The sequence below is a fragment of the Drosophila tropicalis genome, unplaced genomic scaffold (genome assembly GCF_018151085.1).
Source record: "Drosophila tropicalis isolate 14030-0801.00 unplaced genomic scaffold, ASM1815108v1 contig_593, whole genome shotgun sequence".
Taxonomy (NCBI): Eukaryota; Metazoa; Arthropoda; class Insecta; order Diptera; family Drosophilidae; genus Drosophila; species Drosophila tropicalis.
In genome coordinates, this window is record NW_027173070.1 from 5459470 (window position 1) to 5743392 (window position 283923).

Sequence of the window (283923 nt, forward strand, 5' to 3'; positions counted from 1 at the left end):
TTAACAGCCAATGTCTATTCTCTTCTTATTTTCAGTTTGCCTCTTTCCAAAACAAGACCCATTCACACTTATCCCTTTATGTCACGCCCATTTGAATCATGTGCCATTTTTCTTAACATTCACATTAAATTTATTTAAATTTCGCTCGCCATGGCCATTGCACATTGGCTGTTATTGTTAATTTATTTGCTTTCAGTTTTTGTGGTAACAAGCAGCAAAAAGGCGCTAACATCTTCATCGAGCCATTAATAGAGGAAAGAGAGGGAGAGTAAGAGACATCGTTTAACCAATGGAAAACCAACGCTGACTAATTGACTCATTTTACTATTTAGAACCTCCGACCTCCCCTCTTCACGTATTAGCATCTTACGCAGTGGACACGCTACACAGTTTAGTAGAAAAGAATTTCAAATTCCAAGTAAGATATCAATTAGCAGGTTCTAAAATCTAACACCTTGTCAAAGTGAAAGGCGATTCGGAAGAGTGCGGAACGATGGTAGAAAAGAAGTTAAGGGGGTGAGCTGTCTTTGATGAGTAAAAGATGAAGAAGAAGAGGAGGTGTGGGGGGAACTTTACCAATTGCCGTTCAATGCCGGTAATGGTGCGTTTTATGTTTTATTTTGTTGCTGTGCTAATGTGTTGTTTGACTTTAATCCCACTAATTACGCAACTAAAAGGATAATCATGTCGCTGACCGCACAAACAAACACACACACTTGGACACAACCTAATGAGTTCCACGAACTTTCATCCCCTTTCCACTTCTCTCTCTCTCACTAAGCAAAGTCTCTTAAAGATATGACTTTAATTTTATTAAATTCTATGGCAAATTATTAACTTAAAATCTACAATACAAAAATTGAATAAAATTTGCTGTTTATCTCTTGTTACTCTAAAGAATTGTTGACCTTAGAAGATAAGTCATGGTGAAACCTGTCTCCAGAGTGCGATCATAGGTAACATCATCACTATTAAAATGTATCATATAAGGCGGACGAGCTAAAACAGCAAAAACAATTAACTTCAGGTTTAAAAAATAATAAAAGGTTTGAATTTTTACCATATACAACCAAATCATCATTGAGTCCACAATAGTAAGTGGGCTGATAGGATGTATCTTTGGCCAGTAGACCCTGCGGTATCAATAGATAATCCTCTTGCCTTCCGGTAGTCAAAACTGTCGCATGACACGATTCATCATAGCCCTCGGCATCGCCCGATTGCACAGACATGGAGAACTTTTTAAAGGTATATCTGAATGGCAAAACGTCTGAACAATCTGACACTATTTCAATCCATTTTAGGAGACTACTTACTCAATAACGCTTGTTGTGGGCACCGATTTAATGCATATGGTATAGCTAAGACTGGGCATATAGTTATAATCCAACGAGGCTTGATAATTGAAGCTACGTATAGTACCCGTTGATTCGGTATAAAATTGCTGACATCCAGCCGGAGCCAGCAAATCATAATCGGCATGATGAGAAGCGAAAATGTTACGCAAATCCTGCAAAGTATTTGTACTTACTCCACTCAAAGAGCTCTTACGTTTAGTGCTGGCTACCGGTGCCTCCAATTGGGTGACAATCAAACGCCAACTGGGCGCTGTCTGCCGTGTGCCTACCGAGAAGATTAACGTAATCTGATCCATGCCAGCGGCCACATTAAAGGGCAAATAGAAATGCTGTCCAGTATTAAGGCCACAGAACTTAAAGCCACCGGCATCGAAATAATCCAGGCACTCCAACATCGAACTATCTGCCGTACTGACAGTGGGTTGACTCAATTCAAATTGCTCAAAATCAATACGCAACTGTTGGACATTTGAGCTATATGGCTCAATGGTATAAGTGCAAGTGTCCACATTCAAGACAGCCGGATTTCGTATCAAAGTGCGTTTCTGTCGTGATACAGCGCCGCATTGCAAATTTGCTTAGAGTGGGTAGAGAGAGAGAGAGAGAAAACGGCCCTCATTAATCGAATAGTTTCCTTTTAATCCCATCAAAGATACTCCAATCAAAGCGGAAACTCTATATCAAAGTTTATTGAATAATTCGCACAGTGTTTTGTTGACTCTTAAGCTCCCTGTATCGATATTTCGCGGGAAACTCTTTCAACTCGTTGCTTTTTGATTGAGGATTTAAAATGAATGCATCGAAATATTATACCTTTCTCGCTTAAATAGAATTGAACCTCTTTTAAATGTGACAATTCATAAGAAGTTTTAACATTAAAGCCACCTTATTTCTTATGTCTTTAGCTTGGTCAACTGTTAATGCAATTTGATGGTGGCTCTTAACAAAACTATTTAGACAAGTTGTCCGATTTGTTTCTACATATATAAGATTTATTAATATCAAGCTGGCTAACACCCAGTTTTAATCCTTATTTCTCATCTTGTTGGCATATTTGTGTTGATCTGGACTTGACTTTTTCATTTCAGACTTATTAGCTGACTTTTGGTTAACATTAAGATTTTCAAGATTTTTAATTAACTGCCTGTTTTCCCTTTCAGTTCGGCTAAAAGCAGAATATGTTTGTACGTAAAAAATTATGGTACACAATAAGCTCTAAAATGAAATCTAACAAAATTATTTGTTTAATTTCACTCAAAACTTTATTTTATCAACAGAAACCACTGTGCGATCTTTAAATATTTTTTGTTTTTTTAAATCGTTTTCATATCCGAAATTTATCACTTTTAATCCTTTCAGTTAAGCACTATAAAATTGTTTTAAATGAGTTTGCTTCCGTTGGATTGCATAACGACGTTCACATGCTAACGTTGTTGTTACTCACTTTCACAGCAAACACCATAACTGCCACAGTAGCCATTGACAGTGCCGCCTTGACGCATGCACTTGAAACGTGTGAGGCAAGTGCCTGTTTCGCCACTATTTGTGATGCAACTATCAATCAGAGTTGACCGACGACGAGCCTGACGTGCAGAAGCAGTTATAGTTCCATTCCGTAGAGTAAATTCCGCCGTTTCATTCGCTTCAGCCACCAATTGTGTATGGACAAATGCCAGGCAAAAGCTTGAAAATATTAATATGATGATTGACTGCATTATTCTTGAACTGAACGCCCACACTTTCACATTAACTATGAGAAATTTCTGACTTAAGACTGCCACTTTTATAGTGCGCTCTCGTCTCTCAAGCAGCAGCAGCGAGAGCAGCGAGTCAACGACGCTGATGTGATTTTCATGTTAGTAGTTAATGCGTGTAAATATTTGGTAAGCAGAAAGAATGAAGACAGAACCAAACCCAAAACCAGAGAACCATTACCAACTAAAACATCATCATGATTATATGAATATTCAAAGTGAATTCTATTCGAGCGAGTGCCGCGACAAGTTGTGTGTTTGTCCAAAAGTCCATTGAACCACAACGATGATTGCTCTATAGAGATGAATTTGTCAATTGCTCTAGCCGGAATAAAAAAAAAAAAACGAAACTGGGTTATATTTACCCACACTCTAAATAGTTTAACTTTTGAGAATATTGATGATGACAAATAACCCAGAAAAGAAAAAAAAAGTGAAAAGGGGTGAGGCTGAGATACATTCTTTTACCCTATAAAATTGCACAATTTTAAGTGGGTAAAACCAAACAGAAACTTTGATAAGTGCAAGCCAAAAAAAAAAAAAAAAAAAAGACAATTAAGTTTGATATCAAATTAATTATTGAAGGTTTGTTGAGATTTCTTTGTTGCTGCCATTCTTGTTGTTGTTATTCTTCTTCTTCTTTTTAGTTGATTGCGAAAATGCAATCATTAGGGTGAACTTCACTTGTGGCCTAAACCATGGATTGAGTTGAGGAGAGGGGCGAAAATTATAATCTCTTAAAACTGAAATTTGTGACACGCCCTTAAACAAACAAATTTATGCATATATTCGAGGGCAAGTTTGTGATTTCTGTAATTTGTAAGTTTTACTATACTATAGTACTATAGTATAATATAAATAATAGAACAACTTACTACGGATCATAATAGTTACTAATTGGGGTCTGGTCCCATGTGCAAGATAAGGTTAGAATTAAAAATATTAACAATCATAAATTTTTTAAATTTAATTGTGGTTAATATTATTGCTAAATACTTTAGTAGTGCTGCAACAAGAAGTTTCATAGGATAAGAAGAACGAGAGACAAATTTGAAGTAAAGGTAAAGATCATTGAAGCCATTTAACTACTATTAGTTTTTGCTACTGATTAAAAACAAAGTAAAACGAACATAAAGAAATAATATATTATGGGTTCTTCGTAATTAGAAAGAATTCACTTTTGAAATAGACATATTGCATTGTTTTAGCAATAACGTTTTGCATATATCATTGGGATATCTATTTCATTACTGTTCTAGTACATCTCGCAAAGTTTTTTTTAGGTAAAGCGTACCCACCTGCAAATTGAAATACCCAGAGACTTAATTAAAACAAATATATGTATGTATAAATAAATCTAGGGAATTTTAGAATGTTATTTGCGCAAGTTTTCATAGAAAATCTTTCTCTATCATATATTGATAATAGATATACCATTCAATTTTCAAATATTTTGCATGATAATAAAACAATTTATCTTTCTGTGTATTTCTATTTATGGTTATTTATCTTTAAAGAAGGGAAAACAAAAGGTTGTGCGCTTCTGTTTTTTGTTAGATATCTATTCTTTATAGACTTACATGACGACTTTCTGTTGCCTAAGTGAAAAGTGATAAGAAAGCTTTGAAGACTAAAGCGACCCCCCACACATCTGAATGAGGCCGATCGACCCTTATCGATCATGTTAGAACAATGCTAATTATTTGCTGACGATAGTTCGTTGCAGTTATAAAAGGTCGCTGTTTGGAACGGATTGGCTCAGTTGAATAATGAACGGCTACATTGCAAGTGTTTTGTTGGTGCTTCTTGGCCTAGGAGTGGGCAGTTTGCAGGCTGCCTCCGTGGCCAAACCGGTGTGTGGAGGAACAACATCCTCCAAGAACATCAATCTGGTGGTGCCCTCGAGTCCGCCACGTGAATGCGAATATCATATTGGAGCCTATAGCAAATATGTCTGCCAATTGCGCATCGATTTTGCCATGACTCTGGCCCAACCGACATTGGAAAAGGACGAAACGACTGGTCTGAGCTATGCTGAATGCACCTCGGATTACTTTGAGGTCAATGGATTGCGTCTCTGCGGTGTGGAAACCTGGCAACACATCTATGTGCCCTTCAATGCCACCGATGGTGTCTCGACAGTTGATCTCCTTTTGGTTTTGGCTAATCGGGCCGGAGCCACGGGTTTGCCAACTCCCTCCTGGGACATGACTGTCACACAATTGGAGTGTCCAGCAGGTGCCTCAGTGCGTTCTCTAGATTTGGAGGATCAGGCAGAGATAACAATTGAATCGAGGGCGAGCACTATCAAGGATGGCTTCTTTGTGGCTCCTCCCGGCTGTCTTCAGTACTTCCCACAGGCCAAGGGTGTGGTCAAGTCTTTTAACTACAATGATGGAGCTGGTATCTATCCCTCACGCATGAACTATGCCATCTGTTTCCGTCGTGTAGAGACTACCTCTCTGTTGACGTGAGTTGGTTTGAAGTCTAATATGTAGAGGAAAACTTAAATACTCATTCGTTTTGTTTAGCATTCGCTCGTATTTCTTTAATGTGGGTGCCGAGACATCTGCTAGCAATTTCCTTACCGACGAATCCTGCTATAGAAGCGGCAGCTCAGGTGATCTGGATGCTGATTTCCTTATGGTGCCACAGGCCACTCTCGTAGATAGCAATACACATGCCACGTACTTCTGTGGCGCCACCGATAAGGATGTGGTCATCAAGAGTAAGTAAAAGTGACAAAAGCTTAGCCCACAAAGAAGGAGCTCTAATAATTTGAATCTCTCACTAAAAGCTCAGATCATGAGATTTTTGTCTCTTCAAAGTATTTATTAAACTTTTTAGTTAACAGTTAATAACTATTCAATCCAATGTATTTAGTGATTTTTTTTAAATGTTTGACAATTAAGAAATTCATTGAGATGTTGGGTCAAATAGTTTATGGATCGATTTTGGAAAAGATATTGATATGTTTTGAATCAATTTCTTCAGGCCAAGTGGAACACTTACTAGTTTTTGTTTTATAAAACTAAAATAAGTTTGAAAGAATAGTTAAAACTTTAATCAAACTTCTCTTTCAAACTAAATCTTAACTCTTTTTCAAGTGCTAAAGCTCTTAATAAAGATGCCATAACCAAAAAGCTTTCTTTATATCTTTTATCCAGGCAACAACCCGGGTCCTTTGTTGGTGCTTTTCAACAGTGATGACATCTACAAGGAATCCGAAGCTGGCTTTGCCTTCACCTATACCGTGGCCTAAATTATTAACAAAACGGGGAAATTTTGTTTTATGGTCAAAGCTTTTGGACTTTGCAAAATATTTTTCCTTGATTTGGCAGATATAATAATAAATTTTTGATAAAAAAAAAATGCTGCCCAACCTTTTTTCTATTTGTTATTGTTATCAATTACACAGTCCTACAAGTTTCTTAAGTATGTTTGCTCAAAGCAAAAAACTACAAATCAAGTCAAGTAGTTAGTTTGTTGTTGATCGTTTGGAATCTTTGTAGACTTGTCTAATGGCAAAAGTTATCAGAAGAGCCATGAGTTGATGATTTGATAACTTATCATTGATAATTGCGAGTCAAGTGATAGTAAAGTAACCATTATTTATCTTGTCTTTGCTATCAATCTATTCTTGTTCAAACATCGAGACGAACAGTCTCTCATTCATCATCCGACAATCTAGGCGCCCCATTCCTCTAATGGGGAAAGCTTTTCTTCTTCAACCTGGGACACAATCCTCCAAAAAAGCAACGTCTTAGTTAATCAACAGCAACAAGTGTCAATTATTGTTTTCTAGACGCCAGAAATTTGCGTAATTCACAAGACGACCCTTTGGGTTGGACTTTTTCAATCTACAACAATATTATTCGGCAATAATTAGAAAAGATTATGTATTTTGTGATTTATGAACGGCGCTTCGAGCTATAAATAATTGTACAAGCTAAACGACAATTCAAATTCCTTATCAGTTTACTTAGCAACATGTTGCTGAAATCAATGGTAACCCAATGGAAAATATGACTCGAGTAGTGAAAGCTTTTAACAAAAAGCTCCAGGCTGGAAAAACATTCGAACTTCACATCTCTGCACAGTGGGTAACAAGTATGTAATAAGGGATCGAATTTCTTGTTTATGATGCTTTAGATATTTATTTTCTAATACTAGAAAAACGATTCTAGGGCAGAAAAAATATGGGTTAAAGAATTTCACATCGAAAGTAATTTTAAGAGTCGCAGAATCTTGGATTTTTAGATTTGCTAAAAAGTAGAAGTTTTTTTTAAACAGATGATAAGTCCAAAAACACCTATACCAAACTTTTCTAGCCGAATCAACAAAGTTACTTGGACATGAGAGCAAAAAATTGAATTACTTTGTGTTAAAACATGATAATTGCGGCAAATTCTTATTGCTTAAGAGCATTTATATCAGTGCATGTTTATAGGGAAGTTATAAGTAGGCGTGGTTTAAATTTTGTTTGAAGACTTTTCTTTTTTGCGCCCTTATTGCAAATCAAACCAATGTACTCTGATAAGAGATTTACCAAAATGTTGCTGGCAACATTCCTTACTGGCAACATTGTGACCGGGCAACTAAAAAATGTTGCCTTCTTCTGGTTTCTGTGTGTGGCAAGACGGATTTAGCTTGGATTTCAGTTGCTGTTCAACTGCCGCGTATTCAGAACGCCACGCGCGAATGCGGATATATAGAGAAGTGGAATCTCAGTGTGTGTGTGAGTGCGTGTGGTTGGTTAGATGAATGAATGAATGGTTGGTTGGATGGATGCCGGGGCACATCTGTTTTGAGTGTTTGTTGTTGTGCGAAAACAAATCAAAATAAATACTGCAACTACAGTTTATTATTAACGCGATGAAGAGTGGCCATTAAAAACGAAAACGAGCAAAAAATAAAAGAGGCGGAGGAGGAACACATAAAGAAACACGACTTTATTTCCACCGCATTGTTATCGCTGAGTGGCACAGTGGCAAGTGGCAAGTGGCAAGTGCGTGTGTGTGGCAAAGGCATTTAATCAAGTGAACCCCCAACCCCAAACCCTCATGCCTCAGGCCCCACAACCATTTGTAGTGTCAAAGCCCTTAATCCGACATAAATTCCCAGTGAAAACATAATCATAAATTAACAACTAATTCAATTAGCAACAAAAGCAACACCTTTTTCTTTTGTGGTAAGTTAACTTACGAGCCTCTTCCACTCCCTCATCGACGACATTCTTTTCACACATGAAAACAACAACAACAAAAAAGGAAATTATGATTGTCCTCCCACGCAACACCCACTTCTGTCCTCCTCACTTCATCCTCCTCCGCTTCAAATTGAGTTTATCTACACTTGTTATAAAAAATTTCAACACTTCTGGAAAAAAAAAAAGAAAAACTGCTTCGATTTCTTGGCCATTATGTTAATGGCCAAGAGGATAAAGAAGAAAAAGAAAAGGAAATGTCTTCAAAAGGATTATGCAAAGTGTAAATTGGCTTTGTTTGGCCTTTTCTTTTATTTTATACTCTATAAACGGGTATATGAAACTATTGAAATACGAGCAACAGAAATTAACTTTTGATTATCTTGCAAATAGTAAATAAAAATACAAAATAAACCAGAATTTTTCGAAATTATTGGATTCTTAATCCAAGAGTTTGAAATTGTCAGAGAGTATCTTAAAGTCGTAGAGTCGTTGGAATTGAATTCTAAGGCATCGGAATTTTGCCTATTGGTGTCTTCTGCTTGGCCAAATCTCAGTTGCATAAATCAAAGTTAACTTTTTGGACTTTTCTCCCCCAATTACCACTCTCCTCGTTCTACACACTTATTAGTAGCAGCATTTGGCAACGTTTTGTTTTTTTTTTTTCCTGGCTGACGCACGCTTTAAAGTCATAAATCTTTCGATCTCCAGCCAAAATGTCTTTAATTGTTGAACAAAATGATTTTCATGATATGGCCGACAAGGCGACATTATCATCATTATGCCCGATGATCATGATATATCTAATACAATTTGTCAATGTTACAAGTTGAGCCTACTAACGAGCAAACATAGCCCGGCTGACTGTCCCCCCCAACTCTATATATATATATATATATATATATATATATATCTGTTTGTATATATATATTTGTCTATTTGCCATTAAGCGATTACGTGGCGCTCAACTCGACTCGAAAATAAGTAACTGCACCTATCAGAATGTTCTTATTCTTCTTGTGCTTCAAGTAAGTAGTAGGTACACATACACACATACATAGAATAAACTATATATATATTTGTATATATATTTATCAGCTAAAATGAATTTACTTTTAGTTTAAACAATAAATTGTTGCCAGGAAAATCTGTCTTAGTAGGTGTTTGTGTCTATGTGTGTGTGTGTGTGTATACATGAGTGGGTTAAATGCATTTTGCTTTTATTGCCACATGTTGCTATTGTTGTTGTTGCTAATTTTCTCTTCACGTGGTCACTAAAATGCATCCGCATTAGGTAAATAATGTCGCTGACTAAGATATATAGCTGATTTACATGAATTAGCAGTATCTCTCTGAATAGAAACTGCTGGAACTGCTGGGAAAACCAACAAAAATTATATTTTTGGTTTTGGCTTTTTGCATTTGGCATTTTTTTGTTCTTCTGTCATCGTCATCGAAGAGACCATGCAATTATATATAATTGTTAATTAACATTTCCATCCTCAAAAAAAAAAAAAAAAAAAAACAATTCAATTTATCGAGAATTAAAATTTTTGATTGACATATCCCATTATTGAAACAAACAAGCAGTTGGCAGGCGCAGCTTTTCGCACACATTTTATGGCAAATATAGAACGATAAATTTATATATGCATACATCTATACATATGTATATATTATTTTGACACTAACTTAGATCTTTTTCATAAAAGTTTATAGATATAGTTATTAAATTAGTTTGAGGTAATATTGCTCTTCCCGTTTTCGATTTCTCACAAAACACTTTCGAATGTGGAATTCACAATTTCTTTTTAAACTGATTACTTTTGAGTCTGTTGATTGTGGGGATACTTCCCTTTGTCTCAGAGTCTGACTACGTAATTATGAGCACTCCCTAGTCTTAGTATTGTTATTATAAACAATTTTTCGCAATTTTTTTTTAGATTGTTGTTTTATGGAAAACGTCTTGACTCAAATAGCCCAAATAAGACTAAAACTTTGATTTAAGGAGTGCTTTTGGTTTTGGTATGGTATGGTAATGGTATTCACCTTTAATGGTTTGATGCAATTAATTTTAGAATTAACCCCTTATACATATATACATATGTATATTCTATTGAAATGAAGCAAGTGCTCTACTTCCATATGATAATGTGTAGGAAGTGTAAATTTCTTTTCCAAAATGTTAAATCTTCGCTTGGCTAAAAAACTGACTCTTAAGATTCACTTCCGTGTAATTAACTGCTGAAACAGTTTCCACATCCTCCTTGATGATAGCTTTAAAATCCGCCCTAAAAAGTCAACTGTTGTTGCCTTAATCGTTTGTAAATATCAACTGCTAATCGACTACGGCACTAAACCAGTTAAAATTCAATAACTTTATGGCAATTTGTATGCACACCGATCATGGGTTAACGATTATGTTTTTATCAATTGCAAAATTTCATTTAACTCGTTAAATTTTTTCAATGGGCATCCCTCTCTCTTTCTCTTTCTTTATATCGCTCTGTGTTGGGGAAAGCAGCGGCTAATATACAATCAACAGCTAATTCATTTCTTATATCAATTGTTTATTATTGTATTTAACATTTATAATTAATTGCAATTTTCAGCTATTTTTGAGCTATTTTAGGCAGCTAAAAATTGAAACATAAAACGCCCCACCAAAACACAAAAAAAAAATCAAAGTGAAGAGAAGACAGACAAGCACACAAGATAGACATACAGATTGACTGACGTACGGACAGGCAGACAGACAAGTAATTTTCACACACACACACGATACAAAGAAAATCTAAACAACAAAAAAATGATTGGTTTTTCAATTAATTTTCATTATTCCTATGAATCGAGAATAGACAATGAATGAACGATTGAACAAAACTATAGAAACGTATGCGAAATGCGAATCCCAGCCTGGTCATAAGCTAATGGGGATAAATTAAAATGAATTGTTATTGGCCGGGTTAGCCATAAAGAGTTACAATGCATTTTAAGCCAATTGCAAATTTTATTTGATTTGTGGCCAGTGAGTCATTATCTGGGAAGATTTGTCAAAGATTCAAAAACAAAAAACTTGTCAGTTCAATTAATGTGAAGACGACTTCTATGGCAATAAACGAAACGAAAGGGGAAGAAAATTGGGGGGAGGGCGTGGTGCGTGTCACCTTAAAAGGAACAGCAACAAGGGCAACTCTGTCTAACAGCAGCAGCTACAAAAAGTTGTTAATTGGAATTTAACAAGCACTAAAAGGCGACTAATGGGACCAGATGCGTGCTGCAAAGAGAAGAGTCACATAGTCGTCGTCCACAGTCATTCATTCACTTATTCAGTCAGTCAGTCAGTCAGTCAGTCAGTCAGTTAGTGGCATCATCAGAATGCTCTCCTCGAGTCTTTGGCTACCAGTTTTACCCACTCAACTGCATCTTTCTCTCTCTCATTCCTTTCTTTTATCAGCGCTTACAGCAAATGTAGAAATTAAGTTTCGCCTTTGCTAGCTGCTACTCGGATGGTTGGATGGACGGACAGTTGGACAGCTTGAATCTAGCAAAGCAACAACAACATACATACGATAGATCCATGGGGCCTGTCAGTATCATTTACGTCCCGCAAAACAATCAACTTATTTGTCTGCTGGTTAAACATTTCGAAGTAAGAAAAAAAACAAAAAACCAGCTGCCAGCCAGGCCTTGCCTTAATCGGTTGAATCGTGATTTTTTGCTTCTCTTAGCTGCCTTCTTTTTTTTCCAACTCTTTTGTCTTTGACTCCATGGGTGGAAGATGCTAGAAGGGGGCTTCAATTTTATCTCACAATCATACAATTTTGAATTTGGAAAGAAAAAGACTTTAAAAGTTCTTATCAATCAAAAAGATAAAGCAATAAAAAATGTAATTTCTTTTAATCGTTATCAGGAAAACGTAAAAAAACAACTTTGCAAAATTGTTGGGACTTTGAAAATTTTTTTAAAGAGGCATCACAATATTTCTATATATTTTATTTTAAAATCAATTAGAGTGTGGAATCTACGCCCATGAAGCTAAATCAATTTAATTCGTAATTGAAAGCTTGTTAGGAAAAATAAAAACGGAACGAAACGAAACGCAAGAAACTAAAGATAAATTGATGGCTAAAAGTGTAACGAAGTTTACTTTGTGCAATTTTTAAGAACTTGGAACTGATTCCACTGATATTTACCAACCACAAAATATCCTCCCAAAAAATGCTAAGGATGATGACGCGGCGAAGGGAGACGAGCAAGGGCACATCACATCATCACAGCTTTGTGCTTTGCTGTCAACACTAATGAACCAACAACATTCACATGCCACATGCTGCATGCCACACAAGCGCACACACAGACGCACACGCCCAGAATAGTCAAAGAACTGGCAAAGGCAGCAAAGCCAAACCAAAACTTAAATTGAAGGCACACGCTGACATTAATCAATTGCAACATTTTGCAATCACCTGGACAGACTCTAGAAGAGCTCGAGCTCGAGCTCTGACTTTGGTTTCGGTTCATGTTTCTGTTCCTGTTCATGGTTTGAGTTGTCCATAAATTAAGCAACCGACATGGATATACAGATAGGTAACACCTGTTGCTGCCAACTTGTATTTAACGGGTGGTCACTTCCGTTTACTCCCGGTCTCTCGCTCTCGTCTCTGATCTGAAGAAGCGGCAACATTGATATGCTTTTTAGATAAGGTTACATTGGCCATCCAAGCCCCCTCTAGGGCATCTTGCCCTTGATGGCAGTTAGTATCATAAATCACGCGCAAATTGCCTTGCTCTATATCATGGCTCGCCTTGTCAGAAAACTTGTTGCCATTAACTGCAACATGAAGATGCCGACGCCATGCCATGCCATGCTATGGACTGGCATAAAGCCCTTTGACTTCAACTCAGCGGTTTGATTGACACATCACAGCGCCGGCAACAGCGGCCTTTATCAAAACCGGAAGACAAGTGTCAAAAGAAAATCTTCACGAAACGAAAAGAAAACACCGACATGTGTGTTTGTATGTTTTATAGTTAAGAAACCAAATCGTTGACAGCTGCACATCAAAATGGCACCCAAAAAAAAGTGTTTTTTTTTTTTGCCATGAATATTTGTCGTTGCCAGTCTTTGCCTGCCTCTAGGCCACGTCTCCCGTCACGTCACCCATCGGGGGGGCAGGTTCCATCATTCCATCGAAGCGAACCACAGACGCGTGAACCACAACCGCAAAATAGTTTTTGGTTGTAAATAAATTGCAATTAAATGATGCGTGCATCTCACTCTTTCTCTGTCTGTGTGGGTGAAGAGAGCTGTAAAAGACAGTTAAAGTTGTTTGCGGCATTCATTTTCAGTTAAGTGATTTTCTTTTTGCGAAAAACTTTTTAGCTGAAATTAAATTTAAATTCTTTTCAAGTATTCACAAATAGTTTTCGAAAGGACAAGTTTTCTTAAAATGCTCTCTTAACGATCTAATAAAATGCATGCGCGCTTAAATTTACCCACAACCGATACGTAATCGATTAATTTGATAATAAAGTTTAGTCATAAAATTTAATTCCCTTAAAAATCGTAAAAAAAAGAAAAGGTTTTATGATGAAACGAAGAAAAAGGGCTGAATTTGACAATTTTAAATTAGAAACTGTCTATTATCTAGTCAGCTAACTGAAAATTGATTGTTTCATAAAGTACTGCTTATTTCTCGGGTCACATTCTTAAATTTGAATTGAAAAGTATTGTGTTTACACGACGGAGATTGTAAAAGAAGAAGAATATGGCTTGTCTGTCAGCCATAGAAACGTGGAATCTGTCCTTAAGCCTCTTGTTTCATAGCAAACGCAACATGTATTATAAAAGGGTCTGTAACTTTTTGGCACAAAAACTTTTCAAAAAACTTAAATTAGTTTTTTTAAGGGTAACATTCGCCAGGCTAAGAAATGGCAGAGAATGTTAGCCCATTTATACTTGCATTCCCATTGGAAAAAAAGATTACAGTAGCCTTTTATATTCGCCGCTTGCCTGCGTAGGAGAAAAAGTTGGTAAATGGTGTGGCATATCAACAATATAAGTCTTTACAAATTATAAAAATTGAACCAACTTTAAAAAAAAAATCGTGAAATATTGGGATTATTTTTATTCGCGCACCTTACATTAATCGTATGGTTGATAATTCGATCTGCCAGCGATTTCGTTGATGCAAACAGCTGTTTTCAAAAGTCCTTCGCTATGAATAACTATATCTGCAAGTTAGACTTTAGGTTTTCTTTTATGTCATAACAACTTTAGTTACATATATGGCTTTACCGTTAGTTTCAGAGTGCTTCGACGAAATCATAAACTTTATCATTTCTATTTGCATTCCAATTACTCATGACTCTTGGCAAGAGTTCTGCGTGCCTTTGAGGTGTAGTCGGGCAATCTTCATTCATAAGCAGTAGTAAACATATTTACCTCGCTTTGTTTTCCTTATGGCGGCAGTTGGAAGGGTGCTTTTGTGGGCAATGTTAATGTAGACATTTGTCAACTTGGCTGCGGGGTTCTTACCTTTCACTTGAGTTTTGTATAAATCAGGTTAGTCTGACTTTGTCATAGCCCCGCAGCGGTGGCTGCAATGCGACGTATGTGTAATATTTATGTGGCGACAATGGATGGTGGCAGTGCTGGCACATGTGGCAATGTTCCAAGAAGCACCACACACATATGTATGTATGAAGAAGCAGGCACGCATACAAAGTGTGAGATTGCTTCGACAGCTTCTTCTTATTTTTTTTTTTTTTTTTTTTTTTTTTGTTTTTGTTGATGTGCGTTGGTGAAAAGTGCAGTGAAAACATGAAAATTGCATTATAAAAACAAAAGAAGAACTGACTTGTGTATAAGACAGAACGGCGGCACCCACAAAATCCATCTACGCCCACGATACAAACGCCTCAAAATGTGAATTGAGCACAATTTGTGGCATAATTGTGCCCTCAATTTGCCTATGATGAGTAATTAAAGGAAAACGGCGAGAGAAAAACTTAATTAAAATCATGCAATTGCTGGCACTCAACAGTCAAAAGATTGTCAAATTGTCGCCTTTGCCTTGCCACTCTTTGCTATGTATTGCAATGGCACAGTGGGGCAAATACAATGAAAAACTCCCTAAGAAATGGACAATTGATGAAATTCGAAACCGATATTTTCTTATTTTCATTTATAAGATTTGTAAAAAAAAAGGATTAAACAGATAAGGGTTTCTTCCTTGAATGTTTCTAAAATATTTCTTTCCTTTACATAAAAGTTGAATGGAAAAAAAAGTAGAATTTATTAATACTTATTTTAAACAACCCAAAAATATTTAAAACAAAGATCTCTAAAGAAATTAAATATATGTTAAATTATATAACAATTGGGAGACTTTTTTTATATAGTGCAAATCACATTATAACTTCATTAGTTGGCCTCTTTGTTGAAGCTGTGAAGAACAAGCACAAAAAAGCCGCCCGCATGTTAACTGAGCAAATGAGTTTCAGTTTCTGTTTTCGGTGTTTCTCTCTGTGACAAGGCGCTAATTAGTCCTGCTCGACCACAACAACAACCACAACGACACACACACACACACACACACAAGTACGAAAAACTTTCAGCAACAAATGTTGCATTCGAATTAATTAAAGCCCGTCCCGCACTCCCAAAAAATAAACCTATATAAAATGTGTAAGAAATTCTCTTTCAATTAACAACAGCCCCCCCCCCCCCCAAAAAAAAAGGTCCCAAGAGTCACACAAGACCAGCCACAGCTCAATTTTGGTTGTTGGGTCTTCCCACACGAATGCAAAGCAGAAGGATACGAACCAGATTCACATTCAGTCAGCACTTTGCCATCTTTTTTTTTTTTTTTTTGACTTGGCTAATGCCATTTGGCATTTCGTAGTTATTTTTGCTTGAATGAAATGAATTAAAAATGTAAGTAAGAGCAACAGCAACTGGCCTAAACCATGTAAATATATATATGTATACTTATATATATTTATATTGACAAGAGGGCAAAGATAGAGACAGCTGCACTTAATGTGCTTGCAGTGGTTAAAGTTTTACTACACCGCAAGAAAAATGAAATGCCAAATGGAAAGCCATAATGCATAAAATGGTTTCTTCCTAATGGAGTAGGAAGCATTTTAATGATGGTCATTTCTTGTTGAATTGGATTTAGTATAATTTGTAAAAAGGGGAATGTGAATCAAATGAAATTTTCTAAAGGCTTCTCAGGCTTGGGTTAAAGTTTTAAAATTTAAAAACAAAAATAAAACTTGTAACGTACAGTAGTTAGTGTAAAATTCTGTACCCACATACATACATTTATATGTAAAATGGGCGCAATTGTGTCTATTAGTCTTGTAGCTAAATGGATTGTTATCAATCATCATCAATCATGGAAAGTCCTATCTGTAGTAGGAATTTTGGAATTTTCAAATCATTCAATCATATAAAAACCAACTCACTGATTATCTCTCATTTACCAGGAAATAGTTTATAGCTCTAGCCAAAGAATGGCAGACTTAGGTAACAATAAAATTCTATTTCTTTTTATTCCTTTCTGTGGACTCCTCTGAAATTGCTGAAATTAAATTTTCAAGAATGCTTTAACTACAAATATTTTACTTTGTATTGCTAAATGTCGGGTGAAAATATATTTTAATTGCCTATAATTATACAAATAACAGATGGAGACGGCGATTCTTGGCACATTTATGTATTTCAAGGGTAATTTTCTTCCATGACCATTTGACCCTTGTCTTGCCGCCTGGCTAATGAGTTTAGTTAAATATAGTTAGCAATGTGGGTATAAATATCACAGCTCATTCGTAGGATATGTATATAATATCCTGTTATTTGTATTACCATCAGTCTGTCTGTCTGTCTGTCCGTCTTTAGCTCACTCTCTTGATAGTTGTTCAATTGTTTGTTGTATTCACACAAATGTCTTTCTTCACATGGCTTGTCAATATATTGGGGATTGGAATCGTTTTTCTGTATTTTTCGTTTTGTTTTGTTGTGTTTTGGCATGCAATGGCAATCAAATCAGCTCTGTGGCCCTATTTAACTTGGTTTATTTATGGGTCATTATATGACTAGTACTTCAGTCTTCTCTGCCACTGTTCTCCCGCTCACCCCTCAGTTACTCATCGTTCGAATTGAAGTTCTGTGTAATTGTAATTCGTGACTGAGCATAAGATTTTCCTTTTCCCAAAAAAAAAAAAACTCTTGACAGGCAATTTTAATCAGGAGAATATGGTTGAGTTCTCCGACTCTCTTTACCCTTTTTTTTCTTTTCGTTTCGGTTTGTTTCGCTTATTTTAATTAAATCCTTGGCTCAGCTTTTGCCTTAACCACATACACGTCCGGCCAGTTGATTAAATATGCATAAATAGCAATTACATCAAGTGGGCGGGGGGCAATGGGAAGATTTGCGGGGCGCGTAATTTATGCCAAGTTATTGCATATTATAAGCATTGCGGTGGGCAGTTTGCAGACTTTTTATTACCCTGAAAAGGAAACCCCCCCCAAAAAAAAAAAGACACGAAAAATAAAAATCCATACATTAAGCATATCCTTTTAACAGGACGAAAGGCGACCGTTGGTGAGTGGGTGGGAAATAAGGCATGACAACGTCTCTTCAGCCCCATTGAAATTAAAACGCTTAATAGAAGCGAAGAACGAGAAGCCCTTTGCGTGTGCTTATCAAAAAGCCTTTTGTCCGCCTCCTTTTTCCTACAATTTCCCACGTTTTTTTGTTTGGGCCGTCTTTTTGTGGCTACAAAATTGCAGGTAATTAAGATACCGCCCCAAAGCATATAGAAAAAGCTTGAAAAAGGAGAACAACCCAAAGGTAGTAGGAGGGGGAGTGGTGAAAAGCAGGCTGGGGCAACATCAACATAATTCACTGTCTAAAAATTCATTTCAAGCAAGCTTCCTTTCGAGGCCTCTTCGTCTTCTACTCATACTTTTTCTTTTTACTTTATCAACATTTGGTAGAGCCTCAAGGTTTCCGTTTCTCCCTTATCCTGCCCACCGCTTCTTCTCTCTCTCTCTCCCTCTTTCTGTCCATGGCTAAGAGTTGTTAAGGCAATTGAGTGTGAAGTGTGTTAAGTACATAAATGTCTAGGTATTTGAAAAATGAAGGATAATTTTATGTGTTTTTGTGGAATTTTCTATAGGGCTGTCTGTTTCAGATGTTGTTTTTCTCCCTTTTTTTTTTTTGTTAGTCTGAAGTTAATTGAAAATAATTGATGTGATGAAAATTAAATAACACTTTTTGTGTTGCTGTTGTGTTGTTGGTGTTGTTGTCATGTTCAAATCAAATTCAAATAACAAATTAACTGAAAGCCACTTCATACTTTGCATTCCATGCATTCATTATGCCGCACATGCCGCATGGCCATGAATGTTGCAATATGCAAAACTCATGTTAAATTATGCAGCACACGGGTAGAAAAAAATCTAGGAAAATTCTCCTGATGCTTATCAAACCGAAAGTTGTACAAACTTGCCATAAATAATCCTGCAAAACCCACAGCCCACACAGAATCTATTCGAAGTTAATTCAACCACCCAGTAGCAGATGGAATAACAGATAATGTATACTCTTTACTTTGTTTTGTAAGCGTTTCCAAATAATCAGCAGAGCTTTAAATAGCAATGTTTGGTTTGAAATGAAAGAACGGTTGCAGGACAACGCCTTTTAGATGATTACTCTTGTTGATGGGACTTAGAGACAAGATTTCAAACAACTTGCAAAGAAGTAACGACTAGTAGAAAACTCTGAAGCAACAAAGGTGTCCTGACTGTTTCTCAGAATTTCCATGAATAAGGATTTAGTTTTTGTAACTGTTAAGGACAATGAAACAATTAGCCTAACTATATTCTGAAAAAGTCTCAAAAATGTAACGCTCTGGGTAAAGACATGGGTAAATGGCTTATTTTGACACCACTCAGTCTTCAACACACATTTTCAAACATTTAAACAAATTTTTCTCGCTGTCTTGTGCATCCAACAAAAGGCTTTTCGGAGCTTCAAACTGCACCTTTATAATACGATTTCAAAATAATCCTTTGTTTCGTCATTTGTATTGGCTTTAGTAAGCCAATTCGTTTGAAACATCAACCAAGCTCAACAAATGCAACAAAGAAGAATCAGTTTGTATTTTTTTTGTTAGGTCCTCTAATACCTTGTATATCTGTCTGTTTCGTCAGTGCAAAACTAGTTCTTCTGTAAAAATTCCATGTTTCAGGAGGAACGAAAATATAGAATAATTGGAATGGAAAGAGTGGATGTGACTTTTTAAAAAGGAATGAATGAATATGATTTTTTAGAGTAATTTGGAATTTTTCATTTCATGTTCTTAAGACATTTCAGTTTTCGTTTTTATATTTCAATCTACGACTTAAATTTTTGCTAAAAATATTCTCTCTCTAGTTATCACCTCTTTATATTTTCCATTTGAATTCTACTTATTCATTTATTGATTCAATTTCAAGGAACTGCAAGGGTATTTATTTTTCGGCATTAAACGAAGTTAGCTTCATTGCAATTTCTTTTTGGATTTGTGCCAAATTTTCGGTATGGCAATTCAATACATTTGGCACACTTTTATTGAATTATACGGCAAAAGGGCAACATGGTTTTAATTGGCAAAAAGGCAACGAGCAATCAGAGTAACGATAACACACACACACACACACAGACACACAGAAAGGCTATACCATAACAAACAGCACAAACATTTGCAATAACACGAAAACAAAAATGAAACGAATCGAACAAAAAAGATTTCCTTTGAAATTGGCCTGCAGCGGGCAAAAGGCAAATCAGATAAGAGATAGTGGGACACAATAGTGGTCAACCAGCTGGATTAAAGAGCAGCAGAGCGCAACATACAACACACACTCACACACAACAAACAAGCACATACACACACCCGTACACCCACCTACCAACACGCAGAGTCTTATACTTTTACATTGTAATACCGACAGACAGTTGGGGCTTGTAATGGACTTGCGATTGTATCTGTCAGATACACTGTAAGAAGCAAAGAGGACAACAAAACGTGGATGGAGGGCAGTTTGAGAGTCATTTGTTTCGTGCGGTGCGGCAAGGCAGATTTATGCTCAATGTTCATATAGCTGTCGCTTCATCCTTTTTTGTTGCCCATATTGTTGTCAACCGCAGGGCAAAATATCTTGAGGAAGAAGAAGTGAAACCAAATTACAGACACTACACACACAAACTAAATTAATTAACTACAATAAGTGAAATTTCATTAGCAGCGGAGTGGCATCTGTCGAAGAACATTAAGAGGGAGAGAGAAAAAGATGCCAAGTAAATAAACATGCAACAAACAACAAAGTTAAAGTTTTTGATTCCGCTCCCTCGTCTATCGCCCTAGACTGGATGATGCCCTTTTGACTTTTGTTACCTCGGGGCTCCGCGATGACTTCCTAATTCGTTGTTAATATCTTTTACCTGAAGCCTTCGATCGAAGTTTGGCAACAGTTTGTTAGAGGATGGGGTCATGTTTTGGTGGTTTTCGTGTGCTTCGTTTTTATCGTGTTAATAGAGAAATGATTCACAGCAACTGATAAGGTCCCCTTTAAAGGGGATGTCATAACGAAAGAAAGACAGTTTGTAAATTTAGAAGAGATTACATTTCTGACAGATCATCCAAATCAACTGGTTTTCTTGATTTTTATTACTATCTTTGTTTGCAAATTTGTTTTTTAATCACTTTTGCGATTTTTTTATACTTCAGCATTTTGATAGATCCATGAGCGATAGGCAGGCACATAAGAGTAGACGGATGGCTCACCTGCTGTGCCACAATTATATCCCCAAGATACGATTCCAAAGAGTTTGCCATCCACAGCCAGGGGACCACCAGAATCTCCTTGGCATGCACCCACCAATCCACTCCTATTTCCTGCACAAAGCTTTCGATCCATAATGTCAGGAATTATCTTATTGCAATATAACCGACCCCATATCGGAACCTGGGCAGATCTCAGATATGTTTGCATATCGAGCTTTTGATTTATGGCACCAAATCCGCTAACAATTCCCACCTTATTTCCCGGGTATTCGGAATTCGAATCGGCCAATGGAATCTTTTGCACCATACCGTCGAATCGAACGGGGCTAGTCAAACGAACCAGTGCAATGTCGTAATCCCATTTCCCAGGTGTAAACTGTGAATGGTTGATAAGTTCAGCAACATCGAAAACTTGTCCAACGAGAGTACTCAGATCGTTTATGCCTGCAATGACATTCATTTGGCTGGGTTGATGGCCCCAAGTGCAATGAGCAGCAGTTAGGACGATTGTATCTGAGATCAATGAACCGCCACAGTGACGAAAGCCATTCAGGGTCAAGGCCACTACATAAGGAACCTGTCCTGGTCTAGCAATTTGACCGCCAATGGTACGAAACATACTAGCATCAAAAGCGGCAACAGAGCAGATGGTTTTACTTGCTAGAGCAAGTAGCAAGCAAAGTAAAATCATATCCTTGTTAGGTGATAACATAGTGAAACACGACTTCATTATTTTTTTCCAAAGAACTTCAAATTTATAAATGCTATAACTTCAGTCAAATTATCGTTAAAAGAGGTCATTTACAACTAAAACTGTTGGTGCAAACGATTAGAGATCAGTAACAACCGCAAATAATAGTGTTAAAACGAAAGAAAATAATCAATCATAATACTAATTTGAATTCCATAGTTTAAATCCATAGCAAATGGGAAATCACATATTACTTCGCGTAGTGGCCATCTAATTTTTTTTAACTAATGATTCAAAGTATACCAATTGAAAGAGAGGAGTCTAGACAAATGTGAATGTCAGTTATTGCAATATTCTTTCTACGATATCCTATGTCTGAGTATTGCATCAGTCAAAGTGAGCTAGTTCGCTCTCTTTTCTATCAACTGAAGTCTAGAACTGCTGTCTCCTTCCTTTCAACAATGGTTTCGTTATTGCCCGCGAGAGGAGCGAGAGTCTGTTGTCGAAAAGCAGTGTGATCATATGGTCCTGTTTGCCGAAAACTTTGTTGTATTACCTCAGTCGTTGTAAGAGATAATTAAGACAATTAATATATCATATTCATCTATTTAACGTCATAAAATGAAGTCCTTCTAAACTAAGACACACATAAATAAATATAATTTATGAAGCTAGATATTAGTTTGTTCATATATCCACTGACGAACAAGGGGTACATATGTAAACAAGGACGGATAATTTGGTATGCCACAGCCATAATTAAATGAATAGACCCCAAAAAGAGTGTTATTTATAGTCAATGGGCCACCGGAATCTCCTTTGCAGGGACCTTTTTGTCCAAGCGGATCCCCTGCGCAAATCATACGTTCCGTTATTTCAGGAAAATACTGGGAAGTGCAAATTTTTTGACCCCATATGTCAATTTCTGCGAATTTCAAAAAACTTTGCACAGTTCCATGTGCATCGATTTCACCGAATCCGATGGTAAGCGCTACCGCATCATCTGGATACTTGGCACGGGCAGCGGCCATGGCAATCGATTGTACATTCGCATTAAATATAGCTGGATTACTTAGGCGAAGCAATCCAATATCGTAATCCAAATTCTCACTGTTAAATCTTGGATGAATGATGGACTTTTTAGCTTCGAGTATTTGTCCATTGTTAGCCTGCCTTAAGTCGATGATGCCAGCAATAATTTTATACTTTTTGACATCTACACCTTTAAGACAGTGCGCAGCGGTAAGGACAAACGTCTCTTTGATTAAGGAACCGCTACATCGGCATCCTTGAAAGCCTTCCAATTGCAAGCAAACGTAAGAAGGAAACTGTCCTGCATGAGCATTTCGGCCGCCTATGATGCCAACGTTCTCAATATTTTTGACAGCAGCAAATAATAATTCACTACTACAGATAATGAGAAGTAGACAATAAGAAAAAACTACACTGTTAGTTGACAACATAGTGAATGTTGACTGCTAGAATCATACCCAAAAGAACTCCACTTATATAGAATCGGGAATTTTAAGTTACCTAACTGTGTAAAAATGCATTTAATTTGCGAAACTAAACCATTTACAAACAGGAAACATAAATTTTATAATAATAACCGTAATCCCAATTAAGAATAGTTTTTATAATCATTGTGTGAATAATCCGTATTAAAATTTGTCAGAACCATGAAGTATATTTATGGCCGAGCAATATAGATTGGTCCGTCATCTAGACATCAAAGGAAGGGAATATGAACTAGAGGTTGCAAATTTTGTAGATATATTGAAGTATTATGAACTCAAATCAAGTTTGTTACGGTTTTTAATTTTGCAGGCATTACACAAACCTAGACTGATTATCTCTTTAACTAATCCAAAATGACACACTTATCTTTGATAAGAAATAATTATAATCAAAAACGTGAATGTTTTGCTTATTAAAATGATTACCGTGTGCGGCGATAAAATTCAATAAAGTGTGATTGTTAAAGAAAGCGAAGGATTTGGATACAAAATCAATTTAAGGTTCGGATATTGACAGACACACAGATAAATTCAAATTGTGAGTTCATGAGGAATTTGCTAAGAAGAACGCTTTTGTTTTAGACATTAAGGTTTTGATCTATCCACTCACGAACATGGGTCACCGATGTAAAAACGGACGGCCGATACACTGCGCCACATCCGAAAATCCACGATGCAACTCCCATAAGTATGCCATTTACGATTAAAGGTCCACCAGAATCTCCTTGGCACGTGCCTCGTCCACGCGGATCTCCTGCGCAAATCATCCGATCCGTTATGAAAGGAAGATTGTAATCATTGCAATAATTACGACTCCATAGCTGAATATCCGCATATATTAGATGACTTTGCTTATTTTCGAACTGATCTATGCCACCAAAACCGCAGACAGTGGCGTACCTTGCAGGGTTGTCAACACCGGGAACACCCATTTCAATTGGTTGGGCAAATTCATTAAATTCAACTTGTCCATATAGCCAAAGCAATCCAACATCGTAGTCCCTGCTATCATAGTTGAAGTTTGGATGAGTGATAAATTTTTCAACATTAAAGGTTTGTGCGTAGGCATCAGTTAAATCGGAGGTGCCGATAATGACTGTCATCGTAATGATATTCTGCCCTACAAAGCAGTGCGCAGCGGTAAGGACAACTGAATTTGAGATCAAGGAACCACCACATTGAAGAACGCCATTTACTAGCAAGGCAGCCATATGGGGAAATTGTCCTGCACGAGCGTATTCCCCTCCAATGACGGCATCAGCGAACAAGAAGCCCTTCCCAGACAGGACAGCAAGCAGGCAAAGGGCAGGAACAACACCGTTAGCTGACAACATGGTGAAAGTTAACCGTATGGACCATGGCCATGAAATTGAAACTTATATAGGACTGGGTGCTTTGGTTTATCTCAAGTTAATTTGCATCGATTTGGCGAAACTAAACCTCTTAAAACCAGGAAATGCATATTATGTAACTTGAATTGTCGTTGTATTTGAGAATAGTGTAAGAACAGCATAGTATACCATATACATACAAAGCTTTTTATTATTAAACAAAAATGTTACAAATGTTCACGAGGGTGGGTTGAATATATATAATAAGCATAAGCCCATTTGGTCTTTGTAATTTAAAATAGTTGTTCCTTTCGTACTATGAACGAAGTCCAAGTCGATAAAACGAGTTACTCACTTTGTTTTTTATATCTTACTAATTTACACAGACGGACTTTGAAGATTTTATGCAGAAACAGAAAAAATATTTTGAGCAAGGGTATATAAACATCGTTATAGCCGAAGTTACTTCTTAGACAATATTCTGGCCATGACCATGCTTTTTGGTTATTGAATTATCAATTCGTTATTTATGTTTTACATTTTAATTAACTTTTAATCTTAACCCAACACTCGAAGTCTTCGATGCTATCGACCTTTATCATTTTCTTTTTGATATGTAGCGTATTTCGGTAGAAAATGATAGCCAAGGGCTGTGAAATGTTTTGGTATCATAAGACTTAAATTTATTCTTAAACGAATTCTGGATTTAATTTTAACTTTTGTTGGAAACCGCTCCTGACTTTAACTGACGCAGTTTGGATTTCAACATATTGATTGTGATTAGATTCACAGTTCGATTATGTTCTCCACTCGATACACCCCACCAAACAAGTTTTGTTGCTGAAGAAACTTTTGATTTTAATTAAAAACTTTTGCTGGACATGGGAAGTTTTAATTTAGTTTCAGTTCAAGTGAAAGATAGTTTAATTGTTGAACAAAAAACCATGCGCAAGTAAACATTTCGTTTAACTTTTATGCAAAACAACATACAAAAAGAAAGAATTGACCAAATGTATGTATCTATTGAATCAATCGCCATCTGCCTATTCTTTGCCCCATTTGAAAGGCGACGCAACTGACTCCGACTCTATTGTTCAGTCATTATGCTTCTATATAGACGACAACGACGACACTTTGACATCATCTAAAAGCACAAAAGACAGCCAAGAGAAACCCAGCCCAACCCAGTTCCACATGATAGGCAATTGAGCAGCGAGAGGAGGCGAGGAGGGCGGGACGGGACCAGGCAAAAGCATTTCCATATGAATGGCAAAGAAAATTGCAAAATGAAATGAAATATGAAAATCAAACTGCCTGCCAATTGACATTATGGACTGTTCGTTGGGTTCAAGGTGTTACCATCGCCCCCACAAATAAGAGGAGGGAATTTTGCGGGGAGGAAAGCAATTTGTGGCCTCTTCCAAGTCAGCCAAGTCAATTGTAAACACATTTTAAACAAAACTCAATGAAACGTGCCGAAAATTGCTGATAAAAAGTGCGTGGGAATTCGACCTAAATCATCCACAAACCCCATTTCGCTTCCTCTAACCAACACCTTTTAGCTCTTCGTCCATGGATATAATGTTATTGATATGAATTGGAAACGTTTTGTTGAACGCGACTCGGAAGTCCTGGCTGGCTAAAAGCGTGAGCTACATAAGTAAAGTTCCAACCAATTTGCGAGAGAACAAGTCAAAATCAATTAGTTTACTTTCTCAAGAGCATTTCAATTCAATTTAAAAGAAAGCAACCTCAGGATTATAAATAAAATGAATATATATTTTCGTTGTTTCTAACAAGTTTTCAAATTGCTTAAGCATAAACAAATTTAGCGAACATTTTTTTTTTTATTTGTTGAAGGGCGTTACCTAGGCAAGTGAAAAACAATTCGCAGCTTAAGAAAAGTTCTTGAAACAAAAAGCATCACAGAAAGTGAGAGGGAATGAGAAAACAAAAAGCCAGAAAACACGAAAAACAAAATAAAGAAAGTTGTTGAAATCAAAGTACATAAGCGAAAGCCAACAACAAATAAGCAGCGAATGACAAAGTTAAATACAATGGGAAAAAAAGCTAAATATATTAAGAAAGGAAAATTTATAAACGACTATGGAGATATCCTGGAAGGGCTTAAAATGGAATACCAAGGAAGATGTCAATTAATGGCAGAACGGGATGAAATTTGACAATTGCGTTTTTGGAAAGGAAAGAAGAACAAAACAAAAAATGTTTAAGGTTGAAGGAGGCTAAAAATGTTCTCTTTTTAGACACTATTTAAATATATTTTGCAAACTTTAGGACAATATACATATACTCTTATCACTATTGTATACTGTATTCCAAAGTCTTAATAATTAGTTAAACATAAAATCAAAAAGATTTCATTAAAGAACTGAGAAGCAATAAGAAAAAATAAAGCTGAAGCGGGTTATCGATAGCGACGGTTATCGACATACTTTCACCTCAAGTTGGCATCCCTTTCTTTGGTCCTTGTTTCTCAATCTAGTAATCTTTGCCAAAGTAATGGCTAGGTTTTTAATGAAGGATTTAGGAAAGATTTTTAAGAGTGTACTGTAAAAAATGTTCCACTAAAATAAATTACAGTAAATATTCTTACCTTTTAGAAGATTCTTATAGAAGCTTATCATGGTGAATTACAAAGCTTTTCACATGACAACATACATCAAGTTTATATGAACCTCTGTCACAGGGTATCAGGATGAATAACTGTTGGATTTCAGTGGCAGAAGCTTAGCCCGAGTGGTCGTGAGTGTGTGTGTGTATGTGTGTGTGTGTGTGTGCGTGGGTTGGGTAAAAAGGTAGTCAAGAGAGCTTGTCTTGTTGCCAAGATTGTGACACTTTTTTTTCTTTTCGCGTTCTCTGGTTTCTTTTGCTCTTCGTGAAAAGGATATCAAGGAATGCGCTGGCTTTGCCTTTGAGTTAAGTTGAGCTGAGCGGAGCGAACAGCTGCACGACAGACCGCAAGAGACATTTGAAAAGAACAAAACAAAAAAAAAAAAATAACAACAACACAGCAAACATCAGCCAAGTTAAGACAAATAACAATGTAAAACCCAAAACTGACTGAAAATCTCTCTTTCTGCCACTCACTCCTTTAGTCTGTGTCATTCCAATTCACATATGCAAATGTTGCAATTGTTGAGCTAAGAAATTCGCATTTAACACGTGTGGCACGTATTTCATTTTAAACCCAAGATGTTGTTGTTGTTTTTGTTGTTGGTGGGTCGTTTTTTCGTCTGAGTGGGTGCGTGGCTTAGGTTTGGTTAAGTGAGAAGCAATGAACCTTGGGCTCAGCATAAGCGAAAACAATGTTGGTCCTTTGTAAAAGAGAATCTTGCCATACAAAGCAAAAATGTGGCACAAAGCTGCCGCAGATGACTGCAGGCATTTTTTTTTTAGCTGCAGCAACCTGCAGCCAACCTTAGCCCTACTGACCACATGTATACCCTTGACCTTTTTTTGGTCTTACCTTTGACCTTTTTTTGTACAAAGTTTCTTGTAAAATTATTCCATTAGGATTTCATCAAGCTTCGATGCACCTTTCTCTTTTTGTTTTTATCTCGTTTTATAATCGGTTTCGTCTTCTTCTTCTTTTTGCACATGTTCATTCTATCAATCTTGCTCTGCTTCTTATCGTCCTTACGGGCATAATCCTTGAGCGTTTTTGTTTTTTCTCTGGGCCATAAAAGAGCATAACATATGTCCTCGTTACAGTGTAGTTGTTGTTGTTCTTGTCAGAGGGAGAACGGCTTTCGCCTGTTGAGTTATTTCATATTTACTTTTTTGGGTATTTCATTTGATATATGAAGCTACTTTTAACACAAAAGGAGAGAAGGAGAGAGAAACACAGAAACATATTTGTATGTACTTACATATAAATCAGCAGCCACACGTTGACTTTAAACAATTTCACTTAGTCAAATAAACTGACAAGTTGCAATTTCTTTTATAGCAAAAAGGAGACTCAAATGGCTTGATAACTATTTGATTTATTAAGTGAATAATATTGTTTTTAAATCTGATGTTTGACTTGAGTGTTGAAAATTGAAAATTTTAGTTTTGCATTTATTGGTAACATTATCTGATGGATACTCCTTTAATCTGTAGGTAAATAATGTACCACTGTATAGACATACATATGTACATATTATATTTTAAGTAAAAAGGGCCAAAAATAGAGAAGTAAAAAAATATATATATAAAAGGAAACGATATTAATTCTAACAACCAGTTTAAATAACATGTCCTCTTTTCGATGAGAGGTTATTGGCTGAGTTTGTTCAATCTTATATCGATGCTAACGATGCTTCCCTTCTCGAAAATAAATAAATCCATTGCCTTGAAATCTTTTGGTTATTAAAAAATATTAGTTATACAGCAGTAAAAAATGTTTTTATTTTAGTAACAATAATTTGAATGCCAAAAAACATTTGTACCTCAAAACGGTCAAGGTGAAGAGCTTCGCCTGTGTGAATAGGCCTTAAAATATAAATTTTACTAACCTGCAGTATTCCGTCTCGGGGAATCGCCGAAGAAGACTTTGTCGAAGCAGGACATAGACACTAACACACATGTATACATGTATGTACATATGAACTCCTTATTTAAATCAATAACAGTTTCATCATTTAAGATTTAAAGAAGAGTTTAAATTGCACTCGTCTTACCATTTTATTTTGGAATTTTTCTTCCAATTGCTCTCTTCCTCTTTCTCCTTCACTTTTTCACTAGCAATTTCTTGTATTTTAATTACACACACATAAGCACCAGAAAAAAAGCAAAAAAAAGGAATCAACACACATGTAAGACCAGCAAATAATTTGGACAAACACACACACACACACGTAAGACAGCTTGCCCTTCTCTTTCACACATGCATACATACGTACATATGTATGTGCATACTTATGCCATCAAAGCACTAAGAAATTTTAAACCCATTTCATTCGAGAATAGAAAAAGGTAATCACTAATTATACAAACTTAATGCCAATTTAATTTACGCACACATACATACATATGTATGTACATACAAACATATGTATGTTCTTTGCATTGCACCGCGTCTTTATTCACTTTCTCTTTCACACACTATGGCCAGCGGAGCCTTAAAAATTGTTTCTCTGCATTGCAGCGCACATCAAACTGATTCGTTTTGCAAATAGAATAATTTAAGCGTATTTACTTAATGCCAATTTAACTTATTTACACATTTTTTATTCTTAACACACAAAAGAAAATCAACAAACAACAATCTCTTTGCTTTGCGCAACAAACTTTAGCCAAACACAAATAACTGCCAGTGTTGCCATACGCTGCAACTAGCTTTGATCGGGTCTCACTAAAAACCGCTAAATTCTGTTAAAGCCCGCTAAAGTTTGAAACAACAGCTAAAACTGACAACAAGAGAAATACAAAGTTGCAATTAATATAAAATTAGGAAAACTCTTATGCTACAAATTATTAAATTACGTTTAAAAAACCCCAATTGGAAATACCTGTCTGTGGATAAGCTTGAAATTACAGAAATTGCTTTTGAATTCCCAACTTAAAAGTCCTAATGGCAATTAATATTATTGATTTGTCATTAAAAAATTATTAAAATAGCAACCTTGGCTTATGCGCTTATCATTGATGCCAAAACTTGTCATTATTAGCCACACTTAAACACCATATAAAACCCATCTATAGAAATTGATGTTCAAATATACAAATCAACTCACTAAAACCATGTGTTCGCAGGCTTATTGCATTTGAATCGGATTTCGCGAGTATAAAGCAATGTTAGCAGGCACCATATGGTTTGCCTATTGCATTTCCCAACATGTCACAAAAGACATAAATTGCCAATTCTATTGATTTTTTTGTTCCATAAAAAAAGAAAAGAATAGCGAGAAAATGTGGAATTGTAAAAAACTCAATCAACGTTTCAATCCATAAAAATCTAGCTTGGGAAATCCCACTTTTTTTCTCATGGAATCACTCACACACACACATTTATACACACTCTAGGGCATGATGGAAAAAAATGAAGAATAATATTTTTTCGTGTTGACAATGTTTTTTAAAAAAAAAATAAAGAAAAGAATTGATAAAAAATATACAAAAATCGTGAAAGCTTTTTTGTTAACAAATGCGTCCCCTAAAATAAATAATAAATACGAAAAATTCTACAGTTTTATTCAAGTAACGACTCTTTTGATACCCTTTCAACAGAATATTTGAAATCAGTTCCAAAATTAATGTTTTTGTTTTCACCCCAAAGCTACAGGTGCCAAGTTACCTTTAGGGTTCAAATATGTTGAGGAGAGAAATACTCCTGACATTTATTAAGGTTTTTAAAAATGCATAAGGAGCGCATAAATTTGCGCAAAATTCTTTTAGCCTTTTCCCTTTGCCGCCTGCAGTTTCAGCACTTTCTACAGGAAAAAAAACCACTGAGACCCTTCTCTGCTCCTGTGGTCTCATCTGTCCGGATTGCTGACAGCCGAGTGTAAAGGATATGAGAGCACCTGAAGCATTGTTATGTGGCTATAATCGAGCATTCCCTAGTGAACATATTAACGAAACATTAATCACGCTGTTGTATATAAGAATTTATGGTAATGGATATCTTAAGGAATAGGTAATAAATAGAATTAGTTAGAATTAAAGTTTTTAAAGCTAGCTCATATGCCCTTTTAAATCATTGAATTCACTGAGTATGATAGATTTCATGGTATTTAAAGTTAGCCTTGGACTTTGTTTAATTGTTCTTCTATTTATTTTTTTTAGTTCTATGTTGTTTTCGAAATGAAACATTAATTACATACATATTTTCATCCCCGCATCAATTATTAGGGATCTTTTTTGGATGCCTTTTTATTTGTTATTTGCCGGTTTATTCCATTGAATCAAATGCTGTTGAGCATAAATCAAATAGAGTGCCCTCTAGAGATAGAGAAAGAGAGAGAGAGAAATATAGAGCTTGAGGGGGAGACAAAGCTGCAAACGACAGAGTGAACTTATGTGTGTGTGTGTGTGTATTTTGCGTTTGTGAGGTCTTTATGATTTATGTGTCTAATAAATTCAGTTTAAAAACTGAAAATGAAAAACACTTTGCAATGATAAACTATAGGTACATGAAATGTTAAGAGAGTGCTGACAGGCACACACTAAAGGAGCCAGCCAGCGAGCACTTGGAATTAGAGAAGTGAAAAATTTTCATTACTCATACGTCATGTGGATCGTGAAGCGGAAATCGTAGGCTCACAAAGCATTCAGGCAGATTTTTCTTACCTTTTCATTATTGTGTCCTGGGGTTTTTTTTTCTTTGCGTTTGTTCTTCTTCTCATGATAGTTTAATGGAAAACGTGTCAACCACCACTATGAGTTCAACACATGTTTCTTACATTTTTCTGGAGTGTGAGTGGAAAGCATAGAGAGCGAGAGAGAGAGAGAATGAGACTTTTTATATGTTTTCTTGGCATTTTATTGAAGTTTTCCTTTGCTTCTTCGTGTTACTTTTATCAAATGCAATTTACGATTCTAGTACCAAACCGAAAAGCATTAGCAGCTGGGTTCAACCTGCTCCCTCTCTTGCCCGCTCTCCTTACTTTTACTTACTTTTCGCCTAGGCACTTTTTTTTTCTCGCCCACACATTTTTATTGCTAATTTCTGTTATTGCCAACGTTTTGCGTGAGTTTCGCGCATTGTCGTAAAAATATTTTTATTATCACACAGCCACGCCCACAAAACATATATATTGTAGTAGGCTACATATAAATCCCCTGGTCTAAGTATGTATATAATACTTATTTACTTACTTCAATAATAACGCTAATCCAATACATATATAAAAGAACCCTATTGTATAAGCGATAACCTGTATTATGTAGCGATTAAGTTATATCGATATCAATGTTGTGATATCGATGACCTTAAAAGAAGACAACGCTGATACGTTCTTCCTATCTGAAAAGCTTACAGCGACCAGACGTGCATTTGAGAAAAACATAAAAATATTAATCCATCCATTGTGAATTGATATTAAAGCTGAGAAAATAATAAACGATTATAACTCTTACAATCTCAGAAGTGGTTCTTACTCGCCATGAACGAAGTTAACTTTAATTTGTGTTCCGTAGTGTTTTTAAAACAGTGGTTACAGAGTCTCGGTCTGCCTACAACGGGCTCTAGAGCCGAAATTATGGCCCGTCTGCTTGAAATTCCACCAGAGCAGCGTGGAAGTCCACCGGAGTCTCAGCAAGCTGAAAACATTGAGCAGCAAGGAAACCGTGATCAGCCCCTAGCTCAACATGTGGATGCTGAGCTACCGCATGATGAGGAGATTGAAGCTGTCGAACAACAAATCAGCGCTCAGCCAGAGCAAATGGAAGCATTAAACGATGAAGCTGTAACATTGATACAGTTACGTGGAGAACTCAATGCTACCAGAGCCATGCTACAGAAGTTGTGTCTCGAGGTTTCAGATCGAGCACATGGCAATCTTACAGTCGATTGCCTTGACAGCATTAATGACGTCAACATCCACAGTGGCAACGCTCTAAAAGACACCAACTGCAGTGGCAACGCTGGAAATATCAACGACCACATTGGCACCGCCAAATATGGTAGTGTTGAACAGCGATCCAACCAAATGATAAACAAGTTATTGGATTCACCAGCAGCAGCTCTGTCGCTAGCAAAGGAAGTTGCTATGGATTATAATGGGGACACTTGTGCTCGCGCTTGGATTTCTCAGATGCAAAATATTTCGCAAATATATAACTTGGATGTTGTATGCATGCGGATGCTGTTTATCGCTAAGCTAAAGGGTAAAGCACAACAGTGGCTGCACAACAGTGCGACACGTATTCTCGAGCCGGTCGATCAGCTGTTTGATCAACTTTACTTGGCATTTGGAAATAAAACATCGAAAGCTGAGGCTAGAAGCAAATTTCAGAATCGCAAGTGGCTAGCCAGCGAGAATTTTGGTTCCTATTTCGATGAAAAGATGAGGCTGGCTGATGACATCAACATCGATATGGAGGAGCTGTTGGAGTGCATCATTGACGGGATATCATCAAAAAGTTTGCGCGATCAAGCACGTATCCAGTGTTTTTCGGATCCAAGGCAAATCCTTCAGGCGTTTTCATCAGTGCGTCTACCGGAGTTAAAGAAACATCCTATTCCAACACAATCGGGCAGAGAGTCTTATAACAGCGTCTATAAGGATGTGCGTTGCGTGAATTGCAATTCCAAGGGTCATCTAGCAATTGATTGTCATAAACCGAAAAGGGAGCGAGGATCTTGCTACGCTTGTGGTGCTTTTGGCCATTTTGTTGCCCAATGTCCGGAGAGGAAGAGTGCGACTGGCAACCAATATGTAAGAATATTCAATATATATTTTTGTCAAAAATCTAGATCTCCATTAATTGCAGCGTGCCTCCTAGACTCTGGAAGCTCTATTTCTTTTGTTAAAAAACGTCATATATCAAATCACCTAACACTGGAGCCAGTATTGAAAGAATATTTCGGTTTAAATCAAAGCCAATTAAACATATTTGGAAAAACCTTATGTTATGTATTGAAAGGATCAATAAAATGTTATTTTTATTTAAATGTAGTACCGAATGAGTCTATGAGTCACGATGTAGTTCTTGGAAGAGACTTTTTAGCGGCATGTAATTTGAAATTTAATCTAAGCGCACTGAAATTGGTTACAGTACAAAAAATGGAGATTGAAAACAGAGAAGATACAAATAATTCTAACTTAAAATATAGTAAACAGTTAGATGAAACAGTTAGTAAACAAGTAGATAAAATAGTAAGTAAACAGTTAGATGAAACAGTTAGTAAACAAGTAGATAAAATAGTAAGTAAACAGTTAGATGAAACAGTTAGTATAGAATTAAATAAAACAGATAACACAGAGTTAAAGGAAAAAGATAGGATACAGTCTGATAGGACGTTAAATGAACAGAGACACGAAATACTTACTATTCAATCAAATAACAAATTTATTGAGGAAGAATTAGAAAAAGTCGTCAATGACTTATCAAATATTAATTACACTGAAGACACAATTGAAGATTTTAATTGGGACGAAAAACTGAATTATGATACCAAATGTAAACTAAGACAAATAATTAAAATTTATTCTTTAAATGCGACAATCCCAGAAGAGCCAATGACTAGATGTGAAATCAAATTAAATTTAGAAAAATCGAAACCCTTTAGTTGTTCTCCCAGACGCCTTTCATATACAGAAAAAGATCAATTGCAAATATTATTAGATGATTATTTAAAAAAAGGAATTATACAGCCGAGTGAGTCGGAGTACGCGTCACCAATCGTGTTAGTAAAAAAGAAAACAGGAGATATTCGTTTGTGTATCGACTTTAGAAAACTAAATAAAGTTTTAATTAAAGATAATTATCCATTACCACTGATAGATGACCTACTTGACAAATTAGTAAATAAAACGGTGTTCACAAAATTGGATCTTAAAAATGGATACTTTCATGTGCATGTAAATGAGGAATCTATTAAGTACACCTCGTTTGTCACTCCATTAGGGCAATACGAATTTTTAAGAATGCCCATGGGATTAAAAAATTCGCCAGCTGTGTTTCAACGCTTTATAAATAAGATATTTTGTGATATGATTAAAGACAACAAGTTAGTTGTGTATATGGACGATATCATGGTCGCCAGCAAGGATATAAATGAACACTTAGAAACTCTAAAGGATGTTTTTATAAGATTAGCTAAGAATAAATTAGAGCTACGTTTGGACAAATGTGAATTTATGAAGTCCTGTGTCAAATATTTAGGTTATCAAATATCAGGTGAAGGTATAAAAACAGATGATAAAGGAATGGAAGCGATAAAAAATTTTCCAATACCTGAAAAGGCACAGGCTGTTCAAAGTTTTCTTGGGTTATGCTCGTACTTTCGTAGATTTATTAAAGATTTTTCTATTTTAGCGAAACCGTTATATGATCTTTTGAAAAAAGAAAATGAATTTGTGTTTCAAGAAAAAGAATTAAATTGTTTTTTACTGCTCAAAGAAAAACTTATAAATGCACCGGTGTTAGCAATTTACGATTACAAGGATGAGGTTGAATTGCATTGCGATGCCAGTGCTTTAGGATTCGGAGCAGTGTTACTTCAGAAAAAATCAGACAAATTGTTGCATCCTATATCCTATTTTTCAAAACGAACAACCGGAGCAGAAGAAAAGTATCATAGCTTTGAGTTAGAAACTCTTGCAATCATTTATGCTTTACGCAGATTTCGTATTTACCTTCAAGGTAAACGCTTTAAGATTATGACAGATTGTAATTCTTTAACACTGACATTAAACAAAGTTGAACTTAACCCTAGAATTGCTAGATGGGCGTTAGAGCTTCAAAACTATGATTATGAATTGATTTATAGGCCCGGAAACAAAATGCAGCATGTAGATGCTTTGAGCAGATGTACAAATGTTATGGTAGTTGAAACAACAAGTTTTGAAGATAACCTAATAATTTGCCAATCAAAGGATCCTAAAATTCAAAACTTAAGGAAATTATTAGAGAAGGCTGAACACAAATTGTATGAGATGAGAAATGGAGTGATTTATAGAAAAGCAAATGATGGTAGACTTCTCTTTTATGTTCCAGAAAATATGGAAGATCATGTGTTGTATAGGTATCACAATGAAATAGGACATATAGGGAGAGACAAAATGATTAATTTAATTAATAAAAGTTACTGGTTCGCAAACCTCAAAGACAAATGTACTAGTCATATTGAAAACTGTCTTAAATGTGTTGCCTATTCTCCAAGATCTGGAAAAGAACAAGGTTTCTTGCATTGTATACCTAAAGGCAATGGACCATTTGAATTGATTCACATTGATCATTATGGGCCAGTGAGTGCTGGTAGAGCAAAAAAGCATATATTCGTGGTTGTAGATGGGTTTACGAAATTCGTACGATTATATACGACGAAAACAACCAGTACTAAAGAAGTTTTGTCAAGTCTTAAAGATTATTTTAGAACATACAGTAAACCAAAGTGTATTATTTCTGATAGAGGTAGTTGTTTTACTTCAAGTGAGTTCGAGGAGTTTATAGAAAACTATAACATTAAACATATTAAAATCGCGACCGGATCTCCCCAAGCAAACGGACAGGTAGAAAGAATTAACAGAAGTCTAGGCCCGATGATTGCAAAATTAGTTGAACCTGAGAAAGGATTGCATTGGGATTTAGTGGTAGAACAGGTGGAGTATGCAATGAACAATACACAGCATCGAAGTGTAAAACAATTGCCAAGTGTTATGTTGTTTGGAACGTCACAAAGGGGGCGAATAGTAGATGAATTAAAAGAGAAACTAGAAATGATAAATCAAGACACCAAGCAGAAGAGTTTAACAGAAATCAGGAATGAGGCAATTGAGGCTCAAAATAATGCTCAGTCCTACAACAAAACTTATTATGATAAAAGCAAACGAAAGCCAAAAGAATTTAAGCAAGGAGACTATGTTATGGTAAAAAATTTTGATAGCACAGTTGGTACGTCAAAGAAACTAATTCCAAAGAATAAAGGACCTTACCGAATAGAAAAAGTTTTAAAAAATGATAGATTTTTACTTAAAGATGTGGAAGGTTTTCAAGTATCTCGTAACCCATATCAGGGCGTGTGGAGCATTCAGAATATAAGACACTGGATCAAAAAATAAAGATCAAATTTAAGATGTGAAGAAAAATATAAAAATATTAAATGTATTACTATGTTACTTAATAATAAGAAAATATCCATATGTATCAATGTATAGAAATAACTTAAGATTACGTGATCAGGAGATCCAAATGTCAGAATGGCCGAGTTGTAGTAGGCTACATATAAATCCCCTGGTCTAAGTATGTATATAATACTTATTTACTTACTTCAATAATAACGCTAATCCAATACATATATAAAAGAACCCTATTGTATAAGCGATAACCTGTATTATGTAGCGATTAAGTTATATCGATATCAATGTTGTGATATCGATGACCTTAAAAGAAGACAACGCTGATACGTTCTTCCTATCTGAAAAGCTTACAGCGACCAGACGTGCATTTGAGAAAAACATAAAAATATTAATCCATCCATTGTGAATTGATATTAAAGCTGAGAAAATAATAAACGATTATAACTCTTACAATATGTACATATTTAGAGGACAGAAAGAAAGAGAGGTAGAAAGAGAAAGAGCATAGGTTAGGCGCAGAAGCTAGAAAGTATTCTTTAGAGGCTATTCAAGCAGTGGTTTCACTTCATTTAAGTTTTTGAATAGATTCTTTTCGTTTTTTCTTTTTGACTTTTCAACCTTAAGATCGTGGCAAAGCTTTGAAATTGATAACTCATTTCACCTTCTCTAGTCTTGGGGCTGCAAGTGAGTTCAATGGCAAAAGATTTATGGGCAAGTTTGTCGCCCTTTTGTGATATCAACAAGAGTCGCCCCGTCATTGTGCCTTGGGCCTCGTAAAAATTTAAGTGGTTCCTTTTTGCTCGTTCGAGTGTTATTTTTACGAGCAAAAGGACCAAGTTAATAACCAAATTTGTCTCCCTCCCCCTCTTTGTGTAGTTGTAGTATTATCGTTCAACATAAAAACCATTGACAAGGTTATCCAACCGAAGCATGTAGCTCTTCATCTGCAATTTTAATCCAAAGAAACATTTCCATTACCAATTCAGCTCGGCTTGCATCTGTTTTAAGTGCATCAGAAACAGCAATTTGCCTAAACGATGAGATTACAACAACTGGAAACTGGGTAAGGCCAAAATACTGCTGATTGCCAAAGCAATTCGTCCGATTTTAACCCCCTTTTCATGCTGTCTGTGTTTACTCTCCTATTCTCTGTCACTTTGGCAAATCACAAAATTTCAGACTCTCAACGGTCTCTTCATTGCGGTAGATTCTTCACCGGTCATCGATTTGATGATGCTTTCCATTTCAATGCTCATCGAATGCTCGCAAAAACCTGTACAAACATTTGCCTTTTGCATACCTTTAGGGGCATGTTGTTAGGGTTGAATGCATAAAAATTCTCTTCAATAGCTCTGCATTTGTTTTATTTTGAGAAAAAAAATAAACAAAAGGATTTTACAACTCTTTTCACAAAACGCAAAATACACAAAAAAAAAAAAAAAAGTGCAACTTTGTGTAAGAAAATTTATGCAAGTTTTGTCATAAAAGTACACACACACACACACAGAAGAATATCTATGTACATAGAGTTTATTTGTTTTATCCATTTAATCTACTTTCAGTTTGACATACTAAGTTTAGTGCAACATGTTTTTTTTTCTTTATATTTTTACAACTTTTCTGTGCATATTCCTTTATGCTTCAATCCTTCTTTATGCACTTGCATAAGTTATTTTAGCAATCTCTTAAAAACACAAGTCAACTCTGCAGCAAATGGACACTTGTTTGTTTGTTTTTTTCTCAAAAAGGTCAAGGAGACCCTTTAAAGCGTTTGCTGAGATTTATTTGCTTTTATTTGTCAATGGTTTTATTGTTCATTAATTAAATATTGCAATCTGATCGATATTTAATTGCCGACAGTGTACCACCAAAAAAAATACCAAATACCCTGTAAAGGAAATTTTGTGACATTATGAGACGGTGACAAAAAAAATAACGAAATGTAGTAATAGAGAGCCAAATCTGTGAATCAATGCACTAACCTATCATGTAACTAATAGATAACAAGTAAAAACAAAACATAAATTTCAATTAGATTAATAGGTTTTAAAAACCTTGGATTAAAGGATTTGCTTTTCCAATATATTGTTATTTAAAGGGTACAAGAAAATTCGGCTAGCTAGAATTGAATTTCTTAAAGCCGTCAGCATTTATGTTCCTTTGCGTGATATATAGCTAGGCTATATAGCCTGACCCTAGCCTGTGCAGAATGTACATTTATCAAGGGTATACTTTTGGGGATAGCCATTTAAATTTTCACCATACACATACATAAAATGGCGGGCATTAAAATAAAAATGAACTGAAATGTAAAAGCCGTAAAACCAATTAAATTCTCATTGCAAACCAGCTGTAAAACACAAACAGAATCGAGGGAAATGCAATGAAGCGCGAGTTATAAACACACGCACACACACACACACACACTCAAATAAATAAATGCATTGAAATTTATTAAAAGCCCCGCAAAAATAATTGCAAAATTGTCTGTTTCAGCTGAAATAACTTGAATTTGAATGCAGCTGGCAACTAAATAGACGAAGTACGATGAGTGAGAATAGTAATAGTAGCAGCGATTCGGGTGAAACGGCAGAAGGAGCCAGCGCCGTGGCAGTATCCGAAAGTGGACCCGATTTTGATGCTCTACGTCAAGCCTGTCAAGCCCGACTCAATGCCAGCCAAATCTCAGGTGAGAGTAAATGATTTTCCTCACTCTGACTCGCTTTCCACGAAAATGTGCGTTGAATGTTTCCACTTGTTTTCTTTTTCTTTTTTTTTTTTTTTTTTTTGATGCCCAGATTCTGTGCCACATTGTGCGGGTACCTTTGATGATTGGCTTTGTTGGCCGGATACGGCCGCTGGCACTACTGCCTACGAACGGTGTCCGGACTTTATCACTGGCTTCGATCCACTGAGTAAGTAAAACACACAACTGAAGAGATAAAAAGCAGCGAGAAAATACACAAAGCAACTTCCACATCCGTTTTGACTCTGTATCTCTGTCTGGATATATCTGCATTTGACAAGAATAAAAGTTCGCTTTGCTTGTTGTTGTCTGCAGGATGTATATATGTATGTATGTATTTAAATAAATAAAGCCACACCCCTCTACGTACACACACCCAGAGAGAGCGAGCCACACACTCACTTGTTGCCCAGCGGAAATAATGTTTCTATATATTTAGAAATATCCATCGTAATGAAGCTTTTACTCTCTCCCTCTCTCTCACACATGCTAATTGGCTGAGTTCTTTACCTTTGATTTCATAACCTTATCCCCAATTTATGTAGCATACTTTCAGGCTGCTGATACTTCTTTTTTAATATTTATAACAAACACAGCCAATCAATTGGAAACATGTTGCAGGGGTGCACAACCAAAAAAAAAAGAAAAAGAGAAAATGTGGGAGTGTGGAATAAGCAAGCTTCTCCAGCAGACACACAAACACACATACGGATATCGCCATAAATATTCAAATTTTATCTGCAAGCCTTCCCTTTCTTTTATCTCTTCCTTCTATAGGGCCATGTAAATCGCAAGATATTAGCCAAGCTCAAAATCAAAGCAAAAAATCAATAAGTTAATAATTTACAGAGGACTAACATCGTATAGTAGAATTAGTAGTGCTGTTTTACTTAGTCAGAAGCTTTATATACATAGATTAATGGCTGATGCCAACTTTGCAATTCTTAAATTGACTAACTTTTTAAACTACTTATTGTCAATATTCATGTATTTACCTTTTTAGAATTGTAATCTCCATACAATCTAATATTATGTTTTTTTTTTTTACTTTTGTAAATTTATTTAATTTATGCATTTAGTTTGACAGCATCTATAATTAGTATATTTAAACAGAAAAAAAAATTTAACGGGAAATCTATTTAACTATTTAACTATAAAACAAATTAAACGCTTTTTGCCTATAAACATATATGGCAATTAATTTTCAATTACCAAGGGAGAGAGAGAGAGGCCACAAACACACATGCTCACACACATACACACAACTAATTGGGTCTGAAAGCCTCATGAATTAACCAAACAATTTTATTTTAATTTTAATGAACAACAATAACAACAACAACACTCAAACAATAATAAGGTATATTGCTCTCAGTCAATCAATTAATTATGCAAACCTCATGCAAAATATAAAAAAAAAAAAATTAACTCGAGCATTAAATTTATGAACAAAACGAAACGAAAATGGGGGTGGGCAAAAAATACCGTAAGAAAGAATTACATGTAAAGGTAAATTACCTTTTGGCTAGAATTCGAAATGTATACAAATATTATTGTAGAGCCAATTTATGGCATAAATCATTACAATTTGCATGCAAACCCTCAGAAACCGCACCCCAAACAAATGTTGTGCCCTCATCTCCACCTACCACCCGTAGGAGAGAAAAAGAAGAAAAAAAAGTTCAATGACTTTTGCAGCTATAACCAAATATGACAGCAGAATGTAAGAAGGAAGTAACCAAAATAAAAAAAGTCATAAGAGTACCATGAAGAAGGAGCTGGAGAAGAAAGGGGAGTTTTCGGAGTTCGAGTTCTACTTTCAGCTAGCCCAGGATAGTCGAGAGCGGAATGGTGATGGTTGGGGGACAACAACAAGATTATATGCTGGTTTTCTCCTCACTGTGGCTTCGCCATTAACTTTTATGGCACTTCCGGTCGACGGATGTGGCTGGTGTGTGTGTGTTTTTTTTTTCTCTCCGCTGCTTTTTGCCTTACTTATCTACCACAGAGAGAGCGTATACGTGATTTTCCTCCTGCGTGCCAAATGGCGATAAATGTTTGAATATAACTAAACGAAAAAAAAAAGAAGCGAAAAATGTAACCTCAAGCAAAATGAAATTCCTACACCAGAACAAAACATTCTTCAATTTGTGATATGAAAAATAAGTCAACCAAGTAAATATTCAACAATTGAATTGAATCTACACAATGGTGGACAAAGCAATAGGAATCAGGAAACTAGTAGTTGTTAAAGTTTCCTGTTACTAGTGCGAATTTTCGTCCTTAGAAAGAGGCGGATATTGGTGTTTGTAGTTTATTCTACTAAGTAATGGGAAACTATGTTATAACTATTTGCTTAAGAATTATTTTGTATACAATATCCAAGTCAAGACCTACTATTTTGACCAGCAGTGTATAGAAACATTTTAATGGCTTATTTTCTGCCTTATTTGACTAATTACCTCTCTTAATCAATACATTTCGATTCCAGGATATGCCCACAAGGAATGCGATCAGCATGGCGAATGGTTTAAACATCCTTTGACCAACAAAACCTGGTCGAACTATACAACCTGCGTTAATCTCGACGATTTAGAGGTAAATATGAATGGAAACAAATTAATTTCGGTAGTTAATTAATCCTCTTTCGCCAGTTTAAACACAATGTGAATCTGATCTATGAGATTGGCTATGGCATTTCATTGTTGGCCATTCTCCTGTCGTTGGCCATATTGGGTTATTTCAAGTAAGTTGAGCATGAAAAACCACTCAAAACGATTATTACCGACCACCAATAACCAGCATCCATGCTGCTGCTGATGCTGCAGCTGTGAGAGTGGCGCCAAAAAAGTGACTTTTATTTGTTAAACAAATGCGCTTAATCAAGCAATACACACAAAGAGTCTCGCACTTACCCCTGAAGGGGGTAGCTAGGTAGGTAGGAAATGAGAAAAATACAGTTTTCTTTTTAGCTCACATCTCTGGCATTTAGACGGCTCTGGCAGGATATCGATTAATTTCCCCGAGTATCTGCACTGCAATTAGTTTGTACAGTTTGTTTGTATAAAGAGCGAGAGAGGAGATACATACATACATACATACATCTCTATATATATATCTAGGAAAAGTGTTTTGTAAAAGGCAAATAAAATATTTGCCAGAGGGTCGGAGACGTGTGAGAATTTCATGATAATTAAAACTTTAATCACAATGCAATGTGACCAAATGTAGAGGAATTTTAATTAAATATATATATCAGAGGGGGTAGAAAAAAGGTTGCAGAACGACGAGAAAAGTTTCAAACTGTAAATTAAATTTAAAATAAATTCAATTTTCCTTATATTCAATCGATATGGAAATCAGCAAGAAGATTCTGCTGAAAACAGTTTGCTGGGATATGAAATGAACTTTAACATCTCTATGTCTCTCGCTCTGTCTATCTGTATCTCGCTGTCTCTTTCTCTGATTGTCATCGTGCAAGAATGCAAAATTAATGTCAATATTTGTAGAAACCCCAAAGAACCAAACTAACTTCCGATGTGCTGATAGTTGAATACACTTTGAAAATGGTTTTGGTCTATTGCAAATTTTTTAAAATTTATATTTAAGTAAATTTCAAATACTTGTCAACAACTTGTCAAATCGATTTTGTAAAAATCACTTAAAATGCATTCAATTTAATGTCTACTCGTTCTTGGGAGTTTTTTAGGATAGCCATAATACCTTTTGCAAGTGTATATAAAGCAAATAAAAAAGACAGACAATAAACAAATGCTCTAGAAATTGCAAATATTCGAAACTTTATTGCTCAATACGAGAAGCGTTCAGTCTATTAAACGTTTATAGTCAAATTACTCGCATTTCAATGGTCCTAGATCTCGTAATCAATTTCTTAAACGAAATTGAAATTGCCGATAACTTAAATTTAAACATAACACAGGATTATATTTTGAAGCAAAATACATTGCTTCATTTCAGTTTTTTTTTTAAGATTAAAAGACAAAAATATATTCAAAATTTATACTTAAATATTGTATTATTCAAATGATTTAAATGTAATTTTACTCTTTTATGCCCTTGCGGAATGTTTAAAACAATTCCTCAAATATTTTTAGAAAAAAAGACCTTTAGGACCCCTTAAAGTTCATACATATTCAAATTATTAATCAGCATAAGGAAAACTTGGTATTGAAGGTGTTTATTAAAAAGGATGGATAAAGTATTAAAGTTTGGTGAAAAGAAGAAAATGTCCTTTAGTTTTTATATACAAACTAACATAGACGGATCAAGGACTGTGAAATCGGATATTCAAAAATTGTGTTAGTAATGTTTGGTCTATGCACAGGCTAGTTCAAAACTTCTTCATATGTTCAAAAACCGGACTTTTTGGCCTGCTTATTGCATTCTTTTCAGAGCAAATTTACGTTTTGAAGCGTATCATCAAGTTTTGTTATGATATAACATACATATGTAAGTATATATGTAGGTGCAGTTCTTGGAAAAAAAAAACAGGCAAACAGATTAAAACATATAAGCTAAAGTAATCCAGGAGCTTAATAGAAAAAGATATATTTTTTTAGTAAATGAGGAGAAAATTAAGCAGATTAGCAACAAGGGACGTAAAAAGGAGCATGCAATCACAGTTAGTAGAACTTCCACTTAGAGTTAAAAGGATGTCTAGATGTTGTTAAAAAACCTTTTTGTGTCAAGACACAAAAAAAATTTGGCTTTTGAGTTGTTTCCGCCAAGTTTTAATATGTTGGGACATATAAAACTCCAGAAAAATGGAATTTTTAATCTGTTTTATTAGAACTATTTTAATTAAGTCATCACTTTGTGTATATATTTTTCTAATTTCAGATCATTGAAATGTGCCCGCATCACATTGCATATGAATTTATTTGCCTCATTTGCGGCAAACAATTCGCTTTGGCTAATTTGGTATTCCCTGGTCATGCCCAATACAGAGCTATTGCACCATAGTCCGGTAGGCAAACACAAACACAATTTCAGTTAGTTAGTTGACAGATAAACCTAATCGATCCCCCCCCACACACTTTCTCTGTCTCTCTCTCTCTCTCTGTCGCCAGATGCGTTGTGTGGCGTTGCATATTACGTTGCACTATTTTCTGCTCTCAAACTATTCGTGGATGTTGTGCGAGGGTTTCTATCTGCATACGGTGTTGGTGGCGGCATTCATATCGGAGAAGAAACTGGTCAAATGGCTAATAGCCTTTGGTTGGGGCTCACCGGCCATTGTCATATCGGTGTATAGTCTGGCCCGTGGCTTGGGTGGCACCATCGAACAGAATATGCAGTAAGTGAATCGAGACGACAAGCTTATTTGCAATTCATATTCATTCAACGATGTCCACGTTCTACCATCCGTTAGCTGTTGGATGAATCCCACCGATTATGACAACATTCTGGTCGTTCCTGTCTGCATTTCGATGTTCCTCAATCTGTTGTTCCTTTGCAATATTGTACGTGTGGTACTGTTAAAGTTGAATGCTCCGGCCAGTATACAAGGCAGCTGTGGACCATCACGGACAATCCTGCAGGCATTTCGGTGAGTTTCATTTGGTTATTTCTTTTTTTGTCCAGTTTTTCCTCTCTCTTCCTCTCTTCAAAGCAAATTCAATATAACAATAAACTCAAACTGAAAGTGAAACTGAAAGGAAGAAAAACCAGACCCTCGGGGGCGTATGCGTAATTATATTTTATGCCTTTGCCTTTTGTTTATTCGTTTGGCACTTGAAAGTTTTAGCCTTAATTTTACATTTTAAATTACGCATACGCCGCGTTGACTTGCATTTTAAGTATGATTACAATCCCATCTAACTCCCCCATTACCCCTCCCCACCACGCCCCGCTCTTTTCTCACTCGCTATCGCTCTCTCTCTCACTCTCTCTCTTTATCTTAGTGCCACATTGCTGTTGGTGCCGCTGCTTGGCCTTCAGTATATTGTTACACCATTTCGTCCTGCGCCCGGACATCCCTGGGAGAATACATACGAAATCATTTCAGCTTTTACGGCCTCGTTTCAAGTAAGTAAAATGTTTTGTAAACCCAAAAACACAAAAACAGAAAAAAAGAAAAAAAAAAAAAAATAAAATAAAATAAAGTTATGTTTTTAGTTTATGCTTCGTGCTTGCTCGTTTTTGTGGCAACAATTTTTTGTTGTGTTTAAAGCGATTTAAAACTCCCTCGTTGGAGCTTTCCTGCTTTGGTTTATTAGCCAGCAAAATAGCATATTAAAATTTCTGACATTTTTCCATTTCATTTTTTTTTTGTTTTTTTTGTTGCCCCATATTTATTTAGCTCCCACTGGCTGCATAGCTCATTAAAATCAATAAGCCATTGCGGCATGCAGCATATATGTATGTATGTAGACATGCGGCATGTGGCATCGGTATTTTTGTTGCTGGGCAAACATATTAAATTGCTCAATCCTACACACACACACACGCACCCACGCACCCCCACACACACACACACAACAAAACACACTAACTGTTTTGGATAAATCAGCGTTTGGTGTATTAAACTTTAAATCAAAATCAAGAGCCAGATAAACGAATTCCATATAAATCATATATAAAAACAATTCAAGCTTAACCCCTCAATGGTGCTTAAAATACACTTAGAGAAATTGAGTTTCGCGATGGTGTGTCGAAGGTCATAAAAACGATATGCATAATTCAAAGTGAACAGAATAATAAAAATAATCATTCCAAACACAAAAATTACATGATTTCTCAATAATAATGGAAGATTTCTATTTGAAATGCAAAAAGGATGCGAGGTTAAGCACCGTGATAAGTTAAAAAACAGTAAATAAAATGAATTCAACTTTTATTTATTTATTTAGGAGAAAAAACACGATTTAAAAATTATGCGAAGTTAGGTGAGAAGTGAGCACTAAGATTTTAGCTTGACGCAAAGTGTTTACATCAGGGCAAATGCTTGTTAGTCAATAACGATAATGATGATTGCCTTATCCACTTTTTTTTTAAGTGGTCTATTCTTAGATTCCCCTTAATAATATATGTATATGGGTTCTTTAAGTTTTAACTTCTTTTTACAAGAAAAATGAATTTCATAAGCACATAGGCAAAATAACTAATTCCAGTTTGAAAATTAATTGCTGTACCTCTCAAGAGCTTACAATTTAGAAAAGTGTTGGTAACCGCCAAAAAAAGGATGCCAGCTTGAATCAAACAGTATTAAAAAATGCTACTTGAGTTGAAACATTGAATTAAACACAAAAAAAAATATTAAAAAACTAACAGAACAGTACTTAATTTACTAATATTTAAGTCAAGTTTAAGTTCACAAAAGACAGATTAAATGATCGCATAACTACTTTATCTTTAAATTCTTTAAATATTATTTCAATTAATTTACTTTAGAATAATTTTATAAATTTAGAAAATATTTCGTGTAAAGAATGCAAAAAATGTTGAGTGACTCTTAGGGTTAATTTGCATTAAAAGATAAACGTTATGTTAGTTACTCATAGAAGAGCTAAATTAGTCTCAATAATTCAATGATAATGAATTAAATTGTTCCGTTATAGGGTATTGGAAAACAGTGACATGCCAGTTTGAAGTGAAGTTAAAGATTTTGTAATCAAAATTGAAATTCGTTTGATAGCCACAATTATTCCTTTTGCAATATCTGACTGCATCTGATGCCCTGGGTTAACCTCGTTTCAAGGGCAATCATATTGTAAATGCAAAGCTCATCAGCCATCATCATATGCGATTGACTGTCTGCTTAACATGAAAGGTCCTTCGGATCCAGTGGGAGTGGTGGCTAAGCTGCAGTTGACAAGCGTATATAGAAATATTGTTACCGTTACATTTGCCTGCGCTACCATGACTCTGACAAAAGCAGAAAACCGTAAAATCCTTTTTGCTTTCATTCTTCTGTTTGAGAGATTTGTTTTCTTAAAGCCAGTTGACAGTCAAAAAGAAAAACTTTTTCCGGTTTGCTTTGTTATTGTTCTTATGCCCGTTGTTGATGTTTTTGTTTTGTTTTGTTTTTTTACAAATTGCAAAGTTTACTGCATATAATTTAGGATTTTCCTGAAGATTTTTGGCGCTCAACTTTGCCAAGTGCCATAAAAGTATATAAAATTGCATTAAGCTTGGCTTCTTCTTACACACACACACAAAGGACAAGAGACAGAGAGAGAGAGAGAGACAGAGAACAAAAGCTGCTTAGTATTATATGCAGTCAGGAGCGGAACTAGCCAATTGGCGGTTCGGATACTATTTAGTTCTTACAAAGAAATTTGTAGAATTGAAATAGGAAAACTATTTTAAGTTTTTGATAGCTTTGCTAAGATATAGGTCATTCGTTTTTGTATGCTTCTGATAAGTACCCATAGCAAATCTCTCAAGGATTTTGTAAGTGCCCCTCAGATCCGTAATAACGATATATGTACATATGTATGTAATGTATAGTGATAGTAGACTGTATATAAAGGAACAGTTTACTAGATATCAAATTAAGAGAGGAAAATAAGAAGACTATATAAAACATATTATAAAAGTAAATAAAAGATTGTACGATTACAACTTCGATTACTCAAAAGAGTTAAAAATAAATTGCACTCCTTTAGATAACATATTTACCTACTCGTTTTCCACTAACTAGATAAGTTGTTTTAGTTTCCTCAACTATTTTCTCCACCTCAATCCATCCCTGCAGTAAAAAGTTTGTGTATTTGTTGGTTGGTGCCAAGAACAATCACAACAAAAACAATTAAATTGAGACCCAAAACCATTTTCGTAGCAACATTTAAATAAAATTAAATTCTGAAACTTGTCTATAGACAGCTGTCATTCATAATATATGTATGTACATAGAAGAAATAAGGGTGAACTTGATTTTATTTTACAGTTTGTCATTTACTTTGCTAATTGGTTTTACCAACAGTTTCACTTTTCTGGCCATTTCATAGTTTTTTTTTTTGCTTTATTTTGTTTTTGTTTTATGATTTATTTGAGTTGGCTTTTAATTCTAGTAAAATAATTAGCATGTCGTTTTTGACAAGCTTCGGAATTATGGCAATTATAAAAGATGCCCAGAGATAAAACAGAGAATGAATGAAAGCGAGCAACACTAACAACAACAACAACAACAACAACTAGCAACGGCAGCAACTCTTCTCTAATGCTCTTAGCAGCTAAAAAGATGTCCGCCCCTTCCCCCCATTTTGACTAACACCCGCTGACTAATAACTGTTGCCAGTAAAATGCGGAGAAAATAAGCTCACAGCGGTTGCTCACAGCAGCATCCGTACGGGATTAAACTAGGGCCCAAAACGGAATAGCACTTTACTTCGGACATGACGAATAGCTTATGCACTAGCTTAAGCATGCCACATACATAATGACAGGGAATCCAAAATTAGTTATTAAGTTGTGGCCTTAGGACTTATAATCACCATAAATTTGGCAGATGTTAAGCTAGTTAAAGAATCAACAAGGACTTTCAAGCAGTTAAGAACTACAGGAATTTCTCTCTTCTTCTGTTTTGCGTAGTCGAATCTTATTTTATAATTGACTTCATAATTAGGCCTTCTTTTATCATGTGACTAAGACACTTTTCACACTTTTTTTAGTGCAAAGACAAGTATATTTTCGTACTTAATTGCTTCTACTTTTAATGGTTTTTTTTTTTTGCTTCGTATAACTGAAATTCGAGTTCTAAGAGCGATTCAATAACGACTACAAGTAACATTTTGGTAACCCCGATGAGATGTTAATTAACATTTTGGTGACCCCCACGTAATAGTGTTTAACAGATGTTAAAAGATCAAAGCCCAAGTTTACCTTAATATATATCCGCGACAGTCGACCTTGATTAGTAAAGTTAAAGTCTGCATTCTGAAATAACCGAGCTTTGACTTATCCATTTTTCCCACATTACCGCGAAAAGGTTCTATTGCACTTAATTAAATTTCAAAAACAAAAAAAGAAATCCAGAAAATAATCAAGTCAAAGGTCTCAATTTTAAAAGAGCTTTAACTGTTAGGGTTTTTTTTCAAAGACTTATTTATTGTTGGCTTATCACGTCTGCGTCAACCAAAGTCATATATTAGAGCCGTTCAAGTCTTTAGTCATTTATCAGATAACAGCTCGATAACAGCAGGAATATGCCCGTTTCATGGGCAAGGGTATTAAAGAGAATATATTATAACAAAAGCCACACAAAACGGAATGAATGCAAGCGAAGGGAATGAGAAATGAGGAGAGAAAAAAAGCTTGATAAATTCTAACCGTAAAAAGGGCAACAATGTAAATCCAATGTGAAGGCAAATGTTGCATACACCCACACAAACACAACACAAAATAACATGAATATGAAACAAGTTCCTTATCTAAGATAGCGCCTAGCAAAATACCAAAAAAACCATCAACAGCTCAGCACTACCTCAAGCTAGAGAAAAAATAGAAATACCAAAACCATCAATCCAACTGAAGTTTTGTGAATGAACTGCGACAGCAGCTGATTGGCAATCAAATGAAGCCCTTTCCTTTACAACACGACACGAAGAAAATCCTGTCACGTACACAGAAGAACTATATACATTAAATATTTACATATATATAAATGGGAGCTAGAAATCGGTCGTCAGCCAGTTGGTAGCCAGAAACAAAAAAAAGAACAAAATGAAGAAAAAAAAAAAAGATGGAAAAGACAAATGGGCAAAAGCCTGTGTTGGTTGTTATTACAATTGACTATGCTTGAAGTGGCCAGTTGGCAAAAGGAAATTATAGAAATTTTCCACAACAAAATAAGCAGTAGGACACAAGAATACCCCGTAATCTAGAATATGCTTGATGTTAAGCTTTAGATATTCTGATACTTTGCAGGCAACTTATCAAACAACTATAGAACAAAGCTTCCATTGGACTACTGCTGCAATAGGAACATAGGAATTAACATCATTAGAAATATTTCCAAAAAGGAAAGAACTTAAATTAGTTTTGCCATCCTCTGTTTTTGGGTTTCACTTTGTCTATTATACCCATTGTAGTGTCTTTACAGGTTGTGCAATAAGCAACAAAAAATAAAAGAGAAATATCATAACAAAATTGTATTACAAGTTTGGCTCCTTCTGTTTATGCTGTATTTATTTTTTTCTTCTTTTTTTCTCGTTACAGGGTCTGTGTGTGGCCACGTTGTTCTGTTTCTTCAATGGTGAGGTTATTGCCCAAGTGAAACGCAAATGGCGTATGCTTTGCTTCAGCAATAGGCCAAGGACAAACTCCTATACAGCCACTCAGGTCTCGGTAAGATTTATTGTATATTGTGTGAGCTGCACTAGCTTTCTTTTTGCTTGCTTGCTAATATTATTTATTATATTTTTTTTTTTTTTTTGGGTTACGGCGCGTATGAGTAACATAACACTCACTCCAATTGCTCACTCACTTTCACTCACTCTCACACTCAATCACTGACCCACTCACGCACTTACTCACCCATGAATTGGTCGAAAAAGAAATAAAAATTAATGAAACAAAATTATAACACAGCCAGCGCACCGTTTGCCAAAAACCTGCCAACCACCATGATAGCAAATTCTCAGTTCTTTTGATTGTAGTTTGTACGCTGCGGACCACCAATGCCGGGTGAGGAGAAAGTATGACTAAAGGATATGGGCAAGGGCAAGGGCCAGGGCAAAAGACGTGCATCCTCAGGACCACAGCAGCAGCAGCAGCAACACTACCAACAACAACAACAGCAGCAGCAGCAACAAACCATTACACAGCAAAGAGGACGCAGTCAAAGTTTGTCGACATCGGCAACATCCCGTTCCTTGAGTCTTATCGATGGCTGGCGCAACAAAATGCATTTCCTGCCCACTCGACGACAAACCATTGACCATTCACGCCAACGGCAACCTCTTATGGAGGACAGGCAACAGGGTCCACAGGGCCAGCAATTGCCAAGTGTTGGTTCTGTTGCTGCTGCTGCTGCTGTTGCTCTTACTGCTACTGCTGATGACGACGACAACAACAGCAACAACAGTAACAGCAGCAACATCAAGCCAACGACTTTAATGACCACCATAAAAGAGGATTTTACAGAAATCACCACAACCAGCAGCAGCACTCGAGCTGAAATATCTGAAAGTCAGTGTGGCCTGGGCAATGTCATTGTTAGCTTGGATAATTCCAATTCATCCGACCAGCAACATATTGCCGATGAGGCTTTATAAATCTCAATAGCCAATAAGTGAAGAAAGTGAAACCAAAACTAAAGTCAAAATCAAAGCACCCGCCCCACCAGCATTATCAACAACAAAAAATAAAATATTTAAAATATAAAATCAATTTCCTCTACCCTTGCAGTCGTTTAATGCCACAAAACTATCTAATTGTTTTTATTTTCGCCATGTGATAAATAAGTTTTATCTATAAACTATATACAGGAAAATTAAATAACAATTAATTTTTCTTTTTCTCTAAGATAAAGTGGTTTATTCTGGATAATCATACTAACTATAACTATATAAGTATATAATGTTTTATTTTGTAAGAAACTTTAAAAATTCACTGGACCACAGACTAAATACATATGTATCTAATTACTTTTTTCCTAAATACTTTTCCTCTGCAAGGGTTAAGAGTGAAATTTTAGATGTTATAAGTAGAGCTAACTTTTTTTTCATTTATATTTATATTTATGTATATGTACCTCAACAAAATGTGTTAAGTTTTCTATTTAAATTTTAGTTTTTAAAAATGTTTTTCATCACTAGAATTTATGTGGATATCAAATATCATTCTTATCATTGTTGTTTGTCGTTAAGTGTCTATAAGAAGAGATCAAATGCAAGCTGAGCTTTCCCCCCAACAAAAAAAAAAAAAAACAATTTATACATATACAACAAAAAAAATGCTTTTTCTAGATCAATGTGAAACAAAAAAAAAAACAAACGAAAATTGAATTTTGTGTGTGAAAAATAAATCTATATACCAACCATTCTATGTATATACATGCATATGTATGTGTGTATATATCTATGTATATGTAACATTTTACTGTGTTGTTAATTAGTCAACTTTTCTGTTTTGTTTTCCTTTTGTGGAGCGTTTATTTAATGATTTTTGTTTTTTTTTTTTTTTTGAATGAACAAAGCGCTTCGCGTGCCTCGTGCCTCACATTTTTCTACATAATGAATGCCATTTTTGAAGTGAGCCAGAGAAGTGACACTTCAGAGTGTATGTATGCGGCAAGCAACAGAAACACCCTCAGTCCCATAGTAAGTGGCAATTTATTGCATGAAAATTAACTAAGCAAACTATTTGGGTTAGTTACAACCATAATATTAAAGAGGAATTCGAGGGAACCTTTTAGTACAATGAAAAACCAGTTTGATCTTCTTTTTTGTTAAAACATATCAGCAAAGTCCATAAGTCATATGGATTGACAAGATAAACACTTGAACATCTTATTATAAATACACAGTTCCATAACGCGAATGTCTTCTATATTTGGTTTATATAGCAAATTTTGCACTCATTTATTTTTGGCAATTTTATATTTACTTCTTTCCCAATGACATAGATTCTTTCTCAGACATCTTTTCATTTTATTTAGTCTACACTTGGATATGAGTACTTTAAAAAAAGATTTCCCGATTTCAAATACTTTGTTCTTCAAGAATATAACCTCATGCTATAATGGTAGAATAATATTTCAAAGCAAATAATTCATTTATTTGCAATTTAAGGTATTGACTTTTGTCACTCTGTGCAGTTTGTAAAGCGAAATGGTTGAATCCACTTGTGGCACTTGGCTAATTTTGTTACAGAACAAGAGTAACCACAACAACGACAAAAACCGCCAACGGACAACAAATGGAGACCAATAAATGGCAAAATGTTGTCAACATTCTGTTGACATTTACTATATACAATATGTATGGTGGAATTGTCCATGCCACATTTCCCACTCTCTCTCTCACCCTCTGTCTCATGCAGGACCTGCCTCTTTTTGATGTGGCTTTAATGGCATTTACATCGCAGTTCAGTGTGAATGAGTACGAGTGTAGAGCAAAAGTAGTGCAAATAGATACTTCCTCCTAGGATGTAACTCTCAAAAACTTTGTTCATCAAACCAGTCTGATGAGTTGCTTAATTAAGTGTGGCTGAGAGTGGAGAAGCAATTTACGTGTACTACCCAAGTCCTGACGCCATCCTCTATGCCTCTTCACATTCTCTCTGTCTCTTTACTTACCCGCCCATTAAATGGGGAATGCATTTTGCAGCAAAAACAGAAGATGAAAAAGCAGCCAGCATTCATTCATATGAGTTTGAAAAGATGTAAGCTCTTAACTACCTACAAAAGAACTCTGTACTTAGAACTTCAGCATGGAAGAATATGAATTCTTTGCTATTTATAGCAGCATGGGCGTAGTCCAATATAAATTGTGTAGGAAAATATACAGTGAAAATAAGTTAAGTTATGCAACAAGGATTGACTTTTTTCCCAGACTAGATGATCAATTGTTCATATTTTGACCCGTTATGCACTCAAATTAGGCCGAATTTTGTATGTTCGAGTTGACCTATTGGTAAAATGTTGGCTAATGTAATGCGTATATTCAAAACAAACTTCAATTCGAAACCCAGCACAAATAGCTTCAAAACTGAGAGAACACTTTGCATAGAAACAGACAGACTATCCTTTTGTTGACTACGCCTCTGATTACAACAAATTTCTTCAACTTGAATGTCAAAGAGTTTTTCCAACACAAAAGACCAAAAAGATGGCAAGAAAAAAAATTAATTGAAATTTCATTTATTTTTTGTTGTTGTTTATTTAAAGTTTAAAAAAAATAATAAAATATAAAAAAAAAAAAAGTTTCAAACAAATTTCCAGTTGACCTACTAGAAAGTCATAAAGTGCAATTTAAAAAATAAACAAGAAGCAAAAAAAGCACATTTTAATGCATAGACATGGGCTAGAAAAAGGACTAAGTATGGTAGAGATAGGAAAATCACTGTTTGTATATGTATGTGTCAAAATGGGCGTGTGTGTGTGTGTAGGTGTTGAGTTTAATTAAAAAATTGAGTGTTGATAGAAAGAGTGTAAATGAAAGTTAGCCGAGAGTTTGCTGTTGATGTCGCTCCACAAAAATTTGCATAATAAACTCAATTAAAAGTTGGTTTGGGGTTGAAAACTGATGCCAAGTGCACCCTGTATTCCTGTATTCGCCCCCTCATTCATCTATTGCTGTGTTTTATCCTTGAGCAACAATTGCATACGTTGACCAACCAGACCCAAAGGTTTCCGGGGCACTAAATGGCAAGTGGATTGTCTGCGAAAACAAAAATTAATATCAGATTTAAATTACATTTCAGTTCGAGTGTGGTTAATTAAAGTTAATTACTAACTGATGAAGATTTGTTAGAAAATTTAAGTAACCTTATCAATGAGTTTCATTGTCAAGTAGGTAAATACCTTGAGCATTAGTTTCAATGGGGAAATCTGTCTTCGGATTTTATTTGAAAACTCGCCAATAAATAATTGACTGTGGGACAAAAATCTTCAAAATTTAATTTTCTTAGACATTTCTGTTCTTGCAGGAAAAACAAATCTTTTGAAAATTATTCTTTCAACGCAATTGAATCCCTAAATAGGCCACATATGTATTGTAATATTTTTCTTTTTAGGCATCATTTCTAGAACATGTGGAAAGAAATTTTCTGATGCTGTCTTTCTGCGCAATTTGTGGTATAATATAATATTATATACTACCGATGACATCATAAAAAAGACAGGAAATTTATATAGAAGAATTCCTTTCTTACACTAAAACTTATACACTTTGACTCTATTCAATAAATGAGTAGACAATCTAGTATATGTAAGAAATATCGTAAATCGTCCAAAATGATATATATAATTTCCCATATTGCTAATAAAGACAACTTATAATTATCAAGGAAGGCAGGAAGTCTTAGGTACTGCTTTCTCCCCCTTAATGTCTTTAAGAAATCTGCAACAAACAACAAAAATATATACACATATAAGAAATTTAGTTTAACTTACTTGTAGATGATTTTCTCGCGATCTGCCCAGGGCCAAGAACGCTCCAGTTTATCCAATTTGAAAAGCAGCTAATGGGGAGAAAAAGAGATGGAGAGAGAGAGAGAGACAGAGAGTGGAAGAAAGGAGAGATTCTAAAGCTGTTGTTGCTGCTGCCGCTTACACCTGCTGATTGACTTTACCTTTTGTGTTTGTAACTCAGCCATAGGGTTGCCCTGAGGTGTAGGTGTTGGCGTGGGTGTAGCAGGTCGAATTGCTGGCTTCTCATAAGATTCCTGGTGCTTGTACTGCTGTTGCCTTTTCAACTCGTTGTCCTCCTCCTCCTCCTTGGCCTCATCACCATCATCATCATTATCATTTTCATCATCATTATTATCATCGTTTATACGCAACTTTGGCGCATTGCGCAGATTCCAGGTATAAGTGGTGCTCAAAAAATCGCTGTCAGTTGAGGAATTGTCGGTATCGGTGTCGGTTTCGTTCTCCTCATCTGCTTGAGATGATGCTGCAGGCAGCTTTAGAAAATAAACCGCCTTAGCGTCGTCTTCATCCTCATCCTCATCCTCCTCATCATCCACATCATCGTTAGACTCATCACTTGGCTCATTTGTCGCGTAATTGGCTTCCGATGCATAATCCGATTCCGGTGTGACATCCTTCACTAGCAGCTTTGATTGCTCCACCTCATTCACTTTATTCTCAATGTCAGTGTCAGTGTCACTTTCTGATTCATCATCCACCAGGTCATGCTTCGCCTCATGCTCCTCATCCTCCTCCTCCTCCTCCTCTTCTTCTTCTTTAATCAATTCATAGTCAAGAGCATCTTCATCATAAGAAAACTTTCGTTGCACATTCTCATAGTTCTGTGACACTGTGGCCAATGTTGAGGCTAGAATTTTTGGTATTTCCGCTATGGCTGATAACTTACATTGCATCTCCCATAGACTCAACTCAATGGAGTTGGCCATAAGGCGACCTAAAAATGGTTTTCAACTTGATATTTGTGTTTTTTTTTTTTTTTTTTTTTTTTTTTTTATTGAAACATAAACATGGTACAGTAAGTTTATTGTATTAAGGGATTAAGGTTTTTACGCTCTTCACTTGGCCTTCGATGCACTGGGCAGAGCCATCAACATATTCTCAATGGTGCTGCTACGCAATTCCTGATTATCACCAACTTCCGCAAAGAAACGTTTTATATTACGTATAATGCGATGATGAGGCAGCTCCTAATCACAGCAGAGAGAATCAGGAAGGGGAAAGGGTTATTATTCATTGTCATTGCTTGCTAAGTTGTTGGCATTAGATAAATGTTTGTGTTATATTTTTTCTTTTTTCTTGTTGCTCTAACCTGCTCTTCCTCATCGGAGGACTCATCTTCGCTCAATTCTATGACCACCTCGTTGCCCTCTTCATCGAGTTCGGTTTTGGTTTTCTTTTTCTTTGGCTTTGGTGGCTCTGGCGGTTCTTGCCACATGATCGGATGCCAACAACGTGAGCCAAGCAAGGGTGTGGGATGGAAGTCTACAAATATATATATATGTATATATAAAGTATACAGATTGCAATTGAAAGCCAAGTGAAAACAAAAGGACCAGAGGGTGGGACAAATTCTAAAGGTCTGTGAATCACTTACCACTAGGAGGTGGCAAAGGTTTTGGTACTCTCATCACAATAGATTTTTCCTCTCCTGGCTCAAACATGCCTGAAGGATCAGCTTCCTCATCCATGCTATATAGAATTTCATTTGTTTGAGAATAATTTTTGCTTCCAAGTAATTTCAACCTACTTGCGCAGCAGAAAATGTATCTTCTTGGGTGAGGCGTTGATTTTCTCCTGGGCTTCTGACAAACTCAACTGAGTGGCGTCCTCTTCGTTTATCTCTAATATAATATCTCCCAGACGTATGCCTGCTTTATCGGCTAAACCATCCGGTGATACCTAGTAAGTATTAGGAAAAAACAACCATTTGGAATGGGTAAGTTTTGATATATGTATTTTTCTTTCTCACTGACCCAAACTCGACGAGCTTCGCAACGCAATTGTTGAGAATCTTTCGAGAAACGGATACAACTGACAAGTGCCTATATATCAAGACAATATATGTATATTGTATATTGTATGAGCTTACTGTATATGCTCTCAAAATGTTCTATTATTTTGAGCACAAACGTCAAAAAGTAAAATGTTTGAACAGCAAAAGTTCCTAAAGTCATAGACATTTTATATACTAAACTAAACTATACTATATATATACATACATCTATGAACGTCTAACCCAAATATTGTACATTCACTCGCAATACAACTCGCAACGGGCATGGGCGTAGGTACCACAAGGGGTCTCTCTACAAGTCGGAAATTCCATTTGAAAATATTTTAAAACTTAAAAACTGTTAAACGTTGTCTTATTGGAAACTAATAATATGTTCGTTTTTATCATTAAATAAAAGTACAAAATTTGAAATTTAAAAAGAATATAAATAGTTAAACACAAATACAGAACTTATACAGCAGAGTTGCTAGAAAAATCTCTTCAATAAGGTTAATAAGTCAGGTTAATAGATCCTTAAGAAATATTTTCCAATTTGCAATTTGTTAAAACTTAAAAAGCTTACAAAGTTAAATTAAAATGCCGATAAAAATTTAAAAAAATCAAGAAATATTTCTACAAAGAATCAATTAATATCTCCAGAGATCAGAGAACACATACATAGATCATTGTGGGCTGTATTCTAATAGGAAATATTATATATGTAAATACATGGTTTGAAAAAAGTTAATTTCAGTCTATAAACAATAAAAACCATAGTAAAGTTAGACTTTGGTTCTTTCAAATGCCATTAATTCCAAAATAATCGTAGATTATGTTCCTTTTTTTTTTTGTTTTTCGACTTGAGGTGGGTTAAAACTTTGATTTAGTTTTTAAAACATTAAAAAAGTCATATAACAAATCAAATGCAAGTTGCTAGTTAAAACAGCCAAAAAATCCTATAAAATCTAGAAAGAACTCAATTAACTATAAAAAAAAGGTCTTATTAGAATTCCAACTGCCTGCAGATGGTGTTCCCTCTTGGAAACGCCTGTGACCAACTACAAAGAACAACGAAAGAAATGGAAGACAAGATGAAAACACACCAGACAGACAGCGGCAATTGTTGCAAGACGGAAAGAAAAGCAAAACAAGGAAAAAAAAAAAACAAAAAGAAAAACAACGAAACAGAACAATAAAAATATTCATTTCGTTAGATTTGACTGCGTCGTGAGGGCATAATTCGAATTCAAATTCATTGGCGTTGGACCAAGAGCCAGAAACAAACACAACACACACATTGCCCTCTGAGATTGGCCGACAACAATGACGAAACTCAATTGCAGCAGCTGCCACCACAGACATACCTACATATGTATATACATACGTAGATACAGTGGAGGCAATCAGAGAAAATAGGAAAACATTACCATTTGACCTAAGCCCCCCGCCCAAACCAAAACTTACCTGAAACACTGTGAGTGGCATGTGAAATTCGGAGCCGCCGGTTATTAGAAAACCCCATTTGGTATCATCCTTGGAGGCATAGGCATCCGAATCGACATCGAAGGCAGGGAAGCCATCTGTGTCGCCAATGCCGCAGGATACCTTAATAATCGGTGCCTTCTTCTTTGTCTCCGGCATTGACCAGAGTAAACCGAGTTGTTCGGGCATTTTGTTTAGCTTTTTTTGTTTTGTTAAAGAGCAAAAGTTTTATTTATAAAACAAAAACAAAAAACCAAATATAATCAAAGCAAATGTTTCTCTTTGTGTGACAATCTCTTTTAGTCTTTTGGTTTTGAGTTTTATCTCGTCTCTGTCTCTCTTTCCTCTCTCTCTCTCTGTCTTTTTTCTTGGGGGCAAAATTTTCAAAAAGTTTTTTGGCTGTCAAAAATTATAAATATTACTTTTGTTTATTTATTTTGCCGGCTTTTTATATAAAATCTTTAACCCTTTTTGCTTGTTTTTTGTTTTCTTGTTTTCAACACTTTAAGACACTGAAAACTCCCGTTATATTATATAATCATTGCACAATTTAAAAATTTAATTGAAAATTGATCAAAATTCATAAAAAATCTATCAACTTTAAACTTTATTTAGTTGCAAGTTTAATTAAATAATTATAAGATTTCTATTATTTTACAAATATAATTTAGTTTAGCCTCTTGCGAAGGGCTTGAAATAACTGAAATTTTTCTCTCTTCTTCTTCTTCTTTCGATTCCACGCATTCAACTGCACTTGTCTCGGCCAACTAAAATACATTTTTTTTCGAGAAGTTCTTTTGCCTCGTTGCATTCACGTTTCTATCCCAAGAAGAAATTTTTGGTTTTTTCTATTTTATTGCAGTTTTTTTTTTAATTTTTCTCTCTCTCTCACTTGTTGGCATTTTCTCTCATCACTGCGTAAGGAAAATCTTTGTCTGCCAAATCAATGTCTATATACTTATATCTGTATGTATGTATGTATATAGTGCCTATTCGCATCTTACACATACTCTAAATATCCAACTATACAAATCGAAAACAAACACTTGCACGTGCCTTATCACCTGTCATCTGCTACAGCCCAAACAACACGAAAAGGTGTCAAAAGCAAATGAAGCTGCGTCTCATAATTATATGGCCAGACCTAATGTTTAATGGAAATGGGTAGTAAAAATGATGTTGGTCAGAAGAAACTATTACCTAAAATGAGATACTGTGAGTAATGCCCACCATCGTAGACTTCTATTCTATATGTTAAATGGTTCAAAGTGCTTGTGCTTGATTAAACGACGTCTTAATACAAGAAGTTGCCGACAATTCAAAATCACCCAAAACTTTTAGGATCAATCGACTTAAAAAGCAGATTAGATTGGTGAAAACAATGAAATTCAATGAATAAATATTTTCTTGAAGCACAGGGGCTTTAAACTCTTTGCAGTAGGTTAACACTGAGTTTTATGGCAATTACCTTTTTTGCTTTTTATAAAAACGGAGCAAAGTTTTTCCATAAATAAATTGCCATGCAACTGACATGAATCAAAGCCCAAGAATAAGAAAAGGTGAAGCGAAGAAGGGGGCAAATCAAAAAAAAAAACGTCCAGACAAGAGGCTACACTTATCAGGCCCGATGACATGGCTATAGAACATCATTTTCAGGCGAAATCCCAAAAAGCAGCTGATAAGGCAACACACACATATGCACACGCATAGGCCAGGCACGGTTTAAAGAGGTCAGTAGCCCAATAAAAGTGAAATTTACAATAAACAAAATAAAAAAATATATATATCAATTTCTTTACGGTAATGGGAAACTAAGAACTATTACAAGAAATTTTTAGACATTTTTACATTTTGGTTTCGAAGAAGACAATAAAAATCAAGATGCGCAATATTTAAAAGAGAAATGAAGTCGCTTTATTACCCTATAAACCGCTCCTGCCCACCCTGCGCCCATATATACATATATCTATTTGTTATTTTTGTTTGCAAAAGCTTTGGTTTTATTTAAAAGTTTTCTAGTATTTTATTCTACATAGGTTGTCTCGTTAGCCTCTTTGGAAGACACCTCCATAACCTCACAGCCCTGGGCATAATCCTCAATGCTGGCCTTGTCCTTGTCTGAAGCTGCTTTAGCCGCCAAATCTAGAACCTTATCCACCTCGAAGTTGCCTCTCTCTGGTTCTGCATCATCTGTGCCAAATTCAGTGCTTTCGATTTCCACACTGGGTTTATCGTTTTCATTCGAGTGAAGCAACTGTCGTTTGCGTCGAACAGCATTTGTTACAGTTGTTTTTTCGCCAATTTTCTGCTTTTTATGCTCTTCCGATGAGGAAGTATCTTCAGCTGAACTATCAACTTTCTTTTTGGTATTTGCCTTAGCTGGATCCTCCTCCGAAGAGGAACCAGAACTATCTGCTTTTGGACTGCGTTTGTCTCGGCGATACTCATATTCCAATAGATCTTGAGGATTAGGGACCAGCCCTTCGCAAGAAACGGTCCGAGGTGTAATATCTTGATCTGGATCTGGTATAGAACGTTTTGGGCGATCTTCGTCGCTGCTGCCTTCAGAACTTACAATTAAACTGCCCGCATCCTGTTCCTCGCTGCTGGAACTGCTACTGCTGCTGCTGCTGCTAGCATTGCTTTCAGTTTCTGTCAGAGTCAGTGGTTTGGCTTGGACTAGTCCCAAAACCGCCCAGATACCTAGCAGCCATATTATGCTACGCATTATGAAATTATTTAAAATTTTGTTATTGGTTTTCTCGATCTTTTCTATACGACTGACTTTTAGAGACTGACTGGGCCAGTCGATAGAGACTTTCTATGAAACCTTTCATTTATTTTTTTTCATATGGCAAAATAATTATCACCTCTTGCTCTAGCTCTCTGTATAGCCATCTCTGTCTGTCTTGCTCTCCCACGTCTAAATGTAATTAAAATATCAAATTGTGACTGATAATGAAGGCGAAAATAAAAAACTGCAGACGAAAACATAAGCATGAGCAAAACAAAAATAGGGCCTAGGGTAACAAGGGACAAAACCGAGTATAATTATACACTATAAACTTTACTTCTTATACTATTTAATACTTCTCTTTGGATTTTATTTAAAAAAGATCACGATCCTTTGAGAGTTAAGATGAAAAAATTATGAAATTAAAAAGCTAAGCCATTCTTAAATTCTTTCACTTGATACAGCAATAATCAAAGATCCCAAAGTATGAAAAATGTTTATAAATTGATAAACAAAGTGAATATACCCGTTGCTGTAGTACTTTCCAAGAAATAATCTAAAGAAATCTTTGAATCTTTCGTTTCCAATTTTCAGACTGCGCAATTTGTGCGATTTTCGACTTGCATAATGCACGATTCATACGAGATGCTGATAAGCTGCTCCATTCTATCACATCGCAAAGCATCGCATCGCATCTCATTCCATCCCATCCCTGCTCAGACACAGCGCAATTTGTAATTATCGATGGCAATTCGTAGTATGTAAATAAGTTTATAAGTGGCGTCAATTGGCTTATGACAAAACAGAATATATATCTATAAAAATAAACAAATAAATTGCAACAACTCAACGCCGGCTGGGCTAAGCCAAGTAAATTCCATTTAAGACTTTCGGCTAAATCAACCGAAAACCGAGACAAAAAAGGATTCAAGGATTCTCATCTTCTTTTTTTTTTTTTTTTTTGTCTTTTGAGGCTACTGAATGATAAATGTCTTTGTCGAGTCCCAAAGTTTAGTTCACAAGAACGTGAGCTGCATGCGGACTAAGTGGTAAAGGGCAGATGTCCTTTAGCTCCGTTCTTACTTTATCTGCTACGCTTTACCACTGTTATTAAAAGTCAATAAACATTTTGGGTTTAAATTTAGCAAGCTAAAATAGAAAGCGCAAAAAAAAACAGAGAAGAGCTTTAAGGAGTGAGCGAATAATGATTGAAGTGCAAAAGAGTAAAAAGGATTTTGGCTTATTCAATATTGATTCCCAAATGTCCTCAAACATCAAAGCGCAAAAAAAGCGAGAGCAAAAAGCGAGAGCAAAAAGCAAGAGCAAAAAGCCTTATGCATAATTTAACCGAATCCACCATTCAATTCACCTTAAAGTTGTCGATTGATAATAAATTTTCCAACAAAAACTCACTTCAAAATGCCGCAGTGGAAATCATTTTCGTTTTCTTTTACTATGCAAATCGAACAATGCAGCAAAGTGCTCTGAGAGAAAATCAAATAAACGGAAATAAGGGCATATTGATTCTAAGTAAAAGTTGGCGTCAAACAGGATGATAAATTTTAATCAAGTATATAAGTATGTTATAACAAAAAGTATTACAAGTAGATTAACCAAAATATAATGAAATGTTTCAGTTTCTAACTAGTTTAGTTAAATTATGTGGGAGAAAATTGGTTAAATTCGTTTTTTTTTGTCCAAAGTTATAATAATTTTATTTTAGCACACTTTGGTTATCTACTCACGTTTTCAGTTACAACAAGTTCGACTGAAATTATAAGTTTATGTCATAGAAGTTTAAAAGTGTTTTTTCTCTTAATAACAAAACAAAAAAACTTATGTTTACGGCCCTCAGAAAAGTTTTTGTCATATAAGTGCGCAAATTCTGTTTACAGTAGCAAAGTTTGTTAGAAAAATCTGCAAGGAGTACATATGGAAAAAACTTGCAAGATGTTGGATTTCAAAAACGGACTAGAAAATAACTTATTAGAAGAATCTTATATGTATATGGAAAGTGTATGATAACTTCGTTCTGCTCATAACTTGACTTAGTGTGGTTCAATGGCTTCTGTTTATGTTAATCAGACAACTGTTGCTGCTCAAGAACAGAAACAATTTTGTCATATTTATTAAAAATTAATCAATGTCATAAAGTTTAGCCATCTATCAATTTTAAAGCCACAGGTGCTACAGCAAAAGATGCCCAAAATTTGGATGTAAACAAAATTTAGCTAAAGAAATTGTATGCTTCAGTAAGGTTTTCTTCGTTTGAGGATAAAGAGTATTTTTTTTTTTATCAATAAAAGATAAATTCCACTTGTAAATAAAATATAATCAAAAAGCTTTTCATTTACAATTTCCTTTGTTTAGTTAAAGTAAATCGCTTTAATACCTTTAGTTATAAATTTAATACATCTGAGAAGACAAGTGTCATCAGAATATTATTGATTATGAAACCTTATTATTATTATTAAAAGCCATAAAATTTGAAATTTTGTTTAGGTTCGTACTAATTTGCATATGAATTTCTTACGTCCTTCCCCTTTCGATGACCCAAATCTCTAAAAAGTGTTGCCTACTTTTAGACAGCTTGATTCAAATATTTAATATATTTGCTATTAATGTCCAAACTAAACTAAACACATAAAGTTCATAAAAAAAACAACAAACACACATAAAACACAAAAAAAAATATAAAAAAATAAAAAATACAAAAAAAATATAAAATAATAAAAAAAATACAAAAAAAAAAGAGCCATGTATTCATCGGAAGAATTTGCAGCAGTCTCTTCAGATTATCAAAGCGTTGGAACAGCTGAATCACTAGCCATAAAGGAAAGATTAGTAGAGAAAACGGATGAAGCGTTACAAGAAAATGTCAACGAAAATGTGGAAATAGAACAAAAGTCATCTAAACAGAATATAGAACAGACCGAGCAGTCAGAAAATAAAACAGAGACTAACGAAGTGACAGAAAAACGCGTGGATGTGGATGAAAATGATATTATTGTAATTCCTCCTGATGAGGAAAGTGAAACTGTCATCAAAGAGGTATTTCCAACCACTGCGAATGATTTAAGCAGTGCAAGACCATTACTAAAGCCGGAGAAGCAATGGAAACGTCTATCCAAATCTGTGTCAAGTGTTGTCTTTGAAAACACAATAGAACACGCCCAAGATATTGAGGCAGAAGATAATAATAATGATGATGATGAACGGATAGATGTCATAAAAAATATTTATAGCAGAGATAAGTATGAGGTTGAACGTCGCAACCAATATCGACCCCGTCATAAACGCATTTTGGATCGCGACTATGAAGAAGCCATTATCCATGAGTTAGACAGTGACGACGATGACGACGACGATTTTAATAGGAATGAGATGCTTGATGAATCAGAATCAAATGCTTCAATCAACTTAGAGCCATCGCAGGATTCCATAAAAATGAAAACAGATTTCTTGAACAATTTTGTTTTTCCACCATTTGACGAGTTCGCTATACAAGAATATGATTTGCCGATTGCGCCAGAAGAAATCTTAAAGAGTAACAATGAGGATGTGGGAAAATTTGTTGATCCTCTCACTGGCGAAGTATTACCCAGTTCCGAGTCAGAGTCGGTGTTATCAGAACCCGAAGAAGAGCAATTAACAATTAGTAGAAGTAGTAGTAGTGATTTATTGCCTATGCCAGAGTTTTCGAATGATAATGATTTGGACGACGATCATTATGCTGCTGTCAATACCAAGAGCTCTAAGGATTCTGATGATGATGCTCTCGAAAATATTTTAGTTGAATTTCAAGGTTATCAAGTTGTAGAGACATCCGGACACTCGGAAAAATATCTTCAAACTATTAACCAACAACAAGAGGCAAACATAATAATTTCTGACTGTCTTAACGATCTTTTTGATGAGATACATAGGAAATCGGAAACAATACAAACGGATAATGAACTGAGAACCAAATGTGACAAAGAAAAGCTAATAAATAGTCTAACCGAGTCTGTGGATAACTATTGGGATGAAACGTTTTGCAATGGCTATCTAAATACTCGTACAGTTGAGTTTCATAAGCGTCAGAAAAAATTTCGTAATATCATTGAGCAATCGCCAGAGGAAGAGCTTCAGGAATATCGTCGCTATTCACAGGCATTGTATCATTTGGATAATGTTAGAAAACGTAATGCTGAGTCTAAACGCCATAATGCTCACCTTATGTGTAGTGTCCTAATGGATTTGCAATTTGTGGAAACTATTGTCGAACATGTCGAACGTCATTTGGAGAAAACAATGCGTCAGTATTTGGTGCGCAACAATTCGGAATATCTACGCAAAATTCTAGATGGTGAACTGAGACTCATGCAAAAGAAGAGAAATGAAATAAGCGATGCTCGTCTCTTTCTCATAACCCGCAAGCATACCTTGGGCCACATAAAAGAAGTGAGTAGACTTCTTGAAAAAATAAAACAGGAAAAACAATTTATAAAATATTTATTTCTTACTTTGCAGAAAATCAAAAAACTAGATAGCATATCCGATGACCTGTGCATTCATGACTTTATAGCCATACAGAATGAAGTGTTGGCTTTGGATAAAAAACTTGAAGGTAAATAGCAGATATCTCGAGACTTGTTCCACCGAGAGTTGAGCTAAACTTTCGTTTTTCCAGAACGTACTGTCGATTTGAAGAAACTGCTAAATATCTATAATATCAATTTACATGGGAGATCGCAAAATCTCGAAAAGAGTGAAGTCTTGGCTGAGCAGCTAGATCAAAGGAAATCCATTCTGGTGGATCTAAAGCGAGAGCAAGATTTATTACGTGAGAAGCTCTACGAGGCAAAAATGCAAAGGTCCGATTTACATCAAAAGCAGAATGAGTTATCCTTTAGAGGTGGCATACTATCGATGCCAGCTCTGCTGCATGACTATGACGCAACTGTGGAAAAAGTTAAAAAGACACGAAATTGTGTAACCAAATTAAAGGAAATTTTAAAAAGCGTGTCCGGTCGTATTGAGTACTATGAATCTCGTGATATCTAATTTCTTTAATAAACATAAATATTTGTGTATAGTATATTAAGCAAAGTGAATTACATTTTATGGGCGTGGAGTTTCCCCTTTTTTATACCCTTGCAGAGGGTATTATAAAATTGGTCAGATGTTTGTAACGCACAGAAGGAGACGTTTCCGACCCCATAAAGTATATATATTCTTGATCAGCATGAGAAGCTAAGTCGATATAGCCATGTCCGTCTGTCCGTCTGTCCGTCGGTGCGTACGCGTTTTACTCAGCCATCTTAAGAACTATCGGGATGAAATTTTTTTTTGGGAGCTTTTTTTTTACCCGGGTGAGATAAAGTATGAAAATCTTTGGGATCGGACTACTATATCATATAACTCTGGAACAAAAATTTTTGCAAAAATTGGAGTATCCCCATGAAATTTACCAATATAATAGAATTTGATATAAAATCTCAGATCCCAAAATTTGACCCTGATCGGATAAATAGAACACAAGTTACAGTCAATATAAATCGGTTCAATCGCTGCCGGCAGCGCTGCTTGCTGCCTACTACGTCATCATCAAGTCAACAGAGTACATGCATACACACACACACGCAACGCTACATGAACTGTATGTGTATGCGTGCGTTGCTTTGCTTAGGGAACGAGGGAAGAAGAAGAAAAAATTGTAGTATAAAGAGTAAAATTATTTTGTTTGTATATTGACGAATTGAGTTGCAGAAATCAAATTTTGAACATGTAAAATTATTATTGTCAAGGACTGCAAGGGTATATAAACTTCGGCATAGCCGATGTTAGCTTCTTTGATATTTTTCCGTGTATTTGCGAATTTAATATTTCTATTGCCTACATTCGGGCAGTCTATTTAAATTTGATGAATCGAAAATGTTAACATGGGGAATATTATCAACAAATTTGAACACATTCATTTCATTTGTTCTAGCTCATACACTTACACCACACTCTCCGCACAAGAAACACTTATACATTAAGACACAATATACACTAATTACTCATAATTCTGGTAGAAATGTCTGGGTCCAAGGAAGAATTGCCAGTTGTCGCAGTTTCGGATGTTCCAATAGACACAGTTGCTGAAGAGGCAACTCAAAATCAGAATCCAGGACCAGAAAAAGAACAAGTGAATGAAAATTTTGAAGCAAAACCTAAGCAGTCCCGACAGAAACTCAAGACAGCTGAGTCTTCAGCCGAACAGAAAGATCCATCCAGTCATAGACTGACAGGAGTAGCTAGCTCTGCTGAGCCCCCGCTAAAAGGATCTGGCGATCGACTGAGTAAAGTGTCCCAAAAGGAATCTGGCCATAAACTAAGTGTAGTCCAAGAGCCGGATGATGGTGAAGCTAAAGGTACATTAAAGAAACAATCACATGCTGAAGAAGAGGCTTCTGTGATGCCTATCGAAAATACCCAAGAGCTCGAAGAATATGAAGGTGTTGAGACCCGCAAGTCCGAACAACTAACGGACGAGGAGAAGAAAAAACTCGAACGACAAAACCGCAAAGAACGTGTCAACAGGCGTTTTGGACAGAGCAGCACTTCGGCGGTGGGTTTCGATGTGGTACCTGAAGTAGAAGACCTAGCCGAGGACGATGATGATCGTAGTGATGTTACTAGTGTTTTTGATTCCGATTACGATGAACGTAACCGCCCTTCATATCGACATAAGAGTTTGCTGGAGCGCAACATTTTGGACACTGTGGTGGAACGGTTTGGTACCAATTTTGATGAAAACTTAAGTGCATATGGCTCATCGGGGGAATCAGACCAAGAACTGTGGCAACAAATATCTGCAAATAGTCTAGACACCGTGCAAATGAAAACAGATTTTCTTAATGATTTTGAAGTGCCAGTAATGTCCGATATTTCCGAATCAGAAGATGATCCAATGAGCGTGAGTGTTGTAACAGCCGTTTCCTCTATCATGATATCACATGGGATTGATGTGGGAGTGTTTGTTAACCCTTTGACTGGCGATGTATTGTATAGTTCACAATCGAGCGCCGACGAGTTACCTGTCGAGAAAGTAGAAGAGGAAATGGCATTGAGCGAGACATCTTCGGGTATGTTGGACTTTGATGATAGTGACGAAGCACCCAAAGAAATCGCCAAAGCTGAAGACGAGCAGGCTCGTGCTGACTCATTTGTCAATTTTCAACAATTTCGCTATATAGGATCGGAGGAGGACAGCAGTGATGAGGATCAACTAGCAAAAAGTGTAAAAAACGAAGTACATCAAATTACTAACGATTTTCTCGAGGAACTGCTTAATGAAGTGATAACGAAATCAGAACTACTCACTGCCGATAATATGCTCCGGACGAATTGTGATAAAAATAAACTTATTGAAGGCATATTCGAATCTATAGAAAACTACGAGATGGAGAAATCACTTAACTTATTTTTAAATGCCCGAACTTGTGAATATTATAAACGTCAGCGAATCCATCGTGTCTTCCAAACCCTACCGCCTGCGGCTGAGTATTACGAACATCGACGCTATAAGCAGGTATTGAATCATTTGGATTTTGTTAAAAAACAAAATGCTGAAGCTAAGCGCAACAATGCCAAACTTATGTGTAGTGTCCTAATGGATTTGCAATATGCCACAACTTTTGTGAAGCACAGTGAACTTCATTTGGAGCACACAATGCGTCATCATCTGATACGAAATAATTCCGATTCTCTAAAGCGTATAGTCGATCGTGAATTGAAAACGATGAAGCATAAGAGAAATGAGATAAGTGATGCTCGTTTGTTTCTCATCACCAGGAAACATTCTCTAGCTCGCATATCAGATGTGAGTATCCTTTATCCTTTAATAAAATTAAAATATACATGGTTAATTTATGGAAAAATCATTAGAAAATTCATCAATTAGAAAAAGTTACGGAGGACCTATTGATCAGTGATTTTGTTGCCATTCAGAATCAGGTGTTGGCATTGGATAAGAAAATTGAAGGTGAGATACTTGAACATATGTATACCATATATTGAAGTCAGCATAACCCAATATTTAAACGATCTTCCACAGAACGAAATGTTGACTTGAAGAAGCTTCTGAACACCCATCAAGTGGAACTACATCAGATAGAACACACTCACGAAAAGGCTCTGGTCCTTGCAGACATGCTAGAAGAAGAGAAATCCATCTTGCGGACAAAGCAGGAACGACAAATGGAACTACGTGAAAGTCTTTATGAAGCAAAAATGCAGAGGACACGCATACAACAACGACATAAGGAACTTTCTATCAAGGGGGGCATCCTGTCGATGCCAGCCCTAATGACCGACTATGATGTGACTCTACAGAGAGTGGAAGAGAAACGTGTTAGTGTAGCTAAATTAAGGGAAAGTTTAAAAAGCCTTTCGGCCCGTGTTGCCTACTTTGAGTCACGTAATCTGTAGTCGATTTTAAATAAAAAACAAATAACATTTTTCTATCTATGTAGTAAGCTATGTAAACTTTGTATGTCTTCATTAGCCACATCAACTTACACAACTAACTAAACATTTAATGTAAACTATACTCGCAACACGAATACACACAACAAAATCCAAACACAAAAAAAAAAATAAATAAAATATAAAAAAAAAAAAATAAACACAATAAAACAATGGATTTAGTAAAAGAGGATCCAAAGCAAATACCAAGAGACTTGGATAAAACGCCACCTGTTGTGAAGGATCTCAAAGTGGAGTATCAAGAGCACGCAGAGGTCCAAGACATTTCTGAAGAAACTCTAGATGCAGAGAAAAAGTCAAATAGAACAAGTATGGTGAATGAAGTGAAGATATTGCCACTCAAAGAGGATGAAGGTGTGAATATAGAGCCAAAAAGAACGACTCTAGCAAACAGAGAGGGTATTAGTAAACGTGATCTTTCAATAGAAACAATTGAGGAAATCAAAAAACGTAAAAAAGAGGCACGTCTCTTGAAAAAACAAGAATCCTCTGTTCCACTGAACGACAAAGTAGAGCAGGAGGAGGAGCAAATACCAAGAGACTTGGATAAAACTACATCTGTTGTAAAGAATCTCAATGTGAAGCATCAAGAGGACACAGAGGTCAAAGTCATTGCTGAAGAAACTCTAGAGTCAAAAAGAACGGCTGGAGTAAACAATATAGAGGATATTGGTGTACGCGATATCTCGATAGCCACAATTGAGGAAATCAAGTATCGTAAGAAAGAGGCACGTCTATTGAAAGAACAACTCGATCAGGAGCGAAAAGAGCGTCGATTAGAAGAGATGCTAAAACGAGACTTCGAATACAAAGAAATGAAAGTTTTAAATAAACAAGAAAGAGAATCGGAAAAAATAAACAGGCGAAATGAATCAAGTATATTATGCGAAAATTACGATCAATTACTTCTAGATGCGGTGGAAGATGAGATATCAGCATCTGAAACCCCAAGCGATTCTGAGCAAAGCGACGACCATATCAGATTATCTTTCGCCGAAACCATTTTCGCAGCCCTCGAAGATATGCCCGTTTTATCCGAATTATCCCTTAGCGTTGAAGATGATGAAATTGCCAAGCCTTCTCAAAGCATCATAAGCAACAATTATGAAGACACTGGTCGTTTTGTTGACCCACTAACAGGAGAATCTCTTCATAGCTCTTCAGAAACTTATATCGAGAGTTTTACTGGGGAAGTTGAGGAGTATATCGGAGATGATGGAGAAAGTAATTTCACTCTATCCCTGGATGATCTGCCTATGGACGATACGCCAACACCAACGCCAACGCCAAGACTTCCAAAAGATGAACTTGAATACGACCCCAACCAACTTAATTTTAACCTATCGCAAACTGTTTTAAGAGATTACTCCTTACAAAGTGACAACCTTGATGCAGTACAAGTCAGTGATCAAATCGTTTCCGACTTTCTGCAAACGCTACTGAAATATGTTGTGAGTGAAGCCGATACGGCTGTCTCCAAAGCCCTGTTCACTCAACGTCTTGACATTGTGAAGCTTCACCAAGAGCTGCAAAAGGTTGTGGAACAACATTTAGTAGAGAAATATCGTAACAATGCATTGAATCTAAAAACCGTGAAATACTATAGACGTAATGAAATGCTTCGTCATATCGAGGAACATAGTTTCAGCTTCGAAATAAAGGACAGACATCGTTATTTTGAGGCCCTTTTGAAATTAGATTTTATTCGAAAACGTGCAGCTGAGACGAAGACTCAGAGTGCCTATCTCTTAGCCAGTGTCTTAATGGAGTTACATAGTGCTGAAAATATGTCCATGCACTTGGATAAACGTCTGTCGGATTTGATATACAAGACCATTGTAACTAAGGATTCGGAACTTCTCAGGAAAGTTGTAGAACGTGAAATGCGTTTGTTCAATAACAAACGCAATGAAGTTAGCGATTTGCGTTTTCATCTCATTACCAAAAATCATACTTTAGCACGTTACGATGAGGTAAGCCCATTAGTAGTTATAATCAATAAGTTTAGCTAATGTCTATTTACTTTATTTAATAGAAAATTGGTCGCCTGGCAACTATTAACGAAGATGTAAACATGGACACTTTTCTTCTTGTGCAAAATCAATGCACAAGTCTGCAAAAGAAACTCGAAGGTAACATCTACAGAAAGTCCTTGAGATGTTTGTTTTTAGTGTATAATTTACCAAAAAAACAGTTGCTACCAATCTCGTCATCTTGCTCATTCTTTAGAGTACTTATAGTTTAATTTTTTAGCATAAATCAAAATGATTTAGATTTGGTTTAATTTAAAGTAGCCTATAATGGTGAAGGTGAAGTTAATGCAACTACATTTCTACATATAGATCTCTTTTATCAAAGATTCTTCAAAGCAAAAAAAAACAATTTTTAATAAAGAAATCCTTTCATATTTTTAGAGAAATCATGGAGCTTGCATTCTTTGCATTCTCAGTTCTATAATGAATTGCATTTGCTAGCCCATATCCGAGAGCGAACCGTTGATTTATGCGGACAATTGCAGATGGTCAAGGCCGCATACAAGGCAAAATACCAATACAAATTGGAATTACGTGAAAAAATATTACATCTTAAGCTTCAACGTGATAAAACACGTAAACAAGTGCGTCATGTATCCTTTCAGGTAAGTCAATTCGAAAATTGTAGACTTCCTTACACACCAACGCACACACACAAAAACTCTTTCTAATTTTTGCAGGGCGGTCTCCTGCAATACCATAGTCTCATGCTCGACTTTGATGATACCGTGGAGAAAGTCTCTAAGTTGCAGGCCAATGTACAAACTCAAAGAAATATTATGCAACAACTGGAAGCCAAACTTGAAGCTCTTTCAACTCTTAGAAGTACTCAGTAAAGAGGCGATTCTTTTACTTTTTCATTCATATATAATCAAAAGAAAACTTGCATCATTTCCAGCAATTATTGTACTATAATACATACATATATAAAAGAATCTTTGAAAGCAAAAAAAAAAATATATGACTAAAAAAAAATCAAGATCATTAATTAAGCAAGAAAAATGCCTCGAATAACATGGGACTTCCTATCTATTAAATGTGCCACATAGCGGATCAAAAATTGGTCTCTTAATGGTCCCATAAGATATATTCAAAACTGAAAATATACATATGAAATTATGTATATATGTACTACATATATATTTGTGGACATATATCTTTCACAATTTCAGTGTCAAGTTGAATATTTATTTGCTTGTTTTTAGTTTGGTTGTTGTTTTTTGTTATACTCTTGCAGCAAAGGGCATTGGGGAATTGTTTGGCTTTTTGTCACACCAACGCATATTTTTCTTTGAAAATATACAATCTGTGGCTGATATAAATTGGCTTGTTTCAAAATGACTAAAAGTATTTTCTTAAAACAATTTTGGTTGGTTTATTGGTTGGCCATTTTCCATTGTTGCACTTCTCTAAAGTTTGTATACCCTCGCAAAGAGGATATAATAAAAATTGGCATTGCTTCATTGAAGTTTTCTCTCAATTGTTGAAGTATTCATATAAAGCTTCTAAGTAAAATTTGCTTAATGGTTTTTTGTCCCTAACTGCTAGATAAGACATTCAATGTTTGAGGGCCGTTTGTTTGAATTGCGCCTTAATGTTTTCACACACAATAAGATTTAGAAGTCGATGACTAACAATGAAGTGTATGCAATCATGGGTTCTATACTCGGTGTGACAAGATAGCGTCTTATAAATCGATGCTACTGGCTATATCATGTACGAAAAAGTGTCCTGTTCCATTTGGCCATGTGGGTGCAAGCGAGAGGGAGCGACATTATTCATACACGGACAGACTAGTATTGTTATTATTACATGAACAAATTGCGCTGGCTTTCTACTCTTTGTAATCCCTGTAACGCCGAGTTCTTAAGCTGTTCATCATCGTTAAGAAACTGACAGACAACGAGACCCAAAAGGATTTAGTTATTGAATTCAGCAGTGAAATAATTTAATTTGTTTCCAATTCACAAGCCTTTTACAATTATTAAGACTCAATAAATCATCTGCAAATGTTTTATTCAAATAATAGAACATTTTATTGGTACAGTCCAGTCAACTAATCAAGGTTTATACTTAGATTTGTTTTCGTTTTTGTTAGGTATCAGAATCATTGACTATCATTGACTTTTAAAAATATGGCAAGCCTTTTGATCTTTCCTGTTTAAAGTTGAGAGTTATTCTCTAACACTGTACTTACATAGTTCGATGAAGAGACATTATAACTTTATAGTTTTTGATAGAAACTTTAAACTAATACTAGTAAGAGGTTTTCTCTATCGTTGTCATTAAAAGAGAACCCTATCACCCATGGACTTATTTCGACTTCACTTGATTGAAATCGATTTCTCTATTCCCCACAGACAGTCCTTAAAAGCATATGTGTTAATGGCATATATACCGCTTTACACCCATGTCAGTAATTAACAGAAACATTTGACTAATTGCTCAAAATATGTACCAACTATAAAACAGAAAAAAAAAAACTTTTGTCGAAAATACCAACAAGGCATGCCATTTGCTTTATAATTCAAATTGACCAATTCATGATCAATTGTAGAAGATACTTCATGTTTCATTTCAGTGGACAAGAGGGCAAGAGAGAGCAGGGAACTACGACATTTGTATAAACAGTTTTGGCACGCTTTTCTATGGACATTTTTTCGCTGCAATTAGAAAAAACTTATTAAGTGTCTAAGCAATTGAATTGCTAGCCAAAAGTACAACGCAAAATTAAAGGAAATATATTTATGAGAAATTTCTCGAAAAATAAAAGGCGTAACCAATCTCTCAAGTTGTCTGCTGACTATCATCTCTATATACAATACACAATCTATATCTAAGAAAAATAATTTTTTTTTTTTTTTTTGCCAAAAATATCTATCACACCTGCATTTGGCTGAAAGAATTTCAAGCAGCTGCCAAGGGGCGATTGAGGTTTTTCTTGATTTTTTTCGTAAAAATTTCCATTTGACCTCGACACGCTTCGTTGGAATACAATTTGCACACAGTTGTAAACATTCAAAACAGTTTCACTATAAGATAGATATGTATAGACAAATATGTGTATATATATACAGAAAATTAAGAAAACGAAAAACACCCACACAAAAGCCAACAAGAAAAAAAAAGCTCTGAAGGTTATAGAGGTGATTAAAAGCTGGAGAATCGAAATTTGTTGTCGATGATTATTTTTTTTCAAATTTACTTTATTTTTTTGATATAATAAATAAACTTAGCTAAATATATATACTTAATTTTAAGGCGTTTCTACCAGACTTTGCCTTGCTTTTTTTGGTGTGTGTTGTGTATGTTCTTTTTTTGTGTGAGTGTTTTGAGGAATTGTGTTTTTTTTTTTTTTGTTTTTTTTTTTAATGTGATTTAAACTTACAAAAGTAATTTAGAGATATAAAAGTGATGAAATAATATTTAAACTCCAACTCCAAAAAATACTTTTAGCAAATTTACTTGCCCAGCAAGATTTTGCGGCCAGCGCCCAAGTTCTGACCAGCCTGGGTGGCACCCTTGTTGGAACCGGCCTGAAGACCAACAATGGTCTGGCCAGCCTTCAGCTGCTCATCGGTGAAATCACGCTTGCACTCATCAGCGGGCTTGGGGCCCAAGAAGGGACCCTTGAAGTCATCGTGCTTGTAGGTCTATCAAAAGAGTTTCACTTATAAACACCAACGAAAACCTACGAGAAATTTGTTTAAGGGGAACTTACAGCACGTCCCAAAGCGAAAATGGTGTTGGTGACATTGGCAATATCCTTCTTCTCATAGAGATCGACAGTCTGGAAGACATCGATATCGGGTACACCGTATTCCTTCAGAGCCTTCTGGAAGTTGTTAATGTTCTCCATGAACTTGAATTGGCCACCAGATGAGTTGACCTTGGGCACAGCATTGGGCGACAGAATGTTGATCAGTTTGCACAGAACTTGGCCATCCTTCAACACATCCTCATACTGCTGGCCAGCGGGGAATTTCTCGGCAATAATGGCCTCAATCCATTCCTGGGCCTCTTTGTCCATCTCGGGATTGCGCTTGCCGGCAATCTATATGAATATCCGAGGGAAAAAAAAACAAACAAACATTTTGTTAGAAAAAAACACTTTTCCGAGCACTTTTAAATTCACTTTTTGAGTTTTTTTTTTAACATTTTTCTTTTTTAAATTATTTTTTCACTTTTCTTGGTATATATTCCCACCTTGGCACGAACGGCACGTTCAAGAGACATGTTTAGTTTGTTTTTGTGGTACTTTTTGTTTTCACGTTAAAAAGGATCTTCACCAAAGCTCGAGCAAGCCTTAACTGATGCCTGGCCACGGGGCGTATGCGTCTTTTAAAGCGCAAGACCACAATCTTTCGGTATTCATGTATATTGTTCCAAAAATATATCCGAATTCGGAGTCGCCTCTATGTGAGAGATTATTTCTCGATGTTTTTCCTTTGTTGTGTGGGCGTATTCTATAAATTTTTTCGGCTTCTCCGACTTTGCCTCGCATGAGTCGTGCGTTTTAATTTTAGATCATCATCACAAACGCAGACCAAAAAACCAAAAAAAAAAAAACAAAAATTGAGAAAAAATTAGAAAAAATAACAACTCTGAAAAATTGTTTAATAATTATAAATTCGCTGGCGAATATAGACGCGCGCCTTTAAGTAAATTTTTACATATCTTTCGTTTGTTATCATAAATAATTTCCACTTTTCGGACAATGTTGCTTGTGAAAATGATTTCAAAATGAAAATTCTTCAATTCGTATTTTCCACAATTTGTTGCTTGTAATCGCCATTATGAATTTCGCCTGCATTGAATCATAATTAAAAATGGCATTGAATAATTGAATATAATATAAACATAAGTAGATTATTTTCGATTAAGTCACATTCAAGCACAATGTCAACATTTCTAAAGTAAACATCGATTTATTAAACAAACAATTAAGCAAATAAAATAATAAAATAAATATTGCAAATATAAAACAGTTCTGGAATCCTCGAGAAGAAATTTTAATTACATATATTTACGAGTTGCCGGAAATATTGATATATTTTTTGAAATTGATTAAGAAAATCTATTTGGGAAATTTATATTAATTTCTAACTAGTTTAAGCTGCATTTTATCAATGGCAATTAAATAATAAATCTATTTCAATTTCTTGACATTTTTAGCCATAAATTTTCTTAAGTGTTTTGTGTTCTACAAAAGTGTTTTAGACATCGAATTCATTGAAATTTCGGCAACATAAAAATAACTTTTTTTGAGGACAAAAGAATAAGCTGACTTTTTAAAAGTCAAAGTTTTAAAACTACTTAAAATTGTAATATAATGGCAAAAACTATATAATATATTTCCTTCACAATAAGTTTTGGAAGCAAACAAATATATAGAAGTCCTCACCAGCTGAAAAAAACTTGAGTATTTTAAATTTTTAAAATTTATTACCCATTAGCAAATAAACACTAGAATATACATAGTTCCAGGTGACAAAAAAAAAAAAAAACACAAGATATAAGTGAGGGGTAACTTTAAATCAGATCACTTTAAACAAAGTATTTTAGCTTAGATGCTATGGTTTATTTTTAGTTTTTCTTTATTTCTGTTAGGTATATTCAAAATCTGTCTAGACTTGGACAATGTTTGAATGGAAATTGATGAAAGACATATAAAGCATGACTCAAAAAGCAAAGCCGCAGAAGGGTTCATCGGGTAAGCCTTCAATCGTCATCTGCTGAGACCGAAAAGACTAGTCAAGCCCTACCAATTAGAATCAGACCTGAAAGGCAAATCCTTTTTAGTCTGCGAGGATAGTTTTCATTTGGCAGTTGTGCTGCCAGCCGGTTGGTGTCCGAATTTCAGGACCTTCTTGTGGACTATGAATCCCCTTAAGTTCCTGTAACCCACATCTGGATGCCGTATGTCCATATGGGCTCCAAGATGGAATTGTGCTGAGCTGCTATTTGTGGACGATGAGCCAGTGCATCGTTTTTAGTGTCATTTGCATCGACTTAGCCTTGATGTGAGCTATAGGTAAGTAATAAATGGATGGCAACTTTACTTGTCAGTCTCAGGTGCCAAATCACTTGTGGCACCTTGTACAGTCTTTAAGTTTTCGAAATGATTTAGTCTGATTTAGTTCAAATAAAAGGGAGAAATATAAAAACAAGAGACAAACTAGGCCAAATTCCAGTGAAAACATAATTCTACACGCACACATACTAATTAATTTGACAATTATAATTAGTAATATATTATGGTAAATTTCATTTTAAAATTTGAAACGAAAAACATAATTGGCAAAGAAACATCATGAAATATATTTGAAATGCGCAAGGTCAATATGGATATACACTTTGTTTATATATAAATTTGGTCCGACAATTAATATGAATTATGCTCTTTGTGTTATTGAAAAGCACTTTAAATGATGGCTAAGGAAAAACATGAATGCCTGAGGCAAAAGACAGAGCAAAGTTCATGCCCTCAACATGGAAAAAGCATGGAACACATCAGATGGAATACAAAAACAAGAGAAACTATAAATAAACGTATAATGAAATCATTTTTGACCTTGTCCCGAGGCCAAACATGAGGCGAGTGATCTACTAAATGGATGCAGCGATAACATTTTCTCTGCTAGAGCGGATACAATTTCGATAACTAGATGAAAATTTCCTACATTTACGTATATGGCAAGGCAAAATTGTGTTCTGGGTTGTCTCTTCGCCTTCGCGTTCTCGCTCTCTCTCTCTCTCACCTATTTTTGGGTCGTTGCTGACAGGTGGACTTAGCCAAGAGCAAGAGACGATGAAGGAGGAGGAAAAACACCGAAATAGTTGCGCTGCGTCAGCATCAGCAAATGAGATTTTCCAGGCGTTTTCTTAGTTGTTTCTTTGTGCTTTTTTTCTTGCTTTTTTCTTCACACATTCCCGCCTGATGGCGTGTTGAATTTATTTTTACTGGGCAGCCGCGGGCCTAAGACGAGTGTTTAGGGCCATTCGTTAATTAATAAACGTTTTTACATTTCTTTTTTCTTAAACATACAAACATATGTATATATATTTTTTGTCGACTGACAATCGTTAAGTGAATTAAATTCGCCCTTGGGTAACTTGCTTTTGAATAAAATTTAATTAATATGCCCTGCAGATGGCTGACAATTGTATTATCATAATTGCATTCAACCTTCAAGTATTAAAGATGGGGCTACAGCCCCAGCATTGCATAAAGACCGTTAGTGGTCCGTTCTTTGTGGTTTCAAAAAGGTCTTCAAATGCAGTAGGTTGAGAGGGTGGGGCTTCTTGCCTACATTTGACATCTCGTCTTTTTCCCTGTCTTCAGTGTTTTAGAAGATAAAACTCGAAAAGTTTGCGTTTACGTGAATTATTTAAGCCACTTTTTCAGGGATTCCTTTGAAGTCTTTGGATATGTACAAAATTTCAAACCAGTATCTCACCTAGTCAGTCAAACAAACTGCTTTACACCTTAAGGCGAAACTTTGCCTGTTTTCAGCTACTTCTTGGTTAGATCTTTCCAATTCACTTCTTTAAGGGACAATCCCAGGAGAAGCCTGTGTCCTTCTTTTATCCATGTGTGTCTGTTCAATTGATATGCGTCTCTGTTTTTTCTATTTTCTCTTCACGAACAAGAGAAAGTGAATGAAGAAAACAAAGTTAGAACAGTGAAAAGGCCGCAAAGCAATTTTCTTCATGCTCTCCATCATTATCATAATTTTTCTTTTTGCGGAAAATTGCATATGAGTTTCCAACACTTTTTCATGTTTATCTAGGAAAATTTGATTTGGCACTCAAACAAAAGTGGCAAAGGCATGCCGCCTGGCTACTTGCCGCTTGCCACTTGATGCTGAGGATTATTTTCACATAAATCAAGCAAACAAACAAACAAAACTCCACTCCAACCGAACCGACATAAAGGCCCACAATCATCATCATCATCATCAGTATCATAGGACCTAGGCCTAGACTAAAGGAATAAAAAAAAGAAAGGAAAAAAGACAAGCAAAATGGACCGCAATTCCCTTAGAAAATGAAGTCAAGCAAAAATAAGGCTCATGGCAATTGTTTGCGGACATTTTCCCCATTGCCCCAACCCCCAAAACACTCCACCCCTCGGTTTAACAGAAGGAAAATGCCAACGGAAACGGAAATTAAGTCAAGCAAGGCGTCTGCCATTTTCAATTTCAAATTGTTGAACTTTAACTGCAATTTCAACAAAGTTAACACTGTTGCTTATATTTGTTTTTTTGTTTCTGTCTTATTTATTTATCATAAACAATTTGAATAGTTTAACTATAAATAGCATGAGAGAAAAGAAGACATATTTATTTATTTATGGCCGAGACATTTAATTGGAAAAAATCTTTATTCTGCCTTCTGCCAATGTCGTCATTTTGCCATAAAAATAAACATTTTGCTTTCTCTCTCTCGCGATACGACTATTTAGATATTTATAAGTCTCGCACAATATTTCTAGACACATTTTGCCGCTTATCTTTGCCAATTAAATGGAATTGACAATTTTCTATATCTCGACTTTGGAACTGTCAGAAAATTAGCTAACACTGGAAACTGAAAGGAAAATTCTAGGTAAATGGAACGTTTACTCTATGCATTGTTCAGACAAACACGATTTTCCCTTGACAATGGATGTGAGGTACCCTTTCTTAAGGACAAAACCCTTGAATGTCGTTAATCAGCAGCTAATATAACCCATCTTGTGTATAGGGTATCCATTAAAAGAGGCCTCAATAAAAAGTTTAACTTTTGCATATAATTTGCATTTGCTTAAACATTTTTTTGTCTCTTTGGTTTTTGTTTAAACATTTGCCATGGTAAGCTAAAAAAATCTTTTGAACTTGTAATTTCAGTTAGATATTTGCTTGATTTGGTTTCCTTTTCTTTCATTTAACTGACAGAAAAGAAAAGGTTAATTAGAAATTCAGCTAGACCGCAAAAAAGATAAGTTAAATACCAGAGCCAAGCACTTAACCACAACAAAAAGGTCCTTCAGTCTGCGTCCCTTAACTCGGTTTGGGAAATATTTATTGTTCAGTCAGCCTGAAACAGGTAAAGGTGCAAAATAAGTAAAAAAGGAAGACGGTCAAGACAAGTCCACCAAATACAAACAAACCCCCCCCACACAAACAGTTTAATCAATAATTTAGACTTGGACTGTGGTTTTCCTCCTTCAAAATTGGCTTAAACGTATTGATTGAGAAACTAGGCAAAAAGTTCGACCTCGAAATGGGAAACTTTTACAATATTTTCCAGACATTCGCATCGTTTGGTCTAATTGAATTTCGCCCTTATTGGCTAACACTTTAAAGCTTTCAAATGGCAATGGCATGTAATGAGATTTTCATTCATCTATGGGATGTATGTGTCTTGAGAAAAAATAAAAAGTTTTCTTTCCTCGCATTTCATTGCCAAATTGCCACTTCAAAGCAACAATTTTTGCTCCTTAAATCAATTTGAACAAAGTATTTTTCTCAGCTGAAACGAAAACATGAAAACATTATACTCTTTTTGACAGGGAGTCGACGTAATGGATACCTTTGAAGTGTTTCGCCTATGTTTCGCCTAGTTTGCAGAAAGAAATGGAAAACAAGGGCATACTTTTAGGGGTCATATGTTATTAACTTTTTTATGTTGTGACTAGAATATTTCGTTTATTACTTTTACTCAATACTAATATACCCTTAAGCTCTCTATCCACAGGATATTGACAAAAAGAAAATAAAAGTTTAGAAACGACTTTGTCGTTTGTCATTATAACTCGATTTGCAACTGGTAATGTATGATGTTAGGGCAAAGCACACGCACACATACATACATACATATTGAGGGGTCCTGGCGCACCTCCTGGAGCCTATGTTACTCCCCTACGTGTGTGCCTATGCTAATTGCCAGCCATTATCTTTGCTTAATTATGGCGCCTCTTGACAAATGGTGGGCACCTTCTTTTTGAATTTTTTGGCCTTTGACATTTCAATTGTTCGAAAATTTTTCCCTTCCTGTGCCTAATTTATGCACATTTGTTTCCCCCATCTCTTCTCATCATATGATGATTGCAAGGCAAGTGATAAAAATTGAAAATCAAATTTTATCTTTAGATTTTTCTGTTGTTGAATTTTTAAATTCAATTTGATTCCACCAAAAATAGCGAAACTCTTGGGATGCGGCTGCGAACTAAACGTAAACAAAGATGAAATTCAAACAACAAAAAGACCAAAACCACAGAATAACTAAAAAAAATATATATGTATATTCCATCGTGGCATTGGCAAAAGCTAACTGTGAATACCAAATAGATTCAATTACATATACATATATAAATATGTGTGTATGTGTAGAGGAGTCTGAATAATAACGAATGGAATATGAAATCAAAGCTAGTGAAAATTCAAAAAAACTTGTTTCTAAAACCTAAGATTGGTATATTTTCTTATTTAGGTTGATTACTCGTATTAAAAGAGAATTTATTTAATATTAAAAGGACTTAATTTTAAACATATATCGTAATCTTTAAAAGTTATATTTGAAAAAACATAATTAACAGTATTTTTAGTTTTAGTCTTAGAGTCAGTGAAATCAAGTAGGAATAAGTACTAGACTACTCACTAAGCAATAGTGAGAGAAGAGGACATTAAAAATAATTTGTCGACACTAAATTCGTATCATAGGGAGACAAAATTCACGATGAAAATGAAAGTGGACGACAAATTGACTCGATGGTATACAGAATGGACAGCCAAATTAAAGTGATATAAAAAAGATTACAGCCTCTAGACGAATGATTAATTACAACTCCAAACAGCCAAAAAAAACATGATCATAAACATAAAGAATTTTATTAGACGAGTTCAAAATACAAACAAGGAGTTTTTCACCCGGGAAAGAAAAAAGAGATTTGGAGGATATAAAAGATAGTGACTCAAACCTCAATGGATCAAGGGAGGATGACACAAAGATATACATGAGGATGCAAAAAGTAGAGTAAACATCGACAAGCTGAAAAAAACTATTTAAGATACCCTGTAGCAAGATGAACAACGACAAATGCGATTAAGTATACATATACATATGTATGAAGGAACAACCAAGTCAAAACCGAAAACAAGCTTACTAGGACATATCAGAATACAAATAGAAAAAAAGACATCAACACACAAAAACAGTGCTATCATCTCAGTACATTTCTTGGCGGTAAGAATCTTGCAGCGAAAGCAAAACTACAGCAAAAGAATCACTTTTAAGATGCACAAAATAATCTTATACTAAACTAAGTCAAGCTAACAAATACAGACATTTTAAAACTCTCACAAACAGTTCAAAACTTCAGCTTCGTACATTGTATCAAAATATTGTATGATAAAAAGTTTTAATCTTTTTGTTTTCATGATGATGAGTGAAATTTATACTTGTGTAACCCTTAAGGAAGATCTCTAAAGGATATTGAAATATATTGAAAAGCCAAAACCTTATAAACTTCTCATAATTATATTATTTAATTAGTCAACAATTTTAAAAACTATAGCAAATAAAGAACTTTATCTATATACATATAATCTATTTAATTCCCTTATTTATTAATTTATATATTTAAATCACAGCAAATTCTTAATTAAATCCATTTAACTAAATATTATACTTAAAGTTGGTTTTATTTTTCTCTTAACGCCTTTCCCTTTAGTATAAAATTGCACTTTGAAGATATAAAGTTTCATTCAACTTTCGGCATTCAATATAGACAGTTTTCTAGGAATAACCCAAATAATTATGAAATGATCAAATTTATCTCTAATATTTACTGCTTAAATGGGAAGAAAGAATACCCATTCGTCCGTTTGGTTGTTTAATATTATAATTTTAATCTTAAATATGGAATTGCCTTTGGTTTCCAGGAGTTGTCAAACTCAAACTGTAGTAAGGCTTGCCAAAGCTCTATAAATTCATATGGAAAAACTATGTCGTATGGAGATTTTTCGACATGCAATTCATCATTGAACTTTCCCACTGTTGGAAAACAAAGCAGCGTAAGCCCTTTAAAGAGAAATCTGACCATAGTTTTTTGTACAATCGTAGTATGTGTCAGAAGGAACATTCCCTCATACACTTTATTCACTTACCAACCAACCAACCAACCACCCACCCACCACACTTTAGCTAGACCCACCCATACACACACATCTTCGTCCACCTTGTACTGTCACGGCGAAAGGGCAGATAAATGTTGGTTGAAATTGAAAAACTTGACGGTCGAGAGAGAAGGAAAAGTTTTGCTGCGTGCTTAGAGAAGATTTCATTCCGGATGCGAGAGCAACGTTAATACATGATGATGTTGCAACTTAAATGACAGAGAAAAGTCAAAACTGCAATCTGTCTTATTCGAATTAAATAAAGAATAAAGTCAGTGATGAAAGTGGGGAAAGTGAGAGTTGGAGAGTGAGAAGAAGGGTGAAATAGGACGAGAAGAAGTGGAAAGCAATTAATGATTAATGGCAGGTACTTAGACCCTAGTCAAATTTTGCGCGTGGTCATTAGCCCGCGGATAGAGGGACAAGCTGTCATTAGGCAGGACCACAACCATAACAAATATTTGCCAAGTGCAAACAGCGAACCAGGTAAACCAGGTAAATTCATCGCGTTAAATTGCTTTGAACTGACTCTCTCTCCCTCGATGGATCGTAAGTGGTCGTAACATATCCCTTTTCATAAACAGAAGGCAAACATGCAATTAACTCTACCCAACCCCAAGCCAACACCCAACTCCCAAAAACAATTTATATACAAAAAAAATGTGTGAGGGGATAAAAAAATATCTTTAAAAAAATTCCATCTGAAATTGAATCTTTTATTGTATTAATCTTCTTGTTGGGGGAACAGAAAATGTCCAGTTTGCTGCATTGTGTGGCGCAATTTCGATAGACCCATGCGATTCACTTGATAGGCATCCAATTGCTGCATTGTGGCGAACCAACAATGTAAATGCGACCACTGCGATGCCAACACAGGAAACATGAGCTCAGATACGGTGCTCAATGTGGTCACCATGGAAATGTCGGCAAGTGTTAGCTAAATGGAAAAAAAGGAGAAATAGACACATAAACAAATGGCAAATCGTAATTAAATCTTGTGCACCTAAAGAAAAAATCTAAGGAAAGAGGGGGGACAAGGCATTCTTACCTGATCCCCTGCCATATAAGATTGTTTCTCCAAATACTGTTCCATGGCCTGATATGCTTCTTTCAATTTGCGCTCATGATAGGCTGCATCCACTTGATCAAGACCCTTTCTCATAATCTCCGACTAATATGTACAAAGAGTAAAAACAACTTAGTTACTCCTAAGAAGTTAAAGAAAAAATACATTTCAACTCACCATCAAATCACTATCACGACGAAATAGAAAAGAACATTCAAAGAACAGACGATTTAGAACTTGAATACGCTCTTTATAGGCCTTTGGCCATAATGTTTCCGCCTTATCATATTGCTCGGCCAGATGAATCATTATTACATGACTATCAGTTAATATCAGATCATTATCCACTAATGTAGGTACACTATGCTGGGGATTTAGCTGAAGAAAACTCCAAAATTATTAGCATTTCAATTGAAATTTTGAAATTTTCCACTCAGACCCACCGCTAAGAAGTCTTTGTCAAATTGAGCGCCTTTAAAGAGATCCACAAATCGCAATTCCACATCAATATTCAGCATTTTGATAAGCATCAAACAACTACGCACAGGTGGACTACGATCATCGTAGTAGAGAATTGGTCTTTTCAGTTCAGTCATTAAAATATTTCACTCCAGGTAGGTAGACAAACGATCGCTTACAAAGCCAACAAGCAACTAATCCAAAGTGAGAGTTTCAGATTTCCATAGTTCCAACGAGGCAGCTGAAACTGAAATCAAATTCAAGACAGACATTTCTGTATAGTTTTAAGTTTATCGCACAATACGAACTGCGATAACTATTTTGAATTGCGATATATAGTATATACTATATGTATATAAGTACAAATGTGAAATTTTTTCGAGATTGGAGGAATTTTTTTAAAATTGAACTTAGATCTTGAGTAAGTGCCATATGATTCCTGTTTGGCGTCATACTAAAGTATAACTACTTGAACTACTATCGATTGAATTTCCCTTCGAATGAGATATTGTTCATCAAAATCGGATAAGAAATAGATACTCCTCGTTGCATTCGAAACATTTTATTTGTTTTTAAATTAGCCGCCTAGCCGCAACCTTAGGACTATTACTCACTCTTAGGACTATTACTCACCCTTAGGACTGTTACTCTCACCCTTAGGACTATTACTCTACCCTTAGCACCATTGCTCTCACCCTTAGGACTATTAATGGCGCCACTGAATCCTTACCAAGTCTGGCAGCACTAAGTTTTATTTTTCTGCTTCAACTATTGTTGAGCGTGTGTGTGTGCAATTTAGAATTAAAATTACATTTAATTTAAAGTTTCCAATGCAATGGGAAAATTAGAAATACTCTAAAATGTGACCGCTGCAAGTGAAAGTTTATGAAAATCGTAAAAAATTAATCGTATGATAGTCGGCGAACGGTAATTTTAAATTTGACTTTGACATTTTATGTGTCATTTTGACATTTTTTTTGTCATGACGGGCAGCGATAACAACAACAATTTGGGATATCGATTAAAATACGCTATCGATAGGCACACTGTGATTAATTAGGAAAATGTTTCAAATTTTAGTTCCTTTCTAATTTAGTCGAGAGACCATAAATTACTAGTGCAATGACATAGGAAATTAAAAAAATTTATAGTTGGCCATGAACTGTTAGTCCAGCAGGAACGAAGGAGCCTTCAATCAGTTGAACATCAAAGCCCGAGCTGTGAACACAGCTAAATAAAATTCTAAACCAAAAGTCAAAAATATTCGTGTGAAAAAAAAAGAAAAAAAAAAAAAAAATTATATTTTTGGTCAACTTGTCTGTGAATAGATTTTGACCGTGTCCCACCCCTAGTCATGATTTCGCCTGAGCAAGAGGAAGTCAATTTGGTGCTGGATCGCCAAGTGCGTCAAAATATTCAGGAAATGATGCAGGACGTTAATGTGCAGGCCAGTCTGCGTGAAGGTTTGATAACCCCAAGGAATCTCCCATACAAGGGTTTGATTTTAATACATTTTCATATAGGTGGCAAGGGAGACTTTTCAATGGACCATGAACAGGACTCAATGACCATGCAATCGGCGGATGAAACAGCCGAAGATGACTCAGAGCAATTGATTGTGACTGCAGGAGAACGCAATGAAGTGCAAAACTATCATGATATGATGGTTGTAGATTCGGATAATCAAATGGATATAAATGGTTCCATGCGCAAGCGTCGCGGGAATTTGCCCAAGCAATCTGTGAAAATTCTTAAGCGTTGGCTCTACGAACATCGCTATAATGCCTATCCCAGTGATGCCGAGAAGTTCACATTGTCACAGGAGGCAAATTTAACAGTGCTGCAGGTCTGCAATTGGTTCATCAATGCCCGTCGACGAATCCTACCCGAGATGATACGCCGTGAGGGCAATGATCCTTTACATTTTACCATTTCACGTCGTGGCAAAAAGATGAGCCCCAACACATCTGGATCGAGTGGCTTAAATGAATCAACGGGAAGTGGAAAACCTGCAGTTGGCTCTACTGCTAGTGGTAGCGCTACCCATCCAATCACTAGCAGTCCAGCATCAGAGGTGGTAAGGAGGCTTTGGTTTTATTTATTTATTTTTTTTTTTTTATCTAAAATGATATGAATTACTTTTTCAGGTTGTGGGCGCCACAGAGGAAGTGGATAGTGCCGCCGAGGTTCATGAGGGTATCGCCAATGTCTTGACCAATTTTGATCAATATATCCAGGGACCCAATGGTCAAATGCTGAAAATAGATCAAGAATTCGATGAGAGCGTAATTTACAGGTAGCTCGAATAAGTTTCCTTCAGGTTAAACCTTACTTTACCTCACCCCTAATCAATAAGCTGGCAGCAAGCAATTGCCAATAATCCCACGGGTTTTCAAAGTCTCCACTCATCGCTTCAAGCCACTATGATTGATAAAATACAAACCTATCAAATGCGCAAGGCGGAGGCACTTAGGTTGAGTTCATCCCAAACGAACAGAAGCGTTAGCAGTGCCAGTAGCTCTTGCACTTCACCCATTTTGCCCTGTAATTTAAATGGAAGTTTGCCACCTGAATTCGATGACGATCATAATCCACGTAAACGTGGACGCAAGTCTCAAGCCAAAGATGATGATGCTCGCCAGGGGGGCAAGCAACCCAGACAGATAAATCCCAATAAGAAATTCAAGCAACAAGTGCAGCAGCGCAACAAGAAGCAAGCTAACAAATTGAGCAATCAAAATATCCCAAAGGAAGCTAGGTACTACCCAAAGTTTCCAAATTGCTTTTTGCATACAACCATCGAATCTATTTTGTCGAGTGATTTAGAGTTCTAGTAATTGTCCGTAGAGTATGAGTATCCAAAGACCTATGACGAATATAATAATAATTGGGTAATTTCAATATATTTTCAAAATCCTTCTTGACCTGCCCATTGTTTTTTAGCTGAATATAATATACAAATTCAGTCTAAATTAGAAGTCGGTTCTATTAAGAAATAAATTATAATTCAAAGATCTTAGAATATAGGAAAAGCAGTTCCTTCTATCCTGCTCCTATAATAGTTAGGATACTCATGTCTCTCATTCTTCTCAGATCCGAAGAGGGCGATGAAAGCAGTGGTCAGGGCTATGATTCCTTTGAGCAACAGAGCAGCGAAGAGGAAGTACGCTTCGAGACCTCTTTGGATTGGCAATGTGTAATGAAGTAAGTTTTTAAAGACTAGGCAGTAAATACTTCTTGTTTAAATTTGGTTTCCTTTTTCTTTTCTTTCCTTTTGTTTGTTAATTGCCTTTGCCTTTTCTTACTTTTTTGTTAATATACGTAAACTTTGCTTAATATTTGCGGGACCGTTTTCAGCACTGAAGAAGTAACCACAACAAATGCCAGCTCCAGTAATAAACCCAATGCCAATGCCACAAAAAATGCAGCCCATCGGCCTCTTAAGCAGAATAGTATAAAGAAAGATGGTGAGTTTGGACAAAAAGAGTATAGAATTATTGATTTTATTTAATATACCTTACAGGCAATCAAGAGCAATTGGCTGTGGGTGCCGAGGCCATTGTTATAACCACAGATGATGCACCAAGCGTTGATAATGCCGCTCCACCTGAAAATGAATCGTTTAACGAAACAATGTTGGAGCATTCTAACACTCAGTCGCCGGCTCCGCAGGCAACAGCCAGTGGTAAGAGGAGGAAAATTTTGTGTATTTGTATATATTAACCTAAATAATATGATTGTTCAGGACTCAATCGTGAGGATCGTGATAAATACAAGTGTTTATACTATTTAGTTGAAACTGCCATGGCTGTGCGTCAAGCTGATTCTGTTCAAGAGGAGGAACTAGTCTATCGACTGGGTAATTAATCATGCATTTATAGTCATTAACTTCACTACATATACACAAAAACACAACACGCTTCTAGAAAAGTAAATATTGTAAATACATAATTTAATATATTTAGAATTAGGGTAGTTATACAATATAGCGCAATTGTATGATCGATCAAATCAATCATGTAAAAATTTCAAGAAAGAAACAAAAGCAAAAACCTTAGACAATTAACTTTCCCGGCCAGAGATAAACATATCAGGAATTGACAATTTTTGTAAACACTTTAAACACTTATATCTATCAATTTGGTTTTAACTTTAATTCTAACTAATAATTTAACAAACACAATTGAACATAATAAAATAAATTAAATTGTCCCCCCCTATAAATACATATAAGTTTGTTTTAATAAAACTATAAGCTAAATTGTAAGATATTTTTTTAGGAATATCGTTTTCTAATTCTAAGCTACTGCGAATAAAAATTTTTACTGATCAAATGTAATTTTTTAAACAGAAATCAAAATGTTTTTAAATTTTAAATACATTTACAAATATAAGTGTTAAAATTTCTTTACGAGGATTTTGTAAAAATTTATTTGAATTTAAAAACAACCGCCCACCTGGCATATCGATATATTTCTGATACTCGCATGTTATCGATAGTACAAAGCAGCCCTGCTAAGCTGCAGCGTGCGAGCGAGAGCGAAGCAGCATCAAAAGTGTGTGCGTGTGTGTGAACGGTCTACATTAAAATAAAAACATAAATCTAAACTGAATGTATGAGCCGAATGTGAATTAACTAAAATAATCTAAAGATTAGTTTTTAAACTCGTGCAACACACCGCAATATAATAAGTGCAATAGCTGTAGCGGCAACAGCAATCAAATTCGCAGAAAGAAAAAAAACAAATAGCATAACCTCGCTCCATTCCATTTCCTCCCCCTCAAAAAGCACCGTCTCACTACCACTCTAACAATTTGAACAAGCTCGAAATTTGTTATGTTGGTTTTTTTTATGAGTAGAAAAAACAATTTATTAAACATTAAACTTAAAATGTAATAAAAGCAACAAATTGTGCTACCGCCCACCACCACGTTGAAAGCCAACGAAATACTTTTCTCCTGCTCCACGCCTTCAACGCCGTAGCCTCCAGGAGCTTCTGCTTCTTCTATTACATCTGCATCATCGTCATCTAATTCTGGCTAGCCCCACTGGGGGAGACACACGGGCTTTTTGGCATTTGACGAATTCAGGACATGCAAAGAGCATTTCAATCTGTGGTGCTGGTAAGTCATCTGTCCTCCTGCTCATTGACCTCTTGCTCCTCTTCCTCCTCCTTCTTTCCCAGCCTTTTCCTGTCGCTCTTTCTCTATCTTTATCTTTCTCATGTCACACAGTCTCTCCTATGTCTCTGTGTGTACTTAAAATGCTCTTTTGATTCGTGTTGTTCGTGCGTTGGCATCTTTTTGGCTATTTGCACTTTTACTTTCAGTTTTTTTTTTCCCCCATTTTGCTTTCTTTATCTCCTCCTCTTTTTGTGGACCACTTGCGTCATGTCTAGGCGCACTTAATGCACATACACACACACAGTCTCAAACACACACTCATTCGTTCAGATTTGCTAGTTATCGCCGTTTAAAGTTGATTATTAATACATTTTTCAAAAGGCATGATCCCAAAGACGGAAGTCATGAAATTAAATATGTATACAAAAAACAATAGAATTCGTCTTAAAGCATTCGCTTTTTGTTGTTAGACAATCTAAAATCCTTTGATAAAGTATGGAACAAAATATATTTAAATCAGAGCGGCTAAAAAATGGTTTTAGTTTATCTACAATGCGTATTATTAAGGGTTTTTAAAATTTTTCGAATTTTGAGATTTTCTACCAAGGTGTGTTGGAAATAATAACACTTATAAGCCATTTTGGAAATTGTTCTCACTTTATTTTCTTAAGTAATTTTGCTTCGCTATGTTCAAAAATTAATAAATTTATAAGGCAAATTTTATTTATTCAGGAAAATACAGGTTTTTGTAGAACCAAAATTGAATCAGAAAAGAAAATATTATCTGAAATTTAGATTATAAAACTTTTTTTATTTCCATGGATAATACACCGAATAGTTTAGGAAACGGAAAAGAAGAATTAAAATATGTCTTAAACCGTGGATAGGCGAACAAATTTTATTTCGAAAATGAAGCAATGCAAGATCTTAATTTCGATTCTTAAAAACAAAGACATATGTACATATGTATGTAGCTATTTGCTATTATGAAAGTTAAATTGATAACAAATAAACTTTTGTTTTTTTAATTCAAATGTCCCCATGCTTTTAGAGGGTAATTCATTTGCCTATTCCACAAAGAAATGAACGATTATTTACCCCCACACACTTTTGGTTGTTTTGCATTATATTTTTCTTCTGCTCATTTGTTTTTTTCTTTTTTGGGTCAAATATGAAATGCATAGAGAAGAGATGATGATGCTATCTTTAGTTTTATCTAAATATAGATGCTAAACTACCCCCAATGGGGTAATAATAACTGAAAATAATTAATCAACCAATTGTTGGCAATTATAACAGAAGAGACCCATTTCTCGTGAAGGGACAATAGACTTTTGAGGGGCACCTGCATAGCCCCACCCACCTTTTTCTCAACCAAACACACACACACACAGACACTTTGCCTTCACCTATGTATATCCACCATATCTTTCAGCTGACAGGGGCTGTTTTATTAATAAATCGAAGAGCCGCAAACTGATGGAAGACGACTGTGCGAGGTGGGGCGAGGTGAGGTGGGAAATAGCCGATAACCCGTCTAGGGTCAGGCATTTCTCCACCCACTTTATGTTGGAGCTGGCAGCGGCGTCTATGTGACGCCGCGCCACTGCTCAGTTTAGTCTCATTTTCAGCATTTTGCTCCAATTTTACTGCTCTCTAGACTGGGCTCTTCCTCTGCGTGTCCCTCTCACTACAACACTCAGCTGCGGTTGCCACTCAGAGAGACATGTTATGTGCCGCTGCCGCCTGTGCCTCACTTGTTGTGCATCAGTTGCAATTATCAGCTACTCGTGGTTCGAAGCAAGAAGAAAAAACAAAATAAAACAAAAATAAATACCAAAAACAGTAGAAATAAAATTAGAAAGGCAATTTAATTACTCATACGCCATGTGGTCGAGCTAAAAAAAGCTACAAGAAAAAAATTACACCTTTGTTTGAACAATTTGTTGCATCAACAAAATGCAGCTAACTCGACGGTAAAGTGTGTGTTTTTTTTTTGAGTCCATATTTTATAACCGCATCCAAATATAATTACCTTTTGGTATCCTTCACCACCTCCAGCCCACTCCCTGTTTGTGCCTAAGGTAAAAAGGTTATTTTTTTCAAGTGAAATTGTGCAAAATGATGAGAGGATTCAAAATCGTGTAATGTATGACGAGGACAACAACAGCAAGGACATAAAAAGGGTTCGACATTCTTTGACCACACGCTTGGCTGCTGCTGCCAGGAAATAAATAGAGGGTGATGTGATGTTGAAGGATGTGGGAGGGGGAAGGGTGATGAGTTTTGCGGTTGGTATTTTGGTGTGAGACAATTTTTGAGTGACTGTAAAAGTGTGTGTGTGAGTATGTACTGTCATTCATTTTAGTTGGTTTTTCCATACCCTTTATCTATGACTAAGAAATCAAAGAGTATACCCAATTGCTTATGGCTTATACAAGTTTAATTTTTTACTCTTTTTCAATATAATATGACAAACTTAAAGGTATGCAGATGTCATTAAAGATATTCTCTTCTTGATATGGCACTTAAAAAAAGGTGAATAAATAAAATTGTATTATATATAAAGTGTTTTGATTGTTTGGATAAATTGCTTAAAGGGTTGAGATAACTTTGCTATTTCCTTTCGAACAGCAAGCAACATGTGTTTAGAAGTTCTTTATTCTATTTATATTTAAATCAAAAAAAAGGTATACAGTTAGTTTGATTTGTTGACTTTTACTTTTAGGGGTCTATAGGGGGACTAAAAAATATCTTAATACGAGACCATATTTTATAGATATATGCACAATCGAACAGTCGGTTATGCCCAAACTAGAATAGGTAGATTTTGTTGACCACAGATTTCGATTCCTTGATTTCTAATTACCACAAAAAAAGTCATTTTGCACCTTAAAATGGAATGCAGACTGTCTCTCATCTGAACGCCCCCACGCAGGCTATAAACTATACACGAAGGCTAATCAGTAACTGTTAAATGAGGAAAATATACTACCACAAAAACAAAACTTCGAAACCGGTCAAATAATAGTTACCAACGATTTTACGCCTTAAATAACTGATATTCCCTCATCCCAATAAATCTATATCTAAATCCGCACATTGGGGACAGTGTTTGCCTCATTGTTCACCTCTTTTTCTTTCTCTCTTTACTTACCTGTCAATCATTTTCTTTTGGGGCCTTTCGTTTTTAATACAAAATCAATTTGGCTTGTCGACTATTGATGCATTAAAGCATATTAAGGTGAAGGTTGCCAAAACAAAGTGTTTGAATGTAAAAAGGGAAAAAGGGACAACAATAAGCATTTTAAATATGTTCGGAATCGTATTTTTTATTTTGATTTATTTTTTTCGAAACAAACATTTACAGAGATATGCATTGGGGGAGGAGGGGACTGGAGGGTTAACATTTTTTGGGTTTCTTACAATCTAAATAAAGCACATTTTGTGAGAAAGAGAGCGAGAAAAAAAAGTTATGCCCTAGAGATGCAGGAACAAACTATTTTAGCCTTATATATTTTCGATAATATTTCAAAAACAAAAGTCAGCTATGCCTCTGCATCCCTACATGAGATGGACTTCCTTCTTTCGTTTTGATACATTGCGCTTAGACATAGCCACTGGATTCCAGTTTAATGGCACCCTCATAGGTGGGCAAACCAGATCTATCAATGATTTTACTCATATCCAAACTGATGATGCCATTGTCATTGATATGATCCAGATTTTGTGCAGTCGAAGAGGAAGATGTTGGTGCAGCCGCCAGAGTTTCCTCTTGCACCGCCTCCGTGTCATTTTCCTGATGCATTTGCGTTGCAGCATTATCATTTTCATCATTTTCAACCAACTCGCTTGTCTCTACAGTAGCATTGCCATTAGCCAAGTCGCTGTCCCGTTCAACCTCCGGCTGCTGCTCTTGCTCGATTTCCTGCTCGTCCTCTGCAGCTTCCTGTTGCTGCCGCATTTCTTCGCCCGTTGATGTGGCCAAATTTAAGCCGCTTTCCACCGACAAAGCTGACATAGTCATGTGCTCATCTCCATCTCCGAAGTCCATATTGTCATAGCGAAATTTACCACAAAGAGGGCAACCGCGACGATAATGATTATGTTGATGAGATTGCTGGAGATAACGACGCCCGAAGCTATTAAGTCCCTGTTTACGTGCCGCCATCATGGCTGAAGGAGTAGCCGTCGATGATGATGGTGATGTTCCTCCCGCGAATGTGTCCATTTCCATGCAGTTGCCACTGCTTCGTGCTGCCACAGCTGCTGCAGCTGCATTCCACATATTCTCAACTTCTGCACGCTGCAGAGAGCAACAGGATTGGGCATTCAAAGCTCTTTTCAATTGTTTATTAATCAGTGATCCTCCGCCAGTTCCTCCACCCCTGCTGCTGCTGCCGGCCAATGCCATTGCATCGACACTGCCATCGGGTGTACCGCGACAACAGCCACTGCTACCACCACTTTCTCCTCCTCCTCCTGTTGCCAACAGTTGTTGTTGTTGTTGCTGCTGCTGCTGCAGGCTACTTATATCCAAGGAGGATCTATAACCCGGCGGCGGAGATATGCGTTGCATTAAAAGTTGTTGCTGCTGCTGCAGTTGCAGTTGTAGTTGCTGTTGCTCCATCTGTTGCTGATGCTGCTGCTGCAACTGTTGCTCATGTAAGACAACTGCATCATACGAGGGCGGCGGTTCATGATGCAAAGCCGGCATGGCGGCTAAGCCATCTGTGGAATCGCCCAGAAATAAACCAGATGTCTCATAGCACTACAAAGAAAAAATGTTTACAATTAAGGTTAAAACTAGTTGTGGTAAGAAAAGTTTTGGAATGTCTTAACTTAGCTTAGCACACCATAAAATTACCGATGACACCTTTAAAATCTATACCTTGAATGAGGTAGAATGAGATAGACGTAAATCCAAAGCAAGTTTCTCTTAAAGCAGTTAAAGTATTTGTTACATTTTCCTTTCTCCTTAAGCTAAAATGGTCGTTCAGGAAAAACTCATTTACTACATTAGCTGAGATGGCAGCCGGCAAGTTGTCACTAGCCGAAGCCAAAGCCGCCGCCGCCGCCAAGTGAAGTGAAATTTATTCGTAACAAATAAAAAAGTTTAAATTGCACACATCATAAATTTATTTGTAGACAGAAGAAAAAGCAGGCTCGCGCCCTCTCTAACCTCACCTCAGGACATTTGACATTTGGCCAGGCCAGTGGCTAACATTGATTTACGTGGAAAATGTGTAGCTATTCCCTTTTTTGTTGTTTTTCCTCCTCATTTCGCTTTGCTTTTCCCCAAAGGACCAACAAACCACAATGAAAGTCAGACAAAAGCCAAAGCACAATTGTCGCGCCCTTTTACTTTGGGGACGGCAGTTGTTGTGGCACCTGTTAAATGCTCCATATAAATATCCATTATACTTGGAGGGACCACCCACTCCTTCTGCCACCCCAACTTTCATTGACATCGTTTTGCTTACTTTCTCTTTTTCTAACGTAGTGAAAATTTCAAAAGTTCTTTAATTGACTATTGAAATTAAAGTTAGAAATGAAGAGTATACAGTATTTGATGGGTTAACTCACCTGTTCCACGCTATATATCTCCATATTTGGATCATTTTCCATCCATTGATGTTGCTGCTGTCTGTAGGCGGCTTCAGTACGTTTTTTAATATTACGATGACAACAATAGCAGACAACACACAATATTGTTGTTATCAAGGATAACATGGCACTGCAACAACAACAACAACAAAATTAATAATAGTAATAGCATTAACAATGAATATTCGAATTGGAAATTGATTACATGGCACATGGAGATGGAGATGGGGGGCCAAAAAGTGTAGAGGTTGCGCCATAATAGATGATGACCATTTCGGCTCCTTTATTAATACAATTTTCTCTTGTACAAATTACAAATGACAAAACGAATTCCTTTTTGCTTTCCTCTTGACTTTCATCTCTGTCTCTCTTTCTCTTTCATTTTGGTGTTCATTCATCATGTTACTTTTAATTATAATTTTGCGCAAAATTCACTGTTTACACTTTCTCACAATAATAAATTTCTGCTATTTTTCCCATTTAAAACGGACGAACAACTATTGTTGTTGTTGTTGACTTGGATTTCAATTCTAGGTATGCTGCACTGTCTAAACAGTTGTTTCAACATAAGCTTCTCATTATTTAGATTAAGTTTCAAATGCGAAATAAATGCATATTTTGAGTAACAAAAAGCGAAAAATATCAAAAAACATTTATAGCTTAAAACCATATTTTAAAAAATTGTTATTCCAAAAAATTTGGCACTATATAAAGGAGAATATAATACGGAAAATTCGTTGGAACTATCTTTGAAAGTATACGCATAAAAATGTCTGATTAAATTAACTCAAAATTGAAGATATTAAAGTGAAGCCTGATAACTCGCAAAAGGACCAACGATAAATAGATAACACAACACGCGTGACTTAATTATGTTTTAATTCTTACAATTGGCACTTTGTAAGGTAATCAAGCATTGATTATATCTAGGAACTGTTGTGCATTTTCTTTGTTGTTCTTCAACACTGTTGGCTAGTGTTTACCATAAATAGCTTATCGAATGTGACAGCTCGCTTAGCAAATTTAAATGGTTTTTTCGTTTTGTTCAAAATATAAGCTATACTGAAAGTATTAGAAACTTCGAAAGTTTTTGCAATAAATACATCTTTTTATGAACCAATTAACAATATTTGCTTTTAGCTTATACAATATGTCATTTGACATTGTGTCTATAAATTTGGCCTTAACAATCGAAAACTTTAGATTAGAAAGCATTTAAATCAAATTCTTTTATGTTGTTTTAATGTTTTTTAGATAATAAAAAACAACAGACTTAACCTTACTTAAGTCAATTTCACCTAACATAATTCAAGTGGCGGCCAAACCTTCTCCCAATTGGCATGTTCTGTTATCAACTCAGGTATTCTTAATACATAGATATATTTGTGGGTGTGTGTGTGTGTGTGTGTGCGAAAACCATTCAATGTAATTCCCTTAAGTAGCGTTTTTTTCAGAAGATAGCCTCAATTTCTGGCTATGAAATCTGTGTTACAAGTCACAAGTCAATGACGTCAGTTCGTTTACTATAGAGAATGCAGGCACTTGACCAGTTTCACTGCCCTGTGGTCTGTCTAAGTTCTCACTCCTTACTTTACGCCCCTTCTTCAAGTTCCAGCCTGTCTGTCGATTCGTTTTTTCCCTAGTTCACGCAATTTCTTGCATGTCAACAGTTCATTATATACATTATATATATATATATATATAGGCCCCCTACATATAAAATGTAGGACTATCAGCGGCATGTGTAGCGCGTTCTCTTCTCTTTTCTTCTGCCTTTTTGTTTCCCAATGAACTGCCCCAGCCATATTCAGCGGAATCGATAAAAATGTAGTTAAAATAAAGTTTTTGGTAGAGCCTGCCGCTTGCTGCGTCTCTTGTTCCGCCTCCTATCTAAGAGCATAAAAAGGGGAAACTTTTGTTGACAATTTTGATGTTATTTTTGTTAACCCAATTCGGGGTTTATTCATTTTTTTTAACCGAAGCTCGTGTTGCATAAAAATAAATTTTAATAACCCAACACACTGACAGACAACTAGAATGACTGAGAACAGAGAGAAAGAGAGAGAGAGAGACAAAAAGGGGGAAAGGGGCAAAGCATCTAGCAATTATAATTATTTTGTTAAAAAGGAAAGAAAAGAAAATAGAAGACAAGAGAGACAAGTAAGAGAACTGAGACATCAACTTGCTATTCTCCTTTTTCCTCCCACTTGTCTTATGTCTCTTGAATTTTTGATGCTTATTAATTTGCTGCTTTTGCTTGACTCATAAATCAAGCGGCAGAGAAATGATCTAGATCTGGTGGCTAATGCGAAATGATGATGGAAAAGGTAATGCACACATATAGGAAAATTAGGGCAATTACCGACTACCTTTACCGCCTTCCTAACGCCCCCTCAAAAAGCAGTTACATTTTAATTTATGTCCTTTTATCACATTCAATTCTGACACACATGCCATTAAATTTCACTTGCTGGCATCAAAAGTGATGTTTCAAGAAAAAATTTAATTTTAATTTGAATAAAAAAAATTACTACAAAAATTGCTCTGGCACAAAAAAAAAAAGGAAAATCTGTCAATTTTACTTAACATTAAGTGGCCACAAAGAAGGCAAGACTAGGATATACATTTTTCTCAATTTTGATTAGTAGGTCAGATCAGATAACTAAAATGTACTTAATTGAGCTGTCTATGAAAGTCAAACATGACTGGACAAACCAACTAATCTAAACAATTAATTATTTTTTTCTAATTAAAAAAGCATTGAACAAAATGTATAGAACAGAATGTGGATATTAGATATCAACAAATCATACACAATAATGAAAATGTAGAAACATTTGGTAATTATTTTCTCTTTCAGTTGTTTTGACAAATTATAAACTGTCTGTGTATATAATTGTCTAAAGTAATTCTTGCCAACTAAAGAATAAACAAAACGAATTTACAATAACTGTTAAGTTAGTTGTTTAGATAATTTGATTGATAAGTAACATTTTAAAGGAGTTCCTCAAATGTCTCTTAGCATTAGCATTGCTATTAATACACAACTAAACTACTTAGCAAGAATTTTAAATCTCTTGTATCTAAGCTGGTTTAAGTCTTTAATTTTTGGTTAAAACTCAAAAGAAAAAGCAAGCGAATTCTATTCAATTACCTTTTGGGCGACCCCAAAAAGTATGCTACATTTCTTAAGCAACTTTACCAATTGGGTGAGCTGCAGCTTTTATTCGTTCCCCAAAATGTAGGCAACAATTTTTGGTGGAAAATTTAAAAAATTTATGAACTTTTCTCTTGGCTTTTATAATAGGAAAATTTTTTGTTTGAGCTAACACAAACGTGACACATTTATGACACATACACGTAAATGAATAAGATATTTATAGTTTGTGTGAGTGAGACAGGGGAGCGAGTGTGAGTGAGTGAGAGAGAACGAGTTTGATTGACTTACCCGCCGAGTAGCAAATTTACATTGCCATTGACGACATGAGCATAGGATTGACTACCGCCAGCAGCATGACCGCCGCCACCACCAATTGCACCACCATTCGATGTTGCACCATTGGCTAGACCACGCTGCTGATGATAGAGACCCAAACCACTAGAATAATAGGTGGTAAATGATGAGGAGCTAGAGAAATGCTCTTCACTGCTGGGCGAACTAATAGATGAAGATAGAGTAGAAGCTGTCGTTGATGTTGCCGATGCTGTGCTAGACGTTGTTGATGTTCCGGACATTCCGGATATTGCTGTTGCAGATGCTATGGCATTTTGTTGCTGTTGTTGTTGTTGATGATGTTGCATTTGACTGACTGCAGCTAATATTGCATAACGTTTCAAAGACATTATATGTATATATATACACTATACACTATATTTAAAATCAAGGCGATTGCATAACGATTAGCATTACAATGCCATTAACACGCACACCTAGACACACACAAACACGAAGGCAAACACACACGCACACTCGAGAAGCACACAATGTAGTGTGTCGTCTGGACAGGCAAGGACAAATGAACTTGTCTGAATTGGCTTAGTTCTAGCCGAACCAAAACGTTACGTTACGATCGATGGCCAAAACTTACTGACTAACTAACTAACAGAGACTTCGGATTTTTGGTGGCTATTTCCGTTATCCTGTGCGTCCTGGCAAATGCGTTGCCTTAATGCAACTGAATCTTGGCCCGGCTTGCTGACTTTGCTGACTGACTGAACCAAAACGTAAGCAACGAGCCAACCAACCAACCAACCGACTGTCTAAACTGACTGACTGACGACTCGTTTGGGCCTGCCCTGAATGTTCCTGGTTGCTTGGCTTATCCTTTTGTGTGTGTGCTGTGTTGCTCTGTGTGTTTTATGTTGTGCCACGAAGTTGCTTAGGCAACCAACGATGGCGAAGGCAAAACGAAGAGTCCTTCGGCCTCTGTCTCACTGTTGCTGTTGCTGCTGCCATTTCTGTTCGCCTGCTACAAGTTGCGTCGCCATTTTGCTGTTGCTTTTGAATACTGTTTTCCCTTTTCTCTCTTTTTTTTGTTTGTTTTTTTTTCAAGCATTTGTATTGAGCTTCCTCTTTTTTGCCATCTCTCTTTGTGTTTGTGTGTGTGTGAGTGTGTACGGTTCCTGCACGTTTCACATCAAATTGAGCGCCAAATGCTTTACTATATTCATATGGCTTGCCATTATCCATTGTTGTTGTTGTTCGCCGTCTTTGTTGCTTTTGTTGCCGTTGTTGTTGTTGTTGTTGTGGCAACCGTGCATGCCATTTGAACAACACTTGTCGCCAACTGACATTTTTCACGGCATGCGACCATAAATAATAATGCGACTCAAAGTCCAAACAGTTGCATACCATTATATTGCTTATACCAGGATATACATAATTGAGATCGAAATATGATAAACTAAGAAAAAACATAAACAATTTTGCTTTGCTCTAAGTGGTTGATGAATGGTCTTCAGACCACTTTTGACTCATTGATTTACATTCTGAAAGTATTTCTTGAAACTACTTAATCGACTTAATCTAATTTAGAGTGAAACTGATTAATACAATATTTAGCCTCCACCAACCCAATCATTAATTATGTGAAGCATATATAATCACGCCTGGTACCATTTACGATTTGAAAGCAATTTATTTGCCTTTAAATCATTTTCGGATTATTAAGTGGATCCAATTACCTTTGAGAAGCACACACGCTTTACCACTCATAGCTAGTCCCAGATAAAGTAGTTTCAGCAATGATTTTGAAATGCAGACAAACCCGATTTTACATGTCTTCAACATTTTCTTAGAGTAAACTGATTATCGAAATTGATCACTATCAGTAGGTCCTGAAAGGAACTCTAGGAAGAAAGTTATTGCTCTTGGGCTGGCTTCTACCTAAAACCGAAACCGATCTAAGGTTTTATGTTACTTCATCTTAGCTTCTTAAATGAAAAGTAATAAATTATGAGGTTGAATTTCATTAAAATTGTTAAAGTTTATTATTTCATGCGTCTTTTGCTTTCCATTCTAAGCAATTACTCTTTTTTAAGATACAATCTTTATGATATATTAGCATATAAATTTTCAAATTATTTGAAAATATCTCATAATGCAGTTCACATCAAGTGTGAATGTATTTTATGGTGGGCACGTTTTATTGCCACACATTACGCAAATTATATGTAATTTCTATTGTCTAATTGGCAGCTGTTGCCCCACAATCTAATTGAAATGCATAAGCAATTTACCGGTAAATTGCTGAAACCAAATGCCACATTTTTTATTTTATATATGTGACCATGACTAATATTTTTCACTGTGAGTGTGAGTGAAGCTTGGGTAGCTTCTCAGCTTCTTAGGCAGCTGCACACAATCGCAGGCAAAAAGGTAATATGATGGTGGATAAAGGGGCGACAGGTCGGCCGACTGGTTCAAGAACATATGTAAATAGTTGCACGCCATTTTTTTCCCCTCTTGTGAGTGTGTGTATATATATATTTTTGTTTCTCTGTGGGTTTTTAGTTTGCGTTTTCCGTTTACTGTTGTTGTTGTTACATTTTTTGGGCCATGCCAACTGTCGACCATCTTGGAAAATCCGTGCCTAGGTTTGGCCAGGCTTAGTTGGCAATGGTTTTTTCTCTTCCACACTAGTTACTTACTACACCTCGAGTGTTGCGCGCGCCCTGTAGCTGAAGAGGCACGTTCATTGCGCTTGTCCATGGGCAACAACAGCAGCGACAGAACAGTTGCCACAATTTAAGTTCTTGTCACTTTTGTGTTAGACACTGAAAAGACAAAAGGGAAATATTTGTCAATTCGCAGCGAACAAAACGAACGAACAGATGAAGACGATGAGAATGATGAGGATGATGATGATGCCACGGCTGCTGCCCGTGCTGCCTTTCAACAGTTGGCAGTCAACGTGACTGACTCATTAGAGGTCCCCTGACTCAGTCTCTGTCTCTGTCAGTCTGTCTGCCTGTCTCTCTGCTGTGCGTGTGTGTGTGTGGGTTTCCCTTTCTTCAAAATGATGGATAGTTTTTGGCGCTGCTGGTCATTGAGTGCGGCCACAATGCGCAAGCGTTGCTGCGGGTAAGCCAAAAACCAAACCAAACGAAATGTAAACCAAAACCGTAGCTCACAAATGTATGCTACATTTTTTTTCCTTCTCATGACATTCGACAAACGCACTGTGTCCTGAAACTCATTAAATGCAAATTAAATTTTAAATAATCACTATTGCAGTAAATAAAATAAAAAAGAAAACTCTCATTTTTAATTTTTTTTTTTTTTTTTTGTAATAAATGCAAATAATTTTCTACACGGTTTGATATGTACTTCTTTTGAACCACTGCCACAGTCATCTGCAATTAGTTCTGGGTAGAGGAACTAATGAGGCTGTCACCATGATACCAACAACCTTTGCAATCCTTTTTTACCATCTTGTTCGCCTTATTTTTAAAACATTAATTATGCAAAGCCTGTTGATTTATTATGCTCAAGGTAATGCAGAGGGGTACAAAGATATTTCTATGGGTCATAACACGTCCAAGCGCAACAAATGTGTCTATGTGTGTGTATGGGTGTGGGTGGTGGGTGTGGGTGTGTGTATGTTTGCATGTTTTCTGCATTTATTTCATACTCCGTCATATGCTCATTTCTTTGCGTTTTTTCACTTCTTTTTTTTGGCTTTATGAAAAATTTAAGTTCCACTTCATCGATTCATATGGCAACGCACGCAAAGGTTATACACCAAGGTGTGCCCTAAAAAACACCTACACTCACACACACACACACAACCAACTTAGTCTAGCTAGCCCAGAGAGTCACTGCATGGTGCCAGTCACCAGCTAGGTCACAAGGTCTTGCCCCAAAACAAAACTAAATGAGACAAAAAAGAAAAACGAAACTGTTTTCCTGTTTTAAGTAATTGTAATTCAATTGAATTGCATAGGCAAAATTTACACAGAGAAAAACTACTAGAGGGTGAGGGAAACAGACATACAGAAACAGACGTACACATACATACATACATACATACATATATACATAAGTATTTGAAAAACCAAAATAATTCCTTGTGATTTTAATTCATTTATTTTTTTAAGCCTTGAAACGGAAAACTGAAGGTTTGAAATGAATCTTTTCTTACACAAAATATTTCATTTAGGCTTCTTAGAAAATTACCTATTTTTTAAATCATATTCATATGGGAACTTATAAAAAGAAGTATATATAGATCTCACAATCAGTAGTTCTTTGTGTCAAAGGGTCCAAAACTCAAATGTTGTAGTTTTTTCATTAATTTTATAAAGAAACTTTGACTATTTAAAGAGCTGTGAGCAAAACTTTTGACTAGTATTGTATTCAAAGTAAAGAATTTTAGTATTAAAGAAGTCTTTTAATTATTTATTTCTTGTTCTCGTTTTATTGGCCTTGATATCCAATTCTATTAGCCTATAGTGTATAAATAAATTCATGTCTGTATATAAAAATACATATTATACCATATAAAGTTTATTCTTCACGTCTATTAGGGTCTCTCAGTGAAATATATGTAGGTCAAGCTTAACTAAACACATTCCCCAAAATTTATTTGTTAATTCAATAATGTAAAATCCTTGAGGGAGTAAAGTTGTGGATTTCCCCTTCTTATTTCTCCTTATTTTATCTACTGGAACACACACCCATTGAAAAAACTGACTTTAACTACAGGTTGTTGAACAAAGGAGTTTAACTCATAATTTTCTCACTCCTAATGCAGCTTTGAAGATATCAAATTTAGTAAACTTTCCTAAATCGACAATGAGCTTAGTATTTAAACTGATATATTTTTGGTAACCATAAGTTTAGATGGATGTGCTGCGTCCTAGTTAATTGTTTGCGTGTCCTACCAATGTAAGATAGCTGGGCGGTTATGGTTGGGGTTGGGTTTTTGAGTAAACAACTTTCCGCTATTCCCATGTTTTAATGGCCCCATTCCCTAAGGGTCTTTCCTTTTGATTTTATCGCACGTCAAGCCCAAGTCGCGAGCATTGATTAAAGTTCAATGTAGGGCAAGAAAATAAGAAAAATATCAAAGAAGTTAGCTTTGGCTGTGCCGAAGTTTATATACCCTTGCAGTCCTTGGCCACAATATTTTTACTTGTTCCAAATTCTTTTTCTGTATCAATGCACAGTATGTATATGTTTATATATGTTTCTTCTAGAACTATATGATATAGTTGTCCGATCCTGACAATTTTCAAACTTTATCTGCTCCGGGCTATAAGTAGCTCAAATATCAAGTTTCATCCCGATAGCTCTTAAAATGGCGGCGTAAAGTTGATTTGCATAGACGCACGGACGTACAGACGGACATGTCTATATCGAGTCACCTTTTTATGCTGATTAAGAATATATATACTTTATCGGGTCGGAAGCGGCTCCTTCTGTGCGTTACAAACATCTGACCAATTTTATAATACCCTTTCCAAGGGTATAAAAAGGGAAAGGGCTTCTTTGCGTTCATTATTATTATTGTGCAATTTATCCCCCAAGGTGTTCAATGGATGATGTCAACCATTGGAGGTGGTTATGTTTGTTTGTACCTTTGCGCTTCTCTTTCTATTAACTATTCGATTTTCTGTTCTCTATTTGCAGCCTACGTTATCTCTATAAGATGTCACTGGCCGTCTCTTTGCGGCGCTTTTTATTGGTTTTGGTCTCTGGAGCGATTTTCATTCTCACAGTTTTATATTGGAATCAGGGAGTGATCAAGACGCAAGCCTTCGATTTGGAGAAGCCAAGACATGGCCATAAAGATAGTGCAGCTTTTGCCATGTGAGTATCTCGAATTGAAATGTTTTTAAAATAAAATATTATTAATGTTTGTTCACATAGACCCATTGAGAAAACTTGGACCTACAAATGCGAGAGTGATCGTTGCATTCGTCTGGCCTTTAATCCCAATGGCAATAGCAATGGCAAGGGACAGAAACGTATATCATTCATCTCATGCTCCATGACCTGTGGGGATATTAATATTTGGCCTCATCCCACTATTAAATCACTGCTGAGTTCTCATACTCTACGCTTTACTACGGATGATGTCCAACTCAATTTGGATACACCGCACCGGGAGGTGCATAAACTTTTGCAAGTGGCCTTCGATTGGTTTGTCAAGGACTTAAGACAAATTCAGAGATTAGATGTTAGTAACTCTGCCTCGAGTATATCAGCTGCTGCTGCTGCCGGCGCTGCTGCTGATTCAGTGCCTGCCAGTGAGGAATCTGCCATAAGATCGAGACGACGCTCTCAATCGGATGGGAAAAATCAAAGATCCTCAATTTTTGGCTATACCTTTAGCTTGGACAAACAAGCAGGTGATGTGGACAGCTTGGAAATCAAAATAAGCGTACAAAAATCAGGGGATATTAACTTTAATATAGATAATGATGAAAGTTATCAATTGAAAACTACATGTAAGTCCGTGGAATGAACCAAGAACCTTTAAGTTAATGACTTTTTTTTTAATTTTCTAGTGGAAAAGCGCCGACTTTTGGTTCATATAACAGCACACAGCTATTTCGGAGCACGTCATGGCCTTTCTACATTGCAGCAGATCATATGGTACGATGATGAGGATCACATGTTACACACCTATGCCGGCAGTGTTATAAGTGATGCACCGAAATTTCGTTATCGTGGCCTTATGTTGGACACATCGCGTCATTTCTTCTCAGTGGAATCAATTAAGCGTACCATTTCCGCCATGGGTTTGGCTAAATTGAATCGCTTTCATTGGCATTTGACAGATGCTCAGAGTTTTCCTTACATTTCACGTTACTATCCCGAGATGGCGGAATATGGTGCCTATTCGGAGAGTGAAACGTACACGGAGCAAGATGTGAGAGAAATAACAGAATTTGCCAAAATCTATGGTGTACAAGTAATCCCGGAAATTGATGCTCCTGCCCATGCGGGCAATGGTTGGGATTGGGGTCCCAAACGGGGACTCGGCGAATTGGCCTTGTGCATTAATCAACAGCCATGGAGTTTCTATTGCGGAGAACCGCCATGCGGACAATTGAATCCGAAGAATAACCACACCTACCTCATACTACAGCGACTCTACGAAGAGTTGCTGCAGTTAACTGGGCCCACAACGGATTTTTTCCATTTGGGCGGCGACGAGGTGAACTTAGATTGTTGGGCTCAGTATTTCAATGATACGGATTTACGTGGACTTTGGTGTGATTTTATGCTGCAGACCATGGCCAGATTAAAATTAGCCAATGGTGGCCAAGCGCCTAAATATTTGGCGGTATGGTCGAGCGCCTTGACCAATACCAAATGTCTTCCAAATAGTCAATTCACTGTTCAAGTCTGGGGCGGCAGCACGTGGCAAGAGAATTACGATCTACTTGACAATGGTTACAATGTGATATTCTCTCATGTGGATGCCTGGTATTTGGATTGCGGTTTCGGTAGTTGGCGTGCCACAGGAGATGCGGCTTGTTCTCCATATCGCACCTGGCAGAATATCTACAAACATCGGCCATGGGAACGCATGCGCCTGGACAAGAAGAGGCGAAAACAGGTAGGACAACTAGTTCCGTTTGGTTTATGCTATGAGATTAGAATGTTATTCCATGTCTTGATATTTTCCTGCTCCTGATTGCCGATTTAAACTCTTTATTGAAAGACACATGGTAAATGATTAATGGCGTACATAGTCTCCAACAAATCCGAGAATTCTATATATTTTCAGGATTTGATATTATTAGGGTCTTTATTGAAGTTTTTAATAACTTAACTAGAAATATTATTTTATTTTATTTGTTTTTTTGCTGATACTAATATAAATTTTCAACTTCACTTTACAGATTCTTGGAGGCGAGGCTTGCATGTGGACAGAGCAAGTCGATGAAAATCAATTGGATAATCGACTGTGGCCTCGCACTGGTGGTCTGGCCGAACGTTTATGGTCCGATCCAAATGATGATCATGATTTTGATATTGTACCGCCGGAAGTATTTCGACGTATCTCAATATTTCGTAATCGTCTAGTCGAATTGGGCATTAAAGCTGAGGCTCTGTTTCCAAAATATTGTGCGCAGAATCCAGGCGAATGCATTTGATATTATATTTAAGCAGGCCAATTGTCGCCGCCTTCCTAAACCCGCAGGAAAACAAAAAAAACATTAACACCCGCTCCCCTTCCCAACAAAAAAAAAAAAACAAAATAAAACCCAAATGAGCGTTAGTTAGTTATTAGTATAATTGTTATTTTTTATGATATTTGAAAATGGCAAAAAAGGCGTCCACGAATAGGTGAAGTAAAAAAACACTCACACACTCAGACACACACACACAGACACACACGATATATTAATATAGCAGGCGACTGACTGTTCCAAATGGTTTCGCATGACACAGCTCTTAACCATAACTCGAATTTCTTTTTATTTTGATACAAAAAACTTAGTACAATTAATTACGAATTATTGCGCACACGAACCGTACGAGGTTATGTGATCCTCTAATCTATTAACAAACCATTACGCAAATATTCCTTTCCCCAAGAGAAACAAAATCCTCGACGAGAAGATGATCAAATGGACGTAGAGTGATTGAAACCGATAGCAGTTCATAGTTTTAGTTTTAATGTAGATTTCATACAAGAACACACCCAATTAGGTTTATATACATCATACATATATAAATATATATATATACAGGTAGATTTTAGAGAACTGATTGATCTTTTATCGAACCATAGAGATCAACAAAAAAATTGAGAGACATCCCCATTAATGAGGTTTTATTTCCATTTAATTCATATTTTAACAATAATTTTTTTAATGATTTTCGAGAAAAAGCTTTATTCGCCATGAATGTTGATAACGATTTAGTTTCTTATCCTTGCTCTCTTTTTCTAATTTTAAATTGATATTTTGTTGCCTTAAGTTTAATTTTAAATAACATTTTCAGTGATACAAACAAGGTGACCTTAAAGAAATAACAAAACAAAAAACAAAAATAATAATACAAAATTAAACTTAGTATTAGAATTATAAATAAAATTTTTGCACGCATTGGCACTTTAGCAAATTTAGTAGCTAAAAACAAAAAGAAACCAATCAGAGACGACAACAAACAAAAAAAAATGTTACATTTTATGTTCGAATATCCTGAAAATTGTTTAAGTACTTAAGTGAGAATATCAAAAAAAAAAACAAAAATCAAAAATTTAGTTTTAGTTTTCAACCTTTTTCTTGTAACTCAAAGTCACTTTAAAAACAAAACAAAAAAAAAAAAAACAACCAAACTAATAAAAGAAACAAAAACAAGTCCAAAACAAACCAAGATTTTCTTTAGATGTCTGTTTTTTAGGCTCATTTTAAGGATATTAAGTTATGACAAAGGCATTACTTCTACTGCTTATTGTATTGGCAAGTAAATACTTTAATTTTAACCAAGTTTCTAGCAAATTAATTTCTATGTTTGTATTTTTTTTAGATAAAAACGGAATCAAGCCAAAACAGACCCGTTGCTGAAAAAGTGGCGACATCTCCGCTTAGACATATAGCCAGAGAACTTGAAAATCCTTTGTCATGGGAACCAGAAGACTACTCTGCTGAAGGAGGCGATTTGAAAATCTTACATTCGCCGTGTGAATTTGATTTGCTAAGGGCACTGCAAGGATCAATTGATTATTTTCCAAAACATTGCCAGCCCATTTATCAGAATCGTTATGTGAATGAGGACTGGTATCGACTATATCGCACATACGATGCCGAGGGCTTTGTATTTGGTCAGTTCGCTGAACGTCTTCGGCGGTATGAAATTGACAGTGTTTAAACAATATCCGAGAGATCAATACTGTGATAACGTTTGAGTGAGCCAAGTCGTGTATGTGGTGAAGGTTTCAGACAGATTACACACTCCTCGGTGCTGCAAGAGAAGCGGAAGATGTAAAAGAAAACAATTTCTCTTTGTTTTTGGGGAATTTCTTTGTTCTTTTTCGTGTTTTTGGTATAAAAAATAATACTTTACTTTACATTTTGGTAGACTTAAGACATAAAAAACATGCAGATATATTTACAGGACATGGGAGTTGAAGGGGTCTAATAATCTAAATATAATAGTATAAAACGAAATCTCTCTGGTATTGTGTGTGTATGTGTGTACATATTGTTGGTGTAGGTGTAGATTTATGGCATTGGAGTCATTCATAGTGTCCTATGGGCACAGGACTTGTGGAAGTCAGTCTACAATAAGAACAAAAGAACCAAAGAAAATTTTTTAAAAATGGCAAAAGAAATTGTGAAGAAAGTAAATAGAAAGGTGCAAGGTAGTAGATATGGGACAATGATTGCAAACAAATGAAGTGTTTTAGGCGATAGAAGCAACATTTAAATGAAACTATCCTACATCTACCTATGTATATATTTATAGTTTACTATTCTTTTTCGAATGTGATACGCACCGTAGACTTTCGGTTCGCGACCGCAGCGAGTAGTCTTTGGATGTGCGTTGCCTGAAAGGGGAAATTTATTGTATATATATATATAAAGTTTGTTTTACATAGACAAGAAGAAATTTCAAAGTTTCTCCTCTCTCTGTCTCTCTCTTTTAAGCGAAAGCCACAACATTCAGAAGCCCCATTCAAATGATGTGAGTGACAAACAAATTGACAACATTTAAATGTTGATGCCTTAATTTAAAACATATATTAATTTAAGACATTTATATATAGATTTCCCACCTGCGATTTTTCATGGAGCTGCTGCGATGTATATTTCGACTCTCGCGCCAACGTACAAAACGATGTCTTAGTGTCTGACGCACCTCCGAATTGAGGAAGCAATAGAACAAGGCCACAAAGAAGCCCTAAAAAAGTCAACGATCGCATTTAAATCAAAAGGGAAATGTTGTGTGTACTCACCTGTGTGCTTATCAAGAAGGCTCTAATGGCCTCAAAGAGATTGCGACTTATGCCCTGTTCGGGCCCAGTTAAAACTAACAAATATGTTATGCCGAATAATGGAATCAAGACCAGCAATGCCTTGGAAGCCTTATAATATTGACGCGTCTCCAGCGTGTGAGCGGAACGTAGTTTGGTTATCAAAACCTACAACAAAGTGTGTTCAATAATGACATTATTAATAAGCAGTTTCTAAGCTGAACGCCAAATGGCTTCGATCAAGTTCATTGGGGTTTAGCATTTAAGAAATATCATTGATTAGTTACTAAGATTAAGCAAAAAATTTTAGTAACTCAATGATACCCAATTCTTATGATAACGTTTCTTAAATTAAAATTTCGCTTCGCTTTAAAAACATATTGGAGGAGTTTCTTAAGCTATTTGAAGAATATAATTTCATAAACGGAGAGAACTGCAAGAGATTCACTTAATATTTAATAAAGTTTTTCAATCTCGTTTATTAACCTCGAATTGAACATTGAAACGAAGAAATTTTGACATTTATTTCAGGTACATAACACCAAGTCGAACAAGATTTGATCATTAAATCAAAACTTTTCAAATGGGCAGACTCAAGACGATTTGCAAGGCAAAACTATTATTTGAACTACCCAATTGGTATACTTGATAAATGCATATCTCTAACGACACAAATTGAAACCCCTTAACTTACCCACATAATGCGTATGAGGAAAACTAGATTGATAAGTAAAGCCACCGAAGCGGGACCTTTGAATATCCAATCAATATGAGATTCGCGCATCCAAGGGCATTCAATTTCCAACTGAAATATATAATTTATTATTTATGTTCAATATGTCGATTAATCGGCTTACCCCATTGAAATGCTCATTTTCGAGATGTGACGCAAACGCCTTGGCTATGGACCATATCAGAATGCATAATGCCGGACAGCCCCAGCCAATAAGAGCATAGATTATGAAACTTATGTTATCGCTGGAAAATGTTTGCACTACCAATGTATACAGATATAGACCTAGAATATATAAATAATTCTAATTGGAAAAGTTAATCAATTATGATTACATTTTTTGCTCACCTTCCACAAACATCCAAAAGAAATTGGTCAAATAGAAATATTGAAACATTATGACCAAAGTAATGCAGCCAGCCTGACTAGATTCGGTGGTAATCTTTGAAGTAAATATAAAATTAATTGATTTTTGCTTGGACTATACATATTTACCAATAAAGAATTTTCGGTAAGTCCCTAGACCAAATATTAGTTAAACGATCTTTTTAGATTGTAAAAACTAACTTTTGCAACTGAGTATTGCCTACTTTAAGGGACAACGTTGCTTTGATTACTTAAATCCTCCACAGATTAAACTTACCACTTGCAGAAACAATGTGAGAATCCACAATAGAGCTGAGGTTATATAGGTTAGAAACAGATTCGCATGTATGGTATTTCTCAGACAACGCAAATCTCTAAAAGAATGAAGAGAGAATAATTTCAGGCCTGTAAAAGATTACTACCCCATAAACTTACTTAAAGCTTAAAAATATAATGAGAGCCACCACAAGAGTGGCAAAACTTATAAAATAACCACAGGCATAGATTATGGCTGGCAGATCGACACTGGGTGAAAAATCTGGCACTATAGGAACTGAGCCCGATTGCTGATGGCAACGATCATAATTGGAATAATGGTCCCATGTGCCATTCGAAAAGCACATGCGGGTGGCATTCTCTAAAGAAATCATAAATATTATATAAATAAAGACTCCCCAGACAGAGAGGTTAATCTGACTTACCTGTGGTATCATAATGAACCCCCTTGAACTCCTCAAAGCAGGGTAGAATGGCCAACGTTCCGGCATTGGTTCGTGGCCAACAGAGAACCGAATCGAATGAGGTGAGGCAGCTTTGTGGCAACTGGTATTTGAGTATACCAAAATTACCGAAAAGTAAAAATGAGATAAAGACTTGTGTTTATTTAACAGAAATTATTCACATTAAAAGTGGAAAAGTTCCAGCTGTCTGAAAGACGTTTATAGCTGTCATAAAAGCGAATTTCATTTTGATTGATATGACGAATAGATAGAGATGACTATACATAAAAACCTAAAAGCCCTGACCTTTCATAATAGCATCTTTCACTTTTGATAGGGTATACGAAATTTCCAGAATTCATTTTCTCAGAGAATTTGTTCCTCACATCTTCTAATTTTCTTGTATGTATATAAATAAGCAAACGATTTCTCTTGTGGATGTGGTAAATATATACAGTGTACTACACATATACGTACGTATACACATATTTACGTATGTATATGTATACCGAGCATTATCAATTGAATCTATTTACGTGTACGAAAACTAAACAATTTTGCCGTCTATATACTTACCACCTCCTCTTCTGCTCCATTCATACATACATACATACATTCTTTATTTGCCTGCTATAAATTATCATATATATTAATATTAAGTATACGACCCACTGGCATTGTCCATCTATTTTATTTGCCAAGTCTTTTAACGCCATGGAAATCAAAATCAAAATAAATTGCACAAATCTATTTAATACATATTGGGCATATTAAATGTCTGTGTCTATCATTTGATTTTCTATCTACAATATTTGCCTCTTATCAGTTTGACATTTTTCCTTTGGGTTATATATGTAGCTCAATTGTCTCCCTCTCTCTCTGTCTGTCAAATTTTTAGAGGCTTGTCCCCAAGCATTAAATGATAAGCAATGGCCTTCACAACATATTTCGTTTCAACAATTATAAATTATATAATACACAAATCGTCATTTACATATTTAGTCATGAATGTGGCAAGTCGATGAAAGGGTAAAATTTTGAGTCAATTAAAAAAAAAAACACAAATCCTAAATAAATAGGAATTGAAATTGTTTTCTTAAGAATTTCCAATAAATTTCTTACTTTCAACTATTTTACTTTTACTTTATTAAAAAAATTTTTGATTTATTTTCAAAATTTGTAACCCAATAAATTATAAATAAATCTTGGGTCTTATCATTTTATGATTCTCAATAATGTTAATATACTTTTTGATATATCATTTACCGAGAAGTCTTAGCTGAACACAGGAAATCGAATGTCTGGATAATTCCAATCACAAATTCACCAAATTCTCACCCTTTATTCCATCAATACTGGTAAAGGAAAAACGCTTGTTTCTCTACTGCCTACACGTGTCTTGTAATTCTTTCAAAGACATATAAGACTTGGTCTAGACACAACTACTTGACAAGCATATGAGTCACAAATATAAACAAAAAATTTGGATTTCTGGCGAACTAAAGGCCATGTGGAGTGTCTTTCTATGCGTAGTTGTTTTTATAAATTGACTAAAAATGAAAATATCCAATATGAGATGAGATTTTCTATTGTTTTGAAAGAATTTCATTTGAATTCGATTATATTTTACATTTTTATAGGTTAAAACTGTCAAGGACTGATGAAGTGTCCTTTATAACACTTTGCAGCCTGCTGCAAATTCTTCATATTGTTCAAATCTTGTCCATAAAAGTAGCTTAAGGACAGTTTGCAAATGCATTAAAACCCAAAAAGCAAAACTTTCGAAGAATTAATTTTAAATTTTTTGTTAATAACTGGAAAACAATTTTTTTAAAGCTATGCGTTTCGCTTCAACTAGTTATAATTCGCAACTAGTTTTGGCGTGGAAGTCAATTGTCATAACATAAACTTAAACTTGATAGACTTGCATTTCAATAAAAGTTCTTTCATAAAGTTGAAATAAAAGTGCAGTTTAAAAATTTGTAACTTCTACAAAATAAAATACAAATTTATGCCTTAGTCTTAACTTATTCAATTTTAAATTAAACAATTTTCCAAAAATTTCAGCAATTCGAAAAGTATTTTATGCAAATAAGTTTTCAACAAAACAATCTGCTTTTAGCCGGAAGTAAAATAAATATATCTTAAAAAAAATAAATTGTTCTTGACTTTTCACTTAAGGATTAAGATTAAATTTAAACCAAAAAACCATCCAAAATCTTTCTCCTTTAATAACCTTTAAGTCCCCTTTTAGAGTAAACGCCCCTGGTTGAAAAGTTTTTTGTTTTTTTTGAAAGCCACGCTAATAATAACAAGTTGGTTGACATTTAGTTGACAATTTTTGTGCTGTTTAACCTCAGGGTTATGACAAATGAATATACAAAAACAAAAACAAAAACTTGCTAAAATCTACAACTAATTGAGTTTCATTCATGGATTTCGTATATTTATAAAAAGCAAATAAACATGCGATATTTTTATCGACAAAAAAAAAAAAATCTATATATAGAAATAATGACATTAAGTAAAGTTTGCCATTATTTTTTTCTCCTGGTGAAATTCTATGGAAAATTCATTTGTGGATTATGCTAAAAGTTTCTTATTTAAGTGGAAAGTTTTGTGTGTTTGTGTCGAAATATGGATTTTGCACATTGCCCTCCTTCATATACTCACCCCTTGCTGGCTGGCCTCGAACTCGGTTTGCTGTCTGCATTGTTGTTCCAGTGTGCGATTGATGATGAGCGCCCCACTGTGCGGCGGCTGTTGATTTTGCTGTTGCTGATGTTGTAGTTGTTGTTGTTGCTGCTGCTGCTGATGATGGTGATGCTGGGTTCCAATTAGTGTACTGGCCCTCTCCAGCATGTCCAGTGAAAAGTTGGCTATGGCATTGGCAATATGCTCCGGTGAGGCGTCATCCAGACTTTCCACCAGAGCGCGTAAATCGTCATCGGACATGGCGCCGTCGATGTGGGTGGTTTTGGTTGCAGAATTGCAATTATTTCTTTACCTTTCTCTGTCCCACCTCTCTGTCTGTCTGCACTCTATTACACCTCTCTTTTTGCTTGGTGGGTTTTTGTTTTAGTTTCTGTTTTTAGTGGTATTAGCAGTTGGTAGTAGCACTTACTATGTAGCCATATGTACAACAATGTTGCACTTTTTTATGACTTTCTCCTGACAAAGAGGGGGGAGCTTTTAGGTGTCTCCTTGGCCTCTGCCACCTTCTTATTATTCGTGTTTTGTTTAAACTGTCAACGAGGCGTGGGGTTTGCGGCTTTGGTCTTGAACTTTTTGCTGCGCAATTAAACAATCGAGAGAATCTCTGTAAATATTGCAAGAAAAAAAAGAAGAAATATGTATATCAACTAACCGAAAAATATGTACATATAGGTATATATAATAGAATGCTGATTATAATCTGCTGACTATTATCTGAGATAAAAAGTAAGTCACGGACCGAAATCATCAACATATATTTCTATGTGCAGGGGCAATTTTTATTTTTTGGACTTTTTGTTAAAAATCTCTACAAATAATACGAAATCATATATAAATCACGTGGCACGGAGTGGTTCAGATAATATATAGATAAGTAAATAGGCAATCTTTATGGAGGCAACAGCCGCCCCAGAGCGGTTTTTTTCCCTTTCTATGGGGCGTGGCTGCAATTATGAACTCAACTAAAATGAAATGAAATGAACTGAACCGAAATGATATGTGTAATTCTAATCATGTGGCAAATGCTAGCTAATTGCACTCTTTATATACTCATGCCCTAGCTCGAAAATTGTTTTACTTTTTACCACCTAGTTTCCCCCCCTTTCTCCCGCCCCTAATACATTGTGGTCATTACAAACACCTGGCCTTGCTCTTTACCTCTCGCACACACACACACACCGTCTCTCTCTCTCTCTCATTCCGTCTCATTTGAAAAATGCTAATGCATTTTGTTTGGTTTTTGAGCAAAACTGGTCTCTATCTACTCCCCATCATTAGTTACACATTAGCTGGCCATAATCTTTAAATTGCAATTTTGTTCTAATGAATGTGATTAAAATCTTGCAAACGTGAGCTTGATAAATAATTTAACCATATGGCGGAATACTTGAATGAAATTGATAGTGATACAAAAATGTATAAAACAAACAATCAAACATTTTACCAAGATGGAATTTACAGAATGGAATGTTAGTTATTGATTTAAAAGTTTATCCCAATAATTACTTTGCACAATGTCAGGCATTTGTATAAAATAACAAAATACTATTTTTGAACGAGAACATGCATATATATATACATATATTTCAGATATTAATCTCATGAATCAAGCATACATATATATATATGACCACAAAGAGAACAAATGAATGAATGAAAATAATCTTTAATTAAAATTGAACCAATTTAAGAGGTTGCATAGGTTTTGAAGATAGAACAAAATGTTTATTTTTTATATCAAACCAGATATTTTGATTTTATTATTTAAATACTTTTAATTTCGAATATTCTTAGCAAAATTTATAAAATTTGTGTGTTTTTAAAGTTTGAAAGACAACATAAATGACATTTCAAATAGTAATTAAATATCTAAAGTAGTCCTCCTAAATTTGTAGCAAACTGAAACGAAAGTTAAAAACTTAACTAATACTTTTGTTCCTTTATATAAACTCTAGAGATCTAACCAATCCTCATTGAACAAACAAAGAGTTAATTAAAAAATTTGAGATATATTTGTCATGACTAATCTGAGAAATCTCTCAGATAGGATCGAGGGCTGACTTAAAGTTTCACTTTACATTTTTGAAAATTTATTTACTTGGGTTTTCTAAAGATGAGACTTAAAGTCGTTAATATCGACTATCAATATACATATATCTGATAAAAAGAATTACTGGAAAAAAGACTTTATCGAATAATAGCTTTTAAATATGAAAACGAAACTCTAATTCTGAAAGAATTAGAAAATAAACAAAAAATTCCTTTAAGATAGCTTTCAGATGTTTTTCCTTTGCGGAATTTTTTCATGCATTTCATCAGGCATAAACTTAATTGAAGTACACAGATATATGAAGGTAGATAGAGAGTTGTTGTTTTTTTTGTTTCTTCCTAAGGGGGCGATAATTTCATCTGCTGATTGAGATAAAACAAAGCTTGAGATACACACAGATGGGCAAACAGATGAGCAAATGAATGAGAGGTATACGCCAAACATGGGATGTGGTTGAATGTTGAGGTAAAGGTAAGGTAAGGTAAACGTAACCTAGGTTATACACCTGGCAACGGTAACAGCAACGAGTACATGATAATGAAATTTCGGCTGTCTGGAATGAGTAGAAGCAGAGAGACCGTGATTAAAACAAAGAGTGTCAAGTTATTTATTAATGAACAAATAACAGGCAAACTCGTGGCCCCTAAAACACGGAGTTGAAGAAGCTTTGTCAATGTCAAACGGAACAGATAAACTTGCAGCTTGATGAAGAGAAGCTTCCATCCCGGGGTCTTCTGCTTCTGATGATGTTGATGTTGAAGGTGATGGTGATGATGGGCAATGTTCGACATATTCCGTTTAAATTTCAAACGTTAATTGTGAGAAATGAAATTGCATTTGCGCAAATGTTTGACCATGCAATGCAACGTCTTTGATCTTGGCAAGGCCATAAATAGATTTAGCTAAACGGAATTTCCGTCTATACGAACTGTCCAGAATCCGGCGAAAATTAAAAATTAATATACATGGATCTTTGATTGTTCTAGTGTGTGTGTGTGTGTGTATGTGTGTGTAGCTATAGACGCATGTAGGCGGCACGCGTTGCTTAAATATTTGAGAAACCATACAATCACAAAAGCCATCTGGCCCCTGCCAACAACACTAGAAAGTAGCCAAAAAAACATCAAAAATAAAAGAGCTTAACTCCGATTTATTTATGAGAGGGCAAACAAGCGCATTATTTGAACGTTCGTGTGTGTTGCGTGTTTGACAAAGGAGATGGAGCGCAGCTTGGCAGCTAGTAGGATGATGATGATGATGATTATCAGCAGCCATAAGCATTTCTCAACTGTAGCGACTAATTTGGCCTTTAAATGCGCACAATTAGCGAGACCATAAAATAAATAAATAAAAACTGAAATCTGAAAATCTTGAATCTTGAATACGCCCCAACGGAGAAAATGTCTGAATGTTGTGTGTTGCCAATGTAAATAAGCAAATGCAGTGGGTAGGCATTGAGCAAATCAAAAAAAAAAAAAAAAAACGGGGGAAAAAAAGAAATGTATGGTAATATATATTTCCAATCGGGAGCCAATCGGGCGTATGTGTGATATTTTATTTGCCCAGAAACTATTTAATGATTTATTAAGTGTCAAAACAAATGGAAAATAAATTGGCGGCAAGCATGTGCAATGAATGCGCCACAACAAACGTAAATGAAGACAGACATTGCCGCCAAAAGTTCACCCCTTCCCCCACAATCCTCCCATCAAGTCTCATTGTGACAGGCACATGCCTCTATCTGTCAAAGATATCGACAAAATGCATTACGATAAAGAACTAGAAATACACTTTAAGAAATATATCATTGCAGAGTAAAGCAACAGTTGAAGGCAGTTATTGATTGATGTCCAAGATTAAAAGAAAACACTTTATTCCATTGGAAATGTTGAATAAATTCCGAGCATTATCAAAACTATATATGTACCTATCTTATCAAAATGCTTCCACTGATTGACCTAATTTCAAACGCTTTGAGTTTTCTAAAGAGAAATATATAAATGATAAATATTAACAATAGACATAAAAATATTAGATAAAAATTTCAAGGACATTGATGGAGATTTTGCTTTAGTAATTTCGCAAAATTCATTACTTTTTAGTTTATGCAGAAATTAGTTCATATATATCTACAAATTTGTGATTTTTATATTATAATTACACAGTGTGACGAAATTTCAAAAATTTGTTTCAATTCGGTTCACCTTTACCTTAAAATATACAAGACACACAGATGAATACACCAATCAAATAGCCAAAAACAATCTAACTAAAAATAAGTTTATCAAAAATGTATACAAAACGAAAAAATTATTAAATTTGTTACCCAGAAATTTTAATTTTTAAAGTTCATGCAATGTTTTCGTTACATATGAACGACTGTTATTTGTCGTTCACTTGTTTAGCTAATTGGTTTATTAAAGACTTAGAAATATTGTTGTTAATTTTTCTTTCAGTGTTGCTTCTAATAACTGATATCATGACCATATCAATTAAATGTCTTTAAGCCAATGCCATATGTCAAGTAAGCGTGATAAAAAGCACGTAAAAATTGCGAATAAAAACCTATCGAAAGCGATTGAGATAAAGAGAGAGACAAAGAGAGAAAGGCAAAGATATTACTATATAATATAAACTTTATGAATGAATGCTCACAGTCAGCGAAGCGTACAGAGAAACCCAGTTACAGCCACACACAGAGGAGTCAGACAGAGTTGGACGTAGATGGAAGATGGGAGGCGAGGGTGCGGGCAGCTGTTGAACAAATCAAGCAACAAAATGCCAAACGCATTCAGGCGCTATGAACGATATTTATGGTTTTCATTATTTTCTCTTCTTATTTTTACATTCTCGTTTTTTTTTCTGTTTTTGCTGGAAAAGCAAATAAATAAGCGGAAAGTCAGTCAGTCAGTCAGTCGGTCGGTCGGTCGGTCGGTCAACCAGTCGCTCAGTTACCCATCAATTGATGGCCGTGCCCCTGCCTCAATCGCCCACTAGTTGTTCATCACATACAAATACACGTAGAGAGAATCAAAAAGCAAAGCCAAACAATGTAAAGCCAAACAAACAAACCAAAACTACAAGCAAAAGTTTACAAAATTGAAAATCCAGTTGCCTCTGGACCGTACGGCCACACGACGTATACGCAATATCAATAGCATGTATACGCCGCGTTGCCAGACAACTTTTGACTTCATTTCATATGGACTAATTTTATTGCTTTGAACAACAACGAATGAAACAAGAAGAAAATCTCCTTCAAATATGCTTTGAACTTAGCATAAAGGTTACACCAAGACGTCAGGGATGGGGTAATGTGGGAAGCTGCGGAAGCTGCGCTTGGTAGGGGCGTTACGAGGGCGTAACATTTCTGTAAAGTTTGCTTTATGCGCGCCGCACAGATAATTTCATTTTCATTTGCAAGTTTTTTTTTTTTTGAAGCAAAAGCTGCGGGCATTTTATTGCCTACACACACAGAGCAAACACACACACGTGCCACATCAGGCCAAGGATCAGGAGCCAGAACCAGAAACAGAAACAGGAACTGGATAAGCATCTGGCATAGGGGAAAACACAGGCCACATGCATAATAATAATGCCCACCAGACAGACATAAACAATATGTATGTATGAATGTAGAGGTAGGCAGGTTGGTAGATAAATACATATATATTTTTGTATGTAGATATACAATATACATGATATATCTCAAATTCATGAGTTTCAGTTTTGTTTTTTAAAGTTTTTCTTTTGTATTTACTTTTCATTTGCAACAGGCGGCAACCAGGAGCGCTCGCAGGCTGCTAAGTAAGGGGTTCAATTTGAAGAGTATGCTTAAATTGAGAATATCTTATGATGGAGCATTCAATGGTCCATTCCATCAAAGACTAAAGAGTTGATGTGTATGGAGACTTTAACTTTCAAACTTTCCATTTGCATTTCGTCCTTCATTGCCCTTTCTTGCTTCTTCAGATGTTCTTTCTTTTATTAGATTATGGTAGCCTACTTAGTAGACAGATTTCCAAGAAAGTATTTTTTTTTTTTTTTTACTTTCAATCTTTATCACTTGAGAAAAACAAAACTACAAATTGCGTGTATAAAATGACGTAGTTCATTTTTATATTTCAAGGAGAATCTGACTGAGATAATTAATGGATGTTTATGATCCTCTACTATATAATCTAAATAATGAATTGTAAAAAACCATTGCGGTTTCTAATAAGTTAGTTTTATTGGTAGTTCATTCAATTTAATGGCAAACAAATTAGAATTTATACAAAAAAGAACAGTTTCTTTAAATTATATATTACTTTAAACGAAAGACATATGAAGGAGAGTCATAGGACAAAGGCTTGCCTTATATGCCACTGCCCAGCACTCAATCATCATTACAAACTCCTTTGAGGACATCAACTTATCCTCTCGAGACTACTTCAATTTCTCGATTACATCAAGTGGTTTAAAGTCTCTTTTTTTTTTAAAAAAAAGGAACTTGAGCTTTTATTGTCCTTGTTTTATCAACAAACAAAGCAAATCACTTCGATCTATATTTATATATATTATTAAATGATTTAGGTAATTACCAATACTTAGTTATTGAAAGACAATTTCAATTAATGGCTAATCTAGTTCATTATATTGGGAGAATAGATCTCTTGCAGCCTATTCCTTTTTGGATGTTGAAAACTGGTCAGTGGATCCACACCACGTGATATCCCACCGTTAGGAGATCGAGAGTGCAATTTGCTTTGCGGATATTGCTGCCTTCGACTGCCTTTACTAGCCCAACGCCCCTCTACTCAAATTGTTTTAGTATTTTTTTAATTATTAGTAATTATTATTTGTGTGCTTAGGTAACAGAAAACCGAAGATGACCAGCAAATTCTTATAGACTAGGGTGGAATTAACTCGGTTATGTCATTTGAAACATCATGCTGGACTTCGTCGATCTATTGGATGTCCTACGTGGAAGTTGGGAAGGTAAAGTTGGAGATTAGCCGAGGATTAGGCGAGTAGATGAGTTGTCTCGGTAGATGAGTTGTCTAAGTGACCCAGTCATTTGGGCAACTGAACAACGAGGACCCGGGTTCGAATCCCAGGCTAGTGTATGGATGTAGTTTACGTCTAAGCCGAAGGCCTTAGTTGCCAGTGCTTGTAAAATATAGTTAGGTTGTTAGTTTACAACTATAAACTATACTTATAACACATTTAAATAAATACGTTTTAAATATGTTCAAATGTTCCCTTGTTTAATTCCATAGATTAAATAAAATTATCATCTGTGAGTCTCTCTTATAGTTTCACGGTGGACATATGTAGTAAATCGACTTACGTTGTCAGAGATAAAAGATTCCTGCGACATTTCTATATATAGTCAGCTAACTAAGTTATGAAGAGGCATCGCGTCATATTCATTTATTTATTTGTTTCAATTAAAAATAAAAGTGCCTAAAGAGAGCTCTGCTACTTGGACTCAATATATTATTAGAAAACGCAATTAGCTAACTAAAAAAAAAACTAGAAAAAAGGAACTAGAAAACATAGAAACTGCATTTCCAAGTGGTAGCCACTCGCATTCATTTAGAGCTACTGAAGTGGCCAATTGGCAGCAGAATGTAGGCAACTTCTGATAACTCATAACTGAGACATCATGGGGAGGGGAAGAGGTAGGGGGGCTAAGTAGAATCCATTTTTTTCTACAATGTAGTTTGTTTTTCCCATTTATTTTTCTTTTTTTCATACACTCAAATATAATTAAATTTTCGCTTATTTTTTTGTTGGTTTTTTTTTTTTTTTTTTATTCTATTTACTTAACAATTCAAATTCAAGAGCCATAAACAATTTGTGCTGCCGGTGCTTGCGTTTGCTTTTCCTTAAACATAGAGTCAATTCTTGTTGTTATTATTACACGTTTTTTTTTTTTTTTTTGCTGTTTCTGTGTTTTATTATTTTAATGTTTATTTTCCATTCTGGTCAAAATGTTACAATGTTTATACTGGGTCAACAGAAGACGAAGAAGAAGAAGATTGTGATTGGGGCGGGGTTTAACAATTGGAAATGCAATATTAAGATGCATAATTAAACAAGGCCAAAAAGAGACAGATGGGGTGGTCGGAGGGGATGTGTTGGGGTGTTGGCATTTCTCTTGTTTTCTTATCTCAGACTATAAATTTAAAAGTCTTTATTCTTCAATTTAGAGCTTGGGGTGGGCCTTTTGTGTATGCTAATGGATATTAAATCAGTGCTAAGTGATCATCGCCTTTAATTCGGCCAGCTCTTTATAAATCATATTTACTCAATTGGTTATGTGTTGTGTGCGAGGCATTTTCTTTCAATTTGTGTCTATCAGATACAATGTCTATATACCATATAGACCATACCGACTATATAGAGCGGGTGCATTTATCTGTTAAATATTTTTCAAAAATTAGCAACTAACACTCACATGCTCTTCAAAGCTTTAAATTGTTTATCGCCTTTATCATTTGTTTTGCAACATTTTTGATTTTTATTCTTTGTTGTTGTTTTTTTTTTATATTACTTAACACACACAGACACACACACACGCACACACTTGATGGTATTTTTTTGTTTTATAAGATCATGACACATTCACCACTTTCGTGTTTAGATTTGAAAATAATTCTACTAAACGACCATACAAAAACCTGGCCTTAAGGCCTTCTATGATCTATCCCCGTCTGCGTGGTTCGTAGGCGTTTCAAGACGGATGCTGTCACAATAATATAAAAGATTTCTTCACGTTTTCTTTTCTGTGTTTTTTCTTTTTGTTTGTTTGATTAAATCAACGTATTTTGACGACGCGTTGCCGTTGTTAACCGTGTGTTCTACGTTAGACGATAACAAAATTTGTGACTCCGACTGAGACTGCGACAAACTACTTTGAATGACGACGACGACCGCGATGACTGCGACGACAACGCAACAATCTCCCCCCATGGACAGCGCCAAACTGTGCCGAGAATGAGAACAAGAAGAGAGCTTTGCCCTAGACTTTTGCATGCCGCCGCCGGCGCTAAAATGAAAAGCACACCAATACGGACACACACCCACACAGTCATACACATTCTCTCGCACACATAGTCACTCTGAGTCAAAGGTACATCCATACAAAGTGAGAGCAAAATGGCAGACCACAGCAGCCTACACACTAACCTGACCCAAGGCAAAGAACAGCAAAAACAACAAGAAGGATACCTGAGTGAGGCACAGTGGGGCGAAAGGTATTCGCAAAGCAAAATTGTACAAAGGTAGTTTAAACTAAAAGTAAAGTGAAGGCAAATTTAAAGGAGAATTGATTCGTAGAACAGAGTCAAGGGTCGAATTCCAAACTCCCACAATATATATAGTATTATCGGCTACAGTAAATTGTTCCACCATCACGTATACGCAGGATATGCCATATGAGCAAAGAGTAATTAGAATGAGCAAAATAATTACATATACTTTTCATTCATTTTAATATTGTAAAATCGGAAAACTAATCAGAACATTCTGATCTTCTAAATCAAATTTCCTAAAATATTATTAATTCCATAAAAGAATACTTTTTAACGCCAATTTTGGTTTCTAAAAATAAATGTATTGTTTGACGCTGAGCTAAAAAAAAAAAAGCTAAACTAGTTAGAAACATTTTTTATAAAAGTTAAGGTTAAATTGCCAAATTTGATTCATGCTAATGAACAGAAGATAGCCAAAGATACAATTGATATTTTATTTTGATCTTACAATTAGAGAAGAGCTTAATTTGATTACTTTTCGCTAGTTCCTAGTTGATAATTGATCAACTAGTTAATCAAATTAGCATTTTCAACCACTGTGTATTATCAAAGGGCACAACAACTTGTGGCTCTGTGGGTGAAAGCTTCTCTAAGCTTCAATGTGTGGGTGTGCCGCTAGAGAGCGAATTCGGAGAGCATTCTATGTGTGAGTGGCGAAGCTTTAACTGAGACCGGCATTTGTGTTTGCTTCTTCTCTGTCTCTCTCTATCTCTCTTTCTATCTATCTTTTGCACTTTTTACTTTTTTTGTTTTGAATTTCTTTTTTTTTTTTCTTTGGTATTAGCATTCAATTGACGCTGTGCTGGTTGCACTTACCTGTCAACTGCAATTGACAATCAAATTGAATGGGCCGTTAAATGGGTTTTGTCTACTCTTCACGAACAATCTGAAACCTAGACCACACAAATGTTGGTTGCCCGCCAAAAAGGGCATATAAGAACTGAGAGAGAAATGCATCTAAAACTGAATTCGATTTCACAAAAGCCAATTAAAAAGTGTTCCAATTACAATTTGCTTACAATTTTTCCAAGTTTTCACATATTTTGGAAAAATCTTTCGTAAAATACATATTTAGAATTCCAGATATAATAGAATACTCATATATGTATGTATATGATACATATATATATGTAAATGATATGCTCTCAATATATTCTTTTTTTTTATCCTACATAATCCAAGGAGTTCCTATTTAGTATTTTATTTTTCACAAACACAAGAAGATTTATTTAAGATTTTTAAATCAGTTTTAAAACTCTCAATACAATTTCGATGCTTTTTAACAAACGCAAAACTTTTTAATAAATTTTTATTTATTTTAATTTTATTTGAGAGTTTTTGTTTAAAGAAGAGAAATGTGGAAATAATTTTGTTGATCTTTTATTAAGGTTTTTCTTTTTGTAATTTTTAGAATTTAGATATTAAATTTACAAAGTTTAGTTTTTAAGGGACATTCTACTAGTCTAACCTTGAATAAATTGCACAACTTTTTATGCAATTCATTTCGCTTGAGATGGGCGCCACATTTGACAGTAGTTCAGCTGCTGCTGCTCGTGATGCTTCTCTTGCAGTGGACACTTGAAATCCTTGGCAAATTGCTGAATATTTTTCACGCTCACATTGACACGCACATCGTCCATATCATGGCCCAGGACTGGAGGCAATGAACCGCAAAAGAATTGCGCAAAACTCAAATAGAACAATTGTGGTGCTAGAAATTCACTTTCAAATTCATACGGACGATACTCAAAGAGCTGGGAGTCATGCTGTAGACCAAAGAAGCTATCATATGCCAACTGCAAGCCATTCAGATCCGCCAGTCGTTCCTTTAGTGATGCAAATGGTGTTTCAGCTGCACATTGTAAAGAGTTTTGAAACAAGTCACTTTGCCTTATTTGCCATCCCAGAGGGGATTCATTGCCCAACGAATCGTAGAGTATACCTTCCTGTTCAAAGGCATGACTTAGCTCATGTCCGAGAATAAAACCCATTAAACTTTGTACAAAGATTGGATGCTGACGGTGATCGTATAGAGGCCATTGCAGGAATATCAAGGGCACAATCAGAGTATTTCTTTCATTCTCATAATAAGGAGAAGTACGTGCCTTTGTCACATCATCGTTGACATAATATTGAGAGAGTTGAAGGCGAGATTCATTGACTAAGAGGGCAGCATGTTGCAGATGGGTTCGCAGAGACAAAGCCTGTTCCAGATTCTTTATAAAATGGAAATCGCTAAAGTTGACTCTTCTATAATGATTATTGTAATATTCAGATGACTTCTCTTCAGGCAAATTGCCCAATTTTAACTTCATAGCGTTCAGTTTACTTCTCACATAAGTTAATTCCTCTGAATTTAACTGCAAACGATTGGCTTCAATATATTTGCGAAATGTTCCTCTTAAACTTGCAAATATCTCCTCCATCTTTTGAGTATCTTCAATACGATTTTGATATATATATTTATTGTATATATAATTCATTCCAAGAGGCAGCAAGGCTCTCATATGATGTACACAATTTAAGTTAGTTTGATATTTCCTCAGATGCAATATTAAACGTATTTTTAGATATGGCAAAATCGTATCCAATGATTTAGCTTTTAAAAGATTACCCAATTCCTTCAAACAGTCCAACTGACTGACTTCAAAGCGTAGATCAGAACGTTTGAGATCATTTTCCTTAAGGTCAAGGAGTTCTTGAAAATATATCTGCCAATCAATTTGTGGTATTTCCTCTATTAATTCCTCTAGGGACCAGGAATACGTATCCCTATCTTCGTAACATTTTTCTTGTAGGTTTCTAGTGGAGTTCAAGACATTTCTAACTGTTTGCGTTTCTGGTGCATCGCTGGCTAGCTCCAAGAGCAATCTCGGGCTAAAAGTATTTGCCTCGGACATCTTTAGTTGTATTATTGGCTTTGACGAATCATTATAAGCCACATCAACTTGTTCATGCAGAAAGACATCATTTAAGCCATATTTCCTCAACTTTGCTACATACCATTCCCAACTATTTGTGGTTGGAGTTAATATATTCATCAGTTCAGTTGGCTGGTAATTCGTTTTCGGAGCATTTATACAAGCCTTGTAATAGCTTCTCATTTGGCCAACTAAATATGGTGCCTCCATTTCATAATCCTTGAGATTGTTAGCTTCAAAGAACTCCTCCATCTTTTGGGTATACTTAAGCTCCACGCGCTGGAAATTGTCAATGTATTCAGAGTGATGGGAAAATGAGCCACAGGCGTAAGACCAGAAATTAGAGCACGGTGATATAGTTTTATTTAGATTTTTATGTATCTCCAAAGCTGTCAAACGATTTATATCCATTTCATTGATTCCCATTACCACGTTGGGCAGTAGAAACCCGCTTAGAATTATTAATAAACTTGTCATGATTATTCCACTTTTTAAACTGCAAAAAAAAACAAACAAATGATTGAATGTTATCTGGGGGGAGAGCTTTGGCATCTCATTGATCTCATTGCATTGGAGCTTTAGGCAAGGGGAATGGCCGGAACATACCTACGTAAAGCTATAGCCCATTTACATGATCTATAGTCAAACGATTCATTCATCAATCCCTCAAAATTAACCATAACCAAAGAAACATATGTATGAATTTGAACTTATCATAATTCATTGAGAGGAGTAAGGTGTTCTCTCCTTAGATTCTATATGAATCGAAATACATTTCTTCCTTTCGGTTTTGCATTTTGTTGTGCTTGTTTATGCAATTTATTGAATATGCCTAAATGTTTGGTTATAAACAAATTTTATAATTTCAAATTTACACATTAGTTGTTGCTAAGTTCTTTTTTGTTTTTGTTTTGCATAAAATACAGTAAAAATCACCTAAGATGATGATCGATTCATTCTTCACACTGTGATCTTAAAATCTACTTAAACAAAATAGTTGGTTTTAAACATTTTTTTTTCTACTTTTTAAATTTTTGTTTTTTACTGGCATTGGCGCCGGTTTTTGATTTTTTCAATTGTCCCAATTGTTTGGATTTTTGCTTAAGTTTATTTTCCTTCTTGATGGGTTTGCCCTCCAGCAAAGGCACTTCATCAATGGCCACACGTGGAGCCTTTGCTAACTTTTGCGATAGCTTTGCCTCATTTTTGTTGACTTTTGCTGGTGGTTTTTGCTGCTGCTTTTGGGGTTTTTCTATGCCATTTGTTTGTGTTGTTTCTTGAGCCTTTTTCTGTACGTTCTTTTGGCCATTTAATTGAGTTTTCTGTGGCGTTGTTTGACCATTTATTGGCTTCTTTTCCGCTAATTGTTTTTTTGCCTTTTTGTCTGCTTGAGGTGGCTTCTTGTCGCTCTTCTCTGCTTGTTGTGGTTTTTTATCATTCTTCTCTGTTTGTTGTGACTTTTTATCGTTGTTCTCAGCTTGTTGTTGCTTCTTCGCCTTCTTCGTTTGTGGTTCATTTTTATCCTTTTGTTCTGCATCAGGTTTTGGTTTCTTATTTACCTTGACGGGCTTCTCAAACACCTTGGCCACGTATTTCGATTTACTCTGTTCCAACTTCTTCTTCTTCAAGTCCAATTCCACTTCGGTAAGGAGAGGTTTGCCCGCTCGTTTGCCTCCCTTCTGGGAAATTTCTCCCTCTGGAAGCTCCGCCTTTTCTTTCTCCTCCTTTTCCTCTGATTCGTTTTGCTCTGTCTCGTTTTCGATGGCCTGATCTAATTGCTTTTCATCTTCTTCCTGCTGCTCCTTGGTTATGGGTATAGTATTGGAGAACTTCTTCAATTTGGCCACATAGAAACCATCCATATTATGTGTATGAGGATAATAACGTCTGGTTAGATTTAGGCTTGGATGGAATCGATGTTGCCGGAAGTTGACAAATCCCTCTACTCCAAAGTCTAGTCCAGTCGGAACCAATTTTACATTCCTCTTCTTTAACGCATAATCGATGACCCATTCATTCTCTTCGGGCAGAACCGAGCAAGTGGAGTAAACTATATAGCCACCACTAGACGATTTAGCATCGACACAATCAATGGCAGTGAGCAGTAGTTTCCTCTGAAGATTGTAACAACGCTGAACATCAACATCCGATTTAGTAGTCTTAACACTAGGATCTTTGGATACCACACCAGTTCCTGTGCACGGCGCATCGAGCAAGACTCGATCGAACCCGGTCATTATGTTTCGGAATTTAGTGCCATTCTCACAGCTGACCACCGCATTGACAATGCCCAAACGATGGAAATTGGCCACAATGGCCTTAATACGATCGCGATTCGAATCGTTGGCAAACAGAACTCCAGTATTCTTCATAATGGCTGCAATATGTGATCCCTTGCCTCCTGGAGCCGAACACATGTCCAATATACGTTCATTTTCCTGGGGAGCCAAGGCCATTACGGGCAACATGGAAGAGGCTCCTTGAATCATATAATGACCAGCCAAATACTCAGGAGTAGCGCCCAGTGGCACCTGGGAATTGAACACCACCAGCCCGACTTTAGTCCATTTGCCCAACGGATCTAGATTCACGCCCCGATTGATCAACGCTCCAGCCAGATCACGACGACGCGTCTTTAAAGAATTCGTGCGTATGGTCAAAGGACGGGCCACCTCGGAGGCTTCTAAATATTCCATTAGTTCGTTTAGTGGGAACATATCCATTAGCTTTTCCATAAGGAATTCATTGTAGCTATAGTAGAGGCAAAGATCGTGCCGTAGAAGATCAATATATTCACTTCTCGCGCGATCGGCTTGACGATATTTTTTAAAATCTGATAAAACCAAGGTGACATCTTTAATTCGTTGCATGACTTCTTGGATAGTGAGTTCCTTTTGCTCGTCGTCTTCTGGTGATGGTAACTGAAAGATCTCTTGTTGATCCACTGTCATTTGGAACTCATCCTCAGCCAGTTTATCCTCTTCAGCTTGGCGTTTCTTTAGCTTTTTGTTTGCTCGCTCTATGGGCAGCTTATCGTCATCTTCATCCTCTTCATCTTCATCATCATCCTCTTCGTTGCTGTCGCCTTCTTCGTCTCCTGACACATCAAAATCATCATCGGAGTTTGCCTCATCATCTTCATCGTCATCGAGATCATCTAGATTACCGATTTGGGCATCATCAGACTCCTCTTCGGATTCCTCTTGCTCGGATCCCTCAACAGCTTCCTCCTCAGACTCCTCCTCTTCCCCGGACTCCACCTCTTCTTCTTCGGACTCCTCTTCAGATTCCGGCTCTGCTGCCTTTTTCTGCTGCTTCTTTTTGGGTTTCAGCCAATCATCATTGTCATCCGTATAGCCTGTAGCCGGTACCAACTGTGGCACTTCCTCATCTGAGGAATCCACCTGCTCCTCAATTTCCTCATCTTCTGGCTCACTGTCACTATTATATTTTTTTTGCCGGCGAGGCTGTGGCTGTTGTCCTTTTGCCCTCTTCTCCTGCAGCTTAGCCTTTTGCACTACTTTCTTTTGTTCACGCTTCACAAAACGTTGCTTCTGACGATGCGTCAACTTCTTATCCTCCTCCTCCTGTGGAGCTACAAGAACAACATTTTTTTTATCGGGTAAAATAATTTAAAAATACCTTGAGAACTTACCAAATGTCGGCTTGCGAAAAGTGGGTGGTCCTTGCTTACGGGCTTTGCGTCCAGGTCCCTTCTTTTGCTTCTCACTATATTCAGCTTTTCGGCCCATTTTATATTAAATTAAATGTCAAAAATTTAAAATTAAACAACTAAAAACGTGAGCGCAATATTCCACGTGCGCTTAGCATAGAGATGGTAAGGCGGCGTCTATCGACTTATCGTTGGATATCTGGCGGAATTTCTACAATGCTGGTCATACAGCTAGCGAGAACTAGCTCAAAAAAGGCTAAATATTTGTTTTATTATTATGTTGAATATTGGTTAACTCTAAGAGCCGCTCTACCCACAAAAATCATCTGTCCACAGGATATTTTTGGACCGAAATGATTCAAATCGAGAGAGACTAAATTAAAATATATGATTGGAAAATCATCATGGAATTACGGCGAACCCAGAGAAAAAAACCCAACTGAGCATCACTGAAAGACATCGGTATTTGCGGAATCTCAAACAACAACAACTAATAAAATAAAACGTGAAAATGTAAATAAAATTATAATATAATGGATATAGCCAAAATCGATCTAAGCGTTGAGGCACTAATTGGCTCCCTGGTGGCACTGAGTGTAATCTTCGCTTTCTGTCGCATCATTCTTTCCGATGATGCTGTAGTTTGTATTTCCCGAAAATCACGTCACAGTTGGAAATCGATAAGAATACTGGAACAGGTGAGACACGAATCCGAAGGGAGAGCTTTTAATCACTTGTTGCCCACCCACGCAAACTTTTCATCAATGTTTTCCTCTATGCCCTTCTTAGGCCTGCTTCTGTAATGTATGTGAGATTTTGTTGACGCCATCGGCGGGATTATTTTGCGATTGCTGCGGCTTGTGCACCCACTCAACACCGCAATGTCAACGTCAGGCCGATCGGGATTTTCGCTGCAAGGACAAATGCTTGCGCAATTCAAAATCCGTGCAACACTTATGGGTGCATGGCAACTTGCCAATGAATGTCAATTGTTCGACATGTGGCGAGGAAGTGGATCATCATACGGCCACCTGCACAGATACGGATCCAGAGCCTGGCCTAGATGGCTGGCGGTGTGCCTGGTGTCAGCGTTGCTATCACAACAATTGCTATAAAAAGTTGGATTTGTCCACTTCCTGTGATTTGGGCGAATTCAAGGACATGATTTTTCCGCCATATTCCATTGTGGCAGCGCGGACACGAGAATCGATGCGTTTGCATTTGACTGCGATACATCCGCCGGATATAGAGAACTGGGAGCCACTGCTAGTGATAGCAAATACAAAATCTGGCAGCAGTACAGGAGCTAATGTCCTATCGCTGCTAAGAGGTTATCTCAATCCTTTGCAGGTCATGGAACTGGGCTCACGGGGGCCCCAGGATGCTTTACAATGGGTGGCCAAGGCTAGTCCGCGTCCCTGTCGCATACTAGTGGCCGGTGGCGATGGTACCATCGGTTGGGTAATGAATACCATATATGCTCTGCAAATCAAACCGCAACCATCGGTGGCCATCATGCCGCTGGGCACTGGCAATGACTTGTCACGCGTCTTGGGCTGGGGCCCAGAGCCTCCTTCGGATCTTGATCCTGTGAAGATATTGCGCAGCATTCGCCGTGCCCGTTCCGTTAATTTGGATCGTTATGATTTGCAAATCGAAAAATTACACTATCGTCTGCCCATCCAGAGACATCCGACGAAGACCATTCATGTCTACAACTATTTTAGTGTGGGAGTCGATGCTTATATTACCTATAATTTCCATAAGACGCGGGAGTCGCGTTTCTATCTGCTTAGCAGTCGCATTTTCAATAAGGTAGGGAGTATTCTTAAATACCTCTAAGCTGTTCCTTACTATATATTTTTGTTTCCTTTCTCTAGATGTTGTACTTCTGCTTTGGCACTCAGCAAGTGATGCAGCCGGATTGCGAACGGATTAACCAAAAGCTCATCTTGCATTTGGATAACAAGCTCATCGATTTGCCTGAGCTGCAGGCCCTAGTCTTTCTCAACATCGACTCGTGGGGGGCAGGATGCAAACTCTGCGAACTAAGCAATTCCACCGAGGGCGAAGTGCGTTGGCAAAACTCCATTTCGGATGGTGTTATGGAAGTCTTTGGTATTGTCTCCTCCTTTCACATAGCCCAATTACAGTGCAATATAAGTAAACCAGTGCGCATTGGTCAGGCCAAACAGATACGTTTACAAGTCAATGCCACCGTTCCCATGCAGGCCGATGGTGAGCCTTGGATGCAATCACCAGCAGATATACGTCTACAGGCCAGAAGTCAAGCTAGGGTTCTCAAACTAGAGTCGGAACCCAAGAGCAGGAACAGCAGCAACTAAATGAATTTAAATCTCTTCTCCTTAGTGTGCCAGCGTCTCAGAAAGAATAACTATGTACTTACCCTTCTCCTAATATTATTTTCTTACTTGGCAGAGCAAAACCTAAGTCAAATTCCTACGAGAATCTCTTAAAGGATTTGTTTTTCTAATCGAATATTGTTTTTTACAACAATTTTAGTGCTTAAATTTAAAATGACTAAGTCAACGGTTTCCAACTGATTTATAGGATTTTGATTTATTTTCAAGTTTTGTTTTTTTATAATATTCAAAGTTATAAGTCCATGTTTAAAAGTCTTGTAATATATAATGAATTATATTCCATAATAATTCTAAAATTTCATATTTTAGGTCAATTCAATTCGTCTTTAAAGACAAGTAAGTTCAGCTTAATCTCTTTATAACTTTTAAATTGCAACGACTAAAAACAGACACTTTTTAGTTGCTGCTAAAATAGAGCATCTAATTTAACTTGGCTGATAAAAAAAATGGTAAAATTTGCAGAATAATCTGAGAACTTTTTGTCACAAATACATCATATTGTAATAAGTTGTAATTATTTTCGGACAATATTAAGAGTGACTCCTTGATATTTCCGCTTATATTAGCTCAACTATTCATCCTTATCCAGCGCGATGGATCTTCTAACATAGGTTTCTTGAAAATAATGGAAACCAACTTCAATTTATAGAATCTCCATCTTTTTAAAAGGAGATTCGGGAACTAATATATTTCTTTATCCGCCTTAACATTAGTAAACTATTTACACTGTTGATAGCCTTAGTGTTTTAAATTGCAAAGATACATTCAAAAACTCGGCATGATAATGCGATCTTTGGAGCTTGAACTATTGAATTAAAAAACAAAACTATTTGTGTAATTTAAAAGAAAATTGAATTGACCATAAATAGGAAATGAATTCAAAATATTTGTTTTCTTAAATCATCTGAAATTGAACCTAAAAAAAGTTACTCCCAAGTGTGAAATGTTTAATAATTAATGATTCAAGTTGCTACTGCTAGAAGTTTCTATATGATTTGAATAGACCGATCCACAAACATATACACACATTTATGTAAAAGTGTATACCTTGATAAGAGTTATGTTTGTTTAATTACATAAAGATCGAGAAGTTTCCCTGACATTTGAACCCCTATTTTCGGAGAGTAACAAATCGATTATAGATTAAGCTCTTAGCCAAATTTAATGTAGTTAAACATGCTAGTCCCAAAACGATATGAATGCAAAAGAAATTCAAAATAAATGATAAGTAAAAAATCCATTTAAAGGAAATCCACTTTATTCTTTTCCAAAAAATTTAAAATATAATTAAATGTTTGACTGGTTGTTATAGTTTAGTAGAACCACCAAATAATAATATGTGTACAATTATGATGAAGATAATTTTTTGTTTCTGGTAGGTGCTACCACATTTTTTTTTTGTTTGCTGTTTTTCTTGGGTGTCTCTTTCGAAAGGCGGGTGTGTTTAATGTAACGAAATCAAATTCCCATTGAAGTGGGGGGGCGACTCCACACTCTAGAGCATGGTCAACTCCATAATGGCATTGACTATGTCATTATTGTTGTTCTTGAGAGCCTTAATGGCCTTTGCCCTCGTTGTATTCGCCTGTGTGATGACTAACTCAATGTCCTTCTCATCCACGCCAGTGTCATCGACTTCTTCCTCATCTTCCTCGGCTATGGGAGCCACTGAAGTGCTAGCACCGCTTGCACTATCCACAGCACCGGTTGTTTCCGGTGCCTTGAATTTCTCGGCGGCAGCCACCTGGGCCTGTTGCGACAAATCTTCGATCTTAGCCTCACCGAAGACAATGTAGGTATCGCTATGGGGATTCTTGTACACATCGGGGTTGTTGATCACAAACAGAATGTTCTTCGATTTGCGAATGGTAACCCGGTTAACACCTTGGATCTGCTTCAGGCCCAATTTCAGCATGATTTTGCGGGCTTTTTTCTCGCCGCGTGACTGCTTGGCCTTGGATACCAAGTCGATGGGCAAGCCTGTTGCACCGCCACCCAACTGTGTGGTGGCGCCACCCGCCTCTTCCAAAGCGGGAATGCCGCCATCTGAATCGCTATCGCTGCCATCATCCTCGACGCGAACATCCTCTGCCGCCAACTTGGTGGCCTCAGCGGAGGTGGAGGGAGCAGCCTCGCTCTTAATTTCAGTCAACTCGGGCATTATGAATCTGCAAATGATTGATAAGGTAAGTCACGCATCGACTATAAGAAAAATCAAACACAGCTGGAGGTCGTTTTTTTTTCCGGCTACCAATTGATTTTTTCAATCAAATATTTTGTCTATTTTACTAGAGAGTTTAGGCCCAAGAACTCTGTCATAACATGTATGGGTATTAAAACACGAAAACTTTGACAGTTTCATTACATTTTATGTGGAGATGGTTTACGAATTTTAAGAATTATTTACCTTTTAGCAAAATGCAGGAAACGCGAGCCGCAATTATTCTTCACGAAAAGAGTGACCAGTCGACGGCACTATCGATGTATCGATGTTTTCTTCACATTGTCATCGATACTTAATGACAATTATCGATGTTTTTTTAGTTATGGTAGACAGTGGTGTAGACGGGGTGCGCGGTGTTATAGCACGACAAACTTTAAAAAATTTAACTACTGCCGAAATCAAATACATTTGTCTATAGAACTGTCACTCTGGAAACTTTTTTTGCAATAGCTTAAACTGGCATTAGCTATCGACCCACAATAGGATCTTAAACAAAGTAAAAGATAAAATTCTAATTCAAAGGTAAAACTGTCCGTTAATTCAAATATTGACCAATCTTCTATTGTATTGATTATTTATTTGTTGTATAACGTATTTGATGAACACTTCAGGCCATATGCAAATAAAGACCCATTAATTACTAAATAAACCATGCTTACCCCTTAACTAGGAATGAAAACTGTAATTACTTTCCAATTTCCAATTATGAATTGTATAAACAATTGCCTTCTCTGCCAATACACTTAATTACAGTACAAAAACGGGCTAGAAATAAAAAGGGTAGCAAAATGACACAATTATCCATAGGTCGAGTGGTTCGAGTGGGCGTGTCAAATTGTTTGTTGTTGGGTAAACACTGGACAGGCATCGTGTGTTTGCGGTCAAGAGGAACATATGTTAAACTTCACAATAAATACATATAGAAAAAGAGACAGAGAAAGCAGAGAACAATTTAAAATGTCAATGAATTTCGAATTTCAAATTTGAATTTTTCATTAGTGAAAAGCAAAAAAAACATACATATATACAAATGTGCTCAGTCTTAATTATTTTTTGATTTTTACTGGGGAGCATTTTGTGCGCATTTTATTATCTTGCCAGCTTGCCCAAATATTTCAATTATTTGCAACAATTTGTCAGTAAATAATTTCGATTTGTGTCTTGTCTTGCAAAGGCGAAAAAGAAATGTAAAAAACGCGCTGGCGCAGACAGACACTCAAGGGGAGAGAGAGAGAGAGAAGGAATGAAATGGAGTCTGTATCTGTTGGCTATAACCATCTCCAATCCCATTCCCATCCCATTCCCCATTCCCGGGGTGTCAACAGTGGTCTGATTTATTCGAGCACATGAAACGCTTCGTTGCATTTCGTTAATTTGCCCGTTTTCCGCTGGCTAAAGCAGAAAAAAGAAACAAGATATATAGTCATATTTAGAAACTATATAGACACACACACTCTTGGTATCTCTATCTGCATCTGCAATTGTGTATTGTTTGACAGCGAGCCAAAAAGAAATAAGAAATTCAAATATTTGTTTTGCTTTTCATCATAAAATTATCAAACGAAGCGCTTAATTATATTGTAATTTATGCAATTGTTATAAACAAAACGAAGAATTAACCAAAGACAAAATCAAGCAAAAATCAAAACGAACGAATAACAAAATGTTTTCCTTTGTAATTTGCTCGTAAAATATTTCAAACACTCAAACGTGACTGTTAACCACAAAAAAAAATAAAAATAAATAAATAAAATGAAATTATTTATTAATTTAATTGGCCATCAGACAAGTTTTTATTAACAAAAGGCCAAGCCAAACCCCCCAAAAATATTCGCTCAATTATGGCCAATTACCCATACATACATATGCAAATATTCAATCAGTTAAGCACCTGGTCTGACCTGGGTTGGAAAAAAAAAGTGTGAAAAAATATATGAAATGAATATTAATTTATGCCATTTCCGATTTGCTTATAAAGAATCCAAATATGTGGCTAATATCAATAATTTTTCACAAAAATCATGGATAAGTCCCGATTCACTAGCGAATCGTAATACAAGATACCTCTATTTTAAGTCTAAAAGTTTCTTCAAACTTTTCCAATACTATTTCCAAAACAAGTGTATTAAATATTTAATATCTAAACATTTGCTTTTAGCTTTTTAAGTTTTGTTTTCTAATTATATTTCCAAGACATAAACAAACACTCTTAAAAACTTTACTTTGAATTTATTGAACACTTTATTAGATTTAAAAGATTTCAGTATTTATAGATCTATTATAATCTTCCATCTATAATCTATAACTAAGTGCTTAGAATTGATTCATACCAAATCCTAAAAGATCCATCTTGGCTTCTTTTCTATTATAAAATTTTTTTTAAAAATAATTTGATTTTAATAATTTAAAAGTACTTGTTATTCAAATAGACCATCGAACAAATACGTAAATATCTTGTAAATGATATTCCAGAGGACCTCTAAAAATGAGGTAACTCATTCAATATCTTAGGTATGAATATACATACATCTGTATTTGAGAAGATTATAGATGGATAAGTATATAAAAAGATTGTTTAAGAATATATAGCATATATTTAAATGACTAACATTGACGTCTTTCAGTTTACAGTTTCAAAAATTCACACCAACTTACATGACCTTATTAATTGAGGTACATATATGTATCTCGAAAATATTTATTGAATTTCCATTAAACAGTGACAACGACCTTTGAAAATCCAAAAATTTAACTAAATAAGTAACCTAAATGACTTGAACTTCTTAAGGAGTTTGCTGCAGGTGCTGAGGTGTTCAGATGGTCTAGAATATTATAGAATTTAAGCCTTCATTCTCTAGTGTTTTGCCTAATGATGCTTAACGGAAAGCAAGTGAACGAACGAACAAGCTAACCAACTGTCGTCACACCCACTTGAAACTGATGATTTTGAATTTAAATTGGTCACTAATATGCCTCACGAGATACTACGAGGAGGGGGGTTAAGACGTCGAGAGAGGGGAGTCCACCACTCCACTAGCATATACACATAGTTAATGGCAGGGCGGTCTGGCAATGGGTCTTGGGTCTGGTTATATAGTCTGTGGGTAGTCTGATTATAGCGCGACTCGAGCAGAACTCAATTAGGTAAGAGCAGCCACTAAAGAAAGAGAAGCAGGTGGCGAGGGCAGGGGACAAAACTGGTTCGCTGTGACGGCAATTAGCCCGAGTCAACCAATGGCAGAGCTCGAGGAAAACATGTCATGCGCCATATTGAAATAAGGGCGGAGCCAATGAGTCGTTTGGTTGTTTTCGGTGGTGACTCTTGGGTGCCCCGGTCTGAGTACGTGTACGTGATGTTCCGTTCAGTTGCTCGCCGATCTTTGAACGGTTCACTGCGTTAGTTTCTTTGCGTCGCGTTGGGAACAAAATAATTTGATATCAACTTTTGTCGATTGGGAAAATGGAAAAACTGGAACGCCCTGAGGCGATAGCAACGGTGGGAGCATCGCTTCCAGCATTGACTACGGATAATACGAGTAAAATGGTTAGTAAACCATTTCTGAAACCCTTCTCCATAGAGAGTCTGATAGCCCATCAAACGACATCGACGACGGCGGCAACGTCATCATCTGCATCATCTTCGCCACCTGCCCTGACATCTCCATCTCCTGCCGAGGAGCAGCAGGAGCTCAATGCTCGGGCCATGGTGGCCAGTTCTGCCTTGGGTTTAACCCAATTTCCCTTGTATAATCCCTGGCTACATGGCTATTTTGCCCAGAATCATGAGCGATTAACCCATTTGATTGCCGGCGGTTGTTATCCCACACCAAATGGAACCTCAGTGCCGGCTCCACCGCATGCACCACCACCTGCGCCACCACAAACAGTCTTGGACAAACCTCATGCCTTGGACACTCGTTTCCTGCCCTTCAATTCGAGTGCAGCTCCAACGGATCTGAGCTATCGCCGCTTGGCAGAGCTTATGAATCAGGAATACGTTCACAATTTAACTGTCCAAGCTCGTCTGCAGCATATGGCTTCGGCCAGACTTCAGGATGAGCATCACCATCAGCAGCAACATCAGCAGCATCAACATCAGCATCCGGGTCATTCCCATTTGGAGGCCACTCATAGTCAAGCCTCCCACTCCTCTCCCTCCAAATCAAATAGTCACAGTCCCATTGAACCTGCTCTGGATGTGGGCATGGATGAGGATTACGAATGCAGTGGAGATTCATGCAGTGACATAAGTCTGACCATGTCCCCAAGAAATTACAATAGTGAAATGGACAAATCACGTAATGGAGGTGGGTAACCAATTAGCAAAACAAAAAAATCAATCGGGAATTATCCAAAGAAGGGTAGAATAGAAAAATCAATTTTTTAAAAGAAAAAAGTTATGGATTTTTCTTTTTTCCTTAATTCATTCTTGATCTTCTTTGATATTTGATATTTCTTCTTACAAAAATGGAATTAGCTGGTATGAAACTGAATTCAAAGTACAGTTTATCTACAGAAGAATTAATATTCTTACTCTTAAAAATCTTCTTTCATAATCAAGTTAATCAAAGTTAATCAGAAGGTTAATTTCATAATGGAAAATAGTATAAATATATTAATAATATGAACAGGGGAAGAACTAGTTTTCATCATATTGCAGTATTGAAGAAAGTAATTACATACAATGAAAATGGTTTAATTTTTATCCGATTTTCATTAAAAACATCTCATTTAACTTCCACATAAATCATACTTTAAGATCGCCAAGTCGAAGAATTTAAAAACAGGAACAAAAGTTACAAGTATTAAGCATGCAATTTTTGGGCTAAATTAAAAGTTGGTGGCTAACAGTTTTTCTTGGTTTAACTAAACATATAATTTTTCCAAGAGCTCATTTATGAGATGTGTTGAAAATTTAGCCCTTAACATTAAAATGATCTTAAAAGAAAACGGCTTGGACTAAGTTGATTAAGGTTATGACACATTATCTAAATACAATGACTTAATCAAAGCCATTAATTGACACGTTAAAAAATTTTAAAATACGACAAAGCAAATGATACGAATTTCCTATTGTATAAAGCACTGGATCCATAAAGCACTGGATCGTGTTTTATATATGGACTAAGTCGCACTGGATCGGCTGAAATTTTTTTGATTTATAATATTAGACAAACGAAATGTTTCAACGGCAATAATCATTTTTTATATGGGTACTAAAACTCATAGATATTATGGCTATAAAATCTGATATTTCATAGGATATCAGCTTTCAGGACTAGAAAGAACTAGAGTTTTTGAGGCATTGCTAATGAAATCTCATAAACTGGGTTTCCGAATTACTTTCTACCAAATGATTATATTAATTCTAGAAAGATATTCAAAAAATTTTTATTGCGGTTTTAAAAAGAGAATTCAAGGGTCAAAATTGGCCATATTTCATAGTCCTAGATTCGTGTCTGATTAAACGGTATATGCTGAAAATACTAATAGATTTGATGACTGGAATTGTTAAATGTTTTACCCTCAAAAATGCGACTTCTTTAAAGAGCCATTTATGCTTACTCTTTGAAGTTTATAAGAATTTCAAACAAAATGTATCAAAGTAGATATAAAAATTTAAGATTTTATTCAACATTTTTTGAATGGTTTAACAGAAGAACAAACTTAATTAGTTGCAGATTTAGAAAAGGATATCGAATCTCTCCCTGGTGGGATGGTGTTCATTATAGTCACTCATATTCCTGTCCAGTTTTGTCATATTTTCGTATCTGGTAAAGTGCTTTGTGTCATGGTAATTAAAATGCTCTTGGTCATAATCGGAATTAGCATAAAACGCATTAAGACCCAATGTTTGATGTCAATCAAAAATAACTGTGTGTTTGTGTGTGTGTGTGACTCTGTTTCAAAAACTTTTCAACTCTTCAACTCAATCTGGACCGAAGACAACAATAATAGCCATCAAAATGGGGCTGACATTTTGACAAACGTTACGATTTAAGGCTAACCGCAGCGAACAACATCATTTCAAGTCCTCCTCGTAATGAATACCAATGTCTTGTATTTTTGGGGGTGCATTTAATTCAATTCAATTTGGCCCATCGAAAGCGCAACAAATTTTCATTTAATATATTCATAACTCTGAGCAACACACACTCCAAAGATGGAGAAGTGGGTGAGGTTCTATCCTATATAAATCAGTGACAGCAGCGTCCTTACTTGAAGCGTGTAAGTGTTAAAAAATCGCTTAACCGAAACTCAAGTTTAACCCAGACCCTGTGATGATGAGGGGTAGTTACCCTTGTGCCCAACATCCTCCCACCCTTCCTTCATTCATGTTTCACACATCTTATGCCAATGACTCGTTTAGCTTTCACGCTCAACTAACAACATAAAGATTAAGTTTCAAGTGTCGTTTTTTTTCGTTTGCATCTGCTTCTGTAGTCCCTGCCCAGTTATAAATAAATATTTGTATCTTTAACCACATACAAAAACTTATGACACAGGCCATTTACTCCAGAAGTTGGCAATTGGAACTTGTTAGGGCCCCCCCCTTCCGAATGCTTAATGGCCATTAACTTAAGAGGAGAAAACAGGATGTGACAGTTCAGACAACAACAAAACAAATGACATCAATTTCAATTTGTTATAGTTTCAAAAATCTCCACTCAACCTAAATAACTTATTTTCAAGAACGACAAATTCCGTTTCAAAAAAAAAAGGAGAGGAGAACATGTGCTTTTTCTCAAGAGGAGATCCTGAGATCATCTTGATTGTTAGACAGATATTGCAACTAACTTTAAATCGTTTAATTAAGTAAGCTAGATCTGGCATGATTTTAAATGATTTAGAGTTTATACCATTTCAGTAATATTAAAAGGTATAAAAGTGAAAGGCAATTTCACACTCTCCCAACTAAATGGTTGAGCAGGTGCTGATTCTTAGCATTTTAGAGGATATCTAAGATTTCAATTAAAATTGCATAATAACAGCTAGTACATCGCAAATCCGCCCTTTTAAGACGTCAAAAGTGACAAAAGGAAATATAAGAAATTTTTCAATCTTAGGAACAATATTTTACCTCCTGAACTGACAATATTTTCGATAACCCCTCAAAATCTATATCATCGGTCGTCTGGATGGGCTTTATTTAGTTGTAATTCCCAACTTGTATTTGCCTTTAAAGTATTAAAGTATTATTTTAATCTTTAGCTTTTCAAAAGTTCTCGAGACTCCATTATAAGTAGATGTAACCTGACGGCCTATTATTATTATAGACAAAGAAAAGATAATACAAGTGCTAAGGATAGGCTATTAGTTTATAATGTGTCTTATATTTACCAAAATTCCTTGCCTTACAGCCTATACAAATTCGGATAGCGAAGATTGCAGCGATGATGAGGGTGGCCTTCATTCCCGACATGATAACTCCGGCGGCGGAGGCAGTGGCCGAGACGGAGGCAAAGACTCTCAGGGCGGGAATGGTGGCTCCAAATCCCGACGACGACGAACAGCCTTTACCTCCGAACAATTGCTGGAGTTGGAAAGAGAATTTCATGCCAAAAAGTATCTTAGCCTAACCGAACGTAGTCAAATAGCGACCAGTTTAAAACTGAGTGAAGTACAGGTAGCTACCCATGGAAATTTTATTCATTTTGGGTCTCTCTTAATGATCTTTCAATTTGACAGGTGAAAATCTGGTTTCAAAATCGTCGTGCTAAATGGAAACGTGTTAAGGCCGGCCTAACGTCACATGGCCTGGGTCGGAATGGTGTGACAAGTGGCACCAAAATTGTAGTGCCCATACCGGTGCATGTCAATCGATTTGCGGTTCGTTCCCAACATCAGCAGCTGGAGAAAATGTGCCTAAGCGGTCCCAAACCGGATCTGCGTAAGAAGCTAACCTCAACGGAAATGATTAGCGGTTTTGAAAAGTTTAATGGCGGCGGCACGACTGGAAATGGAGCTTCAAATGGAGTGGGAGGAGGTGGAGGGGGCGGTGGCGGTGGTGGTGTGGGTACCAATGCTCCTCCTCCCATTAGTTTGGCCTTGGGTGTTAATCTTGCTCGAAGTATTTATTGAGTTTTGAATACTTTTCTGTTGAAAACATTTAGTTTTTTCTTTTCTTTTGTAAATAAACCAAAACGAAACTTAAGTAAAGTCGATTATATACTTATACATACATATATGAATTTCTTGAATTATTTCCAGGCTCTAGTTGTAAGTCCTGACACCCCATTTGAACCATGGGCACTCCAATGTCAATTGGCCTAATTAAACTGGCCATTTAGGCAATTTACTACGGACCCAAGAGGCCCTAAAAGTAGCTTCACTGTGACTAATTTTTCTAATTTAACGCACCAAATTGTCACAAATAAGCAGAGTGTCAGAGTGGGAACGGCAGAAAGGGAGAGTGTTTGACAGAGGGCACAACAATCACTCCAGGTGTCTCACGTGTCACGCCTCTTCTAATATCGATGTCGATCCTGATTTCGATCCATACTTTCTCTGGCTCTCTTTCAATGTGTGTGTGTGTGTGTGTGTGTGAATTTTTTAATTACATTTACCAACTTATTGGCCAACTCTATATGACAATTGACTTTTGTGTGCTAAACCCCTCTATGTACCCCTGCCCATGTCCCCCTTCCCTGTTCCTAATTGTAGCTAAAAACCCACCCTGGAGCCCGGAGCCACTGGATACACCCTTCCATACGTATTCCGACGTATTCTGTTTGCAGCTTTGTATTTTTTTTTTTTTTTCCTCTTTGGGACACGCCTCCGAGCATGAGTTTTTATTATTGCAACACTTTGCAGGCAATTTGTTGCCGGCTGCTGCTGCTGAGGCAGGGGGCTCAATCTGAATCTGAATTGCGGCAAATGTACAAAGTGTTGAGGCTGCTGCGACAAAAGAGCAGTCATCCATTGTGGTTCGGCTTTGAGGATACAAACGAATGACCTACACTATAATATACGAGATTTTTGAAAATCAACCACATTAGGATAACACAAGGGAGAAAGAAGACTAGTCTCAGATCTAGGTCATTGTCAGCCAGAAGTTCAATGGGAATAGAGAACTGGATCCTAAATCCTATATCTTATTTCATAGATCCAACTTTCTGTATGCTATACTACACCAAAAGTTAAAACTTGGAATTGGATTCTGATTGATTTACTTTGTTTTAACTTAACACTTTAATTAGGAGAGAGTTTTGAATAATGGTATGAATTGTAAGTTATAGATATAGATTCTTAATTCAAGTAATCAACAATGTGTCTTTAAATGTTTGTTGGTAAAAGCGTTAAATCTTATAAGGATATAAAGCCGCAGTAGCTGATCCGAGCTTGGATTAGTTATATAATTCTTTTTCGATACGAAAGATCCTTGAATATTTAGCCTTAAATGAGGTAGATGAAGTCCAAAGCAAATCGCGCAAGGTGTTTATACCAATTTATTGATTCTCTACTCTACAAGAATCTTCTAGATTCTCCCAATGAAACAAGATTTATATCAAGTTATATGTACAGGATATATGTATATCTGATATATCGAGTTTCAGAATTAATCAAGAAATTATCATTTTTTTCTTCCTTTAAGAACTTGAGCTTAAAGTAATCCCTTAATAATTAATCTCTTTTATGAAAGGAAGAATTTTAAAAGAATTTATTTGGATTTGATAAGGATTCCAAATGGGTTGAAAATAAAAAGCTTAAAGTATAGAAATCACTATAAAGTCTCGTCTGTATTAAATAAAACGTTTTAAGAACTATTGTAAGTATTTAGCATTTTAGCAAATTTAATATTGTGAGGTGACTTAAAGGCAGATCTATTGATATTTTCTCGTGATTTTACGTCGAGTAGCTCATTTCGAATTCGTTGTGGCTGTCGTTTTACTCAATCCCCTTCTCTGGTGCTGCTGCTGCCATCAGTCACCATCAGAATATCTCTCTGTGTATGTGACAATGATCCTGGTTGCCAGTTCTTCGTTTTGCTGCTGCTCCGCCTCCTTTGCTTTTTCCCCCTTCCCTTTTTGGTGTTGTTGTAAATTATATTGCCATTAATTATATGCGGATTTATAAAGCCTTCGTTAAGTAGTTAAACAACCATAATGCCCGACAGCAGCACGACGTTAAAAATCACTTTAAAATCATTAAAAATCAAAAAGGGAGATATGCGAATAAATTTACCCAAAGGCAGGAAAACTGTTGTCCTAGTCCAACCAGGATGCCAGTTTGCCAGGGTGCGTGGTGGTTTTTGTATAGTTGAAAATGGAAGCCAAGCAATTTCACATAAATCAAATGGCTAAACATTTTTGTTCTCGACCTGTCATAATTTGTCAAAAAGGGCCAAGGGCACGCCCATTTTTGTGCAAAGTTTTAAAAGGCAAACACATGTCTCGCACAGGACTCTGAAAAAGTCTTCTATGTATGCACGGCGGAGTCTTCAAAGCGATCGGGGCCTCATTAAAGTTTTGCACTTGTCACAAGTCAAAGTCAAATCCAAAAAGAAAGAAACCATTTTCTAGATGGACAATCAGCGCGGCAATCAAATGGTAATGTAAATGATTTCTAAATGAGCAAATTGAAAAGGGCAAGGGATTTGTGGATGGTTGATGAGGGGGTTGGGAGGGTTCGTAGCTCCATGTGGCATGGTATGCCATCTGTCATCGGGCACCCAAAGCTTGTCGTGTTTGAAATTCTGTTGAAGCAGAAGTAAAAAACAACAAAAAAATGCACTCACGCACCTGAATCGATAATCAGAGAGAAGGCCTCCAATATTCAGATATCCCAGACAGCCGATCAGCTACCGGGGATTGGGGATCCGTCGGCATGGCAATGCAGTTTGTCTTATGTCTCTACCATTCATTCATTATTTTTGTTTTCTGTTGTTGTTGTTGAATTAATTAATTACAATTTTATGATTTTATTAATTTCCAAAAAGAAATGCAAGTAACGCAATGTTCTGGCTGTCGCCTCATGTCCATAACCAAGTCTACATAAAATACCATCAACAGAGGCGTCGCAGGAGCAGTTGGGGTAAAATTAAGGGAAAATAGACCAATTAAAATATCTATTATATTAATAAAACACCAAAATGTTCTATTAATTTAAAATAAGTATTAGTTATAACGACTCAAATCTTCTCTTAATGTAAAAAAAGCTGCCAAATATTATATAAACGACTGTCTCACAACTCCCAAACTTATGAAAAGGCTCCTCAATATTCCTTTATTACTCCCTAAGCGTAAAAAAAGTGTCTCACAACTCCCAAACATTCTGACAATGTATAGATCAGTGTCTCACAACTCCCAAAATTTCATAAAATTGGAATAAAGTGTCGCACAAATTCTTTTATTAGTCTGAAATTGTAAAAATATCAGACCTAAAGTTAATAAATCCATCTCACAACTCTTAAATTTCCCCTTCATGTAAATGAGGCCTAACTTGCAACTTCCAAATACTTTTTTTAATATCAACAAAAGGTAATTTTATGATAAACTGACTCAGAGCTCCTAAAGGTCCTTAAATGAAATTGAAGTCTGTCTCACAACTCCCAATTTATGTTCTAATACATTAAACTTTATCTTAGAACTCTCCATTCATCCTCAATTTAAATTAATACAAATTTCTATTTAGTCGGGCTCTAGAAGATGCTGCTTAAAGTTTACTTTGGTAAATATTACAATGGAAGAACTAGAGGATATTTCTAGTTTCTACTCTAGATAGATTCTAGATTCTACATAGGTATAGAGTTAGTTCGGTTAGTTTCATCAATGCTTTTGTTCATCATAAACTTTCCTACACTGAGGTCGAGTTACGGATCTTATCTAATCAAACAATAAAAGTCCCACTTTTTCCGTTCCTTCAGTTAAGATCCTTTTGCTACCTGCGCCCATGCATAGCCGTACATTCATGTCGCTGACAGTGTTCATATCCAAATGTTTGTTTGTTTGTGTGTGTAGCTTGTGTGTGTGTCATCATTCATCGTATTCCAATTCCCATGGCTTATGGGCACGTACCTTCCCATACACATCGCGCTGATGATACTGGTAATAATAATGAATGTAAATTGCCCAACGAATGAACGATTTAATGTCTTAATTTTTTTATTTATCATACATTTTCCAAAGCACATCTCCCCATGCCCCACCTCAACCCATTGCCACCACCCCCTGCCCCTGTATACACCCAACAACAAAGAAAACAATTTGAAAATAATTATTATGATTATTCACTTTGATTCATCGCTTGGATTTGCCGCCAAATGCAGTGAAAATGGGATAGGAAAAATTATTTAAATTCATAAACGAAAATATTTTATAAACGAGATTTTCACAGGCGACCGACAGCCAAGGGGAAGGCATTTATCAAACAAATATGTCAAAAATATTTCGTGTACCGAAGCTAATTAAATACAAATTCATATATTTCTAATACTTAAAGACCAATTACAGCGATTTTTCTTAGAAAAATATTAGAACCGGGTGTCGACGAGTCTGAGTTTAAGGCGGCAAAGAAACTTACTCAAAAGACTTTCGAATGAATATTTAAATCGGTTGCTCGCAGACTAGAGAAAGTCACGAAGTATTTGAATGTTTGGGATAGAACATAGACTAGATATGGCGGAAATCTATAAAAGGATAACGGTGGAACGTTGAAAAATTAGTTTGAGATTGTTTTTCTTTTCACTTACTTGAAATTTAATGATAGAAAATTTTTGTCTGGAAAACTTTTCGTCTTAATATATCAGGGGTTCTTCTTGAAAGTTTGTCTGATGAATCCATATGGGACGGATTAAGAAAATCTAATCAACAATGAGTACTAAAAGCTGATTATAGAGAAGAAACTATACAAATGTGCCAGGCATTTGGTCGAAAAGATCGTATCCTGCACGGACTCAGAAATTTGAAATTTTGCGATCCGTGTATAAGGAACCACGATATATAATGATATATGAGATATATGTACATACATTTATGTTTAGGTACAGGGACGAAATCAGGGAGGAATAGTTTGGGGATGATATTTGTTTAAACATCGGCCAATGGTGAATCTTAGCATCAACGTAAGGTAGAAGATGTGTCAGTTTAGACCCGGTGCTCTCCAATCCTGGTGCATTTGGTTATTTTTCTACAAAAATATCATAGAAACTTTATTGGAATAAATTGTTGAAACATAGCTTTGCTTAAGGACTTATTTTAACATACTAATGGCGACTTGGTCTATATAATTTCATTACCTTTCATACTTCTGCAGATCGGGAGTACATATGTAAAACAATTTTTGAGACCCCCCACTTAGACACAGCTCTCATTTTGCATAATTTCGGCATTGAGGATTAAACATTGTTCCCGAACAATTAATCATGACACTTCCGGCTTTGAGGTAGACCTAAAACCGAGACCACAAATAACACTCGATGGCTGGTAATAAACCAAATTTCGTTCAGTGCACGTTTCACCCAAAAAGAAAACTGAGAAAAAAACGAAAACGAACCCGCTGAGTGTGTGTGGGCTACTTCGCGGGAGAGATCATTTAGGATGAGTTACGAGACCTAGAGACTTGGTACGTGATCACATTTAAAGGACACACGTTTCAGATCACAATCGTTAGATAATTGATAAAAGTGTTTAGATAATTTTTCAGAGTCTAAGCGTTGGCTGCTGTTTAAGTAATTGATATTCCAGTTTCCAAAAGTGTCCCCCCCCGCTGAGTCGAAAAGGCGAAGCGACGGACGCAATTTATGCCACAGCATCCGGGCACGAATGCCACACCCACACTGCCACCCACACACATGTATGTGTGTGTGTGTGTGTGTGTATGTGCGGTGATTTGGTGAGTTGGCAAAATAAAAATCATAAAAAAGGACACACACACAAAAAGAAGATGTTTCCCCCTCCTCCGCACCATAAACACGCAAAAAGCAAAAGCAAATCATCATCATATGGCCAAGCGTTTCTTTGGGGATTCTTCCAGCTGCAACGCCCACCACAACAAAGAGAGAGAGAGAGCGAGCGAGAGAGAGAGGCAGAAAGAGCGAATGGAATAGCCATAGACAGACAGACGTCCTCAGTCTGGACTCGCTCTAGTTCCGCCCCCTGACTTCCGGCCACGTAAAGTGCTAACTTTGCTCTGCCACGGTTCGTTTTTTTTCTTTCCTTTCTGCCTGTGGTTATAAGTTCAAACTCTCATCTAATGTGGCTCTCAGTGTTAGTGTTGCTTCTGTGGCTTGTGTGTCCATAATTACAAAATCCACCCACTGCCCCTTGGTTTTGGCATAAAAAAGAAAGAAAGAAAAAAACTAGAAGCTCAAATGTGATGACGTAGTTCCGTTGTGGCACACAACAAACTGAATTGTTTTGGCAACGCCCACCGCTCAGCGGGTGGTCACAATTTGCGGTAATCATCGTACCCCAAAACCGCAACAACAATAACAACAACAAGAGAAAAAGAAGACACAAATTTCCCCCCAGTGGGTTGTTAAGTGCTCCAGAAAGTCTGGCCACTAGCCAAAAGTCATAAAAAAGAACAAACACAAAAAATACCAAATTTGATAAACGGTTGACGACAAACTTGGCCGTAATCGATATGGAAAAATTTCGACTCACTTTATATACCTTGGAGTTTGTTCCAACATATCCTTGTATGAAGGATGAGTGTTAAACTAAATATTGATATTTCTTAATAGGATTTTCTTAAGTATTCAATTCGACTTTTAAGACATTTATTCTCATAATGAAACGAATTAAAACTAAAAGAATTGAATGAACACAAGTTTTCCCTTAGTGTTCGAACTTGTTTATTCATTCAATGACCGATTAAATCGAATGAGAAGATGGAATACTAATTGTAATTCTTGTACTAATACTAAATTAATAAAATAAACTCACTAAACTAATTTTTTTTTGGCTTTACAATCTGTAAGTTCAAAAGACATACTATATTATAATCCCCCTTAGCGATTTTCCACTGGCTTTAACTAAAATGACTGTAAAAAATATTCAACAGTTTTTTAAAATAACTTCTATTCTTTATAATTCTTCAGAACATTAAACGTAAGACAAAACAAACGATTAAAAAATATAAATAGATAATCATAAATGTACATAGTTGGTAAAATTGCTATAAACACTTCTTCTATGGAATCAATAATGGCATTAAAACTAACTAAAATAAACAAATTAATTTTCACTTTGAATTTAAGCTTTAGCAACTTTCTACTTCTCAATTCTAAGTGATTTTTGTTATTATTTGTTGAATAGGAGATCTCTTATATATTTCAACAGAAAATGATAATAATAAAAATTCAACAAAATATTCTTGAAAATCAATGTATAAGTCCTAACATCTAATTGTATGCAAAAAAAATAATCCCTGAATAATGCTAAATTTACATACTAAAATGGGTGAATTCATTTCGCGTTTCGTATTTGTTTGAATAGATATTCGAATAGAGTATAAAAGTTTTGTAAAATATTAATATATTTCAAATACATATAAAACTTATTGAGGGAAGAAAGATAATCCAAATCATCAAGAGATTCTAAGAGCAATTCATCTAATTTTGGCCTATATAAAATAGATTAAATTAAATGACTTTTGAAAACAAATGTAAATTGTTATAACTATAGATTCCTGTAAATTTTGAATGTGTATGTACATATATGTTCTACCGCTACTTAAATTCAAACTTCAAAAGCAAATGCCATAGCAGAGAGCTTAGAGAGGTAATTTCATGGGGAGCAATTGAAAGGATTGTGTATTAAAGAATCATTTTTGTATCTATACTAAACGTTTATTTGTTAAGTTATAGCCTCAGTTTCATTTAAGCTTAAAATTAGTTATCTACTAAAAATCTCTCTTAGCATCTATTGCATCTCAAAAGTTACATCTTATCACACAAAGCAAAATGAAAAACATAAACATGTATATAAAAAGATATAGACAAATGGAATCTCCGAGTTACAGTCGTTGGACACATCGTCTAACGAATTTAGCCTTATGCAAGCACATGAAACGCATCAAGAATATGATCAAAAGGATAGTTATGCCATAGCCAACAACAAGGACGGCACGTTTGCGTCTACGCCAGCGTTGATATTCATGCCACGATTCATAACGATTCCGAAACTGAGGAGGCAATTCAAATTTACTGCGACGTGGAAAATATGATAGATAGAAATCCTCCAGCAGATGACGAACCAATTCATTATCCTCGTTGCGTTTAAAGTCCAGATTATCATTGATGCAATTGAATTTGCGGGGATTACGACGCAGACGATCCAAAGATTCGACAACCTCAGTCAGATTCGAGGTGAGCATCATAAAGTTACTCGAGGAAGAACGTTTAGGGCTGACATTAAATTGATACCTCGGTCGTACAGCAAAATTGGCACTTAAAGCATCGGCCAAGAGGCCACACTGCGACACCAAAGAGCGAGTGATCGTGGGCTAGGAGGAAGAAAATAAATTAAAGATCTGCCTAAAGTTTACCCAAACAGAGCTTACCAAATTTGAATCCTCATAGCGTTCATAGACAAGTGTAGAGTGGACTATATTATCAGCTTGCTGATAAGAGCGTGAGCAATTCTGGACCACCTCCTCAAAGTAACGCATAGCTGCCCAATCTAAGGGTGGAGGATATAAACGTGTCAAACAAGTACGCACTTCTCGATCCGACCAGGAAGCTGAACCATCCGTATCGAATTCATCAAAGATCTCCTCCACACTCAACGTTCTCGTCTCACTCATGACAAAGGAATAATAAGCAAAGGCATATTGCAAGTCCAAGGGCGAACGGAAGCGCTGGCTGGCAGTAAATTTTAACTCCTTGTTGAATCTCAGTTGCATCTCCTCTATAATGTCCCGGTCGAGCAGAAAGCCCACATGGGCCAGCACATGACGAGCTTTGAAGCCGTAGACACGATTAAGCAGCATATTGGTGGCTATTAGGGACTGAGAGTAGATATCAGTAGATGATTTATAATCGGGCTGAGAAGTCGAGCTGGCCTCCAACTCTTTGTAGAGGGTCTTTAATTTATCCTTATTGAAATGCTCCACAATCTGACGAAGTTCATTTAATGTGGACACATTTCTATGGCGCATGACATCCTTGAAGTTCGAGGAACTTCCCTTGTAAATCTTACGCAGTCCTTTATATCTTGGAAATCTCCGTTTAGTGGTTGGCAAAGGAGCTTCCTGGCCACCTGGCTGAGTCTCTGCATCACTGCAATCGCCTCCGTCAAATTGACAAGCTTCAATGTTGCAATGCCTGTCACAGGCTCCATCTCCTATATAGGTCCAGGGGCAATCTAAACTACAATCGGGCACCATCCAGGCCTGATAGACCCGTACTCCCTCCGCCTCTGTGTACAAATCATCGGGATAAAGCGGTGCTCCTAGGAATATATCATCGTTTAAGTACAAAAATCGTTTGGATAACTTTGGTATGCGATGCAGAAATGTCTCTATGGCTGCACTTGAGAATGTGGGCAATTGCTCCACATCCGGAGCAAGTACCTCGTGTGGCACTATGGTCACTCGGTCATAGCTTAAATCCAGCCAATTGGGTATCTGTCCATTGGTCACTATATACACGTGACGTATCCAATTGGCGTACTTTTCTAAGGAACGCAATGAGTAGCGCAATTCGTTCTTATCATCGAACCGGGAGGGATCATAGTTTGGATTGTAGCGCCTTATGGACTCTATAAATTTCGCCTCCGAACCATTGACCCAAGTGTACACCGCGTCAATGGGCAGGCAGGGAGCATGTGGAGCTCGGTCGTCACTGTAGCCCTGCACTTGATCATCATCGCCAGACATAAGATTTCCAGCCAGCCACAGCATCAAGGCCAGACCTCCGATCACTAGAGGAGTCCACAAAATTTGTTAATCTCAAATCCTGAAACACCGATTCTCAGTTTCTTACCTGACAACAATTGAAACTTTCGGCGTGTTTGCATTTTTATCAGGTCCAGGGCACGCCGGACTCTTCGTTGCCAGGGACGGCGCCTCAAACGCATTTTCGAAGGTTATCACATTTGTGCTTCTAGGCTGGGCATGATTTTCTATAGCAAAGCAAAAGAATTATTATATTCAACCGTCAATTGTAAAAAGAAAAACAAATTTCTTGCCTGCAGTTGTTTACGCACATCCCATTAAGTTGTCCCACTATTTTAAACTCCCACTGTTTTTAATAGTGGCAGTTCGATTCCGATTACTTGATACTCCAACTCCCAGTATTTGGAATAATTATCGATTTGTTATCGTTTTAACGACGACAGAGGGCGCTTTGCGTGATAGTCGAGAGTACCACCTCTAATCACATGACCGTACCGTCATAAGGTTTTTTTTTCACACTGGAACAGACGAAATTGGGACTGGAGGAGATATCTAATTTTCCCATTTTTCTTTTGTAGTTTTCTGTTCAATTTTTGGTTCGTTTTAGTTTTTATTTGAGTTTGTGCACTTTTGTGTTTATGCTAATTTGATTTAAATTTAATTTTGCTATAAAGTGCCTTGTCGTGCCCAGCGAGAGAACTCGTAGCGAATATGTTGGGAAAATCGCTGATTGCGTTGTGCGTCATTTTGGGGGTCGCCTTGGCCGAACAAACGCCCGTCTTTCTATGGGGAGCCAACAGGTGGGCATTCCAAAAACAAAATAGAAATCATTTGTAATCCTTAATGTACCTTTGTGTTTTTCTTATCTAGTGCGTCACACCCTGCCTTGAGCACAGTGTCCCAAACTGAATTCGCTGATCAGCTGTCGACGTTGCTGGAAGATCACATGGTTGTGGCCTTTGAGGAAAATGGCGTAAGAGGCACTCGAAAATAATAAATAAGTTTTTATATACCTATGCATGCATCGCAGTGACATTAGAGAAATCGTCCAAGCTTCCTACTTTTATATATTCTCGATCAGTGACCTTTCATGAGGTGATATTTCTCCAGGAAGCCATCTAATGGTCAAAATATTCAGTTTCAATATTGATGAGGATAAGTTAGCTTACCTTCTGATCGGACCTTTATATGTGATGCATGCCACCAATATCATATGAGAGTGAATTTTTCGGAATTCTTAAGAGCTAATTTTACCAATATATAGTAAATAATTGTTAACAACGTCACTGCTTGGGTATAAAAGAACTTTGAATCGCTTTCAGATCATTTTTCAATATCATTTTCCTTAATCTCTTCTTTAGCTAAGCAACAAGGATTTCCTTTGCTCAAGTGTCGAAGGTCAACAATCGTGCTATGCCCAGTTGAAGGGGGTCAGCCCAAAGACCTACTACACCAGTGTGGAGAATCCCACAGAGGCTCTGCGTTCGGTGGCCACCAAGAGGGAATACAACACCATCAATGCCAGTGGCCAATTGGTTAAACCTTTGAAATGCTCCGTTGGCAAGGCAGTTACTATTACCTTCGATGATGCCGATGCTGATGTGGAGACACGTGAAGCCAAATTGGAGTCACATGGTAAGTGTATTACAAAGGCAAATGCATTTCTTCAGTATTAACTGACTCATTGCAGACGCTGCCATTGCTGCTATCACCAAGCAATTGGAGTGCAAAGTGGCTTATCTATATTTGGCTGCAGCCGGTACATCTCCGCAACCAAAGCAATTGAGCCGCTTGCGTCGTGATACTGCTGCCACAGTGGGCGGTAATATCTACTTTGGTGGAAATCAATTTCAGATTTTCTACACAGAAGTCAAATATAACGGAGAAAAAATTGGCCAACTCACGACGTCGTCCGATGCTAAAATCTCAAATGCCAGCACTACACAATTTTCTGTACGGATTGACACCGTTGAAACTGACAAACCCATTACCTTCGATGTTACCCTTAGTGGCGGCTATTATAGCATAAGCAATGTACAATACAACGGTGTTGCTTTCCGTAGTCCGGATGTAAATGCTCCCACTAGCTTCTCCTACACATGCGCTAGCCTGGTCTTGGCTTCGGCGGCCACCAATAATCAATACAACACCTTGAGCTTCACTTCCCTGCAGCTCCAGGCTCCATTCGATTCCACCTACCAGGAAAAATTTGTATTTGGTGATTCCTGGGACTGCGTCGGCTTTGTCACCCCCGGCATTCTGATGGGTCTTCTGGTAGTTGTTCTCCTGTTGGTCATTGTCTTTGTTGGCGTCTGCTGGATGATGGATATCAATACCATGGATCGTTTCGATGATCCTAAGGGCAAGACTATTACAATTAACGCCAGCGCTGATTAGTGCAATCACGCCCCCCTCCAAAACACATTTTTATTTTCCATCCAATGTTTGCTTTTTATCCATTCCTTATTTTCCTATCCCCCATTATTTAGCCAGGAAATTAGAAATTACACCGCATAATTTCCCTTTGCAAAAGTCAGTCCATATCCTCAGCATCAAAGAACAACCAACCAAAACTTGGATCTGACCTTTGCCAATGGAAATTCTGTTTCGCTTGAACGACTTTTCTTTTATTTTATCATTTAGCGTCAGTATTTTTTGCATATGGAAAAGTTACGCACAGTTTGTTGTAAATAGTTTGTAACGCGCGCGTGTGTGAGTGTGTTTGTATGCCCGGAAATTGTTCAGTCTTTAGATATATACTATATATACATATAACTCTTATGTCTAAGTGTTCAACAGTTTCGTTATTGTTTGCATTATTTATGCCTTTGTATGATAATTTATCATCCGCCAGAAATTCCTGAATTCGCCAGGCCTTTCTTTCGATAACTAAACAAAAAAAAAAAACTACCTTATAAAATACAATAAAGTTTTTCTTTTGTTGCAATTGTATTTTCCGAAACACATGTAAATTGTAATAAATTGTAATACCAACCTAAGAGATATACATATGTACTTATCAATTGTTTAAACATTTAGTGCAAATTTATTTCAGAAGATATTTGAAGAACTCATTGAGTTCCTTTTATTATAATTTTTGAGGAATATTTTAAGTAATTCTTGTCAAGTTGATTACCCTCGAAAATTTACTAGATCATGCCACATAGTTATGATCCATAATCGTAGAGACGTTGGCCAATCTAGAAAAAGAGTTCACAGATTCAAGTAAAAATCGTTTGGAAAGTTTTTGCTTATGCAGATGTTGTTTCCTTCTACAGTTACATATTCCATATCAAAAGGCTTATACTTGACCCATAACAACTTTAGGCAGAGTAACTGAATTTTAATTGAATTTTCATGGATTTTTCTGTGTTTGGAAAAAGTCATAAATACAAATCAAAAAGTTTTATGAAAATTTATTGAGTTCCTATTGACTGAGAGGGCGATGGTGAAGAGGTGGCAAATCCGCCAGACTACTCGCATGGCTGGCAGTAAAAACTTCATCCGAAATTGGAATGAAAAATATAAATTCAAAACGAAAAGATATGAAACACTTTCTGTCCAATAGGTTTCATTAAGTTGTTTAGGGACCACCCCCAAGTAGATGGCAAAAGAGGAAAAAAGACATTGTTTATGACATTTTAATCTCTTGTTTATACGCTTGACTTTCATAGAACTTTCCGCAAGTCCCTTCGCTCTTCGCTCTCTTCGCTCATGGCCCTCCCCCTTACCTAATTCTTTGGGCTGCTGGTCAAGGCGTACGTAAAATAAACTCTTAGCTTGTCAGCATCAGCACTCTGCATAGAGCAAAAAAGTATGCTACAGTTTTTGAGCCAGGAAAAGGACTCAGTTGACTGCACCCAAAGTGCCTGAGAGCCTTGTTGTTGTTGTTGGCGCTGTTGTTGCATTAGAAACAGGTCAGTGCTTTATGCACACAAATGAGCATCATATGACCCAAGCGAAACGAAATGCAGCCAAGATGAAAATGGAGGCGAGCCAAAAAAAAGGCAAAATTTGGGCTGAAAACTTGTGGGCGTTGATAAGGGTAAGAGGTTTATGGGTGGGCGTGGGTGGATGGATTGTAATTATGCATAAGTCAACACGCGGCATTCGTAATGAACTCTACTCTCAAAAGCGGAACGTTGAGGCACTTTGCTAAGTTCCTTTTTTTGGGTTTCTTTTTTATTTTTATTTTTGGCAACCGAAAATGTCGCCAACTGCAGCAGCAAAAACTTATCCTGGTCCTGCAAAGTTTTTGGCCACCACACCAAAACTAGCAACTAAGTGTATGAGTGTATGTGTGTGTGCAACTTTGAAAGTAACCCAAGCCAGGCAAATGGAGCCCAGAACCACAGGCTCAGCGGGACACAAATTGCAGCATTAGAAGAGGCACAGAATTCAAGGCAAGTAGGCAATGAGGACGAGGCGAAGGGAAAGGGGAAGTCAAACGGTTCCAGTAAGAATGAAGCAGGCGGAAAAGCTTCATTTCCAGTAGGAACCACACACATATTTTCGCTTGCTTCCTAAATGCAGTTTGCCAAAGTCCTGTCATTAAGTTGACCACCAGAACCAAATCATTAGCAACAAAAAGAGAAAAAAAGGAAAGGAAGTGAGAGGAACGGCAGAGAAACAATAAAATCGGCTGCAGTTAATGATGGCATTTGTCTACAGATCTCTGGAACTGACTCCCATTCAGAGCTCTCAGGGAGACAGAGCTGCTTATCTCTTGTAAGTGCCTTGTGTCTAACTAATATACCCCGATGAATGCCAGGGTAATGAAGTCATTTGTAAGGCCTTACAATTCCCTTTTCACATGACTTCAATAGCCACTCAGCCTACACACAACTTGTTAATCCTTTTCCATCTCTCTATGGTTGAAGCCGCCTGAAGTTAAAGTACATGAAATATTTTGTGTAGATTTTTAACATTTTTCCCAACAAAAAAAAAAAAAAAAACAAAATGTTGTTTTTAATTACAAAAATTTTAATTGAGATGTTTTCTCTTAAACAAAAGGGTTTTTGAACTGTGTGAGCAGTTTTTATTGTGTGAATAATTGTATACCCTGGAAAGTTATCTTAACCGATGGGACTAGATGGATTTGCTGAAAACAAATTAAATACTGTATTAAATTAAATACTGTATTTGTATTTACCTTATTCTTAATAGTGATTTAAGTTTTCAACAACTTTCTTAAAAATCTTTTCTATGTTTTTTTATCTACATAAACTATAAGATAGAATATTTTTGGACAATGACTGATTATATTATTTATAAATTTTGGTCCTATGCGCTTATTGTCTTTATGTAATAGAATTTAATGAATTTGTTTCCTCTTCTTTTTAACAGAACCAAGGAAAAATATGTCTGTATTTATGGGGAACCCCCGAATACGCAAAAAGCAGGAGAAGCCTTTTCATTTATTGATTTACTCAGAGATATTCCATTGAATAATCTTTTTTAGGGGTTATCTGGTTATCTATGAAGCCACTAAAATATTTATTATAGATGAAGTTTGTTAATTATAACTCGAATGAAAGTTTAAATTTAATAGTCTTAAAGACAAAGACTAAAATTTCCATTGAAACTAACAAAAGTTAAATATTTCTACATTATAAAGTTTATTTCCTAGTCTCAAGTTGTATCAAGGACGACTTTTTTCAAAGATTCTTAGATACTACTAAAAATTAGTTCCCCTTCGATATATACTTTCCACTTTCCATATACTTTCCTTTCCAGGGTATACAAAAACCTTTCTACATATGTATATCAATTGGGAAGAATATTACCTCATATACTCTAAAAATATTTTAATTTTATAGGGTATTTGGTAAAAACTAAGTGGTTTGCTTTAGTCGGTTTGGTTACTTCCTTCTGCCAGTTTGGATGCTGGTGAAACTCGTAAACTGCATCCACATCGGTTGGGGTCAGTTGTTTGCTGCTGGTGGTGCTCCTATTATGGGAGGGGGAGGTAGACAGAAATTAATTAGTTGTCATTTTTAACAATTGAGTGTGACGAGAGGAAGAGCGAAAGGACAGAGGAAACAACAAAATGTTGTAAGCAAATAAACTAGGCGAAGGAGTGAACGAACGAACGAACGAATGAATGAATGAATGAGAGGGCAGTGAGTCAGGAGAAAGGGGGCCACTGACAAATGATGTTTGTTGGTGTTGCCTGGGATGACATGTGACAGATAAGTGGCCCCCCTTTCTCGCCCAGCAAAAAGGTTTACAACCAAAAAACGAAGACCAACAAAAAGAAGCAAACGTGCCATTTATTATTGATGCTCTCGGACTGACTTAAATCGCTCGGGGTTAAATGTGTACAAATTAAAGTTCTGTCAAAGTGTCAAATTACTGGAGTCTGGTGATTAAGGCAAAGGAACAAAAGCCACATTAAATGGATCAAGAAGCTTAGCATAAAATTAAACCACTGACCTGGCATGATTCTCGGCATTCCTTTCGACCAGAAAGCTGAGCAACGAGGTCAGAAAACTAATTAGAAGAATGCAAGGACCTTTTGCAAAGAGAGCTTAGCTACTTAAAACGCTTTAACAGCAAAGTGAAGCAAACACAAAGGTAGCGAAATGGCTAACCAAATTGGATTAGGCTTCTACCTTCGACTATTGTTTAAGATTTAATAACAAAAGTGTTTATTTATTTTCATTTTTTATCCATGAATCGCAAAAAATTCGAATTTAAATATTAATTTCATCCTTTACTGTTAGTTCACAAGTAACAAAAAGCTCTTTTTTAAGCCCTTGATCTAAATTTTCAATGTTCTTTATTTTCCAAACTACAATTTCCATTTTGTTTCCTTTTTTTTTTTTTTTTAAATTTATTTTTGTCCTTAAATTATGCACATTGACATAAAACTAATTCAATTATCGTTTATTTGGTGATAATAACGTGAAAACCGTTTCACACGAATTGTGAATTTTCCTAAATTTTCTCCTTTACCTTCTTCCGTTTTTTAGGTGCAAAGAAAGGCATGAAATGGAAAGCATGAAATGGAAAGTGTCTTTCTTGTTGTTACTGTGTTTTGTATTTGCTCTCCTTTTTTGGTTTGTTTACCTTTTTTTTTGTTTTTGTTGATTCTAAAAGTAAGTGAAATGCATATGGCAATGTGTAAGAAAGAGATGAAGCCAACTGGCTTAAAGAAAAATTTAAAGGTGAGTTTTCGTATTTGGTATTATTCAGATGCAAAATATATAAAGATATGCATAGATTTTAGATACCTTTTCATATCTGGAAATTGTATTTTATATTTAGAAGTTTCATTAAACTTATTTGGCCACTTTTCTGAGGCCAAGGTCCTGTTTGATTCAACTTCATAGATATCTGCGTAATCTGCTGGAATTTGTATTTTAGAAACCATATCTCGTTGGTTGAAGTATCTAGAGTCGAAGGATGGATTTGACTCTAGTACATTTCCAAGAATGGAATGTCTCGATTAGTCTCACGTCTTGCTCGTCAAGGAACTGTAAGCACTCATAAGCCCTTCGCACTCCCCTTCTTTAATCTTTTTAGTTCTTATAACTAACGAATCATTTGACGGATACTTGATACATATATATTTATGATTAAACTTTATATAGTTTGGCCCAGTGTGCAAGGATATCAGAATCAACAGAAGGAACTGGTTCACTCAACATTATACCTTCAACATTATTCCAATTGAACATTTAATATTACTAACAATTGTTTATACTCGTCAATAAGTTCAAGTAATTACAATTTTATTGAACTCATTGTATTCCCAGATCCATAAGGATCCAATTTATAACTTCATGGACTTTTAGGTGCTGCTTATCCTGGTACTTCTTGGGGTTGCCCTCGCCATACCAAAAGCCGATTAGGCTGCTTACCAAAGTTGCGGGAAAGGTAAAAAATTTCGTGGCAAAGAAAGATGACTATGTAAATGGAGGGGGCGGTTCGTCATTGTTGGGCTCATTGTAAATCGCATTGACAGTTGTATAGAGATATATTTGCACACACTCACACACACACACACACAGACATGTGGGTAAAGAAGGAATCAAGTGCATTTTTATGTAAATATGCGTAGGAAGTAAGCATTGAAAAAGAAAATGAGAGGGGAGAAGAAACCAGGCGACAAAAAGCATATTTACATAGCCTGCTTTCGGCTTTCACCATTTTCCGCCCCTCTCAGCTCGCTAGCCCAGACTTTCCTTTCGATTTCCGAGCAGATGTTGCCAACATTTCGTTTTCTATATATGTCCGTCAGTCTGTCAGTCCGATTGTCGTCGGTCTATATCTACTTCGGATTTTCGTAGTCACGTAAGCAGCTTCCCCCATTCACCACCCCACCCCCTCTCCGGCATTCTTTCTTCCTGCTCCTTTTCATGTTATTGATTGAGTGAACAGCAGGAGAATGGAACAGGAAATACATGAAGATGTAGCAAGGACTAGGCCCATGTGTGTTTTGCAAATCATATTCAATATTTTGTTTGCCTTTCCACACAGCGACCAATTTTATTTCCCCTCCTCCCCCGCTGTTGTCATCTATTTGCTGTACTTGTTATTGCTGTTGTTGTTATTCTCCTTAATTTGATTGCATTTGGCCTTTCACTTGATTGCCATTGTTTGCCAAAACTTTTCCCCCACCCCTTCTTTCGGTTCTGCTTTTCACTTTTTTTCTTTTTCTCGCTTTTATTACGGTTTTGGGGCAACTTAATCAGAGGTGCAACCAGGTGATGACCTTCTGGCAACAATTTTCTACACTATATAGTGCAATGTTGTCGGCAAAAACTTTTCACATTAAAAAGCATTTTCCAACAACTGAGCGAGGAAAATTTGTTGCTTTGGGTGCAAAAAAGTGAAAGGAGATAGAGAAGAAGATAACAAAGAGAGAGAGGGAGAGGGAGAGAGAGCCAGGGAGAGGGAGATAGGAAGCAGATGGGTTTAAACAGGTGTGTGGGTGTATGAAAAGCAATTGCACATGCAATTCCAATTGCCATTTTTATGGTTAAAGACTTAAAATCAATTTATTTTGTTGCAATCGAAAAGCATTAAAATGCTGAGAATTTATTTCATTGATTCATTATTCAAGTTCATTTTAGATTTACGCTCTTATTTGATTGGCTCCAAATGCTGCTGGGAGAATCTCTCTCAACTTTTATTGACTTAAATTGTGCGGACTACAAGAAGTTTAAAGGACTTTAAAGTAAGGTATATTAACGAGTAAGAGATTGAGATATCAAGTTTAGGTTTTACTGTCATCTCTAGGATGTGCCTAAAAAGCTGAAAACTTTAACAGTTATTTATACTATCTTCTACTACTCTACTACTAACTACTTTAACAGTTATTTATAGTATCTTCTCTATAATCTTATAATTGAAGCCCAAAGGCCTAACACATCACCATTTACCCATGAACACTCCTGAGACAAAAACCTAGGCAACCAGATTCCTCTTTAAGGCGTGATTTCCATACTGTCGAGTGCAACCAAGTTTCAATAGTTTCAGTTTTTTCAGGAGAAGTCAACGATAACGATTCAATATTAAGAAGATTTCCATTTGGGTCGATATGCCCAAGATTCCTGTCTAGAAGATAGTAAAAATCTAAACAAGATGCAATGGGTTTTTCTGATGTTTCTGAAACTAATACCTACAATATCTCAAAGATCATCCGCCCCGTATGCCGTACCCCAAATCTATATACATATACATATCTGTCTGAAGGCATGAGCCACTATCAACATCTTTGCTTAGAAATATGATACGAAACTAGTGTTAATATCATAATCTAAAGTTAGTATATACATTTCATTACCTTAAGCAGGTTTCACAAGCTCTCCACAAGCAAGCATGCGAAAGGGAGCCAGGGAGTCGGTGGGGAGTCTTTGTTTTGCTGCAACTTTTCCATATACCCCCCCTCCGAAAAAGTTGTTGGCAAATTGTGCATAAAAGCTTGACAAGGCTTATAAAAAATATGAAAACATGAAAAATGTGTGTTTCATGGACAAACTTACGGACATACACATACATACATATATAAAGTCAGTGTATAGTGCATGTATGGAGTATAGTTTTCAGTTGGCACTTTTTCAGTTTTTATCTACTTGATATATTTTATTTTATTTTATATTTTTTTCTGTTGCTTTTTGTTGGCTGGAGTACCTTTTTGGACAACTTGTTGTGGCTTCTGCAACAGTTTTTAGCATTGTGTGTGTGTGTGTCTGTGTGTGTTTTTGGGCCAGGTTTAAATGTTTAACTTGATGTCATGGCTGCTGCTGTTGTTGTCGTTGCTGGCAATCATTTTTTTGTTTTTGTTGCCCATCCCTCTCTCTTGCTCTCAACGATGAAGAAGGAGCCGGTGCAACTTTTGCTTGGGGCTTGGCTTTTCTATGGCTTGCACTCCGTGCCTCTGTCTGATCTCTTGCTTCGTTTTCTCTTGGCATTTTCCACTTGCTTGCACATAGAAAAGGCAGAAGAAGCAGCATTGTCAATTTTTGTATATATCTCTATACATATATACGTATATATATATAAATATTGTATATGAGAATGACCATGCAATATGGTTCTAGCTGCTGCTGTTGCTGCTGCTCAATTTCCAGCGCAAAAGAGATAAACATTTTTATGACATCACTTTTCCTGTTCCATTATGATTTTCCTCTCGTTTCTCTCCACTCCTCTCCCTTTCCCCTGTGCAAATGATGAGAAACGAGACAAGACCATTGCCTCGGGAGATGTTTATGAACTTTATGTTTATTGAAGGCCAAATGAAGAAGAGTGAAATAAAGCAAAATAAAGCCAAAGAAAAGTGTGGCATATAATAGAGAAAGGGTTTTCTACATAGTGTGTCCTCCTCACATAACAGTAAATAAATAAATTTATGATTTCATATAATTTTAATACCATTTGTATCATAAAATAATTTATGTTTTTGATCAGTATTTTTTTTTCTCATATCATAATCATTTCGGTCTGTCTAGGTTGAAATAGTTTCTAGATTTTTGGGACGTTTAATATGTGAAGTTGATAGAGAAACGATCCTTCAGAAATACAGTCGACATATATAACTAGGTTCTTTTTTGATATCTTTAACTAAACATGACTCTCAGAAATGTCCTGCGACAAAGTTGATCACAATCATAAGATTGAGAAGAATCCACACAAAAACTCCTACAAATTGTTGGAAATTAGTTTTGCATTTAATTTTTGGGAAGTTTCAGCAATTTAGTTTAAAACCTGAAATCCTGACGGTTTCTAGTCTTAAGATCGTGGTCAGAGTCCTTTAAAAGATTAGTGCACGGATTTTTCATTTTCTACTTTAATAATAAAACTATTTTTAAAAGCCTTTAAAAAGTCAAAAGAATATTCTTTATGGAAACCAGTTGCAGTTGGTTAAGGATTCCAATTTCAAGAGGATTCATAAATATTTGCATAGTTAAACTGAGCAATTAAATGGTTGGGGCCTGCTCGTTCATATTCCATTCAATGATAAACGATAATTTGCGTATGCAAATCAATTGGATCTGGGTAAAGTACAGTCTATAACTCATTTCCCTTTCTCATTGTCTACCCATTGAGAGGCGAGGGGGAGACAAATTTTATGTTCCGTCTCATAATAATGTCTGTCAATTAAATTCATTTGGCAAACAATTATTGATTAATTTGAAATTTAACTGTTTAATGAATTGCATATATCAATTTGTCTGGCTTTAATTTGTCAAAAACAACAAAAGAGAAAAACCAAAAAAAGAAGAGAGAAACCAACTCGAATCGAATCGAATTGAATTGAAATCTGTAAATCTGCAAATTGCCACAAAAGGCCAACACATTAAAATACACTAAAAACCCATTAAATTCAAATAAAATCCAATTTTTGTGCATTTAATGCCATAAATCACAAACAAAAATTTTCCAAACCAACAACTACATAGAAACATGCAGACACCAGGCCGGGGAGGGGGTCCAAGAGAGATGGAGGGACATAGTCATGGGGAGAGGATTGGAGGGGGAAAGGGGACAAAGCTAAATCCTGGCCTAAGCTGTTACTGCTAAAAGCCAAACAATGCGCAAATTTTGCACATAGAAACACACACACACACACAGACCCAAAACGGAAATGTGAGGAAAATGTGTTTGGATTTTGGCTGTGACCCCCCTTCTATACTCTTTATCCCTTTTTTCTGTGTGTGTGTGTGTGTGTGTGGTAACATGCAAATGTCCTTGTTTTTTGTTGTTGTTGGTGTTGTTTTGCGGTCGCCAGGCATTTAAATGTTCACTGGGCAATAAAATGCCGAAAGAATTCCAAAATAGACAAATCAACAAATTTGTCATACAAATGGCCACTTGAATACGTAATTCGAATACAATTTTCGTTTCAATGCCTTGCATATGACAGTGAATATATTTATTTAAACATACATACATACATACATTTGCCTCTTTTTATTTTTGGTATTGATAATTAAAAGATTTGCACAAGAGAACACGAATTTCAGTTTCGTGGCAAAGTCTTTGATGTATGAAAAGTCAAGAGGATGGCAAAACTGCAGCAAGAGAAGAAAGAGATGAAGAAGCAGAATAAGGAGCAGCAGTAGTAAAAGGACATGAACACATGTAGCCTGCCACTTCAGCCGGAAGCTGTCATAAAAATAAAAAGAGAGTGAAAGAGACAGAAAAAACAAGGTAAAAGGTATAAAACCAGGGATGGTTTGAGCTATTCTAAGGGGCCTATTGAACAAAGGATTAGTAAGGGTCTCAAAAGGTAAAGCCTTCTTTGGAGATTGGAAACTCCCACATGAACTTTCTCGGGCAACATCGAACAGAAAATGGTGTAGAAAGGAAAACAGACGATGAGAAGATGGAGAGATTTTCAGATAATCTAACTGTCTGTAACTCCTTCGAAATGCAATTAAAAGACTTTTAACTAACTTGAACCTAGAAATTGAGAAGAAAATCTCTTTCACGTTTATCTTTGCTTTTCTTTTCGATTTCGATACATATTTAATCCGTCCCTGAACGTACGAAAAAAAGGCAAGGCGCATAAATGTATAAGCATGCAGCTGCAACTGCCTCCTCCCCTTCCTGCACTTTACCCTTCCTTGTCGTTTATCACATGCTCCTCTCATGTTTGCCGACAGCAGAAAGCAGCAGACCCAGACAGATATATTGTCGGTGGGGCACAGTCAGACCGACAGACACACACACACACACACACAATAAAAGTGAAAAGCGCTCTCAGGCCATTGGTAAAATGCTATAAACGTGTTTCGCTTGCAACAAACTGCAGAAACTTTGCCATATTTTCAGTCCCCGAGATATCTTTGTATATGTGATTACCTGCTGCAGACATATGTTCTCTCTTTTTCCCCTCTTTCACTCCCTGTATCCTGTGTGTGTGTGTGTGTGTGCCTCCTCTCTTTATCCATCTATCCATCTTGAATCCTATCTATTTCTCTCATTTCTCCATTTCTATTTTCATCTGTATGTCTATTCTATTCTGCTTTTCGTATGAATTATGGCTAATGGCATTTGGAGAACTTGGCCAGCTTATTGTGTGAATTATTTGCTCAGTGTGTATTAAAATGGGGCTCAAGCTAATGCATATCGCATGCCTGCTTTTAGTTCCAGCTCTTATACCTCTTCCACCTCATCCTCCACCTCCTCTTTACTCCTTTTTGTGCATTGTGTATGCACAGAATTTTGCCTTTGTAAGGCGACTTAGTAGGCTTTCAGGCCATAATTCTACTTAGCAAGCCAATATGAGCGTAGTTAAGATTTTATTTAGAACTGGAATTCATTTCACAGATCAGAGCTGAACTTTGAAAAAAGTGCAAAAGTTTTCAGTATGAATGTTTTCTCAAAGCTACAAAGGTCCACTACAGACTCTAAATGCGCACAAGTGACAAACCAACATACAAACAGTAAGTAATACCTGTAGGAATGTGAAATTGAAGAAATTAGCCCGCTAAAGTATGCAATATGTTGTCAAAGATCTCCATTTGAAAACAATAAAAAACTTTGAAAACTTTGTTCAAAGATAATTTCTTTTGCTATTTTGAGCATTTTGTTCATACTTATTTAAAAATGATTTATTGAGTTCCATGTATAACATCCATAGACCCATAAGCCCCCTAAAGTATGCAATAATTAGCCTAGGAATGCGCTTTCTGCAGCATGCAAAGAAACTTTGGAATGTTCTGTGGATAAATAACAATCTTTGAAGCAAACATTGTTAATAGAGTCTTTTTAGAATCTTTTAAGCAATGCATGGAACATTAGATATTACATACTTTAAGGGGCAAAGTTGCCTCATTTTTCAGTCCCAATCTAAAAAGATTCACTTAGTTTAATATTAGTTTTACTCACCTTTCTTTACCCTTTTTGATTTATTTGCCTACGCATATGCTTTCAAATACCTTATACATACTTTAAGGGGCAAAGTTGCCTCATTTTTCAGTCCCAATCTAAAAAGATTCACTTAGTTTAATATTAGTTTTACTCACCTTTCTTTACCCTTTTTGATTTATTTGCCTACGCATATGCTTCAAATACCTTTAAGTCAATGAATTGCTATCTATAGTAGATTTTGCCTTTTGTGTCCCTCCACAAATAAATTTGATATTCTTGCATAAATTTAAATTTAAATGCAGCAATTGGTAATCAGAAATATGTATGTGTGAGCTGTGTGTGGCTGCAATCCAATGGTGTATCGAATTGCATGGAATTTATTTAAGCCTTTAATGGCCATGTAATTAATTACAAATACAACAGCTTTTATTATTATTTTTTATTTTTATTTTTTCATCGTTAACCTACTGAGCGTGGTCAATGCTATTACATGAAATATTATTATAATTCCTATGGCTAAAGGTGGGTTTGTGTGTGTGTGTGTCTATCTTTGTGGATTTGCGGTTTTTCAGGTGGTTGAAGTAATAATAATTGAATTTTTGATTGATGGAAAGTTCTCATAAATAAACAGTGGCAACATCAAGCTGATGAGTAAAACAGGGCGTATGCTTAATGTAATTGATGCGACCTGCTCTGTTGTGCTGCAGATGACAAAAGGAAGTCCTTGCAGCAACAGCAAAGGATAGCTTGGTAGGGCCGGTTGGTTGTTAATGCTTCTGGGCCCCACAATTAAAAGCTATAAAAGCGCAAAAACTGTCATATTTCACATGGCGTAAATCAGCAACAGCAGCAGCAGCAGCAGCAGCATGAGCAGATGAAGGACCAGACGAAGGATCTCACATACCAGCATAGTCATGTGTCTGTGAGGGCAATTTAAAGCACTTAAAAGCCACGGCACTTGAAATGAGCGTCACTTGGAACAGCCACCTCTCGTTTTTCTCTCTCTCTCTACTTTTCTCCACTTTATTCTCGTCTGTCTGTGTCCCTCTCTTTTACTGCTCGTTCCGGTTAATCCTGATGTTGACATACATTTCATTCCTGCTTAACATGCAAAATGTTGGCCAATTGTTGCTAAAAACAGTTTAAACACTGCTATGCCAATTTTCTGATTTAATTGAGTGTCCTTTTTAGCAGCTCGGTGTCCTGTGATAAGGCTAATGGAAGAGTTTCGCTCACTTTAACATTGTGAAATCACACGTACACAGGCGGACGATGGCCACTCAATTAAAAGCATTTGCCTGAAGAAGAAGGCACCTCTCCTCATCTCACCACACACCACGCCCAAACCAAACCAGACCATCATCCAAAAGAGAAGGTGTCCGCATAGCATGGCATGGGATAATGTGGCAGACAGCCTCGCTTGGTTAGCAGAAAGAAAACTGCTGGGTGGATGGGCTGAAAGGTAAAGCGTTGAGGTAACAGCATTATTCAATTTTGCTTTAGGTTACCGGCCAAAGTCTGACAGCAATTGGTTGACCACCAATGACCAGACTAACCCCCTAGGGCACACCTAAAATATTCATACAGAAAACGAACTTTAAGTTCTCCTTTAACTTTTGTTTAAATAATTTCCATTCGGGCTTAGCCATTAACTATATTGCCCCTTTCTTTTGATTATACTTCCATTTATTTGCAATTCAATTGTTCTTCAATGAACTTAGAAGTAACTAAAATAAAATACATGAAAGTTTCATGTTTCTTTTACAATACGTACGTAAAATAACTTTTGTGTTTACAACAATGTTGGCCAATTATGTGTAGGTCAGTTATCATCTTTGCAGTAGATTTAATTTCATTGCCTGCTTTTCAGGGTTTTTACATTTATTGCAGTTTGCATTAGATTTTTATCGCTTTCTTAATTTCTTTTAATCATAAATTTTTGACCTTTAATTAACCTCATGTATAACAGTTGTAATTTATTGCCTACTTTTCAAAGGCACTTGTAGTTGTGATTTCGTTGCCTAGTTTTCAGGGACGCAGGGATGCAGACATATTAAAAGTACAACTCGAGCTCATCTTTGCTCATCTAGTTTTTGCGGTTAACCAGGAAAACCGCATCGCTGTCTGGATTTTCCCTTTCGCTCCCATAATCCATTACGTGCATTTTAGCTGGACAACCGCAGTAGTTGAAGCATTTGCATTAGCATTAGCATTAGCATTAGCCGCTGCCTCTAAAAAGGCAACAAAATGCACATCATTTGGATATTATCGGATGGCAGTAGAAGTGAAGTGGATTCCAACTAGCTGAGTATCCGGGCTGATGCCGCCACACACATTAGTGTGTGTGTGTTGACCAACCGCCTGAAAAGCTCAGTCTGTGAATTAGGTCAAAAGGGAGTCAAAATGAATGGTCAGCAGGAAAGCTGGAAGCTGATACCAAACAGAACCAGCAGCGGTAGCGGGTTTGCATTTTAATTGCAAATATTTTGCAAAGTGGCGAATGCCGCGCGAATGGCGAGTGGCGAGGCGAATGGTGGCCATTTTTTATTTGTGACGCTTAGCAAGGAGATTAAGGGTAAATGTAAAATCCAACCAACGAACCGGAAATGGATTACATGGCAACGGGAAGTAGAAAGTCACACGTAATTTAATATCAAGCTGGCAATTTACGAGCAAATCCAGAGCCAGTGCCAGCCAACAGAGCCAGGCAACAGCACCAGGAACCAGGACAAGAGTCACAGCCAGACATGTTGTTGGGTGAGAACTTTAGGGATTTGTATTAAGGTTTGGATTGGATTGGGTTGCGTTTGCGTTTGCCTTGGGGGTAATTGCATCTTTTCGTATGACTGACTCGACTTGCGACTGAAGCGAATTAAAGGGAAAATCTTTGAGACTTTTCACTACATACATTGAAAAGTATTCTCTTCAGTTGGCTCTCTGGCTTGCGTAAATTCTCAACAAATTTATTGATCCCAAAATGCCATTGTTCTTCTTTACGTTTACAGTGATTTCTCTTACCAGAGACTAGCTGCCATTTTCAGTTCTACTTTTGGTATTTCCGTTTTTCACATTTGATGACTGTTTATTAATTTTTCATATTGCATTTTTTTTTTTTTTTTGGTTTGTTGCCACACAGCTATACCAAATATTTATAGTTCAACAGTGAGCCAAGTAAAAACCAACTTCAATATGTCGACAATCCCCATTCGACCATGCATAACCCATTCAATAGCCTGGCTTAATTGTTTTTTCAAGTGTATGAATACGAGTGTATGTGTATGTATGCGCTTGTATTTGTTTATATGGAGCTGAGGCTAGACTTTATTTATTGTTTAAAAAATCATTCACTGAATTGCATTGTAAGGGATTTGTTTTATGATCCTGTAACTTAAATTGCTTAATACACAAATTGTTCTTTAGATGTTATTCACAATGAAGTTTTCGAATGTAGCCTAAGAGTATGCAATATATATCCTAAATCGTTTATAATTCAGCCATCATCTGTAATTTTTTCTCCTCCATGTGAAAGACAAACGATTTATTGGACAAATTAACATCAATTAAATTTAATTTAAAAACAGAGATTATAAATTGAAATCTTTTCTGTAAATAAAAGATTTTCTCTCTCTTCGCTTAAATGTTAATAAGTTGAAGTAAGAAAATAGTAAATGATCATTCTGCTTGGGGTCAGTCCAAAGGATTTGGGTGCTGACCAACCAAATCCAACAACTGCAATTTGCAAATGTTTGTTGTTGTTGTTGTTGTGTTGTTTTTTTTTTCGTTGTTGAGTTGTTTATTTGTTTGTTTGTTTGCTGTTTTGGCTAGCCTTTGATTTGGTTTTATTTTCACAAAAATTGATTGACTATTTGGCTTTGAATTGATTCGCTTTGGCGGTATGCAAATCCTTTGCACAAATACACATGCAACTATTTGTGGACTAGGTGAAATGGCATCTTCATTTTGGTTTTTGTTTTTGTTGCTTGTTTGGTGGCTGCTTTTGAATATTTTGCGCAAAAATTTTGTGGAAATGACAACCACAGCAATGGCAATGGCAACGGCAATGGGAGATTATGGTAATGGGAAAACTGGGACTTGGTACTGTACTGTCAACTAATAATGTAAATTTCAGTTTATAACTTTCGAAAAACGGCAAAGCTGAAGCCAAAGCCAAAGCCAAAAAAACCCCATCCCTGCAACCCCACACAAAGCAGACAGAGAAAAGTTAGCGGCGACCAAAATTGAGTGCCGTTTGTGAAACAGCTGGAAACTTATGAAAGTTGTTTGCCCAACAACAATAAAATAAATTGCGCCAAGTGCAAACAAAAAGTAAGGTTAGAGTGAGAGACAAAGACCAAGAGAGAGAGAGAGAGGACTAGGAAAGAGAAAGGTAGAAACTCACACTCTCAAACAAGTGCTAGCAACGCGTGTCAATTGTCATTTGTACTTGGAGTCCTTTTCTATACCCTGTCGCTTAAACGATCAAATAGGTATATTGTTAACTCCCAAAAGTAGGCAAAAGTAAAGTAGGATATGGATTTGTAAACTCACTGGTGTAACTTAGGTGACGGTAAAAACACTTTAAAAACCCTTTAATCAGGAAATTAAAGACTGGTTATATATTATCGTAGAATTTTGCAGAAGATTTTCTAAAAATGCACAGTCATTGTTTACAGGATATTTCCAAATTCGATACTAAGTGTTTAGTTTTGTATTACTTGCCTTCAACTTGAATTTAGCTTCGGATTTTATTCCCATGCTTGTTGTTATTGGTGTTGCTGTTGTTGTGCCTGCTGTTTCTGCTTATTATTTATATTGCTTTTCAGACTGACTAAGGTGTAAAAAACTTTTTTTGTCCCCCCCCATGTCCCACCCTTTTCGCTTTATTTTGTTGCTGGGAACATTTTTATGAAGTGCTCACAGCGGGTTATCAATTTGTTCTTCGTGTTTTATTTCCTTTCTTATTTTATAAAACTCAGTCAGCTGTGCTTATCGAAACGGAAACTGCATACAATCCCCCCACCCCCTTCCCATGCCATACCCTTCCTCCTCACATTTTCCTTACACTTATTTGAATATACATATCTTGTGCAAATTAAATTTACCTTCTGTCTCATTCGATTAACTTGGCAGAATTTCTAAAATGAAAATTCTACGTCGATGTTTATGTTCTACATTTCAGTAAGTTCATTTGCATATCAATGGCGTGACTGGGGATGACTGTCAAAAGGCAGCAGCAGCCAGACTAACTAAATAAGTGGGTTTCCCTTCCCTAAGCAGTGACCCAAATCGATTTGGTTTTAGAGTATTAATGTAGTCTTCGTAGGTGCAAACGACTAAGTGGATTAGTAAATATTTGTTGAGTTCTTTAGCTTTGGCTAATATATTTCCAACATGTTGTGATTAAATTCTTAGACCTTCCTAGGATATGTCTTTACTTCGTGTATCCATCTAGTTAGGATTAGAAATGGAATGGAATTTGTAAATTGCTGAAAATGTTATCTACTCTAGTAATCATGAAATCTACTTAGAATTAAAACTAGAACTTACTTGAGCCAAAAAGTTTAAAACTTCTTTTATAATATCTTTTGATTAAAATTACTTAATATAGATATTTCTATTTGATTTTTACAGATTTTCGTAATATCTGCTTACTGCAATCAAAGGATATCTTCAATACTAAGATCAACTTCTTGTTATTATCCATATATGTACATATATATCCTGATTAGTTTGAGATTGAGATTGTTGCAGCTGATTGCTTTTGAATCTGGGCAAGGTGCCAGTAAATCGTATTGATTTCCAATTTCTTGCTCCCTTCCGACTATTATTGATAATAATAATAATAATAGTAATGGAATAAAAAAAAAAACATATAATAAAATCAATTTTCTCTGGCAACAGCAGCTGCTGCTGTCCAGACAATGCCACGATGAAGAGAGGATAGAGATACGAGACTGAGGTGGGGAGAGGAAGAAAAAAAAGTGTATCCTTTCAGCTATGCTTGAAGGACTTGTTACATAGCGCAAAATAAATGCAAAATACTTGGCCAGAGCTCAAGCTTTTCTTTTCTTTTCATTTCTGGCTGGGGTTTTCTTCTTTTTTTTTTTCATTCTGCCAAGTTAGAATGCAAACGGAGTGAAATTGTTGCAGGGAAAGAAAGCTGCTTTTTTTTTGTATGAAATAAATATTTATGGCAAAATGGTAAAAATGTTAATTTTATTTTTCACTTTGCCGCTGTTTAATCTAAATGTTAATTTTTTTTCCTTTGCCTCAAACAAAAATATATAAATCTCTTTTAGCACAAGGGAAATGCTAACAATTTCTGTATGAGTGTGACTGTGTGTGTGTGTGTGTGTGTGTGGTTGTTGGTTTAAATAGAGCCTAGAGCATTATAAAATACTCCCTGACGATATATGTCAGTTGCCTTGGCAATCCGTTCAAGGACTAGACTTTCTTTCTCTCTTTCTCTCTCTCTCTCTCTCTCTCTCTGGCCGCCCTCAACTCGCCTTATTAATATTTACACAGAATTAGAAGGTGAACTGAGACTGAAACCGAAACAGAAACAGAAACCGTGTCCTTTGACAAAAAAGGTGTGAAATTTTAATTAAGGCCACCAACCGCCGGTCATGGTCAGCTGCCTCGAGCTCGTAGCTCAAAGTTGTGTCCTTCATTAAGCATACGCCCTGTGGTCGGCCAACCACTCTTCAATTTCAGCCAATCAGCCTAACAAATTATGAATTGCAACTCAAACTGACTGCAATTCATGATGGGGAAGCTGTAATTAAGGCATTCCATGTGCTATCTCACTTTCTCTCTCTCTCTCTCTCTCTCTCTCTTTTCCACCCCCACAAAGCCATTCTGCATATGTCCATCAACTTGGTCTGATTCTCTCGTTCCATTCAAATGAATATAAATTGCCCAAAAAATTCTTTAAAGCATTTCCATTTGCCATTCAGATTTACTCCTGAATGCATCTGCTTTTTTGGTTATTTTTACTGCTGCTGCTTTTCCCATTGAATTATGTATCGATGGAGTGGTGTGGAGGGGTTGGGGGGGATGGGCAAAAAAATAAACTTTGACATTAATCAAATATGAAAAGACAGGCCCCATCGTGGCGGGCAGTGCCCAGTTCAGACATCATCATTAATAATTGGCCAACTGTCATGTTACTTAACCCCCACAGACACCTCCCTCTGACCCAAGGACTATTGACTATGGACATTATTTGTTATACATGTTTAGACATACAAATTAAGACAGATTTCCTTTTGACATTTTCTGCTCTGGCTCTCTATAATTTCTCTTTAGGAATTGAGAGGTATATTTTTAGCTATTGTCGGCAGATGGCATAGCAAATGAATGAATTGAACAATTCGATAAATTATTAATATTTCAAACGTTGAAAAGGTTTACATTTAAAATTAGACCTAATCTTAATTAAAAGAAAGTTTTCCCAAGGGAAAGCAGCAACTTGAACCACAAAATTACAAGTTAGAGAAGCCTATAAAAAGGATCACCTTACGCCTTAGACTTATTCAGTTTATTATTTATCCAATTGAGAGAGTCTTTTTAAACAATTTGTAAACAAAAAGAAAAACTCTCTTTTTTTGTAGGATAACTTAAGTTCTAAGAAGAAAGAAAATTTGAATTTTTGTTGCTCATCTGTTTCAAGCTTTTGAGTTATCTTGTTTGACATTTGGTTAACTCTATTCACATCTGTGTTTCATCTTCTCGGAGCATTCGACAGGCGCCCCCGAAAAATCTTGTGATTGATGATAGCGAAAGACTTTTGCTGTGAGGCGTGAATGTAAATGTCAAATCAAATGTGTTTCCAGGAAACTTCTTCCTATATTTTTTGCAACTCCTCTTTCTCTCTATCTTTCTCTCTCTTGCTTAAATTTGTCAAATATGAGAAGTTTAAAGCTAGCAAATTGTGGGAATAAATGGCATAGATATAACTTTATGGATAACAACCGCCGTGTCACGAAGCTTCTGTTGCTGAGTGTGGGAAGGTGTATACGGGTGGAAGGGGTGAGAGATGGTAATGTGGGTGTTGAGGGTTCAAGTGTAGTTAGCCCCAAAGCTTTGGCATGCATTTAACATCCATGAGCAGCAAAGAGCAGGAGACCAGAAGACCAGAGGGCAGAGGGCAACGAGTGCAAGCCAGGCCAAGCATCTCTTCTCTATGGTATTTTTTTCTTCTTTTTTATGACTCTATGTGAGAGCGGGTTGACGCTGCTTTGAGCTACGTGACATGCATAGTTCATTGGTTTTGGACCGTGTGTCTACGGGTTTGTGAAAATATTGCAGTTGTGATATGTTTGAGCTGAACGTGGCCAGGGACAAAAAGGGTTAGGGAATGTGGTTAGGTACTCTTTTTTTTTTTTTTGGAGGTTTTTGGGTGGTGAAATGCTTTTGCCTGGCTAACTTTTTGAGGTGCTAATGAAAAGTGGCGCAAAAAAGTTGCAAAAAAGAACAATCGGAAATGGAAATGCATCTCGCACACTCGCACACGCTTCTCATTGGCAGTGTGTATAGGTCGTTGCACTCCTTTTGTTCTGCTTCTGCTAATCCTGGCTAATTAGGTTGCCTCAATTTGTGTGTCTTCGAGTTTGCTCTCGAAAATGGGAGTGAAATTAGAGTTTTATGTATGATATTTGTTTTTTTGTTTTCGAGTTTGAGTGGCTTAAGTGCTGGCTACGGGAAGAGGGGGGAGGATGGTTGTTTGGAGGCGGGGAACGTTTCTAGCAAACAAGCAAAACCAATTTGCGACAGTGGCAAGTGAAAACTGTGTGGCAACTCTCCGGTCTAGATGGAGACGGAGCAGCAGTTAATTTTAATTACGCACACGGCAGTTAATGTTGCGACATGTGGGCGTTGGGCGAGAAGAGGTTTTTTTTCGAAAGGGGGTGTGGCATCTCAATTTAGACACCTTTTTCTGTTGCCACACGCTCACACAATCACACAAATTGCCATTAAATGGGGGCGTGTGTGTGTGTGTGCGTTTCGCTCTGTGTGTGTGTGTATGTGGAAAATGAATAAACGACAATGGCTTCTTTTGTGGCCATGTGTGGAAAATGAGCTGGCGGCTGGGAAATGAAGCTTCAATCGTTTCGAGTCAGCGGCAGCAGCAGCAGCAGCGGAATAAAAACAAAAACCAAAAAAGGTAAGAGAACAAAACAAATTAATTTTGCCCTTCTGTGTATATGAGCAGGTGAATTGCAGACATAGGCGTAGCTCATATCTTGTGGCTTAGAGGGACTTAAAAATGGAATCAAGGAATGCTTTGATTACTAAATATTAAAATGCTATCTAGCTTATGATTTTTGACAAGTTTCAAAGAGTTTCCTAAAGTTGTTACACAAGTTTCTAATAGTATTTACTAATTCTTACCAATTTTTTTATATATAAGGTTTTGGATTGGATTTGGTATTGCTAGAAACTAGTGTTTAAATACATTGAAATCTATGTATATATGTTTAAAACAAGACACACAACATAGGACATAAACAGAAAACCTTGTTTGTTATATGGTGACCCTTTTTGAATCCAGAAAGTTATATATTTATATTTTTGACTTTTAATTTATTAACCTCGTTGGAGGAGGAGACGTCATAGCTTATCTTGTATATATAAAGAATCTTTTGTTCGCAACTTTTCCCATTGTTCATTCTCATTAACATATTGATGAAAACTTGTAACTCGTATAATTTCTAATTCATAAGTATAACTCTCTTAAATTATGTATATAGAAACGACTTCTTTCTAGAAATCGATTAAGGGAAGCTAAGGACATATATAGTATTTATATTAATTTTTACAAGTTTGTGCAATATTTCCATTAAATTTATCCATTTAGGACCATCAATTAGTTGAAAAGTATTTTGAATGAATAAACATAAAACTAACAAACAATTTTCCAACTTAAAACTGAATTGTAAATAATTTTCATCAATTGATTTATCAAATTATTTACTTAAATGGTTTAATTTAAAAGGCGACTGAAAAGCAAACCAAATTTGGGATAACAAAGTTTTAAATTCCACCTAATTAATTAAACCTTTAAACTTACCTCTTTGTTTGATTGATTTATAATTTAATAATTATTAAAAATTGATATAAGATATATAAGCCTAATGCAGCTGAGGCCATAAGCCTCAAGAAGATAAATGTCAATATCCAGAGAGTTCTTTTCATTCACTAACCTAAAGTTGTGGCGTAGACCCCTTTAGGTTATAGCTGCACCCCTGGGCGTATGAGCATTGGATGCCCCCTCCACCCACCCCTCTCCTTTACTCTCATTCTCTGTACATTTTTGCATTTCACTCCCATTCATTCAGTGACTTTTGCCCCGTTGCCACGTTGCCATCAGCATTAGCAACTGGTTGACTTTATATACCATGAAAGAGCAAGAGAGAGAGAGAGATAAAAAGAGAGTGGGAGTGGGAGAAATCCGCTATGCCACATGCCACATTTGGTAGGTTGGCATAATGAAATATGCAGCATTTCCTTGGCATACATTTTGCACAGCACTTTTCACCAATTTAAGTTCAAAAACACACAGAGAGAGAGTAGAAAACCATTTGAAATTAGATTTAACACAATACACACAGACACACACACACACAAGTCAGAACAAATATACAAATGCATTGGCATATATATTGTGTATATATATTTGAGTTTTATTTAAAATTTCATCTCATTTCTTCTTTACACACACAAATTTGCTGTCACATTACATTAGGTTCTCTTATAATTCGTACAATCAAAAAGGATATGACTTTCATTTCATTTCAATTTGCCATCCTAACTAACTAAAACCAACTCATTCACCAACATCGTCTCCTCGTAAACATCTTTTGAAACTAATTTCTCATATATTTTGTATATATATATATATATTTGTTGTTGGTTAAGTTTTTTGTTTTTTTTTTTTTACATTTATGCAACTGTGTAACCTGTAATTAGCTTTTGGTTGAGTATAATTTATAGTTTATAGAGTAAGTTAGTTAGTTAGTACAATAGTTTAGATAGAGATCCGTTAAATGTATAGTATACACATTATATATATTGTATATATGTATATAAAAAAAAAAAAAAAAAGATTTTAAGCGAAAAAATGGAAATAGAAGGTGATAAAGTAGTTTAACAATTTGAATTTCTTTTCGTTTTGGTTTTAATATAATACATTACATTTTTTCTTTCAAAATGTTTAACAATTTATTTATTATTATAATTTATTTATTTTTTTTTTTTTTTTGTGGGCCGCAAATGAAATGAAATAAATGTTAAATTCTTTGGAAATTTTGATACCTCTCACTACGTTTTCTTTTGGTTTCTTATTTTTTGGTTGCTTCAGTTTTGTTTTAATCTAAATATCACTCGGTTTTCTAAAAAATGTTGTGTGGTGTGTGTGTGTGTGTTTTTGTATGTCTGTATTCGTGTGTGTGGTTTGATTTTTGGATATACTTCAATCTCGGATGAGATTTCAGAATTCGATCTCCTATACTTCCTCATAGCTGCGGCATTTGGGCAATGGATCGGACCATTTACCATCTGGCTGACACTTGGGCCGTTCGAATGGACCCTTTTTCTGATGATCCTCATTGGTCTGCACGAAACCGGGACGACACTGCACACTCAAGTAGTCACCGGCATCGTAATTGAATTTCAGTGGCGCAATTAAACCATTGGGCGGATCACCTGGATACTGGCACTGTGATTTGCCTGAGAGATCGATATGAAGATGTGAAGATGGTCATTTGGGTCACATGGGCATGCATGGGATGATGGTGATGATTCGATTCGATTCAGATTCATATAGTTTGTTGACATTTTTTATTTGCGATTTTTGAGTGTGGTTTATTTTTGTTCGTTAACGTTGATATATCGGCGGAAATACAACACAAGAGTCATTAATTCATTAAGGTCTGAGTGTTAGGGCCCACTTTTTGCAGCGTTAATATATAGTATTTTTTTTCTGTTTTTTGTACAGCTTAACATTGCTGTGTCTACTTACAAAATGGTGGCGAATGCGACCAAAATCCATTCTCCGTGCATATGATGCTCGACTCACCGACCAGAGTGTGGCCGTCATTGCAACTGAAGGTGACCAAAGCGCCAACAGTAAGACGTCGCTGGCTCAAGCTGGTGCCACCAATACGTCCATTAAGCGGTGCCACAGGCATCACACACTGAATGACTGTTGAAAGAAAGTTAAAGAAAATATAGCCGAATGTGGTCAATAAACAGTTTACATACGAAATATATCAACCATTTCCACTTATCACTATAGAATCCTTCTGAAAAGGGTTTCTAAGACGAACACCCATTTATAACTCAAAAAAATTAAGTAAAATCTGCAGCCACACTGTTGAAAAGCTGATCGCTGACGTATGATCTTTAATTCACCCCAATTCACCACAACTCACCACTTTAACGCCCCAATAACTGACAAGAATGGAAAATATAAGCTAAAGTAAAGGTAAACAAACAAAAACAGGTGCAAATTAAAAATCCTTTACCTAATATTTTCCATAAAATAGCTGATCTCAACGTTTTAACTCACCACAAAGTTGACTATTTATTTATTTCGAACTCACCCTTGCAACGTGGAACGGGGCCACTCCAGACGCCCGTCGGCTCACAGTCCAGCTGCGCCGGTCCAGTTAATTTGAAGCCCCATTGGCATTTGAACACCGCTCGCCCCCATGCCGATGTATTTAACTCAATCAAACTGAGATGTGGATCGTCCAGCATCAAACGCGGACATTGGATGGCATGGCATGTTGGCGATGGCGATGACCAATTGCCGGAGGCCAGGCAGGTGGCATTCGACGAGCCATCCAACCGAAAGCCTTCGGGGCAATCATAATAGGCCCGCTGGCCAAGCTTAATGCCCTCAAGGCGTAATTTTAGCGGCGACAGCGGCTCTGGTAGCTGCGGGCAAATCGAAGTGGCCACCACGACAGCAATACTGTTGGTCAAACCACGCGGCGAAGTGCAGGTAAATGTCCCAGAATCATTATTCTCGATGTTCTTGATGCTCAAACGATAGCGCACGGCTTTCTCTTCCAAAGCAGGTGACCAGCCTGCCAATTATAGCACAATGTCACGCAGTGTCAAGTTAATTATCTCGCTAAGACTTCAATTACCTGTGGCATACTGCATATACCAGCTGGTCCAACTCCATTCGGGGGTACCTCTTACCCTCGGATACATGCAATCTAGCAATACGGTACTATGCGGTGGCACAGCCATCACTCCCGACGGTTCAAACGAATGCGAACCATTCAGGACTTTAATCCTTATCGAGGGAGCACTGTCCTCCGAATAGTTGGTCAACACTGTGGTGGGCACACAGCTGGGCATCCGAGGAGCCCATAAGCCGTTCGAGCAAAGTACCCTGGATTCTCCCAGCAGCTTGTAGATGCCCAATTCCGCACATCGTGCCTGAAGGGAATGACCATGCGGCAGATCCCAGCCAACGTTCTGGTTGTATTTTGAGTTTTGAGGTAGAAGGAATGCAGTGCATTTAAGTAGACAAGTGCAAGAATAAACAAAAGGAAGGAAGAAAGATATAGACATTGATATAGATCAGTCGACTCTTCCATCATAGAACTTAAGAAGAGCAAAAAAAAATAGAAGAAAGTCTCCTTGTCTGTAGTTGTGTTTAAGCCTAAGAAAAAGCCATAACCAGGACCCACTATTTGGACCCGCTAAACGCTTCGTTGTGGTTGTGTGTGTGTGAGAGAGTGTTTCTAAGTGCATTGCTAAATTCAAGACGCAAACCAAGACGCATTCTCGGTTCTTGTTGTTGTTGTTGTTGTATTCAGTTTTCCACTCACAATTTCTCTATTTGAGAGTAATGTCGATTTGGATAAACGGGTTTTACGCCAGCCGCGATTTGGTGGTATCGGTGTCTGTAAGGGAGAGAGAGATTGAGTACCAGAAAACAAGATACAGAAGAATTCTTCCAAAGTTCCAAAGCATGCAGTGCGGCTGTGAGATATGAGAATTGGATTTTACGACTAAATATAGATATAAAGAGACAGATATATATAGAGAGAGAGACAGAGATAGAGGCAGGGATAGAGTGACAGAGAAGAGAAATAAGGAGAGACAGAGAGAGTGACCTAGTAGCTCTCACTAATTGTTGATTCAAGCTTTATATTCATCTTGTAGCCCTTTCCCTACAAAACACTCGAAAAACTAACCAAAGTACCTTGGCTTTTTCTTCGAGTGTAAATAATAATGTATGTATGTATATGTATGTGTTGTGCTTGAAATGTGTGTGTGTGTGTGTGTGTGTGAAATGTGCATGTTGTGTTGTTGCTTACCACTGAGATATTCCGATAGCTGAGCAGCAGATGTGATGGTATGCGATTCACATGGCAACTTTTATACAAAGGCTGAAATTTCACATTTCCATTGTCATCTAGGAGAAAGTAGACCAAAAAGAGAGAGAGAGAGAGAGAGAGAGGAAGAGCAATTGGGTGGAAATGGGTGAGAGAGAGAGAGAGCGAGATAGAGAAATGAAACAACATGTTGTTGTTCTTGTGGTTTATTTTGATTCAGTATTAATATGGCAACTAGTTAATGACTTAATTGTAGGTATGTATTCCTTTGTGGTGCATATATCTTGTATTTGTGGTGGTAGTGGTGGTTGTGCTTGTGGTTGGTTGTTTTTGGTGGTTGTTGGTTGTGGTGCTGATGTCGATGTCCCATTCACTTACCCTCTTCATTGGTGGCGCACAATGGACCCACCCACTTGCCCTTGACACAGCGTATTTTACACAAACGTCTATCCCCCATGGGTCCAATTTCACCAGGAAAACGTATCTCTGATACTTCGGTAAATTGTTGCAATATATCCACTTCCTCGTCCTCCTCCTCATCCTCATCGAATTCAGGGTCATCCGGGTGCACCGGTGAATAGCCATCCTCCTCATAGATGCCTATAAGAGTAACACGACGACAGGAAGAGAATCGAAACAGAAAGAAAGGTTGTCGATTGTCATGAAATGGGCCAATGTACAATGCCAAGAAAAGTTAAAGGGGGAGATAGATAGATAGATAGATAGACAGATAGATAGAAAAAGCGGGTAAGCTTTATGTAAATGCAGCGAAATGATAGACACAATTTGAGAATGCGTGTGAGATAGAGGGAGAAAAGAGTGTGAAAAGCGAAACGCCACTTGGGCAAACACATTAAAACCGACTCAAACTTCAACCGCAGCGAATGACGAAAGGCTCAAACAAAAGTGAAAAGAACTACATACATTCCGAAAGAGAGAGCGAGTGACGACTTATGGAATGCCTCAAATCATCCATCAGTTAACCCTCAATACCTCCGACAGATATACCCTTACTTGCTAGCAGTTAATGGGTGCATCAAAAAAGGCACTTCAATGGGAACCCAACTTAAGGTTGTTAGATATGCATTAAAAGCGCCAACAAGGACGACCACTTAACTGGCGGGGCTGGGGTAGACTCGGGCCAGGATACAACTTCATTTCTAAGCGAGAAGTGAAAAGGCAAAGATAACATGAAAGATAATATTATGCCAGGACGACGATGAAGGAAACCACCTCCCTCTCTCCTGGCTAATAGAAAGAAGCAAAAAAAAAAAGAAAAAAACAGAAGAAAAGCATTCACAAAGTAAACAAAAGGCTGCGCTAGCGTACACACACACAGAAAAAAGGAAAAAAAAGAAGAGAAAACAAAAAAGGAAAAAGGGAAAAACCTGAAAGGGCCGCTTCCTCGTGACAAAGGCGGTCAACCAGGTCCAATGTTGGACTCTTTTGGAGGACAGTTAACCAAACCAAAGACCGCCACAAAGAAGATGAAGATGAGGAACACAGCATCATCAATTTTTGTGCTACTCAAATAAAGCACCAGGACGACGACGACGACGACAGGAAAATGAAATGCCAAAAGGCTCTTCACTCTATACTTCTACATCGGAAAAAGGGAAAAGCAGTTGAAGTAGTAGTAGTAATAGGAGAAAGTGTGTGAAAGAGAGAGATAGAGACAATAGATAGGGCGGGAATGAGCGAGGTGGATCTGCTGCGGTGCAGGTGTTAAGCAGATGGCAAATGGTGGCAGGTGGCAAGTGAATGGATGGAACTGAGCTGAGCTGAGCTGTGGCAATGTCAATAATGAGCGACTGCGATTAGCTTTAACGATGTTTATGTTGCATGTTCTGGTATATGTTTTTTTGCTCTGTGTCTGTGTGTCCTTATCAAATTTGAACTTGAAGTTCTTTTGTTTCTTTTTTCGTTGGGGACCCTGGCAAAGGATAATGCGGTCTTAAAATCTGCCATAACAATAGATATACTTGGCTTAATATTTAGCTCTTAAAACTGTTTTTTTATACCTAACAGTTGAGATTTTTAATTAGTTTAAAGTTTTATTGTAGTTTAAGAGAAATAAGTTGGAAGTCTGAACCTAGTTTCCTTTGAAAATTGTAATTCCAATTGAATTTGAGGCCAATTAGCTATAAAGATTCAAATATAGGATCTGGAACTACGTTAATTGATCATTTGATCGACGCCTTGAGTATAATTTTTGACATTTTAATTCCTAGTTTTAATTAAAAGGGATTAGTTTAGCAAGGTAAACAGGATGAGTTCGAAAGAAATTTCATTATTATAGAGGAGAAGGATATCTTTTAGGAAACCTCTCACTGAATTTAATTGCTTAGTTTGTTGAATGTTTTATCAATAAACCGAAATAAGTGATTATTGTAAACTATAATCAAGAAAACTTTCTCATTTGTTACTTTATTGTTCAGAAATATTATGGAAAATTGTTTTTCAATTGCCGTGTGCTGCATTTGCCAGAGCCCTTACTTGCCGCTTCGATGAATGAACCGAAGACTTGGCTATTGTTTTTTTTTTCTCTCCAAATTTGCTTTTGGCCATCCATTCTACATTCTGCACAACACAGACGGACAGACAGACAACGAGACAGCGACAGCGGCGGCAATTCATTATAAGCATTGGGCACTGTGGCATTGCCAGTGTCTGGCCGGCTACGTGTAAGTGCCAAACTTACCCTTATCCTTGCGGCTGGTGGTCTTTGAGCTGGAATCGCCACCGCCTTTCGGACGGCTCAGTGCACCCGTGGTCTTGCCCGACTTGCGCTTTACACGTTGCAGGGCCACTGCTGCACTGCTCGACTGATTATTATACTGCGGATTCTCCTCGTCGTCCTCCTGCAGCAGCAGCAGTCCGGGATCCCCTTTGGCCTGGCTAGAGATGGAGCTGTTGTTGCTGCTGCTGCTGCGACGCCAACGCGCAGTGATGTCACGCTGGTCGAGCTCTGCATCGTGACTGTCACCGCGGCGGCGATGATGTGTCTGATGGTGAGTATTATCTTTCTCCCCTGGCCTCATCTCACCTTCCTTTGCCTTCTTGGGCTTGAGCAGTTTCTTGGTCTTCACCACCTTCTGGCACATTTCCATGGTGGCTCCCTCCTTGGCCATACACTTGGTCATCCTGGCCTTCAGCTTCAATTTGTGGAGCTTGGAACGCAACTCTCGATTCGGTTCGCGGCTCTTTAGTATATCCGCTATATGGACATAGTAGACATCTCCCTCGGCAGCCAATTTACTGCCAGACCAACGATCTGTATCCGGTGAAGCCTCCGCATCATGCAATATGGCATGACGCTTATAACGACTGCCACGACCACGTCCAGTTTGTCCATTCTCATTTTCAATGCGGCGACGACGACCGGAACCGGAACGTCGCTTCTTGCCCTGTTTGCGATTGCTATTGAGACGCTTGTAGGAGCCATCCTCCCCCACGTTTCGTCGGCCACCTTCCTCATCGGTCCCATCATCTGTGTCATCGTCGGCCTCATCATCGGCCACATCGTCATCGGCCACCAGGCTAGCGGAATGCATGCCGCCCTCTCCATCGCCCAAATCAATGGAATAGGGATTCACAATCGCTGCATGATTCTCGCTGGGATGTCGGGCTACACCAATTGAATCGACAAATTCCACATCGGCTGTGGTGAAATCCTCTGGCAGATATACCTGAGTGGTCTCAAATTTCGCATACGGCTGCTCTGTGGTCATTTCCGGTTTGCTGATGGTAAAGCGTACATCCGGTGCACGACAACCAGGCGAAGCATCTACAAACAGAGAGAAAAAGAGAAAGAGAAAAAGTCATCGTCAACAACTTTTAGTTATAAATATTTTATATGTATATGGTAGAATGCCATCTAATTTAATAACTTTCAAGTGCCATCGAAATTGCAAAATTTTTCAATATGCACAACGTCACACACATACACACACGCACACACACATACATTTTCCACACACTCAAACGAAGCAATCCTTTTCTTTCTTCAATTGAATTTTCCTCGTTTTCTCAAAGTTATCGACGAGTCGAAGTTGCATCGCCATCTCCATCGCCCAAGTCCAAAGTGAAGTAAACTAAAGTCAAGTCAACGCCATTGGCAACAATAAAATTCTCCCATTTCTCCCTAAAACTTCTCATTTCCTTTTAAGTGTGTGTGTGTGTGTGTGTGCAATGCATAAAAACTGGGTCAACTGTTGTAAATCTAGCCAAATTGCATTTTGTCCTTTTGTAATTGTTGCCAATTAGCTGGACTGGAGCCATCCAAAGTCCTACGCTTATTCGATTAGAACAATGCAACTGCACCCATATCATAGTTGCAACACAAAAAGCAAAAAAGGATGAAAAGAAATGAGGAGCAGAGTCGATAAAAAAGGAAACTAGGTCAATGCTACTATGAATACATTGCATTTTAAGTAGGCAAAAATGCTTCAAATAATTATCAATATGTCTTTACACATTTTTATATCATTTGTATGTAATTAAGTTCAAAATAATTAATTTAATGGCTCAAAACATAAGCCCATTATAAAGTGAAGGACTGTTTTTTTAGCTAATTTTTATATAATAAAGCGTAATTGCTTTCTGCGTAATCTATTTCTTCCTTTTGAACTATAGAAAATTTTGATATTCGAGTTCTGTTTCCCTACTAGAATATTAAATTCTTTTCGCTTGTCTAGTTTTTTGTACTTATAAATGAATAAGACTATTCTAAGTACCTTATACCTCATACTTTTTGACTGCTTCTACGCAATAGAAAAACAGATTTAACATTAATTTAAGATTTAATATTAATTTGATAATAAAATCAGTTGGACAACTTTGGCCTACAAAAACCAAAGGAAGCAAAACTTTAAGTAGGTCTTAAATAGAGTTTTGCATCAGTGCAGGATTAGTTATTTAGCAGGTTAATCAAAAGCTACGGTCTCCGAGCCTTGAATCCTTCAACCCGACAAACTGAGCAAAGATTTATCGATTTTGATATATTTTCATTCATTGATCTTGTTACATTTAGGTATTAGGATTGCCACAGGCCCCTAATTGGCTTAATCCGGTGCTGATTTGAATTAGCAAGTGAGACATTCATATATTTATACCCTTGCAGAGGGTATTATAAAATTGGTCAGATGTTTGTAACGCACAGAAGGAGACGTTTCCGACCCCATAAAGTATATATATTCTTGATCAGCATGAGAAGCTAAGTCGATATAGCCATGTCCGTCTGTCCGTCGGTGCGTACGCGTTTTACTCAGCCATCTTAAGAGCTATCGGGATGAAATTTTTTTTGGGAGCTTTTTTTTTACCCGGGTGAGATAAAGTATGAAAATCTTTGGGATCGGACTACTATATCATATAGCTCTGGAACAAAAATTTTTGCAAAAATTGGAGTATCCCCATGAAATTTACCAATATAATAGAATTTGATATAAAATCTCAGATCCCAAAATTTGACCCTGATCGGATAAATAGAACACAAGTTACAGTCTATATAAATCGGTTCAATCGCTGCCGGCAGCTCTGCTTGCTGCCTACTACGTCATCATCAAATCAACAGAGCACATGCATACACACACAGACGCAACGCTACATAAACTGTATGTGTATGCGTGCGTTGCTTTGCTTAGGGAATGAGGGAAGAAGAAGAACAAATTGTACATAGTATGAAGAGTAAAATTGTTTTGTTTGTATATTAATGAATTGAGTTGCAGAAAACAAATTTTGAACATGTGAAATTATTATTGTCAAGGACTGCAAGGGTATATAAACTTCGGCATAGCCGAATTTAACTTCTTTGATATTTATAATTTAAAATTGGTACAACCTGCTCGTCAAATCAATTTTAATCTTATGTAAATCATTTTAATCAGCCAAGTCATGCTTACTATAAATTTGGCCATATTGATAAACCAAAAACGTGTTGATAATGCTGACCTACCACACATAGTTCTTATCTCCGTAATCCATTAGAGACTTCCAGCAGAGAGAAGAAGAGAGAGAGAGAGTGAGAGAGAGAGAGAGAATAAAGTACCTAAGCTTTACGCTCAGGCCTTATCATAATGATGATTCGGCAAAAAAGTAATTCTAATGATGAGTTTCATGTTATTCATACTCATCCATTCATTTCTTTAGTTTAACTTTTGTTCAAGTAAGGTCGTCAATATTATACCGCCGATTTTATGGATAAAAACAAGTTTTAAATTTAAATTTTTAGTCTTTACAAAGAGTTAAATGAAATCGTGTGTAAATGTGCGAAATTCTTTAAATTTTAATTCATTTTTAATTTCAAGTTCATCAGCTGTATCTAACATTTGTAATCTATTAAAAAAAAATAGTAATAAATAGTACAAGTTTCTCTTTCTCTCACAGACAGTCGACAAAAACTTGAGTAATCTAATCAATGTTTTTATTAGTTGTTGCCTACTATCTAGCTTTGTACCTTTAAAAAGTATTAAGTATAAGTATATACTATATGTTTTGCTGGCAAATTCTCATTTGGAATTGAAACTTGGTAGAGCAAACATCATGGATTTCTGTTATATATGGCCAATTTTCGCGTTATCAGTTTTACTTCATTGGATATATAGAGTCAGTGACGATTACTATATACTCTCGTTCTTCTCTCGGCGAGTACGTGCCAAGGAGGGCAAATCGTTGGACAGTATAGCCTCCGTAGCCCCAGGATGTACGATATTTGGCAACTGCTTTGATTTATATGGCAAAGACAATGGTAAGCTGAGTCCCCCCTGGGAGTTATACAATCGATAGTAATCGGAGTTCTACTCTAGGTGAAGTTTTCAACTATTTTCGCAATTTGGCGAAGACCATGAAGAGAAGTTATATACAGTATAATGTGGGAGTTCCAGCTTATCAAATTATTGATGCTGAAAATGCAGAGATAATGCTCAACGATCAGAATCTGATAAGCAAGGGATTGATCTATGATTTTTTACATCCAGCTATTAAAACTGGAATATTGACCTCAACTGGTGAGTAAGCAAAAACTTAATCCAAGTAATTTGTATATAAGTTTTTAGTGTCCATATAGGAAAAAAATGGCATATGCGTCGCAAGATGCTAACACCCACATTTCATTTCAATATATTGGAACAATTTCAAGAGATTTTCAAGTGAGTCAACTAAACTTTCCAAAAAGAAAACATTATCTTATCGAATTACTATTTTTTTTTTTAGATCGGAGAGTATAAAATTTGTTCAGCCATTTATTGGACAGGACGAATCGGAGATAACTCTAAGTAAGCTTATACCACGCTTTACCCTAAATAGTGTTTGTGGTGAGTTGTAGTCGGCCTACATACATATACATATATATCTAAAACTAGATTTTTTGCTTTGTTTAGAAACCGCCATGGGTATAAAATTAGATGATATGCCCGGAAAGGGGGATCGTTATCGTGAAAGTTTTGAAATGATTGAGCAATCGTTTATCAAACGTCTGAGTAATCCTTTGTATTGGAATAATTGCTTCTATAATTTATTTGTGGCCAGTAAAAACGAGCCTTTTCTGAAAGTGGTTCATGACTTTTCCAGTGAGATTATAGCCAAAAGACGTATACTCCTTGAGGACATATTGGCGGAGAAACTAAAAACTCAGACGGCAGATGATGATATGTAAGTCAGATATCAATTAACTAATTAATTAATTCTAATTTTAATACCGATTTAATGTAGCTACATTAAAAAGAAGACACGTTTCGCCATGTTGGATACCTTACTTTTGGCTGAGAAAGATGGTCTTATAGATCATTCAGGCATTTGCGAAGAGGTGGACACTTTGATGTTTGAAGGATTTGATACCACTTCAAATGGTCTTATATTTAGTCTGATGAACATGGCCCTCTACCCTGAGATGCAGGACTTGTGCCATGCCGAAATTCAGGAGCATATTGAGGGTAACACATGAGCCATTAAGCCACATTTTTAAATATATATATCCCTTTTTCTAGATGACTTCAGCAACTTGGATATGACACAATTGTCCAAATTAAGATATATTGAATGTTTCATGAAGGAAACTTTGCGTCTATTTCCCCCCGTGCCCATTGTAATTCGTAGAACCACACGCGAAACTGAATTGGCAAATGGTTTAATACTACCCACAAATACTCAAATCGGTGTGCAAGTATTCGATATACATCGCAATCCTAAATATTGGCCTCAACCAGATGAATTTCAACCCGAACGTTTTTCCAAGGAGAACTCAAAGGATAGGCATACTTATGCCTATTTGCCCTTCAGTGCGGGTCAAAGGAACTGCATAGGCAAGTTAATCCGACTAACCTCTAAACTCTCAACTAATTACTATCTTCCTTTGGTGTAGGTCAAAAATATGCCTTCTTGGAAATGAAAACTTTGTTGGTTGTCGTTCTCAAATATTTTAAGGTTTTACCCATAATGGATCCGGAGTCTTTTGGTTTTCATGCTGGCATCACTTTAAGAACCAAAAATAATATTCGAGTTAAGCTAGTGAAAAGAAAGTAGATTTAGAATATTTGTAGAATATACATAGATGAAAAAACTTTCCTCAAAAAGTTTGCCTGGCGAAACAGAATTAATCTTATCAATGTTTTATTCGTTGTTGAGTATTGTGTCCATACATATGTATACTAAATAAGTGATAAGGTCTGTTTTGGTGGGGTCGATTGTACTAGAGAAAAATTTCAGTATCAACGGAAACTTGCTAGAGCGAACATCATGATAATTGCTTTCTTGTGGTTCACTGCATTAGCCGTTCTTATACATTGGTTATATAAACTTAACAATGATTACTTTATACTCTCATTCTGTTCACGACGAGTGCGAGCCAGGCCAGGAAAAACTGTGGAGAGTATAGCCGCCTTACCCCCCGGACGTACGATATTTGGCAATTGTTTGGATTTATATGGCAAAGACGATGGTAAGTTCATAAGAAAAGACCGATAAGTGATCTAAATTTACTGTATTCCTATATCCAGCTGGTGTGTTTAACTATTCGCGTAACTTGGCCAAGACATTGGGAAGAAGCTATATACAATATGGAATGGGTGTGCCCATTTATAATATTATTGATGCCGAAAATGCGGAACTAATACTTAACGATCAGAATTTGATAACCAAGGGATTGGTCTATGAATTTTTACATCCGGCTCTTAAAACTGGACTATTGACCTCAACAAGTATGTAGGCGAAACTTCTTTCTTAAGGACTTTCCAAAAATATATAACTTATCCATTGCAGGTAAAAAATGGCATATGCGTCGCAAGATGTTAACACCAACATTTCATTTCAATATATTGGGACAGTTTCAAGAGATTTTCAAGTAAGTTAACTAAGTTTCTTATGCAAAAAAATCTTATCTTATCAAATTTTGTTTGTCTGCAGATCGGAAAGTATCAAATTTGTGCAACCTTTTATTGGCCAGGAGGAAACAGAGATATCTCTTAGTGAGCTTATTCCACGTTTTACCCTGAATAGTGTTTGTGGTGAGTTGGAAAATTTTAAATATTGAAAATGTATCTATATAAATATATTCTTCTCTATTTTTAGAAACCGCCATGGGCATTAAATTGGATGATATGGCCGAGAAGGGGGACCGTTATCGCGAAAGCTTTAAAATGATTGAAAAATGCTTTATCAGACGTTTGAGTAATCCTCTTTATTGGAATAATCACTTGTATAATCTATTAGCGGCAAGCGATTATGAACCATACTTAAAAGAAGTTCATGACTTCTCCAGTGAGATTATAGCCAAAAGACGTATACTCTTTGAAGACGAACTGGCCGAAAGGAAAAGGACACAAACAGCAGACGATGACATGTGAGCAAAAGTGATTTGAAAAAGTTTCGGTTTCTATAATTTATACTCTCTTTTGCAGTTTTATCAACAAGAAGCAACGTTTCGCCATGTTGGATACCTTACTTTTGGCTGAGAAAGATGGCCTCATAGATCATGCTGGCATCTGTGAAGAGGTGGACACTTTGATGTTTGAAGGATTTGATACCACTTCAATTGGTCTAATATTTGGTCTTATGAACATGGCTCAATACCCCGAGAAGCAGGAACTTTGCTACAAAGAAATTCAAGAGTATATTGAGGGTAGGATTGATCCTTTTCAATTCAATACACAAAATTTTATTGTATATGCTTCTTCTTAGATGACTTTAGCAATCTGGACATTACTCAATTGTCCAAAATGAAATATTTGGAATGCTTTATCAAGGAGAATTTGCGTCTGTATCCCTCGGTGCCGATTATGGGACGTCAGACCACACGCGAAACTGAGTTGGCAAATGGTTTAATTTTACCCCCCTATACTCAAATCACTTTGCATGTCTTCGATATACATCGTAACCCAAAATATTGGCCACAGGCAGATGAATTTCAACCCGAACGTTTTCTCAACGAGAACTCAAATGATCGTCATACCTTTGCCTATTTGCCCTTCAGTGCGGGTCAGCGTAATTGCATAGGTAAGTGAACCATATTTGAATAATTTAACTTTAATTTATTTGTATTATTCTTCTTCCATTGTACATAGGTCAAAAATATGCCATTTTGGAAATGAAAACTTTGCTGGTTGTTGTGCTAAAACACTTTAAAGTATTACCTCTAGTTGATCCGAAAACTTTTGAATTTCACATGGGCATCACTTTAAGAAACAAAAATAATATAACCGTAAAGCTCGTGAAACGAAAGTAAAATTAAAAACAAAGCAAATTTGAAGAAAATATATGTTTGAAAGTTGTAAATAATTTAAAATTACATTTAAAGCAGAAATTTATTGACTGTTTATGGAGCATTTGGGATCAGTTTCATTAGCTGAATCTCCCTTTTTCCTTTTACAGTGTCATTTTTGACATATTTTTTGAATAAATGAGTTCTGGACTCATATTGCTCATATTGTCAAATGAAGAGAAGAAAAGTCTTTCGTTTATATTTAGGACAATATTCCATTGGCTTTAGGTCGGCTTAATACGTAGTGTTAAGATAATAGTATCTTGATGATATTTAAATTTATTGAAATATATAAGGAAAACCTCTTGCAGCATTTAATAATAGAGGCTGATATCAATTGAATCCAGTTTTTTAACTAGTATTTGTACTAGAAATATAAATACTGATAGCTCCAAGAACCCTTTGAAAATTAGTTCAGCATTAGCCCCAAAACCTATGTGAGAATATCAACGAATATGGCAACAAATCAAATAAACAGATACGATCCTGCTGAGTCCGGGATATGTATACAACCGATATGGTTTATAGAAGTTCACGATCCAGACGGAGATCGTCAAGAGAAGCTGACGGAGAAGCTGGGGTAAGCTGGAATCACAATGTCAATTTGCCCTCGTATTCTAGTAGACTTCTTTTGATTAACCTTTCCTCTTTAATTAACCGTAGAATTAAGCTTGGTGTTATTTTAATGCATAATTGGCTAAGGTTAATCTGTCGGTACCATGTAGACGGAGTAGACATTCTATTGCACATCCTCCACATGAGTTTCGGAATAGTAAAATTTATTCCTCTCCTGAATGGCACCAGACTGGGTGGAGGTTTTCAAGACTTCCAGCACCTGCTCCACCACTGCTTTACGCTTGATCGCATCCGTGGTCTTATTATCAAAGTGCGCCACGATCTGGCCCAACGGTTGCGGCTCGATCTTTCCGCGTAGGAACGCTATAATATTGGCTTCGTTCACTAAAATTTCCGCCATTGTAATGAAAGAGACACGAAAACTAAAATTATTTTAAATAATTTTTTTATATACTTCCGTTTTGTATCAGATCATTAAACGAAATGAGACTACAAATAATTCCTGTTCCTGACGTTGACTTTAGCGAAAGCACGATAAGTGACGGCGAGAGCACGAGACGTTCTCGCTTCCACAATAGTGTATACGTAAATAGGATTCTGAATGTTGAATTGTGCATGATAATAATATCAAACAGCAGTTTTTGCAAGCCCTATTTTAAGAAATCAATGGTCGATACTGTTGGTTCTTTACCTATGTAGATCTGAACATGGACACCAGTGAATCCGTCAAAGGTAAAAATGCACTATTTTATATTGATTATGTATGTTACGTACATATAAACAATATCATGAGCATTAAATTCCATATTAATCTGTGTTCTTGGTAAAGAATATTTCAACCTTCTATATATTTTTATATATTTTCTTTATGTTACTACTTTCTCTTATTCTAGACACTCTCAAAGCACTTTAATCATATATTTGCCTAAAGTAAAATGTACCTCTAACTGCTTGAGTTTAGCTCAAATTTGTAGGGTAGATGCGAGAGAGAGAGAGAGCTGCCCTTTGACTAAACCGAATTGGGTCACATTGGGACCCTTTGGCAGCAGCAACTTAATAATTGAACAAATGTATTGAGTAGGTGAGTGAGTGAGTGGACAAATATGATGAGAAACAATTTGAAAGCAACCTTCTCCTATATGGAAATGATGCTTAAGGGTATTTAAGGCCATTCCGCTCGTTATATGTATGTTTCGGTAAGTTGGTTTAGTTTTTGCTCATATCTATATCAGAGGAGGGCAGAGTGGGAGGGAGTAGCCGCTGCTGATAATCGCTGGGAAACTAGTCAGTGGTGGCAACGGTGGCGGCAGCTGAACGTTGGTTTATAAATCATTCATAAAGCGAGAGAAAAAAAATAGGAGAAGCAGTTTCTTCTGGCATATCTGCTTGATATTCCCCATAGTTTGCTTCAGTTTCAACTGCATTTATGCAAAACACGCAGAGCAAAAGGACGACAGACAGACAGACGGACGGTCGGCAGGGGGAGGTGACGACCAAGTCATCTTTATCTTTTAACTTGCACACACACACACCCACACCCACGTACACTAAATATATATATATATGTGTGTGTATGACACTATAGATGGCATAATATCTAAGAGAGAGGTTTTTCTTTTCTTTTTTTTTTTTTTGTCATACGCTTTCCATTTCCATTTCATTTTCATTTTTTGTGCTAGCTGTAACTGCGATTTTGACAGTTTGTTAGTCAGTTATAACATTTGCATGCATAATGCTCACCCCCTCGCCCTCTCTATTCCGCTCTCCGCTGTGTCAATGTGTGCTGACTTTGGCTTTTGTTCTAAGCTCGAAAAACGCATGTGAGACCATTTCGCCTGGGGGTATGCAACATAATCTTTTACTTCTACTTTTGTTCCTTCCCCGCATCATGATCGTCATCATCATCATCAGTAGAGCATGAGCATTTCTGGCTGTAGCTTTAAGATTTATGGTATGTACTCGACAGTTTTTTCTTTTCTTTCTTTTAGTTGCCATTTGTGTTATTGCATATTTCATCAGTAGTTCTCTTCTCAGTATCTGTCTCTCTCTCTCTCTATCTCTCTCTTTTTGTCTCTCTGTCGCATAAGTCAAATTTTATGACAGACTCAGCCAAACTTGGCTGCAATTCTACATTCCGTTTTTGCTCTGCGTTCGGTTTGCCCCATGTAAATTAAATTCCTTTCGCTTCATATGTGTTGAGCAAATATTTGCAGTGCTCCTGGTGGCAACTGCCATTGGCTACCTGCAGCATTCTCCTGCTCCTGAAATTGACTTGGCTTGAAAACTGCGTCATTTTTCAACTCACTCTTTCATCTCTCATACATACATTAAACACGCAAAAAAAAAAAAAAACCGAAAAAAACAAGGGGAAAAAATAAACGCAATTTGCCATTCGGTGAATTTTGCGACGCAATTTATCCATTTCACGATATGGAAATTAATTACTTTATACGCATATCTACCCAACCCCTCCGGATTCGATTCGACTCGAATCGACTGACGACTCCTGGGCAATACAACCCCTAATTCTAGTCTATCACGTTTTTATTACCCGGCTACCTTTTTTTTCCTTTGCTTGTTGTTTGCTTCCTTTTTTCCTTTTCTTTTCTCCTGTTTTGTATTCTTTTGTTTTGATTGGACTTAAGCTTCTTCATTTGATGCCGGAAGCTGAGGTGTTACTTATGACGAAAACTGACTACACTTGCCATTGATGCTGAGCTTTAGAATAACTCGATTTACGGAGCCTAGTGTCTAAATTTTTAGAGTTTTCATCTTAAATATCTTTGTTAACGAACAAACCTCTAAATTATGATAAGGGTTCCCCATCTGGAAACCTTCCAAGAGTCTTTTGCATTAGCTTCTTGTTTTTCAATTCTTCTTGTATTTGTTAAAAATTTGTTGTATATTTTCATAGACTCAAGTGTCAGAAGGGGGAAAGGGGCAGTATTAACTGCATTGTGTCAAAGTAACCAATATAGGTATAAAAGAAGGAGTTGGGTTAGCTTTGAAAACATTTGAATAAGTTTTTTACCCGTTTGAAAACCAAAATATCTTCTTAAAACCCCTCATACCCTCAATTTTCCCTATTCGGTTTCGAACAAATTGATTGCAAGTGCTCAGAAAACTTATTAGGACTTATGACATCCTCAACTTTAATATCAATCCATCAAGAATTATTTCTTGCAAAACTCCTTTGTTCATGCATTCAGCTTATTAAACGCTAATTGCTTAGATTTTTACTTTTATTCAGAGTGTGGCAAATGTGATGCGAAAATAATGATACCCTTAGTCAGGAAATGGGTGAAAATATTTCATTTGTTTTAGCAGTTTATTTGCGTTGGCGCTTTTTCGCTGCTTCCTTTAGGTTTTTCTTCTTCCCCTACAGCTGTGTATGTGTGTTAAGTCGTGTGTTTCTCTGTTTGTGTGTGTGTGTGTGCGTTTATGAACAAGGTCATTTCTAAAAATTACTCACCTGGCTCCGCTGTGGTTGTTGTTGTCTCAACGGTTTCTGTATTGGCATTACTCTTATCCGGCAAAACCAATAGCAATACGGTCAAGGATATTAAAGCCCAAAGGGGCTTATGGCGCATACGTTTTGGCCTGGCCCTAAGCATGGCCAAAAATATATGTATATATATACTCTCGCAATGTACAATCAATCAAATGTCTTGAAATCTTTAAGTATTATATGCATTCGCTTTAAGTGGATAACTTTTTCGTTGCACTTGCCAAACACACACTTACTCACAGACACACACACACACAAAAACACTTTTGAGAAGGCGCAAAAATAGAAAATCCTTTTACACTTGGTGTCAAACAACTGCACTTGATGGTTCCGAGTTTTGTATATATAGGTATATATATATATACTTTGGGTTCTTCTCCTTAAAGTTTCACTTTTGTTTTCACATCACCACAAACACAAAGAGCGAAAGAGAAAGAGACACACGTTTCGTTTTGGTCCTTCTGTGGATTTCTTTTCCAGGTTTCCTTTTTTTCTGGTTCTTTGGGTCTTTATCTCACAACTGTCGACAGGAAAATGCGTTGCTTGGCTTTCGATGGCAACGCTTTTATACTACTCGTTGGATTCTGCGCCATTCGTCCAGTCGTTCATATATCCTTCGTTTAGTTGCAGTTCGTTGATTTAACGAACGAGTCGCACTCTCTCTCTTTCTCTTCCTCGGTCTCTCTCACTCTCTCTCTCTCTCATCACGTGCATTTTGCCGGTAAATTGGTAGTGTGTGCGTTTGTTTTTGTTTTGATTTTCGTTTATGTGTGTTTTGGTTAGTTTTGCAGCTGCTTTCGCTTTTTTCTTTAGCATTGCCGCATTTTAGGCGCCTTAACCGCGTTATCGGCGCGCCGCTGCCTAGTTTGCCCTTGTAACTTAACACGTAGCTTTAGCGTTAAAATGTTGCTTCATCCCAGCCACCCCGAGCCGCCACGTGGCGTTGCCTTGACTCCCAGCTTAAGCTAAGTCAAGTTTTCCGGCTTGCTAACTAAAGCCAAATGATTCAATTATCTCTTAGCTAAAAGTTTTCCATCTACTAATTTAATTGCAATATTTTAAAGCCCTTTTAACTAAACTCAGTTGAATTAATTAGTAAAGCGATAATTTGGGGGTGGTAACACGAAAGATATCTAAAATAGTTTACTTAATTAAAAAGAGTTTACTTGGTAAAGTAAATCCTGGCATTTCTCTAAATTTTTAACTAATCCAACACGAGTTATTCAATCAACTTTTCAGTTGGTGGAATACATTTCTCAAATAGTTAATTGAAATGTCTGCTTATAGCCCTATGTGAAGTTAGTTTACTTAGGCGAAACTCTTACACAAATTTCCAAAAACTATGCTGACTCTGGTATTTATTCGTTTTAATAAGTTGTAATTCCCAATCTGTTATAGCGCTGTCGATATGAGATGCCCATTGTAACTTCTTGGCAAAGTCTGTTTATGATCAAACTTGGTGGTTTTTGAAATGGCTATTCAGACCTTTTTTTTAAAGATTGACCTCGAGCTTAAATGCAGGTGAATGGAAATGTCTTTTTATTTATGTCTTTTATTATGACTTTTACAATCTGTCCACAAATTTCGAAAACTAAAGATACCTTTGACTTACATACATGATGTAATGGTTTTTCTTGGCTTGGTCACCAGAAATTTGATAAATTTCGTTTCAAGGTTCAGTGAAAAGTCTTGCCCAAACCAACGAATCCTTTGTTTAATATTACAAAATGCAAAATTGTGACTCCTATTAAGTATTGTCTCAATCAAATGTCATTAATATGTTGCAAAATCGACTAACAATAAGTCTCGAGGCAAGGACGTTGATGTCCTTATCTACAAAAACGTTTGTGAGTGTGTGTATGCCGGCAAGGACAGTCTTTGTAGGAAAACTGAAAATAGATGGGAAATAGAAACCGAAAACTGTGACATAAGGGGGTAAAATCTAGGGGAAACGTAGTCATAGACATTGTTGCGGTGATTTTAAAGCACTTACATTGCGGTCAGGCTCTGGGTAATGCTGATGTTGCTATTGCTGCTGTTACTGCAGTTGTTGCTGCTGGTTACCAAACGCCCTCTTGGCCACTAATTACGCAAATGAATTCTCTCTCCGGCACAACCGAAGTACCAGCAACAACAACAATCTGATGAGCCTCTCTGTGATAAATGTCAGTCAATGTGGCCACCAACCAACCAAGCAGCCCCACAAAACTGGACAAACAATACTGTCTGGCCTGAAGCTGAAGCTGGAACTGCTGCTGGAGCTTCTTCTCAACTCAATTCAAGTGGAAAACTCAAAATTCAATTGTATGGCATTTCACCCCCCACCCTCCCCATACAACCTCTTCTTGGCTAAATTTCTGTTTATTCAGGCTGAAAATTTTACCTACAGCAACAAAACACGAAATTGCAATTGCAATATCCATTCAATCAAATATTCAGATAAACCACAAAGTCCAAGCTCATTATAAATATATGTACATACATAGGTAGCTAGATACCAATTCGATTTCCGTCTTTTTGGCCACAAAATCCTTGCCTTGTCATGCAATTATAGGAAAGTTTTAATGAAATTTCTCGCTCAGTCATAGAAAATCATTTAACACCATTCACTCACAAAAAAGAAAACAAAAAACAGCTAAAGGAGAACTAAGCTAAGTGAAACTTTGCTCCTAATTATCCCCCACCTATTCAGCTCATGGGTGAGTTAATTGCATTACCAATGATGCGGCGAAAATCATGTCCAAGGACCACACAGACAACTGCCAATTCGAAGTCCAAGGCAAAGTCAAAGCCAAAAACCATTAAGTCATTAAGATGCTCAAATTGTCATTAAATTTGTAAGTTGTATGAAAAAGGAAATGCCAATTGGGATACAAAATCCATAATGAAATTTCCCATAACCGATTAGTTGATTAAATTTAACAAATATTATCATATATAAACAGGAATTTAAATACATTTGGTTAAGGGCAGAACAGAATGATAAAACGGAATACAAAATATATGTAATTTTGTGAATTTTAAGGACCTGTTTATGAGCTCCAAATAAACAGGCAACAAATTTTCTTCTTGGCCCTAATTACTTGGCCATTTTTGAATTGCAAATGGCATTAGAAAGTTTTCGCCCCTCAGCCAGTCACCTAACGAGTTTGCTTAACCCCCGACTCCTCCTTTTTTGGAGTTAAGCAAATTAAATAAAAATACATTAATTGCTCTCTCTCTCTCTCTCTTACTCTCTCTCTTTCATATAACCACAACAACTGTAAATTGAGAACTGTAAAAGTGACACGTCCTGGCAATAAATCTCAATTGATCCCCGCGGTGCTGTTGCAAGAGTTCAATTAAAAGTCTCCTGACGGTATACCTCAAAGTGTGGTCCGGTCGGTGGTTGTTGGTTGGTGGTCAGACGATGTGTCCAGTTCCATTTGGACAACTCCCAGTGCTAGCCAATGCCAGCAAATATGTTAAGTGGCAAATAAGAAAAACAGCAAATAGGATAACAAATTTGCATGCATTGCAAATTGAGCAAGTAAATACTTGGGGACCAACTGAAAGTATATCTATAGAAGCAAGGAAACCGGGAAAGTAATTAGGTTAAAGCTAAATAAATGAAATCTATTTATTCGAAATTTTAAATTTAATGTTATATAAATATTCTGAAATCTTGGAAAAAATGTTTCTATTATTTGGGTTTCAATTACTTTTGTTTCACTTTAACTTACAAAGATTCTTTTACAAACTCTTAAATTTAATTAATTTAAAACTGTGAGAAAGAAGTCTATCAAATTGGTTAATCTTTACAAAATCTTTCTCTTTATTACTAATTTTCAAAATCGATTGCTAATTATGAAAGTAAAGGGAAGAACTAACAAACTTTAAGCTATATCTACACAATCTTTTAGACATGCTAAATTTACTTCCCTTTAATGATATACTATAATTGAAATTCAATAATAAAGAAAACAATTTCCTAAAGAAACTATTCGTCCATTGCCATGGCTAATAACCATTGAAAGACTTGTTAGAGCGCCATTAAAGCAAGTGTAAACGGTTTGCCAGACTTTGAATTTTTCATAGCATACTTTCCGAACATATGTAACCCCTCAAATGTAGGCAATGAATTTTTTCATGGCCATGACAATACAAATTGTAATGTGTCTGTGTGCACAGGTGGCTTTTATCCTTTAACCAGGGATTGTTTTTTTTTTTTTGTGTGTCGCAATTAGTTGAAGGTTTTACCTGAGTTTCGGTGTTACTTTATGGGGTGTAAGTATTTTTAATTAAAAGCATAAAGCTGAAATGAAGTAATTGAATGTCGGATAATGGCGATCGACTTGAATCCGCATGAATCGAGTTGAATGGGAATGAGACTGGTTAAGCGGCTTTTCGAAGCAGAAAAGCCATAAACGCGGCCATTTGGCTGGGAATTGTTATGACTAGAGTTTGTTAGGAGGAAACGACAAAAAAGACCCAAAGCAAAAGGGAGAAAGAGAGAGCTAGAGAGAGAGAGAGAGAGTTGGAGCTGACTTGGCCATTTTGCGTGTGGTCGACAACTTGGGGATAAGCGTTGGCCAAGCAAGTGCAAATAATATTATGGTTAACTGAACACACACACACACAGACAGAGGGAAAAACACAAACAGCGACACGAGAAAGACAGAAGGAGACAGAAGTGTGGTAAAGGACGAGTTGGGAGAGAGGAGAGAAAGTTTCACTAGCCGGACAACAACACGCACAAACTGGCCTCTGCCAGGGCAAACAGCATTAAGTAACCGCACGCACACACACACACACAAACAAACACAAACATAATGTTGACTTCAGGGGTGGACTATAGGGTTTGCGGGTATAAAGGACATACTACTCAATATCTCAATTGTTATAAGAAATTTTATAATATTTTACATTTCTTAGTCCTGATTGAACTTTACGATATTAAATTGTTGGTTAGTTTTCTTCAAAGGCGGATACAGAAATTTAATTTTTAGAAATTGTCCTGTATCTAAAGCATTTTATAGATTTCTTAAAGTGAGTTCGTTGACTTTTTTTGCGACTTTTGACAGGATAATTTTCATTTTTTAGATGCTCCACTGGTTTACTTTCGTGTGAGAAAACGGGAAATTAATTCAAGTAGGTCTCATTCCGTCCCTGTCCACTACAAAGACACACACATTTCACTTCTATCCTGAGCAGATTAAGGAGCAAGTGAACGTGGGCGTGCATGTGTGTGTGTGTTTGTGTGTAATTGTAATAACTGTTGTCGTCGTTGTCGTTGTCGTTGACGTCGACGAACGTCTCTGTTGTTGCCACTGTAATTGCCTTGGCTGCTTTTACTTCAACTGCTCCTCCCACTACAAACAACATACTACCACATTCAGTTTCTACTATTTCATCTGGCTTTCTACTCCTTGTGCTTTCTATGGCTCCGCTGCTGCTGCTGTCATTGACAAGCTCAATAATGGCCATCGACCGCAACATCTGGTTTAGCTTGCCAGTTTGAGTTTTGTTAGTTGCCAAGTTGGCAACTGATTCTCAGGTTTAACCGAAAAACAGGTATGTATACAAAATACAACATGCTTTCTTTCTTATTGGCTAATTGAAACGCATCTTTAAGGAACATTGCAACTAATCCAGTGTAAAAAGCTTTCTCTCTAACCCCAATAGCCATCAGCATCTGCTCGAAGCCATCTATCTAGCTGCTGCTGATGTTGCTGCTACTCATCCTTAAAGCATCCTCATCCTGTCTAACTGCATCTACTTAGCATAATTTGTTGTCTTGTTTTTATTTCTTCTTGTTCGTGCCAGGCTTCTTCTCTCCGTTTTTACATTGTCTATGCGTAGAGTTTGAAGTTGGCAAATGGCAGCTGGGGAATATTAAATATATATATTTGTAGAAGTAGTAGATAGATATAGCTGTCAAGGACCCAAGTTGTCAGACAGCCAGCTAACCAGCCTGACTGGCTCCCAAGCTGCCTGACTCAGCCAAGTCCCATTGTCAGTCTAGACTAAGAGACAATGTCTGCATACGGAAAAAGGCTTACATATCATTGCACTTGAATGCTGATTCTGCACTTTTTATGGCCAGGCTAAACGAATCGATAAATATAAATTGCTTCCAAAAATAAAAATAAACGAGTTAAAAAAACTTTTTCTTCTTGTTAAGGAAACAAATTTTGGAATGGTTTTTGTATACTTAATAAGAAGTCTTTTGAAAATATGTTTTTGTTTTAGTAAAAAGCAAAAATTAGAGGACTTTGGTTTTTATTTTTTTTATGTTTATTAACTAAAAATATAGCAAACACAAAAAAATGGAAAATTTATAATAACCAAAAGTTTTCTTAATAGATTACTTCTAGTTTGAACTTTCCGCCAAAAATGCACAGCTTTCTAGTTATTAAAAACTTAAAATTTGAATTTGCCGCCAAAAGTTTCTCCTTTTTAACACTAACCCCTAAAATGTGGCAACATAGTTGACTATTTCTAGTGTCTGGCAGCACTTTCAACACATGCTTCGGCAGCTTTAAATCAACTGTTTTTATTATTGTTAATTAACAAAAACAAAACACAGTTGATATCAGTTAAAAATCATGGTAAAATTTCGAAAATCAATCACCAAGAAGTTTTCAAATATGTTAACTTGTTTTTTAGCTACAATTGAGTGATTTTCAAAAGGCTTGCCCCAATGCCCTATCAGCTGCTTTGGCCCATGACGTTTATAAGGACCTGTGGAAGGATGATAAACCAAATAATCTCAAGCCTCTCTATGATGATGAATTAAAGGATTTATTATTAAGTGCAGAAGACGACAAGAAAGTCTACTTGCCTGTACTTTACACCAAAGACATCGACTTTAGGGTCATACAAAAACTGCAGAAAAAACTAAGCAACAGGTAAAGCAAGTTGCTTAAGTTAGAATGCATATTTAAATGTGTTATTTCTTTTGTCTACATATCTATTAGCTCCATCTTTCTTGCCATTGTCGACAACACAGGTAACATATTGTATTATCAAATCCGTCAAGAGGAATTTGAAGATCAACCATCTTCATCAGCAAGTGGATCCAAAACAAAACCTCCACCAGATTAGCGAACAATGATTGAAGCTTTTTTATGGGTGAACAATATGTAAGGGATTTTAAATATTTGTACTCAAATAATTGGTAAATTCATCTTTATATCTCGTTTTAAAGCAACATATCACTATCTGGAATGTAATCCAGGGTCTAGACTCTAGAGAGTCTAATTGTAAGACATATCTTCACGAATTTCACAACATCAATGCTCGCAGACTTTCAATAAATACATAATTTAAGTCTGACATAACATTTATTATTTACTACCCCTCATACCAGTTTCCCCAAAGGGTTCCAGGATCTAACGTCATAAAGGTTAAAATGTCAAAATTATAGCTCCATTTATGGGTTTCTTGCATCTTTAAAACCATTTTTGAAAAGGTATGAAAAATCCGTAAATGAGAATTAATTCTTCTGATTCTGAATTATAAAAAAAATGTGCCCAAATACCGATGGTCTTCAGAAATTATCATTCAATTTTCAACCGATTTTAAATCTCTTCCAAGTCTTTAGTCAAGTCAACAGTCAGGAAAAGATTATAAAGTACCAAGAAGTTTATGTTTGTGTGAATAAAATTACATATTGGGGAGATTTGTTTTTATAATAGCGATAGATATACATTTATTCAAAAATCATATCATATAGTTTTGCATAAATAACAATTATGTTCACAAAATTCAGAGATTTTTTCGCATAATCTCCGATCTGAAGAAACATAATAAAATGATGATGAAGGAGGGATGGGCGCAGACATGGGGGCAATCTTGAGGGGTGGATAGGAGCGTCGTTATTTAGATAATATTAGGATGTATGTATAGGATAGTAAAATAATAAAATTAAACTTAATCAAAATACTACAAACTTAAATCTATATAAAATTGTTGTTTAAAATTAACATATAGCATTAAATCTCTTAAGAATTACAAACAATCTGATTGCAAGCATTATCGAATTTATATATGTATGTATTTTCATATGTTTGTATATAAAAAAAATGTGTAAATTGATGTTTTTTTCTTTTTTCAATCAGTTGTTAATTAGTTTAAAGATTTTGTAGTTTTTCATTTTCATGTTTTTATGTTTAAAGCTTGCCGCAACGTTTCAAAATTCAAAGTTTACAAAATAAAATTGAATAATAAAATGCTCAAAGCAATCAAAACTTGTTCTTGCTTTTGTTTCTCGTTTGTAAGAATAAATAACAATATGTAAATGTAAGCATTGTGTTTGTGTATGTATGTGTATGTATATAAATATGTTTTGTTTAAAAAATATTAATGATAATTTCAACTCAAGTTAAAAAAAAAAAAATATACAATTTCAATGTTGTAAATATATGTATATGTTTGTATGTATATTTCTCTTCTATACTAAATATGAGCTGATCCCTACCTGATAATTTGCTTTCTCAATGCTTTTCCTATTCGGTTTCGGTTTGACTTTTTTCTGTCCTTTTACTTTCCTTTTTTTTCTTTTTGTTTGTTCATTAAATGTTATAAAAAAGTATATATTCTATATATATATACGTTCATGTGTAAAGGGAAGAGGGCAAAGGGCTTGTAAAATAGCTGCTGGTGTACATATATATTCTCATTCTCTTTTTTATAAAATCTATATCGTGGCTTACAAAAAATCAATCTATATCATGCTTTTGGGTAGGTTGTGTATGTGTGTGTGTGTATAAGGCATTCCAAAAATTTTAATATTCATTTTCTTTACTTTCTTCTCTTTTTTTTTGTTTTTGTTTTTGGGATTTGTCAGACTATTCAATGCTGTACAAAATATTTATGATTTCTAATTAGTTTTTAGTTAAATTTTGAGTTGGATGATTGAATGGATGGATGATTGACAAATGCTTTAGGTAGATTTATGTTGGCCAGTGAGCAAATATCGTGTATATGTATATATGTTTATCAGAACATTTTCTGTCAGTATAATGTAATGATGTTTTGTTGGCTTTTTTTTGTTAAATTTACAAATAGACAATATGTATATATATATATACTTATATTTTGCATTCCAATAATTAAATATAAAAACTTATTAAATAAAAGCATATCTCTTCTTTCCAACTCGATCTCAGTTTGGGCTAAGCCCGCTCACTTCTCACTTTGATTTAACACCAATCGGCCGTATAGGAGAAATCTTGGAATAATCCTTGCTCATCATCGGTTAAATGACGCGGCTCCTTTGGTGGTGTCAATTGAGCCTTCTCTGAGGTGAACTCCTCATCGAAATTCGAAACATCTTCCAGGTGGTTCTAAGAAAAAAGAATCATTTAACATAAGAAGAGGTATATAGAATTTTTTTTTGGCAAGTACTCACAATGGTGGGCACAAATGGTGGCTTGACTTTGCGTAACAATAGATCATCCCACACAATGGAACGGAAGAAGGCCTGCTTTTTGACATCCTCCGCATCGCGTTCCGAAGAGCCCAAACGGCGTTCAGGATTCTTACGGAGCAACTGTAAAGCAAAAGTTTCAGTAATCTGTGTCTAAATTTTCAAGGCTTCAATAACTTACCCTACGCATAACAGCTATGGCCTCGAGTGAAAGGAAACGCGGATAGCGCACTTCATCATTGACAATTGAATCGAATACTTCTTCTTCATCATCGCCTGGGAATGGTGACTATAGAAGACAAGGTTTCAATTAGTTGCAATTTCTAAAAGTTTACTTTATTTTGTCTTACCTCTCCCACCAACATTTCAAATATCAGTACACCCAATCCCCACCAATCGACAGCTCGTGTATATGATGTTTCGGTCAAGACTTCAGGCGCCAAGAATTCGGGTGTGCCACAGAAAGTACCCGTTCGATCACCGAAACCCATGCCCTCTTTGCATAGACCAAAATCAGCAATCTTCACATAACCATCGGTGTCCAGCAACAAATTGTCCAGTTTCAAGTCTCGATAGATAATCTTGTTCTCATGCAAATATTGTAGGCCCAACACCACACAAGCGGCATAGAATACGGCACGCGGTTCCAAGAATACATCCGTATGAATGTGCATCATCAGATCCCCACCAGCGGCGTATTCCATCACAAAGCAAACATGTTGCTAAAAAACAAAAAAGAAGTGAACAAAAAATTAGTTTAAGAGACAACTTTAAAAGAAAATGCGAACGTTAAGTGTACTGGAGTATTAGCTCGTTTTACCTTAGTATTGATTTGGAATGACTAAGAGATGAAGTTCGATTACTGTTTCCAAATCTTAAAACTTAAACTTAACTCATTTTCTATAATTCCATTTTAAGGCTCAGTATAAGAAACTAAGGAAACTGTTTAAAAATCACCACGATGGCAGTTTTTGGGATAATTTGTATCCGTTTACCGAGATCTGTTTTGTCTTCTTATTAGTTTTGATCTCTTCTTTTGAACTTGGAATGTTAAAGCCGAACAAAACAGATTGGAAACTTGAATTTAATTTTGAAATCCAAATGAAGAACCTTGTGATTTTATTTACTCATACCGTATTTTAGGTATAATTAATCTTTCTTTTAAAGTGTTTATATATAGAAAACGTGCCATGTTTATATTTTGATAACTACAAATTCCTAACTATACAAATTCCTACCTATACACTATGACCTTTAAGAAAAATCTTTTGAAAAACTGTTTTCATCTATATGTTCTAATTCTCTTTTCTTTAAAACATATTGCTGGAGTTTTTCGTAAGAAACTTACCTCTGTTTGGAAGCATGAATATAAATTGACTAAGAAAGGATGCCTCATGGCATTGGCCACCTCAAAGATGCGTTTCTCGCTCAACAGCGATTCGACCTCATCACGGGCAATGATGTCGCCCTTTTTCAAGGCCTTGATGGCATAATATTGATTATTCGAGCGTAATTGCGATAAAATGACCTTGCCGAAGTGTCCACGACCCAAGACGCTTAGCAAACGGAAATTGTCAAGGCTAAGTAAACCAGAATTGGGCAACAGTTGTTGTTGTTGTGATTTATTCCTTCCTGTATTCACATCGTCACGGTATTGCAAGCCACGTGCCACTTGCTGGCGGCGATTGTTGTTATTGTTATTATTAGTAGAGCCAACTGCAGCAGCAGCTCCTCCGCTAGTGGCCGCTGCCTTGGCCACATTCAATTCATATTGATTGGCATAAATTGGCTGTTTATCCTGTTGCCTTTGAGCTGGCTGCGGTGGTGGGAAATGTATCGATGAGGCAGACGATGATCCTGCCGCCGCATAGATAGTTGGTGTAGGTGGCTCCTGTATTATTGGTGAGGATTGTATATAGTTCTGCTGCTGCTGCTGTTGATTATTGCCCACATAGAGCTTGCTTAGCTGTGGTATAACCTGAGAATAATAGAATATTGAAAATGTATTAAGCTTTTAATTAGCAATGAAATATTTAGTTTTTCTTTTTAGCTAGTTAAAGAATATGAAAAGTTCTGCATAATCTTCAAGAGATTTGAATGTGTGTGTGTGTGTGTTAGTGTTTCACCTGCTTCTGCTCATCATCATTATCATCTGTTTGAAGTGTTACCACTTGCTCTATAGTCTCTATTGAAACGCTGTTAATGGCCTCAATGGCCGTTTCCACTTGGTCGAGCTCCTCCTCTTCAATGGTACAGCTATTGACTGCCTCAATGGGTTCGAGTGTTATATGCACTAGACTGATATGGGCCTGCGGAACATATATACACATAAACAACATATATGTTTATTTCAATATCTTTTCGATTGAAAAACACACACAGATTTTGTTATGGATACATTTAATGATGATGGATACAATTGCTGTTGACTGCTGCTGCTGCTGCTATTACGCTGTCTACAAATTTGCCTCACAATTTGCGAGAGTAGATAGAAAGTTGGCAGAATCATCATTATCTTTTCATCCATCCACATCCATCTATCAATCCATCTATTATATGTCAAATCGATAATGCACCAGCGCTATATAATGAGTTAGTTAGCTACGTAGGTGCCTAGGTGGCAAGTGGTCAAAACAAACTGTTTGGCCATTATTTCTTTTTGGGAACAAATTGTCGCAAAAAGCCAAGTTTTAGGCAAAAGAGAGAGCACAAATGTGACGGCGCATTTTGACAAAAACAAGGCATAGACAGATAGATGGACGGATGGATAGGTGGGTGGGTTTGTGGTTGGTTGGTTTGGGTGACAGTCACTATATGTATTTTTAGAGAGACAGACAAACAGACATATAAGGTACATATACTATATAGGCATTTTGGTTTTTTGTTTTTTCTTTTTCTTTTAGGTAAATGGAATATGCGCGCCACCTTGACCATGTTACGTGCAACGTGTAGGCTCCTAGGCTGTGGGTGGGTGGGGTGCCTTTGGTGCGGTTGGTGGTCGGTAGGTATAAACACAGACAGGGTGTTTTTTGTGAGATACATGAAAACATTTACTTATTATTCGCCCCGCCACAATCATCTAACCAAGCACTGACAATTGGCACGTGAAATGGACACACTTTTTGCTCTTGTTCTCTGATCTTTGGGCCAACCAATTATCAAAATAAACCCGAAAAGGGTATATCAGACTATGATTCTCTAAAATGCATCATGGACGGTCCATGATAAGCACATTAATTCGTTATTTATATCAATTGAGTGGAATTCTTGCTCATCTTCAATCAAAGGAGTCTTGAAAAAATCAAAACGTTTAACTATTTTTATAGATTTAAGTTAAAATGAAAGAAAAGATACCCTTTAGAACTAAGATAATCTCTTTTAGATTCATTCTTCTTATCCTGTCTTTTACTATCCTTTATTCCATCTAGAATATATGTTGATTTTTAACTATAAATTGCAGGACTATGACCTTATTAAGTTATTCTTTACCCTATGATTTGGTTAACCCTTTAAAACGTTTTATTTCCTGTCCCTACTTCTAATTTCCAGTTTTGTATGTGACAAAAACTAGATTTCGAAGGTTTTATGTGTTTTATTTACAAAACTATTATAGAACATTTTTGGATTTCAGTATTGCCATTGACTTTCCCTTCCCTTAAGTTTCAACCTATTGAAAACTAGACTCAGTTCTCTTTTTAACCTTCTAATACCCATTGAATTTAACTACAGTTAACGCATTACAGGGTATCCCAAAAGTGGCATATACTTTTTCAATATATTATAATATGTTAAAAGTTTTTTCTGTTTAGATTTTGAATTTAGAGACATAATTCTATTTATAAATCAATTTAGATTGTCACTTATTTTTGGGTAATTTCATCTTATGAAAATTAAGCAGAACTTTTCTTGTTTTTTTTTTTTTTACTTTGTTTTTAGTATTTTGATTTCGTATATACAATTTAGTAATGGTGTTAGAGCTCTCTAGATTTGGTTAAAAGTTTTATTCAGTGTGTTAGTTCAAAGAACTACAACAAGTAAACGGTCAAACGAACAAACGAACGAACGAACTTTAAGTGCATATGCAGGGTGAGTGGTGAGTTGTAAGTGGGGGGAAAAAAAGGATCATCAAACCAAGAACACGGTTAAATATTTGGTTTTTTTCTTTGTTAACAAAATTGTGTGAACCAGAAAGCCAAAAAAATAAAGTAAACACACAATGGGTGAGAAAACGAAAGAAAAAAACACCTAACCTCCACACAGAAACGATCGCCGCCGCTGCTGTTGGATTGATGAATGTCCTTTGACCTATACAAATATGAATCATCATCAGCCATCCGATTGTTCCGATTCTCGTAGTCGTCATCATCCTCTGGATACTCGACCAGCGGTGAGGGGGGCATTGGGGATATGACTAAATCATCATCTTGTCCCCCTCGACCGCCCAGTAAAACGACTGGAGGCATGGTCAGGACAGGACGATGCAGTTGCTGATCCACAGCAGACGGTAATGATGTTGATGTTGATGATGATAATGATGCTGATGATATTGGCGGCGGTTTCTCGTTGGGCTGCAACTGAAATTGGCTTGGTTGGTGTTGGTTGGGCAAGACAAGAGCTGAACTAGATGAAGAGGTAGTAGTAGTACTAGTAGTGGCGCAGGTGAAGTAAGAGCTAGCAGGATCAGGTGAAGCATGGCTGTTGCTGCTGCTGGTTAGTGGTAGTAATTCAGGCGGCGGAGGTGGCGGCGGTTCTTGCATGATTCTCTGACGTGAATGATGTTTTTGTTTTTGCTGCTCCTTCTTTTGCTTTTCACATAACTCCAGAATGGCTTTCCTTTTGGCCTCTTGAAGCTGCTGGAGCCTTTGTTGCTCCTCCAGTTGTCTTTGCTGCAATGCCTGCTTCTCGCTCATCTGTTCGCGTAGCAAAAGACTTTCGAGCACCTCCTGATCGAGCAGGGGCAATTGCATTTGCTCCAATCTCTTCAAGGTACTTGGACGCGAGTCCAGTTCGGTGAGAAAATCAAATTCGTTCAATGCATCCTGCAACTGTGGCGCCAATTAGAGAGTGAGAGAGAAACACGACATCGAAACGAATTGAGAAATCAATTCGAATCGAATCATCCATGACACGAAAATAGATGACACACACACAAAACACAAAGAGAGAGAGAGAGAAAGAATTTGGAGGAGGAGGTGAGAGAAAGAGCGACACACAAAGCAAGAGAAGAATTGAGAAAAGAGACAATCGATGATGTTCCCAAAGAAGTAAAGAAAAGAAAAGGAAACACCAAAATGAAGTTGCATAAAAAAGTATGAAGAGAAATAAGTTGAAAGCAGGAATAGCTTGATGATGATAATGAGATAGAGAAAAAGAGACAAAGAGTAAAGGCAGAAAGGGAGAAGGAAAAAATAAAGAAGGCAGTGGGCATTACCTAGTATAAGCAGAAGCTTTTGAATTTCCATGAGATTTAGAATCAACTTAAATATCATTAATTAAATATTTCTTATTTACTCTAATTCTATTTTGGATTTTTTGTTTATAAAATAAAGTCAACCAAAGTCCCAGACTTAAGACAAAATGTTGAAGTATTCAATTTTCCATAGCATTTCCAATTATACATATAGCGCAGCCTATAATTTCTTCTTTAGTTGATTATTATGTATATCATTTCGATAAAGCATAAATCTTAATTGGGATATGTCAAATATAATAATTTACAATATGCAATCTATAACCTAATCAAATAATCCTTCTAAGCATCTTACATACACATTTAATTGTTGCAATAATAAACAACGAACTTAAGTAGATTTTAAATAATAATTATATAAAACAGTCTATATATTTTATAGATATTCTATAAGCCATTCAATATACATACATATATTCCTTCTTGCCAAGCAAAGTTCGAAATGATCTTAAAAACTATTAATCGATATTTAATAAAATAATAATAAACTCTGAGGGTTTCCAAGATAAAAATTGAATCAGAAGTGAAGGTCAAAGATGTTCAATATTGTTTGAAAATCTTTTAACTTGCCACAAATCTCATGGAAAATTCATGGAAATTTTTAAAACGTGAATTATGTTAGATAGATAGAAAGAGAGAGAGAGTTAAGAATCTTAAGCGGGAGAAGATCTATCAGCAATCCATTTTTAATGAATCCTTTTTCTTAAATGTCGCTGGTGATGATAATGATGATGGTGATTGTTCTGTATGGAGCAACTTTTCTTTCTTTTCTTTGGAATCAAAACCAAAACCCAACACCATGAGAAGGAGGATAGTTAGATAGAAAAATAGATGAATGTGAAAATGGATGACTGTACAATGATGTGAATAGATGAAAAGGTAGGCAATAATGGAACGCAAGGCACAACGATTAACGAGATATCATAGATATGAAGAGGAGTTCTATACAGGATCAAATGTACATTAGGGACAGAGATTAATTGCAGACTCACCTCCTGATCCAAAACTGGTGTAGTTGAGGATGACTTTAGCATTGTGGGTGGCGGTGGTGGAGCAGTTGTTGGAGCAGCCGTACGTCCACCCAGTGGCATGACAGGCGAAGGTGTCGTAGGCGTTGTCTTGTTCGACATTTGCAGACTAAGGGAATTGGGTCGTGAGGCACCACCTGCTCCCGATGCGGGCGACTCTGGCGGCAGTACACTGATGCCCTGCATATGCATTGAGAGTGGACGTAAACCACTTAGACCACTTGACGAGGGATCTGGATATTCTCCAGGAGTTTCCACATGTTCATTTAGACCGGCCTCAGGATCGTATTCCATATTCTGAGCCTGTTCACCGGGTGTATAGGGTTCGGGTTCAATGGCCAGAGCATCCGACGATGGTGTACGCGAAATGGGGGATTCCGAATCTCGCGAGGAGGCCTGAACCGCAGCAGCAGAGGCATTAGTGGCCCCGGTGGCGCTACCAGACATCGATGTGGTACCCAAATGCACATGATTAGGAGCATTTCGCTTCAAGAGACGACCCCAGGTGGCCACATTGATGTTCATTTGCTTGGCTCTGGAGATATTCTTGGCCTGCTGCCTATTAAAGATCATTCGTTGACGACGTAACTTTGGTTTCTGTGATATCATCGGATTAAGGAATTTAATTTCAGCAAAGAGCAATCCCTGAGGTTCCAATTGCAGGGCCATGCCATGACGCACATCGTCAATGAACTCCTCGAGACGCAACACTTTCACCGCACACAACGAACGCCAATCGCGCCAATAAACGCCAATTTCCAGTTCCCGGGAACGATCTAGTTCAATGGAGAAGCGCTGATCCCAGGCCTGCTGTGAGCATGGCTTCCATGATGTCTGTCCCACACTGATATTGTCTAGCTTAATCACCGCCATTATCTCAATCGATGTCTCATCCTTCACCGAATAGCTTTTCGAACTGCTGCGTGATGTAACGCCTTTGACAAAGCTACGTAGATCTCCGGGACTGGAGCTAGTGTCCTTATCGCGGCGTGAACGTCCTGGTACATCTTCCAGCAGATCCTGACAGCCCATCAGACGTACTTCCAATTTCCCGGTGACACTGGCACAACGCCCCAACGATGACACCGATTGATAGGCCTTATTGCCCAACAATCCTCCCGGTCCCGATTGCAACGATGTGTAAGTCACTGGAGCGGGTGATGTGGATTGCTGAACAATTTGCAATTCCGTCTTGAGCAACTGGGCAGCCGGCGAATCCGTTGGCAGTTCCTGACGTCGCAAATCCAATGAATAGCGCAAGAGATCAAGTTTACGAGATGATTCTGACAATCGTCCATGGGCCTAAAAATAGAGAAATATGATTTTGAGTAACAATTCAGATAGTGAATGATTTCCACCCGAATAAAAAAAACTATTACATTTACATTCTTTTTTTTTTTTTTTTTTTTTGAATTTATTTATAATTTATTTTGGTTTTTGCTTTATTTATACAACATTGAGGAACATTTATGGTGTTTTTTTATTTTCTTATAATTCTAAAGTTTTCTGGTTGGTTCGGGGTTTTTAGTTAATCGGGAGACTCAACTTATAGCCATATATGTTAAATGCATTAACAAAAGAAAAGTTTTTCAAATAATAATAGTTAATTAACTTTACCACCTAACAAAGGATGGTCGCGGAGAAAGTGTCGTGAAATAGTTAGTAAAGAGACACACAGGCAAAGAAGAGGCAGAGATCTTGACTTTACCGCACAAGGAACAATAGACAGATCTAAGGCTTTGAGATGGGAGAAATTTTCCCCTAAAAGTATGCTATATGCACAAGAGGAAAGTTACCCCAAGATCCTCTACCTCAAGGAACTGAGCGACGCAAAAGCTCTAATAAATTCTTGAGCAAAAAACTTGACCATCATTTGCTTATTTGGCTTCGGGCAGCCCCTTATACTCTTAACAACCTTATTCAGCCGCGTTTTCTTCTAGCTTGTGCTTCAAACTCCATCCAGGACATGTCACTTGTTAGGCAGGCCGTGGCAGACATGCTATAAGAGGTAGCATGCTCATATCTGAGGCCTTCTCAATAGGGGTCTCTCGCCCAAAGAGAAGGCACGACCCCTTAATTGGAAACGTTCGGCCAACCAGCGTTGGCAGCTCTCACAGTGACAATTGGGATTTTTAGTGGGTCCCACATGATGTCCTGGCTTACGCATGGTCACCACATTACCAAAACGACGTGCCTTCTCCAAATGCTCATGTGTATAGCCAGAGAGTACGGTGGCCGTTGATGTAGTGGCCTCACTTACTACACTGGGACTCTCGCCGCGTGTAATATCAAAACGACGTATGGGTATGGGTGATGGGGGCGGTGGCATGCCCAATGTACTGGCCGAAGTGGTGCTCGGCGGTGCTTCACTACCACAACGCACCACAGTGGTGGCCGCGCTAAGCAATTGCGGTGAACTACGCTCCGATGAGGGAGAATTTGTTTGATCTGGGGCAGCTTGCACAGAGAGATTATCGCGTGCCTCACTTTTCCAGCGATAACTGGGATGAAGTAGACGAAATGGATCAACAATTGGTTGTACTGGCGCTGTCTGAGGTATTTCTCGTTGATGTAGCAAATGTTGCTGGGGCACTTGTTGTCGTTGATATGGTTGTTGTTGTTGATTTTGACTGGGCCCAAAGAATTGCAAGAAACCTGGACGCTGTGGCTGCTGCTGCCTCTTTGGATAAGTATTATAGAGATTATTTGTATCGGAAAATCCATCCGATTCCGAGGGTATGGTATCGCTACGTTGGAATTGATTCTCTCGAATGGTTTGCAAACCAACAGGAGCTACTTGTTGCTCCACATTGGGTCTAGACCATAGACGCTCCATTTGACGTATACGCAAACGATCCAGAGAATTATCATAATCAAAACTATCCGATTTGGTTAAATTGAAAATGGGTGTATCCACTTCATCGGTTTCTTTCCACGACGAATCCACACAATCACTTCCAGCCAAAGCGGCAGCAGAGGAAATGCTACTACAAGTGGCATCTCTGGCCGGAATGCTGGAACGTGATGAGTTGGGATAAGCGGAGCTACTACTCAGCGTATCCTCTGCACTGGGTTGTCGCATATATTTCTGCCTCAAATTGGCCAATTTGGCAGCACGTTGATCACCAATATGTTTGCGGAAAAGCAATTGCTTCGACTCGCTAACTTCTTCGGCTGTGCTCGATTTGGTTATGGCATGACCAAGATTCAAGAGATGATCCTGATGGTCCTTCTCAGTCGTCTGCTGCTTTGGTTGTTGTTTGGTTTGATGTTGTTGTTGCTGATTATTATTGTTAGTGGCCCATCTTCTAGGCATAGCTTGTGTCGAGGAGATCCTTTGATGTCTTAGCAACATTTGCTCATTATCCAATACCGTTTGAGGTGTTGAATTTGAATCCAAATCGTAAGGCTTAAAGTGGTCATTGCCTGCGCCAGAGGATGAAGTGCTAGATACTTCAGCATCTGCCTGATCCACTTCCTCCTCATCTTGTTCCTCCTCAGAGCCCGTACAATATACATCGATGTGAACAGTTCTCGGTTTCTTTTCATTCAATTGTGGTATTCGAGGCATCGAAGCTGACTTGAAGGTGGATGATGGTGTAGGCGTTGGTGAATAGGTTGGCTGAAGGTGTCAGAAATAGAGATTAGTTGGTTATACCTCTGGTTTACTCAACTCATTTATAACTTACCCTAAAAGTGTTTGCCTCCTCTGCATGCCTTTTGGTATTGAAACTCCTCATTAAAGCATCTGTGGTCGCTCTTCTCTGATCATAGGCGGTAGGACGACGTTTCGATGACGTCAATAGTTGCTGCTGTTGTCGCTCCTCAGTGTCGCTTGTCTGAGAGAAGGCATCACGCAATTGTTGTGCCTTGACTTTGCTGTGATAGATGAATGGTTCATTTTCACCCACTTCCTGTTGGGGCAGAAAGTCGGCAATGGCCGAGACCATAATGTTGCAAGTGCTGCGGCATTGAGTGCCACAAATCTGTGCCGTTGTACTGGCACCTAGTTGAGGAGAAGGGGCGGCTGCGGCGGCAGCAGCGTGGGAAACATGAGGACTGCCAAAGGCTGAATCGGTGGTAGTTGAACGAAAACTTTGACCAGCAGCTGCTGACTAAAAAAAAAAATCAATAGTTTAATTAATAAATGAGTCAGTCCATTGTTCACACCACCCCAAGGACTTACCTTATCGGCATCCTGTTCAGTGCTGGGTGCTGACAATTTGTAGACCACTCGCACTGGATGCAAGGCATCCTGTTCACTATATTCCTTTTGTATTGGCTCTCCATTCCGGGCGAATGTCAACTGAGCACGCACTGTCCATTCGGCAGTCAATTCATGAGGCAAAGGAATGGGCGATGAGATTGGAGTTACCCCTCGTCCCATACCTCCATCTCCACCTCCACAACTCATGGTTGTCCCTCTTGATATGGTTTTTGTGTTTTATTAATTTTTTTTCACTTTCGTTTCGTTTTCACATCGTTTGCTCAAGGTGCTGCTGCTGCTGCTGCTAGTAGGTAACAGCGGCTACACATGATTTTGTTTTCTCTATATTCTTATAATAACTTTGGCTAAAAATATCAAAGAATAAACGCACAGAGTTCAGAATCGTTTTCACTAATGCTGTTGCTATTGCTCTGCGGTGGCTGGCCATGCGAAATGCTCAAACAACTAAATTGAAAAAGATTTATCATTTATGTGTATATTATATTTGATAATACAGACAGTCCTGACTACAACGAACATATTTTGAAAAGCAAAATATTGAAAACTTTTAAAGAAATTTTCCTCAATTCATATTTTCCGCATATATTTGAGTATTCTTATTCTGTTACTCTATGTCTTTCCTTTGTGTTTAGGGAGATATTTTATACTCTATTCAAAATTATTTATCATTATATTCCTATCGATTTTTGGAATAGGAAAACATAACTACTAAAGGGAATTTATCAATCACTATGAACACTATTTAATATAACTATAGAAAACTCAAGAACTTCCAACTGACAATCTACTTTCAATTCTTAATAAAATTGATCAATTGTTATATTTCATAATTGGAAATATATATTTAACAATATCACTGGACAATTTTTAATTCCACAAAACGTTTCTTTTACTAGTTGACTCATGTTCACGATCAATGGTCTTTTAAAGTACATTCTTTGGTTTTCCTAACCCTCAGCCTGATTTTCATTCACCATTGTCCAAATTTGACTGTTTTCTCTGATTCTAATAATTTGATTCTAGATTCCACCCACACCCTGTATTTTTAGCTTATATATCAGCACGCAATGGCTAGGCCATAAACACTTTCGGTTTTTCGTTCATTTGGTTGCGGTGCGTTTTTGTTGTTATTTCATCTAATTTTAATGCGAGTTTATTTTTAAAAAACACTTTTTTTTTGTTTTTGTTTCTGTATGCCGTGTGTTTTCTAGTTCTTTATTATTGTTATGCTTAAATTGCAAGATGACCCCAAAAGCCAAATTATTTGTCAGAATGCACACATTTAAGCACTCAGGCAAACTCACACTCACATACACACACATACTCAAATATAATTATGACGAAATTACGCAATTTTTTTTTCTTTTGTACGTTTTGTTCGGGCAACGTTGCGTATGCGTAATGTTTCACTTTTCACTGGAACAAAATCACAAATTACAGTCACAAATAAAAGAAGAAGCAGCCGCAGCAGCAGCTACTATCCAGTTGGGTTTTTCTTTCAGGTTTTTTCACACATTTTCATTTTTGTAGCATTATTATTATTATCTCTTACATATTCATGGCGAGTTTTGCCTACAACACACACGAACGCGGAAAACGACAAGCGGCAAAGGCAAAGTGAAAAAAAAAACATATAGAAGTAAGCTATATAATCAGATGAGCAGATCTCAACAATAGCAACGAAACGACGCGCCAACGGCAACTGAATGAACTTGCTGCAGCAAGTGTACAAAAACTGTTGCTTGGTGGCTGGGAAAATTTGATTTTCTTTTTCGCAGAGAGAACAGAAGTAGAGGAAAAGCTACTAAGGCACGCACAACACAAAAATTTCCCAGCCATATGTTTAGGTTGGTTGTCCCGTCGCTCTCTACACACATCGTTTTCGTTTTGGTCTTGTGGGTATTCTAAAAATGTTCATTGGAAGGGAAAATGCTTTTTCTTAAATTTTTTTTTTGTTTTGTGCCCCTTCCACAATTTATTACTTATTCGCCCGTCTGCCTGTCTGTATTTCGGCCATCAGAATGTGGCTTAAAACATCTGCTGCAACTCCAGTCTCTACAATAAATAAATAATATCTAGGCCATTGTGAGATGCTCGAGATCACCGAGAGCAGACCCATTTAAATACTACTTTATTGTTGCGGAAGTCATCCTCAGCTGCCAATGCACATAAATCACATCAATAATGAGACCAAGTTCTTTAAGACGCCACGCGACAGGAAATGCCAAAACTATGGCGAAATATAAAAGTAAGAAAAACTTATTGGCCATTGGATACTAAAATCTTGAATATAATTAAATATATTTTAGAATATTTATGTGACTAAACTTATAAGACCATTTCCTCAAAAATTAACTCTACAAATGGTTTAAGTAGTCAATAATAAAGATTCTTTTTTCTATGAAATGCAATGAGTTCGGAATTCTTTAGTGCATGTATTAATTTTCATATTTAATGGATAGAATTGTCAATTCTCAAATTTTTTAAAAAATAACATTTAGTTTCAAATTGAAATTAGATATATAACTTTCTCATAGATTATTGATAAAATGATCTATTATATATTTGATAGATCCAAGATTCTTTGTCTATCTTCTATGATTATATACATTGTTAATATAGATTAGGACTTTAAAGATGTTCTTTAGCTTTATACTATTGCCAAAAATTAAGCAGATTTTGGAAGCATATTTGAGATTTGAGTAGCAAAATCTTATTAAAATCAAGTCAATCATGATACCAAAGATTCAAAGAAGAAATAATTGGAGTATTTCATCTTTTATGTGGATAGAAAGTCCATATAGAGAACGAGAATGATAGAATTTGACAAATTTAAATCAAAAATGTGAACATTATCTAGTATTAATCAGATGCATTATTTAATTACTTAAGTCTGATTCCTCTCTGCTTTCAACCATAACTTCCAGCTGTTAATATAATTAGAATTAATATATTTAAAGTCCAACCGACTGAATTTTTCTTTGAAAAATTGTATAATCTTTTGGCCTTATAGCCATTAACTCTGCCATTTCTGATCGTGAGACTAAAATATGTTATTTTCTTTTGCTCCATTAAAGACCCTGACAATTTTACATATTGAAATTTCCGAAAATCTCATTCATTAAGCATGTTAAAATGGCTAAACAAAACGCTTAAACATACAGATAGCTCTATGTTTATGTATTTTTCTTCTTTACTATGACAAAATTCCATTCATTTTGTCAAATCATAATTAGTAGGGCAGACCCTAAACTAAAATAGAAAATGAATTGTGAAATTTTGTTGAAAAAGCAAAAATATATTTTTAGTTTTTTTCTAGTAAATCGTAAAAGTCCGCCGATTCGGTACATGTACGTTTAATTAATGAGACGGCAGTTTAGAGAGACTTAAAAATTAACCGAAAAGCTAAAAAAAAAGAAAATGTGAAAGATGAAAATGAAAAAAAAAATATGCCAAACAGCCGCATAATTAGCCGTATTTGCGCGTGCCTTAAAACGAAAAAATCACGTATACGTAAACGCGAGTAAACCGTGAAAATGCGAATTGTGAATCATACGCCAAGTGGGCCAGCAGCAGATGGCAGCAACACCTGAACCGAGGCACTGATACACTTTTGCAGCGAAATGTATACACACAACAATTATATTGTATAAAATACTTGAAATATAAACATATAGATACACAAATAATCCCCTTTAGATAAATAGGTAAAATGGGTGAGTACTCACCTCTTGTAGAGCCTTTTTGTCTGGGGCACGATTCGCCGTCTGCAATGTTCTTATGACATTTTTTGCTCCATCCACAACGGCAGCCTCGATACGTAATCTGTGACGCAGCTCCTCGATGCGTTCCTCCAAGCTCGTTTCTAGGCTTTGGGGTTGCTGATCATCCATATGCAATTGCCTGGAGGCCTTCAGACGATCCGCCTGCTCACGATTCTGTTTGACTTTGATGATGCGCAAGCGGAGAAATTCAATTTTCGTCTTCGAATCGGCCAACATTTGATGGGCCTCGGCCAGAAGTTTTTTATCGCAACCAATGCCCAGAGAATGTATCATATTCTCGGCGCCAGTTTTCACCTTCATTTCAATTTGCAATTGTTTTTCGAGTGAGGCCAGAACTTTGTCATTGGCAGTGTGGGGAGCGGCCGAGGTAGCAGCATCCAATGATGAATTGCCCGATAGAGAGCCACCTCCACCCAAGGCACCACCATGCTGGAAGCCAGCGCCGTATGTATCAGAGCCAGAGCCAAAGGTAATGGCTTCTATAAGAGATGAAAAACAAAGAGAATTAGGAAAAGACCAAGGTAAAATGTTATTTGTGTTAGTTATTATTAATTTTCTTAAAAATTTACATTTATACATTTAAACTCATTATCCATTGGAAAAGAGAAAATTTCCCCTTTTTTTTTTACATATGTACATATCATTCTAAAACCTAAGATTAATATCAATTAAAAAGACAACTGCATATTTTACTTATGGAAATTTCGCATTTTTAATTTTTTTATTTATCTCTTCCTCTTTCACTCTCTTAAATATTTACACTTCAGATTTCTATCAAATGTAATTTCAATTTCTTTTTCTCATTTATTTTTTTTTTAACATTTTTTGGTTGCATTGTTTACATCTTGGTATCGTGTGGCACACAACAACTATGTATGTGTATGTATGTATGTATGTATGTATGATGACGAAGAAGATGATGATGATGATGATATGATAATAATAGTATCTATAAGCGGACCATGGAAATGTTTGCATTTTGTGTGGCTGCCAACTGCCAACAAGCATGTCAATCAACTGCTGACTTCCTCCCTTTCTCCCACCCATCAAAAACACACGACAACACATAAAGGGTGTTGCCCGGCCTCTTTCATAGGTAGATGAGTTGTGACTTTATGCTAATAAACAATGTTTGAAGGTCTTTAACAAAAGTTATAACATGTATCTCTGTAAATAACTTGCCGCTTTATATAAAAAAATAGCTAAACAACTTTAAGCATTCGGAAAATCAAAGTAATAATGAACGTTTTGATACTTTAAACAACTTATTATTCTACCAGTATCAAATGCATTAGTTTCTTCTAGCCAAAGCACCCATTTTTATGAATTGTACAAAGCGTTGGTGGTACTACAAATACTTCAGCTTTCAATTTCGATGCTTCTTTTGTTGGCCAAAAAAGAAAAAAAAAGCAAAAAGCAAACACGGAAGCAGATAGAATCGAGAGAGAAAACGAGAATGTACATATGTATATTCCAAACAATTTTGGTTCATTTTCACAAATAAACATTAACAAAAGCAGCATGGCACCAGCAACAAAACATAGAGAGAGAGAAGAGTGAAATAATACAAATGAAAATTGAAAACATTTCATGACAGTTGTGTCAATAACAATAACAACAAACAACACAAACTATCACTAAACTAAACTAAACTATTGTAGTTGTTACTTCCTCTAATCGCATATTTCACGCCTCAAACGACACCTTAAATGAATAGAAAGAAAGAGGAAAGCAAAGACGACAAGTGCGTGACTAAAGCCAATAAAAGCAAATGACTAAAAGAGCCAACAAAGAGGAAACGTCAGTTGGGGCGACCCTTGAATGAAAGGCAATACGTTTTTGATCGAATTTATCATTCGATTTGATAACAACATGCAACCAAAGAAAAAAAATCTATCCCTATCTGTATGGAGTAGATATTGTAAAGATCAGTATTGTGTATAGTTAAATTGATGATTATAATTAGTCAGTGTATTATATAAAAGTCATACGTTCTCTGTTATTAAAACCATAACAAATGTTTCATCCTACTTTTTTTAAAACTTTGCATGAATCAAGGCACTAAAAAAGAGTTCAACTGAATAATTCTTTAAAAATGAATATACCCCTCGTCTTTAGGAAAAGGGTACTCAATGCCATTTTCTTGTTCCCAATTACCTTTTCGTTATAGGCACGTCTCTTCCACACCCACTTAGCAATTGCTTTCACTGACTGCATTTCTTTATATCCATCTCTCTCTCTATCTTTATCTCACTCCATCTCTTACCATTGAGTAATTTTCTGTTTGACTTACCTTGACCATTGCTATTGACCGCTGTATTTGCCGATGTTAGTAATATTTGACTTTCCAATTCCTGTAGTTCCGATTTAAGTTCGGCCAATTTGGATTTGGATTTCTTGACAAGCACCGCCACATCACTGAGCGAACGTCGATCTTTGGCCACTTCACGTAACTTTTCGGCACCTTCCTTGATTTTCAGCTCTTTGCGAATCTCACGACGAATTGCCTCCTTGATCTCCTCGAGCCGAGATGACATGCTACTCTCGGGTAAATTCTCGGTGAAACCATATTTATGACTTAGTTCATAAAGAACGGGATGCTTGATGTATTCGCCCTGCAAAATAAGTAAAAATTTATATATTTATTTATAAAAGAACGTGAAAATAGAGTATTCCTAGTCACTTGTCTTAATTGTGGACCATTTACCGTATCTGTGTAAAACAGTCCGTCCATAAGAAAATCGTCTTCTTGTTCAGTTTTAAAAATACGTTGCCAAAGTCTCTTTGTGGTTCGAGGCGAGGCGGTACTATATCTACGCGGCAAATTGAAACTTTTCTGTCTCTGATGGGATAAACTCAAGGATTTTGTCTCGGCTGTATCCGTTGTTTCCTGTTCTTCCCTTTTGCGTTGGGGATTTAGCATACTGCGTATTCTTTTTAATAATCTTGACATAATTCTAAAGACTTTGCTTCACAAACTGGTACTGGAACTCGCTGTTCTCGTAATTTGGTTTATTATCACACTTCACTTCATTGTTTTAGTGGGAAAATGTATCTAACAATGTTTAAAAGAAATATCTTTAAACATCTACAATAAAAACAACAACATACAAAGCAAGAAGACCAAGAATAACAAGTTGTCGCCTATCTTTTTTCACATTAAATGTCTCCCTCTTTTTAGAGTTGGTGGCTTTTTGTCTCACTACATATACAAACATAAGAAAAAGAAAGGAAAGTTAAAAGAGACGCATGAAAAAGGTGTAAACTTCATCATCATCATCACCAGCTTGAACATCATCAAAGTGGCAAGCTACATGCAAATTAAAATTCTAAGTAATCAATTTCAATTGAACCAATTCTTTGTCTCTCTTTTTATCTGTTGTTTGGTGTCACACTTTCTATCCAGAAAATCTTCTACCCAATGAGCCAAGAATGTCAACAACAGAACAGAGACAATTGAGAAGACAAGAGAAAGCACACAAATAAATTGATTTGAAAAGGCAAGTCTAACAAAGAAAGGAAAAAGTGCGTCAAATCTCACTTACAATTAGATATTCTTGTTAAACCATTAAATAGAATAGTTTTAGAGCCTAAAAATATACTTGAAATTTCATATACATATGTATTTAACGGTTTAAAGTTTTCGGTTAACCTTAAACGATTCAAGGTGTGAAAGGTTTAAATAACAAACACACAATAGGAATGCTAATGAGTTGACATATCATTGTTTAATAACCATTTGCTTGTTACTGTTAAGTAATCATTTGGAATTAGATATTTTTAGTCATTTGGCAGCAAATAATTTATATATTTGACTTAATTTTAGGTAGGCTAGTTTTAATAAAGGTTGACATTTAACAATGAATCCACAAATATCTATCTACGAAGATAGATAGATGGAGGACAACAAAGAAAACTCGGTAAAGTTTAAAAAGTTTAAAACTTGAAATATTAAAAAATTTTATACTTTTACTATTTTTTAATGGTTTTCGATATTCTAAGAAGATAAGATCAGTGCCCTGTGCACTAAAAAGAATATAATATACATATGTATACATACATCACCCCAGGAATTTGTCTCAGCTGCTGAAAAATTCAAGGCTGGATTAAATATATTTTTGATATCGTTTGTTGATAATACCACAATACTGTGAATCACATTAAGAAAAACTTGTGTTTATTTGTTATAAATTAAACAAACAAGAATATTAGAATATCAATGTCTATCTAAACAGTTTGCAGACAAAGAAATGACAATGTAAAGTTATTACAAGACTTTCCTTTATCTGATATCTAATATGAATGTATTAATCGGAGACTTCTCCTTTAAATTATCAAGAAGACTCATGATAAATAAAACTGTTTATCCAAAGAAAATGAACCTTTTTTGGGTTTCAAAAAGTAATATTTCATTAACTAATATATTAACTAAATTGAAAGCCTTCAACGTATATACTTATAATCAAGACTTATTGTAAGCCAAAAACGTCATATATCTTAAAATGTTTTTGTAACTTTATTAAATGCTTCTCACTTGCATTTTCAGCTGACTCTCAAGTCACGAAATAATTAATGAATTGTAAATAAATTACAAGTTGTTTTGTTACTCATTGTCAGACGTAATACTCTCTTTATGTCTCTCTCTTTCTCTCTCTGATAATAGACCTAATCAGTTATAGTTGCAAATTCCCTAAACTTCCTATGTATGCAGGTGTATCAAGTTGTGTGTGTGTGTGTGTGTCTGTGTTTCGAGTGTATGTGCCTAATCTATGTTTCAATTGTTTTCTTTTTGTTTGGGTTCGCCCCGCCAATCTATTATTTCAATTTCTCATAGTTTATACATAATACAGAAAGTTGACACCCTTTTATAGAGTGGTGAAGGGGGTTGGTTGGGTTGGGTTGGCTTCAGTTGGAGTTTTGCTGGGCAATAATATTTACTTTTGCTCGTGCCAGTAACGAATAATTAATTTAAGCGAAATTTTTGTGTGTTGTAATATAAACTTTTCGTAGCTTATACCTACTGATAAACTTCAACCTAACAAATTAACATTAATTGAAAGGGAATTTCTCTTTGTGTTTGCTTGTTTTTTAATTTCGTCAGAGTAGGAAAATTGTCAAGCTTTGAATAGAGGAATCTATCGTTGTATTGACCTTGGAATAGTTTTAGTTCCGGCACAAAGCAAAGCCCTTTATATAGAAGGTTTTACGATATTATAGAGGAGTCGAAAGAAGCAAAACAAAAGCTATGCGCAATGTTTTTTCTTCTTATCAATAAATGCCGTCGCCGCATAAGTAATTGATAAGCTGCAAAAAAAAAAAAAACTATAAAAGGGCGAATGAAACTATGAAAAAACTAATCTAAACTACATATATATGTATATTCTATTCATGGTTAAAAAATTCCACACTTGTTGTTGTTGTTTTCTGGGGTTTTTCTCTTTTTTCAAACTTCATTTCACTTCACTTCACTTTACTTTAATTTTGTTCTAATTAAACATGATTTCTGGTTAGTCACACGACGAATCGACCCATCCGACCGACCAACCGTCCCGTCTATCCCGTGCGTTTACAATAAATCGAACTGTATTTTCTTTTTGTCTTCTTTTTTTTACGGTTAACGCCTGTCCACAGCTGAGCTGAGTTAACGATTGAATGAAGGGAGAGCCGTTTGAGTGCAAACAAGGCGGCGGTTCTATGTGAATGAATGAGAAGGCGAAGGTGGTGTAGGTGTAGTAGGTGAAAGACAGATAGAGAGAGAGAGAGAGAACGTTGATGATGATTCGTCATCAAGCTACGAAGTGTGAAATTTTACTCAGAGCGACGACGCAACAGGTTCGTTTTTGGTTGTAAGCCTGATTACGGACAAGGCGCCTGGACGTAAGGCAACCTGTGTGGGTTGCTTCTGGAATATTAGTTCAATATAAAAGCACACACGCAACCTATGCACAACCGAAGGGAAATCCCCCTACTACTTGGCCCTCAGCCTTACTAACAGACATAATAGATAAGCTATTTTATTAACACAAAATTCCTTTCACTCGAGAATGTGAAGAGGCTGCGAAAAGCTATCGAAACGGATGTGCTTTGTGTTTTCTAAATAATCACATTTACACTTGAACTTGAATTGCTTGTAGACATTAGCAAAGACTTTGGAACAAAAGAAATCGAATTATTTTGTTTTCTTGTTTTGTCAGCCATTAATTAACAAATTTTCTATAATTATTTTTAATGAATTTTTAAACACAACTTTCAGAGATATTGTTAACTGTTTTGGTAACATTTGTGAATTTTCTTAAGGAATAAAATTTAAAAATCAACTATGCCCATCAACTATTTTTTCGGACGCTTTGGTAAATTGTAGAAAAACAAACAACATAAGCGCGAATCGACAACAATTTTGCATTCTTTTATTCTTATTCAAGCTATAACAATTGGTTTCATTATTCAAAGCTAAGTACTCTAATTAGTCGATTCGCCTTTTATAGTTAACTAAAGATGGTTTTTTTCTGTGAAAAATCATGTTTTATAATCGTTTTGGTTAAGAACAGATTAACTTAATGTCAATTGCTGTTACATTATTGTCAATTCAGTTTAGACTAAATAGTAGAAAAATGTTTCCGAGGTGTAATTTTTTGAAATTTCAGATTCTGTTTACTTTTCATTCTTGATTGATGATTTAAATACGATTAATTTGGCGAAAACAAATCTCAAATCAAGTTACGCCAAAAAAGGATACGGAATCAAAAACTGAACTGATAATCTTTTTCTTTTGAAAATACAATAAAAAACTATTTAAGGTAAAAAATTAACAAAAAATATATTAATTTCCCTTAAAACAATCAAAGTTTCTTTTATTAAGCAGAGTTCCGTATTTTTTTCTGCGAATAATTCATGAAATGTTTAAAAATTTGGGTGCTCGAAGATTTATGAATATGCCAATTTCTAAAGAGTTTCAAGAACGTTATATACCATTATGATACCATAGTATATAATACTATGTCATACAATGATTATTATTTTATTGTTTCTCTAAAGTCTGATTTTAAATGAAAATAATGAGAAAAATAAAAGAATTTATCATTAGACGGGTTTTTTATAGAATTTTTTTATATGGCATTCTATCGTAAGAGATTAAAAACATTGTTTTATATTTTTTGTGTTGTTTCTTGAAAAAATAAAATAAAAATTTAGAATTTGTGTTTGCCCGATTCCTTGCGCCCTTTTTTCTCCTTTATTTGTGTAAAATTTATTTATTTAGAAATTATAATTATTTAAAATTGAGATACACGCTTGGTAAATTTTCTACGATTTTAATAGACTTTTTGTCACCAGAAATTGATGGTAAATAATCTTCGAAAATAGTTTTGTACCGTTCGTTAATAGTTGCGAAACATTTCAACAATTCACATAACTATTTGGTTTTTGATGATTTCTCAAAGTTTTTCCTCAAAGAGATTTCTCCAAAAACTTTGGCTAAAAGACACATTGTTGTACAATTTTCAAGTAGATTGATGTTCAAATGGGTTTATGGCCTGGTTTTTATTGGTTTTTTGTTAACTACTGGTAGTAGCTGGGCTTGTTTGAACATTTTTGACATAGTCAGCTAATAATTATCATCATCATCATGACAAAAAGATATTTGCCTGGGAAATGGCTTTTTTTGTGTTCGGTGTGAAATTGAAGTGGCATTTTTTTTTCAGACATCTTCATAATTGCATAACACCAACACACACACACACACGCGCGCAGTCTTTGAAGAGTTGTTAAAAATTTGCAATTGCAACTTGAATAATCAACATATCAGACAACAACAACAAAGACAACCAAAATAAAGGAGGCAAAACCGCCCAATATAATACTATCTACTTTATATACAAATACATATATGTATGTAGGCATATTTAGTATATAATGACAACCATCTGGAAAAGAAGACTGCGTCGACTGAGAAAGTTGCAAAATGCAACGAGAATTGGCACTGGAAACCAAAAAAAAACAAAAAAAAAAAACATGAACAAGACAAAAGAGTAGGCAAAAAAGGCGGCGAAACGTCAATAAATTGTTGGAAGAAAAAAAAATGTTGTGCTGCCTTTCTTTTGTATCTGTATCTGTAAATGTATCTGTAGCTGCCACCGAGTGTGGGCAGAGAGTGAAAAATAAAAGATATCGAAAGTTAGCACTCACTATTGTACAGAAATTTGAATACTCTAACTCAGAGCTTTTTTAATTAAGCCGGAAAACATTTCAAAATGATTACATAACATTTTATTTCGCTAATATATACATATATCGCCTTTGCATTGCCTTATAAACAAATAGTCCAAAATGTAAATTTTATTGAACTCTATGATTAAATTTTTCAAATAGTTTATTTTCATATGTATCTTAAAATAAACTCTTACTAATCTTGACCTTGAGACATCTAAACTTTTGTAATCGATTACAAAATGACAGTGATTAGGGAATTATAAAAAGTAAGAATGTTAAAGCTGAATCGAGTTTGAGTCCTAAAGTTTACTATTGTCTAATTAGGTGGGTAGGTAGATCAAGATCTTTCGTCACTCTTCAAGGATAGCAAAATATGATATTTACAACCACAAAGTTGTATATAAAGACAAGACAAGACTTAAAATCAGAACTTTTTGCAAAGATACACCGAAAATTCTTAGAAAACTTACTACAGATAGAGACAGACATAGATAAAAAACCCTAAAAAGTTGTGGAAAATTCTAAGACAGTCTTCTCCCAATCTAATTCGTCCTTTTACATCCACTAATCTCTATAATGTTCTCACAAACATCATAACAAAGTCTATTTTTCCGTTTCAGCAAGGGTAAAAACAGCAAAAGAAAGAGACACTGGGAGGTAAGGTAGGGCAGAGAGAGAGAGAGAGTGAAATAATAATAATAATGATGATGATGATGATCAAGCAAGCGCACAGCCAGCCCACACAGTTTAATTAAAAACTGTCAGAAAGATCAAATTAAAAGTAATCTCTTTGCTCCATATATACACAGTCATATATACTTGTGAACACGCCATACATAAATAAGGATGATATTGTACATATTTATCATAAATATATATTTTTACCAATATTATACCTACATGCAGATATCCTTTAAGACGCGATCGCAGATCCTTAAGAAAAACCATATTCATTGTGAGAGAAGCCATGTTAAATAATTTGTTGTGTTTTTTTTTGGTTATTCTTTCCGTATCACTTGGTCAATGTTTTTTTGAAAACTATCCATTTGATAGACTTGAGTTCATTCGCGAAATATATACATATATATTTATAAAAAAAAAAAAAAGTATTTTTGTTTTAATTTTTTGGTATGTGTTGTTTTGAAAAAACGCGCAAAAATCGCTTTTAAAATCGTGCGACAAATATTTTAAATTAATAAAATATAAAAAAAAAAGCTTAAGGCTCACATGTTCGTTATATATATATATAGATATGTGTATATAGACAACATCGTTGGTATATCTCTATTTATGTATATATAAGAAATATATATATGTAGATTCTTCTATACTTTTTTTTCTTGTAGCTCCCCGATCTGTGGCAGAAAATGTCAAGGCGCGCACACAAAATGCAACTAGAGGAATATTGGGAAAAGCATCAAAGCGTTCCGAACGAAAGCTTTTTCAATATTTTGTTTTTCCGCGGAGAATACGCAAAAACGTGAAATTGTTGTTGCTGTTGTTTGCTTTTCCTATGGTTTTTCAATTTTTCACTGAGACGCATATGCATCTATATATATCCATAAATATACATGATTTTCTCTAGATGTATATATACCCATTTATCGGTATAATATCTTTTTCTTGGCTTATTTACCTGCAAATAGATAAGAGGGAAAGAAAAAATCAATTAGTAAGTTGTAAAGATTTCTTTAATTTAGTTTCAATTGGCTGATAAATTTCTGGCATTCATTTAATAGGCATTAGGGATATTCATGACACACACACGCACACGCATCACGCATTAAATTGAATCAAATAAACATTGTAACAAGGTTATTGGCTATATAAATATATCATCAAGCAACATCATCGTCGGCGTCGTCGTCGTCGTCATATCATGCCCATACCCTTGGCTCTATATAGCCCCCAGTTTGAACCCACGCAAACCAAAACACACTAAGCACGCACGCCTGTTGCCCCCCTTTGAAGGCCCCGCATCCCAGCCTCATCAATATCAACAAGTGCGGGGAATTTCTTGTTATTGTTGTTGTTTTTTTAAGTGTAACAATTTATTTGATTTTCGCACTCTACACATTAGGAAAAAAGGAAAAAACGAAATGAAGAAACAACTACCATTTCCGGCTAACCAAACATCAAATACCCTAATCTAAGAAGAAAAACAAGGAAAACTACTTCTTTGCCGGATGAAATGTCGTTAAATTGAGTGACCTTAGTTTATCAAATGTTTTTGGGGATTAAAGGCCATAAAATTAGAAACGCAAAAGCTTTACGAGCTTTATTATCATTTTTAAGCTAACCATATCACTGAATGGAAAGAGGTAATAGATTACATATTTCCAAAACAAAATCATTCAAAAAAGTAAAAGAGATAAAGTCAAACCTTGTATTCTAAGCAGATAAAAAGATTTGAAGAATGTAGTAAACTTAATTAATGAAAAGTTAAAAACAAAATATAATAATAATAATAATAATGTACTAGATTAGTGCCTATCCTCTTTCTATTCTATTTAATACAACTTAAGGAAATGGTTCGATGAAAGTTTGAAAAAGATCAAATCAGTTCAAACATTGCTGTTTAGATAAAGAGATAAAACTTGAGTCAAGATGTAAAAAAAAAGAAGTTAAATACTATTATTTTCCTATGAAATTCATAGATAATTTCATATATTGCAGTTGCCTTAGCTAATATGCTCTAACTCGTAAAAAATGAGAAAAAACAAATACATATGACCGAAAATAAATTGCTACAAAAATGCTGACCATTTATAGGTAGAAAAAAAAAGGCAACAAAACAAAAACAATCTGCTTAGTTTTATTATCTTGTTGTTTTTGTATCAAACAAGTGTTAAAACAAAACGCCTAAACAGTTTTCAGTTTTTTTATGTTTCAATTTTTGGAGATTCCAACAGATAGAGGAGAAGAGATCAAATGGAAACAAAAACAAAAAATATCAAAGAAGTTAAATTCGGCTATGCCGAAGTTTATATACCCTTGCAGTCCTTGACAATAATAATTTCACATGTTCAAAATTTCTTTTCTGCAACTCAATTCATTAATATACAAACAAAACAATTTTACTCTTCATACTATGTACAATTTGTTCTTCTTCTTCCCTCATTCCCTAAGCAAAGCAACGCACGCATACACATACAGTTTATGTAGCGTTGCGTCTGTGTGTGTATGCATGTGCTCTGTTGATTTGATGATGACGTAGTAGGCAGCAAGCAGAGCTGCCGGCAGCGATTGAACCGATTTATATAGACTGTAACTTGTGTTCTATTTATCCGATCAGGGTCAAATTTTGGGATCTGAGATTTTATATCAAATTCTATTATATTGGTAAATTTCATGGGGATACTCCAATTTTTGCAAAAATTTTTGTTCCAGAGCTATATGATATAGTAGTCCGATCCCAAAGATTTTCATACTTTATCTCACCCGGGTAAAAAAAAGCTCCCAAAAAAAATTTCATCCCGATAGCTCTTAAGATGGCTGAGTAAAACGCGTACGCACCGACGGACAGACGGACAGACGGACATGGCTATATCGACTTAGCTTCTCATGCTGATCAAGAATATATATACTTTATGGGGTCGGAAACGTCTCCTTCTGTGCGTTACAAACATCTGACCAATTTTATAATACCCTCTGCAAGGGTATAATAAATATATAAAATGAGTTTTTGCATTACAAAACGAGCAAAGTAAATTTTTGATAGCTAAATGAAATTTCCAAATTGGCAGCTGATGGTCCCCTCCTCCTCCCTCTTCATTGAGCCTAATAAGGCATCAGGAGGGCAATAGAGCATTGGTGTGGTGTGGGCAGAGAGAGGGAGGTCAGGAGGAGGTGCTATGACCCAGTGGCAATTGCATTTACAGTGTGCCAAAGCCATAGAAAGGCAAACTGCCAGACAATGCAACAAAAAAAAAAAAAAAACAGCAACAACAACAATAATAACAACAATGTAAAAATTTTCATTTTTCTTTAACGCGCTTTTTCTATACATAACATACCCTGTGTGTAGGGCGTCAGGGTATATTGAAATCAATTGAATTGATGTAACAAATAGAAGAGAGAATAAACTAAAGTAATATATTAACTATAGTCCAATTGGTATTTTAGGCAAACAATATTTGAACCACGCCTCCTTTGGACTCCTGATTATTCATTCAAATTATTATATACTAATTTGCATGTGTTTAGAAGGGTATCTAGCCAGCCTTTACCCTTGAGTTTTAATATTTTTTGTTGTCTTTTTTTTTTTTGCTTATTCAGCACATGCAACAAGTGAATTTGGGTTAAGCCTCCCAGCCCGAAAACTAAGTACCGTAAAAAGCATAAAAAAGCCAACACAGCAGAGCAGAGCAGAGAACACACAGCAAGGTGACAGAGCCAAATCGAGAGAGAAAGACAGAGAGAGAGCATAAAGAGTAAAGAAAAATTAGAACAAAATCGATTTTGCTTTTTCGTATCTTTTTGTTGTTGTGTTTCGAATTTTAATTGATTGTCACTTGGATTTTCACTTTTATACCAAAAAAAAAAAAAAAAAACAAAAAAAGAGAAATGGAATTTCACCCAAAAAACAAAAGCTATTTTATGTTTGATGTTATTGTTTTTGTTGTTGCCTATGTCTTAATTAACTAAAATTTACGGCAAATTAAATGCAAAAAAAACAAAAACGCTAAAAATCATTTAAAAAGAAAGAGGGGAAGAGAGAGAGAGAGAGAGAAAATTAAACTTACACATTTAAAGAATGAACAGCTAATCCAATATGTAAAGTTGAATTGATTTATGTTTTAATGGGCAAAAAAAAGGACATTGACTTTGACTTGAAAAATGCATTTTTGGTGGCTCTTTTATTGCTCTTTTTTTATGCGTCACCCACCATAAGAATGCACAACAATGGTTCGCGGCGGGGCGGGGTATAAAAAGAGGAGGAAGTCGCGCTCTCTTCTTTTTATTATTTATGCAATTTTTTGGTTGCTGTCGACTTTCACACACCGCAACACAAAAACAATAACAAATGCAACCGAAACGAACGCAGCGACGACGACGACGACGATAACGCAGCTGAAGCCGGCTTCTTAGTTGACGACTGAAAGTTAACTGTAGTCCCCAAACGGAAGGCAGAGCACACAAACCCAAAGCCCCAAGCAAGCAGAGCATGTGAGCGCGAGAGAGAGCGATTGAGTAGGAGATTATGACCAAGAGAGGGTAAGACAAGAGAGCAGCTCAAAGTGAGAGTCAAGTTAGTAGCAGCGGCAGTGGCAGCAGAGTGTCTTGCATGGTTCAATGAATGATGGAAGATAGAAATTGGGTGGTGGTGGGGCGGTGTGCGTTCGACTGACTGCAAGCAAATACATATGTAATAACGGCAAGAGATAAACTAGCATATCTTAATAAGTACGTCATATATAGCATAAGTTCTATCTAGAAGTATTAATCTCAAAAATCTATGTTTTATATCTAAGGTATCTGCCTACAATATATTTTCGTACAAATCATTCAAAAGCTAAACGATCGTAACTTATAAATTGCGCACTAGATTCTTATGACGTCACACACTGCAGCATAACGGACCTGCGCAATGTGCTGTATTCTTAACCATGGAGACTGACTGCAGGCCCCAAGCATTTCTTTTCTTAATTGGCCGAAGAGAGTGTGATGTGAAGTGAAGTGAAGTGATGTGAGAGGAGAAGAAAGGGGAGCAGCAACTTTGCTTCTGTTACTACTTCTTATTTTTGTTGTTGCTGTTGTTGTTCTTATGCTCTAGCCAGCAGCTTTTTATTGTGCTAGTTCTGAGAATTATACAGCTATGTTTGATTAACATTTGGAAGTAAGAAACAACAATAACAACAACCAACAATACGAAGAAGATGTAAAGAAGAGGAAGAAGAAAGGTTTTTGTTTTTGGTTTTAGTTTTCGAGTTTTACATTTCTCACTCTATAATATATCTAGACCCATAATAGAGATAAGCTGGATAAATGGAAAATTCTATGGATATACTATGTAAATGGCCTGAAAAAGAACACAGCAGGGCATCGCTTTTTTTTTTAAACCAGAATAATTGTAACGGTGCATTTTCTTCAACACACACTCTCTCTCTCTCCTATACCCCCATCCATCTACCTGTACCACTCAAGGGTTGGAAACCTTAGTAATGCGCTTCACCTTCGTCTGACTTTTGGCTAATTAGATATTGACAGTCCTCGCCCCCAATTTAAATGGTTTACTAAATGGAAACCAGAGTCAATTTCGGCATATGCCATTTTCTCGCATACCCTTTGCGAGTTGTGTTATATTAATTCATTTTAAAATGTCAGAAAACTGTTGCAATAGCTCCAACTAAACTTAAACGAAGTAAGTCATGGTGATGACTTTACCATTCATTAAGAAAAACTATACGAAATTCCATTTTATCCTATGGGTTACTAAAAGTGCAACTTTTCCCATTTACCGAAAGGGTATATAAAAGGGTTGCAACCACCTTTTATTAGAGACCAACCGGATGTCGGATATATGAGCAAAACACATGGCAAATCGCCTCCGGCTCTGTCTGATAAGCTCGTTCAGTTGGAAAAAGTCAATAAAATTATGTTATTTTTTTCTTTCGTTCGCTTCTTTTTTTTTTCGTTTGTTTTTGGTAATACTTTATGGCAAAATGCGTCATGGCAAAACCCACGCTAGCCGCCCGACCGCCCGTCTAAGAGGTTGACAAACCCAAAAAGTCATGCCAAAAAACAGATATATACAGATATATGTACAAAATCTCTGCCAGCCAGTTTCAACATAATTACACACACACACACAAACAAAAAAGGAGGAAAGAAAAGTGCGCAAAAGGAAAAACTGTCATCAATGATGATGATGATGATGGAAATGAAGGAAATTTTTAATACACTTTTACAATACGACGAGTTTCTTAAGCTCTTAAAAGATTTTTTCAAATGAATACCAAAAGATAAGCTAAAAGTATTTAAATGTGAAACTTAAACTCAAAAAACTTTTGTAAATTTATTACTTCACTTTTTGGTTGAATCGTAAAATTGAGATTGCAAAGAAAATAGCGATAATAATAAAATTTTTAGCTAATTACAATTTTTTATTAAACATTTTTTTGGGGCAATGTACATTTTTTCCATTGCTTAATGGGAAAGGTGTATACAAAAAATAAAACCGTAAGCTCAGAAAAAGGGGGTAAACACTTTTACTAAACGATTTTATATTTTTTTTCGTTAGGCAAATTTTGTATTCATTGAAAAACTTAACCACCATAAAAAAATTGCATAAAAGCAAAAAAAAATAGGCAAAACATGAGAAAGAAAACTGAAAGTTGCTTTGGCATTCAGGCGGAAAATGAGCCCAAGCTAAGTCTGTCTTGTCAATTTTATACTTTATATAGAAAGAACAATGAAGAAAATGCAGAAGAAAAAAATTTAACTCAAGATCTGTAGACAGATATGTATGTGTGTACGATTTGTGTTGAACGAAAGGGAAATTTTTTTTCTCGGAAGATTTCTGTCAGAAATGACAACAGCAACAAGCTGAAAGCTAAAAGACTGTAACTCCGGCGTTTAGGGCCAAGTCAAAGGGGAGCCGCCGCCGCCGCCGACAGTTCCGACTGGCTGGCTTTAAGACATATCTTTTACTCGATTTCGAAGGGTGTCGAGACTCATTTGCATCTCAAAAGATAGATGAAAAACTCCACCAATTAATTTAGAAAAGTTTTGCCTATGCACATTATTCCAACGGTTTGATATTAGACAATAAATGATGGAAATATACAAAGAAACAGTTAAAAAGATGAGAGAGAGAGAGAGACCAGACATAAGCGAAGACCTGGCCTGGAAGCTTGGGGGCCTGGGAGTGTGAAAATTCTGTAGACAACCCAAAGGTGAAAATGCAAAAAAAAAAAACCAACTAAAGCAAAGCCTAATTGCATTAAGAGCTCGAAAATCAGAGCAATTCCCACAGAATCATTGAGGCATTAGCCGTGCTGCACACGTAATGTGATTAAGCGGCATCTGTTTGCAGAGTGAACTATTGGAGATGTCATCGTGAGGTCAAATCATCTGGTCGGCAAAGTCTTTGAAACTATGACAAATTGTAGCTGATTTCTTAGTTGTTTTGTTTAATTAATGATTTGTTTTTGGATCTACTAAAACTAATGAAAAACTGTCTTAAAAACTAATACTAGGATACTATACACTAGTATAATTTATTTAGACGACTAACTCTATTAAAAGCCAAAGAGTTTATGTTTTCAATTCCACGAAATAAAGAAAAGTGTTGAAAAAGTCATGATCACGCTCACGCGCTGACTCACGTTCTCATTACTAAGCTTAAATCTAAGCTAGTATTGTTGTTGTTGTTGTAGTTGCATTCAATCAACAAACAACGGCATTTTGAGAGCAGCAAACGGCAGCAGCAGCGACAGCGGTCAACAACACTTGCAGCTGTACAGCTACACACACACGCACGCATACATACAAGGAGTAGTAGATGAGGAAGCTTACCAAGCTTAGACCAAAGCGGGTGCAAGAGAAACAGAGAAGAGACATTGGTCGAGGTTTGAGAGCGTGTGCATGTGTGTGTCTGTTTTTTTTTTTTTTTTTAACAGGTGTTTTAAGTAAACACAAAAACAATTGCATGGCTAGATGATGATGCCGCCCCGCTCTTGCGCTCTCTTCATCGATCCGCTCCCTCTTTCAAGCATGCACTCTGCGCCTGGCTAACTGACTGGCTGGCTGGCTGGCTGGCTGGCATGTCTTTTTTAAGATTATTAACATGCTGTTAATTTGATTGAAAAATAGTTTATGGCAATAGCCTCTCATGTGCACTTGACTTTTTGTCGTTTCAAGTGAAAGTGAAAATTGCGAAAAATTATATACAGAGAGCAAGTTAGCTAGAGAGAGAGGGATCAATGTTACCGCAGTCTAAATGCAATTGATATAACGGTATTTATAATAGCTGGACGAAATGGTTTACCAGCTGTTATGGCCACTGTCGTTCTCTTGCCCTCACTCTCTCACACACACACACACCGCTAAGTTCCAATTTTTTCTCTCTTTTTACTAACATTCCATCCTGTGACAAGTTCTACTTTCTTCAACAACTTGTTCCAGTCCCCATTTCCATCTATCCCCATTTGTAATTTGCAAGCCAAAAACTCCTAAAACTAACTAACGTTGTCCCAATTTCTAGAGTTCCCGCTTCCTCTCTCTCTCGCTATCTCCCCCACTTTTAGCCCCATGTTTTCTGTTGTTGTTGAAGAATCATCCATTGAAGTAATTGGGGACACCTGCATGTGCCAAATTCAAGCAGATTTCCAGTTTCGTGGCTTAAAACTAGTTCCGATCCAAGCTTTGGCTTAGTGTAGAAGGATTAGAAGTGGAACAGAAAGAGGTGGTGCGGCGGGGGGATTTGGTTTAAAAATTGCAAAGAACTTTAATCTGAAATCGATATGGAACGATGGAATTTTACTGGCAAACAAAGAATTGGGAATCATTCGCATTAAGCCTGTGTATGTAGGTAACAAATCTCATTAGGTTGTTGAGGGTAAAGGAAATTCGAATTCCCAATGAATTTTGTGACTATTGCAATTTCATTGGAAAAACAATAACAAACAGAAAGTAAGAAAGAAAGTCGTACTCGTCGTCGTCGTCGTCAGGCATTGAAAATCATTTAATTAACTTGCTGCTGTTGCTGCTGCTGCTGCCATTGTCGTGTCAGGTTATATCACATCATTCATCTCTGTCTCTCATTGAAATAACAGCCTGCCACCAGTTGGCCATCGCATATTGCTTTCTCGGTCTCTCTCTCTCTCTCTCTCTCTCTTTTGCTCTTTCGAACTGTCTCTCCTGTGTTTGACTAGGTTAATTCATAGCTCAGTTTGCCTCTTGGTCACATTTAATTGCATGGCAATTGATGGGTTCAATTGCGCAAATTATTGCTTTGACTTTTGCGCCACTAGCTCCATCACAATCATTCACCTTCCTCTACCCTACACTACCCACCCTACCATCCACCCAACGTTCCCATCTATATTATGGTCGTGGTTAGATAAGAGTCTAACTAGCAGAGGTAACAGGTAGATGGAGATCATTTTGCCGCAAGATAATGTGAAACAACAATGATGCAAAAGACACTATGAAGAAGTCACTTTGATGAGGAAAACCTATGAATAAAACTTGGAATCAAAGGGTAAAAAGCCGTTATTGTTCTTTGTTCTGAACGAACAAGTGAGCTTTAGATTCATTCAGACTATACTTTGGATTTTCTTTTTAAATGTCAAAATCTCATCTCTCTGCATTATGTACTAAGAATTTTCTAAAGCGCAGATACATAAACAAAATAATAATAATCTAAGCTAAACAGGCGACATTTTCATAAACAAATCACGTGTCTGTGTGTGATAACAGAGAACGAACTGGCTTTTTTATCAGTCTCATAATCGTCATCATCATTTTGATCCTCACGATTTTGATCAACAAAGTATACAACAACACAACAATTTAATAAGATACAATTGAATTTAATTAAATGCAACTTTGGCTCAGGGTCGCACGGAAATCATAAACCAAAGACAGACCGCAACAAACAGCTAAATACCCTTTTAATTGATACATAGATATGTTTATGTTCATATGTATGTATACAACCTATTCCAATAGACATTGCGATAGTCAAGACAAGTATAACTAAATTGTTTGCCAATGGTCAACCTGTAAGGATCCCCACAAAAGATAAACAAATGTGAAATGTAGATGGGTCCTCTCCAATCTGCTTCTCCTACTGATGCCGCCGCCACCCATTTGTTTGTCCAACTCTCTGACAGGCTGTCAGTGGCCAAGATGTTGGCATACAGCAAATGAGGGGGCTTAAATATTTAACTTTTTGTCCATTTCGATCTTTAGTTAGTTACGCTAACTGCAAAATCTATACAATAAATTAAGTTAAAAAAAAAAATTTAAATGTCTAAAATGTTTGATCAAATTTAAAACTAGAAATTAAAGCTTCATCATTGCGAATGAATTCCCTTGAAAATCAGAAATTGTTGTACTCTGACTTTGTTCAAAATGTCTTTACAGGTATCTTAGTAAGTCTATTAAGTAATTTAAAAGTATATTTATCGTAAAAACTGAGATCTATGTCTCTCAGTGCTCTGACATTTAGGGCAGCAAATATATTCAATTATGGTAATTATAAAAGAAATTTAGTACAACAACCCACGATTCGAGTTCTGAAGCATCGTTGATGTTCTTAAACATTATTGTAAATACAATATATTGGATTAGGGCCAGCAAAGGGTTAAAATTGTGATGCAAAACTGGCTGACCCTGTTCTGTTCCATTCTGTGCTAAACCGGTTAAGCCGAGACCAACTCAGGTGCATGTAGAGGAGGGGAAAAAAATAAAAGTATCTTCATCTTTATACCATCCCATCTCATTTGAAGCGTCGGCGGCATCTTTTGGATGCCATTTTCTACAATTATTCTGTGTAATTCACTTTATTCTTTGAGTCATGAATGAGAGAATGAGAGAGGGATGAACCAAAACCACCCAAACCCCTGTCCGACTGACTGACTGACTACGTGATGCATTTAAAGATTCAACTGCAGACGGTAGCCCAGTTGGCATGTAGTTGATAAGCAACTCTCTAGGCGATAAGACTAGGGCGTCTGAGTTGAACTGTCTGCCCCTCTTTCTCTTCACAAACACTTTGCGTCATTCAAAGGGGTAATTGCAAGTATAAGTAGTCCATTTTTGTCCCATCTTTTTGCAAAATGTTGGCTATTTATAAAACTTTATGCACAGTTAATTCTTTGCCCTCTGTGCACACAAATACCCTGGGAATCGGAAGAAAGAGAGAGATGAGTTGACTTTAATTTAAATCAAGAATGTTTTAAGACTCTCGTGCGATTATTTCGACTGAAAATCTGTTTAAAAGACATCTTCTTTGGGCTATTAAATATATTTAAAGGACATGTCTATTGGGCCTTTTGGGTGGACACAAATTTGGCAACGTTTGCTGTAAAGAGTTTTTGCTCTAGCAAAATGGCCTTCTGCATTTTAATTGGTTGATTTAGAACTAAGTAGTATTAGCCTTGAATTTAATAGTTGGGCAAATGACTAGCCAGTGCGGGATCAATTAAACTTGTTGGGCAAAATGAGCAATGCTTTCCCAATCGCAACTGAGTATATAAACATATTAAAAGCTGTTTAATATTTGATTTCCAAGACTTATATTCCTTAAATCCAGCCCTGATCTGCCCTCTAAGGGGTATGCAAATGGTCTTTACTAGCTAATAAAACAAAGTTCTTGTTTATTATGCCAACATAAAGACTGAGAATTCAGAAGGAGGGTGGAGAGGCGAGAGAGTCACTTAAAGCAATTGACAGACGTCAGACTAGGCACGCACTAGTGGGAGGTCGGCAAAAAAAAAAAAAAAAACAACACAAACACGCAACAAAATGTGTAACAAACAAATTAAAGTGATGTCATTTGCAGTTGTATTTCTATTTAGTATTATTACCAACTATTATTATTATTGACCAAGCGCATTAAGTGGCCCTTTACAAGGATCGAATGGGCAACAGGTGGTCGTGAGTTAGAAATAACTGTTTACATTTTTTTTTTGTTCTTTTCTCACCTGATAATGCGAATCCGACATTTTAATGGTTAACTTGGCTGGCTTGGCCCCTCCTCTGGTTGAATCACACGTCTTTAGCTTTTTTTTGGGTTTTTAATATTTTCTTTTGAGTTTGTTTGTTTTTTAATTGGCGCCGCACGCTTACGTACATACACACACATACACAAATACTTGGACACACACGCACGCACACAGACAGGCAGGCACAGGCAGGCGCGGGTTTTGATTTTTACTTTTCGAATTTTTGTTATTTTTTCTTTCTTTGATCTAAAAAAACACAAAAATTATTTAACAACAGAATTAATTGTTGTCAACAGGTGGAGCAACAATAGAAAGTTGAAAGAACGAGAGAGAGTAAGCGGGAGAGAGAGTGGGAGCGCAACAGATGGACAAACGTAAGAGAGAGAGAGTAAGAAAGGTGTGGGCAGGATTGCTATCTTTACAGTGACTCAAACTAAATTGTTAGTGCTAGAATTATCATTAGACTTCTTTGGCATTTGAAAAGAGAAAGTGTGGTGCCCTTTCAACTGTAGTTTAAAAGAAAAAAGTCAACTAAATGGAATTTATGCTTTTTGTGCAAGCAATTTCAATTACATTAGTTGGCAAATAGATTGAGGCCCACTGTGTGGACAAATATTATGCATATGGGAACATCTTTTGCCTCTCTCTTACACACTCACACACACATACTGGCACTTATGCAGACAATGGGATGAAAACAGTTGCCTTTCTGTGTTTTTAGTTGTTGCTTGATTAAAGCTGCAATTGTTGTTGCTGTTGTTGTTGCAATTACGCCTTTATCGCAATTCGTATTTATAAATAGTCAGACAGCAGCCACTACAACAAGGGAAAGGGGCGGGGAGGAGCCCATATAATCAGTGGCGCAAAAAAAAGTAGTAGCTTGCGCAGCTAAATAACTGCGTTGGTATGCGTCTGTGTGTGTGATTATTCTGTGCGAGGGTATTTCAAGGGAGTGAGAGAGAGGCAGAGTGTGAGAGAGTCTATACCGGTTGCATGGTAAATGGCGTCGACATCCGCATGCACCTTGAAACATGGCCAAGATTGTTTAAACAAAAAAGCTATTCACACACACACACTCACACTTTCACATACCTTCACACACACACACACACACACTCAAAGAGAGAGGGGCACGCAAGAATTTATCTTTATATTTAAGATCTTCTTTCGCTGTTGCTTCTGCTTCTTCTTCCACACATTTATCTCTATTTTGTTATCTCCCTCACTCTCACGTCGCTCCACTGCGACGGCTGCAGCGTTGGCGATTTCACAATATTGTTTTCGCTTTTTTCAATATTATTATTTAAATATATATTTGAATTTTATAACACTTTTAACTTTTTTGTTTTTTGTTTTCGTTTCGCACTTGATTTTCGTTGCCTCCCTCACTTTTTGTTCGATGTTGTTCGACTTACGCGGTCCACGACACTGATGTCACTTCAGCTTTTTTTCTGCCAGATCTGGCTGTTTTGGAAATGCGCTTGCGGGAAATTTGGTGAGTCGCATTTGAAGATCGAAATGTGAAACATGTAAATTAAAAATGCGATGCCCAAAAAAATTTATAAGCAAAAAGTGCGAGATGTGTGGCTGCAGGCAAAAGAGCTTGAGGATTGGCTGAGAAAAGATCCCACAGACTTAACACGAGAGTATTTGTAGCTATAAAGCTAATATAGCTGTTTTGGCCTAACAAAAAATGACATCACTGTTGCCCGAAACAACATCGAACTCCTTGCAACCACCTCGAACTTGCGCCATTGTGTCAAACATCGAACAAAAGAGTCGAGCTCGAACACACCGCATTTTACAGCACTGTAAGTTATCGATTTTTTTTTTCGACTTGTTAGTGAGCAACAGCATTATCGATTGTAAGCGATATATTGAGCTAATAAGTGTGCGGGCTTTTTTCAAACAGTTTCTCTTGGTCTTCTCTTAAAAGGTGTTATCCTCCGATTGAAAAATCATTTAATTTTCCCATTCACTTGTACCAAATAAATTGTTTATTCAAAACAAATTCAACATTCGCTTTTTTTTTTTTTTTGGTTTTTACAATTATCATTATCAAAATATCAAAAAGGTATACAAGACACAGAGAAACAAAAATATAATAAAATTAAAGAGAGGTAAATAAATGGACAATTTAAAATTAAATTATTGCACTTGTGTTTAAATAAATAAACGAGTATGTTGTCAAATTGTTATGTTTGTGTTTGTTGTTGTGGTATGTTTTCTTAACATTAAAACTTCTTGTAAATGTAAATATTTCGATTTTGGGATTAGATGAGGAGATTTCTTTGCTGTTCTTTCTGTTTCCTTTACAATTTTCGTATGCTTCGATCCGCTGCAGCTGAGTTAAGTTTCGTTCTAGGATATAGATGGAAAATAAACAAATATTAGATATACAGTTAATAATAAATAGTTGATAAATGTATCAAAACAATATATAAAAGAAATATCAAACTCAAAGCCAAAATTTGTTTTTCTTTGCGTGTGTTAAATTGTCTAGAAACTTTTCTTTAATATATCATGCTGAATTTTAGCTAGAGTGTTAATCAATGTTTTTTTTTTGTTTTTGGGGTACACAACACAGTAGAACTCCATGCAGAAAAGGGGGAAAGCTTACCAAAAACTTTTCTATTATTTTTAGAAAATTGTTCCAAAATCAACCAAAACCGAAATAAACAAACCAAAAAAAAAATATATATATATATATGTATATATATATATTCCCTGGGAGATCTTTCCCTCTGCTGTATGTTGAACTCTAGGCTTAGTTTCTTTCTTGTTATTGGCATCAAAATTACACTTTTTAGTTCTCTTACTTCTTTTATATTTCATTAGGCATCCTATATTTGTATATATAGATTTATTGCAGAATTGTTCCGATGTTTTCGTTTTGATGGTTAGAATATGATGATATAGAAGAAAATGGATTAAATGTTAGAGTAAAAAAATATATATATATGTATATCCAAAGTCTAGGCGAAAAAGCAAAGGCAAAATTGGGTGCAAAATTTGCTGCAGGCGAAGCGAAATATATTCAATTTTTCATGTAATTCTGATGCCAATTCAAATATATGTATATATCTGTATATATACATCGATTTAAAGCAACTATAAAAAAAAAAAAAACTGCATAGATATTTATAATTTATTAATTTTTTTTTCTCTTTTTGGTTTTCTGCTTGGCTTTTTAGTTAACTAAATTCATATCTCTCTCTGTGAGTACCGGAAATGAGGTTCTTTTTGTGGCAGGAAGTTACATTTTGGTGGGTTTATTGTGTGTGTGTGTGTGCGTGTGTGTGTGTGAAAAGAGAATAAAATAAAAACCATAAATTAGTTAGGAGGCCCATCTACCATAAGAAATTAAAATGGGAGGATACAACTAAATATAAAGCTTGTTTTGGGCAAATAATTGAGATTATATGATTTTCGAAAAGTACTTACAGTTCCATGGAGAGCACTGTGGGATTGGGACAGGACTGTGGTGCCCGTATATGACATTGCTTGTGACAAATCAATTGACAATCACGACACTCGTAACCCTGTTTGCCTGGACGGCGTGGTATGGACTTCATGCAGATCGAACATTGCAAGCCGCTTCTACAATAGTGTTATGAAAAAATGTTTCAAAATTAAGAAACTAACTAACTTAATAAGTTACTTACCCGCTCAAATGCTTGGCAATGAAGGTATGATCGTTGTAGATATGCAATTTGGTGCCTTTGCGACGCCAACGCGGTCTCTGGGCAATGGCCAAAGGCACAATAAAGTGTCTGCCAATAAAAAAATAAAACGGATATCATATATGAGAAATAGCTCGGTCAGCTCGAGCTTTCCCGTAGACTTACCGTTTCACACCATTCTCAATGGTTTCCAGGACCAAAGTGGATGCTTCATGCACATAGGTCTTATTACTGGCCGATGAGAAACCTGAGATGGCCGATGATTCTGAAATTGAAGAGCGTCTTGAGTGATGATCGATGGTGGTGCCTATGCCCATGCGGGGTCCTGTACGGTTCGTTTTGGTATCGGTATTGATTGTGGTTTTATTTGGTTATAGTGTGTTCATATTGAGAAGATATACATAGAGTATTTTCATAAGCACCATATACCCCAAAAATGAAAACCATTAAGAAAAGCATAAGTCCAAAAAATAAAAAAAAAAACAAAACGAAAGAAAGACATCATTAAAAGAAAGAAAGAAAAGTGTGAAAGAAAAAAAAATATTAAATCAATTAATAAATGATTTATACAAAAATTATCATTATTATTATCAGTTATCATTTGTTGTGCGTGTGTAATTGTAGGTGTGTGTGTGTGTTGTAGGTGTAAGTGTGGTTGTGTGTGTGTGTGTGTGTGTGTGTGGGACGGAACCATGGTATACATACAGATTTTATTTGATATAAGGTTTCAGTTCGCATATGGAGAGGAAGAGAAAGAGAAAAAGATGTGAAGAAGAAAGATAGAACATAGAACACAGGATAGAGACAAATGACATAAAATCTTTTAATGAATATGAATATATATGTATATAGATATACAGCATGCAATGTAGTGGTTAATACTATCAAGTTAAAGAAGTGCATAAGAGTGATGATTGTTTAAAAAAAAGGTCTACTTTTGTTTTAGATCGAAAAATAGAAAGCTATTCATATATCAGATCACAGGACTATATCTATCACTTTAGGTATGAAAAACAATCATCTAACTAAGGGGTAAATAATCTATCTTTAAGATTGATTTCTTCCTTTCCAAATAAACGATTTTCTCTACTAAAATAAACACTAAGAACCACCACTAATTATAGTTTGCTTTCATTATGACAAGTTTGCTTTAAAAACTAAGAATGTTGCGATTGTTCCAACTTCATGTCGTTCACAATCGCTTATATATGGATTATGAAACAAATGAAGTTGGTTTCTAACAGCCTTTAGCACTTTCTTAAGAAAGAAACTTGTTCAATAACCTTTTACTTAAACTTTAACTAACCGAATGGCTATTTATGTAGGTACTAAGCGATATTAATCATAGGGTGTCAGTCTCTTAAAGAAACAAATTTGGAAGAATCCCTCTTCTCAAAGACAAAATATTTACAACCTTAGCAAACTTAAAAAGTAGTCGCTAATAACTGGAACTTCTCTCTCAAATATTCCTTCTTCAATTAGTATAACTAACAATTTATAGCAATTTAATAAGAAGATTTAGATTTAGATGACAGTAATTCACATATTAAATTGTAAGGGATAACCTGAGTTGCTCTACTTTTGGGGGGGAAGTTCATCATGCAAGATAAGAATACAAAAGCAAATCCTGGTTCAAAGTGCCTGTAGGGTGTGTGTGTGTGTGTGCGTGTGTAAAGTGTGTGTGTTTATGTTGATCATAAGCCGGGGGATTAGATATGCAATAGCAGCAGCAATTGTTGGTTGATTGGTTGGCAGTTCCTTTTGGTGATCGCATTGTGAACGCTTTTGTGACATGTGTGTTTAGACGGGTAATTACCAAGTGAATTGCTTTTAGACAATGTGGCACGATCGACAGATAATGAACGGGAAGATTCACCATTGAGGGTTCCGGTGGCTGTTCTGGAATTGGTGAGTCCGATTGTTGTTGTTGTTTGTGAAAGTTTTTGATGATTGTTATTGGGCTGATCGGCCGATAGGGTACGTGTCTTGGAGCGACTAAGTCGCTTCTTGAGGGTGCCAAAGAAATTACGTTTTTTGCTACGTCCGCGATCGTCCTCGAGAATGGCTGGATCTGGTTGATAGGCTCCGGCTCCACCATTCCTTGGCAGGCTATTCGTATTGGAGGAGTATGCACCGTTGCCATAACCCAGGCCAGGTCCAGTTCCAGTTCCAGTCAATTGACTGCTACCATTGAGACTGTAATTATTGTGATAGCCACTGCCATTGGGCGAGGAGGCGGCATTCGGTTGGCCAAACTAAAAGAGTGGTTGGTAGGAGAAGCATGAGTATCCCATTCTAACATTTAATAGACTTAACTAATGAGAAACTTGAACTTCACATGCCATGCTCAAAACTCAAACTCACCTCGTCGGTTGTGCTGTCCTCGTGGTTACCTGTTTCATTGGTCGTTGCCGTTGCTGGAGTAGCCACCTGTTCCTTTTGGATATCGTTTTCGATTTGCTCGTGCGGCTTGGACGAAGCTGCCTCTTGGGCAGCCCGCTCAAAGGCCTGAGCCACAGCCTGGTCCAGAGCTGTGGGTGACTCCAGCACCTCGATTTGGCCATCTTTGTTAACCTCAACCTGACATTTTTTCAGGCAAACGGAGGCGGGGCAGGGCAGATCAGGTTAGAGAAGCGCACAATGGTTAGGCAAAAGAATTCAATAATAAACAATTTGTATTTTTTCTATATTAGTTTTTAGACTCAAAGTGTGTATAAAGTCGACAAGGATTAGATGACGGCATAACTCAAAAGAGAAACTCAGAATAAACTCGTTTAGACAGAAGCATTAAATTTGTAGAATGATTTACCTTAAATGCATTTGGATTGCTCGAATTCTGTGCGGGATCAGGAACAGTAACGAAAAGAACGAAAGAAGAAGATGGTGGGAGGGAAAAGAAGAAAATAAAAATGGTTTTGAGGGAATTAAAAAAAAAGGAAATGTTCTAATGATAAAGCAGCACTTTTGCTCTGCAAAACTAAAAGAAATTGTGTGTGAGATATTTTTCAGAACACCCCAAAAAACTCCTATTTTTTTCTTTAAGTGATTTACATTCGAATACTTGGTCGTAAGGAAAAATTTATACATAATTTGGCGTGATAAACTTTCGAATCATTTCTCTTGAGAAACACAATGATCATATTAACCTCCAAAAATAAGGAGTTTTGTCAGACGGTTTGCATTTTTGAGGAATGTTCTGCTAGTTTTAATACAATTTCTCTTTAGTCGGACGGTTTAAATAGATGATCATACTAGTTAGTTAAACTTACCCGCTGGACACTGTGAATGATCAGTGTACTCTTACTGGGCTGGCCACCATTCACCGAGGAGGATAGAGCACCATCTTGCAAGGCACGAACCGCCGCATCAGCCAAATCGGCTCCATTGCGTATATGCTCATTGATAGCTGGCGTGCTGAGACGCAAAGCCTCCTTGAGACGCTGAGGACGTTGACTTACAGGAATCTCGGCTCCTTCGATGAAGACAAAATCAACTGTTATTGCCCCAGACACTGGCTGGGTTTCGTATGGTCTCGGTTGAAGTTGAAGCAATTGTGTGGAAGCCGGTCCCACGGCCAACTCATCAATGCCAACCAGGCCAAGACCTAGGAACTTGGGTGGATCAGATGCAATCACTGGATGGTCGTAGACTTCGAAAAGTATTTCAGCACTTTGGGGGGAGAGTTCGCTGTGGGATAGAAAAAAAATGACAGTAAGAAGGGCAATGTATTCAGTTTCTAATTCAGAACTCACAATAGGAAATGCTCATCCCAATAAGGCCGAGTGCCACGCTGAGTGCCTGTTTGATTCTTCTGGGCTGGTTCATCCATTTCTATAACCACATACGGTTCATGGGCGTCCTTGAGGCCTTCGCCCTTGACAATCTTGACCAACAGACGGCGACTTGAGGCGGACATGTGCTGAGAGTCACGGAATCCAGAGAGATGATGTTGTTCCATGTTGTGCTGTGTAATGGAATTTGGGGGTCAATGTGAGTACTAAACATTATTAGAAATGGAGCGGGGGGTCGAAAAGAGAGTAAGTTATGAAATTCGCCTTTTATTATTGCATATTTTTAGGAACTTTTATGTTTTTTTTTTCTCTATTGTAACAAAGAATGTAAGACAAAAGTGTATTTCAGAAATTATAATAGTATTGAAAGTATTGATTGCCCTGAAAATAAAAAGAGTGAACTTTTTGTTACTTTTGTTTGTAATTGAAAATGAGTGAAACGCAAAACGGAAACGGAAACTGTCTGAGGAAACGAAGTGAAGGCGAATTTCATAAACACAAAGAGAAAAAGTTACAGAGGAATAAGAGTATAAGAGAAATGGCCACGCGTGAGAACAATGAGAAGTGTTGTTGTTTGTTGTTGTTGTAAGATGACTGAGAAGTGAACTCAAAAAAAGACAGTCAAATAGGGGAAACACAAACGAAACGAGCAATCGATTCTTCTAGTCTTCTCAATGCTCTCACCGCCAGCGAATCATAATGGACGGGATAGATTACAGGCAATTCCAATGGTTCAACTTCAGCCCGCGGGCATGTGGAATATATGGAAAAGTCCACCGGATAGACAGTGTCACGCAGAGCCGTAGTCAAAATTTCACTAATCACTGTCTGCAATTGTTGTTCATCCTGATCCATGGCCTTAATGGCTCCCACACTATTCATGGCAATGCGCACCTACGAAACAAAGAACCCAATCAATCAGTTTGCACATCGTCTATATATGTAGCTTACTTACATCTGGATAGCCCTCCACACGCATCTCACCCTTGAGGGTGTTATAGCTTATTGGTATGGCCATGCGTGCACGAAAACGCGACACAGTGACCTTATAATGCGATGTCTCCACCTTGCCCGATTTCTGGCGAAAGGTCTTCACCTGCAGCACTGGCATGGCATCGCAATCGAAAGTAATCAACTGCCAAGCGAAACAAACATTGTAGTCATTGTAGGATGAGTCAGATGAGTGGGGTAATTTACTTACCATTTCGGAGGGATTATTCTCATCGCAGTTGCAGAAAATATTATTCAATCCTGGTGCTGGACTATCGGGCAGGACTCGTACCACTTCAACGGCCACACCGTGCTGATGGCGAAAAATTAAGAAAAGAAAGGATATTAATCAAAAATAGAGGACTTACCCAATCAAAAAGCTAAGAGGACCTATTTAAAAATGACTTCTTTCTGGTCAACAGTTTAACCTGAATCTCTACTTTATGTTAAAAAGTTAACCAGTTATTTATTAAGTTGGTTTCCATTGTGTTTTTATACAGTTTGAAGTTATTACTTCCACTTTTTAAAGGTTTTATTGTGGCTTAAAGCTAATTGTCAATGGGTCTTTGGGTCACTTTTTTCACAGGTCGTATGCCATAACTTCTTTCACCTAATGTGACCCACTTAACAGGTGACAAAAGTCAGTCGGTTTGTAGATTTCGAAATAAAGTTTATACAAATATGAAAGTGATCTGGTTTAAGCTTTGCAGGTCTAGCATCATAATGCATCATCTCACGTTCTCTAATTTCTCAATGACGTGAAACTTGTTTGCCGTTTAAACTAGTTGGGAATTACAAGTGTTACTCTGTTCACTCAGTTCATTGTGTAAAAAATTGAAACTTTTGATGAATTCATCGACTAATTTTTTTTTGTCCTCTAACAATAAGTCATCTTCTAGTCCCTAGGTCATCAATTGAGTCCGGCGTAAACTAGTTGGGAATCACAAGTGAACTATATAAGTTAAACAACATGTAAAAAACAAGAACTCAGGGGTTTTTCACTCTATTTCCACGCCCAAAAGTCGCCACCGCTTAAAACTTTTAGAATTTTTTTAAAATATAACTTCTTTTTTGATTTAAGTAATTGAATATTCTAATTAATTTTTGGAAAATAGTAGTTAAAAAAATGAGAAAAAAGTGTTCTGGTAGTGGTTTGTTTCACCTGTTTGGATAAGTAATTGAATAAGTAATTGAGTCTTCTTAAACAACAATTTCCTTATCAAAATACAATTTAATTAGAATTAGAAATTGCGAATAAATTATTTTAACAAAATTTTCAAAGCATGAGAAGGAATAAAGTCTTCTTCTTTTCCCCTTATACTATTGCTATTTAAGTAAGTACTTCTTTTGGTTCTTCCTAAATCTTAACATTTATAGCTATCTTTAAGAAAAGAAAAGTTGAAACAATAAAACCTCTGTCTACCAAATGACTCTTTTTTTACTTACATCATGAACACATTACGTAAGCCTAAAGTGTTTCATGTGTGAGCTCAATTCTTGCTTTTGATTTTTTTGTTTTGTTTTTGATTACTTTTTTTGGGGGGGGAATATAAAACGCGACTTTGTCATTTATAAATAGAAGGCAAGAAATATTCGTATAAGTGACTAACATGACGAGTGCTGACCTTGGCCTACGACTCGCGCAACTTACTTTGTGCGAAAAAGGCAATAAAGATAAAACAAAAGCTGAAAACGCGTTTCGCTTGAGAGAATGCCTGCCTGCCATATGGGGGAAACATGAGAGAGAGAACATGGAGAAGCCTAAATCGATTTCAAGTTGAAGAACAAAGTTCAATGTACGAAATGACATCACATAAGATAGGTGAAACAGATGATGTCATCATCAGGGGCTTGAGAAGACTTGAGCAGACTTACCTCCTCCACAGATTTGCGTAGCGAATCGTTGATGGCTATCACCCAGGACATAAGTAATTCGTTCACAATGACTAGATCGCTGTAAAGCCAGCGAAATACCTGACTTGTCCAGGTAACAGAGCTCTAGGAAAGAAAGAGAGAGAGAGATTAGTTCACCCTATACGAAAATTAAAATTCCTACTCACCGTTTCGGGTCCCACAACATTTGAAGGTGGTGGCACATAGCGTGTCTTGCGATTCTCTGGTCCTGTTGAACTTTGACGTACCACACGACGACGTGGCCCAGCGGTGGCGCCTCCACCTCCTCCACCACCTCCAATTCCTCCTGGTGAGGCGGAGGAGCGACCTCTGCCAGTTGAAATGCCACCCACAAGAGGTTTAGCTAGATCATCCACTTTTGTCTTGGTGGCCATCAAATCACGTGGCTCGGATAAACGTTTCTCTGGCTTGCCCGTGGCTGAGCCTGATCCAGTGCTTAAGCCACCCGGAGCCACACTACTCTGACGACTATTTGCTGCACTGGCTGGCTTCTTGTTGAGATACTTTGAGTACAGCAGTTTGCATAGCCATACTGAGAATAGGGCCAAAACGGCCCATAAAAATATAAACATGGCTAAAGAGTCCATTGTTAAGTCACCAAGTCCCTCAAATGAACAGATATAGTCATCGATTTGATCTGCTAAATCCATTATCCATTCATTAACAGATAGAAATCAAATTCCAGCAAGGAATCGTCATTATTTTGATTTATTTTTTGTTGAATGCTGCAAAAAGTCAAAAAGAGAGTCGATTATTAGACAAACTGAGAGAGATAGGTAGAGAGATCTTCCGATATATATACATATATCTATATATATTTTCTTCTATGTGTAAGTGTAGCCCCCCCCAATTCTATTTATAGCAAATTTTCTCTAGCAAAAATTATGAAAATTTTTTTCATCAAAAAAGTTTTTCAAAACCTTCATTCACTTCACTCACTGATAAATGGCAAAATAATTGTAATTTAGTTAAACATTTAAATTTATATATGTGTTTTTTAGTAAATTCGTTTAAAATTCATTTAATAACTTTAGTGCGAAATAAATAAAAGAGAAAGAAACTAAGAAAAAGAAATCGTTTGGGGGAAAGAAACTAAATCGAAACGTTTCGAAAACAGAACCGAAATGAAACTGAACACAAAATGTATCCAAGAAGATCTTGCTCTCTTTTGTTAATGGGTGAGAATTGTGCTCAGATAATGAGCTGAAGTAAGTGAGTTTAATGCCTCGACTTGCATATACCCAGCAGTAAGTGGAAAGGTTTCCAATATTAACTTTCTCCTACCTATAACTCACTTAATTTAAAGACTATTTTTATGAAATTTGGTAGACTTTTAGATATGGTTCTTAGAATTTGGCCTATTAAATATTTCAAGCCTATGCCTATCTTAAATGAAACCAGAAAGAGTCCATTATAAAGGCAGTCCACTTTGTAGTGGAGTATCAAAATGAAGTTTTTCGAGGAAGGAAGAAAAATGGAACACAGTTTAACCTTCCAACTATAATAGCTCTAGTTCTTATAGTCTCCATCTTAGTTATAGCTGATGCGGATCTGGAGAATATATAAATGACACAGGACGTGTTGCTAATTTAAGACACTCTGAGTCTTCCTGCATACTAGATTGAATCCCATCCCAAATTTCATAGCTGTAGCTCTTATAGTTTCCAAGATCCTAATGATATCTGATGCCAATCAGGAGTATGTATATACATACCATAAAATGCGTATGCCTATTTGATATACCTTTACACTATAAACATTAAATGCAGGGTATTCCAAATAGAATCTGTATGTGCAACTCGGGAGGGACTCTCTGCGTCGACTCACAGAGTTTGTCTGGGGCCACATCATTTTGACGTCATCGATTTTTGGGGCAAGTTGCACACAGAAAATGACGTAAGGCAGGCCAAATAAGAGGTGGTGGAGAGGTATCGGAGATCGGAGGGGGTTCTCTTCATTATTTATAGATATATTGTTATATTCCAAGCATTATGCTTCTTGTCCCCCTCCAATTTGTTCGCATTTTCTCACATTTTCTCTCCCCTTTTCTTATTTGTCATTTTCATTTGGGTTTCCCTCTTTTGCTTTATCTGTGTTTCCCTTTTCTTGGCACTTGTTGCAGTTAATATCGAAATGAATAACAAAAGAGAGAAATACAGAAAATGTTTTTAATGTTCAGGCCAAGAAAGCCAAGATCGTACAGACATTTACATAGAATTTTTCTGTTTTATATCAAAAAGAATTGTTGCTGTTTTTGTTTCTCTTTGTTTTCTCGCATACTTTTCACATTTTCCTCTTTGGCTTTTTTGCCCACATTTCTTTTGTTTTTACGATCCCAAAACGCCACCAAGTCTTTTGCAATTTCTGCTCTGTTGACTTTCAACTTGTTCCTAGCTAAATTACCAAGAATCTTAAATTGAATCCGCACCTCACGTCTATTGACCCCTTCACCAACACACATACATATGCATACACATTTCTAATGGCCGAGCAGCAACAAGTACTTGTGGATATTTTATTTTTGAAAACCATTTGCAAGGAACAAAACGAAATAAAGAAAACACATCAAGAGAAATAGAAAAGTGGCAACAATAGAACAACAAAAATGTCGTTGTGTTTTATTCTTGTTTTGTTTTTGGGGCCGCTGCCAATTTGGGATGAATATGCCACGCCCTGCTGTGGCTACATGTGTTTTAATATAGAACAAAAGGTTAGTTCATTCTGCTCTCAGCTGTTGCCCGCGCTGTCCCCCGTTGCAACATGTTAATTAAATTCACAGTTTTTCACATTTTTTTTTTCCACAATTTTCCTAACTCACATGCAAAGTTGGTTAGCAAACGCTGAGGTAATTGTTGGCTCAATGTCAAAGGGTAAGAGTAAAACTAACGGCATCTATTTCATATACATATGTATGTACAGTGTATACATATTTTTTAATTGGCCCTCTTGAGAACCGAGCAACAGGTTTCAGTTCGGTATCTTGTTAAGTACATGGTACTTCCGTTTTAATTACTACCTCTTTCTAAGGTCACAATAGGCCAGTTTCAAGTTTAATGACCCCAAAATGCAATCAAGACCACAATTCATGATATTAACTTGATGTATACCATGTACTTACCTACGGGCCTAATGTAATTCTTTCCTATCGTAGAGATTCTGCCTAAACATTACTTTACTTCTATATATTTTGAATGACCTATGCAAGTCAAACAAACTTAGTCATAGACTAATTGAATTCAGAAGCGGAGATTTGGCTTAAACATTATTTACGCTAATCAAGCAAACTCAGTAAGAGACTAGATGAATTCAGGAGCGGACTAGGTGTCAAAACAAAGGAAAATTCCACTCCAAGAAACAATTTTACTTAAGACCCTGCGAAAACTATGTAAAACGTTATGGAAAAAGAGGGTTTGAAATTAATACAAAGCTCCTAAAATAAGCTTCATGTGGGATATGAAGAGCCCCCTCTTAAACTTAAAATCACCTCCTAAAATCTATATATTCATAGATATATAGTTTTCTTTAAAAATACAATTTAAGGAAATTTCAAAAAAACATCTATGGCCTGTTGATAACTGCTATAAGACCTTTAAGAAACCCATATGGATGCCACTCTACGGTCCCATGCCAGTTGTTTTCAGTGCAAACTTATACAAATGTCTTAAAACAAGACCCTTAGAGTTATTTTTCTGGCTCGAAGAAGATATTTCCATGATGACTAAGACGTTTAAGAAGAAAGCTCCCACAGGACGTCACACCATTGATAAACCTGTAATTAACGATACAATCTTTATCACATAAAACTTATCTTCCAGATTAAATAACTTTCATATTGATAAGGTATAATCCAGACAAAGACAACAACACAAAAACCATGAATTCAATGGAAACTGAATGCCTTAACAGGTCACTTTTATGACCGCATGCAGATGACTAAAAATGTTCATATATACATAGGTATATCTTTTCATGTATACAACTAATAGATGGATAATACATACATAAACAGTAAATTTTGATGACATCCATTTTATACATATATGTATTAAATAAAATCCAAAATAAAATTAATACATGCAATGCAAATTAATCTCTGTCTTTCAAGCCAGCGACAAACTCGAGGTTGTTTAATTTTTGTTTTAGTATATCAAACTATTGTTTGTGGGTTTCCATTGTGATTTTCAACCTTCCAGATTGAATGGGATATTTTCAGAAATTTAATCAACTAATTCTGCAAAAGAAATAGTTTGAATTTAGGATTTGTCTATCAAAGGCAGTAGATTAGAGGTGGGTATAATGTTATTTTTTATTTCGGATGCAGAGTCGTCAAAGGAGTTCGAAATCACGAAAACAATACAAAATATTCCTGATTTCAAAACTTTATTTTCTGCGCCAACATTTTTTCTTTACAGCCCTGTTTATGAGTATAAAAATTAATATTTTGTTTTATGGCTAAAGTAAACATTTTTTCTATATGCAATTTGCAAACAACCTCTAACCGTTAAAGTGATAAACGCTTCAATTAACAAGCATTGGAAATGCTAGAAAATACATTGTAGTTATTGAGAAAAAAAGAATTTTAGAATTTCTGTATTTTATATTAAACTAAACAAAATGAATTTGGCAATCTACTCTTTGTTATTGTTTCCTTAAACAAATAAGATCACTAAAAGAAAATGCTCTTTCTATCAAATTTGGCATTAAGCCGACTCGAGATCCAGCTCCATCTCCAGCATCTTCTGTAGAACGTAATTTCAAAGACAGTATTAAATGTCTGCGAAGCAATTTTAAGGACCTTTAAGCTATGTCATAATCATCAAGTCTTTGTTAAAGAACTTCTGTATTGCACTGATCATGGCATTTCTTTAAAGCTCAAACTGGTTGGGAATTACAACTAATGCAAATGCATTTAAAATCTTATGTTTTTGATTTGATTACAGTTTAATTCCAGTAGCATCCGATTATCACGACGCTCAAGTGATCGAAGATTTTCGTCGTTATATCTGGAAGACGTACTAACCGGAGACCCCTTTATGTAAGTTTGTATTGGGACCAACCAATCATTCATCGAACTTTTGTCGCTATAACCGAACAAACATTATAACCGAATTCTACTGTATTTGATAAGATTCTGGGTCTAAGTGGTTTGTAGGACTTACTAAACAATCACATTGTCTAGTCTTTAGTCTATTAATGTTAACATTTATACCTAAGAACCGACTATAAATAAAACTCAAAGTTTAAATACAAAATTGGATTTTACATAAGTTTTAAACAAGATATTTTCCATATTGATTCATATATACTAAACTAAACTAACCAGTTATGAACAAGTTGTAATTAATGAATGAGTTTTTGATTCATTCACATAATTAAGCTTCCCTATTTGTTAGAAACCTAATTGATGTTATTACTAAATCCTCATAATAAGCCCAATGATTAAAGACAAAGCCAAGTTAAATTTAATAATAATTATTTAGCCACATTGCGTCATTTGAGCGATCGCAATTCAATAATGAGACACGCTCGATCAGAACTACCGAGTGCGAACTGCAATGAAGCATGACATGGTGGCATCCCCACAAGCCCCCCCTCAAACTGCTTCCTCACCTTGGGCATATCTCCAAATAACCGAAACGAAACATGCCAAACATGTAAATATAAGCCAAAACAATTTCCTCTCTACCACATTAAACTCGAATGCAAAATGCTAATCGCAAAAAATGAGAATGAATAAAATGATTTATAATTTATAAATAGAAATTAAGTAATGTGAAACCGTATAGAATCGAAGGGAAACCGCGAGCCACTTTCCATGAAGGTTAATCACACAATCAGAGACATCAAACATTAGACATAATCCATATTTAATCACAATTGACATGATTTAATCATTGTCTCAGTTTTTTTTTTTTTTATTTTGTTATTCATTCAAGAATATATTCTATAGAGTTTCGGCCACCTTCTGTCTATTATCTTATCGTTTTGTGGGAGTAGAATATTTCATTTTATCGCTTTTAATTGTTAATTGCTGTTAATGAATACAAATTGCCAACGATTTCGATTAGCGGAACAAAGAAGAAATCGACAGCGATAGATGGTTAGATATAGAGAGAGAGCGAGTGAATGACGGGTTTCCTCTCCCTCTCTTTATTTGCTGGTCAATAAAATATGTCAAATTATGACTTTTGAAGTCACCTGCTGATGTCATCTGCATACCTCTCTGTCATGTTGTGTCTATAATATTTTATAGTATTTTGATAAGGCATCGTCATCGAAAAAGTCAACTAGAATTTTGTCTATTTTTTGTTTTCTGATTTATTTTATTTATTTTTGGGGCTTGGCTTGGGCTTACCTCGAAGCAGATAGGCTTATGGGGTAGACTATAGAGGCGCCGTTTGTTTTGAGGGTAAGCAAAGGTGGGTAAGGCCACCTAGCACATTTCTTGCCTGGTAATAAAGTCAAATTGACAAGGCCAACTCAGATTTAAATAGATTCCAGTTTGCTGGTAAAGCGGAAAAGCTAGCGGAAGGACGTTTAAAGGCCAGGATGCAGAAAAACGATGTTAGAGAGTCTGGAACATCAAGGAAACGCTAACGCGAAAGGGTCATAAATGCATTACAAAAAATACCAATCAAAATGTAAGCAAAAAAGTTCACAGGCCATAAGTTTGTTGACTTTAAACAACATTCAAGTCAGATAAGAGAACTACAAAAATTTTGGGATTCGGAGTACAAGAAAGGCAAGTAAATGGCTTTTCTCATTCTCTTAAGGCCCCATAACTCATGCAGAGGTAAGCCAAGGATCTCCAAGATTTAACCAGCGATTTCGTTTACTTTCGTAGATCCTTTAAAAAAATATGAAATTTTCCGTTTGAATTTAGTGTTAAAGGGTGTCCTTACTTATCCTTACGCAGAAATGTGCTTCATTCATCAAAAAAGAAGTTTAACAAGTTTGAAATTTGTTTGAAAAGCTCGAACATTGAGATGCTAGTGGGGTTCATAAAGGAATATAAGATGTAACAATTTTAGGCCTGTAAAAAGAAGGAAACTTGCTCCTTAAGATATGTAAAAAATATTCCAAGAATTTCATCAAACTTCAAAACAAACATTGTTTATCTAGACTTTATAAGTTAAAAGGCAAACGAAAAGTTGTAAACTTGTGGAAAACAATGAATATTTAGACAGCAAATAGCATACTTTAAGGGGCAATGGTTCGCCATTTTGCAGTACACAAAACAGTTTTCATAATATTAAACATTTTTTCTCTTTTTAAAGAGGTTCAGTTCATTTAGAACAGCATTTAAATAAATAAGTAACTAAAATGGATTGCAATGAAATTTTTCAAATTAAATTTAAACAAACAGAAATAAGGTTTAACGCTTTGAAGGGTAACTAGTAGTCGTTACCAACTCTTTGATTAACTAGATGACACATGATATAAGTCGCTTGCTTTGTTAAGACTTTAGCGAGGAGCCATAAAACCGAAATAGAATTGCAGCTTAAATTTAATCATTTGAAAGTACAATATTGATTAGAATGCCAGCGAAAAAAAGTTCAAGGAACATTTGTTTTTGATGAGCGGATGAAATGCGATGAATGATGACGAGTGGGCGGAGAGAATTTAGGGGCTCATGTGTTCTACAGCACGTATGCTTATTACTCAGATTATATCTCTAATGATATTACGCATACGCACGGTTGTCCATGTGCAATTACACTGCCAGAAAGATGGCCAGTGACACGCAAACATCTATCATAGAGCTAGGCGAAGGGAAGCAAAGTTCAGACTGTACAAACTCTCGAAACCTTTCGACTTTGTGCCAACCGTACCCCTACCCGCCCCTCCAAAGCCCTGAAACTTGTTTCTAGTCGTCGTTGTAGTCATGTATGTAGATACAACCAGGGCCAGGCCCAATTATTGATTAAAGCTTGTCTAAACAAGAAAATTTTGCCTGTCTGTCTGTCTGTCTGTTTGGTTTTCTATTGATTATCAAATGTAAATTGGAATACGAGAGTGAGTGGGTAGGGAGTATGTAGTAGTACTATGGACCTTCTTTGTTTTTGCTATTTATTGATTTTTAGTTTTCGTTTTTGTTTTAAAGGCTGCTGTAGTTATTAACATCTTTTCTTCGTGTGTGTTAACCTTTGAAAAGGTGTTTGAACTTTGGCTAAATGTTTTGACCAGGCCACAAAACCACAAGCATGTTGTCAGGGACAACCGACATATGCTATACATATAAGTATGTCTATGCATAATTGAGAACAACTTTAAGGCGTGTGAACTTTAACATGCGAGCGAAAATCTTTCCTTCTCTCTTCCCTCTCATTTAAAAACAAACCCAAAAAAAAGTTCCCATTAAATTTTTAGCCATTTCTTTTTTTTTAGGTTGTTTACAAAAAATCTCAGTTGGCCCAAAGCTTAAGTTAAGGATAAAAGCTCTTTTGGCCCACCCGCAGTGCAAGGAAAGCGAACACTAAAGAGAAAGAGCGGGGGGAGGCCACGAGGGAAGCGAAGAGCAGTTAGGGAAATGCATTTGCTTTGATTTTGTTTTTATTTTTGGGGCAAAATTTCAGTGAAAACTCAAATAACCCAAAATGCCTGTGACACACTTTTCATTCTTTTGTAAGGTGGGAAAATGAGAACGTGGAAAGCAGGAGGGGGGAGGATGTGCCCTAATTTCTGCGTTATTAGTGCTGATAATCTAGAGAGACTTATTTGAGGTTTAATATTTCAAATATATATTAAGGTTTTAAGTATTTGTTTTAAAAATTTCTAAAATTTTCATGAGAACCAGTTTTGATTTTGCATTTCGAACAAGTTCAATGACTTATTTTCGACTTACGAAACATTTAGGACTCTAATTCATTAAAATTGTTTATTGATATGCAAATGAAACTCTACTTTTTAGCTGTATAAAGAGAGTTGTCTAGGTATATCTATTTGGACATACCCATTTATATATTTGAACATACATTTGTACTTCTGAAATTCTCTTATATATATGATTGGGTATTGAAGTTTATTATAATCAATCATGTCTATATAGCAAGACCATAATGATGGAAACTGTAAAAGAAGCAGTTAATACTTTTCCTCCTATAACGGACAAACTTGATAATAAGGCTACTGACTAGAGCCAGATTGACGTTTTCGAATCATTTTTAAGAGCCAAGTAACTACATGAAGAAATAAAGTTCCCAGTTATTGCATAAGAAAATACTTATTCAGAGAGTCATATGTATGTAACTCTTAAACTTTGTAGAGTATGAAAGATCTACAATTGTCTGTTTTCCTTAGTCACTTTAACATTTAGTTCCTCAATAAATTAAAGTTCTTAATTTAAAATGTCCATAACAACAAGTCGTTCTATAATGAATTATGGTTCTGAATTTGAAATCTTTATTACTCATTCCCAGAGGGTTGTAAAAACTTTTGATTAAATTGATAGAGGAACGATATTTAATGACTTTATTGGTGGCCCTTCAAGTCAACAAGCTGTGAAAAACTTGGTCAGTAGTGATTCCATTTCAAAGTCTATTAATACTCATTGATCCTATGAGGATTTTGATGAACTATTCGTAATCATTTCAAAGAGTTTTGGGACCTGAAGCAAGTTAAAGTTTTTACTCGGAGGTTGAAAGTAAACAACTTTTTAACCCCCGGAACCGAGATTTTACAAAAAAAAAGAGCAATTATTCTCACCAAATGCCTGATTTCATTTTGGTATGAGCTTGTGGTGTCTCTTCTGGCGTGCGAAGACTAATTTCCATTCGCCCTACCTAAAATACGAACCCCGACTCCACCTCTGACTTAGCCATCTGTTAGATGCTTAGCTCAAGTTTATAAGTTTAGCCCGGGGATAGACTTTGAGAAGGGGAAATAGAAATTTTCAAGCTTCACAAATTTTAATTATGAAACATCTAAATTAATTAACTAAGATCTACATTTGGTGAATAAAGAAATTATCCAGGGCTAAAGTTAGGGAAAAGCAGATCTTCACTATTCCCCCTGAAACCCCACAAGGAACTTGAGCTCAGAGCTTCTGCATTTCGAAATCCACCCCTGAACCACACTCCCACCCACTTTGCCACCCAATGTGTCTAGAAGAAAACATGAGCTAAAATGCCATCACTGTTTCAGGGTGCGTTACATGGATATACATATGTACATATGTATATGTGTGTTATGTAGGGCAGAGTCCTAGTTTATCGCATAGACGATCATTGTACGCCCTAGACGCAAATTTATAATGTGGAACATCATTTATAGTTCAAAACCGACCTGAAGAACACACAAACACACACACACCCAAAATGAGTGCCCAACCCATTAAAGGGCGAGGGGTGAGAGTTGATTATCCCCCACCACCCAAAAACCCAAATCCAAAAAGGGGGTTGATTTAACTTACCAAGGCGCAATTCGTTGTCGCAGTTGTTGTCGTTGTTGTTGGCAGGATGTACCACAGATATGCAGATATATATATATATATATGTTTACGTGTTCACATTTGTTTCGCCGACCGAGAGAGACAGAGCGAGCGACCGAGAGAGAGAGAGAGAGAAAGGGAATTTGTGGATTGTGTGGGGAAGTAAAAATAAATTGCATTATTAACAAGAAATTTTTCAACAGGCCAACTGCTTTTAGCTTTTCATTTGATGGGTTAGTGACAAAAAGGCAACAGAAAATATATATTTTATATATATTATAATTTGGATGCAGGTGATAAATTTTGGTGTGTTTTTGTTTTTGTTTTGTTTTTGGCCAAATTTTGTGTGTGGTTTTTGTTTTTCGTGGTTGGTTGAGTGAAATCAATACAGAAATTAAATGTGAATAAATTTGTGTTTCTACTTTATATATTTTTTCTCTACTCACACTGCACTCTAATCAATTTATTGTTTTTTTTTTTGTTTTGTTTTGTTTGTTGGTGTAAGAAATTAAAGGCCACGTTAACAAATTGATCAAAAGACTAGACTAAGCCAATATTGGTAAAGAAATTTTTCGAAATTTTTTGGTGTGTGTTTCTCTAGAGCTACGTGGTTTGGAAATTTATTTGAGTGAAAAGCTTTTTCTTTTATTTATTTAAAACGAAAAACCGTTGCCAATTATTTCTGGAGTAAAAATAATGCACTGTTTTTTCCGCTTTCGATCGGCGTGGACGAGGTTTTGGGGGTCGAATGGGGGTCGGGGGAAGTTTATATCGAGTAGACGTCTCAATGAATTTTACAAATTACAGTAAAATTAACTAAAACAAAACAAAATAGAAGAGGAAATTTTAAAACATATATTTTTATTTTGGATTATTTTGGAGGTCAGGGCTAAATGCGATTTCCGTGACGGTTGATAGCACACACACACTCAAACGCACACACACACACAAACACACACTTTTAGCGAGGGAGATTTCGGTAGTTTGGTTTAACTGGTTTTGATTGTGTTTGCTTTTGCCACGTTTCTGGGTTAAGATCAATAGACATAAACTTGACATGTCTTGACATCCGGACAAATATCATCAGCGATTCATGCATTCATTTGTCCACATGTAATGTCAGCTGTTTCGTTTTGCTGCTGCTCTTATTGACTCTCAATTGAAGGCAATTGAAAGTATCTCATAACTTTTTGTTTTTTGTTTTGTTTTGTGATTTTTGATTTAAATATTTGAAGTGGCGTTTTGTTGCCAATTTTCATTGGCCGCTCACTTATAGAGAGAGAGAGAATCACACCCGCACAACACGCACACGCACACACACACACACACAGAACACGCATTTACTTCAGCGGTTGCTTTTCAAGAACAACAAAAAAAGATACAATTCTTTTTTTCCCTTCTTTTTTTTTTTTTGTTTGCCGCCTTAGCCTATTTTTATATAGAGAGAGAGACCCGCACGGAACGCACCTTACTCGTTGAAATTCCAATAGCAACTGAAGAGGAAAAAACACAACACGAACAGCGAATACATACGAATCCGAATGGGGAACGATAGCACAACTAGTTCCACCATAAGTTGTTGGGTCAAATACAAGTAAGCACAGGAGGACACAGGAGTATAGACTGCTCCATGGCTGCCACCCACGAGTCCTTAACCCCAAATTGTCACGAAATAATCCCTATAACGGACATTTTCACCTAGCAAACAGGGATCCGTAGTCCTTCCAATTCTTCCCGAATCCTTAAGTATTTCTTGAGTCGAACTGTAGGAACCTCAGCCATTAGTTCATCCTAGACACAGTTGATCAATGCAATTTTGTATATTTTCCCCATTCTTATATTATTTTATGTAAAATGTATATATAGGTATCTCAAATAGCGAGTGTTCACTGTATCCAAGTCGAACATCGAACAAAAGTGTCGAACATCAAGCAAGTGAGTCGAACAAACGAGATGAGCTACACCAAGAGAAACTGGGGGTAGATTGAGGTAAATATGATTCAAGCCTATTATGCAATATTTCATCACATTTTGTATTCAAAAATAACATGAAAATTGTTCAAGAAAAATTATAAATTTCAAAGAAATGTAATCTACTTGGTAAAATTAATTATCACATTAAATTGAATAAAAAAAATTTATTATAGCATCTGAATCTTATAAGGTTTCCGACTGAAGGATATAAACTTTGTCTTTAAACAATTTGAAATCCAATTAAATCAAGCTAATTCTCGCTATACATGAAAATCCTGTTCTTAATGATCTATCAATATTCTGAATCAGCGTAAAACATTACGTTCTAAAGTTTTAAGGATATGAAAAATATTTGATCTTAGTCAATAGAAGAATAGGAAAATTTTCCTAAGAAAACATTAAAGAAAATGAATGAAAATCAATATCATTAAGTCTTAAAGGCATCCAGATGTGGAAATGCCAATTTCTTAAACCTACATTTAAATGCAACGATATCTAATGGCTAATACTTTTAAGTATCTAATATATGTATAATTTTTTATAATTTAATTTTCTTATGAAAAATCATATTATAATTATTTTTTTTGTCACTTGCAGTTAAAATAAACGAATGCAATTGTAGTGTATACTTTTTCCCAGTGAACTGCGTCAAATTTCAAATTCTCCTCAATTCAATGAGCAAAAAATGTTTATAAACAATGTTTATCTGAAATGTTGCCAAACATTTTTACAAAAAAGCGCGCGTTTTACTCTACCCGCTTGCAAAACCGCGCGCGTTTTACTCTACCCGCTTACAGAACCGCGCGCGATTTTGAAATGTTTCAATGCATGGGGAGTAAAACGCGTGCGCTTAAATGCAGTGGCCATAAAACTGTCAATACGCAGAGGCTGTCAAATTGTACAAATTATTATAATTAATGTTAACTTGATACATTTAAGGCTTAAACTGACTACACCATCAATTCGAAACTTGGCAGTAAAGTATTGAATATTAAAATTGATTCCTTAAATGTTTGTTTAAACAAATTTAGTTAAATATTAAACAAAAACTTAAAAATGCAAAAAAGATAAAATTGGTTTCACTGAATTTTAAAAACTTTTCAAAAACCTTTAATCCAAACAAAACTTCACAACTTTGTGTTGACCCATTTTAAATCGGTTCTGAAAAGGTAAAAAAGATTTTTCTATATTTTTTAACTTTTGAAATATTTTTCCTTAAAAATAAACAAGAAGTCCAGTAGCTTTCCAATTCAGGACGACAAGTTGATTCGCATCCACCCACAAGAAGATATCAACTCGGCATCTCATGCTGATCAGGACTATATATACTTCTTTTTGGGTCGGGAACGTATATTTCTCTTCATTACAAACAGATGACACAAAATTTTCTTCTGAATTAGCATAAAAAGGATTTGAATAGTTTAATCTTCCAACGACTTGAGATTATTCCATCCAGCCTTGGATATACATACAATCAATTAATTTTGATTGAAATTTCAATATTTGACTGAAAATTTCAGAAGTAAAATTTTGTTTCTTGGAGGAAATCATTTCTCTTTCTCGAGATGACATGAAATGTGAGAAACATCAATCAATCTCTGTAACTTCGGATCGCTTCCCATTCAGTTTTGATATAGAAGTCTCACTATATAGTTCGCCATATGCCTTAGATTCTAGAAGGATTCTAAGGAAAATCCTTATTTAAGTTAAATTTGACTAAAACAATTGATTTTTTTTTTTTTACATACAAACATTTTTGTTGTTTATTTCACTGTACGTTTTGCTGATTTTGTTTTTATTTCTTTTTTTTTTGTTTTTTTGTTGTTTTTTGTTGAATATGCATATAATTTGTTGTTCTTTTTGTTGTTGGTAGATTTTTGTTTTGCTTCTGCTCCTTTTTTTTTTGTTCGCTTTATCCTTTATGCCACTTACATAACTAAAATGAATCCGTTTTTACCAATTTTCGATTTGTTTTTTTTTTTTTTTTATAATATTATATTATATATTTTGATCAAGTCAATATGTTTTTTTTTTGCCGTTGCTTCGTTTTGTTTGTTTTTCTTTTTTTGTTTATGTATATTGAATATTTTTGTTGTTGTTTTGCTGTTCTTGTATATAAGTTGTATAATTATTATATATTTAATTTAATACATAAAAATTACGCGCATCGTTTTCTTGTTTAAAATAGTTTACTTGTGTGTTTGTGTGTGTGTGTGTGTTTGTATTTGTATTTAATATTTAAATTGTCGCAGTTAATGCAAAGATCCATATATAAAAATACAAAAAATCATAACATTTACATATTCCATTTTCGACTGCGTCTATAACTAGATATATATATATATATGTATATACCATATAATCTATATGCATACATATATATTTTTATATACTTATATATTCATAATGTAAATCGACGTAACCTTGCACAATCAATATATATAAAAATTATTGTTTAAATTACAATTACAATCAAATTAAAAGTACTTGTATTTTGTTTTCATTTTTTGTTTGCATAACTTTTTGTGGAATTATACACAATTGTTTAAACAATAAGTTTTCCATTTCGTTTGGGGAGCTTTTTAGAGGGGGTTGGGTGGGGGGCGGGTCGGGTCGGGTTGGGTTTTGCTTAAAAACTAAGATTTTGCTTCTGGTTTTTGGGTATTCGTATGTTTTTTTTGCTCCTAACTTTATTTTCTTCCTCTGGTATAAATTTCACTATTTAGTCTTAAATTGTATATGGAAGTTGAAATTGGTACTCAATTTTATATATATAGATTATGTTTCAGGATCAACTAGGAAAACAAGTTTTACTTTTTGCATCGCTACGAAATCTATATGTGTGTGTGTGTGTGTGAGTAGTTTTTTTTAGCAGTCAATTTTTCCAATTTTTTTTATTGAGTTTAGCTCTTTTTTAGAATTTGCTGTATACATACATATATAGATCGCATTTGTTTGATTATTCAATATATCATCAATTTTTGTATATTTAATGCTATATTTTATATATATCTATATTGATCTTATCGAAAAACCACGCTGAACACACCACACTCAATTCCGCTTTGAACTATTTTTTGAAGACTTTGGGTTTTAGTTTTTGGGTTTTCCTTTCGAATAATGTATGTTTAATATATATGTATATGAGATCGTGTGTGTGTGTGTGTGTGCTTGGGAGAAATGTTTATCAAAGTGTTGATATAATTATGTTTTATGTTTAATGGATGACATTTATGGAATTGGTATTGAATTGATGTTTTGTTTGTTTGTTTGTTGTTTTTGTTCTTGGTTTATTCAATGCATATAATACTAAATTTTAGTTTTTTTTTTTTTTTTGTTTAATGAGTATGCATAATGTTTTTATATACTTTTATAAAGAGCTGTAAGAATTTTGATAGATAGCGAATTGATTTTATGCTTACACTTTATTTATGTATGTATGTATGCAAGTATGTATATGATGCATATGTATGTATGTATGTTTAATTACAAAGTATTTCTGATTTCTTTTTTTTTTGTTTCTTTCTTTTTTTTTTATTCTTTTGATTTAGTTACAAAAAATAATTTGGAAATCATAAATTTTGGTAGCGCTTAAAAACAAAAGGAAACATTGCAAGCAATTCTTCTTATTTCTCACATTTTAAATTTTTAGTGTGTATTTTTTGTTTTGTTTTGTTTATACTTAAATAGTAAAGAAAATAATGTACAAATTTAAAAATTAATCACATATACTAAAAAAATGTGTGTGTGTGTGTGTGTGTGTGAGATAGAACTTAGCAAAATATATTAATTAATTACTTTGACTAAAATATATATATATATTTTTTGCAATTTTAAAAAATTAAAATATTTTGCATGTGTTTAGGTGTGTGTGTGTGTGTGTTTGTATACTATAATTAAACCTATACATATATGCGGCATTATTGGTAAACATTTTGCTGTTAATCCAAGCATGCATTTCTTTTTTGAATAATTTTTTTTTGTATTTTATTATTAAAATTATGGTTTTTCAAATATTTTGTTTTTGATGCGCACTTTTCTATATAGTTGTTAATATATAATATTATATATATATATATATAATTATAATTACTTCGATCTAACTCAGTTCGTGGTGAATTCGTGTGTGCAGGCACAACGCTCACTTTGGGACAGTGCTGTAGACGACAGTGACAGTTTGTTATTTTGTGTTTTAAAGATTGTTGGGATTGGGTTTGTGGGACTTAAAATATTTTGATCTATCTGCGATTAAACTCCGATTTGATAGCTGCAAATAAAAGGGACTTTAGTTGAGAGCTACGTCAAGAGGAAGAGAGGGAATTTTAGTCTTACCATCTATAATTTCATTTTTGACTTTCTGTATTTCCACTCGCATTTCGCGTAGAATTTCAGCCTTGAGGGTGTCCAGATCGCCATTGGATAGAGCCAGAGACAAACCATCGCCGTTGACCTGCTGAAGCAAAAGGAGAATTGTTTAAACACTTGGGCTTGGGTGAATTACTTCTGGTTGGAATAGTCACCTTGAGTATGGTCTCTTCGCTGGCACTACCAAAACGTTTGCGCATCAATTGTGGTGATTCGCCGCCGCTATTCGTTGTATTGTTGCCACCGCTGCCATTGGCTCCACCGTGGGTATTGCCGCCAGTTCCATTGCCACTGGCTCCATTGCCACCGTTGCCACTTAGCTTATGGGGCAGAGTATTGGACTTTTCCCAGGGACGCTTCTTCATGTCAGGCTCGGGTTCAGGCTGCAGGATAAGAAAGGGAAATTATTAATTGGTTCTTTGGCTCAGTTGATGGTTGGCTGACTCACCTCTTTCTTTTCCGCTTGAGCACGTCGTCTAGCAAGCGTTTTGGCCATTTCATCCATCATGGAGGCCATGCCATTGGAACTGCGGCCAATTGTGCCATAATTGCCGCTGCCTCCACTTGAAGTGCTGCTGCCGCTGTTCTCCGGAGCAGATGTGGTGGACTACAAAGAGAGAGAGAGAGAGAGAGAGAATGAGAATTTAGTTGCGATTATTTTGAGCATCTTTAAGGTAAGAAGAGCTTACCTTATTTTTCTTCAGTTTGAATTGCTGCAACTGTGAGGATAACGAGCCCATGAGATCAGCTTGTGGATCATTGCTTTTGGGTGCTCCACCACCCATGCCTGGCGGCGGTGGTGGTGGCGGTGGTGCTCCTGCTCCACCCGTTGGCGGTGCCATTCCTGGCATGGCTGGCGGTACCGGGGGTGGTGGTATTCCATTAAACATTTGTGGTGGCGCTGGCGGCGGTGCACCACCAAATGTGGGTGGTGGTGGGGGAGGTGCTGGAGCTCCTACTCCCACACCGCCTCCTTGGCTGCTCATGCGATTGAGTGGAATTTGGCCTTGGGTATTATTCATGGGCGGTGGCATCGGAATCCCACCGCCAGTTTGTTGTGGTTGTTGTTGTTGTTGCTGCTGCATCATGGGTGGAGCCATCGGCACTTGTCCATAGGGATTCTCTGCTTGCTGCTGTTGTTGTTGCTGCTGCTGCTGCTGTTGGATTGGTCCCTGGCCATAAAGTGGACCCGCACTGGGCGGCATAGCTGGCGCCTGTGGTGGCTGTGGTTGTTGCACCTGCTGCTGCTGCTGTTGTTGTTGCTGCTGGACCATTTGCTGTTGACTGGCATAGACAACGCTATTGGCACTAGCCGAGCTGGGTATATGTCCGCCATAGATGCCAGCACCTGGTCCTCCTCCATTCTGATGAGGTTGCGGCTGCTGCTGTTGCTGCTGAGGGTATTGATGTAGATTGAGATTGGGATTAGAATTCGAGAGCACGTAGTGGGGTTGTTGATACTGTTCAGGTGGATATCAGGTGGTGCGGTGGTTGGTTTGGTTTATTTTGTAGGAGGGAATTCAAGCCAATGAAATGAAATAGAGCAAAATGAGGTTTTCGGTTTGGTTTTCGGTTGGATGGGGAATAATCTCATGGTTGGTCTTAGCTTACCTGAGATGGCGCATAGCCACCCTGGACCAATTGCTGTTGTGGCTGCTGTTGGGCGGCATAGACGGTTTGCTGTTGTTGTGGTTGTTGTTGCTGTGGATACTGTGCTTGTTGAGTTTGGCCTGGAGCCGGTGGAACAGCCTGTGGTGGCAAACCATTCGATGTGGGTCCACCATTCCCTGTCAGACCATAATGAGAACCTGGTTGACCACCTGGCTGCAACATGGCAGCCAACTGTGGCGGTGGAGCCGGTGGAGCGCTAAGGGAATTCCTTTTTTTGGTGAGAAATTTTCGAATTTGGTTTTTTTCGGTTTGAAGGATTGAAGGTGGTGGTGAATTGTGGTAAGAATTAGGGTGAATCGAGGTGAAATAGTGGTTGGTTGGGTGGGTGAGTGAAGAGACAACAACAATCAATGAATTATAGATAGTGTGTATTAGATAGAAATGACATGATAGATCGACTTGAGTGAATTGACACTTACCTGCTAGTGCGATGATGTCCCTGCGGCGTTGGCGGACTCTGTGGTATATTATTCTGATTGGTCTGTGAGGTGGGTGTCTGTGCCGATGGTGTTCCAATTCCATTATTTTGCCTTAATATTGCTGCATCCTCGCTGGTCATAGTACGATAGCCCATATCCTCTTCATAGCCATTGCCATTGGTGGGCTGGCCGGTTGGATTATTAACCACTCGTCCGCTGAGCACCTGTCGAATCCAAATAAAAGGAATCATTAGGTAGAAATCCCAGTAATCGTCTGCTAAGGACTCACCTCCAAAGCGTGCATCATGGCACGTGCAAAATTCTCTGCATCATTCGGACTAGAGAAATTTAGTCCATAGACAAATTTTGAATCACGCCATTGATGAAATGTGGCTGTGGCCTGATTATATTTAAGACCCTTCAGTATAGAACAATTAATGACCACCTCATGATCTTGCAGTTTCCGTCCAACCACACGGAATGTATTGTTCTGTTGATGATGATAGATCTGCACTTTACTCAATCCCGATGAGCTGCCCGAGGGCACCCATTTCTTTTGGTTATCATCGTATACCATAACAGAGGCGCGGGCGCCGATTATGCTTTGCTCACTGCAAGAGAGAAATCCAGTTTAAGAGAGAGAATTAGTAGAGAATAGAGTTTTTGAAGTAGATTTTATTGTCCAGTTAATAGTTTAGTTTGTATTAGATGCAAGTTGAGTGAGTTATCTGAGTGAAGGGGTAAATATTAACCTACTCCAACTCAAATTAGATTACCCTATATTCTGCCAAATGTGGGAGAGTGCAATGACTGTCTTATAAAGAGTATAATATGACAAAAGGTTTCTCGCTCTCTCTTTTTCTTTCTTGAAAAAGAAATTGATTAATGGTTTTACCAGCATCATGAAAAACTCATAACACATATTTAGAGAAAGAGCAAATCTGTGTGGTCATAAAGTGTATCATGGACCCATGAGAGTCCGGTGCGGTCTAGACACCTCTTCAATGATCGGTGCATCAAATAATATTCAGTTATCTTTTAATCTCTTTAAAGCGGTAATTTTAATACATCCTCATTTACCAAAGAATCTGACACTGCAATAGAACCTTTCATTGATCTATGGCGTAAAACATAAGATAAATTTCGTCACCCAACTAGGACAGTTTATCTCTTACACTACTCAAATCTACACCATGTTAAGTTAATGAAAATCATTACCTACAGATCATTCTGTTTGCATGCCAAGGAATGTAAAACTAAGCCAATCTCCTAGGACTGCCCCGTTTTCTGTTATTTAACAATGATTTGTCGCTTGTGGCCAGCTCCACTTGCAAACTCCTATTTTATGACCCGTTTATTGAATCGCGATCGTGACCCTTTCTGCGTCACTTTTATTTCACGAACAAGCCCTTTAAGCTCTTTAACAGTTATTTAAAACCCTGACTCATGCTTAGCATGAACAATATCACGAACAAGTGGCCATAAAGTTATAATATTATATGCTTGGTTTATGTACAAATTGAAATACTTCACAAGTGTATAGGAGAGTAAATTAACGATTGAAATATGCCTCATTAAATCCATTTAGAGTTTGAAAAAATATAATTGATAATACATATTTCACACAATTTCCAAGTATTTCAATTCTTTGTTTTGAGTCATTTCAAGAAATTATCGATTACTTAGACTTAAACTAAAATTTTGCAATGATTTACCATGCTATTTCAAACTTAAACCAGTTGGGAATCACAAGTAGAGATTACAATAACAAAGCATGACAATTGCTAAGAGAAAAAAAAATTCTAAAACGCAAAATGCTTGATAATTACAAGCTGAAATTGTATAAAAAATGTTTATGAATCACAATAAAACAAATTGTTCTTGAAATTATCCGTTCTGGTTTTATCTAACTGCAAAGATTCATTTCCTGGACAGTATTACAGAATCAGAATGCTAAAGAGCTGAGAAGGAAATCACCCATATACATACATCCATGTTTGTATGTAAGTGGAAATAGAAACTTGAAATATAACTGGTTCGAAAAACGCTCTTAACTCATTCAGGGCCAAAAACAGACTTGATTATGTGTGGTAAATTGTAAGAAATATATACATATGTTGTATGTAAATTATACACATATCTTTGACTTGCTCTTGAACTACATTGGAAAAGGCAATACAAAAACAAAAAGACGAAGAATTTGACAAAGAAACAACAAATCATTAGATCGTTAGAACCTTCGAAGAACCCTTTGGTATAGAACAAGACAAAGTTGCAGTCACACGATTGACTCCAAGTGTGACGTAGTCTCTCGACAGGAAGTGCAATGCATTTCTTTGTTTGCCTGAGAAAATTGCGCGCACCTGTCATGCAGTTGTCTCAAGTCTCACACAGTCAGTCCGAGTCAGAACGAACCGATTAAATGATTCTAATGAAAGTTCTAATATGTGCAGCAACCTTTAACATTTTTTTTGTTTTCATCATCTGCGCGTTGACAATTAAAGGCTACGACAGACAGACACAGACACACAGCACAGATGAACGCCTTCAATGGAAAAATGCAAAAGGCTATATGACGATGACGACTTCTTGACTGCCTTTTTTTTCTCTCTCTTGCTTTTTTTATTTACTTTGTTTTTTGCTGATCATAGCTTCGAGTTGTATGTTACTTGGGCAAAAGATAATGACAGCAAAAGCCGCCAGCAGCAGCCGCAGCAGCAAAAGCCACAGCAAAACGAGTTGCAGAATTCTCGTCGACGACGACGAGTTGGCCTAGCCTAGCCAAAAGTTGAGTAGTTTTGCACTTAAATGGAGACCAACATCAGACAGACCGAGAGACAGACGATTCGACTGGACTGGCTCTGACTCGACTGAGAGATCTGAATCTTAATCTGAACGGGCTGATGTGGCTGGTGGTTGTCGGTTCCCCAGCGAGTTGTTGTCGAACCGCCACACAGCTGTGTGTGTTTCTGCCTGTCTGCTAGAGCCTTATATAACTAGCCATAACAATTGTCTGCTCTCTGTACTCCGGCTCCGGTGTGTGTTCAATACGAATTTCTGTATTGTAAATTCGTGGAACGAAAGTGAAGTTTAGGATTTTCTGTTGTTATTATACCCTGCAATTATTGGGCTCCAAAAAAAATGGGGTGTTTTATAGACGTCGAGAAATGTGCAAGTGGGAAAAAGGATGTAGTTCCGATCAAAGGTGCCCCGTCTATTTTGAGATTTCGGGAGATTAAGAGAGGTGGGCTGCAATGTGTTGTATGTATGCAGATTAATATAGTGCCATGCACCTGATTGTTTGATTTACTTCCGCAATTTTTGAGGTATGAACGCCAAAACACAAAAATCGAAAGCTCAGTCATCGCATGAAAAAGGAATCAAAGAGAATCTCAAGTGCAGAAATGGCAAACGAATCCGCATTGATGTTTCTTTCCATTCAAATAATAACGTCGACTTTTAAGCGGTTTCGAACGCAAATGTAGAGCGATCCGGCTGGAAATCGAACTTAGATAAATAAATAAATAAGCAGTTTAAAATCTAAATATCGTTCTTTGGAATACGAAGTTCTCCTATTTTCTTTATCAAGGATTTACCATTCGTTTTGCGTTAACTCTAGTGATAGATATGTCATGTATTAAGTTATAAATCTATGATTTTGTAAGCCCAGTAAGCAAAAACAAGTTAGCTATGTTTGAAACATCGAGAAAAGTGTATGAACATAATTCTATGACCTTTAAGTGTTCGTCTTATTGAAGTTCCCTAATTTTACTAAAATCCCATTTTATTTTGAACAGCAGACATCTGCTTATATTTCCAATTTCATTAAAAATAAACAAACTCGAAAATTGTACATAAAATGGCTTTTTAGAGAGAATTTACAAATTGTCCGCTGGAAGCGCTAAGGTGTTTAGGGAGAAGGAAAGATGTCGTTGTATTCTTTTAATGAAATAATAAAGAAAACGGGTTACGAGACGCGTTCAGGAGCTCCAGTGAAAGGAAGATAGGAATCTTTTGCAATTGCACAAATTGAAAGTTGCTCATTCACTGCAGGGTATCTAAAAGTCGACGCCCACACAAAGTAATTTGACTTTATTTTTGGTTTCAGTTCATTCAGATTCGGCAGGGTGGAAAACCTAGTAATCATAGAAAATTAAAGTTTGTTTTTTTTTTTTCGTCTTATTTTTGGGGGGATAAACAAATGAGCGCATGTGGCTGGGTAATGAAGAAAGAAATAATAACGTGCAATTCATTTAGTTTTAGTTTTTTTTGATACTAATGTGAACGGCATACAGGTGAAATCTTTCATGGTTGGGCTCAATGTGATGCAGTCGTGCGTTAAAATACAAACTAAAAGGCACGAGAAGAAGAAACTTTTGTTTTTTCTGTCTTTTTTCTCTCCCTCTCCTAATTGGCGTTAAATTATAATTGTTATTGAGCGAACGAGCATCGATCAATGGGCGATTCTAATTTGAATTTGATATCGAATACAAATTGATGCTGCAATTTTCGCAAGAGTCGAAAGAAACGTGCGTAAAGATGAGATCACGTTTATCTGAGATGTAATCGAAACAGATCAAGGACGTTTTGTATGGAGAAGAGAGTTCAAAAGGTTGAAAGAAAAGAGAGAGGGTTATAATTTTTGTTTTGTAATGGAAAACATACGCAAAAATTGTTGTAATGCCCCCAATGAATTTATCTTTGACCGAATTATGTCGACGTGGTTGTTGGTGTTGTGATGGGGAATTATTGATGTTGATGCGTTGCTGTTGTTGTGTGTGTTGTAGATAATGATTTATGTTGCTATAGAGATGTTGCTGCTGTTGCTGATTTTGATGTTGCTGATGTATTTTTGTTGGTGCTGTTCTAATTGAGAACGACATGGAACAGGCAAGTCTCGGGGGGGTTATGGGATAAAGTATTGGATGGTGGGTCTGTAGTAGTTGCTGGCGGTGAAGGGGAAACGCACTTGCGTAGAGTGGAAAATAAAGCCGAAGAACTAATGGAAGTAGTAGTAGTAGTAGCTGGTGTTGAGTTAGTAGAGGAAGGGTAGGAGACAGTAGTAACTATCGGTGATGATGATGATGATGATGATGTTGGAGGAGTAGCAGAAGTAGCCACATGTCTAGTGTTCAATGAACCAGACATAGATGATACATACAACGGCGGCGGCTGATCATTGACCGATGAATGGCGACTGAGTAGAGGTGGTGCCTCGTAGATGGGCATTGTTTGGGTGGTGGGCGATGTCGACTGTCGACTGGCCATAGGCAATTGCAATACCAACTGTTCATGCTCATGATAGGCAGAACGTTGTCTCAATAGCAATTCCTGTTGCTGTTGCTGATAATGATGATACATGGGATGACGATAGTCCAATAAATCCAATTCCTGCAACTCCTCAAGGCTATAATAATCCGTAGCGGTTTGTTTGTTTTGAATAGCAGCAGCACCAGCGGCAGCAGGTGTCACACGATGATGCATACTTTGACTGCGTTTGATTAGCTCCACACCGGGGGAAGCGCATTTGCTTGAAATTCACAGGGACTAACCACCGATGCTGCTGCTCCTGCTCCTGCCTGATGATAGGCCAGTATGGGTTTTGATTGAACAGCAACGGATGCATTGGATTTTTTGCTCGTAAACGATGTCTTTGAATAGAGTTTCTTCATGGCCATTAACTGTTGGCCAATATTTGCAGAGGCGGTCTCTCACACACACAGACACACGCGCGATCCCACACACAATCGAATTTTTGTTGTAGATCTTGAGATTCTTCAACTCTCTATCTCAGCTTAAGCGCGACCGCGTCTGATCGAATTCGTTACCCAATTGAGACTGAAAAGGCAATCTTGACTTAAGCATCAACGATCTGAAGCCGAGTCAATAGTAAAGCCGAAGTCTAAACAGAGAGAGAGAGGGAGAGAGAGAGAGCGAAATCGCTGGGGAGAGAAAGATCGCAATGGAGAATAAAAGACTTCTCTCTTTCTCTCTCTGGGTCTCTTGATTCTGGCCTAAAAGGCAAATAATTACACTTCAAAGTCAATAAAATAATGAGAAAACGAAACGATGAGTTGTGATGAGAATTTTTCTACCTTCTATCAGACAGACAACAAGCAGGTAAAAGAAGACATGCCATGAAGAATCGAACAAGTGGAAGAAGAAGTAGAGACTGGATTTCCCATGGCTTAAACTTAAACGTTCGTTGGGGGGGCAATTAAAAAGCGCGCTCTTTAGGTTTAAGCTGCGGGGCAATCTCTAGACTCCATCCAGTCACTTTGAATCGTTACTACGGCACTCAGTGAGACAGTCGGACAGACAGACAGTCAGTCACTCTGTGCGCGATAATTACTTAAGAAACGAGCTCAATAATTTATATTTCCCCTCGAGTTACTACTACTTTACAAGTATTTCTTCAACTGTTCCTTTGAGCACTATGGACCGACAGACAATACAAGGGAAAGAGATGTGGTTTGCTATGGAGCGCGGCTTGTGGCAATATCAGTTGAGGTTGGTTTTTTTTTTTCATATTAATCTCTTGTTCTTGTTCTTGTACAATTCCTAAACGTACATTTCCAATTAACATTGTTATGGTCTATTGTTAAATCATACCAAAGAGATACACATACATAAATACATATATATTTATATCTGATTTGAGGCCGGCTGGCTTTAATGGCTTTGTCAGAATGGGTTGGTCCAAAAATGATTTGGCAACTATTTAAACCCGCCAGGCGACAAAAGAAAAACAAAACAAACAAAAATAGGTAGAAAATTAAATCAGCCTTAGGGAGGAGGAGAAGGAGAGACACAAACCAATGTACTTCACGTATATTGACATGACAAGCAATCTAAAAGGAGATTGTGTATGAGGACATCCATCGATGACAGCAGCTTCTTTCCTTCCTGTTGGAGTCATTCAACTCCAGTTTTGTTAGTTGGTTGCAATATCCATCCGGTTTGTTATGCGGAAATTTATTCCATCCAAAAGAGAAGGCAAAGACCGACCTTATTCTTTCTTCCTTCTTTTAGTTATACATTAAATAGGTCACAATGCAGGTGATGTGCACTTAATTGAAGTGCCATTTGTTTGACTTGAGATGACTATGAGAAATTCTCTTTGATTAAAACCAAACTACTCTACTCAGACTTTATAAGTCTAGAAGTTTTTTCTTTTCCCCTTTTTCTTCTGATTAAAGCACTTTGATAAAAAGAGTTTAGCCCAACAAAAAAAAAAAAAAAACACTTCAAACCAATTAAATTATTAATTTTCAATTGTGGCGCCAACTTGCCGCCCCTCACCCTCACATCACTGTTAGTTGTTGATCAGCCGCTGTTCCACTATCTATAGAACAAATGTTACCCATCGAGCGGCGTAATTGAAACTACAAGAAGCAACCAAAATGGCCCAAAAGCCCCCGAAATGCAGAAAGAAGAAGTAGGGAGCGAATGAAAATGGGAGAGGGCGCAAAATACAAGTTTAAAGCTAGCACCGGATTTCCTTAGAGACATTATACCCAAAACGACAACAACGACACACCCAAAAAAAGAAAGAACAATCAAATCATGGCAAAGACTTAGATATACCCATCAGCAAAAGGCATGTTATAATAAAATCAGGATACAATTTATTTTCTTTAATTCGGTTTCTCTTATCAGCACTTTAGAGGACCTATCGAGCCAAATACTCGTTGTAGTGCCAGATATTTCTATATATAACTCGGATATTTCAATTCTTATTTTTTAGAAATTTAGTGGATTGGTAGATAAAGATTCTACGATTCTGTATACTAAATTTGAACATTATACGTTAAATATTTCGAGTTAGTGATATTTAGGAATACATCCGAAGGCGAAAGTGGAGATATGAAATACACTTGATCCTCTTGACAGTCGTTTGGAATCACTTTAGCGCATTTAATGTTTCTGTTTACCCAATATACCCTTTTTCGCCCCTATAAATGCAGGGTATAATAAAATAAAATATTATAAAACGCAAACTTGGCTGCGTTTTTGCTTATGAATCAGTTATAAAGCCCTAAAAACCACCGCCCTTACTCGGTGTAGAGGACAGAGATAGACAGAGAAAGAAATATAGAGAGAGAGAACGCCCATCCCCCCATTAGGGGCAATGGCCACACCCCAACATTGAGGGTAAACAAATTATGGGGGATTAATAAAAACGACAAAATAATGTAGAGGCCCTTCCCTAGCGAGGCGCAAAAAAGTGATGTATTAACATAAATTCTGGTAATGAGTATGACCTATAAAAACACTTGGGGGACCAACATGGCTAGGTAAAATCCACACTCTCCCTTTATACTTTTCTCTTTTGTGTGTGTGAATTGAACTCAATTTGCATGAATGAAAGTCAAAGTCGTCAGTGTCAATAATTGAAATGTCCTTCACGAATCAATGATAATTTTCTCCTATTGATTGTCATACTGACAAGAGAATTTGCTTTTTCTTAGATACGAATATGTCAAAACTTACGTCATATTCTGTTATTATTTTTATTGTAATTGTTGCTCTTGGTTTGTGTTTCTTGCTTGTTGTTTATTTATGCTTTTTTTTTTTTTGTGTGGTATTCCTTCTATCTTCTGTCGTCTGGAGGGATGGGTTGTGTTTAGAAACCGCTCTTCTGCTGTTTAATACAATTATGAGATCTGCAATAAAAAAAGAAGAGAGAATTCCATTAAGATAAATCATTTATAACGAGCAACTAGAGGGAAAGGGCAGACACACGTGCCTTTTACCTATCTAAGTGTGCGTGCCAGGTGGTTACACACGTATCTTAAAGATACCTACATTTTGATATCAAATCAAACATTTCCTTTTCGCCTCCTCTTTGCTCTTCCATTCCCCCTTCTCTCTAAATGTTTGCCAATTTCCCGTACGTCCTTTTTCTGTTTGAATGGATATGAATTGATATTGCCTTCCATTGACTATGTCTGGTTGGTTGGTTGACTGGCCAATGTTTGCCCACAGAGTGAGAGACACGCACACACATATGTACGTACATATATACATTTTTATATAGCATTCTGCGTAATGAGGCGCCAATTGATGTTGGTGGAAGCTGGCCAAGTTATCTCACCCGGCTGACGTACCCCCGCCCTTCTTGATGTCTGTATGCCAAAGCTTATCCGGACCTTTTTCGAGGTCAATAAACCTTTAAAGTTTATGACTTGGCACATACAAACACGAGTATTTACGGGAATCTACTTGGTGTGTGGCCAAGGAAGTGGTGGAAATGCCTTCATAATCTATAGACGATTATTTTCGTTCCTATATTTCGATAACAAAGCCAAAATCTTGTTGTTAGGATGAATTCGAGACCTTTATCGAAAAGAAATTACGCAGGTTAAGTAGCCGAAGGCTAAAGAGACAATTACCTTCCCCTAAAAACCTAATTTACGCCTTAAAACTGTTAAAACTTCGATATTTTTTTGAATTTTTTTCCAAAGTTATCAATTTTTTTGCACCATATGAAGAATTTTTTTGTAACCTAATGTCAAAGATAACATAAAATAACTAAGAATTAATCAAGAGGTAAGGCGACTTTAGAGACTTCAACTTCAAAGATTTAACAATCAAATGACGATATTTAAAAAAAAAAACTAAATAATTGAGTTTAAATTAAAGGATTCCTGTGTAAATGTTGAAGATTAAGGCCACTTGAGCACCATCAGATAGTAATTCCTCATGGAAGATGAGTTGCAAACTTGGCAGCTGCAGGGTATAGATACTTAGTTGACCCTATTTTAAAACAGCCGAAGTTAAATCTCATTAACTTGTTGACCTTTGCCAAAACATGGCATCTGACCACAACAGGTCCTCGTTGGACACTCTTCCAAAGGCCTATATTAACCTAATGCCAAAGATCATAATTAAACCTATTGAAATTCTTAATTTCTTCGCCAAATATCATTGAATAAGAGTCAAATCAAACTCTTTATAGTGCCATGATGACCTCTAACCCTACTTTAAAACCAACTTTGCAAACTTAATACGTTTATAGATACTTTCTTATTTCATATTCTGGTGAATGCTTTCCAGTAATTTCTATCCATTCAATAAATCAATGATAAATTGAAACCTTGAAAACTACTACTAGACAACAAAAGCAGACGGCAACAAACAAAATGGCAGAGCAATTAACTATCAGTGAAAGCTCAAACAATGAATTAATAATGAAAACCCCAGCACAGAAATGGATAGAAGGGGGTTTAGCTTCTGTTCTAACTTTTTCTTTCATTTCAGAAGAACACAAAAGCCAATTCATAATACAAAAAACCACCATTTAAATGACAAATGGCAAAACGGAATCAGGTCAGCAGAGAAGCTCTAGAGAAGAGATCTAGGTAAACCAACTAACCAGCCACGCCCCGCAGCAGCCGCTGCTATGCAAAAAAAAAAAAAAAAAAAATAAGAAAAAATGTTTATACGAGAATATGAGGAAATTTTTTTTGTGTCGTTGCCGCGTAAGAATGTTGACCTAGTTGTGGGTTGGTTGGTTGGAGCCAAGAGGCTGCTAGAGTGCCTTCCATTTTGCTTGCGTCATAGTTTTTGGCACGCATTTTCCTCCTTTTAAGCGGAAACGGAAGTCATAGATGATGGGGTTTGGGATTTAATCTTGGGTTAAGTCATTGTTAATTGCATTTATTCCTCTTTTTTTTTTGTCTTGTGTGTTTGTTAATAGGATAACATTTTACGAGTTAATTTCAGGCATATGTGGCTTCACTTTACAGGATCATCCCTTACATGAATGGTCTTTGGGCAATTAAAAATTCCAATAACAAAAAAAAAAAACAAGTGAAATATTTCGCACTCAAAACAGGAAAAGGAACTAGAGCTCATACTAGGGGGAGGTGGACCTGCCCGAACTACCCCTAACAATGTCCAGGGAATGAATATTGCCCGCTTGCATTCAGTCTTTTTTTTTTTGTGTGTCTGTGAGGGTGGCACTGTTGTTTGTCAGTAGTCCCCTGAGTCCTGTGTCCTGTATCCCATATCCTTTGTCTGGGGTGGTGGAAGTAATATACAGAGTTTGCTGCAAAGTTTACAATTTCGCCAAACTGAACCCAAATAGCCAATGGAGGACAACAAACATGGAACGAATGAAACTCCTGCCCCGCCAGGCTTAACGTTTGAGTTCTTGGTGGAGGACACGTTTTCGATTGAATTTCCAGGAATTCTCATTTCTAACAATAATGATGATGATGTTACCGATGTCGTCACACAGTGGTTCAATAGTTAAATGAGAGTACAATTGATTTTTAAAGAATTAATCAACATTAGACAAAAATTATATAGACCAAATATACGAAAAAAAAGTGTTTATATATTTTGTGTATTTCAAAATAATTTCTTTGTTAGACTTTCAAGCTAATACGCAATTAAATGTTGAGAATTTTCATGGAATGCTTCAGTAAATGATTCACTGTGCAAGGATGATGTCAGGATTTAGCTCCTTTTATTCATTTCTTGCGTGACTT

General features: G+C 36.3%; 29 protein-coding genes across 74 annotated transcripts; 12 read left to right on the forward strand and 17 right to left on the reverse strand.

Moving 5' to 3' along the window:
- Positions 1-892: 892 nt before the first annotated feature.
- LOC137577984 (uncharacterized) lies at positions 893-1753 on the reverse strand. Its single transcript, XM_068291586.1, has 3 exons — positions 1317-1753; positions 1061-1254; positions 893-999 (listed from the first exon to the last, which is right to left on the reverse strand). Exons 1-3 carry the CDS (start codon positions 1751-1753, stop codon positions 893-895), a joined length of 738 nt encoding a protein of 245 aa, XP_068147687.1.
- Positions 1754-4865: 3112 nt separating this feature from the next.
- LOC137576921 (uncharacterized) lies at positions 4866-6478 on the forward strand. The gene is made up of 3 exons (XM_068290261.1): positions 4866-5582; positions 5644-5840; positions 6280-6478. The coding sequence occupies exons 1-3, from the start codon at positions 4882-4884 to the stop codon at positions 6372-6374; spliced, it is 993 nt and encodes a 330-aa protein (XP_068146362.1). The 5' UTR covers positions 4866-4881; the 3' UTR covers positions 6375-6478.
- A 1312-nt stretch (positions 6479-7790) lies between these two features.
- Positions 7791-53165, forward strand: Dh31-R (Diuretic hormone 31 Receptor). Its single transcript, XM_068289074.1, is given in 11 exon segments — positions 7791-8303; positions 39952-40144; positions 40254-40370; positions 42693-42799; positions 42856-42947; positions 45062-45188; positions 45292-45518; positions 45594-45770; positions 46126-46249; positions 51383-51511; positions 51823-53165. Coding segments are annotated over 10 exon segments (1860 nt in total). The 5' UTR covers positions 7791-8303; positions 39952-40002; the 3' UTR covers positions 52441-53165.
- Positions 32488-34329, forward strand: LOC137577211 (uncharacterized). The gene is made up of 3 exons (XM_068290613.1): positions 32488-32500; positions 32849-34089; positions 34145-34329. Coding segments are annotated over exons 1-3 (1254 nt in total). The 5' UTR covers positions 32488-32499; the 3' UTR covers positions 34157-34329.
- A 2098-nt stretch (positions 53166-55263) lies between the features above and the next one.
- On the reverse strand, positions 55264-57247 carry LOC137577986 (aspartic and glutamic acid-rich protein). Its single transcript, XM_068291587.1, has 4 exons — positions 57208-57247; positions 56462-57150; positions 56283-56350; positions 55264-55548 (listed from the first exon to the last, which is right to left on the reverse strand). Exons 1-4 carry the CDS (start codon positions 57245-57247, stop codon positions 55458-55460), a joined length of 888 nt encoding a protein of 295 aa, XP_068147688.1. The 3' UTR covers positions 55264-55457.
- A 56-nt stretch (positions 57248-57303) lies between these two features.
- LOC137576835 (membrane-associated guanylate kinase, WW and PDZ domain-containing protein 1-like) lies at positions 57304-60088 on the reverse strand. Of its 2 annotated transcripts, none has more exons than XM_068290160.1 (5): positions 59779-60088; positions 58069-58220; positions 57916-58010; positions 57631-57803; positions 57304-57508 (listed from the first exon to the last, which is right to left on the reverse strand). In XM_068290160.1, exons 1-5 carry the CDS (start codon positions 59983-59985, stop codon positions 57377-57379), a joined length of 759 nt encoding a protein of 252 aa, XP_068146261.1. In that variant the 5' UTR covers positions 59986-60088; the 3' UTR covers positions 57304-57376. The 2 variants fall into 2 exon arrangements, with proteins under 2 accessions (XP_068146261.1, XP_068146262.1); XM_068290161.1 differs by lacking the exon at positions 59779-60088 and adding an exon at positions 58295-58418.
- A 1677-nt stretch (positions 60089-61765) lies between these two features.
- Positions 61766-62588, reverse strand: LOC137576483 (uncharacterized). The gene has a single exon (XM_068289628.1). It carries the CDS (start codon positions 62522-62524, stop codon positions 61820-61822), a length of 705 nt encoding a protein of 234 aa, XP_068145729.1. The 5' UTR covers positions 62525-62588; the 3' UTR covers positions 61766-61819.
- Positions 62589-65257: 2669 nt separating this feature from the next.
- Positions 65258-71030, forward strand: LOC137577988 (putative leucine-rich repeat-containing protein DDB_G0290503). The gene is made up of 6 exons (XM_068291588.1): positions 65258-66973; positions 67043-67139; positions 67203-67573; positions 68571-70379; positions 70445-70541; positions 70614-71030. Exons 1-6 carry the CDS (start codon positions 65288-65290, stop codon positions 70985-70987), a joined length of 4434 nt encoding a protein of 1477 aa, XP_068147689.1. The 5' UTR covers positions 65258-65287; the 3' UTR covers positions 70988-71030.
- A 66-nt stretch (positions 71031-71096) lies between these two features.
- On the forward strand, positions 71097-74060 carry LOC137577548 (putative leucine-rich repeat-containing protein DDB_G0290503). Its single transcript, XM_068291041.1, has 4 exons — positions 71097-73017; positions 73080-73176; positions 73459-73682; positions 73758-74060. The coding sequence occupies exons 1-4, from the start codon at positions 71197-71199 to the stop codon at positions 73911-73913; spliced, it is 2298 nt and encodes a 765-aa protein (XP_068147142.1). The 5' UTR covers positions 71097-71196; the 3' UTR covers positions 73914-74060.
- A 2188-nt stretch (positions 74061-76248) lies between these two features.
- Mp20 (Muscle protein 20) lies at positions 76249-77414 on the reverse strand. Its single transcript, XM_068289725.1, has 3 exons — positions 77284-77414; positions 76799-77131; positions 76249-76730 (listed from the first exon to the last, which is right to left on the reverse strand). The coding sequence occupies exons 1-3, from the start codon at positions 77311-77313 to the stop codon at positions 76539-76541; spliced, it is 555 nt and encodes a 184-aa protein (XP_068145826.1). The 5' UTR covers positions 77314-77414; the 3' UTR covers positions 76249-76538.
- Positions 77415-85919: 8505 nt separating this feature from the next.
- Positions 85920-86950, reverse strand: GstE14 (Glutathione S transferase E14). Its single transcript, XM_068290607.1, has 4 exons — positions 86748-86950; positions 86482-86682; positions 86287-86409; positions 85920-86175 (listed from the first exon to the last, which is right to left on the reverse strand). The coding sequence occupies exons 1-4, from the start codon at positions 86898-86900 to the stop codon at positions 85963-85965; spliced, it is 690 nt and encodes a 229-aa protein (XP_068146708.1). The 5' UTR covers positions 86901-86950; the 3' UTR covers positions 85920-85962.
- A 568-nt stretch (positions 86951-87518) lies between these two features.
- On the forward strand, positions 87519-90975 carry LOC137576265 (homeobox protein PKNOX2-like). Of its 3 annotated transcripts, XM_068289277.1 has the most exons (8): positions 87519-88226; positions 88287-88840; positions 88911-89059; positions 89120-89521; positions 89857-89967; positions 90121-90230; positions 90287-90448; positions 90509-90975. In XM_068289277.1, the coding sequence occupies exons 1-8, from the start codon at positions 88118-88120 to the stop codon at positions 90628-90630; spliced, it is 1719 nt and encodes a 572-aa protein (XP_068145378.1). In that variant the 5' UTR covers positions 87519-88117; the 3' UTR covers positions 90631-90975. The 3 variants fall into 3 exon arrangements, with proteins under 3 accessions (XP_068145378.1, XP_068145379.1, XP_068145380.1); XM_068289278.1 differs by lacking the exon at positions 89120-89521 and having other exon boundaries at positions 90109-90230; XM_068289279.1 differs by lacking the exon at positions 89120-89521.
- Positions 90976-91320: 345 nt separating this feature from the next.
- Positions 91321-110272, forward strand: fdl (fused lobes). Of its 2 annotated transcripts, none has more exons than XM_068288819.1 (5): positions 91321-91887; positions 106628-106807; positions 106868-107448; positions 107509-108566; positions 108853-110272. In XM_068288819.1, exons 2-5 carry the CDS (start codon positions 106647-106649, stop codon positions 109105-109107), a joined length of 2055 nt encoding a protein of 684 aa, XP_068144920.1. In that variant the 5' UTR covers positions 91321-91887; positions 106628-106646; the 3' UTR covers positions 109108-110272. The 2 variants fall into 2 exon arrangements, with proteins under 2 accessions (XP_068144920.1, XP_068144919.1); XM_068288818.1 differs by lacking the exon at positions 91321-91887 and adding an exon at positions 93846-93863.
- s-cup (stanley-cup) lies at positions 95211-101686 on the reverse strand. The gene is made up of 3 exons (XM_068290310.1): positions 100943-101686; positions 97474-97624; positions 95211-96658 (listed from the first exon to the last, which is right to left on the reverse strand). The coding sequence occupies exons 1-3, from the start codon at positions 101335-101337 to the stop codon at positions 95495-95497; spliced, it is 1710 nt and encodes a 569-aa protein (XP_068146411.1). The 5' UTR covers positions 101338-101686; the 3' UTR covers positions 95211-95494.
- Positions 110273-110313: 41 nt separating the features above from the next.
- Positions 110314-110836, forward strand: LOC137576010 (uncharacterized). Its single transcript, XM_068288824.1, has 2 exons — positions 110314-110421; positions 110489-110836. The coding sequence occupies exons 1-2, from the start codon at positions 110386-110388 to the stop codon at positions 110828-110830; spliced, it is 378 nt and encodes a 125-aa protein (XP_068144925.1). The 5' UTR covers positions 110314-110385; the 3' UTR covers positions 110831-110836.
- A 78-nt stretch (positions 110837-110914) lies between these two features.
- Positions 110915-125480, reverse strand: Dh44-R2 (Diuretic hormone 44 receptor 2). 3 transcript variants are annotated; one of them, XM_068288822.1, is made up of 13 exons: positions 124964-125480; positions 116878-117072; positions 116427-116814; positions 113736-113856; positions 113470-113671; positions 113312-113408; positions 113017-113110; positions 112793-112953; positions 112630-112740; positions 111918-112103; positions 111738-111862; positions 111459-111509; positions 110915-111240 (listed from the first exon to the last, which is right to left on the reverse strand). In XM_068288822.1, the coding sequence occupies exons 3-13, from the start codon at positions 116706-116708 to the stop codon at positions 111198-111200; spliced, it is 1473 nt and encodes a 490-aa protein (XP_068144923.1). In that variant the 5' UTR covers positions 116709-116814; positions 116878-117072; positions 124964-125480; the 3' UTR covers positions 110915-111197. The 3 variants fall into 3 exon arrangements, with proteins under 3 accessions (XP_068144923.1, XP_068144924.1, XP_068144922.1); XM_068288821.1 differs by having other exon boundaries at positions 110916-111240; positions 116427-117072; positions 124958-125480; XM_068288823.1 differs by lacking the exon at positions 111459-111509 and having other exon boundaries at positions 116427-117072.
- Positions 125481-127192: 1712 nt separating this feature from the next.
- Nepl10 (Neprilysin-like 10) lies at positions 127193-129214 on the reverse strand. Its single transcript, XM_068290843.1, has one exon. The coding sequence runs from the start codon at positions 129164-129166 to the stop codon at positions 127319-127321; it is 1848 nt and encodes a 615-aa protein (XP_068146944.1). The 5' UTR covers positions 129167-129214; the 3' UTR covers positions 127193-127318.
- Positions 129215-129522: 308 nt separating this feature from the next.
- LOC137578084 (uncharacterized) lies at positions 129523-132587 on the reverse strand. The gene is made up of 2 exons (XM_068291732.1): positions 132396-132587; positions 129523-132335 (listed from the first exon to the last, which is right to left on the reverse strand). Exons 1-2 carry the CDS (start codon positions 132490-132492, stop codon positions 129760-129762), a joined length of 2673 nt encoding a protein of 890 aa, XP_068147833.1. The 5' UTR covers positions 132493-132587; the 3' UTR covers positions 129523-129759.
- A 269-nt stretch (positions 132588-132856) lies between these two features.
- On the forward strand, positions 132857-136037 carry Dgkepsilon (diacylglycerol kinase epsilon). Its single transcript, XM_068291733.1, has 3 exons — positions 132857-133111; positions 133203-134228; positions 134294-136037. Exons 1-3 carry the CDS (start codon positions 132947-132949, stop codon positions 134756-134758), a joined length of 1656 nt encoding a protein of 551 aa, XP_068147834.1. The 5' UTR covers positions 132857-132946; the 3' UTR covers positions 134759-136037.
- On the reverse strand, positions 136034-137297 carry Nacalpha (nascent polypeptide associated complex protein alpha subunit). The gene is made up of 2 exons (XM_068291734.1): positions 137205-137297; positions 136034-136965 (listed from the first exon to the last, which is right to left on the reverse strand). Exon 2 carries the CDS (start codon positions 136956-136958, stop codon positions 136293-136295), a length of 666 nt encoding a protein of 221 aa, XP_068147835.1. The 5' UTR covers positions 136959-136965; positions 137205-137297; the 3' UTR covers positions 136034-136292.
- A 3110-nt stretch (positions 137298-140407) lies between these two features.
- unpg (unplugged) lies at positions 140408-145103 on the forward strand. The gene is made up of 3 exons (XM_068291589.1): positions 140408-141328; positions 144383-144648; positions 144711-145103. Exons 1-3 carry the CDS (start codon positions 140482-140484, stop codon positions 145101-145103), a joined length of 1506 nt encoding a protein of 501 aa, XP_068147690.1. The 5' UTR covers positions 140408-140481.
- A 7689-nt stretch (positions 145104-152792) lies between these two features.
- Gnptab (N-acetylglucosamine-1-phosphate transferase subunits alpha and beta) lies at positions 152793-155207 on the reverse strand. Its single transcript, XM_068289343.1, has 4 exons — positions 155156-155207; positions 154951-155089; positions 153528-154888; positions 152793-153470 (listed from the first exon to the last, which is right to left on the reverse strand). Exons 2-4 carry the CDS (start codon positions 155042-155044, stop codon positions 152982-152984), a joined length of 1944 nt encoding a protein of 647 aa, XP_068145444.1. The 5' UTR covers positions 155045-155089; positions 155156-155207; the 3' UTR covers positions 152793-152981.
- Positions 155208-155323: 116 nt separating this feature from the next.
- Positions 155324-157861, forward strand: VhaAC45 (Vacuolar H[+] ATPase AC45 accessory subunit). The gene is made up of 5 exons (XM_068290747.1): positions 155324-155458; positions 155537-155662; positions 155733-155835; positions 156224-156497; positions 156553-157861. The coding sequence occupies exons 2-5, from the start codon at positions 155574-155576 to the stop codon at positions 157257-157259; spliced, it is 1173 nt and encodes a 390-aa protein (XP_068146848.1). The 5' UTR covers positions 155324-155458; positions 155537-155573; the 3' UTR covers positions 157260-157861.
- Positions 157862-179835: 21974 nt separating this feature from the next.
- Positions 179836-198906, reverse strand: hig (hikaru genki). 3 transcript variants are annotated; one of them, XM_068292170.1, is made up of 9 exons: positions 198346-198906; positions 186249-187334; positions 183926-184147; positions 183530-183627; positions 183038-183112; positions 182345-182681; positions 181793-182281; positions 181210-181392; positions 179836-180917 (listed from the first exon to the last, which is right to left on the reverse strand). In XM_068292170.1, exons 1-9 carry the CDS (start codon positions 198485-198487, stop codon positions 180694-180696), a joined length of 2856 nt encoding a protein of 951 aa, XP_068148271.1. In that variant the 5' UTR covers positions 198488-198906; the 3' UTR covers positions 179836-180693. The 3 variants fall into 3 exon arrangements, with proteins under 3 accessions (XP_068148271.1, XP_068148272.1, XP_068148273.1); XM_068292171.1 differs by lacking the exon at positions 183038-183112; XM_068292172.1 differs by lacking the exon at positions 183038-183112 and having other exon boundaries at positions 180780-181392.
- LOC137577708 (uncharacterized) lies at positions 190084-194292 on the forward strand. Its single transcript, XM_068291239.1, has 16 exons — positions 190084-190292; positions 190351-190551; positions 190611-190692; positions 190757-190857; positions 190924-191194; positions 191255-191475; positions 191530-191844; positions 191904-192060; positions 192235-192479; positions 192538-192738; positions 192800-192881; positions 192944-193044; positions 193109-193379; positions 193438-193658; positions 193718-194032; positions 194101-194292. The coding sequence occupies exons 1-16, from the start codon at positions 190088-190090 to the stop codon at positions 194259-194261; spliced, it is 3150 nt and encodes a 1049-aa protein (XP_068147340.1). The 5' UTR covers positions 190084-190087; the 3' UTR covers positions 194262-194292.
- A 7138-nt stretch (positions 198907-206044) lies between the features above and the next one.
- Pkn (serine/threonine-protein kinase N) lies at positions 206045-244619 on the reverse strand. 13 transcript variants are annotated; one of them, XM_068291843.1, is made up of 12 exons: positions 244556-244619; positions 243169-243435; positions 224598-224919; positions 222248-222783; positions 214256-215593; positions 212044-212838; positions 209920-210102; positions 209142-209771; positions 208144-208515; positions 207975-208082; positions 207776-207916; positions 206045-207710 (listed from the first exon to the last, which is right to left on the reverse strand). In XM_068291843.1, the coding sequence occupies exons 2-12, from the start codon at positions 243187-243189 to the stop codon at positions 207567-207569; spliced, it is 4590 nt and encodes a 1529-aa protein (XP_068147944.1). In that variant the 5' UTR covers positions 243190-243435; positions 244556-244619; the 3' UTR covers positions 206045-207566. The 13 variants fall into 13 exon arrangements, with proteins under 13 accessions (XP_068147944.1, XP_068147946.1, XP_068147945.1 ...); XM_068291845.1 differs by having other exon boundaries at positions 244579-244604; XM_068291844.1 differs by lacking the exon at positions 244556-244619 and adding an exon at positions 244416-244434.
- Positions 215758-220184, reverse strand: LOC137576986 (uncharacterized). 2 transcript variants are annotated; one of them, XM_068290340.1, is made up of 4 exons: positions 220072-220184; positions 218478-218863; positions 217981-218406; positions 215758-217913 (listed from the first exon to the last, which is right to left on the reverse strand). In XM_068290340.1, exons 2-4 carry the CDS (start codon positions 218703-218705, stop codon positions 216309-216311), a joined length of 2259 nt encoding a protein of 752 aa, XP_068146441.1. In that variant the 5' UTR covers positions 218706-218863; positions 220072-220184; the 3' UTR covers positions 215758-216308. The 2 variants fall into 2 exon arrangements, with proteins under 2 accessions (XP_068146441.1, XP_068146442.1); XM_068290341.1 differs by lacking the exon at positions 220072-220184 and having other exon boundaries at positions 218478-218903.
- A 544-nt stretch (positions 244620-245163) lies between the features above and the next one.
- LOC137576137 (uncharacterized) lies at positions 245164-265497 on the reverse strand. Of its 25 annotated transcripts, none has more exons than XR_011032271.1 (16): positions 254507-254653; positions 253714-254292; positions 253529-253651; positions 251865-251966; positions 251619-251798; positions 251348-251557; positions 250625-250836; positions 250142-250559; positions 249682-249708; positions 249237-249452; positions 248689-249127; positions 247038-247197; positions 246855-246962; positions 246634-246789; positions 245810-246032; positions 245164-245550 (listed from the first exon to the last, which is right to left on the reverse strand). XR_011032271.1 is itself a non-coding variant. In XM_068289037.1 (16 exons), the coding sequence occupies exons 3-16, from the start codon at positions 254152-254154 to the stop codon at positions 245502-245504; spliced, it is 2841 nt and encodes a 946-aa protein (XP_068145138.1). In that variant the 5' UTR covers positions 254155-254204; positions 264443-264812; positions 265464-265497; the 3' UTR covers positions 245164-245501. The 25 variants fall into 25 exon arrangements, 24 of the variants coding, with proteins under 24 accessions (XP_068145138.1, XP_068145132.1, XP_068145140.1 ...); XM_068289037.1 differs by lacking the exons at positions 245810-246032; positions 254507-254653 and adding exons at positions 264443-264812; positions 265464-265497 and having other exon boundaries at positions 253714-254204; XM_068289031.1 differs by having other exon boundaries at positions 246009-246032.
- Positions 265498-268534: 3037 nt separating this feature from the next.
- ena (enabled) lies at positions 268535-278118 on the reverse strand. Its single transcript, XM_068289649.1, is given in 10 exon segments — positions 268535-270237; positions 270303-270420; positions 270491-270718; positions 270784-270942; positions 271025-271795; positions 271947-272202; positions 272426-272649; positions 272715-273036; positions 277587-277947; positions 277950-278118. Coding segments are annotated over 10 exon segments (2622 nt in total). The 5' UTR covers positions 278104-278118; the 3' UTR covers positions 268535-270208.
- Positions 278119-283923: the final 5805 nt, after the last annotated feature.

Excerpts from the sequence above, each read along its gene's own strand:
- Gnptab (XM_068289343.1), bottom strand. The coding sequence starts at position 155,044 with ATGCGTTTGAGGCGCCGTCCCTGGCAACGAAGAGTCCGGCGTGCCCTG. Across the intron at positions 154,889-154,950 it reads AAAGTTTCAATTGTTGTCAG|TGATCGGAGGTCTGGCCTTG; the intron begins GTAAGAAACTGA and ends GGACTCCTCTAG. Across the intron at positions 153,471-153,527 it reads GCTATGAGGATTCAAATTTG|CCCACGATCACTCGCTCTTT; the intron begins GTAAGCTCTGTT and ends TCTTCCTCCTAG.
- LOC137576921 (XM_068290261.1), top strand. The coding sequence starts at position 4,882 with ATGAACGGCTACATTGCAAGTGTTTTGTTGGTGCTTCTTGGCCTAGGA. Across the intron at positions 5,583-5,643 it reads GAGACTACCTCTCTGTTGAC|CATTCGCTCGTATTTCTTTA; the intron begins GTGAGTTGGTTT and ends CGTTTTGTTTAG. Across the intron at positions 5,841-6,279 it reads TAAGGATGTGGTCATCAAGA|GCAACAACCCGGGTCCTTTG; the intron begins GTAAGTAAAAGT and ends TCTTTTATCCAG.
- Dh44-R2 (XM_068288822.1), bottom strand. The coding sequence starts at position 116,708 with ATGTCCGATGACGATTTACGCGCTCTGGTGGAAAGTCTGGATGACGCC. Across the intron at positions 113,409-113,469 it reads ATTATATTTTTAAGCTTTAA|AGATTTGCGTTGTCTGAGAA; the intron begins GTAAGTTTATGG and ends TCATTCTTTTAG. Across the intron at positions 111,863-111,917 it reads CCTTCTTGATAAGCACACAG|GGCTTCTTTGTGGCCTTGTT; the intron begins GTGAGTACACAC and ends TGACTTTTTTAG.
- LOC137576137 (XM_068289028.1), bottom strand. The coding sequence starts at position 254,217 with ATGGATTTAGCAGATCAAATCGATGACTATATCTGTTCATTTGAGGGA. Across the intron at positions 249,128-249,236 it reads AGGACAGCACAACCGACGAG|TTTGGCCAACCGAATGCCGC; the intron begins GTGAGTTTGAGT and ends CCACTCTTTTAG. Across the intron at positions 246,790-246,854 it reads ATTGCCAAGCATTTGAGCGG|AAGCGGCTTGCAATGTTCGA; the intron begins GTAAGTAACTTA and ends ACACTATTGTAG.
- Pkn (XM_068291840.1), bottom strand. The coding sequence starts at position 225,257 with ATGTCAAGATTATTAAAAAGAATACGCAGTATGCTAAATCCCCAACGC. Across the intron at positions 215,594-222,247 it reads ACAAAAAGGCTCTACAAGAG|GCCCATGGACGATTGTCAGA; the intron begins GTGAGTACTCAC and ends CTCTATTTTTAG. Across the intron at positions 208,516-209,141 it reads ATTCATGCTTCCAAACAGAG|CAACATGTTTGCTTTGTGAT; the intron begins GTAAGTTTCTTA and ends TTTGTTTTTTAG.
- LOC137576835 (XM_068290160.1), bottom strand. The coding sequence starts at position 59,985 with ATGCCCGAACAACTCGGTTTACTCTGGTCAATGCCGGAGACAAAGAAG. Across the intron at positions 58,011-58,068 it reads ATACATTTTCTGCTGCGCAA|CATGGATGAGGAAGCTGATC; the intron begins GTAGGTTGAAAT and ends AATTCTATATAG. Across the intron at positions 57,509-57,630 it reads CCTCCGATGAGGAAGAGCAG|GAGCTGCCTCATCATCGCAT; the intron begins GTTAGAGCAACA and ends TGCTGTGATTAG.
- Dgkepsilon (XM_068291733.1), top strand. The coding sequence starts at position 132,947 with ATGGATATAGCCAAAATCGATCTAAGCGTTGAGGCACTAATTGGCTCC. Across the intron at positions 133,112-133,202 it reads CGATAAGAATACTGGAACAG|GCCTGCTTCTGTAATGTATG; the intron begins GTGAGACACGAA and ends TGCCCTTCTTAG. Across the intron at positions 134,229-134,293 it reads GCAGTCGCATTTTCAATAAG|ATGTTGTACTTCTGCTTTGG; the intron begins GTAGGGAGTATT and ends TCCTTTCTCTAG.
- LOC137578084 (XM_068291732.1), bottom strand. The coding sequence starts at position 132,492 with ATGGGCCGAAAAGCTGAATATAGTGAGAAGCAAAAGAAGGGACCTGGA. Across the intron at positions 132,336-132,395 it reads TTTTCGCAAGCCGACATTTG|CTCCACAGGAGGAGGAGGAT; the intron begins GTAAGTTCTCAA and ends TTGTTCTTGTAG.
- unpg (XM_068291589.1), top strand. The coding sequence starts at position 140,482 with ATGGAAAAACTGGAACGCCCTGAGGCGATAGCAACGGTGGGAGCATCG. Across the intron at positions 141,329-144,382 it reads GGACAAATCACGTAATGGAG|CCTATACAAATTCGGATAGC; the intron begins GTGGGTAACCAA and ends CTTGCCTTACAG. Across the intron at positions 144,649-144,710 it reads TAAAACTGAGTGAAGTACAG|GTGAAAATCTGGTTTCAAAA; the intron begins GTAGCTACCCAT and ends TCAATTTGACAG.
- GstE14 (XM_068290607.1), bottom strand. The coding sequence starts at position 86,900 with ATGACTGAACTGAAAAGACCAATTCTCTACTACGATGATCGTAGTCCA. Across the intron at positions 86,683-86,747 it reads TTGACAAAGACTTCTTAGCG|CTAAATCCCCAGCATAGTGT; the intron begins GTGGGTCTGAGT and ends AGTTTTCTTCAG. Across the intron at positions 86,410-86,481 it reads GTCGTGATAGTGATTTGATG|TCGGAGATTATGAGAAAGGG; the intron begins GTGAGTTGAAAT and ends TGTACATATTAG.
- VhaAC45 (XM_068290747.1), top strand. The coding sequence starts at position 155,574 with ATGTTGGGAAAATCGCTGATTGCGTTGTGCGTCATTTTGGGGGTCGCC. Across the intron at positions 155,836-156,223 it reads TGGCCTTTGAGGAAAATGGC|CTAAGCAACAAGGATTTCCT; the intron begins GTAAGAGGCACT and ends TCTCTTCTTTAG. Across the intron at positions 156,498-156,552 it reads AGCCAAATTGGAGTCACATG|ACGCTGCCATTGCTGCTATC; the intron begins GTAAGTGTATTA and ends GACTCATTGCAG.
- Mp20 (XM_068289725.1), bottom strand. The coding sequence starts at position 77,313 with ATGTCTCTTGAACGTGCCGTTCGTGCCAAG. Across the intron at positions 77,132-77,283 it reads AACGTGCCGTTCGTGCCAAG|ATTGCCGGCAAGCGCAATCC; the intron begins GTGGGAATATAT and ends ATATTCATATAG. Across the intron at positions 76,731-76,798 it reads TTTTCGCTTTGGGACGTGCT|ACCTACAAGCACGATGACTT; the intron begins GTAAGTTCCCCT and ends CTCTTTTGATAG.
- hig (XM_068292170.1), bottom strand. The coding sequence starts at position 198,487 with ATGCTTAGGGCCAGGCCAAAACGTATGCGCCATAAGCCCCTTTGGGCT. Across the intron at positions 187,335-198,345 it reads AACAACCACAGCGGAGCCAG|ATGCTTCGCCTGGTTGTCGT; the intron begins GTGAGTAATTTT and ends CTCTGTTTGTAG. Across the intron at positions 181,393-181,792 it reads CCCCGTTCCACGTTGCAAGG|TCATTCAGTGTGTGATGCCT; the intron begins GTGAGTTCGAAA and ends TTCTTTCAACAG.
- fdl (XM_068288818.1), top strand. Across the intron at positions 107,449-107,508 it reads TTATCAATTGAAAACTACAT|TGGAAAAGCGCCGACTTTTG; the intron begins GTAAGTCCGTGG and ends TTAATTTTCTAG. Across the intron at positions 108,567-108,852 it reads ACAAGAAGAGGCGAAAACAG|ATTCTTGGAGGCGAGGCTTG; the intron begins GTAGGACAACTA and ends TTCACTTTACAG.
- LOC137576483 (XM_068289628.1), bottom strand. The coding sequence starts at position 62,524 with ATGCGTAGCATAATATGGCTGCTAGGTATCTGGGCGGTTTTGGGACTA.
- LOC137576010 (XM_068288824.1), top strand. The coding sequence starts at position 110,386 with ATGACAAAGGCATTACTTCTACTGCTTATTGTATTG. Across the intron at positions 110,422-110,488 it reads TTCTACTGCTTATTGTATTG|ATAAAAACGGAATCAAGCCA; the intron begins GCAAGTAAATAC and ends TATTTTTTTTAG.
- LOC137576986 (XM_068290340.1), bottom strand. The coding sequence starts at position 218,705 with ATGAGTTGTGGAGGTGGAGATGGAGGTATGGGACGAGGGGTAACTCCA. Across the intron at positions 218,407-218,477 it reads CTGAACAGGATGCCGATAAG|TCAGCAGCTGCTGGTCAAAG; the intron begins GTAAGTCCTTGG and ends TTTTTTTTTTAG. Across the intron at positions 217,914-217,980 it reads AGGAGGCAAACACTTTTAGG|CCAACCTATTCACCAACGCC; the intron begins GTAAGTTATAAA and ends TGACACCTTCAG.
- LOC137577708 (XM_068291239.1), top strand. The coding sequence starts at position 190,088 with ATGGATTTCTGTTATATATGGCCAATTTTCGCGTTATCAGTTTTACTT. Across the intron at positions 192,480-192,537 it reads TTTATATGGCAAAGACGATG|CTGGTGTGTTTAACTATTCG; the intron begins GTAAGTTCATAA and ends TCCTATATCCAG. Across the intron at positions 193,380-193,437 it reads CAAACAGCAGACGATGACAT|TTTTATCAACAAGAAGCAAC; the intron begins GTGAGCAAAAGT and ends TCTCTTTTGCAG.
- LOC137577988 (XM_068291588.1), top strand. The coding sequence starts at position 65,288 with ATGTATTCATCGGAAGAATTTGCAGCAGTCTCTTCAGATTATCAAAGC. Across the intron at positions 66,974-67,042 it reads CCTTGGGCCACATAAAAGAA|AAAATCAAAAAACTAGATAG; the intron begins GTGAGTAGACTT and ends CTTACTTTGCAG. Across the intron at positions 67,574-68,570 it reads ACTATGAATCTCGTGATATC|TTACTCATAATTCTGGTAGA; the intron begins TAATTTCTTTAA and ends AATATACACTAA.
- Nepl10 (XM_068290843.1), bottom strand. The coding sequence starts at position 129,166 with ATGGGAATCAATGAAATGGATATAAATCGTTTGACAGCTTTGGAGATA.
- LOC137576265 (XM_068289277.1), top strand. The coding sequence starts at position 88,118 with ATGATTTCGCCTGAGCAAGAGGAAGTCAATTTGGTGCTGGATCGCCAA. Across the intron at positions 90,231-90,286 it reads GAATAGTATAAAGAAAGATG|GCAATCAAGAGCAATTGGCT; the intron begins GTGAGTTTGGAC and ends TATACCTTACAG. Across the intron at positions 90,449-90,508 it reads TCCGCAGGCAACAGCCAGTG|GACTCAATCGTGAGGATCGT; the intron begins GTAAGAGGAGGA and ends ATGATTGTTCAG.
- LOC137577986 (XM_068291587.1), bottom strand. The coding sequence starts at position 57,247 with ATGGCCAACTCCATTGAGTTGAGTCTATGGGAGATGCAAT. Across the intron at positions 57,151-57,207 it reads GAGTCTATGGGAGATGCAAT|TGTCACAGAACTATGAGAAT; the intron begins GTAAGTTATCAG and ends CATTGGCCACAG. Across the intron at positions 56,351-56,461 it reads CTGAGTTACAAACACAAAAG|CTGCTTTTCAAATTGGATAA; the intron begins GTAAAGTCAATC and ends TCTCCCCATTAG.
- Nacalpha (XM_068291734.1), bottom strand. The coding sequence starts at position 136,958 with ATGCCCGAGTTGACTGAAATTAAGAGCGAGGCTGCTCCCTCCACCTCC.
- LOC137577548 (XM_068291041.1), top strand. The coding sequence starts at position 71,197 with ATGGATTTAGTAAAAGAGGATCCAAAGCAAATACCAAGAGACTTGGAT. Across the intron at positions 73,018-73,079 it reads CTTTAGCACGTTACGATGAG|AAAATTGGTCGCCTGGCAAC; the intron begins GTAAGCCCATTA and ends TTTATTTAATAG. Across the intron at positions 73,683-73,757 it reads TGCGTCATGTATCCTTTCAG|GGCGGTCTCCTGCAATACCA; the intron begins GTAAGTCAATTC and ends TAATTTTTGCAG.
- s-cup (XM_068290310.1), bottom strand. The coding sequence starts at position 101,337 with ATGTCTTTGAAACGTTATGCAATATTAGCTGCAGTCAGTCAAATGCAA. Across the intron at positions 97,625-100,942 it reads GTAAATTTGCTACTCGGCGG|TGCCATGTTATCCTTGATAA; the intron begins GTAAGTCAATCA and ends TTGTTGTTGCAG. Across the intron at positions 96,659-97,473 it reads AGATATATAGCGTGGAACAG|TGCTATGAGACATCTGGTTT; the intron begins GTGAGTTAACCC and ends TTTTCTTTGTAG.
- LOC137577984 (XM_068291586.1), bottom strand. The coding sequence starts at position 1,753 with ATGTTGGAGTGCCTGGATTATTTCGATGCCGGTGGCTTTAAGTTCTGT. Across the intron at positions 1,255-1,316 it reads CCCACAACAAGCGTTATTGA|ATATACCTTTAAAAAGTTCT; the intron begins GTAAGTAGTCTC and ends TTTGCCATTCAG. Across the intron at positions 1,000-1,060 it reads TGATGATTTGGTTGTATATG|CTCGTCCGCCTTATATGATA; the intron begins GTAAAAATTCAA and ends TTGCTGTTTTAG.